Raw genomic sequence first — 288,358 nt, forward strand, 5'->3', positions numbered from 1 at the left:
GTGACAGAAGTCACGGGATAGCGACATGCACGTATACAGACGGCGTTAGTATCGCGTACACAAGGTAAAAGGGCAGTGCACTGGAGAAGCTGTCATTTGTAGTCAGGTGATTAATTTGAAAATGTGTCCGACGTGATTATGGGCACACGACGGTAATTAACAGACTTCTAACGCGAAATGGTAGTTGGAGCTAGATGCGTGGGACGTTCCTTTTCGGAAATAGATAGGAAATTCAATATTCCGAGTTCCACAGTGTCAAGTGTTACGAGAATACCTCTCGCCACGCGCAACTCATTGGCCAACGGCCTTCTCTTAACGACCGAGATCAGCGGCGTTTGCATAGAGTAGTCAGTGCTAAGAGACAAGCAAAACTGCGTGAAATAACGGCAGAACTCAATCTGGGAGAACGACGAGCGCTTCCGTTTGGACAGTGCGGCGAAACTGAGTGTTACTGGGCTATGACAATAGACGACTGGCGCGAGCCTCTTTGCTAACGGCACGACATCGCCTGCAGCACATCTCCTGGTATCGTGGCCATATCGGTTAGACCCTAGACGACTGGAAACCGTGGCGCTGTCAGATGAGTCCCGATTGTAGTTGGTAAGAGCTGTTGGTATGGTTCGAGTGTGGCGGAGACCCCACGAAGCCATGGACCCAAGTTGTCAACATGGCACAGCGCAAGCCGCTGAAGCTCCTTAATTATGTGGGCTATTTTTACCTGGAACGGACTGGGTCCTCTGGTGCAACTGAACCGACCATTGACCGGAAATGATTATATGCGGCTACTTGGTGACCATTTGCAGTCATTCATGCACCTCATATTCCCAAACAACGATGGGACTTTTATGGATGACATTGCGCCATGTCAGAACATTCTGGACAATTTGGGCCAAACAGATCGCCCGATATGAATCCCATCGAACATTTATGGGACATATTCGAGAGGTCAGTTCGTACACGAAACCATCACCGGCAACGCTTTCACAATTGTGGACGGCTATAGAGCTAGTATGGCTGAGAACTTCTGCAGGGTTTTTCCAACGATTTTTTGAGTCCATGCCACTTCGAGTTGCTGCACTACGCCGGGAAAAAGGAGTTAGGACACGATATTAGGAGCTACCCCGCGACTTTTGTCACCTCAATGAAAAAATGACCCACACGTAGCTTCACTGATGGGCGTCACTATGGATTTGAATTCTGCCAAAACATAACTGTTTAGCCACAGTTCTACAGGTGTTATTTGTGGCTGGTCCTTAGTCAGCTCTATGGGCTGCACCACAATATGTATCTGAAAAATTTATCACTGTATGAGTCATGGTTCAGGGGATATGATGTCACAAACTTGGACATACCTGAAAATCTAGCATTTTCTTAGAAACGGAGCACAAATTATCCAGACTGTACTCATCCAATGTTTGAAAATGAGAGCACTTAGTGACTTCCAAGAAACTTTAAACATGAAGCTGCCTTTCAAATTAAAACTGTGTGCCGGACCAAGATTCGAACTCAGGACCTTTGCCTTTCGCGGGCAACTGCTCTACCATCTGAGCTACCCAAGCGCAACTCACACCCCGTCCTCACAGCTTTACTTCCTCCAGTACCTCGTCTCATACTTTCCAAACTTCACAGAAGTTCTTCTTTCTTCCAGGAGCGCTAGTTCTGCATGGTTCGCAGGAGAGCTTCTGTGAAGTTTGGAAAGTAGGAGACGAGGTACTGGCGGAAGTAAAGCTGTGAGGATGGGGCGTGAGTCGTGCTTGGGTAACTCAGATGGTAGAGCACTTGCCCGCGAAAGGCAAAGGTCCCGAGTTCGAGTCTCGGTCCTGTATACAGTTTTAATCTGCCAGTAAGTTTCATGTCAGCACACACTCCGCTGCAGAGTGAAAATCTCATTTTGGAACTTTAAACATAATATCAGAACTTTTGTAACATTCTCTCGCTTACGTGCTTAAAGTCAAATATTTAACACATTAACTTATTTGTAAAGTAATCAGAAGTTTGATGCTGTTTTATTAATGAGGGCTCGATTCTTTATACTATCAAGGATTTACTGGAATCTGTGCTATGTACTGTCTTCAAATGTGTTTCATTTTTGTTCACCTCCACAACCGGCGGCGCCGTTCGGATCCTTTGCACTGTGAGCAGGACTCAGGGCTTGCACCGATTATTCAGAGCTGGCCACAGAATGGGCGCCGGCGCCAGCGTAGCATTAGTTCGACAATGACGAGTCCCACGAGAAAGACAGGTAGCGTCGCGTACGTCACAGCACGTGACACTACAGGCCATACGAGCTGCAGCGACCGTCTCCAGCAGGAAGCGAGTTACTATTTGGGCCCAGTTTAATACTTTGTAGCTGCGAATTTCAATAGGCTCACGCACCCGATAGCATATGACGAAGTTAAGTACTTTATTGGGTGCCTTTTCATTGACATACTATTTGCTGCCTGGCTCACGACGTAGTCGAAGTTCGCGATGTATGTCGAACAAGGCGAGTGGTGTGACGTCACAAATTCGTTGCGGTGCACGATTACACTGGTCCTAGACGAGACTCAGCAACAAAAGTGGCCCACCCGAAGAAGACAGCCAGTTTGACAGTCGAAATGTTGTTTCAGCTTGACTTGACGATCCTGCTGCAAGCCCGAGAAAAGTATTACTGGTTATTTCTCCAGGAAAGCTCAAGAAATCACGTAAATATACGTGGCTAGAGGAAAATTTGGATCCTACTCTTTCGAAATGCAATGACCTTTGAGTAAAGAAGCTTTACAGTACATTTCTAAATACGATTTTCGGGTAATGTTGCACTCGGTCTCTGACTCTGAAACCCACACGGAAGCAAGGTTATTTAAAGAACAGGGAAAGAGAAAGTAAAACAGATATATTGTCTGCAGATAATATGTTCATTTATGAAAGTTTCCTCCCAGGATTAGATCAGTAGAAAACAGAAGTATTCAAGGACTGTAGTTTAGCGCTCTCCTACTTTTTTCGCAACACTACGAAACAAATAAACGAATGTTTGTTTAAATACATGCAGAGTTACTACTGCAACAGATGTCTAAGAAAAAGTCTCAAACAGTTTTCAACTTCAGTGTGAAATCTAAAGTAATGACTGGGAATGCTATTAGTGGCAATTAAGACTGTAGGATTGTTTATTTACTCAAGTTAGTTATATTACATGTTATATGGAACAGTCAAAGTCCCTTAGCTATGGAATATTTCATCTTATATGGAACAGCCAAAGACCTTTAGCTGCGGAATCACTTAATACAGGACGTGGTATGCTGATAGAATAGTCTCACCGTAAGAGCGTTACATTGCTGATGGAAATTTATATTTCGTGGTTTTCCCCTTTTACTTCATAGAAATTTAATCAGAGGGGCTTTTAGCAATACGACCTTGCTGAGTAAACGAAATGTAAAAGCCACCACGATGAATGAAAAAATGTCAATCAGCATCACGAGAGGGAAACCGCAAGGAGGGGTTCTGTACCCTCGACTGTGGAACCTAGTGGTGAACGAACTCACCGAAGAGTTAAATCCTAGAGGTTACTTTTGCCAAGGATACGCAGGCGATTTAATCATAGTAATACTGGGCAAATTTGTTAGTACCTTATGAAAAGCGCATTGAACATTATGCAAAACTAGTGTAGGAAACAGGATCTAAGGGACAGTCCCAAGAGAAGTATTGCACGATCGTTCACGAGAAGGCTTATCTCGAGCTCTCCGACAAAACTCTGCCAGTAGAGGGGCAGTCAAGTGTGTAGGGATAATCCTGGATGCGAAATTATCTTGGATTCCACACATAAAGAATATATGATCAAATTCATGAAAATTTTAGTAGTTGCGAATATGGACAATCATCAGCTTCATAATGGAATGACAACAATGAAAATTTGTGCCGGACCGGGACTCGAACCCGGATTTTCCGCTTATCGCTGGCGGTTGCCTTACCCCAGGATAACCGAGTACGCTCCATAGCCAGACGAAAACTTCCACATGTTGTCAACCACTTGCATTCGTACATTCATTATGTATATTCTCGTACGGGGGAGACATTTTAATTAAAAGTCGCCTGTCTGGAGTCGGCGAATAAATACTATATTGCAGTGTCTGTGTTATTCAGAATTACGATGCAGTAGGCCTCCGAACATCCATACGTGACGACATGAGCCCTGTCAACCAACGTATATACACTCCTGGAAATTGAAATAAGAACACTGTGAATTCATTGTCCCAGGAAGGGGAAACTTTATTGACACATTCCTGGGGTCAGATACATCACATGATCACACTGACAGAACCACAGGCACATAGACACAGGCAACAGAGCATGCACAATGTCGGCACTAGTACAGTGTATATCCACCTTTCGCAGCAATGCAGGCTGCTATTCTCTCATGGAGACGATCGTAGAGATGCTGGATGTAGTCCTGTGGAACGGCTTGCCATGCCATTTCCACCTGGCGCCTCGGTTGGACCAGCGTTCGTGCTGGACGTGCAGACCGCGTGAGACGACGCTTCATCCAGTCCCAAACATGCTCAATGGGGGACAGATCCGGAGATCTTGCTGGCCAGGGTAGTTGACTTACACCTTCTAGAGCACGTTGGGTGGCACGGGATACATGCGGACGTGCATTGTCCTGTTGGAACAGCAAGTTCCCTTGCCGGTCTAGGAATGGTAGAACGATGGGTTCGATGACGGTTTGGATGTACCGTGCACTATTCAGTGTCCCCTCGACGATCACCAGTGGTGTACGACCAGTGTAGGAGATCGCTCCCCACACCATGATGCCGGGTGTTGGCCCTGTGTGCCTCGGTCGTATGCAGTCTTGATTGTGGCGCTCACCTGCACGGCGCCAAACACGCATACGACCATCATTGGCACCAAGGCAGAAGCGACTCTCATCGCTGAAGACGACACGTCTCCATTCGTCCCTCCATTCACGCCTGTTGCGACACCACTGGAGGCGGGCTGCACGATGTTGGGGCGTGAGCGGAAGACGGCCTAACGGTGTGCGGGGCCGTAGCCCAGCTTCATGGAGACGGTTGCGAATGGTCCTCGACGATACCCCAGGAGCAACAGTGTCCCTAATTTGCTGGGACGTGGCGGTGCGGTCCCCTACGGCACTGCGTAGGATCCTACGGTCTTGGCGTGCATCCGTGCGTCGCTGCGGTCCGGTCCCAGGTCGACGGGCACGTGCACCTTCCGCCGACCACTGGCGACAACATCGATGTACTGTGGAGACCTCACGCCCCACGTGTTGAGCAATTCGGCGGTACGTCCACCCGGCCTCCCGCATGCCCACTATACGCCATCGCTCAAAGTCCGTCAACTGCACATACGGTTCACGTCCACGCTGTCGCGGCATGCTACCAGTGTTAAAGACTGCGATGGAGCTCCGTATGCCACGGCAAACTGGCTGACACTGACGGCGGCGGTGCACAAATGCTGCGCAGCTAGCGCCATTCGACGGCCAACGCCGCGGTTCCTGGTGTGTCCGCTGTGCCGTGCGTGTGATCATTGCTTGTACAGCCCTCTCGCAGTGTCCGGAGCAAGTATGGTGGGCCTGACACACCGGTGTCAATGTGTTCTTTTTTCCATTTCCAGGAGTGTAGTACTCCTTCACGCTGAGCCGGGTGAAGACTACTATCAGCAGGTGTCGATTGTCATGTATTGATCATACTATCAGGACTGTGGAAGACCGGTGTACTGAGCATAAGCGTCACACACGCCTAGGAAAGCCGAGCAAGCCTGCTGTTGTAGAAAAATATCTCATCACCGGTCATCCCACAGAATATAACAACATGGTGATTTTGGGATGCACTTCCAGATATTGGAATAGTGTTATTAAAGAGCCAGTTGAAATTAAATTAGCAAGTAACCTTACAAGCAGCGATGGGTTTTTTTGTTTAATTTCTGCGTGGACTCCTGCTCTCAACCATGTCAAGAAACAGAGGGACAGAGTTAACGTACCTCATCTGTTGATTATTAATTTTCACTACCAGTAACTTCTGACGTCGGTAATCTTTGGGTCTGTGATGGCGCTAGTGTTTGCGTGTGTTGTGTGCTGGTAGTTGTGTGTGTGTGTCACCTTTACAAAATTACTCTGCAAACAGACGTCATTCATCTTTTCAGAATTACTACACAAACAGATGTTTTAAATTTCCTTGCACAGCGCTTTCTCGCTGCCCTTTTGTTTGAAAACGTCGAGGGGGGGGGGGGGGGGGGGTGCAGCATTTACGTAAACTAGTTGAACACAGTATACGCTGGGAGAAACTCAGATATCACATAACATCATTATATCAACATAGATTGTGAAATCTACTCATTCCAAATTGCTTTCCGTTTCTTCTCTTCCACGAGTGTTTATAGGAAGCCGCCTTGTAGAATTTTGCACAGAGCATAACTTAATCATAGCTAACACTTGGTTCAAGAATCATAAAAGAAGGTTGTATACCTGGAAGAATCGTGGAGATACTAAAAGGTATCAGATAGATTATATAATGGTAAGACAGAGATTTAGGAACCAGGTTTTAAATTGTAAGACATTTCCAGGGGCAGATCTGGATTCTGACCACAATCTATTGGTTATGAACTGCAGATTGAAACTGAAGAAACTGCAAAAAGGTAGGAATTTAAGGAGATGGGACCTGGATAAACTGAAAGAACCAGAGGTTGCAGAGAGTTTCAGGGAGAGCATAAGGGAACAATTGACAGGAATGGGGGAAAGAAATACAGTAGAAGAAGGATGGGTAGCTCTGAGGGATGAAGTAGTGAAGGCAGCAGAGGATCAAGTAGGTAAAAAGACGAGGGCTAATAGAAATCCTTGGGTAACAGAAGAAATATTGAATTTAATTGATGAAAGGAGAAAATATAAAAATGCAGTAAATGAAGCAGGCAAAAAGGAATACAAACGTCTCAAAAATGAGATCGACAGGAAGTGCAAAATGGCTAAGCAGGGATGGCTAGAGGACAAATGTAAGGATGTAGAGGCTTGTCTCACTAGGGGTAAGATAGATACTGCCTACAGGAAAATTAAAGAGACCTTTGGAGAGAAGAGAACCACTTGTATGAATATCAAGAGCTCAGATGGCAACCCAGTTCTAAGCAAAGAAGGAAAGGCAGAAAGGTGGAAGGAGTATATAGAGGGTTTATACAAGGGCGATGTACTTGAGGACAATATTATGGAAATGGAAGAGGATGTAGATGAAGATGAAATGGGAGGTAAGATACTGCGTGAAGAGTTTGACAGAGCACTGAAAGACCTGAGTCGAAACAAGGCCCCAGGAGTAGACAACATTCCATTAGAACTACTGATGGTAAACTAGTTGAACACAGTATACGCTGGGAGAAACTCAGATATCACATAACATCATTATATCAACAAAGATTGTGAAATCTACTCATTCCAAATTGCTTTCCGTTTCTTCTCTTCCATGAGTGTTTATCCTAAGTCCTTCAGTTGTTGCTAGCATTCAACCATGGAAAAACTGTTCCATAATATTAGAGTAGTAACAATTTCCTCAGTTTCAAAAATAAACCGTTGGCTCTCTTTCAAACAATGGTACTGCCACCTTCTCTTCTCATTGAGTCCATACATTCCGTAAAGTGCAGTCTCAGGCTTGTTACTTTTTAACCCATAGCCTCCTTTTTTATCATCATCTTTGCATTCAATTTTTTTTCCTTTTATCGTACACTTTGGTTCAATTTAGCCAGAGTAATAGAAGTAGGACATTGTTAATACTATTACATGCCATAATGCATTAGATATATAGAACAGTACATTGGGTGTTAATAGGGCAAAGCAACAAGCAGGTTTTAGAACTAGATGTTGCACTATTGTACCAGTTGTAAGTTTAAACGAAATCATAAAACGGAACAACGCCTTTGAATTATCAATTTACTTGCGATATCTGGATTTCGAGAAGGCTTTTCAGTGAATATCAACAGAATCTGCATAATGAGTTCTTGATTTACGTTAATCCCACAGCTTCCATTGGACTTCATCAGGATAGTGAAAAAAACAGAACTGAAAGACGAATCAAATTCCTTATCACTCTAACTGTTGCAGCAGCGGTGGGCGAAAACTTCAGATCTGTAAACTAGGAACAAAACGCAACACTTGTTAATGGAAAACACATAAATTATTATAATGTAGTGTACAACAACGAATGAGAGAAGTTTCCCTGTCTGAAAATTATCAGATAATAAGATTAGAATGTTGATAACAGACTCAAAAAAATTTACGAATTAAAATGACGTCTTAAAGTCAGCTGACGAGGTTTGGTATTAGAGCAGTTGCAGACAATATTTCAGGGCGCAGGAAAATGAATAAACCATGAGTTGCCTGGAGTGCTTCTGATAAACTAAACAGACTTCTCAAAACTAAGCTCCAGATGTGTCTGGATGGAAAGACTACAACCAGTTTTGACTTTGAGATATGGACTTTTTCAATGAAACCCTTCAGAAAATAGTGCTGTTTAACGGTAGCTGGAAAGATGCACGTTCGAGATCTCTAAGAGGCAGGAGAAAAATGGACCATGGAGCAGACTGATGTGGGAGACGTCAAAATAAAAATGGCGTGTGACTAGTGTCTCCCGTCGGGTAGACCGTTCGCCGGGTGCAAGTCTTTCGATTTGACGCCACTTCGGTGACTTGCGCGTCGATGGGGATGAAATGATGACGATTAGGACAACACAACACCCAGTCCCTGAGCGCAGAAAATCTCCGACCCAGCCGAGAATCGAACACGAGCCCTTAGGATTGACATTCTGTCACGCTGACCAGACGTCGTAATGACTGTATTGGAAATTAAACAGAGATGTGAAGGACATGCAGCCAAGCTAATGTATGGTAGACGGACGCTGAAACTTCTTTGCTGGATATTAAGAAACTGAAATAGTCAAAAAATGTTCACACATTAGCACATCACGGAACTACGTTCAACTGCGATACCTAGCCAGAGCCGCAGTAAAGCTGAGAGATTTCTGACACCGGAACGCAATATTCTACTATGGGCAGAGATTCGTTCACAAAGAAGTAATGTACAGCATATCTTATGAAAGTGTAGTAGTTACTTTAGTACCTTGGTAGGTAATATTAGCTGCAGTCTCAAACTTTCCTCAAATGATGTTGTCAACTACAATTCAGAGTGAACAGAAACAAAAAAATTGATCAGATCTTGGCATACCAACCTAATGCAGAGAATTACAATTGTTGCTAATTTTAAGAGACTTGTAGTACGGTGGTACGCTTCTGAAACGAAAAAAAAAGTATGATAACTGGAGAAAAACTTCGCAAGCGAAGATTGCTGAAAAGGTATTTTATTCGACAACCGGTTTCGACACAGCTATGCTGTCGTCATTAGATCTGATGATGAGAGCATCCAATAAAATGCCTTTTTAGCGATCTTGGTTTCTAAAGTTTTTTTCAGTTATCCCACATTGTAGATCGCCCGCCAGACTGGTCCATAATGAGATGTTGATGAATGACAGTCAGAGCCAATTCTTCATCAGTCCCTGAAGTTAGAATTCCATAATAAAATAAAGATTTAAAGTAAAAAAAAATGTAAGCTCTTGGTGCCTGTGTAAATAACCAACGCACTTCTATTCACATTGATGTGACTGTCTTAATGAATCCAGGAATACTTACACATCTGCTCCTGAATTAAAAGGGATGATTCCATATACACTTCTAAACTGTGAAGATCATTTTGAACAACTACAAGAAATTGAGTGAACAGAATATATAATTTTAATGCCATGTTATTACTAAAATTAGAAACCGTTAAAGTCCGGTAGCCTCCTTTTGGATAATTTCTGCATTTTTATAGAACGTTTTATCTATTCCACATCATTACCGACTAGGAAATCACGTATAAAAATAGTGACATATTTACCTGGAAGCTTTGCCATAGATAAGATCGTCGAATGCATATCCGAAATTCCGCTGTAACAACTTTCCCGACAGTTTCCTGTTTACCGTTAGGTGCAAATGCTGAAATAGATTTCCGTCGCATTTAACAGTTACGAAAGCTGTTAGTTTGGTGACTGTTGTTTTCACCTTGAGGGCAAAGATATTCTTAACAGCCAATAACATGGCCGCGGTTTCTGGCAGGAAGTCGCAGGGCTGCACTTCCGGACAGAAACAAAGCACTGCGATAACCCGTGGTAAACAGGAGTTTCCAACGGAAAGGCAGCCAGCCCCTAGAGACTTGGCAGCAGCCGTCGTCGCTGGTGTGGTGTTTTTGAGTTGGGGGCGTGTCTCCTGAACCCTGACGGCAGACAAGATGCAAACCTCACAAACACAGGGGAGAGCTCATACTTGCTGCCAGGGACTGCCGGAAGTTGCCTTGTCGCGTTGCGTTGATAGTGATATGTTTTCCCCTTCAGTTATTGTCATAACCCTGACCATAGAAAAAAAAGGTATGACTTTTGAGAGACCACTGGCAAAGCGGTTGTATTCGAGATTTGTTTAGAAACATTGGATGATTCACTGTGTCAGTGTAAAACAGCTTTTGTGATCATTCAGATCATTTATATATAATGAAGAATCGAGCATACGTTTGAAACCTTATAGTTCATGTGTAAACTGACCTTTCCCCTCAGTTTCTTATAACTTCATCTCACATATTTGAACAAAATCTTAACAAACACTTAATTTTATCTCAATCCGTCATACTTCGTCGTGCATTCCATTGGTTGCACTATTTGCTCCTTGCTTGAGCTCTATGTAGTCCTACGAACCTTGATCAATAGAAGTACTCGAAAAATATACCACTGCAATTTAGCGTATCCGCTTCCCTCACCAGCGTCATATGAGCCGCGAAAATCTCTCCTATTATTATATGTCTTCCTCTTCTGTTTTGTTTGTTTCAGTATTAGATGAACGTGGAATTAACTTCCAAGTCAAAAGAAAATTAAAATAGGTGTAATCTAATACAGGCAAGGAACCAGTTGCTTAAATGACTGTTTACTTGTTAGTTTCAGCGAAACATGTGATTCAACACTGAAGATGTTTCTTTTTAGAAAAATTCTTAATGAAACAGACTGGAAAGTTCTCAGTTCGACAGGGACGTACGGTATTTCTTAGATAAAAAATTCTCTAAATTTTCGACTTATTCCCTTATTAAATCAATGAACTTTTCAAAAAAAATTTTTCACTTGCGTATCTTGCATCCCAGAGTTGCTATCCTCTATGGTCTGCAAAATAGCCATGCACAACTTTCCTAAGTTCTTCAATTGAATTCAGTTTCTTGCCACAATTTTTAACGTGTGGAACAGGTGGACTTCAGATGGTGCCAAATTTGTTGAACAACAAGAATGTTCTAATAGATATTACTTCTAATTCGTAAGTTTTTCCCAAGATAGGTGGAAATTTGAAAAGTAGGCACTTCCACCAACACAGGACGTTCAGTAAGTAATGCAACACATTTTTTTTATGAGAGCCGGTTGGTTCTCTACAGGATTCCAATACATCATATTATTCCCCATTCTTTTGGCTACAAAACCTAATCTTTCAACATAATTTCCGTTCACTGCGACGGCCTTACGCCACTTTACTGGGAAATTCTGTATGCCCATATGGTACCACTCTGCTGGTCGATGCCGGAGACAACGTCTTGCCGCATCAATAACCTCCTCATCATCCACGTACTGCTTCCGCGGAGTTTATCCCTTATTGAGCCAAACAGATGGAATTAGGAAGGTATGAGATCCGGACTGTAGGGCGGATGAGGAAGAACAGGCCAAGGAAGTTTTTTGAGCTCCTCTCGGTTCACAGACTCGGGTGAGACCCTGCATTGTCATGGAGAAGGACAAGTTCGTTTGCATTTTTTATTCGAATGAGAGAGTCTTCATGTTCCAAATCCGCGTGCAGCTGGCCTGCACACAGGAACATCGGACAGGTTTGCGAGACATTGATGCGATGATGACAGAGGCCTTGCCTAACGACTCGTTATGCTTTAGTTCTTTGCCAGGTCTCCATAGACATTCTGCAAGCACTTATGAGTATCTGCGATGCTATTGTTTTCCACCAAAACAGACTCCATGACATCTCTCTGCTTGGGACGCACTTCCGTCACAGATGCCATTTTGAAGGCTATGTATAGCCCCGCAGTCTATTGGGACTTCATGAAACTATAGGGCTGAGGGGGGAATGTTCCACGATTTCCCACAGCAATTCCAGAATTTTTTCAACAAAATTGGCTGAGGAATAAATGTGTTGCATTAGTTATTGAACGCCCAACACAATACGATCCCGCTGGCCAGCTCTCCCTGACGTTAATGGGGAGGTATCAGTGCTGCGGACTTCACTTCTCTGTTGCCCTACGCGTTGACCGTCATGACATTCCTCGGTATGTTTCTGTACTGATCATCAACAACGTTTTTATCTGATCTATTTTTAAACAACTACTGCTCTAATTAGTCAAGTTGGAAGCGCTGTATAATTACAAGATTAAAGACAGACTGAGACTGCTCAGAGTAGCAATTGGTAGTTGGCTTTACTGTCTCTCGAGGCAGAGTAAGTTTCTTAGTAATAGTTATCAGATCAACGCGAGAGAACGGAAGATGTACAACAAAATTTACAAAAAGAACTGTGGTACTTGGTACATGTCGGAAATGTTACTTTAAACGATATTTGCTAGAATGTACCTCTACAGAACCAATGTACCCTACTATTCAAGTGATGGAGTTGTGAGACCTCCTTCGGAAATCGCAATAATTCGGTCATGATCCTCGAATTATTTTGTAGCAAGCTGATAATTTCTTCTTTGACTTCTCAGCGAATTGTCAATGTTCTTGAACTTGAAGACAATGTATCCATCCGCATACTTCAATGTACTAAGTGCCACAACTTCATTGGGAGATACTTAACAACTGAATGCAAATTTAGGAGCAAGTAGTCTTTGCTTCTACCCTTGACATCATCATAACATAAATTACCGGTTAAATTACCATCTAGTTCGACACATAGTTAACCGGAAAGACAATATTCATAAAATGTGTTGTTTTCTTCCAAAACGCACAATTATATGAGGAGACAGGTGAAGAATCATTTACCCCGGCATTGTATGCTCGAGATATGTACGTGATAGCTTCCATAAAGCTGGAGAAAAACTGTTTAAAATCTTCGAAGAGACATATGTGTCATCTGCTTACATAAAATGGATATTGGAAGTCGAATAAGTTACATCTGCTGTGTGATACTTCAGTTGATTGTAACATCCAGCTTATCTGCGACTTGGAAACAGTCAGTATATTACGACATCAACGTCACAGTGACTAGTGACATCGTAGAAACAGTAATAAAACAACTGTTGCTTGCGACATGTGAGCCAAAAATCTGCAGGTATGAAAGCAGCTTGGGCTCTCCACAAATAAAACTAATTCTCAAGGCTTGCGGATCGTGACAGGATAGTAAGAGTAATCTGGACTGTATCCATTGTTGGAATCGCCAACGAACCACTTACTAGACGAACGATACGTTTTTGCTAGATGTCATGACCGTGCAAAGAAGGTAATAACAACATCTGTTGGATCATCGGAAGGGCGCTCTTTCAATTGTGCTCCTTGACATTACTGGACGTGCCCGCCAAAGTGTGAGAATGGCTGCTGAAGAAAACGTGAAGCTAATTTTACAGAACTAGTAAACGTTGTTGTTGCTGTGGTGGTGGCTGTGGTCTTCTTCTGTCCGAAGAGTGGTTTGATGCAGCTCTCCACGACAGTCTACCCTGCGTAAGCCTCTTCATCTCCAAGAACTACTGCAACCTACATCCATTTCAATCTACTTACTCTGTCCCCCCCCCCCTCCTTTGTCTTCCCCATACACTTTCCTGCATCACCAAATCGACCTTTTTTATTTCGACATAACTGTCATCAAGAAGTGTGATTGAATGGAATTTAAAATGTTTATTTGACACCACAAACAATCGCCAAGCGTATTTTATTAAAACTATACAATTTTTAAAAGGCTACATTACTAGTTTCGACGCCCTGATTCGTCACTTAATAATAGCAACCACACTTCTTTCACATATTACTAAAAATACAGTTTATTGGTTTCAGTGCATTTTTCGTAATAGATGAAAGAAGTAGCAAGTTTGTGATTACATTTGAAAATGACGGGTTAGTACGTCGAAACTAGTAACGCAACCTTTCAAAAATTTTATTGTTTTAGTCACTGTGGCTTCACGACCGTTTGTTGTCTCAAATAAACATTTTAAATTGACTATTCCTTGATGCCTCAGGACGTGCCCCGTCAACCGATCTCTTCCTTTACTCCAGTTGGGCCATAAATGTCCTTTTTCCCCAGTTCTATTCGGTATGTTCTCATTAGTTATTCGATCTATTGTTCGCACCCGGTAGCTGAGTGGTCAGCGAGACGAATGTCAATCCTAAGGGCCCGGGTTCGATTCCCGGATGGGTCGGAGATTTCCTCCGCTCAGGGACTGGGTGTTGTCTTGTCCTAATCATCATCATTTCATTCCCATCGACGCGCAAGTCGCCGAAGTGGCGTCAAATCGAAAGACTTGCTCCCGGCGAACGGTCCACCCGTAGGGAGTCCCTAGTCACACGACATTCACATTCATTCGATCTATTCACCCGTCGCACCACATTTCTGGAGTTTCTATTCTCTTCTTGTCTGAACTAATTATCATACGCGTTTCGCTGTCGTACAAGGCAACGTTTCAGGCAAATACTTTCAGAAAAGAGTTCTTAACACTTAACTTTTCATTAGCTGTCAGCAAATTACTGGAAAATAATGTTTTGCTACCGTTTTTGCCAGTCTTTTGACCCAAAAATAGTGCAGCTCAGCAGTAATCTTATCACCACACTTGATCTCTGTTTCAAATGGTTCAAATGGCTCTGAGCACTATGCGACTTAACTGCTCAGGTCATCAGTCGCCTAGAACTTAGAACTAAGTAAACCTAACTAACCTAAGGACATCACACACATCCATGCCCGAGGCAGGATTCGAACCTGCGACCGTAGCGGTCACGCGGTTCCAGACTGAAGCGCCTAGAACCGCACGGCCACACCGGCCGGCTAATCTCTGTTTCATGGACGCTCTCTTCGCACAAATAATCAAGTAATCAGTGCAGTCGTACGTTTTAAAGTTGGAAGGCTGAAGATCGATAGAAAACAATAGTGCATGTATCACATTCAGTCCCTGGTGCACAGACTGCGTGTTGACGTTTACGTCTCATTGCTAATAAAAAGCGAAAGCTTTTCACTTCGTTACTTTCATTTTCTCGTCCCGCTGGATGTTACATAATGTGGACACTACGTGGATCCAAAACAATGTTCTTAGCTCATGATGGAGCTAATAGAACGATTTGTGGCGCCTGTTCGCGAACTTCACGTCAGCACTGTTCAAGTACGAAAGGTAGTCACACCGCCAGTGTGCATATTTCCTAATGCTATTTCTAGGAACTCAAGTAAAAAACACTGCGACGTACTTTCACCATATGAAAAAACGACTTGACGTGAATAACATTTTGTTAACCACTTTACACGAAGGCCTGCATAATTCTGTAGAGTCTGTCTTGAATAGATTCGAAGCAGGAATGAAATGTAACGCGTGATGAGCCTCAGATTTTAAACCTGAGTAGAGAGGTTTTCTTGAGAGACTACTGCTTTTATTACGTACCATTGGTCCTCAATACAGTGGAGAGGCTTTCGCTGCGTTGCAGTATTAGAGTACACCGTTTACCTGCCTCACCTACAAATTTGTCACATACATTTTCTCTGGAGTTTCGGAAGATATTCGCAGTTTCGTTTTTTTGTTTTTGTATAAGTGGCGTAAGTCCCAACAAATATTACTCATTGTGTTCTTTCTTCGACGCCCAGTATCAATGTAAAACATTGTTTTTCTTCCCATTACCATCAAATTACTGTATACAGTGTAATTTTATGTAGCTCGGTTATACAGAGAGATTGACTCCAGCCCCTATCCTCCTACCCACATTAAGGATTTTCAACAGTTTCCGTGTATCGACTGGGGCGACGGTTCCTTTGTGAAGCGCGTGCGTCATTTCGCTCACTATTCTTGTCCAACCCGAACCTTATCTCTGATTGCTGTGTGCTCGTTATCTTCCTTCCTTAACATTAAACTAGTGCAACTGTTAGTCTAAGGATATCCATTGACGGCGACGGTAGAACATGAAGAATGTTCGTTATTTCTAATACTACAGAGCAAGGCGTGTGGCCGGCTGTTTTGCCTACAGAATATCGCCGTACAGTATCCTCTTCTGTTAATACTGAAAATAGCGATTCATCTTCTGCTTTACAATCTCCGACAATAATTAATATACAAGAACTGAAGTCGTTCCATTGACTGGACGCGTAAAAATTGGAGTTGGGCAACACTGTGTTTTTAATGAGATTCTAAACGACGTTACCTGTTGATACTGAGCATCGCAGGAAAACACTCCAATGTCTTTTTATGGGTTGAATTTATTTGAGATGCTGGTGTGTTTGTGAATTTATAAGAGGGTTTAGAACACCGTGCGGAATAAACTATTAGTTGCCGTTCCGGAATAAACTATTTGTTGCCGTTGCTTAATATGGCGTTGGCACTCCAAAGTAGCTCATACAGCGGTTGTTATCTAAACAATAATATGAAAGTCGAGTACAAGTTCGCTTCCGGAATAAATAAATTGGCCCACGTGTTCTTACAAGTCTCCCACAAGAAACATATAATCCTTGGACCCCGCTCTTTGCACTTATACTACGGAGCTGGGGAGAATTATTTTTTAAAGCCAATAAAATTCTTCTGGGTTTAAGGCCGCATTGTCAACTATAAAATTCCGACCTTTCGGCGACTATCGCAAGACACCTTCCTCAAGTTGTAGTGCTGACTGCAATTGGCTGTGACAGCCGGCCGATGTGACCGAGCGGTTCTAGGCGCTACAATCTGGAACCGCGCGACCGCTATGGTCGCAGGTTCGAATTCTGCCTCGGGCATGGATGTGTGTGATGTCCTTAGGTTAGTTAGATTTAAGTAGTTCTAAGTTCTAGAGGACTGATGACCTCCGATATTAAGTCCCGTAGTGCTGAGAGCCATTTGAACCATTTAGCTGTGACAGCGGCCGCGGACGCCTACGTTTAGATTATTTTTAAACTTTCGTTTGCTTGTTTATTTACCCTGCACTGATTAGGGCTGTCAGGCCCTCTCTTACATCAGAGCTGAGGTTCACACGTACGCCTGTGTGGCGGCGCTCGAATCGGAGGTAAGCAGATTCGAATCCGTGTGGTGGATGAAATTTTCACTGCCAATGTTTGGCCGGCTAGGGGAGGAAGAGTGGTAACGTAAAGTTCCTGGTCAGTTTTTGCGCTATGTTGCTGGACTGAATTGCAAACCTTTCCGCGGTGTCTCAAGAAGTGGAAGCATGTGGCACTGTTGGTGGTGACCCGTCCGTCGGATGAGGTCGTTAAGTTCGGCGGCTCACTTGGTGCTATTCGTGAGAAAAATGTTCGTGAACGAAGAACATCCTTTCCGACAGGCAACAGAACCCACGTAGTGAGATATCCCAGGTAACAATGGCCGTGTGACATATACATATTTTAGCACAGGCAAAGAGGACGTTCTTGGGAAAAAAATGTCTACTAGTATCACACAATGCCCTAAGCAGAAATTTCTGAGAATGTGCGTTTGGAGCACAGCATCGTAGCGACATAAATCATGAACTCTGAAAAAAAAGGGGCATTTGAGATGCGGTGCTACAGGCGCCTGTTGAAAATTTGGTGGACTGGTAAAATTAAAATCTAGAAGTTCCTCCGCAGAATCGGCGAGGAGAGGAATACGTTGAATGCAGTGATAAGGAGATAGGACAGAATTATACAATATGTGTTAATAAATTAGGGAATTATTTCCCTGGTGCTAGAAGGAGCCGTAGAGAGTGAAAACTAAAAACTGTAGGAGGTGAGCCGCATCAAACTAGTCTGAAAAGAAAATAAAATTAAAAAAAAGGAACAAGAGTAAGAGAGACAGAGAGGCAGAATTAGGTTTCAGTTAAGGATTTTGCTCAAGTCACACCATAAATGGTACGTTTATTGTCGTGAAAACATTCACCATTTGAACAAGTTCTCATTCATGACGTTAGGAGTGTTGCTCGGTCCCAAAAGTCATTATATTAGCTTACGCGAAACGAACTCTCTGTCTTGAAATTGCTACGTGGCGCCAGAGTAGCTACAACCTCTCTTCGCGATTAACCGTACAACACTGTAACATCACCCTTGCTAACTGCAATCACCAGGTATTCTTATAACCTGCGCATTTCCAATGAAAAATCACTGACAGTAGCATAACTGTAAGTAGGCTGTTTAGGTTTTTATGTTGGTAACGTCACGTAGCGCTCTGTATGAAAAATCACTGGCTGTGCTGTGTGCAGTCTGTGGCTGGTTGGCATTATTGGAATATTCGCTAATGTAGTGTTGGGCAGTTGGACGTGAACAGCGCGTATCGTTGCGCAATTGGAGGTGAGCCGCCAGCAGTGGTAGGTGTGGGGAGAGAGATGGCAGAGTTTTGAGAGCGGACGATCTGGACGTGTGTCCGTCAGAAAAAGGAAATTTGTAAGACTGGATCATGAACTGATATATATATATATATATATATATATATATATATATATATATATATAATGACTTTTGAAAACTTTTAAGGTTAATACATTGTTTGTTCCCCATCAAAAAAATTTTCAAATGTGTGTGAAATCTTATGGGACTTATGTGCTAAGGTCATCAGTCCCTAAGCTTACACACTACTTAACCTAAATTATCCTAAGGACAAACACACACACCCATGCCCCAGTGAGGACTCGAACCTCCGCAGGGACCAGTCGCACAGTCCATGACTGCAGCGTCGAAGACAGCTCGGCTTGTTCTCCATCAAAATCTTTCATTTGCTAACTATGCCTATCAGTAGTTAGTGCCTTCAGTAGTTAGAATCTTTTATTTAGCTGGCAGTATTGGCGCTCGCTGGATTGCAGTAGTTTGAGTAACGAAGATTTTTGTGAGGTAAGTGATTCATGTAAGCTATAGATTATTGTTAGTCAGGGCCATTCTTTTGTAGCGATTGTTGAAAGTCAGATTGCGCTGAACTAAAAGAAAAAAAAGTGTGTCAGTTTATTGTTGATCAGAATAAGTAAAGAGAGAAATGTCTGAGTACGTTCAGTTTTGCTCAGCTGTTTGAAAATCAAATGACGTAGAGGTTTTCCAGCACTGTCATTTATAAATTTTTCTAAGGGGATGTTTCATAACCCATCGCTCAGTTGCATTTAATTAACCCTACATTTCTCAGACTTGCGTGCTTTCATCGAAAGGGACTCGGTATAACACCATTCAGCACTCATTCACTTTTCTGTAGACGCAACCCATTCACTACCTGATATCTCCATTACTGTCAACGTAGTGCTGACTTGTCAGTTGCTATTGTTCACCGTCTCTCACCTCGTCAGTGGAGCTGGATCAAGTGCTTGGCAGTAGACTACGTAACATGCTTTTTCTTGCGCTCGGTCTTCTGACTGGTTTGATCACCCGGGTAGTCGAGCGCGTTAAGGCACCGCTTCCAAGATTCGAGGCCGGGGAGGGGGGGGGGGGGGGGGAGGCGAGGCTGCCGCAGAACGATCCGCCTCGGAGATTAAGCTTGATTAGATGTGGTTTTTAGGCGATTTTCCACATCCACCTAGGCGAATACCGACCTGTTATCCACGCCCCGCCGCAGTTACACGCTATGCAAACATTTAGGAAACGTTCTCACACTTGAACATGTGATTTACGGTACATGCAGACAGATAGGGTACACAGATTTCGTCCCTGGGGGGAATGATGGCGTTAGGAAAGGCATTCGGCCACCACCTGTCACTAACATTGCTAGAACCCGTATAACAAAGCCGACGACGTAGAGAAACGGAAAAATGCAAGGAAGAAGAAGAAGATGATGAAGAGAAAGAGCGGTTTGATGCGGCCTGCCTCAATTTATCTAATTTGCCAACCTCTTCATTTCAGAGTAGCACTTACACTCAATGTTCTCAGTTTTTTATCGGATTATTCCAGTCTCTGTCTTTCCCTACAATTTTTATCCTCTACAGCTCCCTCTGATGCTTTGGAAGTTATCCCTGATGTTTTAACACATGTCCTATTATCCTGTCCCTTCTTCTTGTCAGTATTTTCCAAATATTCCTTTATTCGTCTGTACCGCGGATAACCTCCTCGTGTCTTAAATCGGCCTACTTAATTTTCAACATCTTTCTGTAGCACCACATGTCAAACGCCTCAATTCTCCTTTTCAACAGTCCATAACTAATAACTTCCATACAATGCTGTGCTCCAAGCGAACATTCTCAGAAACTTCTTCAATTTAAGGGCGATGTTTGATATCAGTATATATCTTTTGGCCAGAAATTCCCTCTTTACCTGTGCTAGTCTGCTTCTTATAACCTCTATCCCCCTTGGGACGTCCGTCGTCCGTAACTTTGCTGCCAAGGCGGCGGAATTCGTTCACTTCGTGTAATTTTAATGTTCACTTTATCAGTAAATTCATTTCTTCTAGTTCTTGCTACTTCCGTCTCTCTTTTGTTTTGTAAAAAGCTAAAGTTTCATTATGCAGATCCTGCAAATAAATTATTAATGCCCTTTTGAAATGTAACTTAAGCAGAAACAATTGGTGATAGGAATCTGAGTGTCTAGTTCTTATAGTTAACCACGGCATTAGTCAGGAAACGGGAACAATTTTTCCTGATTGTAGTTTATGAATCTTTCTTTTTCTTTATTATTATTTCAGTTCCTCACCAAGGGGAGGATTGGCCGCGGATAAAACGCTCTTCAGCCAGAGATTACACAAGTAGAAAAGATAGTTGAAAATGCATAAAACAGATGGCAATAAATTATCACTTTTTAGAAGGCAATAAATTATCACTTTTTAGAAAAATACGCTGATGGACGATATTGATGTTTTTCTAAACACTTTATATGTGATTTTATGTTACAATTAAAATAAAATCACTGATGACAGTGTGTATGATTCTATAGTGTAATGGTGATGCTGATAGTGCATGAAAATGATCATGCTTATTAGTCCAAGCAAATTAGGAAAGTCGCGCGGGGTAGCCGCGGGGACTAAGGCGCCTTTCAACGGTTTTCGCGGCTACCCCCGTCGGAGGTTCGAAAACTGGAAATTTGTCGTCAGATCTTATGGGACTAAACTGCTGAGGTCATTGGTCCTTAAGCTTACACACTAATTAAACTAACTTACTCTCAGAATAACACACTCACCCATGCCCGAGGGAGGACTCGAACCCCCGACGGGAGGAGCTACGCGAACCTTGACATGGGTGTGTGTGTTGTCCTTAGCGTGTAAGTTAGTTCAAGTTAGATTAAGTAATGTGTAGTTTGGTTCCTCAGGAACTTACCACCAATAAAATCAATCAAATCAAATTAGGAAAAATGGGGGAAACATTTGTAATGTTTTAAAACTTTGGGAAAACACTCTTAGGGGATGTAGAAGTAAAAAACAGAAAAGTTCGCTCCCCTATCGGGGGAGCTTTCCCCTCCCCACCACCTAACGTAATTTATTTTCCTTTTTTCAACCTTGACGAAAAACGGCTCTTTTAACGAAGTTATCCATACGGCAGAAAATATTTCTGGTGAAATTCCACTCAGAGAAGGTCAAATGCATGTTTAAGCGAGGTAATTAGTTTATGAGTGCTAAAATTTGAAGGTAAAAAAAAGTTAAATTTGTTTTAAAACAAACTTTTGTTTATATGGAACAATTTCGCTTTATAGTCTTTTACTTTAGATTCATGCAACTTAAATTATTGGAATGAAAGCCGTTTTTCATAAAAATTAAGAATTACTGTAAAATTAATCAACAATTACTTTTGTTGTAATATATTTACAATCATATGCACAGGACGTAGACAATGAAAATACTACAATATCTAGAGTATAAATTTCTCTCCTGCTTTTGCAATGGTATCAGGAGAAGAAGTAAGATAGTTGAATACCCGTGTAATATTATGAAGTTGGGCATAGAGGTTGAAGAGTTGGAAAGCTTGCTGCTTTCCTCTCCCAAATAAGGCTGAAATGCTGTCGCAACCACTTACCGCATGATGAAACAGTATGGTATCCTTGCATTCATGAATGAGTGCGGAGTTACGTATATCTTTAGTACTGTAAGACCTTGCTCTGGTGCTACCTTTACCTTGCTTCGTCAGGATTATGTCTGTGTCGTCTGGAGCAAGAGTGATAAGTAACACAAGAAAATCTACATCTTGACCCACTATAATCACTTGCTGGTAAAATTTCGAGGCATTTATCGCTCTTGCAATTTCAACGCGTGCATCATCATCCGCAATCCTGGTTTCAATACGAAAGCTCTCTTGTTTTTACACAAGCTGTGTAATAAATATTTCATTATTGCTGAGGTTACTAAGAAAGGCAGACTGTGATTCAACACACAACGTCTCGTCATCAAAGAAAATTTCTTGTGAGATCCGCTTCATCGTTCGCCTTTGGCGTTTAATAGTTTTTATGTTCACAGAACTTTCTGAACATTCGTCAAATACAACACCAACATCATCTTTATAATGTCTCTGAATACAGGCTACCAAGATTTTATAAATGTCACCAAAAGTTCCATTCTCGAGCCACATGACATGGTGGATAAGAAACCCTCCATCTATAACAAATAAATTCGATTCATTGTTGTCAACATTCCTTTCAAGTTCTCTATTGAAAAGATAGTACAGCGACGACTTCTTTTGTTTTCATCATCATTCCATTGCTGTCAAACAGAGACATTGGTATACTCGATAATACGTATGTGAAACAATACTTTAAATCATCAAATGAATGAAACGTGCACACTATTCTATGGAATAACTGCATTGTATCTACTTCAGTTATATTTTTTTCGAGCCTAACAGTAGACATGCACATTGTTCTAAACATGCTGGATCGCTTAAGCTTCGGAGAACCAAATTTTGGCGAGACAGCAACTATTGTTCGAAGAGCTTCTTCACCAACAGACACAGCTTTGTAGCAGTTTACTTCCTGAGAAGCTACTAATCCAGATCCTAGTCAATACAATTGCTCCTTATAAACAAATTGAGTGTGTTGTTGCAACCACAGCTGAAATGTTCTGCGAATTTTCTCGTCGATTTCTAACCTCCCACTCCTCAGTTCAGCATTTTGATCACTCGAAACCGAATGTAAATTGCAGAACTGTTCCATAGCTTCACATATGTGATGGGTTGTTGGTATACCGCAAATCCATCGGTTCAACACACTATCGGTGAAACCTCTTCCGTGTGAAACACCTCCAATACTCTTTAGGTTCTTCATAAGTGTTTGTTCTATTGTCATGTCGTTGCATACTGCACACTAATACTTATCAGAGCGTCGAACCGTGAAGAAACTGTCCTTGGTGAATTTATCGAACTGCGCGCGTTTCATGGTTTCTTTCAGATTTTCCATGTCCTGGGGGTACAAATGACACGCCTTAGCATAAGGAAAGTGCCCAGTTGCATGGAATATTGGGAGCATAGCTCCCACACTTTCTATATGGTGTTTCCAATTATCCATACGCTCTGCCTGAATGAAATGCATTGCCAAGATGACAAGCTGAATGTATTGTATCCACAACTGGGAAGTTTTCACTATTTGCTCAATATCATCCAATGTGTTGACAAATTTATTTCTCAGCTTTTCAATCACTTGATCTTTTTCAAAATAACGGAAAGATACACCGTTTCCACTCAAATCACAAATATAGTCTTTAATATGTTGCTTCTCCTCCTCCATGACAGCCATTTCATCTAGTATTCCATGATGCAAAGAGAAAACATGACTACAGAGTGAGCCTGGATTGCCCTTGTGTATGTACGACCAGAAAGTATATGGGGAACAGAAGCTGCAGCATATACAGTCTCCAAAAGTTGGGAGAGTCCACTGTCTTTCGTTAAGAATCTTATTGCTCCTAGAAAAGACATTATCAACTGAAAGCCTCCTAATCGAATAACTACATTTGTGAATAGCTCATTCCCTCCATCACCCTCCACTGCAACTATATCTTTAGCTTTCATATAGAGTGATTGATCAAACGTCATGATACATGCTTGTTGCGTGGTCTTCTTACTCTGATGGCATAAATTAAAGCAGTTAAAATAGTACTATGATCTGTAGACGCGTTGTTGATGAATGGAAGCGCTAATACATTTGATTGCGTATAAGGTTCTCCAGTTATGATTTTCTCCATAAAACCTTGCCATGCAGGAATAGAAAGCTGTAAAAACTTTCCCATCATCCACGTAAACTCGTGATTGGTAGGCATTGTTGCTTTAGTGAATGATTGTTCTGAGTAGACATTTTGCAGAACAATTTCTTCAGTTCGAACTCTGTTCTTTTGGAATGTTAGCAGACAAATTTTTTGGACACTTGCTATTTCAGTAGAGCTCGACATGACAGTTACGTTACTCTCTGATTTTCTATCACTCTCCCGGCAGTCACACACTTGATTTCACCCATACATAGCATGGAATGTACTTTGTACTTTTGCCTGTCATTGTTGCAATATTGAAGTCAGCGTTATCGAAAACGAACTGCGAGAACGAATCATTTGAAATATTTGTTTTCCCGGACTGAACGGCAGAAGCCGCAAATAAAGCCACAGTGCTATATAAAGAGCAGAAACCCATATTCGAGATAATTTCAACAATCTTCTTTGATCCCACTTTACGAAACAAGTACACTACAAGAACAAGTTGCAGTGGGGAGATACATGAACGAGGCCTGGCAGCTGACACAATCGCATGGGATACTGCTGTACATTTTTTAAAAGAGGACTTTCACTACCTTTCTTTTTTGAAAAACCACACCCTTCAAAAATTGGCGTAAAGTGTAAGGAACCATAACTTCAGCATTCTCTGTCAAGTCATTGATATCTGCATAATCGGTAATACTGTAGGGAGTCATTCTTGTATCTTCACGGATGATAGCTGCTGCTGCTTCTACTATTCTCTTTCTCTCATCTTTTTCATTAACAGCTCGTTCATTGTACCATTGATTCAAACATTTTTGGTCACTGTCACGAAAACATACAACTGGGGAATTTCTTGGCATTGTGGCAAACAAGACCCCATCACTGAAAGGGTTCAGTCAGTTTTTATAGTCATTCTCTCCTTCTGGGAGACATTCATTAACTTTCTGCAACAAATAGAGCAGTGAAAATTGACATCCCTCTGAACTATCTATAAATTTGCATAATTCTTAAAAAGCAGCATCAAAGGTGTTGTCTTGAGTGCGGCCCCTTTTTCGAACAGAGGAGGTGTTCGACACTAATTTAGCATAGCGATCTTGGTGATAACGGTCTTCTGTAGCTACTAAACACAAAACACTGTTGATGCGTTCGGCAACCTTTCTACCGAATTCATCATCGCAAAAATTATGGAATGGAAACCAACTCAAAGAACACAAAAGTATTGGCACTAGGAGGAAATAAAGAAATAAAAATTATGCTGAATAGAGAAGTATTAGAACAGTTACAAAATTCTAAGTATCTTGGAAGCAGGATAGACACCGACTGGAAGCGCAGCAAAGAAATTAAAACAAGGATAGCAATGGCAAAAGAGGCTTTTTATAAGAAAAGGAGAATTTTCTGCAGCAGTTTGGACAGAGAACTGAGGAAAAGACTAATAAAATGTTTTGTATGGGGTGTTCTTCTGTATGCTGCTGAACCATGGACTTTGAGGAAGAAAGACAGAGGCTTTTGAGATGTGGACATGGCGGAGAATGGAAAGAAAAAGTTGGATGGACAGAGTAAAAAATGAAGAGGTACTGAGAAGAGGGGGAGAGAAAAGACAGTTACTAGATGTAATAAAAAGAAGAAAAAGAAATCGGATTGGGCATATATTAAGAAAGAATGACGGACTGATAAAAACAATTTTAGAAGGTTATGTAGAAGGTAAAATGATGCGAGCAAGGAAGAGATTTCAGATACTGGATGACATGATGGACGGTACAACATACCGCAGCCTTAAGACGGCAGCAATGGATCGCAGAAAATGGAGAGGCAAAGGATCCGCTAATATAGCAGAAAACTGATAATGATGGAGTTCAGAGCGTCGAGTATTCGTCGCCGAGGCATATTTAAAAAATAACAAGCCTCTCGTCACAGTTCAGCGACTCTTTCGTCAACATTTCGAGTTGGAACGAGATGGTAAAGATCATCAGACGATATGGTGGGTGCAGCCCTTCAGGACTGCTGCATCTTGTGGAAAGAAGAAAAGTCCAGGACGATGAAGGACACGGCAGACCACCGAGCGAGCGAGGGAGCCGCGTCAAGCGTCCTTCCGGTTTCACCGTTCTGCTACCAGAGATGTCAGATCGTTCCATGCGGCGCCTCGTGCGTGATAACCTGCTCATAAGCCCTTACAAAATTGCAGGCCGTACAGGAACATAACGAACAACAAGAATAGCAAACGGTTGTCAAAACACACTTGACCTCTTAGCAACAAATACTCCTCAATTAGTAACGAACATCAAAACCGATACAGGGATTAGTTAACACAGGGTTGTCGTAGCGAGACTGAATATTGTAACCCCCAAATCCTCCAGAAATAAACGAAAAATATATGTATTCAAAAAACTAGATAAATATTCACTTGACGCCTTCCTGAGAGACAATCTCCATTCCTTCCAAATTAATAATGTAAGTGTAGAGCAGCTGTGCCTTGAATTCAAAGAAATATTATCGGCAGCAGTTGAGAGATTTATACCAAATAAATTAACAAACGACGGATTTGATCCTCCTTGGTAAACAAAACGGGTCTGAACACTGTTACAGAAACAACGAAACAAACATGCCAAATTTAAACAGACGAAAAATCCCCAAGATTGGCAATCTTATAAAGAAGCTCGAAATTTAGCGCGGACTTCAATGCGAGATGCTTATAACAGTTTCCGCAACGAAACTTTGTCCTGAAACCTGGCAGAAAGTCCAAAGAGCTTCTGGTCGTATGTGAAGTATGTTAGCGCCAAGAAACATTAAATGTCTTCTCTACGCGGTAGCAATGGAGATACTATAGCAAGAACAGCTGACAACATGAGTAACGTAGAAGTTCTGAAGTAACTTCAGTCACTTAAAAAAAGCAAAAGCAGACTGTATACCAATTACACTACTGGCCATTAAAATTGCTACACCAAGAAGAAATGCAGATGATAAACGAGTATTCATTGGACAAATATATTATACAAGAACTGACATGCGAATATTTTCACGCAGTTTGGGTGCATAGATCCTGAGAAATCAGTAACCAGAACAACCACCTCTGGCCGTAATAACGGCCTTGATACGCCTGGGCATTGAGTCAAATAGAGCTTCGATGGCGTGTACAGGTACAGCTGCCCATGCAGCTTCAACACGATACCACAGCTCATCAACAGTAGTGACTGGCGTATTGTGACGAGCCAGTTGCTCGGCCACCATTGACCAGACGTTTTCAGTTGGTGAGAGATCTGGAGAATGTGCTGGCCAGGGCAGCAGTCGTACATTTTCTGTATCCAGAAAGGCCCGTACAGGACCTGCAACATGTGGTCGTGCATTATCCTACTGAAATGTAGGATTTCGCAGGGATCGAATGAAGGGTAGAGCCAAGGGTCGTAAGACATCCGTAATGTAACGTACACTGTCCAAAGTGCCGTCATTACGAACAAGAGGTGACCGAGACGTGAAACCAATGGCACCCCATACCATCACGCCGGGTGATACGCCAGTATGGCGATGACGAATACACGCTTCCAATGTGTGTTCACCGCGATGTCGCCAAACACGGATGCGACCATCATGATGCTGTAAACAGAACCTGGATTCATCCAAAAAATGAGGTTTTGCCATTCGTGCACCCAGGACCATCGTTGAGTACACCATCGCAGGCGCTCCTGTCTGTGATGCAGCGTCAAGGGTAACCGCAGCCATGGTCTCCGAGCTCATAGTCCATGCTGTTGCAAACGTCTTCGAACTGTTCGTGCAGATGGTTGTTGACCTGCAAACGTCCCCATCTGTTGACTCAGGGATCGAGACGTGGCTGCACGATCCGTTACAGCCATGCGGATAAGATGCCTGTCATCTCGGCTGCTAGTGATACGAGGATGTTGGGATCCAGCACGGCGTTCCGTATTAAGCTCCTGAACCCACCGATTCCATATTCTGCTAACAGTCATTGGATCTCGACCAATGCGAGCAGCAATGTCGCGATACGATAAACCGCAATCGCGATAGTCTACAATCCGACCTTTATCAAAGTCGGAAACGTGATGGTACTCATTTCTCGTCCTTACACGAGGCATTACAACAACGATTCACCAGGCAACGCCGGTCAACTGCTGTTTGTCTAAGAGAAATCGGTTGGAAACTGTCCTCATGTCAGCACGTTGTAGGTGTCGCCACTGTTGTTGAATGCTCTGAAAAGCTAATCATTTGCATATCACAGCATCTTCTTCCTGTCGGTTAAATTTCGCGTCTGTAGCACGTCATCTTCGTGGTGTAGCAATTTTAATGGCCAGTAGTGTAGGTTCCTTTTAGAGTATGGTGATGCATTAGCTCCATACTTAACAATCATACACAATCGTTCGTTCGACGAAAGATCCGTACCCAAAGACTGGAAAGTAGCATAGGTCACACCAATATTCAAGAAAGGAAGTCAGAGTAATCCACTTAATTATAGGCCCATATCGTTAACGTTGATATGCAGCAGGATTTTGGAACATATATCGTGTTCGAACATTATGGATTACCTCGAAGAAAACGGTCTATTGACACACAATCAACATGGGTTTAGAAAACATCTTTCTTCTGGAACACAACTAGTTCTTTATTTGCATGAAGTGTTGAGTGCTATTGACAAGGGATTCCAGATCGATTCCATATTTCTGGATTTCCGGAAGGCTTTTGACACTGTACCACACAAGCGGCTTGTAGTGAAATTGCGTGCTTATGGAATATCGCCTCAGCTATGTGACTGGATTTGTGGTTTCCTGTCAGAGAGGTCACAGTTCGTAATAACTGACGGAAAGTCATCTAGTAAAACAGAAGTGATTTCTGGCATTCCCCAAGGCAGTGTTTTAGGCCTTTTTCTCTTCCTTATCTACATAAACGATTTGGGGGACAATCTGAGTAGCCGTCTTCGGTTATTTGCAGATGACGCTGTCGTTTATCGACTAATAAACTCATCAGAAGACCAGAACAAATTGCAAAACGATTTAGAAAAGATATCTGAGTGGTGCGAAAATTGGCAGTTGACCCGAAATACGCAGGCCGCGGTGGCCGTGCGGTTCTAGGTGCGTCAGTCCGGAACCGCGTGACTGTTACGGTCGCAGGTTCGAATCCTGCCTCGGGCATGGATGTGTGTGCTGTCCTTAGGTTAGTTAGGTTTAAGTAGTTATAAGTTCTAGGGGACTGATGACCTCAGATGTTAAGTCCCATAGTGCTCAGAGCCATTTGAACCATTTGACCCTAAATAACGGAAAGTGTGAGGTCATCCACATGAGTGCTAAAAGGAATTCGTTAAACTACGGTTACACGTTAAATCAGTCTAATCTAAAGGCCGTAAATTTAACTAAATACGTAGGAATTACAATTACGAACAACTTAAATTGAAGGAACACGTAGGAAACGCTGTGGATAAGGCTAACCAAAGACTGCGTTTTATTGGCAGGACAGTTAGAAAATTTAACAGATCTACTACGGAGGCTGCCTACACTACGCTTGTCCGTCCTCTTTTAGAATACTGCTGCGCGGTATGGGATCCTCGCCAGATAGGATTGACGGAGGACATGGAAAAAGTTCAAAGAAGGGCCGCACGTTTTGTATTATCGCAAAACATGGGAGAGAGTGTCATTGAAATGATACAGGATTTGGGCTGGACATCATTAAAAGAAAGGCATTTTTCGTTGCGACGGAATCTTCTCACGAAATTCCGATCACCAACTTTCTCCTCCGAGTGCGAAAATATTTTGTTCATACCGACCTACATAGGGAGAAACGATCACCACGATAAAATAAGGGAAATCAGCGATCGTACGGAAAGATATAGCTGTTCGTTCTTTCTGCGCGCTATACGAGATTGGAATAGAAGAGGACTGTGAAGATGGTTCGATGAACTCTCTGCCAGGCACTTAAATGTGATTTGCGGAGTATCCATGTTGGTGCAGATGTAGATGTAGAAGAAGTTGGTCGACGAACCTACTCCTCGCACTTGCTGACAGTTTTGGCTCCCGGACCGCAGATGCGAAACAACATAAGTTCAAATGGTTCAAATGGCTCTGAGCACTATGGGACTTAACTACTGTGTTCATCAGTCCCCTAGAACTTAGAACTACTTAAACCTAACTAATCTAAGGACATCACATACATCCATGCCCGAGGCAGGATTCGAACCTGCGACCGTAGCAGTCGCGCGGTTCCGGACTGCGCGCCTAGAACCGCTAGACCACCGCGGCCGGCACAACATAAGTGTTTTGATATTGGATGACGACTATTTTCACCTGTACGGTGATGCAAATAAGCAGAACTACAATTACAGGCGCCACGTAATCAATTCAAACATCATCGGGCCAAATTAGAAACCTCTGCGCGGTGAATGTGTGACGCTGTGGTGCGGCGTGGCTTCGTTTGGTCCATATTTCTTTTGAGGATCTTCATGGCCTCTCACTAACTATTGCTAGCGAACGATATGTTCAAATGTAAAATGACGTCCTCCTTCGGAGTTTGAACAACAACATTTGTTTCCAACAGGACAAAGCAACAACTCGGACGACCCGCCAGTCCATGAATGTGTTGCTTCGGCATTTTTCTGGTCGACTGGTTTCCAGATTCAGAGACGTTCATTTGGTGCCAAGGCCACTAAATTTTATTGCCTCTGACTTTTTGAAGACTCAAGTGTCCGCTACACGTCCTCAAACCGTGGCTGTACTGAAGAAAAAGATGCGTAAAATTGTGGAGAAGATTCCATTAAATATGCTGAATCGGGCGATGGAAGCTCTTGTTCGTTGCTATGGTGTTATAGTCAAAACCAAGTAAATGGCGTATATGATATGGAATGCCATTATATTATTCTTTGTTTTCAATGTATGTTTCAAAAAACTGGTCTTTTTTTCGAAGTTCTGTCCTTTGTTATATCTTACTACTCATTATATTGGCCTCTGTTGGTGAGGTTAATGGCAGAAGAATGTAGACCCCATGTGCGATCGGTTAGTAGGTTTAGTCTACTTCGGTCTTTGTGCTGGGTGGAAAGGAGATGTGCATTCCATGTCAGTTTTCTGTCAAGGATTGGTTCTAATATTTTACCGTGTTGTGTTGAGAAATAGTGCCGCTCCAGCTGTGAAATCCTTTTATTCCTAGGCTGAAACGGTTTTATTTCTCAACATTAGGTACCGTGACTATGGTTGCCCAGACTATAAAGTACTTTACCGTGTTAGCCAGAATGATGGGTTGGTGCATATGGAGAGACGGAAATCTGAACGTCGTAAATACCGTGTGGTGTGTCCAAAGATGGTGGCTTGGCTTTTTTCTGGATTTATATTAAGTTTCCACGTACTACACCACTCGACCAAGAGTTTAAGTGCCGTTGGATGTAGACAAGGGAGAGTTGAAGGGTGTGATGAGCGCTGGTAAACGATTAACGTGTAACTACACTCTTTAAAATATTTATTGAATGCTAAACATTCAGACCGTGGAACATCATTTGACTGTCTTCTGAAAACAAACCTTTAAATGGTCTGAAATCTTTAAAAAAATTCGTATACTGATTTAAATAGGATAAAGTTCTCAAGATTTCTGATAATCTTTCAAAACACAAATGTTATAATACAATTATATGCAAACGTCAGCTGGCCGATGTGACCGAGCGGTTCTAGGCGCTTCAGTCTGGAACCGCGCGACCGTTACTGTCGCAGGTTCGAATCCTGCCTCGGGCATGGATGTGTGTGATGTCCTTAGGTTAGTTAGGTTTAAGTAGTTCTACGTTCTAGGGGACTGATGACCTCAGCAGTTAAGTCCTATAGTGCTCAGAACCATTTGAACCATTTTTGACTCCCTGACGAGGCTTCCCCCATGACAAGACCTGCCGTAATGCAGAATACAAAGTAAGTCATGTGACATGAGTGTGACCTTTGAATTACGCCAGACCAAACACAGTTCCAACACAAGTCATACAATTATCATGTAAGTTCTCATCAGATCAAATAAATCCGCAATGCGTCCACCACAGCTCCAAGCTTTCTCAACATTCAGCGAAATCTGAGTGGGATTCAATATATGGCCACATTCCCGTCCAGCGACCAGCAACCCTTCCTGCCACGGTGTCACATCCGAGTCAATACAATCGCTTACTTCCCGAAGCGAACTCGCTCTTCTTCAGCGATCCGGAATCATCTGCTTTCAACCAGCCGACGAAACCAGCAGTCCTGAGCCATAAACAACTTCGATCTCTCTCTCTCTCTCTCTCTCTCTCTCTCTCTCTCTCTCCCCGTGTGTGTGTGTGTGTGTGTGTGTGTGTGTGTGTGTGTGTGTGTGTGTGTGTGTAGACGCCGCAAACTTCCCTCGATCGGGTCAACTGCCACGTACACATGTGGCCCTGCGTGTACTGCCTACCTCAGCTCGTTTCCTTATCTGCAGCACCTGACAGCATGCGCGCACTATTTGACCACGCGAGACTCAATGTCTGTCTCGACGGCGGCGCCACCACCGTGTCACTCATCGATCAAAGACTATTTTAGCAGCGGCCGAATCGATATGGACCACGCTGCTACGGCTCAGGCACAAAGTTTGGGAGAAACGTCGTCATAAACCTTGAGATGCGTGAAGTACCGGCGCAACGTGCATTACGTTTAAATTTATTACTGCTTTACTACAACTCTATCCGCAACACATTTCACAGGCATTACCCACATATACCGCTGGATGTACAAGGAAAATTATATCATATTACGACACATATTTCTGGAGATATGACGTCATAAACGTAGAACTGCATGAAAATGAAACTGCTGTGCGAAATATGCTGAAGATACAGGTAAAACATGTGTACAAGTATGAGCGAAATATTTTAAATGTATGCAGAATGGAACTCTGTACGTGGACAAAGCTCCTCCTAACCCCTGCATAGATTTAAACCAAACTTGGCATATACATTATTTACTTTCTGCAAAGAAGTACTGGGTGGGTAAGAAGCAGCAACTTCCTTTTGTGGTGGGCTGCTGAAGTGGAGAGAAAGAAGGGTGGAGGAGACTGACAGATGGAGAGGGGGAAGGAGATGGCTACAGATAGGGGGGGGGGAGGAGAGAGGGGGGTGGGATACATGGACAGAGGAAGGGAGGAGGAGGAGATGCACAGAGGAAGGAGGAGCAGGAAATGGACAGAGAAAGGGAAGAGCAGGAGATGTACCAAGGGAGGTAGTGGGGGAAATAGAGGGGGAGGAGGGGATGGACAGAGAGAGAGGAAGAGGAAATAGATAGAGAAATAGAAGGAGATGAACAGGGAAAGGGGTGGAGGTGATGGACGTTGGACACAGGGAGGGGTAGGAGCAAATGGATAACGAGAGGGGTGAGAAGATGGACAGGGATAGGAGGAGGAAGAGAGTGAATGAGGAGGAGATAGAGGTAGTATGAAGTGGATATAGGAGAAAGAAGAAATTGGATTGGGAGGTGGGGTGGGGTAGGTGCAGATGGATTGAGAGGGGCAGGAGGGGAACAGAGAGAGAGAGAGAGAGAGAGAGAGAGAGAGAGAGAGTAGGGGTTTGCAGTAGTTGGGCAGAGAGGGTGAGGAGGAGGAAATTGACAAAGAGAGGGGGAAGAGGAAAGAGATCAATAGAAGACTACCGGGTACTCAGCCAGTAAAGATAATAAGAATTTGAAAAAAAAGCAATTGCTGGTTCTGTCTAATTTAGCAGGATCTTTTTATAACAGATCTGAAAGGAAGTGATGTGGTTATTTGGTAATTGCTCCATTGTCGGCTCCCACTGCGTTGCCACTTTCGTTTATCAACGTCTAGAGACTGCCAGTTCTCAAATAGGAAACTTTCTGGGATACGAAAACTGCTTATTTCGAGAAAAGAATTAATTTTCTCCCTAATAAAAATTAAGAACAAAATTCAGAGGTAGAGAACTATACTATACCGTAAGTGACTTCAAGAAACTTTACGTAATTTTTGCAGGAGACCGAAACTTTAGAGCGATTTCCGGCGTCGTGGATAGAAGAGCGCTGTGGTGGCTGCCTTCAAACTGTACATCTCATTTTACACAAGAAAAGCAGCAGACAGAGAAACATTTTATTTTAATTGTATATTGTTAGTCTCCCTGACAGCAGACATCGATATAGATGAACTGGCGTGGGTCTCGCAGCAAAGTTATGCGGAGAGCTGTTACGGACGCCACGCATTATTTGGGCAGAACCATTATCCCAGGTGTTTACGGGCCTATGCACACGGGGATACTCAAATCAGGTCTCCAGCTACCTGACAACCAAGAGACTGGGAGACTGGACGACTCGAGTAACCGATTACATTCACGCTGGCAAGATAGAGTCTCCTGTACTGCCAAGTTACTTGCGGTGTGAATAGAAAATAACGCAATTTCATTGGCTATGGGCAAAGAACGTATGTAGCGCACTTTTTTGTGTGCCGTGTTCCAAGTAGTACAATGTCCAGTGACTATTAGTGATGATCATATTATATTACAGTATTATTATTACCGCCGGTCCAGAAGAAGAAAAGTGAGAAAGTTATGGGTTCATCTTTACATCGAGATTAATATAAATTGTAGGTTACAAATTGCCTACTTGCTTGGGTACATTGGATGGGAAACATATCCGCATTGAAAAATTATCTGGGACGGATTCAACTAATTTCAGTTATAAACAGTTACTACTCCACAGTATTGTTGGCAAGCAGAGATGCAGATGGCTAACTTATTGTCACTGAAACTGATTATGCAGGTAGAAATGGTGACAGAAGGATATTTCGTGCTTCAGCAACCAAGCACTGGATTACAAATGGAAGATTAAACTTGCCATTCCCTTCGAGATTACCAGATGATGAAAATTCATATAATTTTCGTCGTTAGTTTGTCGGAGATGGTGCATTTCCATTGTCAAGCTACATGATGCCATCGTACCCACAAAGATAATGTGAATAGAATGTATTATCGTAGATTAAGCAGAGGAAGAAAATCTGTCGAATGCGCATTTGGAATGCTGCCACAGAAGTTCCAAGCCCTCAGCAGTTCTATTCGTTCTCGAACTACAGAAAGAGTGCTGACATAATAAAATCCGTGTGCATACCGCATAATTTCATTCGAAAACATGAGGGTATCCAATACAGGTGTGGTGAACAACAATCCAACAACTTCTAAACGCCAACAGTAAGAATCCAGCCAAGGAAAGACGTTGCACTGCATCCTCAGCTACTGATTTAGCCAATTACCTTCCGATACCTCGTGCTTCCCTCCCATGGCAGCGGAATTACTGCACCAACAATAATCAGGATTGTCTTTCTTTACAAAATTTTTATGTGGAATGTGTATTTATGTGAAACTTGTAAACGAATTTCTGTACGTTTTTATTTACGTATTAATATGTAATTAAAAACGTTTTAGTTGCGTATTTATTACATTCATTGTATGGTCGGTGCTTACAAATCGTTGATTAGTTTTTCAGTAAAATGTATCTTAAAGCGTAATATGTAGGGCGTATTTATTTTATACTAAAATTTTTAGTTACTGATCATGAACTTACCTGACAGATCGACCTCCTTGGCTACTTCGTGCCTCCTTCCTTGAATACGCTTTCAGTTTGTAATTTTGTAGTTCCGGATATATCTCCACTTTTCCCACGAATCTGAAATTAAACATTTGTTCGCACATTGCGCAACCAGATGGTACGATTGCGGCTGGCAGACTGGGCGACTAGCACGTCGGGTCGCGTAGTATCCAAGCCACGGCGAACCTGGAACGTCTAGTATGATAAAAGAAAAAACAAAATAAGTTAAATATATTTCAATTCTTTCAATTTAAATCTGTGTTTCATGCTACAGTGTCGTGTTACCAGTTTAGCACAGCTTTGCCAAGGGAAACACGAAAGCGATCGAAGACGTCCGTCTTCTGGTCGGCTCTTGATCGTTGTCAGAAGGAGGCTAGCTTTTTGATTACGCAAAGGCTTCTATTATTTGGAAAAGAACAACCCGGATTTCTTTACGTAATCAGTCTGAAATTTATAATCACCTAAGAGACCTTTAACAATGAACAATAAAAAAATTGCATTTGCAAATGAAATCATTAATAAATGGGGCAGCTATGAGTTGAATAGAAGACAAGGAGCGGCCTTCTGTCTACGACCACGATGCCGCAGTATTCTCTGCTGTAGCAAAGGCTGTTTGATATTTACAAAAATAATATGACATGGAGGTAAAAAAAATACAAAGGAAAAGAGTAGAATAAGAAATCTGGTAAACACTAAATATATTCAAAAATTCTCACAAGCAATTAGGGATTATTTATAAACAGTATAACTTACATAAGTACTTTTCTAACTGTATGGTGCGATCAGATTTCAGCCTGTCCTGTGGTAGCTCCTTGGTTCACGTTTTTGTCACAAATTACAGTCATTACTTTCCTCCTTCCTTCAAGACAATTCTTGCACCGTTCAACACCTTCATAACAATAACTCGCCGGTTTACAGTATCGAACATAAATTACTCGAATTTTATTAATTAATAATGTTGTCTGCACGCTGGCAAGACCGCTCACTTTTATGGCTTAAAGTCGACCTTCTTTACGCTTTCACATTACAAGCAGAAGTACGATAAAATCTGAAGATCTACAAAAGTTTTTACTGTCATCTTTTATTTAGATCGAAGCGGAACGTTCAGTTCAGCTTCTGTTAGAATGTTTCTTTGACTGCGCAATCGATGTATTAGCGTCCGCGCTAGATGTGCATCTTTACAGTTACGTAAATTATATAAAACAAATGTCTTTCAAAGAATAGATCTCATCTCATAAGTTGGTCATTTAATATACAGATAGGTGAATGCCTTTCAAAGGCCCACCTAATTATACATGCCGGGTCTCTTGGTTGCACATTAGAGATGGGCAAAGTCGTTCATCCTTGGGAACTAGTTCACTATTGATCGCTCTTTTTTGGGAACCGTTCATTTTTACTCGTTCACCGTTCATTGTGCTTGGTATATGGTTCTTATGAAAAATTGAAAATTAGTAGCATAGGTGACTGAAGACAGAAGGCGCAAAGAGGGGGCATTTGCCTACCTCCTGGAGTACAGAGTTTTTATTCATAGCAGAATTCTCACAAACTTGTAATTTTCGTGATTCTGCAAAACATCTCGTTTAGCCAACTGTAGCGTTATGTGGTTGATCGGAGTGACAGAATATAAGGTGGCGCACGAAAAACCCGGTCCCGAGCACAGACTGCTCGCCAATTACGCACGATTTGTTGACCGATACGAGCAAAATAGATAAACATGTAATAATTAGGCAGTGAAGAAATAACAAATAAGCTATTGCAAGCAACTTCGAAACAAAAGATGACGATTGGTAAGCGATAAGGAGCAGTCTTGTACTCGGGGCCGATTTTTCGTGTGCCACCCTGTACCACTGAAATAATATTATAGGAGTTATCATATTCTCTTTACAAAATGTGACACCATACTCTCGATTACGAAGCGCGGACTTCATTCGGTTGTGAGTTGGTATGTCTTCCATAACAATGAACATATTCTTGTACCTTGGATCAAAAAAAGACGGAAAATGGCCACTCATGTGTGCCGTGCCGACGTCCTTTGCATGTGTAATAACACAAAATCTTGCCTTTTTACAATTATTTCTTCTGCTGTTTATCGAAATAGTGAAGTAAGCTGATACGCCGTTTTGTTACCTGAAAAGATGTACGTATTACATACCGCGTAATTTTTATGTAATTTACATTATCCGTGTGAATAGGGCCTACATGTCAGTGGCGACTGGCTGGAATCTAACCGTTCTTACATTGATTTCAATTACCTCGGACCTGGCCTTTGTCTCGCGCCGTACTGTGTTTCCACGTGTTTAATTGTTCAGTCGCTCGCGCTGGTCGTGTTTGGTGTTTGTCTCCGTGATCGTGTCTATGCGGTAATTATCTTCTCCCCCATAGATAGATTCGCATGTCATGGTTTCGTTCCCTCTTATGGTCTTCAGCTGCCGGGCTAGGTAATCGAGCCACCATCGGCTAGTGTAGTTTCATGCAAGCGAACAGTGATGGTGTGACGTCGGTGCCATTTGTTACGTTATATACAAAAAAATTACATATATATTCTATATATTTTTATTTTTTAATTTATCAGCATAAGTATTTTTCTTTTGTTAGTGCATGATTCTTTCTCTCAGGGAAATTGTCTTTTCTTATCACTTTTACTGACGTGCATAAGTTAGTATGAGACGGGTTCTTGAAGGGCCGCTGTTATTCATGTACCAACTTTAGATTTTGAACGTGGTGACTAAAATATAGTTGCCGTTAACTGAAGTGAATGTAATTTTGTTAATTTCTATTTATTGAACCCCCCTCCCCCCCCCCTCCCCCATTAACCATAGACCTTGCCGTTGGTGGGGAGGCTTGCGTGCCTCAGCGACACAGATAGCCGTACCGTAGATGCAACCACAACGGAGGGGTATCTGTTGAGAGGCCAGACAAACGTATGCTTCCTGAAGAGGGGCAGCAGCCTTTTCAGTAGTTGCAGGGGCAACAGTCTGGTTGATTGACTGATTTGGCCTTATAACATTAACCAAAACGGCCTTGCCCTGCTGGTACTGCGAACGGCTGAAAGCAAGGGGAAACTACGGCCGTAATTTTTCCCGAGGGCATGCAGCTTTACTGTATGGATAAATGATGATGGCGTCCTCTTGGGTAAAATATTCCGGAGGTAAAATAGTTCCCCATTCGGATCTCCGGGCGGGGCTACTCAGGAGGACGTCGTTATCAGGAGAAAGAAAACTGGCGTTCTACGGATCGAAGCGTGGAATGTCAGATCCCTTAATCGGGCAGGTAGATTTGAAAATTTAAAAAGGGAAATGGATAGGTTAAAGTTAGATATAGTGGGAATTAGCGAAGTTCGGTGGCAGGAGGAACAAGACTTTTGGTCAGGTGAATACAGGGTTATAAATACAAAATCAAATAGGGGTAATGCAGGAGTAGGTTTAATAATGAATAAAAAATAGGAGTTCGGGTAAGCTATTACAAACAACATAGTGAACGCATTATTGTGGCCAAGATAGATACGAAGCCCACGCCTACAACAGTAGTACAAGTTTATATGCCAACTAGCTCTGCAGATGACGAAGAAATTGATGAAATGTGTGATGAGATAAAAGAAATTATTCAGGTAGTGAAGGAAGACGAAAATTTAATAGTCATGGGTGATAGGAATTCGAGAGTAGGAAAAGGGAGAGAAGGAAACATAGTAGGTGAATATGGATTGGGGCTAAGAAATGAAAGAGGAAGCCGCCTGGTAGAATTTAGCGCAGAGCATAACTTAATCAAAGCTAACATTTGATTCAAGAATCATGAAAGAAGGTTGTATACATGGAAGAACCCTGGAGATACTAGAAGATATCAGATAGATTATATAATGGTAAGACAGAGATTTAGGAACCAAGTTTTAAATTGTAAGATATTTCCAGGGGCAGATGTGGACTCTAACCACAATCTATTGGTTATGAACTGTAGATTAAAACTGAAGAAACTGCAAAAAGGTGGGAATTTGAGGAGATGGGACCTGGATAAACTGAAGAAACCAGAGGCTGTAGAGAGTTTCAGGAAGAGCATAAATGAACAATTGACAAGAATGGGGGAAAGAAATACAGTAGAAGAAGAATGAATAGCTTTGAGGGATGAAGTGGTGAAGGCAGCAGAGGATCAAGTAGGTAAAAAGACGAGGGCTAGTAGAAATCCTTGGGTGACAGAAGAAATACTGAATTTAATTGACGAAAGGAGAAAATATAAAAATGCAGTAAATGAAGCAGACAAAAAGGAATACAAACGTCTCAAAAATGAGATCGACAGGAAGTGCAAAATGGCTAAGCAAGCATGGCTAGAGGACAAATGTAAGTATGTAGAGGCTTACCTCACTAGGGGTAAGATAGATACTGCCTACAGGAAAATTAAAGAGACCTTCAGAGAAAAGAGAACCACTTGTATGTATATCAAGGGCTCAGATGGAAACCCAGTTCTAAGCAAAGAAGGGAAAGCAGAAAGGTGGAAGGAGTATATAGAGGGACTATACAAGGGCGATGTTCTTGAGGACAATATTATGGAAATGGAAGAAGATGTAGATGAAGATGAAATGGGAGATATGATACTGCGTGAAGAATTTGATAGAGCACTGAAAGACCTAAGTCGAAACAAGGCCCCGGGAGTAGACAACATTCCATTAGAACTACTGACAGCCTTGGGAGAGCCAGTCCTGACAAAACTCTACCATCTGGTGAGCAAGATGTATGAGACAGGCGAAATACCCTCAGACTTCAAGAAGAATATAATAATTCCAATCCCAAAGAAAGGAGGCATTGACAGATGTGAAAATTACCGAACTGTCAGTTTAATAAGTCACGGCTGCAAAATACTAACACGAATTCTGTACAGACGAATGGAAAAACTGGTAGAAGCCGACCTCGGGGAAGATCAGTTTGGATTCCGTAGAAATATGGGAACACGTGAGGCAATACTGACTCTACGACTTATCTTAGAAGCTAGATTAAGAAAAGGCAAAACTACGTTTCTAGCATTTGTAGACTTGGAGAGAGCTTTTGACAATGTTGACTGGAATAATCTCTTTCAAATTCTGAAGGTGGCAGGGGTAAAATACAGGGAGCGAAAGGCTATTTACAATTTGTACAGAAACCAGATGGCAGTTATAAGAGTCGAGGGACACGAAAGGGAAGCAGTGGTTGGGAAGGGAGTGAGACAGGGTTGTAGCCTCTCCCCGATGTTATTCAATCTGTGTATTGAGCAAGCAGTAAAGGAAACAAAAGAAAAATTCGGAGTAGGTATTAAAATCCATGGAGAAGAAATAAAAACTTTAAGGTTCGCCGATGACATTGTAATTCTGTCAGAGACAGCAAAGGACTTGGAAGAGCAGTTGAACGGAATGGACAGTGGTTTGAAGGGAGGATATAAGATGAACATCAACAAAAGCAAAACGAGGATAATGGAATGTAGTCGAATTAAGTCGGGCGATGCTGAGGGAATTAGGAATTGAGACACTTAAAGTAGTAAAGGAGTTTTGCTATTTGGGGAGCAAAGTAACTGATGATGGTCGAAGTAGAGAAGATATAAAATGTAAACTGGCAATGGCAAGGAAAGTGTTTCTGAAGAAGATAAATTTGTTAACATCGAGTATAGATTTAAATGTCAGGAAGTCGTTTCTGAAAGTATTTGTATGGAGTGTAGCTATGTATGGAAGTGAAACATGGACAATAAATAGTTTAGACAAGAAGAGAATAGAAGCCTTTGAAATGTGGTGCTACAGAAGAATGCTGAAGATTGGATGGGTAGATCACCTAACTAATTAGGAAGTATTGAATACGATTGGGGAGAAGAGGAGTTTGTGGCACAACTTGACAAGAAGAAGGGATCGGTTGGTAGGACATGTTCTGAGGCATAAAGGGATCACCAATTTAGTATTGGAGGGCAGCGTGGAGGGTAAAAATCGTAGAGGGAGACCAAGAGATGAATACACTAAGCAGATTCAGAAGGATGTAGGCTGCAGTACGTATTGGGAGATGAAGAAGCTTGCACAGGATAGAATAGCATGGAGAGCTGCATCAAACCAGTCTCAGGACTGAAGACCACAACAACAAACAACATTTATTGATTGCAAAGCAAGGCTCGAGAGAATTTCGATTGTTGCCGTGGAGCGGTCAAGATAAAATTTACTGAACTCATGGAATCTATATAATTTAAAAAATCAGCTTTAACGTAAATTAATTACCTGTTGCAATTTACAAAGGTTCTTACAACGAAATCTCTCGCATCTACATTTACTGTTAACACTTTGAAAAATAAATTAATACTTCGGCGCGTAATGGCCGACCAGAGGCGTCATCGAAAGATGAGCTTGTCGCAGCACAATTGAAAAAATGCTTATTAAAAACAATTAGCCACTGCGAGCATTTGAGGTGACAACTATTACAAAAAAATTCATTTTGTGATAATAATTACAAGTTTATTTTAGCAGAAATACGAATAACTTACATAAAATATGTGTAGCCGTTCAATGGCTCCCTTCCGTATCGCGAAACAAAACAGTATGTGTACCATAAAGTACGTCCTTCCTCTTCGGCCGTACAATCGCGTCTCTTTCGATACTTTTTCATTTTCATAGACATTAAATAAAGATGCTACTCTTAAATTATTGCTGCGTATCAGTTGTTTCAAGAACATTAACTGTATCTCTTATACTAATTATATTTATAAAATACTTAACTACGGTTTACAACCGATAAAAATGTCAATATTTATGTGACGTACCGTCACAATGGTTCTCGGCATTGTCATGTGCTGTACAGGTACAAAAATAGCGATTAGATTGTTCTTTACGTGTACGAAGCTATCTTTCTTTTCATAGTGTTAATACGTTGTCCTAGGATTTTTGCAATGCTAGTAGGAGCAGTTACCGCTCCAGGAGCAGCAACAAATATGCAGGAGGAGCAGATGCAGGAACTGCTAAAAAAGAATGCAAAAATGCACTATTCTCTCGCCGCGCTGGTGGCAGTCCAGGTGGCTGCAGCGAAGACTTCTTCCCGACGACCCCGACGCCGTTCGCTAACTTCGACGAGTCTGCACAAAGGTGGGAGAATTTCCTGCGCCTGTTCTTGCAGCCAGGTACGGCGTTTCGTCGATCCAGCTCTATTTCCTTGTTATTTTCGTCCAGTTCTACAAGGTTGAACGAAACGATGCAAAATTTGAAGCCCTCCACCAAGGCAGTGAAACGTAATTTTCAATACTCCGACAGTTGCTCACGCAGAATTTTGGACATCAAATCCAATGGTCATAATGTTACTGTTTAACCAGAACCACAAGCGCCCAGGGCACTCATATGTTGTCTGGATCGCCGACCTTAATGGTATTTCACGCAAGTGTTGGTTTAAGCGTCCCCAATGTGCTACCTTATATGCGGAATCGGTAATTAGGGATGTGATTGTGCAGTTAGCATATGACACCAATGTCCAAATCAGGATATCGGCGTTTGTCCGATCCCGTCTTAGCCGAAGTCGTCCATATTGATGAATCACGTGCCAGCGGCAGGGAACGTATCTGTCAGTAATTGACTGATGGTAAGTTACATATGCGTGGCAAACCGCGTCTTTTCTCCCGTCCGACCAGTCAGTGGGCCTCCCCTTTGGTGGTGATTCAAAATCTAGACTGCGCGATACATCTTTGCAGCGATTTTAGACAGACGGTCAACGAACAATGTGTTGCAGACTTGCGTTTAACTTTACTGCCAGAAGAGTTGACAAAGTTGTTAGGGGGCCAGTATTTTTCACGCATCGACTTCCGCGACGCATATTCGCAGTTACCATCGACACCACTGCTTCGAATTTCTTGGTGCTCCACACCCCGTTTGGCCTTTACCATTTAAATCACTTGCCCTTTAAAATTTAATCTACGCCAGGAATATAGCAGTGATATTTGGAGCAAGTGATTTAGGATATTCTCTGTTGCGTCTGTTACCAAGATGATATCTGGGTCATGGGTTCCATGCGAGTGGAACAGTTACGAAATCTGCACAAGTTTTCCAGTGCCTCCTTGGAGAACGGCCTTCGTTGCAAACCGGAAAAATGTAATTTTTTCCAGAACGGTGCATTTTTTGGGTCATATGCCTCGCAAATGTGGCCTCGCCTCTATCGACGAGCACGTTAAAACCGCATCAACCTGCCGCTACCCAAGAAGCTTCTTCTGCGCAGGGGGCTGGACACAGTCGGCATTGAGGCATATCATGAACAGTTTGGTCTTCTCGACAGTGGCACTGAATATCATCTTGATTTTGCCAAATGAACCTCTGATATACTATCTCCAGATCTAAGTGTGTTCAGGCATTTCCAAGTTGCCCATTTCTCATGATAGCCAGGAGGTTGAGTTTCTGAAACTGTATTCCAGCCAGAGGGAAGGTAGGTCGTAGCCCTCCATACATGCAACCTAACTTTTCAGCAGTGGTTCCAAGTGCTGTCGATGTTTTTAGAAAACTCCTCCTTGACTTCAGTCGTTGCGGGTGCGATTTGTGCGCTCACAGAGGAAGCGTTCTCTTCTGCTCCACATTCTTTCTTTCTTCTATCTGGGCTATTTCTGTTCGCAGTGCTATTCCTGTGAGGTGGTAAAGCCATTCGACTGCAGTGGATTTCAAGCAACCTGTATGATTCTTCAAGTCTCACGGAGAGCTAAGTCCACCTGTCTGTCAGGTGTTGAATTATACCAAACATGACATGCATACCCTGCCGCAGAATATCGTAGTGCCATTGCAGAGTTTCGTACAGCTTCAAGTTGTCTACCCCACTATGTTCCGACCAGTTTCCACAGAAGATTGTTCCTGGTGAAACTTTTGATTTGCAGTTCATGAAGTGCTTTCTTGAAAGAAAGAGATCTGTCAAGTGTCGCTTCTAGATATTTTGGGGTCTCTCAGTATTCCATTTCAACAGCTGACAACAATGTCTTTGCTTTGCTACTGGCTTCCCTGTTTCTCGGGTGTAAAACACATATTTGTGTCTTCGGGGATTTGGTATAAACTGGTGTTGTAGTACCTGGAAAGCTGTTTAAGGACATTCGTGAGGGCGTTCTCCACTGATTCAAAATCTGTGCTCTGGATGCCTAAAGCAAGTTCATCGGCCTATAAGAAGCTCCCTGCTATTGGCTTTTATGAACAATTTATTCGTTTATACATTGAACAGAATTGGAGCCAGCAGACGTCATTGTAAAAAGACGTTTTCTGTAATCTCCATCGACTGCGTTGACCTTGGAAGTCGTCGAAGATCCTGCGATTCTGCAAAAGAGTGGCGAGTTAGCCTAGTTAGACTAAAATCCTTGGTCAAGTTGTAGACCTTGCTAGTACCTAGTGACTGACAGTACCATATGCTGCTGACAAGTCTACAAATACCACTGCTGTCACCTTAGAGCTTCAATCCTATATTCCACAAATGTTACGAGATTTAGCAGCTGCCTGGTAGTACAACTTTCGCCAGGCCGAAATCCAGATTGCTAAGATATAGGTAAGTGTTCAACTACAGGTGACAGGCGATATATAATCAATCATGTCAGCAATTTGTAAAGGTTACTTAGTCGTGCGACTTGTCTAAAATTCTTTGATTATTACTTCTTTGCAAAGTTTCGGTAAAGCAATTACTCGGCTTTTTCGCCATATCTTTGGGATATGGCTTTTGCTCACACAGTTGTTGAAAAGTCGGAGAATTCATTTCTTTGTTGTTAAGTCAAAGTGTTTAACTTGCTCTGTTCGTATAGTATACAAGCTAGCTGATTTTCCGTTTTTGCTCTGTTCGATACCCCTCTCTAATTCTTCCATGCTGAATGAAGTTGTGAGGTCACTACTCACCTCTTGCTCTTCTCTTTGCAGTTTCGGTTTTTGTGATTTGTGGATTGCCTTTCCGTTCAGCAGTAATTGATGTGATATTTTATTGGTTGTGGTACTGTGATTTTCAGTGGTCTTAGTCGGATCATTGCTTAGGCCCCTCATAAACCTCCAGCTTTATAGCTGTCTCTTTTCAGATTCAAGTTTTCTAAGGTTTTCATCCGATAATCCCCTTGTGTCTCCCTTACAGAGGAAATAAGATTGTCTCCTGCTTCCAAGATCGCTTCACTGAAAAGATTTTCTTCAAATAAGTTGCTGTGTTTTACGAGTATGGTGGCTTGGCCTGATGTAAGCCCCGGGATATACGTTGTTCGACAGTCGTGATGTACAAACATTCTGGAGCAAACCGTGATAATAGTGTAATAGCATCCGGGTGCTGGTTATATAGGAGGATACTTCTACGTCCAACAATTTTGTAAATCTTGACCAGTCTACCTTCTTAAAATTAAATGTCCTCCGAAAAGATACTTTCTAAGGTCTCATGGCAGCAAATAATTGGCAAACTATTGATCTACGCTGTGAGTTGGGTATTGGGAAACATACAGATTTCGCATATTGTTGGCTGATACTCCTGCTGGCAAATACGAGTTTAGGATTGTAGACTTGCATCCACCGGCCGCTGTTAAAGGATGAAGGTAGTTTTGTGTCATGGGTTAAGGTTAGGTGGCTCATTTCTGCCCATTCTTGTACTGCTGTCCCATTCTAATCTTCATGATAACAGCCCCGAACAGTACTATCGCTGTTGAAATCGCCACGTTTATTTTGAAAACAGGGTGCTTTGTTAGCAGTGAATTTATCACTTTGTGTAATGAAATAGTGTAATTAGCTGTTTTTAGAGGGAGCATTACGATCTTGTTTTCCTCCCTGACTTCTTTGGATAAATCTAGATATCTGGTTATACAAAGACGGCACTTCCATATTTATCATATAATCTTTCAGTGCCGAGACGCATTCCATTTATTTTTGCCCTGCGCATGGTACAACTTCTGTGTATCTCCTGTATGCACACTCTTGTTGACTGCATATCCCTTTCAGCAGTTTTTCTTTGTTTGGCTTTATGCCTCGTATGTTAATAGAGATAATCATTATCTGCGGCCCTGAAAAGGGAAGGGAAGTCCACTGTCTCACCCCTGCGCCACCACACTTGGTAGTTTGTGTGTGAGTATAAGACTAACACGCCTGGTTTTGATCATGCATACACCAGAGATACAGCACAAGAATACATTCAAGTAATTCAAATCCAGCTTTTGCACGGTTAGAAGCGGTTAGCATATAAGTAATGGCCGATAGTTCGATAGCTATGAACAGCAAACACTGAAGATACAAAGAGTTTCCTGTGCCTCCAGGCCTTTTCCATCTCGTCCTTTCACAGTGTAATTGCTATCACTAGACGAAATTTATAGCAGATCCCAAGTAGTATCTCTCATCATTCACGCACTCTCCCGCGATTTCTTCTCCTAATACCACGTCCAATCCCTCATGATTATTACATTTTTATTTTCCCTTACATACTGAATAAGCCGTGTGGTGCCTTCACACACTTCGTCTATCTCTTCATCTTTCGCCTGCGACGTACCCATGTACACCAAACTACTGTACTACTGTGGTTGGTGTTGGTGTGCTGCAGCTTCTGGCGAGTACAATACTACGAAACTTTTCAAAATGACTCACTCTCTGTCCTACCTTCTTGTTCATAACGAATCCTACTATTGTTATAAAATTTCCCATAGATGTTCGTATTGCCTTATCTGAACAGAAATCCTTATCTTCTTTCCATTTCACTCCATTGACCCTCAGAATATCGAGACTGAGCCTTTTTAGATATTCTAGCACACCTAACACACTCAAATTTTTGACATTCCACGCTACAGCTTTAGAATGGCACCCTGTCATTGGTTATTCAATCTTTTTAACGTGATACGAATGAAGAACTAATCTGGAATCTTTTGCAATGGAGAGATCATCATATCACGTTTTCTTCAATTTCGGGCCACATGCCCTGTGGAGACACGTTACATGTCAGTGATGTATCCTGATGCCGTTAACCATAGCTGATTCTCCCGCCTTGAGGAGCAGCTGCTCACCCCAAGGACTGGACATGAAACAGATTTTCTGTGGAATATATTTCTTTCATGCTATTGCGCAGTATCTGAGTTTCTGTATATTGCATTCCCCTGTAAACTGTACAGATAAACGCATACGCAGAACGTTGACTAATTTGGCACCTGATCCGAGACGACTGCCAAATTACATACACATAGCACGAACTTGATCATTGTTATTATCGTCAGTTAACTAGCAGCACGCAATATAAATGAACCTCTCCGGGGGACACCACCTTGACGAAGCACTGTCCGTGTGGATGAAGAGGCTTGCGTATCTCCAAGAAGCTGAGGACTATGCCAAAGATAAAGGACCTACTGCTGGAAAGGCCTTAGCTGATGGATCGGACTCAGAGTGTCCCACAACGTCCTGTCCTCCTTATCCACTCCTAGTCCTTACCCAATTCACTTTCCTAACCCAAGGTGTGATGCGATCCATGCCGAGGGGTGCATGGCACATAGGTAGATGTGTCGCAAACGGAGCCTCAGGTATACCAGGCGACCTTCCTGAGCAAGTAACCTTACACTGCACGGGGTTTTCGTGGTGTAGACTGTGTAGATGCCCAAATCTCGTGGGATCAAGATGGACACAACAAAAAAAAAGAAAATTAAAACAAACTGATGGAGCAAACTGAGACCTCAGACACCCAAACATCGGGGTCAGGACCGATGGAATGCACTCCCACTACTGAATCAGGGTCTAGACTGAGCCATAAGTGGGAACTGTAACTGAGAAGTTGGACGAGATCAAGATTAAAGCCTTCTCTGGGGCCTAGAGGAGGAAGCCCCTCAGGTAAAAGAGACAAACGGAAGGGAATGAATGACTTCCCAAACACAAGTGGAGGGAATTAAAAGGGCTTGAACCCATGACCCCCAAGAAAAAACTGTCTGGTTGAATGGGATATGCAGACCCCTAAAATGTCTAAGGCAGGTATCAAGAAGATAATGGAGGAATCTAAGACTCCTTCCTCCCTGGATAAGCAAGCCCTGAAACAGCTGAAGCAATAAATAGGGAAACAGACCTATAGTACTGCAGTCTCGGTTTTTAAGATGGCAGTTATCTAGGAAGGTTATCCAATGGTACCCATCACCTCACAGCAGGAGGAACTTGTACAGATGGCCCTCTTTGGAAAGATTGGTGGGACGCTGGTCCAGGACCCAACTTCAGGAGGGTCTATCGATCGTCGTGCCCTCATTTTTGTCTGTGAGGAGGTGCACACAGTGGAATGGCTTAAGGACAAGGTGCCCATGATATCCCCATGGGAGGATGCAAAGCTACTGGTCAAGATGGCAATGGAGCTTCTTAAGACTGCAAAGGTATCAATATGAATACCAATGATTTTAAGGATGTCTCTCCAAACATTCTGTTCGAAGAAATGGGGGTCCAGAACTCAAAAGCCTCGACAGAGGACTGAAGAGTAATTAACCAGAAGGTTGTACCAGAAGGACACACACTGGTGGTGGAGGTTGGAGGGAAGTCCCTTAAGGCGGCGCGAGAGCAAGATCTGAAATTGTTTTTAGTGTTCTTGCAGGTCACAGTCAGGGTAATCAAGACCTCAGAGGCAATGATGGCAGCAAGACAGAGACTGGAGGTTCTGCAGATTAATCTGCAGCACAGTAAAGGGGCCACTGCTGCCCTGAGCCGCTGCCTGAGGAGACAGGAAATGGACATGGCCCTGATACAAAAACCCTACTTATATAAAGGAGGCGTATCGGGCCTTGGCACTGGAGGTAAGCTGATTTATGCTAGAAACCTAAGAAACTCCAGAACATGCATCTATGTAAGAAATGGAATTTCTTTCATGCCAATGATGGATTTCTGCTCCAGGAAATTAGAGACCATTAGGATGCAGTAGTGTGAGGAAAACAATGTCATGTGGCACTAGAACCATCCACATCGGACCACATGTACATTAAATACAAGATTGAAATGGGAATCAGACAGACCACGGCCTATAGGAATCCCAGGAAAACAGACTAGGAAACATATAGGAGGGACCTTGGCTTAAGCCTATCGGAAATTAAAACCTCGATAAGGAATCCTGTAGAGTTTGAGGAAGTAGCAGAGGCTGTTATCTCTGCCATAGTGACCTCATACCAGGACAACTGCACAATCACCAAGAAGCGCACAAATAGGAGTGTGCCTTGGTGGAACAACAACTTGGAAACGCAAAGAAAACAGATCCAAAGATTGTTTAACCTTGAGAGATGTAAAGGAAAATGGGCAAAATATCGTGAGGCCCTTGTCAATTACAACCTTGCAATTAGACAAGCAAAGGAGGTATCCTGGAAGGCATTCTGTGAGGAAGTGGAGAGCATGGCTGCTCAAGCCAGACTACACAGAATCCTCACTAGAGACCAACGAATCCAGGAGGTAGGTTGTGGAAGGAGGATGGGGAATAAACAAAGACAGCACGTGTGACGCTGGAACTGCTCCTCAAAACTCACTTTCCTCGATATGCTCTGGCGGATAACAGAGACCAGAATGTGATCCTGGAGAGACAATGGTTCTCAGGCACTCGAAGATAAGGCTAGGCATCGGCCAAGGAGTGTGTGGACTTCAATAAAATCTAATGGGCGGTGGGAGAATTCCAACCATTCACGTCACCTGGCCCAGACGGAATCTTTCTAGTTCTCCTGCAACAGGCGGGAGATAATCTCATAAGAGTCTAAGCTGGTTATTCTTGGTTAGCCTAGCAGCAGGAATCATTCGCAATGCTTCGAGAGCAGTGAAGGTTGTTTTCATTCCAAAGCCATGGAGAACTGATCAAACCAAGGCCATGGATATTAGACCAATCAGTCTGTCCTCCTTCACTCTTAAAAAATTGGAAAAGCTGATTAATGTAAATGATGGGTAGAGGAGGCTAAATATTGCCCCTCTACATTCAAACGAACATGCATAACAACCAGGTAAATCATGTGAGACAGCTCTCCACCAACTCGTTGGTAGGTTTGGGAAAGTACTTCACCTTCAAGAAATGGCCCTCTGCATCTTCCTGGACATCGAGGAGGCCTTCAGTAACACGACCTTCGATTCCACGGTAAGGGCAGCAGAGGTGCATGACCTAGGGACCACTACATGTAAGCAGTGATGGGATGGCGAGGCGAGGCGACTCGAGCGCACCGAGAATTTCTCGAGCCTCTAGTTCTCAAGCAATTCTCGAGAAGCTCACGAGAAATGACTCGGCGGCGTGTGACGCTGCGTGCCAGTTGGCTGCGACAACATACGCCGCTCCGCTGTTGTTTTATGAATTGAATGCCGCCGCTAGACAAACACGTTCGCTGTGCTTGTAACTAGTATGTCTCAGGCTTCATTCGAGTAAAGTTGTTATTCAAATCAATATGGACACTCGCAAACGAACGTCATGGTGCTGGCAATACTTGACGGAGGATGGAGATAACGTTACTTGCAACATTTGTCGTAAAAATCTCCGTAATGTATAAAAAAATACAACAGGCATGATTCGACATCTTAAACTGCACAATTTATTGAGCAATAAAACAGCGACGTCCGTGGATACAGAGGCTCGTTCTTCCGATAGTGCGAGGCAGACAAAATGGTGAATTCCGTGCAAAGGTTCGGATAGTGTCCGAAGCGGTCCGCCACGCTTAAAAAAATTGATTTTTTAATCGTACTCCGATAATCTACAACATACCCCAAAATCAAACCTATACTACCCTAGCTTTTGCACGATACGATATGTAATTTTATTGGACTAGTTGTCGAGCATAACGTATCCCCTCGCAGGTGCACTGATCTTAATCTTACGCTTCTCTTCATAGAGGGAAGTAAACGGCAACAACAGCTAGATGAAGCACTAGTGGCCATGATAACAGACGATTTTCAACCGCTTTCAATCGTCGAGAACACTGGTTTTCGACGTTTTGTTTCACTGTTGGACCCACAGTACTCGATACCAAATCGAAAAAAGTTGCGCCTCATGATTGAAGACGATTACCATAAACAGAAAGAGGCTGTAAACTTGGCCGTGGAAGACTCTACTTGTGTTTCTTTAACGACCGATATTTGGACCTCACTCAATAGTGAGGCATATATTTCATTAACACTAATTGGTGCCTGAAAGCTTTAGCTCTAAATATTAGTGAGGCGTTAGATAACGTGATTTCAAAATGGAACGTTGAAAACAAAGTTGTAAGCATCACAACTGACAACACCAGTAACATGACGGCGGCCGTACAACTTATTCACAGCGGCAACATAGATATGCAACATGTGCCTTGTTTAGCACACACTATCAATTTAGTTGTGAAAAGTTCTTTTAACAGCAACAGTGAGCTCTGCATAATGCGGGAAAAGGCCAGAAAAAATGTTAGCTATTTTAAAACAAGTTGCAGTGCTAATGAGAAACTCCATGAGATCCAGGATGTAATGAAAAAACCCGTTCATAAATTGATTCAGGAAACCGAAACCCGATGGAACAGTACGTTTTATATGCTACAAGGTCTAGTGGAGCAAAAGGAATGCATTGCAGTCTGTTTATCAACTTTGTATTCAGGTGTAGAGAACCTCACAGCTGACGAGTTGCGAATTTTGAGCGAATGTTTATGTGTACTAGAGCCATTTGAAGTGGTAACAAGTGAAATCTCAACTGAAAACTATACCTTTCTTTCCAAAGCTATTCAAATAATCAGACAGCTAATCATAACCGTATGCAATGGGAAGTGGGCTACCACGACAGCGCAAGAGCTACAGCAACATCTGCACAACTCACTAATAGCCCGGGTAGGATTAATAGAAACAAACAATGTACATGCCGAAGCCACAGTTCTCGACCCAAGATTCAAAACGTTACCATTTACGAATCCCATTCATTCAAAACATGCCGTTGCAAGCCTAATTGCACAGTGCACAAACGTGGTAGAGACCGTACGATCTACTCATTCGGCTGCTAACGACACTAGCCACGAGTACCATGTCGTACAAAACGCCAGTAGTTCCTTATGGGCTTCTTTCGATGAAGAGGTTTCCAATAAAAATCTAATGAAAAGCGGTTGTGATAGCATAGACCTGGAGGTACAACGATATTTGGAAGAACCGTACCTACAACGCACGGATAATCCTTTACACTACTGGGAAAAAAATGAAAACAGTTACCCAGGTCTAGCTGTCGTGGCAAAAAAATATCTTGCAATACCTGCAACTTCTGTTCCCAGTGAAAGAATATTTTCGAAAACAGGACTACTTACAAACAGACAAAGAAGCACACTAAAAGGCCAATTGGTTAATAAAATCATATTTCTAAACAAAAATCGACGGCAGTGTAGCAATTCAATGTAAAAATGCCTTCTGCTGAACAACTTTTGTTTCCTTTCTTTCCTCAGTAAGTAAACGCATGTACGCAGTTTCTGTATATAAAATGCTATAGCACTTCTCTTTCACGTTTAAGCATGCATGCATACATACAGAATGTACAAAGTAATTTATTTTGGTTATTTTGGTTATTTTACTGCCTCGGTAGCGGAATTCCTTAATTTCATCTACATCGTGACTATCAATTGTGATAAGTCTATCACTGTTCTCATTTCTACTACTTCTCATTACCTTCGTCTTTCTTCGATTTACTCTCAGTCCATACACTGTACTCATTAGACTAGTCATTCCGTTCAGCAAATCACCTAATTCTTCTTCTCTTTCACTCAAGATAGTAATGTCATTAGCGAATCGTATCATTGATATCCATTCACCTTGAATTTTAATTCCAATCCTGAACCTGTCTTTTATTTCCATCATTGCTTCCTCGATGTACACATGGAACAGTAGGGGCGAAAGACTACGTTCTTGTCTTACATCCTTTTTAATACGAGCACCTCGTTCTTGATCGTCCACTCTTATTATTCCCTCTTGGTTGTTGTACATATTGTATATGACCCGTCTCTCCCTATAGCTTACCCCTACTTTTTTCAGAATCTCGAACAGCTTGCACCATTTTATATTGTCGAACGCTTTTTCCAGGTCGACAAATCCTATGAAAGTGTCTTGATTTTTCTTTAGCCTTGCTTCCATTATTAGCCGTAACGTCAGAATTGCCTCTCTCGTCCCTTTACTTTTCCTAAAGCCAAACTGATCGTCAGCTAGCGCATTCTTTTCCATTCTTCTATATATTATTCTTGTAAGCTGCTTCGATGCATGAGCTGTTAAGCTGATTGTGCGATAACTCTCGCACTTGTCAGCTCTTGCCGTCTTCGGAATTGTGTGGATGATGCTTTTCCGAAAGTCAGATGGTATGTCGCCAGACTCATATATTCTACACACCAACGTGAGTAGTCGTTTTGTTGCCACTTCCCCCAATGATTTTAGAAATTCTGATGGAATATTATCTATCCCTTCTGCCTTATTTGACCGCAAGTCCTCCAAAGCTCTTTTAAATTCCGATTCTAATACTGGATCCCCTATCTCTTCTAAATCGACTCCTGTTTCTTCTTCTATCACATCAGACAAATCTTCACCCTCATAGAGGCTTTCAATGTATTCTTTCCACCTATCTGCTCTCTCCTCTGCATTTAACAGTGGAATTCTCATTGCACTCTTAATGTTACCACCGTTGCTTTTAATGTCACCAAAGGTTGTTTTGACTTTTCTGTATGCTGAGTCTGTCCTTTCGACAATCATATCTTTTTCGATGTCTTCACATTTTTCCTGCAGCCATTTCGTCTTAGCTTCCCTGCACTTCCTATTTATTTCATTCCTCAGCGACTTGTATTTCTGTATTCCTGAGCTTCCCGAAACATTTTTGTACCTTCCCCTTTCCTCGATCAGTTGAAGTATTTCTTCTGTTACCCATGGTTTCTTCGCAGCTACTTTCTTTGTTTTCCTTCCCAACTTCTGTGATGGTCCTTTTTAGAGATTTCCATTCTTCTTCAACTGTACTGCCTACTGAGCTATTCCTTATTGCTGTACCTATAGCCTTAGAGAACATCAACCGTATCTCGTCATTCCTTAGTACTTCCACATCCCACTTCTTTGCGTATTGATTGTTCCTGATTAATGTCTTAAACTTCAGCCTACTCTTCATCACTACTGTAGCATGATCTGAGTGTATATCTGCTCCTGTGTACACTTTACAATCCAGTATCTGATTTCGGAATATCTGTCTGACCATATGTAATCTAACTGAAATCTTCCCGTATCACCTGGCCTTTTCCAAGTACACCTCCTCCTCTTGTGATTCGTGAACAGAATATTCGCTATTACTAGCTGAAACTTGTTGCGGAACTCTCTCATTCTTTGTCACAAGCCCATATTCTCCTTCCCCTATAACTGCATTCCAGTCCCCCATGACTATTAGATTTTCATCCCCCATTTACATACTGTCTTACCCTTACAATATCCTCATACACTTTCTCTATTTCTTCATCTTCAGCCTGCGACGTCGGCATGTATACCTGAACTATCGCTGTCGGTGTTGGTTTGCTGCCGATTTGATGAGAACAACCCTGTCACTGAAGTGTTCACAGTAACACACTCTTTGCCCTAACTTCCTATTCATAACGAATCCTACTCCAATATCACCATTTTCTGCTGCTGTTGATATTACCCTATACTCATCTGGCCAGAAATTCTTGTCATCTTTCCACTTCACATCACTGACCCATTCTATATCTAGATTGAGCCTTTGCGTTTCCCTTTTCAGATTTTATAGTTTCAAGCTTCTCACATTCCACGCCCCGACTCGTAGAACGTTATCCTTCCGTTGATTATTCAATCTTTTTCTCATGGTAACCTCCCCCTTGGTAGTCCTCTCCCGGAGATCCGATTGGGGGACTATTCCGGAATCTTTTGCCAATGGAGAGATCATCATGACACTTCTTCAATTACAGGCCACGTTATGTGTCTTTAAGGCAGTGGTTTCCATTGCCTTCAGCAGAATGAGGGTGACTTCTTATGCAGGAAATCTTTGGCCACCAATGCTGTTTATTAATCATAATTTAAGTAGCGGCGGGATTCGAAGCGGGGACAGAAGATGTTTTGATTAAAAATCAAATACGCTATCCCTAGACCACGGGTGGCGTCCTTAGACAAAAGAATATCGTCGTTAATCTCAACAGCAGCCGCTAAAACAGGGAGGCTTTAGAAGCCGAGATACTGCCAGTTCTTCTGGTGATACCACATACTATATTTCAGAACTACCATGCCTGATCACATGTGTCGAGTGACGTGAAAGCCTTTTTCGCAGAACAACGGGTACCCCCGCTCCGTGGTTTGGAATCCGCCAGATGTGTGGCCATCGAACTTATATATTATAATTGATCGGCTACTCGTTCGCCACGGTCCTCCATCACACATGTTGATGCCTTGTGTTACCGCACATAAGCGACGAGGAGGGGAACTGTCCAACATTATATACTCCCAAAGGAATTAGGGGAACATGCCTGTTATATTAAATCTATTTTGATACAGGCACGGCTTGTGATCTTCGCTTTGAATGTAGGCAACAACTAAAATTATTTGCCATCTATTGGCTGCGGTGTGAACTACAATGTCAGATGACCCCTCAGAAGGAAGTGAGTATTGGTGCCCCAGTCTTTTCTAGTGAGGCACACATACGGCAGTTGTCGTTTGTAGACGTTGTGTTCAGCCAAGCACATGCAATACAGCATCTTAACGCGGTACAAGTTTCAAGGACTGTCTATTTGATCCAAAAAAGATGTACTTTTGGTCGTGTTGCTGCAGACGAAAAAAAAAAACGCCTCTGAGCACTATGGGACTTAACTTCTGAGGCCATCAGTCCCCTAGAACTTAGAACTACTTAAACCTAACTAACCTAAGGACATCACACACATCCATGCCCGAGGCAAGATTCGAACCTGCGACCATAGCGGTCGCGCGGTTCCAGACTGTAGCGCCTAGGACCGCTCGGCCACCCCGGCCGGCTGCTGCAGACGCCTCTTCATGTGTCATCCATTACAACCCCAAAAGAAGAACGATATCTGGCCATCACTGTCTTAGAGCGTCATACGAATACCGCCATAGCTCTGCAAGACGTTCTCAGAGGGGCCACTGCAACTGTTGTGTCTGATCAGATTGTAATGAAAAGATTACGAGAGAGGACCTTACGACCCAGACGTCCTATTCGACTACCATACTTGACAACATCATCGCCGTCAGTTCTGCCGATCCCATGCCAACTGGCACTTCGTCACCGGTGAAATGTGTTATTCATCGACGAGTCCCGACGTCTTCCGACGCAAGGCGATTTCCGCGTTCGTGTGTGGATTCACTGTGGTGAGCACAAACTGCCAAATGTTGTCCAGGTAATCGACAGAGCCATCAAAGGCTCGGTGAACGTATGAGGAGGCGTCATTGTTGACAGCGCTGTGGGTCTTGACATTGCAAGTGGTCGCCTTACCGCCAGGCAGTATCTCGAACAGATCCTGTTGGACCATGTGGTAGCTGCTGCATACGGTGGTGGATCTGAATTCCTTCTAACCTCAAGTCCAATGTGGTAGGCGTCAGCAGGGACGTCTAGCGAAGCCTGTACATTGAAGTAATGGAATTAAGCTGTGTGGGACATACCTGACAGGCATGTTTGGGATCGACCTGTTCGACCACAGACCCTCCAAGAACTCTCATGGGCTCTCATGGATACCACCGGATGACCTCCGTAAACGTACACGAATCATTACACGTAGGTGGTAGGAAGTGATAACCGCTCACGGAGGACTTAAGCATTGTTGAAGCTCTCAAAGTCCACTGAGAAAACCCAGGATGACAGGGTGAATGAGTCCAGAATGAGATTTTCACTCTGCGGCAGTGTGTGCGCTGATATGAAACTTCCTGGCAGAATAAAACTGTGTGCCGGACCTAGACTCGAACTCGGGACCTTTGCCTTCCGCGGGCAAGTGCTCTACCATCTGAGATACCCAAGCGCGACTCACGACTGGTCCTCGGTTCGACACACAGTTTTAATCTGCCATGAAGTTGCAGGATGAATGATTGTTTCCATTTTGTTTTCGATATCCATCGGAAATTTCAGTTCTTATTATTTAAATGACCGAGAATGTAATGATGTTTTGCTGAATACTTAATTTGTGAAAGATAGAAATATAATTTGGTAACATACCCAGCCCTCAAAGATGGCTCAGTGGAGTATGCCAGACGCCCAAAGTCATGTCCCCGTTAATTGTTTTGAGCAGTGTACCTTGCTTCTTTTCGATTCCGTGTCACGACGTGTAGAAACTTCGAATGCAGCTTGTTGGGATACACACCATTTAGAATCTTAGAATCAGAGATCATATACGTTTCCGCAATCAAAATTATTTGTGAATCTACTTGTACCTGTCCCACGGTATTAAGTTCATTTCAGTCGCGTGTATTTTTGGCGCTGCAATTTTCGCAAAAGCTAGTGAAGTACTCTTCACAAATGTTGCTGTAGTTAGAAGGGGGCATTTGTGTTTTAGGTGTTGAAATCACTCCTGAATCTTGAATATGTGTGTTGTAAAAACACCATCATGCTATGATTACATAGTGTTCTTGGTTATAACCCACATTTATATGTCCTCCGGTGTTCAAGACATCTCTTCACAATGGAATGGAACAGAACTATAACTAGGACACTGCAAAAGTATTCATTATCAAGTCATTGTTGTGACTGAAATGAGCAACACTTCTAACATTATTAAGTGAGACAACCTGAAATTATTGAATTAGAGAGTCACCTTGTTAGCTATGATCGAGAAACCAATTCCGCACAAGTATTATGCGCTTCACTATTCGCTATATGGATACCCTCCACAACAACTTACCTCTTAATGGGTTATATGGTTACCTCTACTTGCAACATGTACTTGGCAGCTATGTGGCGTGCTTCCTATAATGTGGCGCAACAACTTTATTGGCAACCGATCCCATTACTCGTAAGGAACCGTTCGTAGGACTGTTAGTGTCTTTATGACACTCAATGTATTGCACATACGCTCTATTGGATACAGATAAATGTATGTTAAGAAGAAGTGGTCCAGTTACGGAATTTTGAGAAACGTTCCAAGTAGCAATATCTCAGAAAGATGTAGGTTAATTTGCTGTCATACTTTAGTGAAAAGCTGAGTTCTGCGTGCTACTACGTAAATAAGAGTGAAAGGAACTTCGGTAGTTTTTCAAGATTTCATACGGCTGTAATTTTATACCAACGTATGAAGTAAATCAAATGTGGTGTTAGAGAAGAACGCTGAAGATAAGATGATTTAAAGAATGGATAGCTTGACAGGACACGTCTTTAGGCATCAAGAAATAGTTGATCTGGCAATGAAGGGAAGTAATGGAGCAGGAGGAGGATTAAATTCTATAGGCAGATCAACGCATGGACAATAGAAGCAGATTCAAACGATGAAGTTTGTTGCAATTATTATGCAGATATGAAGAGACTTGCGTAGGAGGTAGACTGGAGTGAAGAGCTGTTTCAAACGAGCCTTCAGACTGAAGACTAAAACAATAACGTATAACAAAAAGAAAGGCTTATAGTTTAACGCCCTCTCGACAGCAAGGTTGTTAGAGACGGATCCTAAGTTCCGGCTGGGAAAGAATTAGGCCAGAAATGGGCTTTGTGCATTTCAACGAGCCATTACGGTTTCGCCTTCAGCAACTTAGGCGAATCACAGAAAACTTCAATCTGGATGACGAAACGGGGATTTGAATCTCTGCCTTCTCTAACTAAAGCCAGTGTCTCAACCTTTGCACCATTTCTCTCGGTAACAGTACGTCTAGACGAAAGATTAAAGGGTGCTGCTAAATTCAAAAACAGTGGCGCCTTGTTTATGCGGTCCTCGTCAGTCTGAATTCTGGTTCATCCGGATGGTGTCTTCGACTTCGAGACCTGTGGCGACAACGTGCTGTTTCCGACCACAAATATTCTAGTTGTAGATTTTTCGACCTATTATGTAATAACATCCCTTCACATTTCATCCAGCCTTAGGACTGGCTATCCACATAGCATATAGACAGGTTAAAATGTTTATTTATTAATTTTTTTTACTTTTTTCTCTGTACAACATTACTGCAGCAAATGACAAAACTTTTGTCTTGTTTTATGAATTTTAATTTCTCTTTCGGTTTTTATAAGTAAGCCAGAAATTTTCAACAGCTTCTCAAATCCCCCGAGTCGTTATACAGGGTGTATCATAATTAACGACGTAAACGCATACAGTTGAATGTACACGATACTAGAAGCAAAAAAGTCATTAGAAGAGTTGTGTTTCCAAGTAGCGAAGATGAGCACATGTTCGTAGCTTTTAAGGCATGCATTTTAGAGCAAATGTTTACTAGACATTTTTTTCTCGTTTTGGTCCACATTACCATTTCTCAAAATATGGCAAGCTATCAGTAGAAGAGATTTGCTTCACAGTATCGAAGATAAAAAAAATGCTCATAGTTCTTAAGGTATGCATTTTCAACCCAATGTTTACTGAGGCTTTTTTCTTTTAGTATCGTGTACTTTCAACTGTATGCGTTTAAACCATTAATTGTGATATACCCTGTATACACACATCAAAAAAAGTTTTGAATCACCTCGGTTCCGAGAGTTCCGGAACCTGTACAGAAAATTGGAATAGAGATAAATATAAATATCATTTCCGCCCTTTTTATTACTCACGAAAACCACACATTGCTTGTTGTACCACCGTAAAGCGAGACCTTCAGGAGTGGTGCTCCAGATTGCTGTGCACACCGGTACCTCTAATACTCAGTATCACGTCTTCTTGCATTCATGCATGCCTGTACTCGTCATGGCATACTGTTCACAAGTTCATCAAGGCACTGTTCCAGATTGTCCCACTCCTCAACGGTGATTCGGCGTAGATCCCTCAGAGTGGTAGGTGGGTCACGTCGTCCATAAACAGCCCTTTTCAATCTATCGCAGGCATGTTCAATAGGGTTCATGTCTGGAGAAGATGCTGGCCACTCTAGTCGAGCGATATCGTCCTCCTGAAGGAAGCCATTCACACGATGTGCACGATGGGGGCGCGAATTGTCGTCCATGAGGGCGAATGCCTCCCCAATATGCTGCCGATATGGTTGCACAAAGTAACAATGCGAACGCGATCGAACCGTGGTATTGACCGTCTATGCATGTTTGAACTACAGACAATACGAGCCGTGTACCTCCTTCCTGGTGGAGTGACTGGAAATGACCGGCTGTCGGACCCCCTCCGCCTAATAGGCGCTGCTCATGCATGGTTGTTTACATCTTTGGGCTGGTTTAGTGACATCTCTGAACAGTCAAAGGGACTGTGTCTGTGATACAATATCCACAGCCAACGTCTATCTGCAGGAGTTCTATAGATGGGGGTGTTGCAAAACTTTTTTGATGTGTGTATTTTTGTAATTTTTTTAACCTCTTATCAAGATTTATATCTCTTTTTCTTATTTTTTGAAAGATAGGCCGATGGAACGTTTTGATTTCACACACAGCATTTACTGTCTGCTCCTGCAGTCTATTTAATCGAAAGTATATGTTCAGATGCTTTTACTGTATTGAAGAGTTTAGTTTGCAATGCCAACCCTCAACAGCTTTTGTAATCCTGCTCCACTGGTTGAAAGCAGTCCACGTTTGAATTGGTATTCTAAGATTTTCCATTCACTGATTGACCTCAAAGCTTGCGAACTGTGTGGCCTTATGTCCACTGGGCATTGTTACAATCCACGCTTCATCAGCACTGTTTGGTGGAAGATGTTCTACCGCAGGACACAGCATAGTATTCCTCCATTAACCCCAGTTCTTGTACAGCCTTCCAGAGACATTGGTTCAAGTGAAAACTACAACCGGAAAGAGATGTTTCGGGTAACACTGTTTTCATACCGTTAATTGTAGCCAGTTCAAAGTTTACCATTAGAGTTTTAGGTGACCACCCGGGCATCTTATTTTGGAATCCGGAAAAGAGTCTTTCACATGTACTCCGAAATTTTGAAGCAAGTAAAACAGGAAATAAATAGCGTCGTATTATCTTCTGTGCTTCCAATGTCGATGTGTCTTGTGCATAGTTGTTTATACTGTTTCGAATAACTGTCAAATGTCCCGTCCGTAAGAACAGTTTCATTTTCACACAAGATTTCCTCCGTTCTTTTCACAACAGGCACCAGGGTTCTTTTATCAGCAACAAACCCATAGTCCATTTTCAAAAGATTGTTACATTAAGTTAATATCAAATGTCTTTGTTTTTGTCTAACTTCCGAACTAGAGCAAGCATTCTGCGTCGTCCTGATAGCTACTCTTGTTTCTATATACAAGTCAACCTTGGAGTTCTCATAATTTGTTATATTTGCAGCGAAATCTAAAACTTTATCTCTCAAATCTGGAAATTTCTTTTCAGAAATTTTAAAAAAAACAGACACTCTTTTCTTCGCGAACTTTTCTCCTGTAGTTAGGAATACGGTTTTTAATCTGCATATCTGTTTCGTCAGGTAGCCAAGAATGTTGCTGTTCAACAAAGATTCTGCCATTTGCAATTTTTAAACGACGTCTACACTTTTGGAGTGCACTCAAAACTAAATCGTATACTCATCATATTTGCTGTGCACTCGGTAGCGATGACCTACTTGTGAAGGCACGTCTTCCCTTTCTTTATTATAACTACTGTATTTGCACCACTCACAGTGTGTAGAACTCAAGCAGTATGAGACTGATGGAAACGAAGGCTGTAGGCGAGGGTACTGCCTGACTGATCGTGACAACTCCGCTGCTGTTGAATGACTGGCGTAACTAGGAGTGCAGGAAGCTCTGGTCGACAATATTAAGGTGCAAAACCGCTTGGTCGGAAGTGCCTCGGTATATGTAGCACCCACAGTAAGGCCGGAAATGCCATAGTCGGGAAGTCCGCGTATCCGTCCATTATCTCCTTTTCTTTAGTATAGTATTTGTACAATATTTGATACTATGGAATTTATAGTGCCAACAATTGATAGTGATAATCATAAAATTTAAACTCTGTCAATCACTGTTCAAGGATCCTGGTACCGTGTAAGTTAACAAATTAAGACTGAGTTGTACACTACTCAATCCCTCCGTTTATTACGAGTCTAAAATGAGGCCAAGGGCATGAAGTTAAATGCACTATAGCTAGCCATTTGTGACACCATTAACGCTACTTGCGCACTCAATAAAGTAATTCGTGACAATGTCGACCCATCAGAGTTAGTTGAAGCATTTACAAGCATTCCCCGATGCAGAGACGTCGGTGTTCATGACTGGGTGATTGCTGATGAAGTTATCGCCGTTTGTTCATCTGCAGACAATATCGGTAGTGACGATGGATTAGCTGAAGAAGACGAGGCTACAAAATAATCTGGAACGTCAGGTGGCCACTACTTCGGCCGAAATATTGCTGCTTAGTCGCCTGCGTGTTCGTGTTACACGTGAACGAAATACGAATCTGGTTCGAAGGAAATTTACTGATTATATCACCACATAAAAATAACAGTGTTTTTTTAAATATACGGTAACAATATGTAAAGTAATGTAATATCTGTGTGTTTAAGTGAAAATATGTATAACGTGTGCGTTTACGGCAAATAATTAACGTCACTAAATTTTTTCTGAATTTTCCGATTTTCGATGATCTGCATGCTCTATGGTCCAGCATAGTCCTGATAAACTAGGTTCTACAGTAATGCGTTTTATAGACATTTTTCGACGCGCAAGCCGGCGAAGAGGCGTCAAATAAAATTACTTGTACCAGGCGGACGAAATGCCGAAGGGGGACTCCTACTCACTTATGCCATTACACACTTGGTAACGAAAAGTACCTGGACATCCCTATGTAATGCGAAGTTGACCACTAGATGTCACGAGAGGCGGATCCGTCCATATAAAAGGCGGGGGGGAGTATAATGTTGTCAGTAGAGAAGAAGCGACAGCAGAATAGGTTGCTCAGGAGAGTTGAGTGACTTCGAACGTGGGCTGGTCACCTGAGTAAAAGAACAATCAGGGGCATTTAAACCATTCTAAAACTGCCCATCTCGAGTGTTGCTGGTATTGTGATGTCGAAACCTGGAGAAACGACCACAGTTAAACCGAGACCAGGCAGTCCTCAGGTACTGAAGGACAGCGACCGACGAGGATTGTGCAGCCTGGTTGTAAATTATTACATGAATTCAGCGAATGGAATCACTCGTGGGTTCCAAAGTGCTACCAGCAGTCCAGTACTGCAGTGATTGTTCGCAGAGGTGAAAAGAAAGTGGTGCAATGCTAACGAGGAGAATATGGCAAGTTTCATAACCAGATTTCCCAGAAACTTCCCTCAGGGGAAGAGGGTTCAAAATAAGCTAAGACGTGTCTTGACTTACCTGTACATACTCGACCGTTTCTGAGAAAATGACGGACAAAGTTTAAGATGTACTTTATGGGCCTTTTAGCGCGTACGTAGTTCAAGTGCAGCGGTGGCACAATTTTGTTCCCCGTGTTCGAAACCGGATTATTATTTTTTTATTATTTTTGTTTTTAATTTGTCTACCCATGTCCATGGAAGATTACTACACGAATGTTTTCCAATTTATAATAAAATAACGTTGTCATTATTCGTTTAGTAATTCCATGGTTAGTGGATTAAAAAATAGACAGTAAATGAATGGAACATTATTTGAAATTGTTTTTGGTGAAATTCTTTTGATGCTTCTTGCTTCATAATCAACAGCAACTGCCAGTTTTCGTTACGTGTGGTTATCCGCGAAATTATTGCCAACGTGTGAAATATCAGGAGTGTTAACGACTTTCCTTTGCAGAGTGAAATTCATATGAAGAAATGTCGCTGTGGCAAACGTGCCTTCGCGAGGCGCTGGTATTGTCCGGAATTTCTACGTTTCAAATGATTCTACGATCGGTAAGATCCAACAGAATTCACCAAAACTTGCTGGAAAATACACATAAGAATAAAATATAAGAATTAAAATTTTTTATAAGAATATGAGAATTTAAAAAGATTGTAATGGCCGAAATTACCATAACGCATACATTATATGATAAATGTATGATGCATATTGTGAAACTCAGTTCCTATTTTATAATTAACATCAGGCCATTGTATCCTTTAACTTGATAAGAAACATTAGTGTAGTAGACCTCTACGCACATAGGTGGATAAATGGAAAAAACAAAATAAATAAATACAATCGTGGATTTTCTTACACGGGACGAAACAGAGAGAAACTACGACGCTAGGCACTCTGCCACCAGTTGCGCCGGGCTTGTCACTCGCTGGTAGACATCTAAGTTCCGTCGCAAACTTTGACGATCGTTTTCTCAGAAACAGTTCAATATCTACGTCGCTTATTTTGACTCCTCTTCCTCTCAGCACAGTTTCTAGGAAATAAGGTTGTGGCACTTGTCGTGTTCTCCTCGTAACCGATGCTAGAGGTGCTGTAAAGAGCGACGCCACTGGATAGTGGGTGACTGAAAACGAGTGACTTGGAGTGATGAATCACGCTACACCCTCTGGCAGTCCGGTGAAAGGGTTTGAGGTTGGCGAATGCCTGGAGAACATTACCTGTCATCACGCGTAGTGCCTACAGTGAAGTACAGAGGCAGTACTGTTACTGTATGGCGACGTTTTTCGTGGTAAGGGTGGTCCACTAATTGCGCTTAATAAAACACTAAATGAGGAATAATATGGGTATTTATGTCCACTAATTGGTGTCCGGATACTTTTGATGAGATTGTATACATTAATATACCCTACTGGCCATTAAAATTGCTACACCACGAAGATGACGTGCTACAGACGCGAAATTTAACCGACAGGAAGAAGATGCTCTGATATGCAAATGATTAGCTTTTCAGGGCATTCACACAAGGTTGGCGCCGGTGGCGACACCTACAACTTGTTGACAAGAGGAAAGTTTCCAGCCGGTTTATCATTCACAAACAGCAGTTGACCGGCGTTGCCTGGTGAAACGTTGTTGTGATGCCTCGTGTAAGGAGGAGAAATACGTACCACGTTTCCGACTTTGATAAAGGTCGGATTGTAGCCTATCGCGATTGCGGTTTCTCGTATCGCGACATTGCTGATCGCATCGGTCGAGATCCAATGACTGTTAGCAGAATATTGAATCGTTGGGTTCAGGAGGGTAATACGGAACACCGTGCTGGATCCCAACGGCCTCGTATCATTAGCAGTCGAGATGACAGGCACCTCATCCGCATGGCTGTAACGGATCGTGAAGCCACGTCTCGATCCCTGAGTGAACAGATGGGGACGTTTGAAAGACAACTGCACGAACAGTTCGACGATGTTTGCAGCAGCATGGACTATTAGCGCGGAGACCATGGCTGCGGTTACCCTTGACGCTGCATCACAGACAGGAGCGCCTGCGATGGTGTACTCAACGACGAACCTGGGTGCACGAATGGCAGAACGTCATCTTTTCGAATGAATCCAGGTTCTGTTTACAGCATCATGATGGTCGCATCCGTGTTTGGCGACATCGCGGTGAACGCACATTGGAAACGTGTATTCGTCATCGCCATACTGGCGTATCACCCGGCGTGATGGTGTGGGGTTCCATTGGTTGCACGCCTCGGTCACCTCCTGTTCGCATGACGGCACTTTGAACAGTAGACGTTACATTTCAGATGTGTTACGACCCGTGACTCTACCCTTCATTCGATCCCTGGAACCCCTGCATTTCAGCAGGATAATGCACGACCGCATGTTGCAGGTCCTGTACGGGCCTTTCTGGATACAGAAAATGTTCGACTGCTTCCCTGGCCAGCACATTCTCCAGATCTCTCACCAACTGAAAACGTCTGGTCAATGGTGGCCGAGCAACTGGCCGTCACAATACGCCAGTCACTACTGTTGATGAACTGTGGTATCGTGTTGAAGCTGTACATGTACACGCCATCCAAGCTCTGTTTGACTCAATGCCCAGGCGTATTAAGGGCGTTATTACGGCCAGAGGTGGTCGTTCTGGGTACTGATTTCTCAGGATCCATGCACCCAAAGTGCCTGAAAATGTAATCGCATGTCAGTTCAAGGATAATATATTTGTCCAATGAATACCTGTTTATCACCTGCATTTCTTTTTGGTGTAGCAATTTTAGTGGCCAGTAGTGTATGTATTTTAGAAGGTTTCGGTTATTGCCTTGTGCACGGGCTACTTGTCTAATTGTAGGGGAGGTTATGTAGTGGGCAACCTGGCGCCAACGGCGGGGGGCCAGTGACCCACGTTTTGGCATCGGGGTCGCTGCGACACGGGACGAACAAGGTGGGCGGACTTGCGCCGTGGCGCGCGCAGCGGCGACGCCGGAGGAGGGGCGCTGCCGGCTGCCGGCTGCAGGCGGCACGCTGTGACGTGCGACGCGCGGCCGCAGACGCTCAGTGGCCCGCGTAGCCTCCGCCCGCTCCGGATTCGCGCTCTCCGCTGCCGACCCTCGTTCTGGACGTGGTCCGCGCCAAGCCGCCGGCTCGCCGTATCGCTGAAGCAAAGGCGTCCGTCACTACCGCTCACCGCAGTGAGTATCACAGACAGCGTCCAACTTACTGCCGACGCTTTTCTAATCTGTTTCAAAAAGCTCGCCGTGAAACTGTCGCCTAATTTATGTATCATGTTTTCAGCATCTCGTACTTCTCGCGGTCGCTCTTGTCTGCATGGTTCTTTTAATTTATATATATGCCTCTTTCAATGTCAGTCTGTAGAATGTCTTGTAGTTACCTTTCATAGTAATTTCTGTCCAATGCTTCCAGCTCTTTTAGCTTTTTTAATACCAAATCGACCACTTAACTTGAATTTCGCTTCCATACTGTTAATATAATTCTGGTTAGTAAATAAATGTAAATGTCGTGTGACTAGGGCCTCACGTCGGGTAGACCGTTCGCCGGGTGCAAGTCTTTCGAGTTGGCGCCACTTCGGCGACTTGGCGCGTTGATGGGGATGAAATGATGATGATTAAGGAAACACAACACCCACTCCCTGAACGGAGAAAATCTCCGACCCAGCCGGGAATCAAACCCGGGCCCATAGGATTGACATTCCGTCGCGCTGACCACTTTTTGTTCTACCAACTTTTTTTTCTTTTTTTTCTTTCTTTTTAATAAATGTATATTTTTCTTTTATTCGGTTTTAAGAAAAAATAAAATAAAAATAAAAACGTGGTTCCTCCGCCTTATGGTCCAACAACGCGACCACTTTTTTCTGTTTGGGAACAGGAAGGCAGAGTAAACAAACAATCTTTATTCGTACAATTGTGCTGTCCTAGGAATAAGAAAAGTATCGAGACAGCAAAAACAAGATGGAAGCCATAAAATCAACGTAAAGGCCGCCCTCTTTGGTTTTTTCTTTTTTTAAACATGAGTAAAGTAAATGACAATCGTAGTCACGGGCGGGAGTGAAAATGAAGTTATCATCACAATCCCTGCAGCACGCGGTGTCGCATCATAAATCTGGCAGAAAGCCATACAATCTTGACCATTTCTGCCACTGTGTGCGGCATGTATTTCTCTTGCGTCGACCATTCGAAGGACCAGTATCTGAATCGGTTTCGGTGTTAACCATCGTTGTGATTTTTTTTTTACGTTAACATAATCCAGTCATAACTGGTGCCAACAGGTAGGGGCCAGTTTTCTTCTCAGTGTGCCATGTGCCAATATAATTGAACCGCGCAGTACTGTCTCTAGTCGTTCTGCTGCTCCACTCAGCTACCGGGGGCGGACAGTCTGGTTAATGAGAACACTTTTACTGTGCGCGACACAGCTGCCTAATAACTTTTCGATTGAGGCAACTTGTTTCGACGTCACGCCTCCTATCGGATTCAGTTGCACCTCTGATGGCAAGGTAGCTGTTACATGTATTTCGTGTCGTGTTTCTGCTGCCATATGCCACCTTCAATGGAGGAAAATTATTCTTAAGGCGAAACTGAAAAAGGAAGCAGAACAAAAGACAAAAGGCGTGCGTCAGCACAATTCTTTTTCTTCCTCCTTTCTTTATTAGTGCGAACGTATCAGATTAAGCCTAATTGTGACCGTGATAAATATTAATATAAATACACAAGTAACTGCAACTACCTCTAGTCACTTGTATTTTTAGTTTCACTACAGGTTTCGGAGGATTATATCTACATTGTTGCAATTTGTGCATTTCATACAATGTGTAGAGTGAAACATAAATCCGGTTGGGAAAAGCAGCTCGTGATCACCAACATAAATACTACAGATTACCTGAAAAATCGTTCCCACAGATCACCTACACCTAAATTTCTCTTGAATGCTTCCATCTCTTTTAGCTTTTTTGATACCGAATCAACCACTTAACCCGAATTTCACTTGTACTACTGTTAATATAATTCTGGTTAGTGAGAACACTTTAAGCGTGCGCGGCACAGCTGCGTAATAACTTTTCGATTGAGGCAACTTGTTTCGACGCCACACCTCCTATCGGATTCAGATGCACCTCTGATGGAAAGGTAACTGTTACATGTATTTCGTGTCGTGTTTCTGCTGACATACGCCACCTTCAATCGAGGAACATTATTCTTAAGACGAAACTAAAAACAGGAAGCAGAACAAAAGATAAAAGGCATTTGTCAGCACAATTCTTTTTCTTCCTCTTTTCTTTATTAGTTCCAACATATTAGCTTAAGCCTAATCGTGACAGTTATAAATATTAATATAAATACAAGTAATGGTAACTATTTATTTCCACGACGCGTTTCTAAGGTTTAAACCTCCATCACCGGGTGGATTTACATTAGTTAGTATGACATTTGTGTGTGTGTGTGTGTGTGTGTGTGTGTGTGTTGTGTTACGATTTTTTGGAGGAACCTGTGGCACTGTCTCCAATGGTCACAGGTTTCATACAATGTGCAGCAATGGAGACAGTGCCACAAGTTCCACCAAAAAATCGTAACACAACACACACACAAATGTCATACTAACTAATGTAAATCCACCCGATGATGGAGGTTTAAACCTGAGAAACGCGTCGTGGAAATAAATAAAAGCTGGTAACAGTCACGGTAAAGCCTAACCTTAAATGTTTGCATGTAAAGTTAATTGTAACTACCTGTAGTCACTTATATTTTTCGTTTCACTACAGGTATCGAAGGATTATAGCTACATTTTTGCAATTTGTGCGTTTCATACAATATGTGTCGTGAAACGTAAATTCGATTGGGAAAAGCAGCTCGTGATCACCAACATAAATACTACAGATTACCTGAAAAATCGTTCCCACAAATCACCTACATTACAATATTTCAACAGTTACGGCTGATGATAGAGATATAATCCTCCGAAATGTTTACTGAGAAGATAAATAAAAGAAACTGGTTACAGTTGTTTCTGATTATTTGTCGACTGAGCTCCTGTTTGTTTTAAAAATGGTTCAAATGGCTCTGAGCACTATGGGACTTAACATCTTAGGTCATCAGTCCCCTAGAACGTAGAACTACTTAAACCTAACTAACCTAAGGACATCACACACATCCATGCCCGAGGCAGGATTCGAACCTGCGACCGTAGCAGTCCCGCGGTTCCGGACTGAAGTGCCTAGAACCGCACGACCACCGCGGCCGGCACCTGTTTGTTTTAAATATTCATGGGCTCCAGCGGTTCTTAGTCCGTTTACTTTCAAGAACAATTTCGTCTTGGTGACGATACAGCGAGACTGAAAGTGGTGTAACGCTGTATAGACACGTAACAGTCACAAAAGGAACTTGGGTAAGGTACCTCATGTAGAGGGCGTGCCTTAATTCATGTAAATTGAAAAGTAATAATGAAATTTTATTGTAGTTTAAGATTTAAGCAAAACTCCAGTTATGTGAATGGCCAGCATGTAGACACATTTTAAACGAAGAAATGTATCTTATTTGAAATATACTGAGACGTTGCACATGATATCAAGCTGTTGCAAATATGGCGCATGTAAGTGACAGTATATGATAGACAAGCTAAAATTATATTTACCATATAGTTCTAACGCTTCCATACACAGTGCTGTAGCCTGTTTTTTCTTTGATGTTTCAGTTTCTGCGAATGTCCAAGTCAATTCGGCTGTTCCGCTTTATATTTTCTACCGTTGTCCTAAACCAGCCCAGGTGAATTCGGAGCTGATTCGTCAGACAATGTCACAGTCGATTCTTTCTGCCCATCCTCGTCTGACGGAGCTGGTGTTCCGTTCCTAATGACCTCGCCGTCGACGAGATGTCATCTGAAATCCTTCTTCCTTTTCCTGTTTTTCTTTTTCTCGCTCCCCTTGCCCTAGGGGTCAGCGTCATTCAGCGATCACTGACCCTCTAGACCACGCGCTGTCACCATCTCTGACGTATTGGAGCCTCTTCTTACACTCCTGGTAAACGCAGCTTGTTTAAGTTCTTGTTCTTGGTGGAAGACATTTCACCTCGGGACAAAGAGCTTCAAAAGTGATTGACGCACACCAGCCCAATAGATTGGCTTACTTCTCGACTATTATCTAATTTGCCGGTTTACCATCACGCCTTGTATCTCTTCATATGTCCTTCTTTACCACCTTTGACTGAGCCTAGTCTTCATCTCGTCACTCTTCTTTCAAGGATGTTGAGCTCCTCTCTATTTACTTTCCGGCTGTCTTTGTTCGTGTGGCACAGGGAACAACTGGTCGAATAATGGTATAATAAGATCGGCACAAAATACTACATTTAAAAAATCGCACTGACTAGCATGGAGCGTTGTAGAAGATATACTACTTGTACCAGTGGTCGCTTTACTGTGTTAACAATTATATAACGATTACTTCTAAAATAATAAACAGTTTACGTATCTTTCTCTCTCTGTCTCGATTTTATTTTACTGCTTCCTATATAATATCAAGCTGATTTCATTTAAAATTTAACAGTGTTGCAACTTTAAATAATTGTAGACGTAAAACTAGTCAGGGAAGGGAAATACTTAAAATTAACGATCTAAATATTAAGAAAATAGGAAGATAGCAAGAAGTTTAGATTTATAGGATGCCACTGCCAATGCTGTCCAGGGAAGAATTCCTCAGAAATACACTGCACCTCTCGCTCCTGGGTAGTCACCGCGTGATCTGTTACTCGCCATCCGAGGGCGAGGAGCCAGTCGGTTGTACGGAAGCAAAGCACGATGGTGGGTCAACGTGGAGACATTGCAGAATAGCAGAAATGAGCTAGTGTATTATGTCTGGTCGTGTTCACGGCCACGCGTCAATGAATTTACCCGTATTGCTAGAGTTTCAGCGCAGCCTGACCAACGTGTCTGTGAGGATTGGAGTACCACTCACGGCCACGTAACACCGCGTAAGAACAGTGCTTGTAAAACATAACTGACCGTCGAGTTCTACGCCGTGTTAATGACGATCGGTTTCAAACTCTACAGGAATCGCGGCTGTCAGAGCATGCAGTTCCGTCTCAACTAGCGAAAGTTGTAAAATGGATGCAGTGGACATTTGGTGTTGCAAAATGGTATTGCTCACAGTTGTATCTTTCCAATGAGTCAAATAACACAGAAACCAGACAATAGCTAACTGGAGGGTCTAGTGTGGTCCGACAAGCCGCGATTTTACTTCTTTTCGGTTCATACACGCATCGGGTGCACCGATGGTCCAGTGAGCTCTTTAACTGCATAGCGTTTGGAGGGTAGAGTTCAGGTTGTAGGCGGTTCTGTGATGTTTTGAAGGTGCTTTTTGTACTATGATTTGGGCCCACTCATGCAGGTTACAGAGAGCATGAACCAAGACGTTTACTTCAGCATTCTCTGTGACCAAATGTTGCTGATTCTTTTGCATCTTCACGGTGACTATGTGTTAGACACTCCCATCTTCCTTGATGACAACAACCATGTTCACAGCGCTGCATGTTTAGTTTTCTGGTTCGAAAAACACGTGGGTACCCTATCGGACATCGCCTGGCCCCGATTTTAGTAACTCAAAATATTTCTGCCACTATTTACAACAGCAGGTGAAATGCAACAGTCAGTATCCCAGTAATGTGTTAGATCTACATGATGGCTTCGGCTGAATATGGCAGCCCTGGAGAAACTTGTGTACTTTCTTCCACCCCGAACTAAAACTGTTATCAACACTATAGGCTGTTTTACATGCCATTACCGTGCAGTGACTAACGTTTTGTCCATTGTAGGCCTGCTCATCATACATGTGAGTCACAAGTGATAAGAGTATCGCTCAAATATATCTACGTTATGTAGAATGTTTTGAGGAGCGATTGCACTGTAAATTTGTGAAATAATTTCCGCTACTTCAGTCGTTTTTTACTAATAATTAACACAATGCGTTTCGGTAGCTTGCTGTCATTATCAGGTGCTATCAGTTACATGTACATTGAATTAATCTGAAGTGTGATTATGTTCATTTGCTACGTGTGACCTGGAGGTTCTGTATCCAAATACAATCATGCACAGGAAGATACATTTATTTTAGTATGTCTATTAAATGATTTGCATGTTTAAATAATTTCATTGGTGTATTTATGTACATTTTTGCTGGAAATTTAGTTGTCTGGCACACAGAACTCGGTAAAAAGCACACCACAACTTAACAATTTCATATTCAGATGCTTATGTCATTCCAAAGACTCCTGGCAGTTAAGATAAACTAATTTCAATTGCTAAGATAGTAATATATATATATATATATATATATATATATATATATATATATATATATATGAAATCTATATAAAACGTTTCATATAGTATGTGCTGACTGTGGTCTTCGATAAATGTTTTCGAAGTTTATGTTATTAACACAATACGAGGGACTGGATCTCACGACTTCTGTCAGCTGTGCACAAAGAGTTTTTGCAGTAATGTGTTTGCACGTGAAGCGTTTACTATGTGTCAAAACTTTATCAATACGAAAAATTCTGACCTTCGTAAAACACCCACTTCGGCGTCTACATGTTAGACAAAGCTAATGAGCAAAATTAAATACTGAGTACTGTCCTGTTGGATGGGGACAATCTACTTGCGATACGAGGACTGTTCTGTGTCTCTGAACGGCGACCTGAATTTACTGGAATTTTTATGCGCAGGTGAATCGCTTCGCAACTTGCTGGCAAAGTTTCAAGGCGGCCTCAGTCAAGCCAGGAAGCCACGGTAACGAGTGTGTAACAGACACGCTGGTAGTTCCTCTCTCTGGAGGGGGTAAGAAGTCACACACGTTAAATAATATCGCTTGAAATTGTCTGGACGTGAATAACCACCGATTTTTGCCGTGACTATCCTTCATATTGTATTCACCATTACCAAATTCGAAGCCACCACAATCTACCCATGGAGCTTACTGTAACAGTCATCATAAGTGTAATCTATATGAAGCTAATCCCCAGTCCGAGGGACAGTTTGAACACAGCACTCCTTTAATAGACTTGGTTCTATTGTAAGTGGCGTGCCCTGCCACTTCTGTCTTACGCAACCTGTTATGGCGGGGGACATCATAACGTGCACTCCGAACCGATGTGCTATTTGGGATTTGCGTGTAACCTACGAATGAGGAAAGAAATGAGATTTTGCTACAAAAATATCATTAATCTTTAACACATTATATCTGCGTGTGGTTTATAAATGGGCATTTTTGTTTTGTTTTAAAAATACACGAAGCTGTTGTCCGCCTTTTTAATCATTAAAATGCTTTGATTCATTGTATAATTAATGGCAGTAAACTATTAGCACTTCAGTTAATGGTAAAAGTAGAGACAGATTTCTTAATGAAAGTGTTAGGTTAATAGGAGCCAAATGATGGGATATATGCTTTGAATTCTTTCCCTAAAGATTCTCTGACGCCTTTCATTTGAAATGGTGGACCAATGGTAATTCTGATAAATTTGTCTGGTGTGTATGAGTCAGGGCTGATGTAAGCGTTAAATTTTGCTATGAAGACAGTCGATCATTTTGTTATGCTGCGATCTACTGCCATAGACTATAAATGGAGCGAGATGAGGCAATGAGTAAGGCACTAAACCCGCATTCGGAAAGAAGGAAGTTCAAATCCAATCACCGGTCAATGCTGGGACGCGAATGCAGGGATTAGCCTTTTGAAACGAACAAGGGAAATATCTCGCAGTGTCCTAGTCATAAATGACTATATGTTACTCTTTTCCTCAACGGCTTTTATTACAATCCATAAAGGTTTGGCAGTAGTATGAAAAGCCGGTATAGCTTTAGTCCAGTTGCTAACCCTCAAATCCTTAGAGGAGGAGTAAATTTGGTATAAGGCTTTGTAATCTTAGCTGCAAATTTTATTAATTTGCTTGCAAAAGGGTTAGCTGCCATTTAAGTCGCAATAAAATACAGCGTCACTGCAAGTGCTCACCGAGGAGGGGACACAATTCCATATATGGGTCGTGTTTGTAGACGGCAGCACCATACAGGTTATTAATGGACGATAAAACCTCTAGCATGCTGTTGAATCACAAAAGGATCCAAGTCTTAGAACAAAATAGGTAGAAATACACAGAGCTACATTTTATTGGGGCATTGCAAAATATTCTCCTCTAGCATGATACCGAAAAAGTTTTTTTTGTTATGTTCGTACATGAAGCTCAATAGCGGAAGTCATTTGCCAATATATGGGCAAAATAGTTTTGCTTACACGGTATAGTAAGTGTAATATCATGCCATCATAAAATTCTTTGGTTCTGAACAATTTATTCCGGTAAAGAAATTCTCCTGAAGTTGATGAAGGTCTGTAATTTTCAACAGTTCGGGAATTAACAAACGAATTCAAAGTGGCCACATTTCTCTTGATGACGATCTATGTCAAGAACGGATAATGAAGAATAAAATCCGTTACCAGTCACAGTTGAAGGTTGTTTATTTAAATCATGGCAGATTTCGAGCTCAGAAGCTTCAGAACACTACACATTCAGTTTCATGTTTTTACATTCAATGGTAGAGTTCTACCTTAAAGGCAATGTACTTGAGGCTGACTAGAGATACATAAGTGAAACCACTGGATGGGGCAAAGTGACAGTAGCGACAACTTTGTTGGTACAGCAACCACAGCTATGCGAAATAATCTTGGGTTTATAAACTGCTTCAGTAGTTGAACATACTTTGATATAGCTAGAATGACCAAACAGTCGCCAAAGTAATGATTTGAACCAAATCGTAATTGCATATTCCTTTGACTGTAATTTCTGTATTCGAATGGAAGCGCGTTGGATGATGGAAGCTCATGTCTCATCTACATCTGTAACATTTTAGGTGGCATTAATGTGTGGAAATCACAATATGGTCGTTCGAAAGATTACTTTGGTAACAAATGTGGAATTAAGAGTTGGATAATCCATCTGTATATAAGTACTTTCAGCTCTTGTCACTTAGAATGGCCCGGCCCCTGTGGCCGAGCGGTTCTTGGCGCTTCAGTCCGGAACATCGCTGCTGCTACGGTCGCAGGATCGAATCCTGCCTCGGGCATGGATGTGTGTGATGTCCTTAGGTTAGTTAGGATTAGGTAGTTCTAAGTCTATGGGACTGATGACCTGAGATGTTACGTCCCATAGTGCTTACAGCCATTTGAAGTTAGAACGGTTTCATTTATTTCTCGATTGTCAACCTCATGTAATTTGCATTTTACATTCAATAGTGAACTCCACCACTGAATGCGGAAACATAAAACTGAATGTTTAACCTTGTGAATACGGACATACGTCCGAAACCAGTCGCGACTTAAATAAACACCCTTCAATTGTGACTGGTAGTTGATTTTATTTTACATTATCCTTTAATCGGAAGAATTTTCCTTTTATGGAAAAATGGCTCTGAGCATTATGGGCCTTAACTTCTGAGGTCATCAGTCCCCTAGAACTTAGAACTGCTTAAACCTAAGTAACCTAAGGACATCACACACATCCATGCCCGAGGCAGACTGTAGCGCCTAGAACCGCTCGGCCACACCGGCCGGCTTTTATGGAAAAAATACGTCGAGAACATCTCAGTACCGCTACCACAGACCAAAACATCGAAAAAGTACACAAAGTGGTACTGAATGATGGGTGATTACAGCAGTGCGAAGTAGCTGACGCCTCAGGAATGTGAGATGAAAGAGTCCGGTAGAATTTGGGTGAAGAATTTGAAAAGCGCCCATATTTGGGGTGGCTTCTTTATTGGATAGGCCTATGGGGAGGCCTCACTGACAGGCCTCGAACATTTATAAAAACCACTCTTTTTCATTACACGCATCAGGGGACCAGTCGGCAAGCAAGAAGTTCTTCACAATATAAGAACTGTAATTTGCAGCTATTTTAAACTGTATCAGCGGCTCGTCGGAACATTTCATTCTCATCCCTCGCCATTCCCTCGATGTGACAGGACCTTTGCTGTATCTCTCAGTCTGGAAATATCACTAGGTATCATCACTCGGTATAACGTCTCAGGCGACAATTACAGCTTCACCCGAATAACTCAGCCTCAGTTTTAAGGATTCGTCAATGGACTTAGCGTCACTGATGACGGCCAAAAACAATGTAACTACCCACAATGACTGATGTTGTATTACAGGACAAAGCAGGAAAAGGACAACTACAAGATAAGAAGCCGCTAGCTGAAACAAGGGAGTATTCTATGCAGTGGTAGCATCTTTGTACGTTGCCCCATTAATATTCCATGGAATTCATGTCGGGCGGTTTGGGTGGCCAAATCATTCGCTCTAACTGTCCAGAATGTTCTTCAAAGCAATCGCGAACAATTGTGGCCCGTAGGCATGGGACATTGTCATCCATAAAAATTCCATCTTTGTTTGGGAATGTGAAGTCCATGAATGGCTGCAAATGGTCTCCAAGTAGCCAAACATAAAACATTTCCAGTCAATGATCTGTTGAGTTGGATCAGAGAACCCAGATCATTCGATGTCAACACAGTCCACACCATTATTGGGCCACCACCAGATTGCACAGTGCCTTGTTGACAACTTTGAGCCCTTGGCTTCGTTGGGTCTGCGCCGCACTCGAACCCTCCCATCACTTCTTATTAACTGAAACCAGGACTCATCTGATGCAGCCACAGCTTTCCAGTCGTCTAGGGTCCAACCGATATGAGTACGAGCCCAGAAGAGGGACTGCAGGTGATGTCGTGCTGTTAGCAAGGGCACTCGCATCGGTGGCCTGCTGCCATAGCCCATTGACGCCAAATTTCGCTGCACTCTCCTAACGCATGTGTTCGTCCTACATCCCACACTGTTTTCTTGGGTTATTTCCCGCAGTGTTGCCTGTCTGTTAGCACTGACTACTCTACGGAAACGCCGCAGCCCTATGTCGTTGGATTAAGCCCGTCAGCCAATGCGTTGTCCGTGGTGAGAGGTAATGCCTGAAATTTTGCAGACTCTTGATGTTGAGGACTTCAGAATACTGAATTCTATAACGATTTCCGAAATGGAATGTCCCTTGCGTCTATTCCAACTACCATTCCGGTTCAAAATCTCTTGATTTCCGTCGTGCGGGCGCAATCACGTCGGAACCTTTTCACGTGAATCACCTGAATACGAATGATAGCTGCACCAATGCAATGCCCTGTTACCCCTTGCGTACGCGATACTGTCGCCACCTGCATATGTGCGTTTCATTGTCCCAGGAATTTCATCACTCAGTGCATATCTGTGCATGTTATAAATCAAAGTCCTGCCGTGTTGTTTCTGTCTGCATGCTTAGCTTAATCCCAGGAACTACTATAGGGATTTTGATACGGTTCATACTGCTAGATAGAGTGACTCACAAGGAAGCTTCGTGCATATAATTTATTACCACTATGTTGACTGGAATACTCTCTTTCAAATTCTAAAGGTGGCAGGGAGCGAAAGGCTATTTACAATTTGTGCAGATGGCAGTTATAAGAGTTGAGGGGTATGAAAGGGAAGCAGTGGTTGGGAAGGGAGTGAGACAGGGTTGTAGCCTCTCCCAGATGTTATTCAATCTGTATATTGAGCAAGCAGTAAAGGAAAAAAAAAGAAAAATTTGGAGTAGGTATTAAAATCCAGGGAGAAAAATAAAAACTTTGAGGTTCGCCGATGACATTGTAATTCTGTCAGAGACAGCAAAGGACTTGGAAGAGCAGCTGAATGGAATGGACAGTGTCTTGAAAGGAGGATATAAGATGAACATCAACAAAAGCAAAACAAGTATAATGGAATGTAGTCGAATTAAGTCGGGTGATGCTGAGGGAATTAGAGTAGGAAATGAGACACTTAAAGTAGTAAAGGAGTTTTGCTATTTGGGGAGCAAAATAACTGATGATGGTCGAAGTAGAGAGGATATAAAATGTAGACTGGCAATGGCAAGGAAAGCGTTTCTGAAGAAGAGAAATTTGTTAACATCGAGTATAGATTTAAGTGTCAGGAAGTCGTTTCTGAAAGTATTTGTATGGAGTGTAGCCACGTATGGAAGTGAAACATGGACGATAACTAGTTTGGACAAGAAGAGAATAGAAGCTTTCGAAATGTGGTGCTACAGAAGAACGTTGAAGGTTAGGTGGGTAGATCACGTAACTAATGAGGAGGTATTGAATAGGATTGGGGAGAAGAGAAGTTTGTGGCAAAACTTGACTAGAAGAAGGGATCGGTTGGTAGGACATGTCCTGAGGCATCAAGGGATCACAAATTTAGCATTGGAGGGCAGCGTGGAGGGTAAAAATCGTAGAGGGAGACCAAGAGATGAATACACTAAGCAGATTCCGAATGATATAGGTTGCAGTAGGTACTGGGAGATGAAGAAGCTAGCACAAGATAGATTAGCATGGAGAGCTGCATCAAACCAGTCTCAGGACTGAAGACCAACAACAACAACAACGTCAAGAAAGTCGTCCAATTAAGTACTTAATGCTCCGCGTGCGAAGTCGGGCTGGTCGCTAGTTGTGCATAAATTATAATTGAAGGTGCAAATTACTAATTAGCGATCTCACCCTCATAAAAGTTAAGTGAGTGCAGATACTATAAGGGGTAACACAATTTTTAGCCGGCCAGTGTGGCCGAGCGGTTCTAGGCGCTACAGTCTGGAACCGCGCGACCGCTACGGTCGCAGGTTCGAATTCTGCCTCGGGCATGAGTGTGTGTGATGTCCTTAGGTTAGTTAGGTTTAAGTAGTTCTAAGTTCTAGGGGACTGATGACCTCAGAAGTTAAGTCCCATAGTGCTCAGAGCCATTTGAACCATTTGAACACTTTTTACTTTTCATGCTATGAGTAGCTTATGTAGTCATCAGCGAGTGTAGTTATTTAAGCAAATACATAGTAAGTCTGTTCCAAATACATTTTATTGGATAATTTTGTTAAGGAAATGTGAATTCGTAGTAAACTTAGAGCTACAAACGTTGAGTGTTTTACATTGTTTCTGTGTAGTAACAAAAACAAAAAAATGAAAAGAAATTGTCTTTCTACTACCGTCATACGGTGCTATTTTTGTTTCCCTGATACGCGGCTTTGTCTGCAGTTGAAATCATAGTAGAGTTCTTACACATAAATTAGTCACAGATCGTCCTATACGTGCTTTCATAAGTTGTTGTTAGAAGAACTGACAATTGCCGTCTAAAATGTCTTCGTTAAAAGTGAGAGACTGGCGTTAATGTTCTCTGTAGCACTACCAAGAGGAGACCCCCCCCCAACTCTCTGTGCGATGGGCGGGCCGGTAGAGGGCTCGCAGACTCTTTCAATCCCATGTTCTCTTTATTCTATATAGTACTTTCCCTTCTTTCTTACAATTTGATCTCAATGTATAAGAGATATTTTTTTTTTTTTTTTGAGTCATCGGTCTTCTGACTAGTCTGATGCGACCCGCCACGAATTCCTCTCCTGTGCCAACCCGTTCGTCTGAGAGCAGCATTTGCAATCTACATACTCAATTATTCGTGGAATGTATTCCAATCTCTGTCTTCCTCTACAGATTTTACCCTATACAGCTCCCTCCTGTACATGCGTCCGATGTTTTAACACATGTATTATCTGTTGAGTGGTACTTAAGATAAGTAAATAAATTAGAGAAATTAGAAAATAAATGAAAAACTTAGTTTAGTTTAGAAGAATTACACACTGGCAAACGACGGACAAAGCAGCAGTGGGAACGGCCGGCGCTTGCAAGTCAGCATAGCACGTTCAGGAGAAGCTGTCGATTCAGCCGTCAGGGCATCGCCCGACCGGCTCACGTGTTTCTCAGTTGTCATATGTGAGCAAAGGCCCTCGCCTACATTCCAAGAGCCAATGACCGACGTTAAGAAGATTCTTCGAGAAGCTTTTCAACGTGACAGACGAGGCAATGACCGTGAAGTCGTTCACCTCCAGTGAACTGAAGTGAATAAATACGCGAGACGCAGTGGGCCCGACAAGGAAAGAAGAAGAGTAGCAGTAGTTTTCAGTCGGTTTCGGTGCTGAAGACCGTCATGCAAGAAGAGACTACATCATGCACAGGCGCACCAAGTCCGCCGCTGTAATGGAATAGCAAGCAGCAGCCTCGGCGCCAGAAGACAGAAGTTAAAAGGTATTTGAAGTCTGATTTTTACGTACCCGGGTGACTCTTGAGGACGTGAAGGAGACGGCCTCACATCAGCAGTTACCTGTGAGCTGGGATGAAGATCTGACAGCCGAAGACTGGCAAGCTGGAGTCCGTTGTTCGAGTTCGGAACACTGGCCTTCCCCCGCCGCGCCGCTCCGCTGGCCGACGCACAACACTGACACACGCGGCCGCTTAGAGAAGAGAAACACTGGGACGCCACATCCAAGGTATCACCGTCCGATGAACAACTTCGCTCTCAATAATTAAACGGGCCACAGCACGATGCGCGTCTCCAGTCAACTGGGCGAGACGGCGACACGAGATACACACCGCCACGCGTAATGAGGCGCCGCCGCTGCCGCAGCAGAAGGCTTCGCAAACGACACAGCTGCCGCTCTCCGAGCCAGAACATCCAGGAAGGGAACAGTTGTACAAATCTTCAATAAAAGTTATCTTATGTAAAAATGCTGTTTCATTCTACCTCGTACCCGAGCCAAGGAAGAACCCACCCTGCCCACATGTTGTTGAGAGAGAAAAATTAATTTATTTAGTATTTTTACCCTGACATAATGCTTTAGAATCAAATGCACTTTGCAGTAATGCTCATCCTGACAATTGACTAGCATCAAAAAGAGAAAACCCAATTACATTTAGTGACAGAACTGTTACATATCGTCATGTCCTCTCTTCTTGTCTATGTTTTCCATACATTCCTTTTCTCGACGATTTTCGGTGAACCTCGTCGTTCGTTGTCTTGTCAGTCCACCTAATTTTCAACATTCTTCTATAGCATCACATCTCATATGCTTCGTTTCTCCTCCGTTCCGGTTTTCCTACAGTCGAAAAAATTTCAAATGTGTGTGAATTACTAAGGGACCAAACTCCTGAGGTCATCAGTCCCTAGACCTACACACTACTTAGACTAACTATGCTAAGAACGACACACACACACACACACACACACACACACACACACACACACACACACACACACACGCACACACACTCACACCCATACCCGAGGGAGGACTGGAACCTCCGGCGGGAGCGGCCGCGCAGTCCGTGACACGGCGCCTCAAACCGCACGGCCACTTCGCGCTCTGCAGTCCATGTTTCACTGTCATACAATGCTATGCTCAAAATGCACATTCTCAGAAAATTTCTTCCTCAAATTAAGACCTATGTTTGATACTAGCAGACTTCTATTGGCCAGGAATGTCCTTTTTCCCCTGTGGTAGTCTCCTTTTTACATCCTCCTTGCTCCGTCCATCATAGATTATTTTGTTACCTAGGTAGCAGAATTCCTTAACTTACTTCTTGATCACCAACTGTGATGTTTCTTGCTGTTCTGATTTCTGCTACTGATCATTACTTTCGGTTTTCTTCGATTTACTCTCAATCCAGAGTCTACACTCATGACACTGTTCATTCCATTCAGCAGATCTTGTAATTATTCTTCACATGTTATTTTAGTTACATTTAAATTGTGCACGATATGCATTAATGACTTAAGGTCCTTTTTTACTAAAGTGTCTTGACAACTAATTTCTAAATTTAAACATAAATTTGTTCGTTTTCCAGCAAGTAAGTACATTACAGAATATGCTACGATGACTTACACTTTTCTGTAACTGTGTACCTTATCATCTATTTTTTTAAGTCTAAACTAACTATAAATACATGTTTCACAGTCATATTATACATTGCAGGAATTTTTTAATTACTCATATTGTCAATTAATGTCCTCTGCTGAATTTTTCTGTCTGAATGTGAAGGCTAATGTTAAGAAGTACCGCAAGGGTTTTAATACGGATTTCACTAATAGATAGACTGACTCAGGAGGAAGGTTTGTGTATATCATTTATTTCTGATACGTCAGATCGTTGTTCAGCTTACTTAATATTATCCGTGCGGAGAGGGACGCGTCACTAGTGAACATAAAACTGACCTGTACTTAGCAACAAGATGAAAGACGATATATAGATCCATGTTGCTCCCTTCCAATCATTATACGTCGACTGTGTTTGATCTCAGCAATATACAATATAATTTGTGTGGCCATATTGTCCGTAGTTGCTTTACGATTTTTGAGTGTATTCTCGTTCTGTAGTTGCAACTACAAAAACGTGTCTGCCTTTCTTTTTTCGCCAGACGCGTTTCGCTTCCACCCGACCCCCACCCTTCCCAGTTTCATTTCATTTCTTGTTCCTCACTTTCTCCTGCAACTCACACACCATGACACTACTGTGCGCTTATGTCCACTCATCATTGCGTCTACTTTCCCCACAAAAAAACTCCATCACTGTTCCTTCACTACTGTCACATAACATATGAATACACAGCAATATTATTAAATACAATTACACACATACAATAAAATAATAAAAAAATGTATAGGTCAAAGATGAAATATTAGCAAAATTATGAGTGAATCACTACAAAACACAAACTGTAATACGCATTTAGAAGTATAAAAACAAACAGAAAACAGTGTTGCACGAAAAAGTGTGCTCTGTAAAACATAAAAAATGCATAGTTCTGCAGAGCAACTAAAATTAGACCAAATATCAGTATCTAAAGAAGAAAAACGTCAACGATGTGCTAGCAGACGGCATTTCCCGATGTAGGCGAGAAGTCAAGCAGAAATCGCCGTAAGTGCGAAACATAATGTTAACGAACTGGTTTTTTATCCTAAAGCAAATCAGAATGTAAGTAAATCTGTTACAGGCCACTAATCCTGCTTTACCTCAATAAAGCAAAACGCGTCTGATGAAAAAAGCTCGCATTTTGCGTAGCTGTAACGACAGAACGAAAATACCCTCAGCGTTTTTCGTGATGATCGTGCTTTTAGAGACTGTCAGCAGTGGATGAATGTTCAGTTTGTGCAATTGTCATCGTTATATGATAGCTGATACGGAATGTCCTACTTGGTGACTGATTTATGGCGCCACTTTTTGGTTACAATGGATCTACAATCCTTTTTTTACGTTCAGAGGATTGCTTTTCCTCCGCTATTACTCTTCGTTGATCATGTTTTGCCACGAATCATGTTCGCCACCATCCTTTTCAGCTCCGTTCCTCTCGATGCACTTGACAAATTGCGAGTCCTCGGCTCGCTTGCGCCGATAATCGTTCTACAACCAAGTCAAAGAGGACCTATCTAAGCTGCGAAGTGGTAAAGACGTTAACTCCATATATAGATGGAACAAGTTTTAAATCTTCATCCACGCAGGTTTCTCGTACTTTCTTTAAATTGCTTCAGACGAAATACAGAGTAGTTCCTTAAAAAAATCCACAGTTAAAATCATTTTACCCTTCCCATTCGTACCACACTGGACTAAAGCGAAGTTTCTAATGACACATCTTGATTTTTAAAATGTAAATGAACTCTGCTTTGATAACTCGCGACTATACATCAGTGCGAAGGAGCATGTTATACATCGACATACATGTTACGCTCTAACTTCCTCAGCTGCCACAACAAACACATTTACCACCTACCAAAGATTAGGTTCAGATAAATATTTTCAGTATTTTGAGACACCTCTGTTTTTAGACCCAATGCTCAGGAGAAAATGGGGGCGCTATTACGTTCTCTAGAGAAATAATTATGCGGATCAGAATATTGTTTTCTTTGTTTACTCTTCATGCGGAAGTTGGTTTGAGCATAGATACGACACGAGGGAGGACTTTGTGGTTGTTCACAGTGAGTCACGTCCTATAGCACTCACTTCCGCGTTCCTTGTTTCCATTCCCTCCGTCGGATTTGGATGCTGTTATGCTGTTATCATCAGTCATTCGGCGAACAATCTCACAAGAGTTTAAATCAAATGATATTTCCAGAGGAACACTTCTCAGTGCTTATACAACACCAAGGAGTAAGTTTGGTTTGCGTGCCACAGGAGATATAAGCAAAATCGTCCCCGCGGTTATGAATCACACTGTAAACGAGCCGATGCGAGAAAAACGGGCTGTCCGGAAGCGTCAAACATTTTACACCATCTTGTCAGTGACATCTGGCTACAGTGTCCAGCGACAGTAATTATAAATTGTCTGCAGAAGTCACTTCGTTTTGTTCTTTATTTTAAGCAGCGGAAGGACTTCTACACATACTTCGCTCTAATTTCAAGGCCCTGAAAATTTGTTACTACTTCACATTTCTCAGTCCCTCACTGCATAGAAGTTCCTATTACGTACAAATAAGACTGCTGTGCGAAGTAGTACATTGCACTGTTCCTCCTTAAGTTGTTGAAAGGCATTTGCAATATTAGTAGCAAACATTTGTTAAATATTGAACATGTCCAGGAAGCGGAAGATGTGTAGAAAGTCCATCCCGAGCAAAAGAGGTTTGGCTGAATCGTAAGCTGACACTATTGCCTCTACGGAAACTACAAACTTCGCTCACTGTATTATATCTCCGTCACTCCTACTACAGTCAAACACATGGACATTTTCATCAGAGAAAATTGGTAACATTTTGGAAAAATGTTGATTGCCACAGTATACGGCTAGCGAAATTATATTAATCTCTTTCTCGATTACTTTTATCACTACACTGACGCTTCTATGTTTCCGTGTGTTAATCGTTTCCTTGCAGTAACACACTCTAACCAATAGTGTTCCATTCCGTGTCGCCTGACAGCAGATCCATATAAAAAATTTTCGTAACTCCAGCGGCATATTACAACATTAGCAGTGTCTTATTTCATCACTGACATCACTACATGACGTATTAACCTGATATGGTAGAGAACTACTAGGACTTCCAGTATTCGCACAACCATCGATGCCTCCGACCAATTCGTTCCGATGCAGTGACCGATCTTGATTTTGAACTTCTTGGCTTCAACTATTGGGGGATTCTGCTTAGCAAAGTTATGAGAAAGCACACTAAATTTGTGAGCCGCTGAAACCACATGAAAAGCGTGACCAGTATTTCATAATACACTCCTGGAAATGGAAAAAAGAACACAGTGACACCGGTGTGTCAGACCCACCATACTTGCTCCGGACACTGCGAGAGGGCTGTACAAGCAATGATCACACGCACGGCACAGCGGACACACCAGGAACCGCGGTGTTGGCCGTCGAATGGCGCTAGCTGCGCAGCATTTGTGCACCGCCGCCGTCAGTGTCAGCCAGTTTGCCGTGGCATACGGAGCTCCATCGCAGTCTTTAACACTGGTAGCATGCCGCGACAGCGTGGACGTGAACCGTATGTGCAGTTGACGGACTCTGAGCGAGGGCGTATAGTGGGCATGCGGGAGGCCGGGTGGACGTACCGCCGAATTGCTCAACACGTGGGGCGTGAGGTCTCCACAGTGCATCGATGTTGTCGCCAGTGGTCGGCGGAAGGTGCACGTGCCCGTCGACCTGGGACCGGACCGCAGCGACGCACGGATGCACGCCAAGACCGTAGGATCCTACGCAGTGCCGTAGGGGACCGCACCGCCACTTCCCAGCAAATTAGGGACACTGTTGCTCCTGGGGTATCGGCGAGGACCATTCGCAACCGTCTCCATGAAGCTGGGCTACGGTCCCGCACACCGTTAGGCCGTCTTCCGCTCACGCCCCAACATCGTGCAGCCCGCCTTCAGTGGTGTCGCGACAGGCGTGAATGGAGGGACGAATGGAGACGTGTCGTCTTCAGCGATGAGAGTCGCTTCTGCCTTGGTGCCAATGATGGTCGTATGCGTGTTTGGCGCCGTGCAGGTGAGTGCCACAATCAGGACTGCATACGACCGAGGCACACAGGGCCAACACCCAGCATCATGGTGTGGGGAGCGATCTCCTATACTGGCCGTACACCACTGGTGATCGTCGAGGGGACACTGAATAGTGCACGGTACATCCAAACCGTCATCGAACCCATCGTTCTACCATTCCTAGACCGGCAAGGGAACTTGCTGTTCCAACAGGACAATGCAGGTCCGCATGTATCCCGTGCCACCCAACGTGCTCTAGAAGGTGTAATTCAACTACCCTGGCCAGCAAGATCTCCGGATCTGTCCCCCATTGAGCATGTTTGGGACTGGATGAAGCGTCGTCTCACGCGGTCTGCACGTCCAGCACGAACGCTGGTCCAACTGAGGCGCCAGGTGGAAATGGCATGGCAAGCCGTTCCACAGGACTACATCCAGCATCTCTACGATCGTCTCCATGGGAGAATAGCAGCCTGCATTGCTGCGAAAGGTGGATATACACTGTACTAGTGCCGACATTGTGCATGCTCTGTTGCCTGTGTCTATGTGCCTGTGGTTCTGTCAGTGTGATCATGTGATGTATCTGACCCCAGGAATGTGTCAATAAAGTTTCCCCTTCCTGGGACAATGAATTCACGGTGTTCTTATTTCAATTTCCAGGAGTGTATATTGCTCCAAAACAGCTGAAGGTCAATTGTTAGTTATGTTTCAATTTCCGCAGTAGTACTATGACTGTTAATGGAGTATGCTTCAAAACATTCCGTTCTGCAGATGAAATTGCCTTGTTGGGCAGAAATGGAGATTAGCTGCAGAGAGCGCTTCACCAGATCAGCCGAATCCTTACAGAGAAGTGCGAGACGAAGACTAACAGAGACAAAACATAAATCATGAGGTGGGCTAGAGACAGAAAGCAAAACGCAGTCGTACTCTTTAAAGGCGAAAAGCAGGCACAAGTGACTACATTCAGATGTATCACAACAGATGGTGATGCACAAAGAACGATAAAGCTATCCCAGACAACAGAGCTAGTTATCCAGAAAACAACACTACTGATGTCAAACAACGTCTCAGTCTCGACTACTAGGAAACTATTCTCAAAGAACTGAAGCATACGCTTGTATGGGATGGAAACTTGAATGCTGAAGAAGGCAGAAAAGAAAAGATTGCAAGCTTCCGACGTGTGGCGTTGCAGGAGGAGCAGATACAGATTGAGAGAGTCTCAGACAAATAAGTGCTGAGAAGAGCAGAAGCGACAAGGAACCTACGGAAAACAGTCACTGCTAGGAGGAACAACATGGTTACCACCTGTTCCACCATTCATCCCAGTTCATTACTGTGATAGAGATACTTCTGAAGGGTGCAAGACAGAGAAGATGAACGAGATAGAAGTCCATGGATTAATAACGGGGAAGAAACCCTGCGAGGTCGCAAAAAGCCAATGATGTTTACGGCATTCGACGTCCCACATATTGCCTGCCATGCAACCACAATATTGGCTGCTAATATGAACAGGGAGCGGGACTGTAAGTTTCAATGGTGAGCACAGCATGAGGCTACGAAGCGTAGTTCAACTGTTTAGTTGACGAGTAACTATCAACATTGTTACAGTGGTAGTGGTGTTGACACAGAGCAGAGCGATGGCGACGATAAACAAAGCAGACATTGCATTATATCTAGAACAACAATTACCGAAGTTGACATTTCGTCAGAAAGGAACGCAAGGAATTTCAAAGAGTGAGAAAAAAGTGGAAGATGAAATATTAGTGTTTCTGCAGGATAAGTCAATAGAATGCGTAGTGTCGTATACACTCGACTGTGTGGACAACGTACGAGGTGCATTCAAGTTCTAAGGCCTCCGATTTTTTTTCTCCGGACTGGAAAGAGATAGAAACATGCGCATTGTTTTAAAATGAGGCCGCGTTCATTGTCAATACGTCCCAGAGATGGCAGCACCGTACGGCAGCGGCGAGAATGAGAAGTTTTAAATACTTAAATTGGCGACGTTTTCCTTACTTGAACAGCGTGCAATCATTCGTTTTCTGAATTTGCGTGATGTGAAACCAATTGAAATTCATCAACAGTTGAAGGAGACATGTGGTGATGGGGTTATGGATGTGTCGAAAGTGCATTCGTGGGAGCGACAGTTTAATGAAGGCAGAACATCGTGTGACAACAAACCGAAACAACCTCGGGCTCGCACATGCCGGTCTGACGACATGATCGGGAAAGTGGAGAGAATTGTTTTGGGGGATCGCCGAATGACTGTTGAACAGATCGCCTCCAGAGTTGGCATTTCTGTGGGTTCTGTGCACATAATCCTGCATGACGACCTGAAAATGCGAAAAGTGTCATCCAGGTGGGTGCCACAAATGCTGACGGACGACCACGCGGCTGTCCGTGTGGCATGTTGCCAAGCAATGTTGACGCGCAACGACAGCACGAATGGGACTTTCTTTTCGTCGGTTGTGACAATGGATGAGACGTGGATGCCATTTTTCAATCCAGAAACAAAGCGCCAGCCAGTTCAATGGAAGCACATAGATTCACCGCCACCAAAAAAATTTCCGGTAACCGTCAGTGCTGAAAAACTGATGGTGTCCATGTTCTGGGACAGCGAGGGCGTAATCCTTACCCATTGCGTTCCAAAGGGCACTACGGTAACAGGTGCATTCTACGAAAATGTTTTGAAGAACAAATTCCTTCCTGCACTGGAACAAAAACGTCCGGGAAGGGCTGCGCATGTGCTGTTTCACCAAGACAACGCACCCGCACATCGAGCTAACGTTACGCAACAGTTTCTTCGTGATAACAACTTTGAAGTGATTCCTCATGCTCCCTACTCACCTGACCTGGCTCCTAGTGACTTTTGGCTTTTTCCAACAATGAAAGACACTCTCCGTGGTAGCACATTCACCAGCCGTGCTGCTATTGCCTCAGCGATTTTCCAGTGGTCAAAACAGACTCCTAAAGAAGACTTCGCCGCTGTCATGGAATCATGGCGTCAGCGTTGTGAAAAATGTGTACGTCTGCAGAGCGATTACGTCGAGAAGTAACGCCAGTTTCATCGATTTCGGGTGAGTAGTTAATTAGAAAAAAAATCGGAGGCCTTAGAACTTGAATGCACCTCGTACATGAGGAGTACAATGATGACAATAAGTGCTTAACAAGTGAAAATGATACTGAAACAGGTGTCTAGCCTTGAAGTTCATCATCCTTGTCGGACAAGGAACGACAAATCCCCTCTCCAGTGGAACGAAGTAAAGAACAATCATAGTCCAAGTAGCGGGTACTGAACATAATTACCTGCACGGAAGATCATCCACAGCATAGTAAAAAGACAATTAGAATGCATTTCGAACAACTCCACAGCAATAGGACCGTGTAGTACATAAGAAAAACTACGGATTCCGAGGGAGGACACGTCAGACTTGTTACAAAAACTGGTGTTTGCGCTTTTCAGGGATGCTCGATGCAATTTATAGGATGTGCGTGGTAGTGACCATCTACGTTATGCACATCAAATTGCGCGCGACGTAGATTACAGTGATTTCAAGGGAAGCAGTGGATGGTTGCATAATTTCAGTGTTACAGAAATGGAAGACTTAAGATAATGAAATTTCAAGCAAAGCCTCAACTTGGCGATACACAGCAAACTGCGGAATCAGCCTGAAAATTTGTACATGTGATAAACAAACTCACCCCATCGTTCAGTAAGGAATCTGTTTTCAGGTCCGACCAATCTGAATTTGAAGAGGAAATGCATGTAAAAGGAATCCTCAAACTGGAGGTACCAAGAGAATTGATCAACTAACATCAAGGCCATAACGCACTCGTATACAATTATGGCGATTGTTAATCTGGATGGTAAATTCACTGGAAAGTTAACTATTGTGCCGAGAGAAGTTGGAGGTGCTCTGCTCCCGACGATTCTTTCTCGTGTGCGTGATCTTACAAGGACAGCAGGGAATATTTACGTCACAGCAAGCAAGAGTGAGAAAATGGGCATAACAGAACTACAACTATGATATGAGCACTGCTTTTGGCCAACGGCTGGCCAAATTGATTTGCTGTTGCTTGATTCCTGATCTGCGAATCATACTCCCTTAGAGGAACTACCCGTTCTGCAAAACGCTCATACCACCTGGATGGAACCAATGGACAATTCAGCCTCTGGAGGTTTGTTTTTTTCCGTGCCTATAAAACATATTATTGCACTATCTGCAGCAACACCTTGAAGAAAAGCCAGCTTCACGACAGGCTCTACAATAGACTGTTTCGCATTCGGTTGCATGTCATCACTTTCCATCAGTTCTCATCACCCCATTATATCAACATGATTCTATATACTTGGTGGCTATAATTAAACTTTCCCTATTTAAACCTTTATAACACGGAAGTTAATTAGCGTACAAGTACCAAACTTGGTAGCATTAACGTCCAGAGTATGGGGTGGATGATTTCCATGCGTCGCAGCGCCACTGTCCAGTTCCAACTATGGCCATCAGGTGCCGTGGTAAGTCATCGTGATTCATAGTCTCACACACCTGACCAGTTGCAGTGCACTTGTTGACGTGCCAACATGAGCTTGAACAAAAGGAGCAGGGCATTATAGGTGAGGCTCTCTCCACCTACTGTGCGGAGCAAGATGAAGAAGTTCGAATCAGCTGGGGAACTGGGCGTCGCTCCGGAAGAGGCCGACGACCGTTTGCACCACAATTGGTTGATGGAATCGCTGTTTCTATGGCAGACGACGCTGCGCGCAATTTCCGATCGTCAAGAAGTGCGCGTGCTGTGTCACGACAGTTGACTATATCGTGATCGAGTGTACGGAAGGTGCTTCGAACCATTCTTAAATGGTATCCGTATGAGATCCATATCGTACAGCAGCTTGCACCACAGGACCACAACGGCGTGTTGACTTCGCTCTCCACTTTTTCACAAAAATGATTCAAATGGCTCTGAGCACTACGGGACTTAACTGCTGAGGTCATCAGTCCCCTAGAACTTAGAACTACTTAAAGCAGAACTACTTAAAGTAGGGTATGATGAATTAGGAAATATGCGTTTTCCTCTACGTGACGACCTTGTCCGCCTGTGGTAAGCCTTCCGCAATCTGTATTACGCATATGCACCGCTGTTCCTTCGTCACTCGTGAGATCACTTCTGTGGTCACTCTGCTCGTACTACGAACAGCGGTGGTACTTCCACCCTCCTCAAATTGACTCACTGTCATTCCACACCTTTGATCCCTCAAACGACCATTTGTATCCATTGCTCAACAAAATTGTCCGCTATACGCAGCAGTATCACACGTCCACGGAACAGTAGCGGCCTGTCGATTGACTGCAACGGATTCGCATTAAGAAGCGTGCTGCTGTAGCACTGTTGCGAGTCCCGTTGTGACAGAACGTTTGTCAGAGCTGTCTGTTGTTAACTTCTCTCATATTCGCCACTTCAACGATCTGAACGACGTGAAACTGTCAGTATTCTCTCCTAATTGTCAAGTGCGTGTACTTGAAGAACGCATAGCTGGCGCGTAAGAAATTAGTCTGATAGAAGGGATCATTTACCTAGAAAATGTAGGGTGTGACAGAACGATACCTACGAACTTTGATGGACTGTAGAGAGTGTTTTTAAGAAGAAATTGAGGATAGGAACCCACATCCGAAAAACATCACCCAGCGACGAGTCGAACGGGCCAACGCGTGCTGCTAGGTCACATGTTCGGCAGCGAAGGTTAGCCTGTGCCCTGACGCCTCTGCCTCTATTTTGCTAAAATTAGCGGACTGGAGTGTTGCTGTGAAAGTTGCGGATGCTTCCGACGCCAATTAACCCGCTGACTGCGGTGGACTATCACAATAGTTCAGCGACGAAGTGCCCTTACTGTGGTCCACTTCTTCACAATTTTCGAAACACCATGATATCGCTTAACTCTTATGGAATACGAAAGTCATTAGACTGCGGCGCTACTTACGAATCGTCATGGGGCATAACAAGCTCCTAATCTCCGACGAGTATTTTAGTTTTGTGAAATGTTGAAAGCATCCAAACATTCTTCTTATGCTGCCATCTCAAGCGATTAGCTTTCTTGTCCGTTATATCTCCTTTCTTCAGTTTCTCCTTCATAATTGCAGTTCTTTGCGTTTTCGCCGATTGTACCAGATGTTGATGGTGAATGGATCTGAGGAATCGCTTTGTTCATCAACAGAGGCCGATTCGGAACAATAATATTCTTTTGTAAAACGTTCACGATCAAGGCAGCGTTAGTCTTTACGATCTGCAATTGCTGCTACGACTGGCGTTCAAAAAGTAAGTTACACATTACTATGGCAGGCCAAGTAGCTTTTATAGAATGTTGTACTACTGATCGCGCACTTTCCCCTTGGCCTCTGAGCGAACGGAGCGAACGGTGTTGGGAGTGGAAGCTTGCAATAGGCTCGTAGGACGTTGGCTGTAGAGACAAGCACCGCCCCTTTTCCCGAGCAGCTATCTTATAACGTATAAAAGTCTTTCAAAAAATTTCGGAACATTAGTAATTTCGCACCAGTGGTGTGTTGGAGCGAAATGCGGTTGGGACCCCTGCGCACGCCTGTGTTTAATGTGTAACTCCCGCAAGTTTCTATGTTGAATGTCTTTTAGTTATATTTCTGTGCTGTATTGAGTAGAGCGTCGTGTTGGTTGGTTGGTCCCACAGTTTGCTAATTTCGAGATGGCAGTATTAGAGGAGCAACGTCTGCATTACATTTTGCGTGAAACTCAAGAAAACCATTACAGAGGCACACCAAATGACGCAGGAAGTATGCGGTGATGAGTGCCACATACTGTTAACCAGTCATACAATCGGAACGCGCTGCGACGCCTGCAAGAAAACATGAGAAGGAAAAGGTCTGAAATGTGGCGAGACAATTCATCGCTCTTGCATCACGATACGCATCCGCACATTCATCTACGCATCCGCACATTCATCGGTGTTGGAGCGTGACTATTGCACAAAAAACGAAATCACTGTGCTGCTTCATCCTCTGTACTTGTCGGCCGCTGTGGCCGTGCGGTTCTAGGTGCTTCATTCTGGAACCGCGCTGCTGCTACGGTCGCAGCTTCGAATCCTGCCTCGGGCATGGATGTATGTGATGTCCTTAGTTTAGTTAGGTTTAAGTATTTCTAAGTCTAGGGGACTGATGACCTCAGATGTTAAGTTCCATAGTGCTTGGATCCATTTGAACCTCCGTACTCTCTAGACCTGGCCCCCGCAGACTTTTCTTTTTTATTTCCAAAGTAGAGAACCCTGTTGAAAGGACGAAGATTTGCAACGATGGACGATATAAAACTGGCAAACGGCGCTTCGCACAATCTAAGATTGCTTCCGAAAGTGGGAACGGCGTTGGGAGCGATGTATCGATTGTGGAGGAGAGTATTTCGAAAGAGACCATACACAACAAGCAAAAGGTAAGCTTACAAGGGGAGGCCGCCAATTGTGAAATTCAGATTCGATTCATACTGCGCATAATAACAGCTCATGGCCAGAGGTGTAATGTGGTAAAGCACCAAGATGCACTTCTCAGCCGTTGTCGAGAAAATAGACAGTTATAAGATAAAAGAAACCGTTGCGGTGAAATACTCTCTACGATTAATGATTTCCTACAGCATCGTGGCGCAGCGGTAAGTGCTCGGGTTTGTAATCCGAAGGTCGCCGGATCGAATCTCGCGGCATGCAAATTTTTTATTATTTTTTTGCAATTCAAATGTGTATACACACACACACACACACACACACATATATATATAATAATTCCCGGTAATCAGTTGCAACAATTATGCATATAATAAGTTATTGAAAGTCGTTTGTCGTGGAAAAATAATACTTGAAATAAAACACAATATCACAAAAAATATTCAAGTGGATAGAAAAGTTCGGTATACACTCGCACATAATTAACAATTAGTGACCAGAAGTAGCTGGAGTATCTCACGAACCAGAGTGATAGTTTTCATAGAAACATGGAAAGCAGAATACAGCACGACATCGAGCACATCTGATGAACGATGCGTTTTTACAAGAACAATTGTTTTTAAATTATCTGTTGGGAAACACACCTGATTGACATTCTGAAAAATTGTTCCATCGTTCGTCAGGTTTGATGCATACCACGCGTATCGTATCATATCGGCAAAAATCGGAGAAGACAATTGGTGGTGGACGATGGATTGGATTTTTATACAATCGTCTCTGGAGTTGATGTCACGGTTTCTCTCGATTAAAAAAGCACAATTTTGAAGGCGCTTGATCAAATTTTTTACCTGCCGGTAAAAATACACGCCACACGGTGGGACGAGAGGAGTGCACTTTGGAGGAATGACTTTTATAGTGCACGTTGGTAACTTCTTATCGTCCTGGAACATCTCATCGTATAATGCCGGGTTCGTTTGCCCACCCCAAGAGTCGATCAGAAGGAGAAATTCTTTCTTTTGTACATATGGTTGCAAAGCATTACGCAAGAAGTCCATGAACAAACCCGTTGTTAGTTTACCGGATTTGGAGGATGTAATAACAACGTTGGCATACTTCTTGGCGTACTCGTCGACTGTCTTCTGTACACTGGGTCCAAACGTACCTGTGGACTCTTGGAGGCATACGAAAACAAGTGACAAGACTCGTCCAGACATCGTGATTGAATATTGTGCCGTATACGAATGCGTCACCTTGTTCAGGTCGTGTCGGGTTACCAGGACAGCCTTTGTGTGTGTGTACATTTGTATTACAAAAAACAAATAATAAAAAAAAGGTGGATGGGGAGAGATTCGATCCGGCGACCTTCGGATTACGAACCCGAGCGCTTACCGCTGCGCCATGACGTTGTAGGAAACTATTAAACGTTGAGAGTATTTCACCGCAACGCTTTCTTTTAACTGTCTATTTTCTCGACAACGGCTGAGAAGTGCATCTTGGTGCTTTGCCACATTACACCTCTGGCCATGAGCTGTTATTATGCGCAGTATGAATCGAATCTGGATTTCACAATTGGCGGCCTCCCCTTGTTAGAAAAATTTTGTGGGCGTAGTTCTGCAATTTTTTGAACAGACCTCGTAAAAGCAAGGAACACAGGATTAACGTATCGCAGAAGTGACACGAAAGAGGTACAGCCTCTTCGCTCATTTTTGTAAATGATATTAACAATCACAACGCATACGTATCGCTACTATACTCACAAAGGCTACCTATTGTTACGACACGCAATACTCTTATGTTGCTACAGTTGGCAATCAGCGTAAACATTTCGGAGCGGCACGAAGTCAGCCGATTTCCACACATCAAAGAGGTGTGAAGTAAAAGTGTACGATCTTTACACATCAAAGTAACACAGATGCTCGACACTATTTTTCAACATAGTCACCAAGTCTCTGTAGACACTGGTCGGAACGTTCTACCAATCGCTCAATTCCTCGATGATAGCAATCCGCTCCTTGATCACGGAGCCATTCAAGAACCGCTGTGTGAATGGTCTCACCGTCGTAAAATCTTCGATTGTGACCATTCAGTTCCTCGATTGCCTGGACATGGCCGTCTGTCGTCGCTGTCGATGGCCTAACTCCCCGATCACCATCACGCAGGCCTGTGCGACTTTGCTCAAATTGTTGACACCATTTCACTGCGGCTCTACGCAACATTGCGTTTGGTCCGTCACCGCTAGAATTTCACGGTGAATATGTGTGCAAATTATATGTTTTGCCTACAGGAATCGTAATGTCCCGCGTACTTGAGCTTTGGAATACGGTTCTAGTTTCCGTGCTATTTCACTTCCACACCGTGGGGCACCTTTTATCCGCACCGCAGCAAAACTATATCGGCATGAAATTCGAAACACGTCCTCTCTTTGACAATGTGCCACTCTTTTTGCGTAAACGGTCTTAGCTAAAAAATGTTCAAATGTGTGTGAATTCCTAATGGACCAAACTGCTTATATCATCGGTCCCTAGACTTACACACTACTTAAACTAACTTATACTAAGAACAACACACACACCCATGCGCGAGGGAGGACTCGAAACTCCGGCGGGAGGGGCCGAGCAGTCCGTGACATGAAGCCTTAACCGCGCGACCACTCCGCGAGGCTGGTCTTAGCGTGGGACGACGTCTAACTTACTTTTGGAAGTCCCCTCGAATAACGGTTTCGACACCGAGAATATAAACACGTCGACAGCGGAAAAGTGGCGCCCTGAATTTGAAATCGTGTATAATACTTGATTATAAAGAAATCGATGGGACTAGCAGACCACAGCGATATACTCATTAAAAGAGTGGAAAGCACGAGGAATTTCTAAGTGGTGCATGAAACTACTCTTCCATATTTTGAGAATGGCGTTGTTCAACGCATTTTCATTATTCCGAAAATATGAGACTAAAATGAAGAATAAAATACCGTACTTCATTTGACTGTAATTAGAGAACTTTTCGAAACCTTTCACGTCGAGCGAGAGAAAGCACGAGGTGGCAAATGTCAAGAATGCCCTAAAAGAGTCGCCGCCTCGACTCATTTAGCAGGTTAGAGGGAAAAGTACAAGACTTTTACGAAAAATGGTGCTCGGAAGCAAAAGCTGTGTCATCCCTTGGCAGAACATGAGAAAGCTCCCCATTAAAAAAAGACTTATTATAAAGAACACAGTATAAATCTTTGTGCTTTTGCGTACTTCAAAATATACCGCAAACAACTTTAGCAGTATTTTATCTCTTTTAGCCATGTTTGGAACAAATGTGCGGATGTCACAATTGTAAATGTATCTTCTGTATATGGTATGAAACTACATCAGAAGCGAATGTAAATAATTTACACACTGTAAACAAATATTCACAATTCCACAGTGCTTCTTCGAGTCCTGAGACGAAATATCGCTTAGAAATAGACAGCGTGTCGGAAAGTGTTGAGCACCCGAGGCACGACCGCCGAGTCTTGAACGCAGCGGTCCAGGACCTGATGTCCTGAACGCTGTCAGCCCCTTTGCATGCCCGCCCGCAAATGGAACGACTTCTGCGCAAACAGATTCTTAACGGTAGGCTGTAAGTTAGACAGCCTGTAGCGTCGTTTGACGTTTTCGGACGGTGGTTCCTACCTTCAGTTTGTTCCCTAACACATCCTCCACAAACCCACGAAGCCTGCCAATATTGTTTTGTTTCAACCTGTACAGTTATGTTCCAGAGGCTATGAGGCATAACTAGCGTCAATAGATGAGGAGTTATTAGGAAAGATTCACTCTGATCTATGTGGTAACGTGACTGATGTCCGATGTGCGCCTTTACGAACAACAGATCTACGAGAATAGTATTCGCATTTGCGAATATGACTAAACTTTGGCTGCAACAGGCCATATGAAAACAGTTTCGGTGCCGTCTATAAAGCTTTCAATTAGTGTTAGAGTTGATTTCGATTAGGTGCTCACGAAGAGTTATGTACCCGGCTGTCTAGAACGTTTGGAGGTCGGATTAACAAAAATTAAGACTAGTCTTCAGCTGTTCTACGTAGTCTGACCTTCTTGAGTACGACGCACGAAACGTTCGTACAAACATGTAAAACTGTCAGGAAAGTCCTACTTTGACATGTTGTTCAACTGACAGGTCATATTCGCCTCTTCTTCGGTATTGGCTAACCATCAGTTACCCATTCTGCACCGTGTCGTGTTGTGGTAGGTTCGTATTAGTAACAGTATGCCTCGTCATCCGGTCCGCGTTTTTAATTTCAATCAAGTCATGACAGGCGTTCAAGTTTCGTTGTTTTTGGTCGGGAGTTAATGTGTGCAAGACAGACTTTGCCCACACTTTTCTCTTCTTCAAAACATTCTCGAGAATATTCTGAACACTTGACTTAGAAACGTTCACTTCGTTGGTCCACTACGGTCTGTGATACAACACATACACACTACAGCCTCACATCCACTACATAACACGGCCTGCTCTCAATTGACTGGTCGGATGCACATCCGTTGCTTACAGTCGTTAGTTCAAGCTGCCGCCGCAGTTACTACGTCACTTAAACGCCAGCAATAAAATCAGTCTCTGACCTTTTTGGACGGACGGTGTATAAGTCGAAAGGTAATACTCAGGGACTCTTTAGGAAAAAAGATTGACTGGAAACTTGCTTATAAGGACGATAAATTTAGAGTTCTTGTTGACTATGGAAACTTTTGATATAATCCGAAGGAAATCTTTGTAACAAGCGTCGAATTCCACCACTGCCTAATAATAATTTCCTATTTGTTTTTGCTTTCCAAATGGAAGTAGATGAATTGTTGTGTTGCCCAAAGCGTAGTCCCTCTACACATCACGGCGAATCAAAATTTTGGAAGTCCACACGGAAGAAGTTGCATTACAATGCAATCTTTGTTTACTATCACTTCAAATTCTGCTATGTTTCGCTTAACTGTTCTTCAGTCTCGCACTTACCTTTCCAGTGATTTTTTTTCTTTTTTTGGGTAGTGAAATTACTACCATAGCTTTCCATTTTGTCTTCAGTCCTCAACAATTAAAAATCTACCTGTTATGTACTTCTTAAAACTATTATCTCTGTTTCACTTCGCCTACGCTTCCCTTACGTGAGGACCAGTTCAATGAACAATCAGCCAAGCCGATGCTTGGGGTGCAAAGTTGAGAGGGTCGCTATATACGCCACAACTGTAAGATTTACAATTAGCGAGAACTGTCACGGATGGAACTGAACGTTGGAAACGAGGGAGGAAGAGGGCATCAAATGGTTACAAGCTTATGTGGAAAAATGTTCTCGAACCGACCCTGCCTTAGGTACATCTTAAATGGAAGAAGGCATTCGTGACGTCTCATCATCCTCTAAGTCTATAAAACACGGCTGTAAGGTGTGAGAAATAGAGTTTGGAGTTTCATGTGACGCAGAAGTAAGTGGAAGCGTTTGAAATAAATCACTGCTACAGCATGTTGTAAATTAGGTATGCGTAAACGGTAGAATAATAAGAGTTGCCAGACAGGAATTATGTGTAAACTAGTCAGTGGGAAATTTGTACTAAACGAAGCAACATGTTTACCTGGTAGGTACGAAGCTTTCCAGTGGCGGCTCGTGAATATACATTCTGAGTGTTCACAAATTTTTAGATTTAGAAAAATTTGAAAGTGTTAAGTTAATACCATCTGCTATACAACAGTTAGGCTCATCAATAAGTTTATACAGCTACAACCGCTGCCAACAATAACAATAATAATAATAATAATAATAATAATAAGATGCATAACTTATCTGATAAAAGAAAGAATTGTTTTTGTGGAATTTTGTTTTGTAAATGATTAAGTACAGTTCGGGGCAATAACGAAATAATGTGTAAGCTTTTGCAACTCACCGTTTCGCATTTTTGTGTAACTGGGAGTTTTCGTGCTTTTCCACCTTTCGGACAAATGTACAAGATCCCTAACAGATGTGTAAGTTCATGAATTTACTTCCGGCTGAAAATCAGATATTCTAACACTGCACCCACACAACAACTTGGGCTAACTGTACACTTCCCTTGTTCAATGTTCGTTCGCTTACAGGCACGCTTTTTTCTATTTCGTTACTCTCTCAATCAAAGGATCTAATCTCGGAGGCCGTAGTTCCTTTGGAACTAACCTTTCCTGATAATTTGCTTTTATGTCCCAGAATGAAATTTTCATTCTGCAGGAGAGTATGCGCTTATATGAAACTTCTGGCAGATTAAAGCTGTGTACCGGACCGAGACTCGAACTCGGGACCTATGCCTTTACGAGCAAGTACACTACCGACTGAGCTATCCAAGCAGGACTCACGACGCGTCCTCACAGATTTACTTTTCTGTTAGTGTTAAAAATAGATTCAACATAGTTCAGGTTTCTACTGCACGCGAAACCCGGTTCCCGCACTGCAGAAACCAACTACAAACACAAAGTGCCGTTTGTGGAAATAATTAAACGCAAATAGTAATGTCTACCAAAATGGTCACTTGACTAGTATACGAATGAGGCGCTGAGATCCATAAGGGCCTAAAGAACACCGCCGTCGATACCAGAATATCAGAGAAACCAGAGATACAACTTTTCGTGAATTTTCATATGTACAATGTGGGCCTACAGCACAGATAAACGTGAGTCACCATATGATCAACAGATCTGAGAAGCAAGAATAAATACTACAATCTCATAATCGACGGTAATGTGCTTTAGGCCCTTATGATTCTTACCGCCTCAAATGGATTACTGTATGATGTAGTTCATAACTTAGTATTCTGTAACTTATTCAGAAACCCACAAAATGGATTTACCGTCAGTACAGCTTTAACATATTCTGACGTCCAATATAATTTTACTATATCTGAGGATTGTGCTATCTTCTAGCAGGATTTATGCCGACCAAACTGGGATAAAAGTCTGCTGCAGTGTGTTACCACCTGGTGGCACTGATGTAAACTTGTAGTTGACTGCCAAGTGCTAGCTGTGCACATCGTGAACCGTGTATGGTTTTCATCAAATGCATATGTATTTGGCCCATAAGTCAGTTACGTCATGTGAATTGCGCATGCGCAAAAGCTTCTTAAAATGTGCACAACTGAAGATGTGCTCGTGACAGTGATGCCAAATTTCACAGAGTCTAGAGGAGCAGTAGCGCAGTAGGTTTAACTGCCGTGTCTTTCAGATTACAGCATCTATGTTACTTTAACAGCATTCAAAGAAAAATAACCAATAAATCTGCAGGGTGTCGAAAGTTAGGGTGTTCACGTGCTCTTGTCCTCTTACACAGCAGCTGCTACTGAAGCTTTCCAATATCAGAACGCTATTGTAGACGAAAACAAAGTTCGTAATGCGTAGCACATACCATTGGTAACAAATGTGGCAAAGATGAATATGAAGAGGTTACCTACCAATAGAAAGATAGGGAAAATGCTACAAACTAACGACGTCCTTAAGATATGGACTGAGGGTAAGCGACAGATGGATTTGTAAATGACCGAAATGGTCATACTTCTTCGTCCTGAATGACATGATTTCTATGCACAAATAGCGACAGGAAGAGAAAGAAAAGGAGGGAAATGGAAGATAACCTATAGTTTTGACAATGGGAGGGGGATAGAATTTTGATAATACCACAAGTGAAGTACCTCCCTGATGTGGAAGATGTAGGAGAGATCGTGAGTTATCTTCAGCTTTGCTGAATTTACGAAGACAATCGACACACTGTTCGTTCCTACGTGCAGAACGCAACGACACATCGGCATCAGTACGCCTCACCTAGGGGCCATGCGCCCGCAGCAAATTAATGGCAAAGCGTGCGTGAGTCCCGCATGTTAGTAACCCCGCCCTTACCGTATGCCGTTTGCCGTCGCCCGCATGTTCTACAGAGGACATGCTGCAAATTTCAATTCATCGACACAATGCTACGAGAACTTCGACCAGAATGAGAGATTAGACACTGCAGCATGTCGCTGTAGTATTTTCGCTGTAGCACTGTCGCAATTCATCAGTATTCGCGAAATGTGGCGGACCCACTAGTTTGCGTACAGAGATCTCCATAAGCTTTCACCAAATATTTTTACATTTACGTCGGATACCATAGTAACTTAACACACAACTAAAGGTGGAGAAAAAATACATTGACTGAGAATACTCCGGGCAATAACGTGCCTTGTAGCGCAGTAAAAGCACGATCCATTTCATAAGATGTTGGACTGCCACTTTATTCAGTCTCGTGCATCTTCTGGATCTTTATTAACAACATATTTCCGCGTAACGTTTGTTTTTTCATTAGTAATATATCATTTTGGTTAATATCCCAAGAGGAGTAGGTAGACGAATGGTTGATTTGAGAAGGTGGGAGATAATTGGGGAGGCGAGGGGGAGGGAGCGGCGCTAACGCCTTGGCGTTAATACAGAGGGGTCCGAAAAAATGTATCCACTGTTTAAAAGTCCATAACTTGCAAACTAATTGACGGAGTTGTCTCATTTTTGGTGAAAGTGTAACCTAAAGTCCAACTTAAATATATCACCGCGTTAGCACCATGTTAGTAAACCACTCGTAGTAATCCATTCTACGATCTGGGTCGTCCTTGTTCATTGTATGTAGCAATCGTGGGACGTAGCACTTCCACTTTACTGTCTTCAAAATTCACCGAACACTTGAGCAACTCACTCCAGTTTCACGCGCACACTATCTCACAGACTTCTGTGGTGAGAGAGTGAATTGTTGGAACACACAACGGGAGTTAGCTGGACTTGTTACTGTTACAGGTTATCCAGATCGTTGTTTGTGTACATCTTTAACACAGCCTTCGGCTTCAAATTTGTCTCGAATGCGACGGATCATAAACGTGTCGGTGGCTCTGTTTGACACTCATATCGCCATTGCCGATGAACCTCATTAATGTTTTCGTACTGAAAATACCACTTCAAAACTGACTTCCTTTCATTGAATGTAAGCCTTGCGCCAGCCATGTTTACTCGAGTAATTAGGTGCAACTAAGAACAAACACTGACTATGTGGCGACTGTCATCTGACAAATCAAAACAACGCAATACAACGCTTGTGTGGCGATTGCCAAAGCTACAAACTATTATACTACCAAAGATGATACAACTTTGTCAATTAGTTTGCCAGTTATGGACTTTTAAACAGTGGATACATTTTTTGGATCCCTCTGTATATTAGATTGGTGCATAAGTTCGTAGCGTTTTCATTTTGCACGTTGGTACTCCGGTTGCTGTGGGTTTATTTATCGATTGTTATTTTTTATCTTGGTCGGCCGAGGTAGCCGAGCGGTTCTAGGCGCTACAGTCTGGAACCGCGCGATCGCTACGGTCGCAGGTTCGAATCTTGCCTCGGGCATGGATGTGTGTGATGTCCTTAGGTTAGTTTGGTTTAAGTAGTTCTAAGTTCTAAGGGACTGATGACATCAGAAGTTGAGTCCCATAGTGCTCAGAGCCATTTGAACCATTTGCTATCCTACATCGTCACGTCTGGCGTAAGGAAAAGAAAGGAATCTTTGAGCCCACACAAAGCAACAACTCCACCGACAAAGACATGCGTGAATCCGCAAAAGATAATGTTATGCATCTGATGGAACACCGATGGTGTTGCATTTTCTACGAATTGTTTCCCCAGGGTGTAACCATCACTATTGACATTTATTGTCAAGAACTGAGACGTCTTGCAGACGCAATCCAAGAATAACGACCAGGAAGACTGCGTGAAGTGACACTACTACACGATAACGCCCGCCGACATTCTGCGGGACTGACAAAAAACACTACTCTGGAGTTGGTTTGGGAAGTCGCTCCGCAACCACCTGATGTTGCACTCTCAAATTTCCACCTTTTCGGAATAACCTTTATCGAATAACCTTCAAGAAACTTCCTTTTCGGATGAAAATGCACTCCGAACATGGCTCGACGAGTTCTTCACCTCAAAACCACGTGATTTCTACAGTCGCGGAATCGAAAAGTTACCCCAGCGTTGGTAGACTGCTGTAAATAGTGAAGGAGAATATATTATTAATGATTAAAGTACCTGTTACGTGTATCTGTTGTGTTTATTAAATTTATGGATAAACGCTACGAACTTAGAACTATGTTAACATTCTGAATGATTTGTTGGACAACTATAAGAACATGGGGTGTAGAATATCGCTTGAAATTCACTTTTTACGTTCTCACCTTGATTTCTTCCTGGGAAATTTGGAAGCCGTAAGCGATGAGCATGGTGAACGCTTTCACCAAGACATTCTTACCATGGAACACCGTTACCAAGGGCATTGGAACCCTTCGATGATGGGTGACTACTGCTGGGGTCGTGTTAGGGAGAGTGATGAAACGGCAAACAAAAGAAGATCTCCGTCGTCGCATTTTTCAAGTTACCCCAGCGTTGGTAGACTGCTGTAAATAGTGAAGGAGAATATATTATTAATGATTAAAGTACCTGTTATGTGTATCTGTTGTGTTTATTAAATTTATGGATAAACGCTACGAAGTTATCCACCAACCCAATATTATTTGAGATAGGAGGGAGTTTAGAGAGTATGTAGGAATCGTCCATATTCCTTTAGTAGAAACCAGCCAAGTCACGTGTCGTGGAAAACTGCCAGACGCGGATGTGAATTCCGCTCTTACCAAAGAAATACTCTTAGTCATCGATACACAGTGAGATATTTCATAAACATCAAATGCTGCTATTTGTACTCTTCTCGTGTTTTCTGAATAATGTTACTAAATTTGTGCAGTATTTAGCCAGACAACCTATCTGTCTTCGACAGACGCTATGTCAGTATTTCTGGAAAAAATCAATGTTTATTTCTGTTAGATACAACTGTTGCTGAATATAAAATGCTTATGAACATGGGGAACTGCGATAGTGTCTTGTAGACTACAATATACTCGTCGCTTCTACACTTACGCGTTGGCACCCTCTGAGAGTAACCGATTCGACGCTTTGTTTTGTTGGTAACTTCAGTCACGTTTGCTGGTGTCTACCGACAACAGAATTACGGTCTGTGTTTAAGTTATAGCTAACAAGCTACAAGCTAATAAATAAATAATTATATCCCTTTTCAGACACCGAGTTTAGTTACAATCTGGTGCCATTTTGGAGTGTCGAGTAAAACACCATTTGGTATAGCAATACATAATTTTTTTTGGGTGTAGAAACTACCGTACGTTTTTGTAGGGAAATGATAACGATCAGTAACTGAATAACAACTACTCTTCTTAAAATTCCACAAAACGAGCCGAAAAACAGATGTTGAAAAATGAGAAATTGTTCATTTTGTTTTTTCGAACAACCCTGCCATTCTGTCGACAAAGAGCACTACCTGTCAATCAAACTTAACTTATTTCATAGTCAAGAGGTACTAACAGCTTCTAGCATTCGTTTAAAGTAGCAACATCATCATCTGCCGACACAGGTGAAACAGTAGTCACTTAAGAAATGTAGGAGCTTTTTTTAAAAAAAAAATAGTATAGAGACCAGTACCCTCAAGTCAAAGTTTGTCCCGTTCTGTGTCGCTTGAGCATTGCAGACAAAGAGGGATGCCTATTTTGCTAACCGATGAAGGATGTTACTTACGGTATTTCTCGTTGCGTTTTTCCGACCTGCTATAAGTCACGTGTACGTCTGGATCACATCTACGTGTATGTTGAATCCCTATGCAGCATAATGCTTCTGTTGCTATGGAATGAAACGAAGGATGAGAGTGAAACCCAGTGCCGACTTTTAGCCTATTCCTCTGTCCTTACATCAACGAGGCTGGCGTGTTTTACACCTGACCAAAGACGGACCGCTTTAACAGTGCTACACGTTCTCTCTCTACGAGAGATTTGTAATTTAACATAGGTCGTTGACGCACCCTCTGGTAATCAGCAGCCACACCGAAATTCCAAGTGGCAACGTCCCGATCGATCGCCACCACACTAATGTGTGCGTTAGCAACCACACTACGGCATGCTGCTAATATGCTGCAAGCTGATGGATCACCTATGGAGAGAGGTACGTAAACAAAACTGCAATGACGCAAATATGTCAGTCGTGCTGACACAATAGGTATTAACAAATATCTAAAAAAGAGCTAAATAAAATTTCTTGCCGGAACGTGTTTGCACGTTTCGCATACATATTTGATTGTAACACATTCGCGTTCTATTTTGTCGGCTTCATAGCAGAATGAAACAGTATCATTGGAGATCCTTCATAGCCGCTCTCAGTGGACCGTTCTGGAAACTGCATTCTGAGAACGCGTTCTCACGATCTTCGCCCTCTGCCTTATTTCAGCACAATAGTTTTTTTCTTTTCAGGAGGAGAAAGGAACCACGAGAATAGGAGTGACCCACAGCGTTTACTCCGAAACGAGAAACAAAATAATAACAACTTACACTCGTAAAATTAACTGCCACCAATAAATACTGTAAACATTCCAGATCCATAAAAACAGACACATGAGTAGGCGCTCCTATTGCTACGAGTACTGAGAGAAAGTTTGCTTGTCGATAAGACTGTCATACCACGAAGACCAAGGCCCGTCGTCAAAGTTTATCGCGTCAACTCAGGTTACGGCTCATTCAGTCCAGTGTGTTCATAGCAAAGCCTCACAGCTGTCGGTGCATAGTGCTGTTTTACAGGTAACATACTATAATACTTTTATTATAAGTCTAAGAAAACCGATTTTAAAAAGTGCATGCGTCACCACAGTATAATGTTTCGCCAACACTTAGACATAGTTGTAAACGTAATTCTGTGTCAATGACAGCCTTTTCTAGGGGAGGATGGTAACTTTGATTATGTTTCCTGCATTTGGTCACTCTATGAAGTTTCTCCTACTGTTAACCACAATATTTACTTTTTTCCACCACAGTTTGCAGTTTGAATGTTTCGAATGTTATACTTCTTCTTGTTGCTGTTTTCATTATCTAAATGAGCGAGGTGGTGCAGTGGTTCACGTCCGGCCAACCTGATTTAGGTTTTCCGTGGTTTCCCTAAATCACTTCAGGCAAATGCCGGGATGGTTCTTTTGAAAGGCCACGGCCGATTTCCTTCACTGTCTTTACTTAATCCGATGGGACCGATGACCTCGCTGTTTGGCGCTCTCCCCCAAATCAACCAGTCATTATCTACTTCTTTCTTCTTTTATTTTGTATTTTTCATCACATAATCTATCAATTTTGTTTAGTCTATACGGTTTTTTCCCATTTCAGCACATCAGTGAACCTCGGTACTATAAAATATTATCCTTGTACTTCTTCACTTTTTTGGCCGATTTGCTGTTTTTTCATCGTTTTTCCAATATATAAACTACCCAATGAAAACAGTGAATTACATCACACTCGTAGTCCGCTTCCTATCCGTTCTCATCGACTTTTTAATTGCACGGTGGTTTGTCTGTTGTCTCTTCAAAAACTAAAACTACTCTGTAGTCTGTACTTTTCGCGACTTATTTCTCAAAGTGTTCAAATATCTGATTCCACTAGTTACTCTTAGAGTACTGCACGCACAGACAAATAGCTGCCTTTTCTTCTTTTCTTATCTTTCCCTTTTTCTAACGTAAAGTCAGACTTGATCATGATAAAAAGGCTCATCGTCCCATCCCCCCTCAACTTTTTCTTCCTATACCGTCTGATGTAACTTTAGTGAGCAGGTTTATAATGAGAGATAGAATACCGGATGTGGTATTTTTCCCATACTTATTCGCTCGCGCGCTGTCCACTATCTGGGAAGCACGAAACAAGTGTTTTCATTTTTTCTTGGCGTCCAAGAAGAATACTTTTAACATGTCATCTGTTTTTATCACGTGTGACGCAGTAGTTTTGTACCGGCGTATCTGATCGTAACGATTTCACGTACACTTCTGTAAAATGGTCAGTATTTTTGCTGTAGTCTAGTCTGATTTTTGGACAGTCATTTATTTTTGAATTAATTTCAGTTTTCCCCTTCGCTGTTCTACTCTCGCTGATTTGTAATCTCTGTTGGCTTTCTTTCTGAGCTACATTGTTTCATCGTTTGATTAGTTGGTACATTTTTGTGCTTTAATCTTTCAGCAATTAATATTTCCTTACTCACTGGTTATTTTCTCGATGGCATATTCCTATTGTGGTTTTTTGTTAGTTCGATTACTTCTATTTCTAGAATGTTTATTGTATTGTATACAAAAAATGGTTCAAATGGCTCTGAGCACTATGGGACTGAACTTCTGAGGTCATCAGTCCCCTATAACTTAGAACTACTTAAACCTAACTAACCTAAGGACATCACACACATCCATGCCCGAGGCAGGATTCGAACCTGCGACCGTAGCGGTCGCGCGGTTCCAGACTGTAGCGCCTAGAACCGCTCGGCCACACTAGCCGGCCTATTGTATACATTCAGCGTTTTTCATATCACATTGCTTACTACCCCAAGATATATCAGCTCACACCTCTGGCACTTAAACTAGCAGTGAATCTTCCTAGGCTTTTGTTAAATAATTTATTTCATCCTTTATCGCAACTAGCCGTTTGAACGTATCAGCAGATGGCTGTGTTCCGCAGCCCAGAATCTGGTTTCGAAATTTATACGTGGCTTCCGACTGTGAATAAAAGACAACACTGTAGAAATCACCTTACACTGCTCTTGGTACAGTCTATACAAGTATCAAAATTCGTTTCCCCGACACCAAAGTAGGTTAGTTTTACAGAATAGAAACATGGCCTGTGGCGCGAAAATTACACATCCGTTACAGTTTTGATTTTCGAGACCCTAGCTTCAGTAAATTAATTAACGGACTATTGTCAGCAGCTCGTGGCCTAGCAGCGACGATTCTCCTAGGTCATGCCGTCCCGTTTTCGATTCCCAGTCCTGTTGGAGATTTCGTTTTCTCGGGAAATGAGTGTTTATGTTGTCCTCATCTTCATCGACAGTTAAGTCGCCGGAGTGGTGTGAAGTAGACAGACTTGCAACAGGCGGAGGAACACCGCCAGATGAAGCCTCCTGGCCAATAATGAAATGATATCATTTCAAAGAACTGCTTTTCATCTCAAGAAATATATGAATCTTTCAAACCACTGACGATGCCTTTACTGATTAACACGAAACTCAGTGGTAAAAAAGAAACACGTTTACGCCGCCGGACTTCAGAAAGTAAGTTATACATATCGTTCTACGCTAAGATCATCGTGCAACAAGAGCGGTGGATTGTCAGAAGAGAACACATGTCCCGGGTGTCCTGCAGACACACTTCTGCTGCGTTACGGACAACAGGTGCACCACAGGGAACGAGTGAAATGTCGCGACAACTGTAAATGTTCTCTAGAGTTGAAGTGCGCAGGACACTACGATTCCTGAGGACAAAACATTTAAACTGCACACATTTTTGTCGATATATCGTCCAAACGCATTGTTGCGTCCAGCCATAATGAAATGGTCTCAACAGTTTGGCTCAGACCACACAACGTGGCTGTCGCCGATCGTGAAGGTAGGCCAACGACGTCGAGCACAACGCCAACCTCCGGGTAATTTTTTCGGTAAGCTGAAATGACATCTGGAGGAAAAAGATTTTCCGACGACCAGGACGTTCACACATGGATTCTCCGATCGCTCTGTAACCGAGGACTGTACAAGGTGCGTTCGATAAGTAATGCGGCCAAATTCTTAAAAAATCATTTATTGTATATATTCGTAGAAATAATCAAAAATTTTCAAAATAGCACCATCTTGCGTTGATACACTTCAGGAGGCGGTGTTTCCATGCCTGGAAATCATCCTGGAATGCCTTTTCCGGAATGTCCTTTAGAGCTGACGTAACATGCGCCTGGATGCTTTCAATCATGTCACAAAGTTTTCCTTTCATGACTCCTTTTAACCAAGAAAACAAAAAAAGTCAGCGGGAGCCAGGTCAGGACTGTATGGAGGCTGGGGAACCAATGGGGCCTTGGTCCTGGCCAGGAAGTCGTTGACAATGAAGGCACTGTGACCCCGCAAGTTGTCGTGCTGATATTACGGTATGTTGATAATTTGTTACTTATGGACTGTCTGACAGCAACTGAATAAAACACAATTTCAGTGCCATAGGCGTTTCGCCTTTATTTTCTGCAAGGCATCATCAGTGGCAGGTTGCGTGGACAATTTCTTGTATATTAAGCCCCTGTTGCGTTTTTGGTGTTATTCTTCTTCTTATGAATGCCAATTTGCGGTTTTGTTCACGTTCCACAGCACTATGAACTGAAAGCTTGTTTCAATGCCATTGAAACAAACGTTCAGTTCATAGTGCTGTGGAATGTGGAAAAACCACAAATTGGCAATAATAATAAGAAGAACAACACCAAAAATGCAACAGGGGCGTAATATGTTAGAAATTGTCCACGCAACCTGCCACTGATGATGCCTTGCAGAAAATAAAGGCGAAACGCGTATGGCACTAAAATTGTGTTTTATTCAGTTGCTGTCAGACGGTCCATAAGTAAAAATTATCAACATACCGTAATATTACACGCAACTGAGGCAGACAGGACTATAAAAGTTGAAGATGTGGTGAACTTTCCACGTGTCCTTGATGTCGCTTCGGCAGCGCGAGACCCACCTTTTCAGTCTTTTGAGCACTTCCAAGTAGAGAGCTGAGTTCACTGTAGTCTCGGTAGGTACGAATTCGTGGTGGACAATTCCTCTGACGTCAAAGAAGACAATGAGGATGGTTTTGATCCTGGACTTGCTCATGCGTGCCTTCTTGGGACGGATCGACGATGGTGTGTGCCACTCTGAACTCTGCCATTTTGTCTCAGGGTCGCACTCAAAAATCCACGACTCATCACCAGTGATAACTGCGTTTAAAAACTGAGGATCATTTTCACACGTTTCCAACATTTATCGGCACCCCCTTCCACTTAGCCCAGCCGGTTACAACACGCTGTGGTGTACCGTTGCGTCAGAAAAAAAAATTGGTCGCATTACTTATGGAACGTCCTCTGTATTTCTGTTGTCGTGGAATCGATCTACTGGTAGAACGTCCTGGCCTTTGTTTGTGGGGACATGGTGACTACGTTGAAAAATAGTGTCGTGTATCTTTGTCATTCTGGTGGATAGTGCAGCATCCAATAAAAATTACTTGACCTGCCATAATAATGTTCAACTTACTTCTTGAAGTTCCCTCATAGTTGCATAGACAGTACATACACTGATAAAATGTTACGCACTACCTACCGGTGGAAGGGTCATATAGAATTTGGTAACGTACCAATTTCTTCACGTAGCTGAAGACTTCCTGCTACCTTGGTTCAACAGTTTTAATATTTTCTAGGCCTTGTATATAACAATGTACTTCTATAGAAATAAGGACCCATTTTCTCCGTATTAATAGACTCTTGTTTCAGAGTGTTAAAAAACAGTTCCACATTTGCGAGTGAAATGCATAATTTAAGTATTTTACAGCATAGTCACTAAATCAGAACAATGAGATTCAGTGTTAAACACTATTTTTCCAAGTTTTTAGAAAGAATTCATCCCCGTTTGGATGTCTGAAGATGAAGAACAGTTTCTCCCTAACTGCACAGTTTCTTAACGTTCAGCTTGTCTCTGAGTTTTGCTCAGCAGTCGTTAATTTTCGTAGCTGTTATTCAATTATCTTCCAATCGTAGCTTTTGGCTAACTGTTGTGAAACCCGTAAATAGCTAAATTCTGGAATAAAAGGTCCGAAAATCCCGAAAAAGGACACGAGACAGCTACTTCCAACAATACATCGTTTGAAGAAAATCTGAGAAAAAAGAAGAGAAAGTTGAGACACACACACATACAAACACGACGCCCACACATTAATGTGGACTCATCTTTAGGATGGAAATAATCAGCAGAAGTGCCTACGTCCAGCTCAGGCCACAGACGACTTGTACCTACATGTCACATATTACTTCACTGTATACTTTACTATATAAACGTTACATTAACATCTGAGTGTAGATTGTTGCCATACTGATTTCATTTAACGATTATACACCTCTCTCAGTCACTTACTTAAGGCGGAATACTGAGGCACACTGGAAATTGTGATTACAGACTATTTGAACAGCGTACTCCTGACAAGGTATTGTGAAATGTTCCGCAGATACCGCACTAGTACCACATCCCTCCTGTCCATTCCAGGGACTCCTTCTGATGTGTCACTTAGTCCTGGAAGCAGTTATCTGTCTCTGTCGGCGTCCTGCTTACGCAACGCAGACGATTGTCATCCGAGGTCGCGTTCGTGAAGTGACACATTGACACTGTTAATTCAGGTTAACCCTGTACTTCTTTCACTACTTCGTCTCCGAGCTAACCATATGAGATTACGAAGCGAACATGCTCTGTTGGTTCCCAGACGCTTCTTTCCGTATCTTAGCTGTAGTATAATAGGCATAATGCCTCAAACAGAACTTTACAGACCAGACGCAGCACAAGAGATCAAAGACATATTTGGTCAGGACTGCGCTATTTATGTTCACCTCATTCCTTGCTAGAAATCCTTACGAGCCTCTCACAGGCTGAGTCACGAAAAATCTCCAGTATCCTATTTTTTACTTAAACACAACCTGCCAGTGGCACAGCCTTCTGCCACATCAAACTCAACTCATTATTTAGCAATATCTTCAAATAAGTTCTTTTCTAATGTATCTGTAAATTTCACCAACTGCGACATAGTCGCGTATACAAACAGTGACCCAATACCGTCAAATGGTTTTTATTCCAGTCTTTGATCACAATATCAGTTCTTTAGACGATGACCGGTTTCAGTCCGTAATGACCATCCTCACCTAATGAGCAGTGTGTCTTTCAACATAATATAGCGATGTGGTCTGCAGTCCTGAGACTGGTTTGATGCAGCTCTCCATGCTACTCTATCCTGTGCAAGCTTCTTCATCTTCCAGTACCTACTGCAACCTACATCCTTCTGAATCTGCTTAGTGTATTCATCTCTTGGTCTCCCTCTACGAATTTTACCCTCCACGCTGCCCTCCAATAATAAATTGGTTATCCCTTGATACATCAGAACATGTCCTGCCAACCGATCCCTTTTTATAGTGAAGTTGTGCCACGAACTATTCTCTTCTCCACAATTCTATTCAGTACCTCCTTATTAGTTATGTGATCTACCCATCTAATCTTCAGCATTCTTCTGTAGCATCACATTTCGAAAGCTTCTATTCTCTTCTTGTCCAAAGTATTTATCGTCAATGTTTCACTTCCATAAGTGGCTACAATCCATACAAATACTTTCAGAAACGACTTCCTGACACTTAAATCTATACTCGATGTTAACAAATTTCTCTTCTTCAGAAACGCTTTGCTTGCCATTGCCAGTCTACATTTTATATCCTGTCTACTTCGACAATCATCAGTTATTTTGCTCCCCAAGTAGCAAAACTCCTTTACTACTTTAAGTGTCTCATTTTTAACCAATTTCTCTTCTTCAAAAACGCTTTCCTTCCCATTGCCAGTCTACATTTTATATCCTCTCTACTTCGACCATCATCAGTTTTTTTGCTCCCCAAATAGCAAAACCCCTTTACTTCTTTAAGTGTCTCATTTCCTAATCTAATTCCCTCAGCATCACCCGACTTAATTCAACTGCATTCCATTGTCCTCGTTTTGCTTTTGTTGATGTATTTTATCTGTACATTTTCCTGGCTGTATGATAGTATATTGTGATACGTATTGCTACATTATGTTGAAAGACACACTGCTCACTAGGTGTACATACTTGTGTATTGTAGATCTGAGGATGGTCATTACGGATTGAAACCGATCGTCGTCGAAAGAATTGATATTGTGATCAAAGACTGGAATAAAAAACATTTGTATCTGTAAATTCCTCTTCCTGTTAACCAAAGTGGCTTCTACCCGTTCTTTGGCTCTTCATTGTCCATTTCTTATCCCATCAACGCAGCAACAGTAAAACTGCCATGTTTTTGTCTTATGACTTCTGAAAAGCATACGACCACGTATAGTCTTCCGGCATCCGTTTCAAACACTCCGTTTCAAATACCAGAGCCATGCACTCCCGATAAACTGTGCTCGCGTTGTAGTATACTTTCTATCCGGTAGCCATTTTATGTAATCACTAACAGCACCAATTTCTGTGTCATCCATCCCACTGCATGTGTACCCCATGGCTTCATCCTCTTGCTTTCCTTGTATATCCTCTATACTGCTGAAATACTTGTGTCCTTCTCCTCCACTTTACAGACATCGTCGCAGTCTTTGCCCTATACCGTACCCTTCAGAAATCTCATCGATACGTTTTGTGAAGACATTCAAGAAGATGATTAAAATTTGTTACAGCTCGGTTTAAAAAGGAAACAAGTATAAAGTTCAGAACTGTTGGCAGAACAAAATTTCTTGTCACACCCATAGTTATGCCTTAGAGTAAAACGTTGCGACACCGATTGCGAATGCCAAATACGTTATCTGATCAAAGGTGTCCGGACGCCTAATAATTGACATTAACGCGGTTGTGTCCACCGAACGCCTTCATGACGGCTTGAACTCTGCTGGGGACACTTTCAATTAGTGTCTGAATTTCTGTGGAGGAATGGCGGCCCACTCTTCCTCAGGAGCTGAAACCAAGACAAGGTCGTGACGGACGCTGGGGTCTGGATCGAAGCCTACGTTTTGTGATTGAAAACACGGCCCACGTAGCCTGCGCTATTTTTTTTTATTACCTATGCGACTGGCCAGTTTCGGTCGTTTTCGAGCGAGGTCGAAATTAGCCAGTGGCATAGATAATAAAGAAATAACACAAACTACCTGGACCATGTTTTCATTCACAAAAACAAAATTTTAAAATTTTGCGATGTCTGTGTTTTAGCTCATCCAAAAACTGTCCTTCTGGGTTCAGGTCCAGACTCTGGACAGGACAATCTATTTTAGCAATATTATCGTTCACGCAAAGTTGTCTCACAGATGCTTCTTTACAACAGGGTGCATTCTCATGCCGAAGTCTACAACATCGTCTCCTAACTGTTCATCTACTGAACGCAGTAAACAACGCTGTAAAGTGTGGTCAAATGGGTCAAATGGCTCTGAGCACTATGGGACATCTGAGGTCATCAGTCCCCTAGAACTTAGAACTACTTAAACCTAACTAACCTAAGGACATCACACACATCCATGCCCGAGGCAGGATTCGAACCTGCGACCGTAGCAGTAGCGCGGTTCCGGACTGAAGCGCCTAGAAACGCTCGGCCACCGCGGCCGGCTGTAAAGTGTGTCCATATCCCATTGCAGTTAGTGATTTTTAAGCACAATAAAGGGAAAACACTCTAACCATGGGATACACTCCCATACCGTAATACCAGCTCTTCGTACTTCACTGTTGACACTACAAATGAGCCGGCCGCGGTGGCCGAGTGGTTCTAGGCGCTACAGTCTGGAACCGCGCGACCGTTACGGTCGCAGGTTCGAATCCTGCCTCGGGCATTGAAGTATGTGATGTCCTTAGGTTAGCTATGTTTTAAGTAGTTCTAAGTTCTAGGGGACTGATGACCTCAGATGTTAAGTCCCATAGTGCTAAGAGCCATTTGAACCATTTGATATGAATTGTTTCCACCTGTCTCACCTACTACCACCTCAGCAGATTAAAATACCTTCAGTTTTTCCGTATTCAATATTTTGTGTTTGCTGTTTTATGATTTTAAGAATGTTACATTGCTGAAATTGTCCTAGTTACTTATTTATGTAAAAACCAATACACCTTTCACAAAAATGGAGATATTTTCCTTTATCACATCTTCCCCACGCTTGTGAGCAACAGATTTGAAGTATGATAGTATTGCAATAATCCATATAACGAAATAGATAGTTCTGAAATAATATCTCATGTATTTTTGCTTGCGAATGGATTTTAATGAATCCTACGCGAAAAGTGAATTCAGGAGTAATGCTATTACATGAAACTCTGCAAAACTACACAAAATATTTGTCTTTAGGCGTTCAACTCGAATGCGTCATCACACAACTCTCTGCAGTTGGTTCAGACCCGTTACTCGTCTGTACTCAAGTCCTTAGCTTCGCTGTACATGCTGACTACGGTTCGCGGGGATTCTCACCTCATTTCTGTTCCACTAACGCGATTGTAGGCCCAGAGCTGCAGTTGGTCTGCGATGCCTGGACACTATTCAAACATGCAATGGAAACCATGTCGAGTGTCTAGTGTAAAAGATTTTCCCTCTGTAGCGTGGGCCTCAGTGATTATAATCAAGTGTACTGGACACCAACTGGCAAGCAGATCTTACCTGCTGACTGTGAGGACTGTGAGTATGGTCAGTGGATGCCTGATTTTTATTATATGTAAGCACTATTCCTGTACCGGTAACAGTTTTACAGATGAAGAGGATAGAGGTAATTCTAGAAATGTAGAGTGATAATTCTCAATTAATGCAGCAAACGTTATACAGAACTAACATCACTAACTGTGTTTCTATTCTATTTTCTAAGGTAGAAGACAAAATGGCGGTTGCTATGGTCTCTACGAATATCTACTGTACACAAACTGGTAACTAGTCTGCGGAGACATGGCTTAGCCACAGCCTAGGGGATGTTTCCAGAATGAGATTTTCACTCTGCAGCGGAGTGTGCGCTGATATGAAACTTCCTTGCAGTTTAAACTGTGTGCCCGACCGAGACTCGAACTTGGGACCTTTGCCTTTCGCGGGCAAGTGCTCTACCATCTGAGCTACCGAAGCACGACTCACGGCCGGTACCCACAGCTTTACTTCTGCCAGTATCTCGTCTCCTACCTTCCAAACTTTACAGAAGCTCTCCTGCGAACCTTGCAGAACTAGCACTCCTGAAAGAAAGGATATTGCGGAGACATGTCTTAGCCACAGCCTGGGGGATGTTTCCAGAATGAGATTTTCACTCTGCAGCGTATGGTCCTTGGATACGATTATTTTGATTGTAAATGGACTGGGTTATAAATACCATTAAAAGAGTAAAACAACTTTACTACTAACGAAGAGGATGGAGGTAATTCACGAAACGTCCGAGTGTGAATTTCAACTGAGACGGCGATGCAGTAGTTACATTTTTTAAGTAAGCGACGCACAAGTTCCTTATGACGTTACCAGTCACAGCACTGTACCTTCCAAGATAGGTTTTTTTCCTTTGTACTACTACATGTGATTGATCATTCAGCCTATACAGTAAAATCTTGATGTGTTGCACTGGAACGCTGTTTATCACATGAAGGTGAACCATCTGTGTCACTTGTTGAGTATCTGGGATCTGTCATAACTATGGTTTCCATTCAGCTTTTCTGGCTTCTGTGGGCATAAGGAGTTGCACAATAATCATCTATGCGAAATAATTTTCTACAGTGTGCGACAGTAATAAATTCCACATTCGGAGAAATGACTTCCACATTTTCAAGTTCAGTTGATAGGAAAACTATATAGGGATCGCAAAAAAATCTTTTACGAGTATTTATGTAGTTTGAGAAAGCATGTATGATGATTTTATTGCAATAGCTTCCCGAGACAAGTGGCCGCTGTTTACTATGGAGTGCAGCTCCAAGTGTTTGTTTTTATAGAAACGAGGCTCTTTTCCACCTATGTGTTGCTATTGAAATAAACGGTCAAGGAAAAGTTGCTTCTTATTCTGAGCGAAAGGCTATCTTCGTGAACTTCGAAGAGAGTTCTTGCGTCTTTATCCCTGCCATATTCAACACAATCAAAACAAGACGTCTGAACTTACACGTGGAACGCACGTCATCCATATCTGTGACTCGCGGAGGCGGCCTTCTCGCCAGTTGCCATCAGATGAAGTGCTTTCTCAATACCTGATATTTGAAATCACATACTGTACGCCAAGAGAGTACGTTGCAAGAGCGACACCATCTATATGGAAAAAGGCTGACTGAAGTAAGGCGCCGCTTGCATGCATTTCACAACATGGTACTCTGCCAAACAGGACGCGTGGAGTTTTGTGTACAACTCGTGCAGCACTGACGTTATTTAGTATTTGAAGTAGTGTAAGACGATACTGAGCGTCGATCTCGCTGTCCTATCGCAGGCAGTAAATATTGGTTTCGTTCAAATATTTAGAGAAGAGAACACTCCGATACGCACTCTGCTAGGAAGACTTTGGTTTAACGGTTCCGGATTCGTCGAAACAGATGTTTCCACGCCGAATGTCCTGTGTCAGCGCGATATAGATTTCTGAGACAAATTCAAACGAAGATACCACAGAGAGATTTTCGTTTTGTTAAGCAATTTCCGCATGATATCAATTAGAACTGTACTACCACGGCGTGTTACTGTCATAATGCATGGAATGAAAATACACCTTTTGTCATAGTCGTGATTTATTGACTGTGCACGATGCATTTTGAGTCTTGGGCAATCGTCTTCAGATGGTTGCGTTAGTTTTGCCTCAATGAATGTACAGTGGATATTCGATTAACCGTACTAATTGTTGTCGGAAGTTTTTCGAATAATCGAACCGATAATTGAATATATGAAGAAAGCGATTTTTGTATTATTAACTCTAGAAAGACATCTTACGTCGTCTGCGTACGGTTATCCTTTAGGTAGTTATCTTTTAGGTATGCTATCACTGTTGTCTTTATTGGGTTAACAAAAAATGTTAGGTGTTCGTCAAAAACGTATTGAACTCATAAAAATCAACAAAAATCCATGTTTATTAAGAGATTGCAGACACATTTTCGTATGTACGTACAAATTTTCTTAAAATTACTAAAATACTGCAATCTTAATCATCAAATGCCTAAGAGGACTCACACACGATAGTCACTACAATTTAATTTGGTTTAAAATATTTGGTAGTTGTCATTAAATGTAAGCAAAGTTGTCTCTTCATTGCCGCTACATGACGAATTCGTTTTAACCACAGTAAACTCACGCTATGACACTCTGTCTTTCGAACTGTTTGAAAGCTGTTTCCATGGCTTTAAATCCTTACGCATCAGATGGTCCTGCATCATTTTGCGCATCTATGTTTTCTTCCATTTTATCTTCTTGATCTTCGTGCTGTTCGTTTGCCTGCAATACGTTTTCAACAATGTCGTCATACGAGATGATCTGAATTCTTTGATCATTAGTGTCACAACTGAGCCACTCTTTCGTATCATCGGCATTATATTCCTGGCATTTTGTATGTTTGTCAGTAGCTCATTTATATCCTCCAAAACAGAATCAATCGTATCTGTTATTGAATTTTCGTGCTCCAGTTTTATTATTTTGTTCAAAGCTTTGATTAAACACATCCCTTCAATCAAATCCCACGCATCTACAACTATGTAACAACACTCTTTTAAACTCATTTGCCAGCCGGTTTGGCTGAGCGGTTCTAGGCGCTTCAGTCTGGAACCGCGCGACCGCTACGGTCGCAGGTTCGAATCCTGCCTCGGGCATGGATGTGTGTGATGTCCTTAGGTTGGTTAGGTTTAAGTAGTTCTAAGTTCTAGGGGACTGATGACCTCAGATATTAAGTCCTATAGTGCTCAGAGCCATTTGAACCATTTAAATTCATTTCCTTGTGAAATGGCAAAACTACTGATAAGTTAACTATAGCAACACAATAATGAAATGCGTGCTGTCTCAACTCAAACAATGACAAAATGCGCGGGGCAGACAACGAGAGGGGTGAGGGCGGGTGGTGCCAGTGCGATGTGTACGTGTACGCACGGACTGTCCAAAATGGTTCAAATGGCTCTGAGCACTATGGGACTCAACTTCTGAGGTCATTACTGCGTTAGAACTTAGAACTAGTTAAACCTAACTAACCTAAGAACATCACACACATCCATACCCGAGGCAGGATTCGAACCAGCGAGCGTAGCGGTCTCGCGGTCCCAGACTGCAGCACCTCGAACCGCACGGCCACTTCGGCCAGCGCACGGATTGTATGCCAGCGGTTAATAATTTGGACAATCGCGAATCCGTATAACTAAGCTCCGGATAATCGAGTCAATACTCTATAGTTTTCGTTAGCCCTATTACACGCAAACGGGTTAGGTTCAAATGGCTCTGAGCACTTTGGGACTTAACAAAAAAAATGGTTCAAATTGCTCTAAGCACTATGGGACTTAACATCTGAGGTCATCAGTCCCCTAGACTTAGAACTAATTAAACCTAACTAACCTAAGGACATCACACACATCCATGCCCGAGGCAGGATTCGAACCTGTGACTGTAGAGTCGCGCGGTTCCCGACTGAAGCGCCTAGAACCGCTCGGTCACCGCGGCCGGCGCAAACGGGTTAGCTACAGGATGATATGATTAGTAGTGAATGACCCTTATTTTTATTATTATGTTACTTGATGACGTCTATAATAATTACAGTTGAAACGTCCCCTTTGAACAATTTATACAAGTGACTGTGCTTAAACTGACACACAATACTTTGTTAGCGCAACGCAATCTGACTTTCAATAATCCCTACAAAAGAATGGGCCCTGACTAACAGTAAACTATACCTTTCACAAATCACTTACCTCACAAAAATCTTCGCTACTCAAGTTACTGCAATACAGCGAGCGCCACTACTGCCAGCTAAATAAAAGATTCAAACTACTGAAGGCACTAACTACTGATAGGGATAGTTAGCAAATCAAAGATATTAATAGAGAACAAACAATGTATTTACCTTGATATCATCATATATAAATATAGCAGTTCATGACAAATTTCAAAACTCCGCCATCTCTCTCCCCACATCCACCACTGCTGGCGGCTCACCTCCAACTGCGCAACGCTACGCGCTGTTCACAGCCAGCTGCCTAACACTACAATGGCGAGTATTACAACAATGCAAAGCAGCCATAGACTGCACACAGCACAGCCAGTGATTTTCATATTGAGCGCTACGTAACGTTGCCAATAAGAAAACATAAACAGCCTACTTACATAGAGAAAATATAAACAGCCTACTTACATAGCCCCCATGCTCCCCACAAAAAATTTTACAAATTGGTTTGGGCAGTGGCCAATACAGATTTGAAAAAATTTTTCATAATTACAATAACAAAGAAATCAAATGCACACACTTATTGATACAATGTTGGTCAAAAGGTAAACTTTCTCACAGTCCATAAAGACAGTCCTAATCGTTCATCACAGTAACGTTGCAGTGTTTTTCTCAAAGTCTGAGCAGTAAAAGAAAATGCACACGGAAGTAGTGGATTTCCATGCAATCTTGAAGAAGTAGTGTTGTCCTTCCAACGGAACGACAGTGCTGACTCTTGACATGCAGACAGGTAATGGGCCACAACAGAGCAAACCCACAGCAGAGTCATTCGACGTTTTGAAGAATATTGGTAGGTAGGTCATCACAGAGCAGACCCACTGTAGTCCTGGTAGAGATTACGGCATTGGTGGGCCACCAGAGGTGCAGACCCACTGCAGTCCTTGTAGAAATAATGGTATTGGTGAGTCATCAAAGATGCAGACCCACGGTAGTCCTTGTAGAAATAATGGTATTGGTGGGCCACCAGAGGTGCAGACCCACTGTAGTCCTTGTAGAGATGGCCAGCAGCCATCTGTTGCGATTGTGCAGGTGCACATTCACCATCGAAGAGTCTTGCGGAGAATATAGCAAGTCCATAACCACCACTTGTGTACTCACAAAGTTTTTGGAATTGTCCTTAGAACCAGCAATGCTGTTATCCAGTCCCTTGCTGAATTAGTAACACACGTGCAAACACTAACAGTCCCAACTTCTCACATATTGTCCATATACTATGACCAACAGAAACGTGTGCAGTGAAATGTAACTTACAAGTTAATAATATCATGAACTGGTGACAATTACAATTTTATAACATAAGAATACAATAACAAAGGTACAAAAAAATCATTAAAGAACATAGCAATATAGATAACATTTGTAGTACAGGCTTTACAAAAGAATCGAACTAACATATACATCAGTGGAATTATGACATGAGTACATACATAAAAGATCAGAATAACTTTCGAAACATCAACTTCACACATGAGCATTAACACAAAACAAAATAAATAATGTCTAAACATCTTTACAAAGTAAATAACACATTATTAATGCCAATTGTATTTGAGGATAACAGTATTCCTCATCATAGTGAATGTAACTTAGTATTAGAAGAGAAAAAAGTTCTATGAAACAGTACACAGAGACAGGAAGAAAACAAATACACAAGGGTACACAAACATATAGTGGGATAACACAAAAGGGAAAGGACAGGGTTTGTTTTACTGCAGTATTTTGCATGGAGATCTCCCTTTGTTCATCATTATTCCCAAAAAGTCCTATCTAAGCCTGCTTTCTGTATTCTGTTCATATTTCTTTCAAAATAATTATTTCTAATTGTACAATATTCATTTTTGCCAAATCTGTTTCTTATATCTTCTCAATGCGTTTCTTCCAATTCATCGCAACTCATTCTCTTATATAGTCTACCCCCTCTTAAGCTAACTTAAATCTACTGAGCCCAGATACTAAACTAAGGGACGAGGCAATGCAGCAGCACAAAACAATTAATATAAACAGCAATTAAAAAAAACGCTGATTTGCGAAGCAAGCAGCATTAAGAAATTAGCAAAGCAATTGTAATATTACAACTAATCTAAGGCAATGTGCAGCAAACAATAAAAATAAATCATTAGTAAAACTGGCTTAACAGAATAACACAAATTAAAATTCAGTAGCACTATGCCTGGCAAACAGCAGCAGAAAATGAAGTAACTTATATCTAAACAAGACATAGCTCAAGCAGAAAAACTAGTACACTAAAGATAACAATGCAGATAAGGGAAATGTATAATCACATCTTAATGTCTAAGTAATTAAAGTGGTGCACCACAACAACTTATTGTAAAAGAAATATTACCATGTACTTGAAAAGAAAATTATGTGTCCAGTTACTGTTACTAGTCCCTTCTTATTGTTCTTCCCTTTCCAAATGCTCCTTTTTTTTTTAAAGAATGTGGATTACAAAATTATCATTTAATAGATCTGTTGACAGAAAGTGTTCACATTAGCAAATGCATCTAAGTTTATTTTATAAAACTAATGCTGTAACACAGCTGGAAAACAGGTATCAAATGAAATAAGCAATTACGCAAACCAAAGCATAAAAATATCATTCCATAGTCATGTGACATTTCATAAGTTAGTAGAAATTCTCTCAACTCTCGTAGAAAGACACTTGTAATCAGGTGTGCAGATGTAAAAATATTTCTCGTCATTTCATTAGGCATTTCAGTAAATGTCATGAATTACAAGCTTCACAGTATGCTTTCAACAAGGAAATGTCAATAGCGAGGATAACGGCCTCCCCTTTTTTTTTCTACCTGTGCTTCTGGAAAGGCTAATGGCTTTTTTTCGGGCGGCTGTCGCCCAGGTGGGTGCCCGTGACGCATTACGTGCAGGTGGTCACTTAACTTTCTTACGGAAATATTTACAACAGCAGTTTCCGCTACAGTGACAGTATAAAAATATTTCACAGGTCAAGAATTAGTGTTGCAAATCTGTAGAAAGAAAATCCTATAAATATAAGTGTCCAAATAAAATATTCGTCAGCATTGTGATACAGTCACGCATTTACGCACATTTCATAACTCTTAAAGTACGATTCTTGGTTTCCAACATACTTCTTATTACTCATATACGGTAGCATCATCTTATTGATCATAAACATATCTCAACAGCATAGTACACATCGTCGTCGTAATAATATCAAAACATCTCAGTCAATTCTCAAAATCGTCGTAGCTTCCTCCAATAATTTCAAAACCTAAAAAAAAATTCTCTGCTCATTTCAATAGTGTCATCTACCTCCAACGTACTTTAAAATCATGCTCCCTTACCAAATATATCATTCAAAGCTCTCATAGTATCACAATGGTTCCGAAAAAATATGAGCATTTCACAAAGTACAGACAAAATACAATTTCATAAGTGTGAAGTTATCCAACTGTGTAATTGCGTAAACATCTGTCACTGATGTAATAAAAAAAGTTTATCTCTCAGTTACACGATCAGATAGCTGTGTAATTTGTGTGTTAGAGAAATATGGTACCGATGTGTAAAGATGTATAAGCAAATACCATATTAGCTAGGGTTCCTTGTGGTTGCCACACACATGGTACACAAAGTAAGCGTGTACCCCCCTGAGGATTAACGTAATTATACCCTCAGGTGTTACAGATTACAGCAATGGAATGAAATGTATCACGGAAAACTTCAAAAATCTTTAAAAATAAATGCTTTAAGTACAAAATTAATCACTCAAATACGTGTACTGTAGCGATAAATGTGCGTCTCGTTGCAACATAATCTGTGTGGAAGTGTCGTAGTTATCGTCCGAAAGCTATGTTCTGCAGAAGTCAATGTACTTACCTCATAATACACAAAAGTGAAATGCTTTGCGTATAAATGTCTTAGTTATTACGCTTATTGCTGTGATGAGGAAAGTACTGTGCTGTAACGTATTGTTGTGCTACGGAAAAGGCAGTCTCATTGTAGCTATACCACAAAAGTTACTACTAAAACCTGTTTTACTTTCCAGAATAAAACAGAAAACTGTGCACATATAAAACAGAAACACTGCAAAAGCAACATTGTAAATTGTCACTCATTAGTAGCGTCGTGATAAAATCGTGTAGCTGTCACATAAACTAACCACTGTGCCATCTGGTATCTCACTGAAAGTACTTTAAATCCAGAATATATTTTCAAGTAAACCAAAATGTTGCATTAAAATCTCATTAGCAGTACTGGTAAATGTTCTAAGTATGTAAGCCTTATAGTCGTTCCATAATCGTGCAACTAACAAGCAAGAATGTACACACACAATAACACTGTGATGCCTGTTCACTATAACAATGCATTCATCATTTCTGTTTCAATAAGTTCTCTTGATTCTTGACTGGATATTTAACTTCAAACATTGTTGCATGTTAACAGATTCTAAGTCTGACAAGCATACTAGTAATGTAAAGTGAAAAGTTTTATGGCAATGACAAAGTTAAAAAGCAGATTATCTTTCAACAAACGGTTTTATATGTGAAATGTATTGCAATCTTTTACCCTTTCTAGTGCACAGCGTTTCAACTTCAATGCAATTATCATGCGGTATACGTCGTTAAAGAATACTGGAATTTTTCTTAATGTTAGCGTCTATGTTATTTTTCTCTGAGCCAGCCTGAGCACGTGGGTGCCTGCGGCGCGAGTCATTGTCTGTCTCTTTGTTGGCGCGCGCTGTTATTGGGATTAGGAGACCTAACTTCCACAAATTCGCCTTGCCGAGAGGGCCCAGCTCTGTTAGAATCCCGCCAGTTCTGATGAAATTCACGTCTGTCGTTTTGTCGGTAGTTTACATAGTTTCTTGTTTGTCGGTCATGTGGTGGAGAATTTCTCCCTGAATCGTAACTGTGAGCCGAACTGTTGCGTCTGAAGTTATTCTGCCTCCCTTGATAGTAATTGTTTTGGTTCCCATATCGTCTGTTTCTCTGATTGTCTCTGTGATAGTCATTACTACGGAAATGCGATCTTTCTCTGTAACTATTATTACTCTGCCAACGGTTGTCATACGGGTGGTGTCTGTTTTGGTCACGATTCGTGTTGTGAGAATAGCCTTGTTGTGTCAAGTTATTACTTCTTTCATCGCGGAATTGCGATGGATGTGACCTGTAATTGTTGTGTTCCTGGTTTCGCGTTCCGCGATTGTCAGTGTCAATTTCTAATTCTTGTAAGAGTCCCTGAAATGCTTCAATGTCGTCTTTGCAACGTCCTGCCAAAATAATATGTCGTAAATGTTCAGGCAGTTTGATTAAGCAAATGCGGATGAGTTCTGAGGGGCTGTATGGGTTTGAAAGATACTGATTCTTATGCAACATGTCTTCAAAATATTTCATAAGACTGGAAAATTCAGATTGTTCGAAACGTTTCATCATTATGATGCTATGTTTTACTCGGTCTTGTGTGGCTTGAGACCAATATGCTGAGAGGAAGGCATGGTAAAACTCTCCTTCACTGTGGCAATCGTGAATTACCGATCGCATTCTTACAGCTGGTTCATTCTCCAAGTAGCCACACATAAATTCTAATCTGTGATCTGACAACCAGTTGGGAGGAAAACAATGTGAGAATTGATGGAGCCATGCTTGTGGATGAATGTCGTTGCCAGAATTCTTAAATGTTTTGAATTTACGTGTAGTAATGAACAGCTTATAGTCAAAATCATCATGTCGGCGAGTCGCATATCGGTCATTGTTAGGTCGTGTCGGCCGTTCCATCTCAAAATTCGGTGCACATTGCCAATTTCTTTCATAACTTCCGAAATGCCCTGTGTTATTATTTTGTGGCTGTTCCGTATTTCTGTGTCCCTCTTCCCATATTGGGGCGCGAGTATCCTCTGAAATACCTAATTCTTGTATTACCTGTGTCAGCTGATCTTGTACTTCCCGGATTTCTCTTTTGTACTGTGTATTGATTTGATTTTGATTCTGTTTGAATTTTCTAATTTGTTCATACTCTTCTGTGTCAGTGAAGGCTACAGGTCTTGTGTCATTCAGATCATCATCTACCTTTGTAGATAAGTTAGTGACCTGATCCGAAAGTTCGGCTACTTTCTCCGATAATGAACACATTTCCTCAGTGTGTTTTTCTGAACCAAGTTTCAGAGTGTCCATTTGTGTTGAAATCGAATCTACTGTGTCCTTTAAGTTTTCCTGAGTTCTTGCAAGTTGCGTAACCGAATCGGTAGATGCAACTGAGTCAATTTTAGCTTGCAAGGTGTCGTGATTTTCATGAACAATGGTTTGCAGTTCTTTTATGGCTGCTTCGTGATTCTGTAATACATTTTCATGCCGCGAAAAAATGGGTTGAAAATGCTCACAAATTTGTGTTTTTACGTCATTACAGACTTTTTGACATTTCGATTCAATGTTATGTAACTCACTAGTTAAATCTTCACGTGTTTGTTCAAGTGTGGTGTCTAACTTTTGAAGATTTTGTCCCATTGCGTCTAACTGTTGCTGTGTTTGTCTCTGATTTTGTTCCATTGTGTCTAACTTTTCAAGCTTTTGTCCCATTTGTCTCTGATTTTGTTCCATTTGTTGCATTAATTGCAATAATAATGTATTAGTGTCTGGAATCTGTTTCTCTACGCTTTTCGGCAGTGCATTTGCACCGGCAACATTCACATTTTGACAAGCAGAAAATGTGTCTTGACTTATTTGAGAAAACGGTGATGACCCAAAACCTGAATCTACAGTATTTGCGAAATTGTGTCCTGTCATTTCGGATTCCTGAGGCGAGCTGTTGCCGACCGATCGATCGATAATGCTTCCCTGTTCACTACCTGTTTCACTGTCTACACCATTGTTTGCAGCCCGCTCCATTTTCATATGCACAATTACCAAATTACTACTTTGAACATCAGTTAATTCATTACTCGGTAGCGCTAACACACTGCTTTCATTTTCACTGTCATTTCTCAGTTTACTTTGGAGCCTAGTATTACGTTTTTCACACGCCATTATTGTCACAGTATTTCACACGACAACACAGAAAAACACAATTTGAAGATCAAAAATAAGAGAACACATTAACATAGCACTGAAAATAATATCTAGTTAATTGCAGCTGCGAAATACTTGGTGCAAATCTACATACATGCCACAACTGTTTTACTGTACAACAATAAAAGACTGCAACTACAAAGGAGATTTTCTCTACAATTACGCGCTAGCAATAAACAAAATCTACACTAATTACACAAACTACAAGAAAAAATCAGAAGATTCCAGTGAGGTATCCTAGGCTAAGGGTCGACATACGAAACGTCCCCTTTAGACAATTTATACAAGTAACTGTGCTTAAACTGACACACAATACTTTGTTAGCGCAACGCAATCTGACTTTCAATAATCCCTACAAAAGAATGGGCCCTGACTAACAGTAAACTATACCTTTCACAAATCACTTACCTCACAAAAATCTTCGCTACTCAAGTTACTGCAATACAGCGAGCGCCACTACTGCCAGCTAAATAAAAGATTCAAACTACTGAAGGCACTAACTACTGATAGGGATAGTTAGCAAATCAAAGATATTAATAGAGAACAAACAATGTATTTACCTTGATATCATCATATATAAATATAGCAGTTCATGACAAATTTCAAAACTCCGCCATCTCTCTCCCCACATCCACCACTGCTGGCGGCTCACCTCCAACTGCGCAACGCTACGCGCTGTTCACAGCCAGCTGCCTAACACTACAATGGCGAGTATTACAACAATGCAAAGCAGCCATAGACTGCACACAGCACAGCCAGTGATTTTCATATTGAGCGCTACGTAACGTTGGCAATAAGAAAACATAAACAGCCTACTTACATAGAGAAAACATAAACAGCCTACTTACACAGTGTACTGGCAAACATGCAGTCACATCGCATTGTAGTGGTTTTTCACGCTGCAGCGGTTTCTACTAGTGTTCCCACATACATTATTTCGTCTATAGTTTCAAAAACGATGATACAGCCGACTCTCTTCTCACATCATATTCGACAATGTTCTTCGGTCCATTATGTGTTCCCATCTCTCACCTTTTGAATATAGGTTCAGCATTGTCGGCCCCCATCGCTTTAGTGGTCCAGGTGTTACGGTGTGGGCAGAACGTTGCAACGACGTAATGACCTCCAAATCTTTGAACACGGTGCACTCACCGGTCGACGTTATTGAGGCAATGTACTTCTTTCCGATGTGAGCCTTTTCAGAGGTTCACTCAGCCCGAGTTCATTTTTTAGGATGACAATGCGCGACAGCAACGAATTTAGCAGGTGGAGGAGCTCTCAGAACTTGAGAATATCCGGCGAGTGTACCTGCCTCTCTGTTCCGCTCGACTTAAATCTCATCGAGCATATGTAGAATGCGTTGGGAAGACGTACTGCAGCATACCCACATGCTCCAACGATCATCCAGCAGTGGTCAACCATCTGCAGAACTCGTTACGAACCTTGTGGCCAGCATGGAAGCACATTACAGATCATACAGTGCCGTCCAGGGTGATCACACACCCAATTAAAAACCATATCCCGCCTTTTGTCGTGATGACTGGGTGTTGTGTGACGTCCTTAGGTTAGTTAGGTTTAAGTAGTTCTACGTTCTAGGGGACTGATGGCCATAGATGTTAAGTCCCATAGTGCTCAGAGCCATTTGAACCGCCTTTTGCAATGTCCAGAGAACCATCATGAATAGCGGAGATTTCGGTGTCATTATAACGAACAGGCAGACAGTTTCCATTCGAGGGCCTCGTTGCACCTTATAGCGACTTCGGTGCGGGTATATACACTACTGGCCATTAAAATTGCTACACCAAGAAGAAATGCAGATGATAAACGGGTATTCATTGGACAAATTTATTATACTAGAACTGACATGTGATCACATTTTCAAGCAATTTGGGTGCATAGATCTTGAGAAACCAGTACCCAGAACAACCAGCTCTGGCCGTAATAACGGCCTTGATACGCCTGGGAATTGAATCAAACAGAGCTTGAGTGGAGTGTACAGGTACAGCTGCCCATGCAGCTTCAACACGATACCGTAGTTCATCAAGAGTAGTGACTGGCGTATTGCGACGAGCCAGTTGCTCGGCCACCATTGGCCAGACGTTTTCAATTGGTGAGAGATCTGGAGAATGTGCTGGCCAGGGCAGCAGTCGAACATTTTCTGTATCCAGAAAGGCCCGTACAGGACCTGCAACATGCGATCGTGCATTATCCTGCTGAAATGTAGGGTTACACAGGGATCGAATGAAGAGTAGAGTACGGGTGGTACCACATCTGAAATGTAACGTCCACTGTTCAAAGTGCCGTTAATGCGAACAAGAGGTGACCGAGACGTTTAACCAATGGCACCCTATACCATCACGCCGGGTGATACGCCAGTATGGCGATGACGAATAGACGCTTCCAATGTGCGTTCACCGCGATGTCGCCAAACACGGATGCGACCATCATGATGCTGTAAACAGAACCTGGATTCATCCGAAAAAATGACGTTTTGCCATTCGTGCACCCAGGTTTGTCGTTGAGTACACCATCGCAGGCACTCCTGTCTGTGATGCAGCGTCAAGGGTAACCGCAGCCGTGGTCTCCGAGCTGATAGTCCATGCTGCTGCAAACGTCATCGAACTGTTTGTGCAGAGCCGGCCGGAGTGGCCGTGCGGTTCTAGGCGCTGCAGTCCGGAGCCGAGCGACCACTACGGTCGCAGGTTCGAATCCTGCCTCGGGCATGGATGTGTGTGATGTCCTTAGGTTAGTTAGGTTTAATTAGTTCTAAGTTCTAGGCGACTGATGACCTTAGAAGTTAAGTCGCATAGTGCTCAGAGCCATTTTTTTGTTCGTGCAGATGGTTGTTGTCTTACAAACGTCCCCATCTGATGACTCAGGGGTCGAGACGTGGCTGCACGATCCGTTACAGCCACGCGGATAAGATGCCTGTCATCTCGACTGCTAGTGATACGAGGCCGTTGGGATCTAGCACAGCGTTCCGTATTACCCTCCTGAACCCAGCGATTTCATATTCTGTTGGCAGTCACTGGATCTCGACCAACGTGAGCATCAATGTCGCGATACGATAAACCGAAATCGCGATAGGCTAAGTCCGACCTTTATCAAAGTCGGAAACGTGATGGTACGCATTTCTCCTCCTTACACGAGGCATCACAACAACGTTTCACCAAGCAACGTCTGGACGTTGTAGGTGTAGCCACCGGCGCCAACCTTGTGTGAATGCTCTGAAAAACTAATCATTTACATATCACAGCATCTTCCTCCTGTCGGTTAAATTTCGAGTGTGTAGCACGTCATCTTCGTGGTGTAGCAATTTTAATGGCCAGTAGTGTAAACACCAACATGCAGGCGAAGGATTTATATGACATTCGTGTCTTTCCGATGTATGAGCGATAAATGTGGCAGAATGAGCTACGGCGACGTTATTACCAATGCGTCCTTCCTTGGCTACTGAAGGACAAACACCACCACACACTCGCCGGAAAATGAAGAATGTGTAAGGGGCAGCATGGCTGTTGAAAACCACCATCGTGGAAGGTGCGCCAAGTGGCGCACTGGTCGCAGTTCGACACAAGACGCCGGTCGATCTGAGAGGCCAGACTCACTCGAGTGGAAGACATTCGAGAACCCACTCTGTAGTCTTCTACCCGTGCGATTACCACGCCTTCGGTCTCTTAAAAAGGGCACTTAAGGGTCGACGATTCCTATACGTCGAGGTTGTGCAGTAGGCAGTTACTGACTTCTTCACGCAGCAAAAAACAACGTTTTACCACACGGCTATCTCCAACCTGTTGCGTCGGTAAAATGATTGTCTCAATGCTCAAGGCGATTTTACCTGACTGGCATACCAATTCTGGACCGTATGGCCTCCGAAAGGAAACTTACATTGTCGTTGAATAGGAGTGTCATCTCTGTCCGTGTCATTGCGTATTTCTTTCAGATACCTTCTATGTACGGTCCAAGTTTCATGGAGCTACGTTACTTGTCAGTAATACATCATGCGACAGTTACACTACTGGCCATTAAAATTGCTACACCATGAAGATGACGTGCTACAGACGCAAAATTTAATCGACAGGGAAAAGATGCTGTGATATGTAAATGATTAGCTTTTCAGAGCATTCAGACAAGGTTTGCGCAGGTGGCGACACCTACAACGTGCTGATATGAGGGAAGTTTCCAACCGATATCTCATACACAAATAGCAGTTGACCGGCGTTGCCTGGTGAAACGTTGTTGTGATGCTTCGTGTAAGGAGGAGAAATGCGTACCATCACGTTTCCGACTTTGTTAAAGGTCCGTGCTGGATCTCAATGGCATTGTATCACTAGCAGTCGAGATGACAGGCATCTTATCTGCATGGCTTTGACGCATCGTGTAGCCACGTCTCGATCCCTGAGTCAACAGATGAGGACGTTTGCAAGACAACAATCATCTGCACGAACAGTTCGACGATATTTGCAGCAGCATGGACTATCAGCTCGGAGACTATGGCTGCGGTTACCCTTGACACTGCATCACAGACAGGAGCGCCTGTGATGGTATACTCAACGACAAACCTGGGTGCACGAATGGCAAAACGTCATTTTTTCAGATGAATTCAGGTTCTGTTTGCAGCATCATGATGGTCGCATCTATGTTTGGCGACATCGCGGTGAACACACATTGCAATCGTGTATTTGTCATCGCCATATTGGCGTATCCCCCGGCGTGACGGTATTGGGTACCATTGGTTACACGTCTCGGTCACCTCTTGTTCGCATTGACAGCACTTTGAACAGTGGACGTTACATTTCAGATGTGTTACGACCCGTTGGTCTACCCTTCATTCGATCCCTGTGAAACACTGCATTTCAGCAGGATAATGCACGATCGCATGTTGCAGGTCCTGTACGTACCTTTCTGGATACAGAAAATGTTCGACTGCTGCCCTGGCCAGCGCATTCTCCGGATCTCTCACCAACCGAGAATGTCTGGTCAATGGTGGCCGAGCAACTGGCTCATCACAATACTCCAGTCACTACTCTTACTGAACTGTGGTATCGTGTTGAAGCTGCATCGGGAGCTGTACCTGTACACGCCACCCAAGCTCTGTTTGACTCAGTGCCCAGGCGTATCAAGGCCGTTATTACGGCCAGATGTGGTTGTTCTGGGTACTGATTTCTCAGGATCTATGCACCCAAATTGCGTGAAAATGTAATCACATGTCAGTTGTAGTATAATATATTTGTCCAATGAATACCCGTTTATCATCTGCATTTCTTCTTGGTGTAGCAATTTTAATGGCCAGTAGTGTACTTTCGTCTTTAGGTTTTGCACGCCGCTGTATTTGTTCGTATGTACTATAGCCGACGAATTGATTGTTCATTTTTCTTTGTAAGTACCATTTCTGCCTTTACTGTTGGCTTTTGCAGAGGATCCTCAGCACACGTCCTAATGAGCCCCCACCCTCTCTCCTTGTACTGATAACTGATGAAGATTTTTTTTGTTTACGTTTTCTAATATATCCTTTTTTAGTACCTCGCCATTACATTTTTAAAACTGTTCTGTAGCAAACTTTCTGTTTCTTCTGATTCCTCACGGAATATTTCATCGCTTGCAGCGACCGAAATATGCAACTTCAGATACTTCCTCAATATCAAATCAACATTAGATACCAGAAAAGTTCCTGTGTTGAAGCATCTTAATCTGTCCGCACCATTGTTCTTCTCGTGGTACCTTTTTTCGGTCACTTTAAGTAATGTTCGTTCCTGAATAGCAGAATTATTTCACTTCTTCCAGTGTGCCTCCTCTAAGGTGTGATTTAACAAGTCAGTGTTCTTCCTACTGACCTCCATCACTTTCCATCGAGGGAGGCGTCAAATGCATTCGCATTCACCAGGGTTGCAACTCAAATCACTATCCAGATACTTAGGTTTAGCTGCTACGATATTATCGTAGGTCATTTAAGATGAATGTCGTTATGGTGCCCTTGAAAAGAACTCAACCGATTTGATGTGGCTCATAGCAAGCGTCCTGCCCGAGATTGTGTTTGATCTTTCATGACGTCGACGTCGACGGAACTCTTTTTCATTATTTAACCCAAATGCACTGATAAGTAGGTCGTCTGTTCCACTGAGGAGTCATCTAAGGTTTCCTGTCTCGACCGTGAGTGTAGAGTTTGTATTAGATCACACTACGAACGGTGGAATTCTTTGGATGTGGAGTCACTGTAATCGAAGGTCTGATGAGAGATATGCAGTCCTGTTGGTATGGACACGCACTCAGAGCAGATGCAGGGACAACTGGGAGGGAATGAACAACTTCAGTGGATGGAAAACGCCGGCAACTGAGACTAAAGCCGTCCTGTCACGGGACGTAGAAACGCACGTGGACGAGGAGCTGGTGACACGGAATTCCACTTACCGCTACACTGGGGAGCGCGAAATAAAGGATCTAGTATGTCAGATTTTTGCCTCATGGAGAGGAACGTGGCCATTGAGATGCGATATGGCTTCACCTTCAAACCAGAACACAGGAGCTGTCATTTTGTAAGGCGTTAAACATCGTATTTGGTGGATTTTCTTTCTAATCGAGTTAGTGGTATCAAGCTGTTTCAAAGCGTCAGCAAATTGAGGATCCCTCGAAAAAGCGTCGTTTCAGCTACGATTTTTTATAATAAAATGAACACGAAACTTCAGATCAACTTCCTGTAGTTGATGCTTGTGTGCTGCTAAAGTATACACTTCTTTAATGGTACGACACAATGATGATCTATCATAATCTCGTCCTTTTGGTTCGATTTGGATATAAAATATCACATAACATTTGTAGATACATTGTTTACAAGTGTATGCTGTATACGGACGGAAGGCTACAATGCTGAAGCTGTAGCGCAGTTAATAGTGTTACGAGCGCTAGAGTTGTGACGTGAGTGGTAGTATGTTCGGGTCCACTTCTTTCATCTGTTCTTTTCTAAAAGCTTCTGGGTCTTTCTTATTTATTTAACACAAGTATTTTCTCAAAAGCCGATATTATTTATTATAAATAACGTATTTACTTGAATTATTGTCGCAAAGGTATATATATATATTCAGGGTGAGTCACCTAACGTTACCGCTGGATATATTTCGTAAACCACATCAAATACTGACGAATCGATTCCACAGACCGAACGTGAGGAGAAGGGCTAGTGTAATTGGTTAATACAAACCATAAAAAATGCACGGAAGTATGTTTTTCTAACACAAACCTACGTTTTTTTAAATGGAACCCTGTTAGTTTTGTTAGCACATCTGAACATATAAACAAATACGTAATCAGTACCGTTTGTTGCATTGTAAAATGTTAATTACATCCGGAGATATTGTAACCTAAAGTTGACGCTTGAGTACCACTCCTCCGCTGTTCGATCGTGTGTATCGGAGAGCACCGAGTTACGTAGGGATCCAAAGGGAACGGTGATGGACGTTAAGTACAGAAGCGACTGGAACAGCACATTACGTCCACATGCTAACACCTTTTTATTGATCTTTTTCACTGACGCACATGTACATTACCATGAGGGGTGAGGTACACGTACACACGTGGTTTCCGTTTTCAATTACGGAGTGGAATAGAGTGTCAGGCCAATAGATGTTCAATGTGGTGGCCATCATTTGCTGCACACAATTGCAATCTCTGGCGTAAAGAATGTCGTACACGCCGCAGTACATCTGGTGTAATGTCGCCGCAGGCTGCCACAATACGTTGTTTCACGTCCTCTGGGGTTGTAGGCACATCACGGTACACATTCTCCTTTAACGTACCCCACAGAAACAAGTCCAGAGGTGTAAGATCAGGAGAACGGGCTGGCCAATTTATGCGTCCTCCACGTCCTATAAACGTCCGTCGAACGTGTACCTCACCCCTCATGGTAATGTACATGTGCGTCAGTGAAAAAAGACCAATAAAAAGGTGTTAGCATGTGGACGTAATGTGCTGTTCCAGTCGCTTCTGTACTTAACGTCCATCACCGTTCCCTTTGGATCCCTACGTAACTCGGTGCTCTCCGATACACACGATCGAACAGCGGAGGAGTGGTACTCAAGCGTCAACTTTAGGTTACAATATCTCCGGATGTAATTAACATTTTACAATGCAACAAACGGCACTGATTACGTATTTGTTTATATATTCAGATGTGCTAACAAAACTAACGGGGTTCCATTTAAAAAAACGTAGGTTTGTGTTAAAAAACATACTTCCGTGCATTTTTTTATGGTTTGTATTAACCAATTACACTAGCCCCTCTCCTCACGTTCGGTCTGTGGAATCGATTCGTCAGTACTTGATGTGGTTTACGAAATATATCCAGCGGTAATGTTGGGTGACTCACCATGTGTATATATACAGGGTGTTACAAAAAGGTACGGCCAAACTTTCAGGAAACATTCCTCACACACAAAGAAAGAAAATATGTTATGTGGACATGTGTCCGGAAACGCTTACTTTCCATGTTAGAGCTCATTTTATTACTTCTCTTCAAATCACATTAATCATGGAATGGAAACGCACAGCAACAGAACGTACCAGCGTGACTTCAAACACTTTGTTACAGGAAATGTTCAAAATGTCCTCCGTTAGCGAGGATACATGCATCCACCCTCCGTCGCATGGAATCCCTGATGCGCTGATGCAGCCCTGGAGAATGGCGTATTGTATCACAGCCGTCCACAATACGAGCACGAAGAGTCTCTACATTTGGTACCATAAATGAAAGTCAAGAGGGTTGAGGTCAGGAGAGCGTGGAGGCCATGAAATTGGTCCACCTCTACCAATCCATCGGTCACCGAATCTGTTGTTGAGAAGCGTACGAACACTTCGACTGAAATGTGCAGGAGCTCCATCGTGCATGAACCACATGTTGTGTCGTACTTGTAAAGGCACATGTTCTAGCAGCACAGGTAGAGTATACCGTATGAAATCATGATAACGTGCTCCATTGAGCGTAGGTGGGCGAAACTAAAATGAGCTCTAACATGGAAATTAAGCGTTTCCGGACACATGTCCACATAACATCTTTTCTTTATTTGTATGTGAGGAATGTTTCCTGAAAGTTTGGCCGTACCTTTTTGTAACACCCTATATATATATATATATATATATATGTGTGTGTGTGTGTGTGTGTGTTTATGGGCTGCCTCATGTTTGTATCTTGCCGGTAAATATATTTTTCAATAATTGTGAGCAGCTTCGAATCTATTCCATTCGAGCAAAATTACGAAACGAATCTCAGTCTTAAAATCTATGCGATAAAGCACATTATTTTAAAGTGCTAACAGTCGATGTGACACTGATATGGATTTAATGCAGTCGCAAACTGACATTAGACACCTTAACTGAATCCAATTTAAAATCAGAAATTCACTTGAGTTAACGAATAATTTCCACTAGTCTGTATCTCTTATCGTTTTACAGCCTTAAATAGCGTTCCTGCACCAGAAACTTGCTGTTCAAGCTATTGACGAGTCCGGCCGGCCGAAGTGGCCGTGCGGTTAAAGGCGCTGCAGTCTGGAACCGCAAGACCGCTACGGTCGCAGGTTCGAATCCTGCCTCAGGCATGTATGTTTGTGATGTCCTTAGGTTAGTTAGGTTTAACTAGTTCTAAGTTCTAGGGGACTGATGACCTCAGCATTGAGTCCCATAGTGCTCAGAGCCATTTTTATTGACGAGTCCAAAATGTTCTTCGCTATTTTCTCCGCTCTTCTTCGACAGTCGGTCACAGAGTTAACGCAGCTGCTTTACATGTGTCCGTCTTTGTAAGGAAACTGTGAGGTTTGCGAGCCAAATAAAACCGACAACGGCCGCTGGAGAGCGCAAATCGCGTTAGCCAGCTCGTCCCGTGTGCCGACGGCGCCGATGTAGGCTGTCCCGCCCGCGGCCACGTCAACATCAGCTGCCTCGTATCGTGTGAGGACGGCTTAAACTCTGGTTTGACACACAATCCACCGACAGCGGCACTGCTAGGCTCCATGTGAATAATACAAACGACCACGCCAGGTGGCGACGTATAGTCACATTGGCGGACGCTGCCACCATGTGAGGTAAAATCTGAGGAAGAAGAAGAAAAAGATTAGTTGGTTGGTTGATGTGGCGGAGGGGACTAAACAGCCAGGCCATCGGTCCTATCCGATTAGGGGAAAGAAGTCGGCCGTGCCCTTTGAAAAGAACCATCCTGGTATTTGCCTGAAGCGATTTAGGGGAATCACGGAAAACCTAAATCAGGGTGGCCGTATGCGGGTTTGAGCCGTCGTCCTCCCGAATGGGAGTCCAGCGTGCTAACCACATCGTCACCTCGATCGGCGAAGAGGAAGAAGGAAGATGGAGCCGTGGAAGGCAATTCGGGATTGCGGCAACTGTTTTCTTTCTTCTTGGCCTCTGGCAGCGCAGCCTCTGTTGCGTGCGTTGTTGTTGTTGACGTTGTTGCCAGAGCTGACTCCTGGCTCCTGGTACTGCGCCCAGATGGCCACCCTGGCCGGAAGCGCCGTCGGTCGCATCACACTGAGAAAGGCTTGCGGTTTCCTGCCAGAAGGCCCTATCGCTCGCCACGTCCTGTTTCGCGGCTGCTGCCCGTCCTCCGTCCCAGCTTGCTCGCGGCGTTGCTGACAAAGCACCGACAACAAGCAGCGCAACTCTACTTCCTAAGTGAACTAATTTTGCCCTCGGCATTTCTGGAGACCGCGCAGCACACTGTAAGGTGGAGGACAGTACCGGTCATTTTAGATGTGCATACATTGCATGTTTATTTTGCTGTAGCTCCCAGCTGATTTTACTTGAGCGCTGATCGATCACCAGAATCGTCTACATCAAAGAGAATTTTTTTTGCAGTAGATACAAGAACACTATATGTATAGAGTAACAGATAATAACAAATGGTAATACAGTTGTATGTTCTGTTAAGTCTTATACAATATATCCCAAGGAAAAAACCGAAGCACATGATGGCGCATTCTAGTGGCACTTAGAAGAACTCTTGAAATAACATATAGTGACGCCAGAAGACAGGCAGTGTAACTGGGCAGACAAAAGCGAGTACTTTTAAAGTAACACACGAATGAAAAGCAAAGACTGTTAATGCTGTAACCAGCTGCGGGATGATCCAAACCCCAATAAATTTTGGTACAGCCATTTATACATTTACATACACTATATGGTCAAAAGTATCCGCACACACCCAAAAACATGCGTTTTTCATATTAGGCGCATTGTGCTGCCACCCGCTGCCAGGTACTCCATATCAGGGACCTCAATACTCATTAGACATCGTGAGAGAGCAGAATGGGGCGCTCCACGGAACTCACGGACTTCGAACGTGATCAGGTGATTGGGTTCACTTGTGTCATATGGCTGTACGCGAGATTTCCACACTCCTATACATCCCTAGGTCCACTGTTTCCGATGTGATTGTGAAGTGGAAACGTGAAGGGACACATACCGCACAAAAGTCTACAGGCCGACCTCGTCTGTTGACTGACAGAGACGGCCGACAGTTGAAGAGGGTCATAATGTGTAATAGGCAGACATCTATCCAGACCATCACACAGGAATTCTGTGGTGTCACCGCCAGACACCACACTTGCTAGGTGGTAGCCTTTAAATCGGCCGCGGTCCGTTAGTATACGTCGGACCCGCGTGTCGCCACTATCAGTGATTGCAGGCCGAGCGCCGCCACACGGCAGGTCTAGTCTAGAGAGACTCCCTAGCACTCGCCCAGTTGTACAGCCGACTTTGCTAGCGATGGTTCACTGTCTACATACGCTCTCATTTGCAGAGACGACAGTTTAGCATAGCCTTCAGCTAGGTCATTTGCTACGACCTAGCAAGGCGCCATATTCAGTTACTATAAGTAATATCTTCAAGAATGTATTCTGAACAGATAATATTTTGAATCATGTACCGTCAAGAGCGACGTTCATCATTAATGGATTAAAGTTAAGTATCAAACTAATTACCTCCGCTTTCTGAATTCTCATTCCTTGTCGTATTCCAGACCTCACGTCAGTATAGTTCTTTCCTCCTCACGCCAGCCTGCGTGAGCTAAAACGTGTACATTTCGGCCTCCTCTCGTAACACGGTGTTGGCTCTTCTGCCCAAACCGCATCAGGTAGGAGGTGACAAAACTTGGATTTCATGGTCGAGCGGCTGCTCATAAGCCACACATCACGCCGGTAGATGCCAAACGATGCCTCGCTTGGTGTGAGGAGCGTAAACATTGGACTATTGAACAGTCGAAAAACATTGTGTGGAGTGACGAATCACGATACATAATGTGCCGATCCGATGGCAGGGTGTGGGTATGGCGACTGCCTGGTGAACGTCATCTAATTGTTCAAATGGCTCTGAGCACTATGGGACTTAACTTCTGAGGTCATCAGTCCCCTAGAACTTAGAACTACTTAAACCTAACTAACCTAAGGACATCACACACATCCATGCCCGAGGCAGGATTCGAACCTGCGACGTAGCGGTCGCGCGGTTCCAGACTGTAGCGCCTAGAACCGCTCGGCCACTCTGGCTGGCGAACGTCATCTGCCAACGTGTATAGTGCCGACAGTAAAATTCGGAGTTGGTAGTGTTATGGTGTGGTCGTGTTTTTTATGGAGGGGGTTTGCATCCCTTGATGTTTTGCGTGACACTTTCACAGCACAGGCCGACATTGATGTCTTAAGCACCTTCTTGCTTCCCATTGTTGAAGAGCAATTCGGGGATAGAGATTGCATCTTTCAACACGATTGAGCACCTGTTCATAATACACGGCCTGTGGCGGAGTGGTTACACGACAATAACACCGTTGTAATGGACTGGCCTGCACAGGGTCCTGACCTGAATCCTATGCAGGGTGTTACAAAAAGGTACGACCAAACTTTCAGGAAACATTCCTCACACACAAAGAAAGAAAATATGCTATGTTGACATGTGTCCGGAAACGCTTACTTTCCATGTTAGAGCTCATTTTATTACTTCTCTTCAAATCACATTAATCATGGAATGGGAACACACGACAACAGAACGTACCAGCGTGAGTTTAAACACTTTGTTACAGGAAATGTTCAAAATGTCCTCCGTTAGTGAGGATACATGCATCCACCCTCCGTCGCATGGAATCCCTGATGCGCTGCTGCAGCCCTGGAGAATGGCGTATTGTATCACAGCCGTCCACAATACGAGCACGATGAGTCTCTACATTTGGTACTGGGCTTGCGTAGACAAGAGCTTTCAAATGCCTCCATAAATGAAAGTCAAGAGGGTTGAGGTCAGGAGAGCGTGGAGGCCATGGAATTGGTACATACTAACGAAACTAAAAATGAGCTCTAACATGGAAATTAAGCGTTTCCGGACACATGTCCACATAACATATTTTCTTTATTTGTGTGTGAGGAATGTTTCCTGAAAGTTTGGCCGTACCTTTTTGTAACATCCTGTAGAACACCTTTGGGGTGTTTTGCAACGCCGACTTCCTGGCAGGCCTCACCGACCGAAATCGATACCTCTCCTCAGCGCAGCACTTCGTGAAGAATGGCCTGCCATTCCCCAAGAAACCTTCCAGCAGCTGATTGAACTGATGCCTGCGAGAGTGGAAGCTGTCATCAAGGCTAATGGTGGGCCAACACCATATTCAATTCCAGGATTACCGATGGAGGGCTCCACGAACTTGTAAGTCATTTTCAGCCAGGTGTCCGGACACTTTTGATCACATAGTTTACATCAAATTCCAAATTTCGCAGCTAATTTTCGAAGAATAAAGTAGGATGTAAACTGTCTTGAAAATGGCAAGGTATTCTAGAAGTTACAAGCTAAGTTTAACACAGGATAGTTTTAGTTGCTTTCGTGAGGTTGTGGTCACGCAGATGGACTGCCGGGCTTGCAGCCAGATAAAGGCGCGTACGCACGCCCTGAGCTCCCTGCTGTCAACAAATCCAACACGGTTCGTGAATGCACGTGTAGAACCGGCAAGCCATGGGAAGCTGAGTAAGAAAAGACAGAAAGGGAAACACTCTGTACGTAAAAGAAAAAATTATAATTTCAGTAACGTATTCGGTAACGACTGAAAAAAAGAGCATCCTCCTTACTTACACGCTCGAATAACCATGGTTTTTATACTGCGTAAATTACGACGTTGTCGAAGTTGTAAGAGTCAGTTGCTATTGTAGGTCTTAAATTAATTTAGTGACGTATATACTTCTTTAATTTTTGAATGTACGCTTTTCAGAGGCTATATCTTTTCTGAACTGCAGTTTCTTGGACGGTACGCTAATGCAATATGATATTTGCTAATCTAAACAAATTATTAGTACTACATTAAAATATATTTTACATTTTTTATGATGATTAAACAGCTTATTCTTATATTAGGATATATTATTGTTATTAACTCTAGATTACTGAAACCTCGTAAACTTTTCGATTACAGATGGTATCAATCCTTGGTTCCATTATGACTCTTTTCGAATAAAATATGTAGGAGTAAAATTTACTGTGGTTTAGTAACAATGCAAAATAGGGTTAATAACAAAATGGTAATCCATATGTGGCACGTCAGAACTGGGTGTGACTGCAAGTTATATTTAGGGGGCGGGGAGAGGGGTGGCGGGAGACAGAAACAGTAAACAATCTGTGGCCCTCCTTCCTGGACTGAATCCTGGATACTCAGTTATAACTCACTCTACACGTTGCTAAAAGTTATTGCAAGATGTTAAATATTTCCTCTACAAAGTAGTATCCAAGAGTCGAAATTTAGTAAGATATCATTTTTCTTTTGAGGGCCAAGTTTGTGTCACTCTAGGGCAAAATGTATACTTTTTTGTGTTTGTTTCCTTAATGGTTGGCTGAGCAGGAATAACCTGCTCTCTTCCATTTTATGAGAAAAAATACTTGTGTACATGTAAAATACATGAAACAGAAATATGCAATGTTGAATTATTACGTAAATATTCTGTGTGAGCCATCTGTGAGCTATCAGTAGTGCATACGGAACTTAGTTCATTAGCTTATAAACATATTTCTTGTTTAAAATAATATACGTGTTTTTCATTATTTCTTAATTGCCATGAGTAATTATTTCAATAGTGTTCCCGGCTCGTGGTCATTCGAGTCCCAGCCGCGGCTTGAGGAGGACATGTGGCGGTAGAACTGCTCGTCTGGATGTAAACGGCGACTGCGTCACTGTCTCTAAGGTCAATTTCAACCGCTTCCTTCGCGACAGTGGCTTCCCCTAAAACTATTCAAAAGACAGAATGGACACGAATAACTTACTGGGAAAATTTTACGATAAAATTTAATTTTGGCGGAAGTTGTAGATTAAGCTACGATTTATGGGGAAAGTTCAGATTACTGAGAACGATGTTGTTCGTGTGCATTTATATTTTTTATCCACTGCTGCTTTTGTGAAACTGAAAAACGAAGATTTTTGCTGTTCAATTTAGACAATTGTGGTGGTATTAGGAAGTTCAATCATTCAGATGGTACATATCGCGGCGTTATAGTCTCTCATGGATGGCTACGTACATGGACATTTGGATTTTTTGAACTGCCATTTGAAATTTCGCCGGAAGAAATAACAAAGTTCTTAGGCCATATAGCATAATTCTTTCGAATGTTGCAGAGAAATGGTCTGAGGCCCACATGTTCCCTGTACTGAATAGCGTTCGAGAAAGTACGATCGAACTTCAAAGAAACATTCTTTCAAATGTCGATCCCAGTACATTCCGAATGAGTGTAGCAGAAGGTGCGTCCCGGAACTACCGAACGCAGAGCCTGCTGTCCCAGGCCCGGCTGTCAGCCTGAGGTTAACATGCGCTGCCGCAGCACACCCACGCGACCCAACAGAGCTGTCAACAGCGGGGCAGGGGGAAGCTCTTGCGGCACTGGCGGAACCCGGAAACGGGCACACTAGAATTCGGCAACTTTTAATGAGCGCGAGAAGGATGTTGAGAAAGTGTCAGTTAATCCCTCACTCGAATTCAGCAACTACGCACTCAGGTAGCAGAACGGCCTGATTTCTGAATGAGTCACCAGGAATGGAATTTCTGACTGTAAACATACCTTATCAGTTCCGTGATTGCAAATCAGCTGGCTAGCATCTGTGTAGGCTTATACACCGATACGTCAAAATACACTCCTGGAAATTGAAATAAGAACACCGTGAATTCATTGTCCCAGGAAGGGGAAACTTTATTGACACATTCCTGGGGTCAGATACATCACATGATCACACTGACAGAACCACAGGCACATAGACACAGGCAACAGAGCATGCACAATGTCGGCACTAGTACAGTGTATATCCACCTTTCGCAGCAATGCAGGCTGCTATTCTCCCATGGAGACGATCGTAGAGATGCTGGATGTAGTCCTGTGGAACGGCTTGCCATGCCATTTCCACCTGGCGCCACAGTTGGACCAGCGTTCGTGCTGGACGTGCAGACCGCGTGAGACGACGCTTCATCCAGCCCCAACATGCTCAATGGGGGACAGACCCGGAGATCTTGCTGGCCAGGGTAGTTGACTTACACCTTCTAGAGCACGTTGGGTGGCACGGGATACATGCGGGCATTGTCCTGTTGGAACAGCAAGTTCCCTTGCCGGTCTAGGAATGGTAGAACGATGGGTTCGATGACGGTTTGGATGTACCGTGCACTATTCAGTGTCCCCTCGACGATCACCAGTGGTGTACGGCCAGTGTAGGAGATCGCTCCCCACACCATGATGCCGGGTGTTGGCCCTGTGTGCCTCGGTCGTATGCAGTCCTGATTGTGGCGCTCACCTGCACGGCGCCAAACACGCATACGACCATCATTGGCACCAAGACAGAAGCGACTCTCATCGCTGAAGACGACACGTCTCCATTCGTCCCTCCATTCACGCCTGTCGCGACACCACTGGAGGCGGGCTGCACGATGTTGGGGCGTGAGCGGAAGACGGCCTAACGGTGTGCGGGACCGTAGCCCAGCTTCATGGAGACGGTTGCGAATGGTCCTCGCCGATACCCCAGGAGCAACAGTGTCCCTAATTTGCTGGGAAGTGGCGGTGCGGTCCCCTACGGCACTGCGTAGGATCCTACGGTCTTGGCGTGCATCCGTGCGTCGCTGCGGTCCGGTCCCAGGTCGACGGGCAGGTGCACCTTCCGCCGACCACTGGCGACAACATCGATGTACTGTGGAGACCTCACGCCCCACGTGTTGAGCAATTCGGCGGTACGTCCACCCGGCCTCCCGCATGCCCACTATACGCCCTCGCTCAAAGTCCGTCAACTGCACATACGGTTCACGTCCACGCTGTCGCGGCATGCTACCAGTGTTAAAGACTGCGATGGAGCTCCGTACGCCACGGCAAACTGGCTGACACTGACGGCGGCGGTGCACAAATGCTGCGCAGCTAGCGCCATTCGACGACCAACACCGCGGTTCCTGGTGTGTCCGCTGTGCCGTGCGTGTGATCATTGCTTGTACAGCCCTCTCGCAGTGTCCGGAGCAAGTATGGTGGGTCTGACACACCGGTGTCAATGTGTTCTTTTTTCCATTTCAAGGAGTGTATTATGACCACCAGCTTCATAGCTTGTTAGTCTGTCTTTGGAACGAAATGCGAGGGTCAATCCAAAAGAAACGCACACTATTTTTTAAAAAATACAGTTTTCTTTCTGCACGTGTGAAAGTTTTACAGTGTGTAGATACACCCTTCCTGCTTGTTTTCAAACTTAGTTCAACCTGTTCCCGTGAGTGGCGCCGTCACAGCATGTCTTCAAGATGGCTGCTACACTTGACGTTCGTCAGAAGCAACTTGCTGTCATAGAATTCCTGCACTGTGAAAACGAGACAGTGGGAAACATCCACAAGAGGTTGAAAAAGGTGTATGGAGATGCTGCTGTCGATCGCAGCACAGTTAGTCGGTGGGCAAGCAGGTTACGTGATGAAAGCGGTCACGGCAATATTGAGGATTGTTCTCGCAGCGGCAGGCCTCGTACTGCACACACGCCAGACAATGTGCAGAGAGTTAACGTGACTGCTGACAGACGCATCACAGTGAACGAATTGCCACACTACGTTGGGATAGGGGAAGGAAGTGTTTGCAGAATACTGAAAGTATTGGTGTTAAAAATGGTTTGTGCCAGGTGGGCTTCCCAGGATGTTGAAAGTGGCTCACAGAGAAACAAGAAAAACGGTATGCAGTGAACTTTTGGAACAGTACGAGAATGGTGGAGATGAATTTCTTGGAAGAACTGTGACAGGTGATGAAACATGGCTCCATCATTTTTCACCAGAGACGAAGAAGCAATCAATGGAATGGCGTCATGCAAATTCACCCAAGAAAAAAAAAAAAAAAATCAAAACCACACCTTCTGGTGGAAAAGTTATGGCTACGGTGTTTTTCGATTCCGAAGGACTATTGCTTGTGGACATCATGCTAATTGGAACAACCATAAATTCTGATGCATATGTGACGACACTGAAGAAACTTCAAGCTCGACTGAGTCGTGTTCGACCACATCGGCAAAAGCACGATGTTTAGCTGTTGCACGACAATACACGACCACATGTCAGTCAAAAAACCATGGAAACGATCACAAAACTCGGATGGACAACACTGAAACACACGCCTTACAGTCCTGACCTGGCTCCATCTCCCATCCCTTTGGGAAACTGAAAGACTATCTTCGTGGAACAAGGTTTGAAGATGATGACTCCCTTGTGCACGCTGCCAAACAGTGGCTCCGACAGGTTGGTTCAGAATTTTACCGTGCGGGTACACAGGCGCTGGTTCCAAGATGGCGTAAGGCAGTTAAGAGGGATGGAAATTATGTAGAGAAATGAAAATATTGTTCCTATAGGATGTATCTACACACTGTAAAGCTTTCAAACATGTAGAATGAAAGATGAATTTAAAAAAAATTGGGCGCATTTAATTTGGAGTGACCCTCGTACATCACTGATTTTAAGTATCAGGGATCTGTCAGTTTGTTGGTAGGTTTGTGGTGGTATGTGGCATTAGATGTCTGCGCACAGGTCATGTAATTCGCGTGAGTAACGGGCAGCTGATAGGCGTACGTGGTGATGGCGCCCGATTGAGATCCAGTTTGGTTCCATAAGATTTACATCAGGCGAATTTGGTCGCCAAGACATCAACGTGAGTTCACTACGACGCACCTCAAACCACTGAAGCACGGTTCTGGTTTTGAGATACGGACAATAACATTGCTGAAAGATGACATTGTCTCCGGGGAAGATATCAAGCTTGAAGGAATGCAGGTGGTTCGCGGCTGTCTTCGATTAGTATCACAGGTTCCATGCAAGCGCAGGAAAATGTCTCCCATAGCACAATACTGCTCCCACCAGCCTGCGTCTGTGGCACGCTGCACGTTTCCAGCCACTGTCCACCTCGATCATCGACCGACTGTAGTAAAAATGTGTTTCACCCGAAGAGTCTACACGTTTCCATCAAACGACGGACGAATCCCGATGGTCCCGTTCCCACTGTAATCGTAATTGATGATGTCGTTGGGTCAAAATGTGAACGCGTAGGGGTGTTCTGCTATGGAGCTGCATGTGGAACAATGTACGATGAACGGTGTGCTCTGAAAACTCGTGTGGGTACCAGCATTGCGCTCTTTCGGCAGAGATGCTACAGATCACCAATTATCCTAGATTACAGGGCAGAGAAGCCTCCGAATACCACATTATATGAAGAGTCGTGAAGATTCACAGTTCTTCTATCTCTTCCCGTAGATCCTCACGAGTGGAGTACGTGAGCATTCGACCAGCTTCCCCTTTTTCAACATTCTCGTTCACATGCTCTGCGTAATAATAATCCGCCGTTTATCAAAGTCGCTAATGTCAACGGATTTGCAGCCCATATATTCGGTAGCGTGACCTCCCGTCCGTGTCTGCTCCACTTACATACATTTGTTACTGCGTCACGTGCCCACGTCGCCACCAGGCGGCATCCAAAGTCACGGTGGTCGTAGTGCTTTGGCTAATCAGTCTACAGTGTTTCGTTGACATCTTCAAATGAAGGTTATCGAAGAGAAAACAGATAGACATATTTTGCGACCTGTTTATAGTCATCTACTACAACTACTACTACCGCTTGAGCCTTATCCTGCAGTGTCAGCCATCGTTAATCGGATTTGGCATGTTAATGTTTAAGGGGTGGCCGGATGCCCTTCCTGCCGCCACCCCGTACGCCCCGGGACGGAATTAGTGTACCCCAACTGTCTGCGTCGAGTGTAATCCATGGAATAGTGCGAAAGTGTTCAGATGTCTGCGAGCCGTGTAACTGAGGCGGAACATGGGGACCAGCCCGGTATTTACCTATCGGGATGTGGGAAACAGCCTAAAAACCATATCCAGGCTGGCCGGCACATCGGCCCTCGTCGTTAATACGCCGGGCGGATTCGATCCGCGACCGGCACGCGTACCCGACAGTAGGAAGCAGCGCGTTAGCGCTCTCGGCAACCCTGGCGGGCACCTGTTTATAGTCACCGTGGTAAGGTAAATTCAGTTTGCTATGGTTATAAATTCAAACCTCATAGAAGCGTTTTAGGATCTGAAGAAGGTGGATGGCGACGCTGACGTAAGAATTCGGGGTGCTCTGTGACATTATTCATTAAAGGAAGCGAAAATTTATTTTCGTGTTTGGAAGGCCCACATCGCCAGTTATCAGTTCCAGAACACTTAATACACAGAAGAATGTTATCAAATTCTCTTAAAAGAAATGGCAAAGCTTTTAATGAAAGACCATCAAAACTTGTTCGTAAAGAAGTGGATGACAATCCATCAACAGCAAACAGTTTAGCTAGAAAGTATGTCGATATATATTGAAAGGTGGCTACACTGAGCCACTGCGCCAGAGATTGCGCCAAAGAGTATTATTAAGCCGCCTCCAGAGTGCTTGTCGAGAGCTCGCAGAAGACAGTGCTTGGAGAGAACTCGTAGAGGTCAGTGCTTGTTGAGAGCTCGTAGCGGACAGTGCCTGTTAAGAGCTCGTAGTAGTCAGTGCCTGTTAAGAACTCGTAGAATGGCTACACTGAGCCACTGCGCCAGAGATTGCGCCAAAGAGTATTATTAAGCCGCCTCCACAGTGCTTGTCGAGAGCTCGTAGAAGACAGTGCCTGTTAAGAGCTCGTAGTAGTCAGTGCCTGTTAAGAACTCGTAGAAGTGAGTGCTTGTCGAGGACTCGTAGTAGTCAGTTCGTGTTGAGATGTGCTAGTGGGCAAGGCTTGTCGAGATGTTGTAGTAAGGAGTGTTTGTTCCATGTTTTATCCAGTTATTTGATGGGAGAGATAGCAGATGTTATTCTAATCAAGATATTGTAATGATCAGAGTGCATTTCGTCAATATATATAAAGGTAAAAACCACTATGTTCTTTATTATGTGTGTGTCTGAAATAATGCATCATTACAAATGGTTCAAATGGCTCTGAGCACTATGGGACTTAACTGCTGTGGTCATCAGTCCCCTAGAACTTAGAACTAGTTAAACCTAACTAACCTAAGGACATCACAAACATCCATGCCCGAGGCAGGATTCGAACCTGCGACCGTAGCGGTCTTGCGGTTCCAGACTGCAGCGCCTTTAACCGCACGGCCACTTCGGCCGGCGCATCATTACAGGTTCAGTCAACAAAGCATCTGGCTTGTGTTCTTGTATTAGAGTGTAATTCTGGTTTTCTTGCGTAATTATAGTTTTTCTAATTTTCTTTTATCACGTCAGTATAATTGGTATTTAAAATTCTTGTCTTGTTGAAGAAGAACCGTGCCAGATGTGCGTTGAGTCATACTACCACATACAGAACAGTGATATTTGTGCTTGGTTTAGTAGGTTTTATAGTTGCTGGGGACTTAATTAATTAACTGTGTTAATGAAAATTTTCATTTTATTCTGTGTTGTTGTTCTATGCAGTCAGACAGCGTAATAATACTAGTCAGGGCCAGCCGTTTACGAGACTTGCGTAATCGGACATACAGCTACTAAAAAATTTATAAAATACTTTCAATAGTATTTAATTAAGCCCCCATGCAATATGCGAAACAACATTAGTCACGCTCGTTTGAAGAGTATGCCGAAACTGCCAAAATCTGCGGCGGAAATTCATATTGCCTTACCCTAGATGCGGGTGACAACTACAAAAGGCGAAACTTTTATACTCAGGAATGACATAGAAAACTTCCACGTTATTTTTTCTAGCGATTCAAATCTCGTATCCCTATGTCAGCGAGAAATTATATTCATGGATGGTACTTTTCAGTATGCAGCAAAATATTTTCTTCAGCTACTTAGAATACGCTGTTACCCTGGAGGTTCTAACAAACCACTAGTATTCAGCATTATGAAAGATGAGAAAAAGGAAACCTATCTGAAGATTTTGAAGTGTATTCGTGATGAATGTAGGAGGAGACAACAATCATTTAAGTCAAAAGCGTCCCTCATTAACTTCGAACAATCCATCCATGAGAACATGAAGATTTTTTCCCATCAATCAAGATTGTTGGTTGTCGATTTCATTTAGCTCAAGCTTGGCAAGTACAATTATAAGTGTAGTTTTATGGAAGATATACTTTTGTTGAACAATAAACGGCCGTTGGTTATACGGAATGTTTATGGAATCTTCCGTCGGTACTTGGAAGAACATGAACATATCACGAATTGAAATTCGCAATAGCGATGTTTGTGGAACATTAACACCATGTGTCTTAACTGATTATGAATAATGTTATTCACCCTTTTTATCTCCCGACGTAAAAACGAGATGTGTTGTAAGTTTGAAGTGTCCGTGTGTGTGTCTGGTTTCAGAAATCGCAAATCAATGAAGCGATTTTAGTGCAGTTTGAAGACTGGCTTAATCGGGATGGCTCTTAGCTATGTTTTATAACAATCTGTTCAACAGTTTAAAGGCCATCAGCCATATAAAGTAAAAAGATTTTGCTGTCAGCGCGCTCTCTTGCAGTACCTTGTCTAAATAATGAAAGATTCACCAAAGTGTGTACAGTCGAACTGTAGACCTGAAAACTATCTAAATAAAAGTAAGGATATGCATACATCGAGCTCTTATGGGTGAGCCTCATATCATCATTTTCGTGTTTTCGAGTTGTACGTAAGGCAACTTGAAACAACGCACATCGTCATTGTGGGTCTACGTCAATTACCCTAACTTTTGTGTACTTCATTCCGAGCTCTGCAATTGGTAGTATATAATCTGACGTTACACTTACAGATTAGTAAGCGATTACAAAAGAGAGCACTGGCGACAAACTTCCTGACGTGATTCGCTGTTATGGCCATTCATATTACTAATTTTGCGGAACTGGAACATATATACATAGCAATATGTAGCAAAAGAATATATCTATGAAGTAATAAAACGAAATATATAACACGGGCAATGGATTATCGAGTACAACGACTGTTTGTTTACCTGGTTTTGAATTCTCCTATCGCAAATATTTTTCCGCCACATAAAACCGCACTTCAAGTTGACGTCTCCATTGTCTTCAGAGAGCTTATGTTGATTTCTTTTTTTAAATTTTGGACAAATTCCTCTTTTTATTCGTATATCAACACGTCTTTAGTGCCCTTTCTGCTCAGCACTACCAGGAACAGTAAACATTGCTATGTCACAGGCCTTGCAATAAAAGAAAAAAAACCTTTTGTCTTTTAAATTTTCAGAAATAATATTTTACCCCATACGTTTCAGATGGCGAAAAATGAAAAAAAACCTTCGTTTATCATCATGGTACAAAGAGCAAAAGAATGAAAAAGAACAGTAGCTGCACCACACTTTTGAACTTATTTACTTAGGCCCCCAAGATGTTCCTGATGTTTTTGGCGACCTGGTCAGCTTAGAGCCACAAGACGAAAAACTCACGAAGTTTGCAGATTATACTGCGGAAAATTATACCGACGAGGAATAACATCATTTGCTTCCTCCGTACAGCAAATAAGGTGGGGCAGTGGGTAGCACACTGGACTCGCATTCTGGAGGACGACGGTTCAAACCCGTGTCCGACCAACCTGATTCAGGTTTTCCGTGATTTCCTTACATCGCTTCAGACAAATGTCAGGATGGTTCCTTTGAAAGGGCACCGCCGACTTCCTTCCCCGTCCTTCCCTAATCCGATGGGACCGATGACAACGTTCTATGGTCCTCTGCAAAATCAACCAACCAACCAATCCTACATAAATTTGGGCAGCGGATTTTGCATCCTTGTGGCGGACTACTAACGCTTGCGAGAATTCTCATTCTCGGTCCAATGCTTCGTGTGAGTTCCCTGATCCAAATACGTTCAAAGTTTTGAAAAAATTGGAAACAGGCACAAACTGTTACATACAAAAGAATTATTTCTGCCAAGAACGACAACATCAGCACAACGAATGCAGACACCAATAAGAGGCAAGCTTTCATACAGCAAAAATTAGAGTAACTAAAAAGTGGTGAACTTAGCAAAGCAGATTTTGTAAAGTGCGAATCATACAAAACAGCCGAAAGTTGAGCATGAGCGTATAAAATAGAGTCAACTGTTTTCATGAGGTATTTAGTATGTGTACATTTTGTTTTCATTTGTATCTCTTTCACTGTACCGCTGTTTCCAACTTCGTTTTGAATCCTGTGCAAATAGTGACAGCAGATAGAAGTTGCCAAATTCGTATGTTCCTTTCAGGGAACGATTTATGAGAACGGCCGAAATCGAGCGTTTGGTTTTCCTCCTGCAGGTAGAAGTCGCTGAATTCTTATGAGTCTCCGGAAACAACCAAGAGCTGAGTCATAGTGGAGACGTCCTTACAACTGACCTACATGCTACATCCGAAAACAAATGCAATAGCTGGTGAGACTGAATGTCCATCAGATGTGCAGAAGGCAATATAAACCACCAGAGAAACACAAACCGCACCGCGCTCTTCGGCCTTACATCATGAAGAGCCAACGATTTCAGCAATATCGACATTGGATGCAGAAGAAAAACGACACCATCGTTCAGAGACGCATGAAGATCAGATGAAAAATGGGCCTCAAAGAGGAGAAACGGAAAAAAAACTAATGGGAAAGAGACTCTCGTGAAATTAAAGCCGCCCGGAGTGGCCGCGCGGTTTGAGGCGCCTTGCACGGACTGCGCGGCCCCTCCCGCTGGAGGTTCGAGTCCTCCCTCGGACATGGGTGTGTGAGTTGTTCTTAGCATAAGCTAGTTTAAGTTACTTTAAGTAGTGAGTAAGTCTAGGGACCGATGACCTCAGCAGTTTGGTCCCTTAGGAATTCACACACATTTTAACATTTTTGAAATGAAATAAGATAAAAGCAAAGAACCTAAACTTAGAACTGTAAAAGGGAGAGAAAGAAACATCGAGACTCAAAATGAAACACACTAAAGCATTTCTGCTAATATAAAAGAACAGATGTCATCTGAGAGATCCTTCACTGAATCAACAGAAAAATCATTTGACTCGTCTCTTGAGAAATCCGCAAAGAGAAAAAAAGGCTCCAAGAACTGTAAATTGGTACACAAAGCCACAGGGAGTTCGGCCCTTGCTTTAAGGGAAAAGACTTTAAGAAAGACAAGAAGAAAGAAGTCTATACAGAGTTCGGCCCTTGCTTTAACGGAAAAGACTTTAAGAAAGACAAGAAGAAAGAAGTCTATACAGTAGATCGAGACAACGAACGCCCTGTAGGAGAAACAAGCCAATTCGGCCAGTGTACACCAATTGTGAAAAAAACGTGATCGAAAACAAAATTACAGGAACAGGAGATGAACCATACTCACTTAAAGCATTTCAGAGGCAAGATTAGACTGGGTGAAAGATAAAGAGGAACGAACCGATGAAGGCATGGAAGATGAACCTATACAAGAAGAAGAGATATTTTATGAAGAGAGTTTCAATAAAATGTCAAGACTAATAGCAAGAAGAAAAACGGAAGAAGAAACTGGAATAAATATTTTGTCCTTTAAGAAATCTAGAACTTCAGGTGGATAACACAGCCTATTGGAATAAAACTACAACGTGACTACTTTAAACATAAGTAAAACTCTAAATGAAATTAAGTTGATTTCTCTTAAAGATTTCTTATATCGGTCAGACAGAATACAGCATTGTTATAGGAAGTTAGTTTTAGGAATCTTTATGCGGCTGTCAACAAGGAAATTTAAACATTCGAAGCTCAGAAGTACAATAGCGGGACGACAATCCTTTCCAGGGAAGGAATTGAAATGAACCATGTCTGTCTTTTAGAACTAGGGAGGAGCATGAGGTGTAATATTTTTTATATAAATGTTTGTGCACCATCTGGGGAAAATGGAAGAGAAGACAGGGCAAAGGTTTATAAAAGTGACATTTTAGTTTCATTCAAAGACAAAACCCCTTGGGCATTTTAATAGAATGTGACTGGAATTGCGTTTTAAATGAAAACGACCAACGCCCAATTTTTCATAAATCCAGAGGACGTGAAGGACTAGTAAACAATATGAAATGGAAAGATGTGTGGGAAACAAGATATCTCACAGCAGTCAGATTTACTAACGTTAGCAGCAGGCTGCAAAGTAGAATTGACAGAATCTGTGTCTCTTCAAACTTAGAAAACAAAGTAACTAGTCCTGAAGTCATATCCGCCACCTTCTCCGCACTACTCAGTTAATGAAACACAAGACTTATTGGGTTATGCCTGTATGGAAATTAACATAAACATGTTGCTGGGGAACGCTCTAGGTGAACGAATAGAAGAGACTTCGCAGGCCGCTTTAAGAATGTGTAGATCAAATATGTTGGACTGCTGTGACGAAGGAAAGATTAAGGGCAACTCTGATAGCGTACGATAAAGAGAAATTGAGGTGGTCAGAAATAGAGTAGAGTTCCACAACTCTTGTTTACGCAATCTCTACGACCAACCAGTGTCACAAGATATGTTAAAGCATTTCAGAAGAACCAAGGCCAAGCTTATAAATATCACGAGCTAACAGTTAGAAGGCTTCAAAATAAACACACAAACGACTGCGGAAGAGGGAAATATCTCAATATATCATCTCATAAAACATGGGCAACATAGTCGAAGAAATGTTACTGAGTGTCTCAGGGTAAGAGAGTCCTGACAAAGCAAAAAGATTGTGTAACTGAGGCTTATCGATTTCATAAGACGCAGTATGGCAAAGAGCACATAGAAGAAACTGTAATAACAGGTTCTCAAAACGTGGACTTGAGGACTCAATAACAGAAGAGGATAACCAATATCGCAAAGCAGAAATAACCGAAGAAGAAGTTTTAGATGTCCCTAAGTCTTCACACTCGGATGGAGAGGCTGTCCCAACAGATTATAAACAATTACTGTTCCACATCCAAAAGGCAGGAAAACAAAATGAGACGTATAAGCTTATTAACTCCCATTATAAAATAATAGCGAGGGTACTCAAGCAGAGATCAAGGCCAGTCATAGGAAAGATAACTGAATGCTGTAAGATATGTTTCCGAAGGTGCAGCATTTTTAAGACCATAACCAAATACAGGGACATGTTGCAATTTTTTCAAACACACCAACGAATGGTGATCTTGCATTTATAGATTTAATAAAGACTTTTGACAGAGAAATCATTAGTTTCTTTTTGAGACCTTAGCACACCTGGGATTAAATAACAGCATTGTGAAAGTTTTCACTACATTTTAAAGGGAGTAAAAACTAAAGTATCCATCAGTTGACAACATAATAAGGATATTCAGATGGAAATGAAATCCCTCAGGCGAGTCTACTGCCAATGATCCCGTATGTAGTTGCACTGGAACAACTTATAAGAAGGATGACGCCCTAGAGGGTATATCCGTATTACGAATGAAAAAAGTTACAAAAGCATATGCTGATGACATTGGTGTGATAATGAAGGAGCAACGATGACATTATACCAAAGACAGAGAATTGACACTTCACTGTAACGTGACGGGGGCAAAATTAAACGATACAAAGAGTGCTTTCTTTGAATCACAACAGTGCCACAAACGTAGAGATTGCGTGCGCAAAACGCGTGCAACATTACACAAGCTTGGGCGTTATTCTTTACAGCTGCCCTCTTCGAACAACGGGCCCTAACTGAAGAAAGGTATTAAAGAAAATTAGAGGCATCCTCGTAGTAGTTCTGTCAAAAGTTACATATTTAGAACGTATTCACCCATATCCAAAGGAAACAACAAAAGCTATTTCAGCGAAAGTTTGTCGATTTATTTGTCAATGAGGTATTTTAGAGTGTCAGTAGGAACAATAACCATACTAACGGAAGAGAGAGAACTTGCACTAACAGTCATTCAAAGAAAACTACTCCTCTACATTTACGTGATTACTCTGCTATTCACAATAAAGTGCCTGGCAGAGGGTTCAATGAACCACCTTCAAGCTATCTCTCTACCGTTCCGCCCTCGAAAGGCGCGCGGTAAAAACAAGCACTTAAATTTTTCTGTGCGAGCCCTGATTTCTCTCATTTTATTATGATTATCATTTCTCCTTATGTAGGTACATGCCAACAGAATGCTTTTGCAATCGGAGGAGAAAATTCGTGATTGAAAGTTCATGGGAAGATCCCTTCGCAAAGAAAAACACCTTTAACTATATAGGAAGGTAGTATCTGTTCCCGAAAGAACAGTTATCGTTGATGACCATGCAGCTTTCGTTCGAGTCCCGGTCGGGGCACACATTTTCAACATGTCCCCAATGAAGTATATCAACGCCTGTTTGCAGCTAGGGTGTCCATTTAATTATCATTTCATTCTAACGAAAGCTTCATGGTCACCGATGGTATCTGTTCTTTCAGGAACAGATACTACCTTCTTATATAGTTAAAATACGGCTTCCCGGCCATTGACCTTCTTGTGCGAACGCACACGCTATGCCCAAACTCTTACGGGACTTGGTAGATTAATCTGCCACGAGTAATGAGTATGATGGGCAAACATCTATTAGGCGCACTACGAATGTAGTGGTGTGGACATTTGGGAATGTGAGTCTCACGGGGAGCGTGCAAGGGATAAATCCCTGCAGGCGCACTATCCTCTGTGCCCTAGGTGGCTCAGGTGGATAGAGTGTCTGCCATGTAAGCAGAAGATCCCGGGTTCGAGTCCGGGTTGGGGCACACACTTTCAACGTGTCCCCAATGAAGTATATCAACGCCTGTTTGCAGCTAGGGTGTCCATTTAATTATCATTTCATTCTAACGAAAGCTTCATGGTCACCGATGGTATCTGTTCTTTCAGGAACAGATACTACCTTCTTATATAGTTAAAATACGGCTTCCCGGCCATTGACCTTCTTGTGCGAACGCACACGCTATGCCCAAACTCTTACGGGACTTGGTAGATTAATCTGCCACGAGTAATGAGTATGATGGGCAAACATCTATTAGGCGCACTACGAATGTAGTGGTGTGGACATTTGGGAATGTGAGTCTCACGGGGAGCGTGCAAGGGATAAATCCCTGCAGGCGCACTATCCTCTGTGCCCTAGGTGGCTCAGGTGGATAGAGTGTCTACCATGTAAGCAGAAGATCCCGGGTTCGAGTCCGGGTTGGGGCACACACTTTCAACGTGTCCCCAATGAAGTATATCAACGCCTGTTTGCAGCTAGGGTGTCCATTTAATTATCATTTCAAGAACACCTTTGTTTTAATGATTGCCACTCCAATTCACGTATCATGTCAGTGGCACATCTCCCCTATTTCGCGATAATACAAATCGAGCTGGCCTTCTTTGTACTTTTTAGATGTCATCAGTCAGTCCCACATGGGATGCGGACCACACGCCGCAAACAATACTTCAGAATAGGGCGGACAAGCGTGGTGTAAACAGTCTCTTTAATAGACCTGTTGCACCTTCTAAGTGTTCTGCCAATGAATCGCAGTCTTCGATTTGCTCTACCCACAACATTGTCTATGTGATCGTTCCAATTTACGCTATTTGTAATTGTTATCTCTAAGTATTTAGTTGAATTTACAGCCTTCAGATTTGTGTGACTTATCGGGTAATCGAAATTTAGCGGATTTCTTTTAGTACTCATGTGAATAACTTCACACTTATCTTTGTTCAGGGTCAATTGTCACTTTTCGCACCATATAGATATCTTATCTACATCATTTTCTAATTCGTTTTGGTCATCTGATGACTTTACAAGACGGTAAATGACAGCATCATCTGCAAACAATCTAAAACGGCTACTCAGATTGTCTCCTACGTCGTTAATATAGATCGGTAACAATAGAGGGCCTATAACACTTCCTTGGGGAACGCCGTATATTACTTCTGCTTGGTTGGAAGATGCTTGTGAGGAACGGTGTCGAAAGCCTTCTGGAAATCTAAAAATATGGAATCAATGTGACATCCCCCCGTAACTTCACGAGTATAAAGAGATAGTTTTGTTTCGCAAGAACGATATTTTATGAAACCGTGCTGACTGTGTCAATGAATCGTTTTCTTCGAGCTATTTCATAATGTTCGAATACATCATATGTTCCAAAACCCTACTACAAATCGACGTTAGTTATATGGGCCTGTAATTCAGCGGATTACTCGTACTTCCCTTTTTGGGTGTTGGTGTGACTTGAGCAATTTTCCAGTCTTTAGGTACGTCACTTATTAATTTATGTGGTATGCATCTCTCAACTGCTGTCGATACTATGTCTTTGGAATCATTCCACAGCTTTTCTACGCTTACATGATCAGATCGGAAGGAGCGAAGACTATGTCTTAAAAAGGCGTTAAGAGCATTTGATTAGCTTTTTTAAAATAAGTATAGTTAGCGTTTCTTTTTGACGATTGTAGGTGTTACGGTATTAAGCCTAGCAGCGACTGTCTTATGCTCGCCAATTCCTGAGTTCGTCACGAAACTCACTATTTGTCAAGGATTATTTGTTGCTAAGAGGTCAAGTATGCTTTCGCAACCATTTACGCTTCGAGTGGGCTTATGAATTAATTGTTCAAAATAATTTTCTGAGAAAGCATTCAGTACAATTTCGGATGACGTTTTATGCCTGTCGCCGGCTTTAAACTAATAATTTTTCGAGCATACCGAGGGCAGATTGAAGTCACCACCGACTATAATTGTATGAGTGGGGTACCTATTTGAAATGAGACACAAGTTTTCTTTGAACTGTTCAGCAACTATATCTTCTGAGTCTGGGAGTCGGTAGAATGGTCCAATTAATAGTTTAGTCCGATTGTCAGGTATAACCTCTACCTTTACTATCTCGCAGGAACTACAAGGCAAACTATTTCTGACAGCCATAAATACTCCACCACAAACTGTATTTATCTATCCTTTCTCTACACTGTTACATCGTTTGAAAAAAATTCGGCCGAACTTATTTCCGGCTTTAGCCAGATTTCTATACCTATAAATATTTGAGCTTCAGTGCTTTCTATTAGGGCTTGGAGCTCTGGTTCCTTCCCAACACAGCTACGACAATTTACAAATGCAGTACCGATTGTTTTCACAACTAACTTACTGTGTTTTCCTGCTCCATATTAGACGGACGCCCTTTTTGTGGTTTCCTGAGAGCCTCTAACCCAAAAAAACCGCTCAATCCCTTCTACACAGCCCCCGCTGCCCGTGTAGCCGCCTCCTGTATGTAGGAGACCCCTCACCTATTAAGCGGAACCCGGAAACTCACCACCCAGTGGCCCAAGTCAAGGAATCTGCAGCCTACACGGTCACAGAATCGCCTGAGCCTCCGATTCAGACCCTCCACTCGGCTCTGCAGCAAAGGGTCACAGTCTGTTCTATCGACGATGCTGCAGATGGTGAACTCCGCCTTAATCTCGGAAGCAAGACTGGCAGTCTTTATCATTTCCGCTAGCCGCCAGACACCAGAGAGAATCTCCTCCGATCCAAAGCGACACACGTCATTGGTACCGACATGAGTCACCACCTGCAGTCGGATGCACCCTGTGCTCTTCATGGCATCCGGAAGCACCCTTGACTACCCCGGAATGCACACGGAATGCACACTGGCTTCATTCCCCTCCTTGGCAGCCATGTGCCTAAGGGGCCCCATTACGCGCCTAACATCGGATCTCCCAACTACCAGCAAACCCACCCTCTGTGAATGCCCAGACCTTGTTGTTGTTGTGGTCTTCAGTCTTGAGACTGGTTTGATGCAGCTCTCCATGCTAATCTATCCTGTGCAAGCTTCTTCATCTCCCAGTCCTTACTGCAACCTACATCCTTCTGAATCTGTTCAATGTATTCATCTCTTGGTTTCCCTATTCGATTTTTACCCTCCACGCCGCCGTCCAGTGCTAAATTTGTGATCCCTTGATGCCTCAGAACATGCCTTACCAACCGGTCCCTTCTTCTTGTCAAGTTGTGCCACAAACTCCTCTTCTCCCCTATTCTATTCAATACCTCCTCATTAGTTACATGATCTACTCATCTAATCTTCAGCATTCTTCTGTAGCACCACATTTCGAAAGCTTCTATTCTCTTCCTGTCCAAACTATTTATCGTCCATATTTCACTTCCATACATGGCTACACTCCATACAAATACTTTCAGAAACAACTTCCTGACACTTAAATCTATACTCCATGTTAACAAATTCCTCTTCTACAGAAACGCATTCCTTGCCATTGCCAGACTACAGTTTGTATCCTCTCTACTTCGCCCATCGTCAGTTATTTTGCTCCCAGAGTAGCAAAACTCATTTACTACTTTAAGTGTCTCATTTCCTAATCTAATTCCCTCAGCATCACCCGACTTAATTCGACTACATTCCATGATCCTCGTTTTGCTTTTGTTGATGATCATCTTATACCCTCCTTTCAAGACATTGTCCATTGCGTTCAACTGCTCTTCCAAGTCCTTTGCTGCCTCTGACAGAATTACAATGTCATCGGCGCACCTTAAAGTTTTTATTTCTTCTCCATGGATTTTAATACCTACTCCGAATTTTTCTTGTGTTTCCTCTAGTGCTTGCTCAATATACAGATTGAATAACATCAGCGAGAGGCTACAACCCTGTCTCACTCCCTTCCCAACCACTGCTTCCCTTTCATGCCCCTCGACTCTTATAACTGCCATCTGGTTCCTGTACAAATTGTAAATAGCCTTTCGCTCCCTGTATTTTACCCCCGCCACCTTTAGAATTTGATAGAGAGTATTCCAGTCAACATTGTCAAAAGGTTTCTCTAAGTCTACAAACGCTAGAAAAGTAGGTTTGCCTTTCCGTAATCTTTCTCCTAAGATAAGGCGTAAGGTCAGTATTGCCTCACGTGTTCCAACATTTTTACGGAATCCAAACTGATCTTCCCCCAGGTCGACTTCTACCAGTTTTTCCATTCGTCTGTAAAGAATACGCGTTAGTATTTTGCAGCTGTGACTTATTAAACTGATAGTTCGGTAATTTTCACAGCTGTCAACATCTGCTTTCTTTGGGATTGGAATTATTATATTCTTCTTGAAGTCTGAGGGTATTTCGCCTGTCTCATACTTCTTGCTCACCAGATGGTGGAGTTTTGTCATGACTGACTCTCCCAAGGCCGTCAGTAGTTCTAATGGAATGTTGTCTACTCCTGGGGCCTTGTTTCGACTCATATCTTTCAGTGCTGTGTCAAACTCTTCACGCAGTATCTTATCTCCCATTTCATCTTCATCTACACCCTCTTCCATTTCCATAATATTGTCCTCAAGTACATCGCCCTTGTATAGGCGCTCTATATACTCCTTCCACCTTTCTGCTTTCCCTTCTTTGCTTAGAACTAGGTTTCCATCTGAGCTCTTGATATTCATACAAGTGGTTCTCTTTTCTCCAAAGGTCTCTTTAATTTTCCTGTAGGCAGTATCTATCTTACCCCTAGTGAGATAAGCCTCTACATCCCTACATTTGTCCTCTAGCCATCCCTGCTTAGCAGATTTGCACTTCCTGTCGATCTCATTTTTGAGACGTTTGTATTCCTTTTTACCTGCTTCATTTACTACATTTTTGTATTTTCTCCTTTCATCAGTTAAATTCAATATTTCTTCTGTTACCCAAGGATTTCTACTAGCCCTCGTCTTTTTACCTTCTTGATCGTCTGCTGCCTTCACTACTTCATCCTTCAGAGCTACCCATTCTTCTTCTACTGTATTTCTTTCCCCCATTGCTGTTAATTGTTCCCTTATGCCCTCCCTGAAACTCTCTACAACCTCTGGTTCTTTCAGTTTATCCAGGTCCCATCTCCTTAAATTTCGACCTTTTTGCAGTTTCTTCAGTTTTCATCTGCAGTTCATAACCAGCAGATTGTGGTCAGAGTCCACATCTGCCCCTGGAAATGTCTTACAATTTAAAACCTGGTTCCTAAATCCCTGTCTTACCATTATATAATCTATCTGATACCTTTTAGTATCTCCAGGGTTCTTCCATGTATACAACCTTCTTTCATGATTCTTGAACCAAGTGTTAGCTATGATTAATTTATGCTCTGTGCAAAATTCTACTAGACGGCTTCCTCTTTCATTTCTTACCCCCAATCCATATTCACCTACTATGTTTCCTTCTCTCCCTTTCCCTACTCTCGAATTCCAGTCACCCATGACCTTGCGGACCGAAAAGTTTCCTTTGGAACAGAGTGGACGACTAGATCCAGCTTAGAGACATCGTCAGCCACAGATAACGCTCGAAACCTGTTCGTCAAACGAACTGGGGAGGCCCTACAATCGGCCCCTCGGTAAGTTTTTCGCTGCCTGCAAGAGTTTGGAATGATCTCCCACTCCACCACGGGTGAGGGGTCAACCTCAGTGCAGGCAGTACCTGGGGCGGCCACAGCAGTGGATCGAACGGGGGAAACGTGGAGCTTGCTCGATGTCCCTCTCATCCCCGCGTCCGACCCCCCCCCCCCCCCCCCCCCCGCAGTGATGCCCTTTGGCTGCGGCCTCAAGCTGTGTGACGGAAGCCAACGCAATCTGGAGCTGTGGGCGAAGGGTCACCTATTAGCTTGCATCTGTACACAGCAATCACAGTTCCTATCCATTACTGTAGTCGTTCCTGTTTGAAACTCGTAAAAAATATGTAACAAACGAACGGTGTACTCACCTTATTAGCAGCAGGAACACGAGGTGCTCTGTCTTTGACGGTCTGTCCGACTCTATTTACAAAGAGATGTCTGCAAATCATTGATAGTAATCAAAACATCATAGCAGCGAAACAGTTCCAATTTCTTAAACCTAAAAGCTTGCATCTACTAGTAAATATCAGTTCAGTAAATTATAAATTGAAACACATTAGGTATTATAATTTAGGACTAAGATACATGAAATGTTTTGTACAGGACACAATAATAGGAAATGCTTAAACATGATCAACAGACTACGAGCAAAGGAAAACGAAAATATGTCGAATGGAGGAAAAGGACCCAAACAGAGTTTGTAAACAAAATTGAGAAATATAAATAATAAAATACTTCCAACAGAAACACGCAAGGTATGCTACAGTGTTATGATAAAAATTGTCGGTACTGAAGGGAACTAAATTCAGTATGTCTCAGTGACACAACTACGTGTCTAAAATGCAATGGAATTGACACATTAGAGGTTAGATTATCGCTTCGTTTGTAAAGAGTATAGCGATATATGGCAAGAGCTTAAAAAGCAGGTAGCTTTCCTCAAACGAAGTGATTGGAGGGTAATAAATATGCATGGGCTACTCTTCCTAGAAGAGGTTTCTCTCCCTGCACAAAAGACAACATGATACTGTAGCTACGTGAGAATTATACCACTGTACATAGAAAGGGAAATGACAGTATACTGGAATACAGCGAATATATACGAGAAGAATATTATAGAATATATCAGAAAAAGATTAAAAAAAAAAAAGGAACTGGAGAGTATGTTGACAGTTCTGTTCCAGAAACAGGAAGCAGGGTAAATTACCCAAAATAAAACTCTTGCGATAGAAGCAGGCATTATTAGGGGACTGGTGTTAAGGGTGAAGAGCGGTGGGAACCTCGTGTGTCCCAAAGCCGCTATAGTGGTCGAGAAGGCCTCTACAGAGCCTTGAAACAGTAACGCCAACCAGAAGGATGTAGGCAGGAATGCATGACATTAGAAATCTGATTTTCAGTTAACTTTTACGTTTATTTCTAAGGTTTCTCAATTAATAGAAGTGTGAATACCAAGTTTAATCACACGTAATTCGCTTAAGTGCAGTGACGAAGAATTGCATTTCTTCTCAACAGTACTTTATTGAGAATCAGAATAAGAAAATTTATTTAATTAGATTTTTTTAGTTATTGTGTGTTGAGCAGCACTAACATTATATAAAGCTTGGAAGAAAGTTATGTTTACCTAACGCATAAATTTTTTGTTAGTCCAGCATTAATGACACGGAAAGCGGAGAAGAACTGTTGTATATAAAATTAAAAACAAGAATAAACCAAAGAAGCTAGCCATAAAGATGGAAAAGGAGGGCACATGCATAGCCTATAAGGGAGGTGGAAGACAGAAATTAGAAAAAAAAGAAAATGTTTTAAGAAAAGGAAAAAAAAATGAGTGGTCTAGTAGTTGGCATCGCTGCCACTGGTTCGCGAGTGCCAGGTTCGATTCCCAGCCAGGTCGAAGATTTTCTTCACTCAGTAACTAGGTGCTTGTGTTGACCCAATCATTTAATCCATTCTTCATAGACGCACTAGTCGCCGAACTGGCGTCAAATAAAGACTTGAACAAGGCGGCCGAGCAAACTCTAATGGGATCTTTCGCCCAATAACGCCATACGATCACTTCATTCCAGTAGTTTGCTCGACTTATTTTATTTTTTGTTACTTTAAAGACCAGGTGCTCCACTTACGTTAGCAAATCAGAACTGCAGTTTATACATATAAACAGATATAATAACTGATGTTGTTGTTTAATTGCCTGATTTGCTATGAAAATGACCAATTACCCAATTGACTGCGTGTTTTGGGTGTGATCTAAGAAATTTCGTTGTAGAAAATGTGCATTCCATTCTCAAATGATGACATATGGATTCAGTGTTAGATGTAGCATTACGTCTCACGTACCTTCAGAAAAAATTATGTTTGGATTTTTACCTTCTTCAAGTAACGTATTTTCGATGCAGAGTGAGCAGAAATTATTTTGGTAATAACGAAAACATTTCTACCCAGTTACAACAATTTTAATTCACTGACTTGACAAAACGAGACGACTATGATTCTTAAGGCGCTAAACTATTTTGAAAATGTACTCAGGATGCTGATTAAGGCAGTATAAATTATTGTGACCATTACAGGTGGCACCGAAGCTTGTTATACGATTTGAATGGTTAGATTTTTTTTCCATTTTACTAATTATATCATCTGCGCTGAGCTGCTGCAGATCTGACGAAGACAAAGATTTTCTTCTAATCCGGGCTTGCATTCTCTGCACAGGACGCTGTCTGAATTTCAGTAAGTGCAGCACAACTAAAATTTACTATTACCAATCATACTTCATCTGTACAAAAGACTTTCAGTCTGCGTTCTAGTGCTAATTAGAACAATTTTTGAAAGTTGCCTCTTCAAGTGGAGTACAGATCTCGCTATGCGCACAGTTTGTTAATACTCTGATGCTAAAAAAATAGCAACACCAAAAAATTATGAACATAGAATATTGAAATTTCGGGAGTACGTTTCTCTGGGTATCATACACTCCTGGAAATTGAAATAAGAACACCGTGAATTCATTGTCCCAGGAAGGGGAAACTTTATTGACACATTCCTGGGGTCAGATACATCACATGATCACACTGACAGAACCACAGGCACATAGACACAGGCAACAGAGCATGCACAATGTCGGCACTAGTACAGTGTATATCCACCTTTCGCAGCAATGCAGGCTGCTATTCTCCCGTGGAGACGATCGTAGGGATGCTGGGTGTAGTCCTGTGGAACGGCTTGCCATGCCATTTCCACCTGGCGCCAAAGTTGGACCAGCGTTCGTGCTGGACGTGCAGACCGCGTGAGACGACGCTTCATCCAGTCCCAAACATGCTCAATGGGGGACAGATCCGGAGATCTTGCTGGCCAGGGTAGTTGACTTACACCTTCTAGAGCACGTTGGGTGGCACGGGATACATGCGGACGTGCATTGTCCTGTTGGAACAGCAAGTTCCCTTGCCGGTCTAGGAATGGTAGAACGATGGGTTCGATGACGGTTTGGATGTACCGTGCACTATTCAGTGTCCCCTCGACGATCACCAGTGGTGTACGGCCAGTGTAGGAGATCGCTCCCCACACCATGATGCCGGGTGTTGGCCCTGTGTGCCTCGGTCGTATGCAGTCCTGATTGTGGCGCTCACCTGCACGGCGCCAAACACGCATACGACCATCATTGGCACCAAGGCAGAAGCGACTCTCATCGCTGAAGACGACACGTCTCCATTCGTCCCTCCATTCACGCCTGTCGCGACACCACTGGAGGCGGGCTGCACGATGTTGGGGCGTGAGCGGAAGACGGCCTAACGGTGTGCGGGACCGTAGCCCAGCTTCATGGAGACGGTTGCGAATGGTCCTCGCCGATACCCCAGGAGCAACAGTGTCCCTAATTTGCTGGGAAGTGGCGGTGCGGTCCCCTACGGCACTGCGTAGGATCCTACGGTCTTGGCGTGCATCCGTGCGTCGCTGCGGTCCGGTCCCAGGTCGACGGGCACGTGCACCTTCCGCCGACCACTGGCGACAACATCGATGTACTGTGGAGACCTCACGCCCCACGTGTTGAGCAATTCGGCGGTACGTCCACCCGGCCTCCCGCATGCCCACTATACGCCCTCGCTCAAAGTCCGTCAACTGCACATACGGTTCACGTCCACGCTGTCGCGGCATGCTACCAGTGTTAAAGACTGCGATGGAGCTCCGTATGCCACGGCAAACTGGCTGACACTGACGGCGGCGGTGCACAAATGCTGCGCAGCTAGCGCCATTCGACGGCCAACACCGCGGTTCCTGGTGTGTCCGCTGTGCCGTGCGTGTGATCATTGCTTGTACAGCCCTCTCGCAGTGTCCGGAGCAAGTATGGTGGGTCTGACACACCGGTGTCAATGTGTTCTTTTTTCCATTTCCAGGAGTGTATTTAAGTGACTAACGCTGCAAAATCGGAGGTTAATATACGCGAGGGAGAAGCCATTACAAATATGAAATTCTGGTACCTTAATAAGCGGTGTAAGCGCCAGAATATTGAATCCAAGCATGCATACGAGAACGCATTGTGTTGTACAGATGCGGATGCCAGTCAGTGGGTTGGAGCTCCATGCCTGTTGCGTTGGTCAGCCAATACAGGGACAGTTAATGCTGGTTGTGGATGACGTCGTAGTTGTCATCCGATGAAGCCCCCTTTGTGCTCCATTGGAGACAGATCTAGTGATTGAGCAGGCCAAAGCAACGCGTCGAAACTATGTAGAGCATGTTGGGTTACAACAGCGGTATGATAGAAAACAGCCCGTGCAAAGCTGTTCATGAACGGCAGCACAATAAGTCGAATCATCGGTTCTACGTTGAAATTGGCTATGAGGGTACGTCGGATAGGCACGGAGTGCTCCTGCTGTCATACGAAATCGCACCCCGGACCATAACTCGGCCGGCGGCAGTGGCCGTGTGGTTCTAGGCGCTTCAGTCTGGAACCGCGTGACCGCAACAGTCGCAGGTTCGAATCCTGCCTCGGGAATGGATGTGTGTGATGTCCTTAGGTTAGGTTTAAGTAGTTCTAAGTTCTAGGGGACTGATGATCACAGATGTTAAGTCCCATAGTGCTCAGAGCCTACCTACCATAACTCCAGGTATAGGTCTAGTGTGTTCAGCACTCAGGCAGGTTTGTTGCAGCTCCCCAACTGGCCCCCTAATCAGTGCACGGCTATCACTAGCACCGAATCCGAACTAGCTTTTATCAGACAACAGGTTTGCACACTGCCCCACAACGAGCTCTCGCTTGACACCACTCAGGTCGCAATTGGTGGTCGTTTGGGATCTGTGGGATGCACGCTGTGCTCTGGCTAGGAACTGTCCTTGAAGTAACCGATTTGTAACAAGTCGTTGTGCCACTGTGGTGCCAACTACAGTGTGTATTTAAAGCAAACCTGATATGCACCTTCTTTTGAATAGACATAGAAACATGCCTACAAACGTTCGTTTATATCGCACAACTCCTTCTTTGTGTTGCAAATTTTTTCCGTCAGTGTATCCCCGTCACAGTACATGAGCATAGCATTTAAGTTGTTTCAGTGCAAAACAACCAACATATAAATCTCTCTTTCATTATGTGATAAGTGCATGTTCCCAAAAATAAAAAGAATTTTTTATTCATTCCGCTGCTGGGTGACCTATATTTTCAGTTATTCTCCTTCTCCCGCAACTATGCTAATCACGTAGTCAAACGACTCAACAAACCGTAACCAACAAACTCTCGCCTTCCCTTCTTTTTAATCTTCGTAGCTGCCAGAGAGTGAGGAAAATTGGCAGACTTCCTTCTCGTTGGATTATGTGAGAACTGGGATTCCGATTGGTCACTCTGGTTCCCGTAAAACGGTTTTAGTAGTATGTTGTTGTTCGCAAAATCACACACAGGCCTACTCGTGTTAATAGCCACTTACAGTTGCGGAACGACGAGCTCTCTGGCAACTATGCAGATACTGCCTATCAGTGCGGTTTCCGTAGTCTAACCAACACAATTGTGCCGTATCGCAGCCGCAACTTTTTTTTTTTTCCTTTCTCGGGCTAAGAATAGCAAATTAGTGGGTGAGTATATCTACGGACAAACACCGATACAAGAACGGCTACTACAAAGAACTAATGGTAACAGAAGAAATGCTTCAATTCATCGACGAAAGAAGAAAATACAAAAATGTTCAGCAAAGGGCAGTGTAAAATGGGGAATGAAATAAATAGGACGTGTGTGGAAGCCAAGACTGAAGATCTAAAAAGAGATGGACGTTGGAAGGGCTCATTCTGCGTACAGAAAATGCCACACAACCTTCGTCGAAATTAAAAGCAAAAGCGCCAACATTAAAAATGCTAGAAGAAATCCCTTGTTAACGCAGAAGAGAGAACGGACATGTGGAAAGAGTACATTGAAGGCCTCTACGAATGGGCGGAAGTGTCGGCTCAAGTGATAGAAGAAGAAGTGGGAGTCGACATGGAGAGCATAGAGAAGTCACTATTAGATACATAATTTAACAGAGCTTTGGAAGATTTGCTGTCAAATAAGGCGGAAGGCTTATAGTCAATTGAGGTAATTTTGTACCACGTTTTACCAATTCCTGAAAATATTGGACCAAAAATAAATTACGTATCGCAACAGACATTCCAACATTTCACATCTATAGTTACTGAGTGATTGGAAAAGTGAAAATGCGTACTAAGAATGCCCTATTAGTGTAAAATTTCAATTTTAATGCTGGAACAAAGTTACGCTGTCATCCAGGATAACTTAAGACCACTCTGAAAAAACGAAGAACTTTTCTGTATCGAAAGCTTTGGGTAAACTTAGATTCTAAGATTAAACAGCAGGGCGTGTCATTTCTTGCTGAGCGAGTCAAAGCCCTATCAATATTCGCTATTGTTGAAACTACCTCATGAAGCCTAATGCAAAGCCATTGTAACACAAAAACTGTGGAAAATACCCGTCGCTTTTGCGGGCGTTCATACATACAACTCTAGAAAAGTCACCTGATTATTACAATAATTTTAAAAAGACGTAGTAATGAAAATTGTGATTGCCACTTTCACAGGCATTAATACACAAATGTCATGTATGTGACAGGTTGTTAAAGCCTTTAGAAGTGACCTATATTAATGTATATTAAATACACCAATCAGACATGGTCGTATGATTCCTCTTTCGTCTACAACTATTACAGTGTAATGTATGTAGTGGAAGATATTTGCAACACAAACATACGCCTATAAAAATGGCAATTATAATTTGTAATTTTTTATGTCTTTTTAATATTATTTTAATAACAAGGTTTGTTTTTAGACCTGTATGTGTGAACGCCCGAAAGCGGATATTTTTCATAGTTCAGTGGTATTGTTTTTTTGTATTACATTGTCTTACATTAGCCTTCATGAGGTAGTTTCACCCACTGTACTTATCGATAGGGCTTTGAATCGCTCAGCGAGGAATGATATATCTTGCGTTTTCTTCTCAGAATTTTCCAGGCCCGATAGTTTACGATAACTGTAGCAACCAACTTACTCCACTTTATGTATGATGGCGTGTGGTACTCGGCTATGTATGTAAGTTATCATGTTGTAAGTTGAATCTGTGAACTTTTCTCACTGTATGGTGGTGAAATAAGTTGTATTTCCACAGTTCTGAAGAAGGTCGCGTTGGTCGAGTGAAACATGACAAAAAGGAAGAAGTTACGCGCAACTTGTTCCTGCTGAGCAATTTTAACTTCTAATGGTCGCTGTCCCCCTGCAGGCAAATGCCTATGCTCGCTAGCCTGTTCAAGTTCTTTTTAGAATCTATGAGGCTGGAGACATACCATCAGACTTTCGATAAAATATCATCCTCACTATCCCGAAGACAGCAAGGCCATAGAAGTGAGAGAACTATCGCACAATCAGCTTAACATCTCACGGATCCAAGTTGCGAGTGGAATAATATATAGAAGAGTGGAAAAGAATATTGAGGATCTTTTAAATGGTGATAAGTTCGGATTAGGAAAGATAAAGACCCCGGGGGTACAGTTCTGACACTGCACTTGGTTCGTCATGACTGTCTCAAGGCACGATGGCGCTCTGATTGTAAAGCTGTATTACAAGGATGATGACTGTGCACACGTCGCTCTGCAGAAGTTCCGGAAAATGATGAGTTTGAAAGAAGACGTTGGTCCGGTGACTGCCGTGGGTCTGGAGAAAATTATTCGGAAATTCGAAAAGGCGGGTTCTTTTGTTGTGCAACCTGGTAGAGGGAGGAAACGAATTGATTCGACGTCAGTGAAAGCAGCGGCCACAGAAATGCAGGAGGAGACGAGTGGTGGTGTGCAAACGTGTAGTGCACGTAGAATTGCCCAAACATTGGACATACCCGTGAGCACGGTGCGTAAAACTCTATGAAACATTCTTCATTGTTATCCTTTCAAAATTATCCATGTGCACTAGTTGCTTCCTGTTGACCTACCAGCAAGAGAGACCTTTGCTTTAGAATTCCTTGCTCGCATGGAAGAGGAAAATGATTGGTCGTGGAAGATTTTGTGGACAGACGAAGCCTACTTCCATATGACAGGATATGTCAATACACAGAACGTCGAATATGGGCAACGGGAAATCGACATGCAAATCAACCAGTACCACTTCATCGTGAAAAGGTCGCTGTGAGGTGCGGCTTTACGGCATCATTTATCATAGGGCCATATTTTTTCGAAGAGACGGGTGCTTTCGGCCCTGTTATCTGTACCGTCTTTTGCACAACCATATCATTCCAGCTCTCCATCAGCGTGGATGTGTGGATGGTATCATTCTTATGCAAGATGGTGCACATCCGCACATTGCAAATCCAGTTAAGCATTTGCTGAAGCACCATTTCGGAAATGCTAGAATTATCAGCCACCATTTCCCTACAGCCTGGCCGTTCCAATGACCTGATCTCTATCCGTGTGACTTCTGGCTGTGGGGCTGTCTGAAAGATGTCATGTTCAGTGTTCCGATTGCAAACTTAGCTGCTTTGGAGGCATGCATTGCTAACACATTCTGAACGTGACCTCGGAAACACTTCGATCAGTTGTGGAACATACTGTTTCTCGATTTCAACTTGTTGTAGAAAATGGTGTACAGCGCAAAGCCAGTCACAAATAAATTAATAATCCGAGTTGATTTTGATTGATGCTTTCAATGCGGTTTTTGACCTCAGGACGATTAAAAACGGATGTGAGTGATGCTTTTTATGCGCTTCTTGGCCTCAGGACGATTAAAAACCGATGTGAGGGATGCTTTTTATGCGCTTCTTGGCCTCAGGACAATTAAAAACCGATGTAGTGGTGCTTTTTATGCGGTTTTTGGCCTCAGAATAATTAAAAACCTATGTTAATGACGCTTATTAGGCGGTTTTTGGCCTCAGTACAAGTAAAAAACGATTTTTCCCATGTGATGTGACATGACCTTGCTATGGTGTGTGGGCTTATGTAATTAACACTATCACACCTGTTCACCCATGCACAGAGTAGTACAGTTTGTTTAACGTCAAACATACACGTTAGGCATTGTTTTATGATTCATTTGTCATTTGTAGTCAACCAATATTAAATTATGATGCTTACGGCGCCATCTATTGCTACATTTCGTAACTATTTATTTTTCTTCTGCCGTACGTTTTCCCCCTTCTCCGACAATATTCCGTTGCAATTTGACGCCATCCTGACCAGTGGTGTTATTTCTACAGCGGTTTGAAAGGTTAACTTTAAAAGAAAAGTTGAAGAATAGGATTAAAAATCTGGCTGAAAGTATATTAATAACAAGATTCAAATGGTTAAAATGGCTCTGTGCACTATGGGACTTAACATCGGAGGTCACCAGTCCCCTAGAACTTAGAACTACTTAAACCTAACTAACCTAAGGACATCACACACATCCATGCCCGAGGCAGGATTCGAACCTGCGACCGTAGCGGTCGCGCGGTTCCAAACTGAAGTGCCTAGAACCGCTCGGCCACTCCTGCTAACAATAACAAGATTCATTGGCGTCATTGCTATCCTTAGTGAAAGTGAGCTAAGACTGTTTAAACGAAATAAACAGTCTAATGAGCACACGTAACGGGTTGAGAGTAAACCGAATAAGGATGAAAGTAATAAGGAGTATCAGAAATGAGAGCAGCGAGGGCTTAACATCAAAATAGGTGACCACAAGTAGATGAAGTGAAGGAATTCTGCTGTCTTGGAAGCAAAAAACACACAACGGACGAAACAATGAGAACATAGGCAAATTGGACGTTCCTGTCCAAATGAAGTCTACTGGTATCAAACATCGGCCTCAATTTGACGAAGATATTTCTGGGGATATATGTTTGGAGAACGATATTGCATGTAGATGAATCATAGACTGCGGGAAAACCGGAAAACAAGAGAATCGACACGTTTAAGATGTGATTTATAGAAGGACGTTGAAAACTCGGTGTGCTGATAAGGTTCTCCGCAGAATCGGCGAGGAGAAGGACGCGTGGAAAACATTGAGAAGATGAAAGCACAGCATGATAGTACTTGTGTTAAGGCATAAAGAAATAACTTCCATGGTGTAAATAGTCTTCACGGGTGTGCCGCCGGATGACGTGCAAATCCCACAATATTTCTTCGGAGCAAGTGTCCGACATCATCAGGTGGTTGAACCTCGCTGGTGGCTGGGTAAGAATGACAAGATCCGCATGTCGACGCCGCTGTATATAGAGCACGCGCGTGAAGATTGCGCAGGTGCGGGAACCACGCATGCGCAAAAATTTGCAGATAGATGGCGCCAGACTCAAATGCCCTCTGCCGGGAAACGCAGAGCGGCAGTTCTGCGCGTGGGCTGACGCTGTGTTTACTAACATGCTGCCAAAGTTATGACGGGTCTATTATCGAAAGCTCTTTGCTTTCTCGTCGTGATTTTGCAAGAGAAGACAGAGATTGGAACATATCTGACAAATGCATTAGGATTCTGGGCGCAAGTGCTGTTCCTAATGATGAGATTAGCATAGGACAGTATTTCGTGACAGACTGCATCAAACCAGTCAGAAGACTGTTAAAAAAATACGCAAAATTTAGTCTATGTCACATCAGGCGCCACAGAGCATAAATATTACTGTAGTTTGTAGGAAACGGCAAGTCTATTCAAAATGTGAAGTGATGAGGAACTTGGCTTAAAAACAAAACTACTCACAACACTGTTCCTAATAATTTTGTAGTACTTTTGTTTTTGTAGATGGCATTTCCGCGGTTTTATTACAAATTTTCAAGTAAGATGAAGAAAGATAAATACATCACTTCGAGATAAAGAACCCTGGTTAGGAAATGACTGAGTTGAAATACACGAAGACAGACATTTTATGGGATATGTGTACCTGTGCTGCTTTCCGAGCGGGACGGCGTGCCGGTCCCCAGCACGAAGCCGCCCGGCGGTTTAATGTCGAGGGCTGGTGTGTCAGCCAGCCTGTGGATTGATTTTAAGGCGGTTTTCCATCTGTCTTGGCGAATGCGGGCTGGTTTCTCTTATTCCGCCTCAGTTCACTATGTCGGTGATTGTGCTGCGCAAACACTGTCTCCACGTACGCGTACACCATAATTACTCTACCACGCAAACCTTTGGGATTACACTCTCGTCTGGTATGAGACGTTCGCAGTGGGGTCGTGGTAAGGTGGGAAGTGGGAAGGGAGAGGGGTCCACTGGGGGCCGAACTGCACAATAACTCTGGGTTCGCATTTGGTGCCACTGACGGCTACGGCTGGACGAAGCCTCTCCGTCGTTTCTAGGTACTCGGTTTAATACACACAATACACACCTGTGGAATACGATAAACTAATATCTTTGATTGTAGGGTAGAATAGAATGATTCATTTTGTACATTGTTGCTAATAATGAGGGGTAGGTAGCCTGACCAAACTGTAGGTGTACATCATGAGAGACTCTGTTTCGTGGCCAGTTGGTTCACTTGATTTAACGCCATTTGCGTTTCTCCTGTGGTATCAGGTGGAAAGTCATATGTATGAGATTGAAGTGGGTCCCCTGACAAAAATTCTAGCTACCTGTGACTTTTCGAACAACACTGAAGTGGTCGAACCGTTCGACACGGCTATGTGCTCTGGTATTGCGCTTGCACAGAAGCTTGGCGACATTACTTGAAACACCTATTAATAAATGTAGCACCAGAACAATAAAATTATTACACAAGTGTAATTTTCAGTATCAGAAGATTAACAAAAATATGGAATTTTGTCTCTTCGCTTATCACTTTCGATCTGTTCTTTTCCGGACAACGTTTTCCTGTCTCAGAGAGATACATTTGCCCTCCTGCGTCATTCCTGAATGTTTGAATCGCTACAGCCTCTGTGGCCGAGCGGTTATAGGAGCTTCAGCCTGGAACCGCGCGATCGCTACGGTTGCAGGTTCGAATCCTGCCTCGGGCATAGATGTGTGTGATGTCCTTAGGTTAGTTAGGTTTAAGTAGTTCTAAGTTCTAGGGGACTGATGACCTCAGATGTTAAGTCCCATAGTGCTCAGAGGCATTTGAACCATTTTGTTTGAATCGCAATTACAGGAACACCCTGTTTGTACCGTTTGCATGAGACAGAATTAGTTGCAAAGGCGGAAATGCAGAAAAACTAGCAACTCAGCAGGCCACTGTATTACGTATTTGTTCATGTACTTTGCCAGACGTACCTGTACGTTAGCTAAAAGAAGATATCTCTTTCGCTTCCTGCAAGCGTAGGTTGTTAAATCGAAGCTACTTGGAGCTTGTTGGTTGGTTGGTTGTTTTGGGGAAGGAGACCAGACAGCGAGGTCATCGGTCTCATCGGATTAGGGAAGGACGGGGAAGGAAGTCGGCCGTGCCCTTTGAAAGGAACCATCCCGGCATTTGCCTGGAGCGATTTAGGGAAATCACGGAAAACCTAAATCAGGATGGCCGGACGCGGGATTGAACCGTCGTCCTCCCGAATGCGAGTCCAGTGTCTAACCACTGCGCCACCTCGCTCGGTTGGAGCTTGTGAACCACAGATTGCCAGTATACTGTCTGCAACGGAGGCAGTCAACCCTTTTTACCTACCGTCCACTTTTGCGTCCCTTTAGTATTAAAATTTTCTAACCGTCCGCTGGGTCCACAGTAATGGTGGCTTATCACGTAGGGAAATAACTTTAAGAAGTTTGTGAAGCATAATTGCAGCAAGTTAATAATAATCACTCACCAAATATCTTACGTCAAAATTTTATGATAATCTAGTGAAAACGTTTTTAAAGCCACTACAGCCTACCGCCCACCACAAAACCTGGAACGCCCACTTATGAGCGGCAGGGACCAGGTTGGTACTACTGCTCTAGAATAACATTCATTGTGATGTCGATATAAATGATTCGTAGCAAGAAGCATGAATGAATTACGATAATGATCAAACGCAATTCTAAGTTACAGGTGTCCCTGAACCCTGGGAAAAATGTCGACTGAAGTGATAGAAGTGTCGTCATGTCGTCAAAACACAATAAACACCTCGGACGATATATACAGTACCTATAATCACAGCCCGATGCAAGCTCTGTATACCAACATAAGCGCCAGTACGATAATTTCTAAATCTCCCCGACAAGCATGCGTTAGCACGACGAAAACAGTCCGAGGAACATGCTGTGTTGGATAATTATGTTTGTAAATGGTTTCCAAGTATCCGGCTTGCACTGTCCGTTCAAAAAAATCTGACACTTGTTTTATTTCTGGCGTATAAGCGACGTCAACGCAGTAAGTACACTGGCAGTTGGAACTAACAACCGTAAACAATGTCAACGTTGTAGTGGTGTCACAAATCGCAATGGGCCAATGAACGAAACGCCTCTACATCAATTGTTCAAGACATTCTCCAGATTATTTTGAGGAACGGAAAAGTGTGTGCAAAATTTGCTGTCGCGACTGGACTGAAATGAAAGAGGCGGGCAACTCTTTTCTGGGAAAAATCGCGAGTGACGAGATTTGGCGGTAGCAATACCAACCTCGCACAAAACGACGAAGTGCAGAATGGGCCTCTCGTGGTTCGCCAAGATCTAAGAAGCAGCGAATATGACACGCGTGTTGAACAGCATCCCGAAGAAGGATTGCAGTTTCACATTGTTGTATGAACGTCCTGAGTGTCGTAGTCATGCGGTGACGACAACTGAAACATTAAAACTATCATCTTAACTTTTCTCTATTTTTGATTAACCCAGTCTTGAAACTTTTCGGAGATACGGTGTAAATGTGTTGGTTACCGAGAAAAGTTTATGCATCTCACTACATGCTTCGTACCGTTAATATGGAGATGGTTTTTTGAATATATGGCTCACAGTTTTGATGATGATCTGTTGGGTATATCATTACTTTCTTAAGACGAGTTATGGGACTGGATTTTGTGCACTTTAGGTGACCAAGAGGATTCCGTGGTGTTTACGTCGTATCCCGAAAAAAGATCCCATCTTGCAAGATGAAAGTGCGCCAGTTCGCACTGTCCTGGAGTAACAAATTCCCACCCTGGTCCCATAATGGCGTACCCGGGGACCCAGCCCGAACATTATTAAGCACCTGCGGTCCTGTGGTCGTAGGTAGAGGGTGATGCAGACTTTGTCATTTGGGGTGCCTTTCCGTCAAGAACCTTTTCGACTCAGTTTCAAAGAAATGGAACCAAGTCGCAACCCATCACAATGTTCTCTGAATACTCTAATCCTTTAATTTTTATGCTTACAAGTTGGCGGCTACTGTTGTACTTGTCTTTTTTGTGGTAGGAACGTTATGTGCACCAGCCAGCGCGTAACACGAAAAATTAGTGATTTTTGGTTTGTGACACTCTTCTTCAGCTTTTACTTGGCAGTCATGGATGACGTTATCGACTTTTTGTGTATCTCGTATCAGCGCACTGGCGGGTCATCTCTTCTACTTATGATCATCAAACGACATTCGCTCTTCAGCCTCCATCAGCGACAAATCCAGTGACTAATTGCGCTGGTATGCCCATCCGCTGTAGGGTCACTCAAAATATTCTTCAGCTATTCACGAATGCGAATCAGCGTCTTATTTTCACTACTGAAGAATTTCCTCACAGCTCATTGACCAATACGTCAATGTGTCATTTTCCAAAACAATAGAATGTTATTGGTGTTACCACCTGTTAGCCGAATATGCTCAAATTTACGAGGAGTGTAAATAAGCAAGAAATCGGCACCAAAGTCGGATTTGCTGCCTTTCTTGAGTCAAAGATTTCACGAATTAAAAGCGAAACCCTTATGACCGACACTTATAATTGTATTGGTTCAAATGCTCCACTTGCTTCAATAACCACGTATAGCAGCTGCCTTTAACGGGGCCACACTGTAATACCTCACAAAATGATATATGTGGATGGGAACGTGAGCTTTGGAGTAATCCCATATGCGTCATATGATTGTCATACTTTCAAGTCCTCAGATTTTGGATTTCCTTGGTATTACCATCCCCACTCGTTATCTGTGTTACTTTTTTCATTTACATTTTCTAATTTCTGTTGACACTGCAATTTTCCCTTCGACTTCTGTTTCCATTGCCAGTTTAACTATTCATGGATGCCGTAGCAGATGTTTCACTAGCAGATGTTTCACTGACCTGTTCCCTCTTCTAACAAAGATTTTCCAGTTTATGTATATTCTCTGTCCACGTAAGTTTTAATAGCCCTTGCCGGCCGCGGTGGTCTAGCGGTTCTAGGCGCTCAGTCCGGAGCCGCGCGACTGCTACAGTCGCAGGTTCGAATCCTGCCTCGGGCATGGATGTGTGTGATGTCCTTAGGTTAGTTAGGTTTAAGTAGTTCTAAGTTCTAGGGGACTGATGACCATAGATGTTAAGTCCCATAGTGCTCAGAGCCATTTGAACCATAATAGCCCTCTGCAGGACCGTACTTCAAATGCTTCAAGTTTGTTTTTCTACTTTTACCACGGTCCACTTTTCACTCGTACAAACGCTGTGCTCCAGAACACTGTTTCATGGGAGAAAGTGTAGCGGATTTGAATTTAACGTCCTACTGACTGTATTGTTGCAGAAATATTTTTCTCAGTTTCATTTTAATTTCTGATATCCGTAGAGCTCTCTTGTTGAAGAAATCTTCCTTTGTATGCTGTAGTATGACGTGGAAATCTTCCTTGGTTTTGTCAGCCATTACGATTTTTCTTGCTAGACTCCAGTTTTGATGTTTAGAAAATCGCTATCCTTCTTTCTACAACTCTCAAAGACTTCCACCTTTATTTTGCTAATGCTTGATTATCCATTCTTTAATGAACACTTTTTCTAAGATATACCTACTTTTGGTCTTTTTCACATTTGAGAAGAATGCTGAATAGCAGGTTGTCTTGGACGCTCCTCTAGCAACAACACAGTCCAGTCATCATAGTGGTGTCGGATATCGTCTTTGGAGATGTCGTTCCATGCCGCTTGCACTTGCTTTTGCAGTTAGTTGGAGGATTTTCCTAGTTACAGGGGCTGCACCAGATGGCATTCCGTCATGTACCGTTATCACAGAGTCACTAGGGGATGACGCTTGTCATCGTGCTGTCCAGAGACGAAGATCTTGGAGCGTACTATGTGTGACCCAACAATTCTGCGTGCTGACATTGTCCTAATGGAAGAACATATCTCAAATGAATGGGTTGCATCGTAAACTGAATTTGTTCTGGGCTATTAAATCTTCTTTCGACAAACCCCTGTTCTGTCACTGTTGGCGGCTAAGAGTCACCAAGACACTTGATGTTAGTCATGTTTTTCACTACCCGATACACTTCGATACTTGATGCTCTCATCACTAAATAAAACTTTGAGCCATCCTTCCCACCAGTTGAGTCTGTCGCCAGAGCATAGGAGGTGAGCTGCATAGAGATGAAGTTTGGGAGGAAATATTATGAGTAGTGCGTTCGCTCATAGCCTATCTTTAGCGTTCAAATTGTTCCAGCTGATACTGTGGCAGCAACATTGTTCCTTGTACTGTAAATGTCATCAAAATGACTACTCATGTGATTCAACAGCTCGGATGACGTCGCCGCCAGGGACCAGGTCTCCCTGTCGTTACCTTTCTTCGGAAGGACCATTAACCCCCCTTCCCCTCCCCCCCCCCCCCTTTGCACTCACAAAGAAATGAACTCACTAACAATCAAATGATAGTATGAATTTGACTGGAGAGAGCACAGTGTTTTCAGAGGTGACTGCTGACTAACTCATATTACCTATCCATTGAAAAATTTTGCCAAACGAACCCACACAAAATAATAACCTCGGCATCTTTTGAGATCATAAGAGGATGCACGCCATAGTAAAGCGGCCCATGGATTGAACACTTTTGTGTCTCAGTAGTGTTTCTCCAGTCTCGTCAATATTTGTAATATACCATCCACCTTACAGTTTCAATGTACTTTTTCTTAGATTCTTACAATAGAAGTATATAGCTCTAATATACATTTTATTTCTCAGATCCAATTGCACATTCTTCTAAAACATACAACTAGTTTTGATCTCTTTTGACCATCTACAGGTATAAAAACAAAGTTAAACCAAGTATGTGCTCTCTTATATTTTACGAAAGTAAAAATGCATGGTACACATTGAGCACAGTTGCATACCACAATACTGTGATATGTTGTTCTAACACAGACACAATAGGTTACTGATGCAAGTACATAGGTAAATTCTACATTTATGTAAAATACTTTGCTTCTTTACATACTTACTTTTACTTTCTTTTTAGATCCAAAGATGCTCCAGGGAGATTGAAACTATTCATAAATTTAAAAAGAATATGTAGATAGGACTTAAAAATAAATGATATGTTAGAATTGTTTTAAAAATCAATACAGTTTCAGTTCGCTCAGGACGAATATGCCAGCTGTAGTGGAAATATATAACTGTTTGCTTCTGCCACCTGTTACTATGTGTCACAGCTAGCCTGTAGGAAATGCAACATCATTTATTTTCACAGAGAAGCAACGTGAAGCCATGTTCTGGTGCCAATCGTTGCTCGTGTCAGCCGTGACATTGCTGCTGGCTGTGGGCAGCTCGAGAGAAGCACCCTCTATTGCGCCTACACTACCGGAGTTGCCTTTCAAGTACCACAGCAACAAGGAGATTGCAGAGCTGCTGCAAGTTTTTCGGGATGCCTTCCCAAACATGACCGACCTCTATTCCATTGGACAGTCCGTTAACAGTGAGTACCTACTGGTTGTTCATGGTTCATGTATCATGTTATATGTAGTGTTTCAGGAAGCAAAGTAAAATATTCAATAGGCAGTTGTGATAAGACATTTGAATTAAAATGATCATATCAATACCAACGAAGACTTGGCAGTAGAGAAATGATCATATCAACATGAGTAAAGACTTATCAATGAGTAAAATAAAGTTTTATGAAACTGTTGACTTGGAGATTCTTGATAGTTACCAGAGCTGCCTAAATTGAATGACCTTCTTCCCTCATGCACAAAAGCATGAAGTCTGAGTGCTTTGTAATAAGTCTGTCCATCAAGTGCAGGTGACTGTGATAAATATGTGTAAAGGTTAACATCTTGTTAGTATTTTATAAATAGATGAATGGAGAAGGTGAAACCACGTTGTGGCAAATATGTTTTTATTATTACTATTTCTTTTTTTGCCATTTCCCAGTGCTTTATGAATTTTCAAGTATATTACCGGTAAGGTTATAAATTCTTTAACAATTTTATAATTAGTTTTAAAGATACTATATTATTTTGATGAGGGGGAGCCAGTGTGTTAGTTGGCAATGATTAATGAGATCTTGTTAATTGTTATATGAACTCAGTTTACTGGTTTACATTTGTAAAAAGAATGTAATTGATATCTCCTACTGTTATTGGATCATATGCACAGTAAGGATTACTTCGAACGCGTATTCAGGAAAGACAGGTGGTGTATGATCCGTGATTAAATCTTGAGCAAATTATGGAACTTACAAACTTTTTATTCACCTTATCTGTGTGGAACTAATAGTTCCCTCCCTGTATTGCATGGTGAATAGCACTAAGAGATATTTTGCACTAAGCATCCCCATCTGATGAACGTATCACCATGCACAGTGTCAAATGCCCTTACTCAATGAGATCCTGAGGGAAGATTTAATCAACAATATTGGAGTGAAGTTAAAAATATTGTGCTAGTGGTATAAAATTAATGTTTATATTTAAATGGAGTGGATTAGAAACAAATATTAAATGTGTGTACCACCTCTGAGTGCAGTAGAACCATATTTAAGGATAAACTGTGCTCCGGGAGTGTAACAGGATGTAGTGGGGAGATATAGTTGGGTAGAAGCGTGAGGAAAGGTAGGTTTCCAGACTGCATTCATGCACTTCCTTCACACACTATTCTGCAAACTGAAGGTTGAGAAAGTGATTCACCAATCCATCTACCCCCGTACATCAGAAGAAGCAACTACAGTGTGTTTCACAAAGTTATAAGGGTCTCCACAGGGTTCCTTATGAGACACTGATGGTGCAGTGCACACACGGGCCCAGGGAGTATGTGTGCATTAGGGTCATTAGTAACTTGACAAAAGAGTTGTTGTCAAATCTTTGACAGAAACTCTCAAAAAATTAATTCACAGTATCAAGATACTGATTGCTTCAGTACACAAATACCAATTCTACATCTACATCTACATTATACTCTGCAAGGCACCTAACGGTGTGTCGTGGAGGGCACTTTACGTGCCATTGTCATTACCTCCCTTTCCTGTTCCAGTTGACTATGGTTCGCAGGAAGAACGACTGCTGGAAAGCCTCCATACACGCTCGAACCTCTCTAATTTTACATTTGTGATCTCCTCGGGAGGTATAAGTAAGGGGAAGCAATATATTCGATACCTCATTCAGAAATGCACGCTCTCGAAACCTGGACAGCAAGCTACACTGTGATGCAGAGCACCTCTCTTGCAGAGTCTGCCACTTGAGTTTGCTAAACATCTCCGTAACACTATCACACTTACCAAATAACCCTGTGACGAAACACGACGCTCTTCTTTGGCTCTTCTCCAACTCCTCTGTCAACCTGACCTGGTATGGATCCCACACTGATGAGCAGTACTCAAGTATAGGCCAAACAAGTTTTTTGCAAGCCACCTCCTTTGTTGATGGACTACATTTTCTGACTCTCCCAATTAATCTCAACCTGCCACCCGCCTTACCACCAATTAATTTTATATGATCATTCCACTTCAAATCGTTCCGTACACATACTCCCAGATATTTTACAGAAGTAACTGCTACCAGTGTTTGTTCTGCTATCATATAATCATACAATAAAGGATCCTTCTTTCTATGTATTCGCAATACATTACATTTGTCTATGTTAAGGGTCAGTTGCCACTCCCTGCACCAAATGCCCATCCGCTGCAGATCTTCCTGCATTTCACTGTAATTTTCTAATGCTGCAACTTCTCTGTATACTACAGCATCATCCGCAAAAACCTGCATGGAGCTTCCGACACTATCTACTAGGTTATTTATATATATTGTGAAAAGCAATGTTCCCATAACACTCCCCTGTGGCACGCCAGAGGTTACTTTAATGTCTGTAGACGTCTCTCCATTGAGAACAATATGCTGTGTTCTGTTTGCTAAAAACTCTTCAATCCAACCACACAGCTGGTCTGATATTCCTTAGGCTCTTACTTTATTTATCAGGCTACAGTGCGGAACTGTATCAAATGCCTTCCGGAAGTCAAGGAAAATGGCATCTACCTGGGAGCCTGTATCTAATATTTTCTGGGTCTCATGAACAAATAAAGCGAGTTGGGTCTCACATGATTGCTGTTTCTGGAATCCATGTTGACCCCTACAGTGTGGATTCTGGGTTTCCAGAAATGACATGATACGCGAGCAAAAAACATGTTCTAAAATTTTACAACAGATCGATGTCAGAGATATAGGCCTATAGTTTTGTGCATCTGCTTGATGACCCTTCTTGAAAACTGAAACTACCTGTGCTCTTTTCCAATCATTTGAAACCTTCTGTTCCTCTAGAGACTTGCGGTACATGGCTGTTAGAAGGGGGGCAAGTTCTTTCGCGTACTCTGTGTATAATTGAATTGGTATATATGAAGTGCACATTGGGCCTGATGATGGTATTATTGAGATGCCAAAGCTGGTTGTCTAAATTAAATAACTTCTCAAAAGGTATGGTAGTTTGGAAACCTTCTCTGGTAAATATTTGACCATCATCTGTCCCATGTCTACAATGGATCAACAGAGAAAATTATTCTAAGTCCAGTTTTAAACATCTACAGGATGTACTGTGTGTTTCAGATAGAGCATCCTACACTGAGCATAAATCAGCACTTGTATAATGAAGTTTTCTGAAAACACTTCATCATCTGCTTTCAGAAACTTGCTGGACTTGTATTCTAAAGGTGTGCAAAGAGAAATTTAATGGGGCCAGAAAAGCTTAGATCTATGTCTACGAAAAGTGTATGACAACAGGACATCTCAAATTCTTTCAAGTACCATCTACCTTCTTAGAATCTAAGTTTTGCAACTGATTTATGCAACTTAAAGTGTTTTTTGATATTTAAGTGACTGTTTTCATCCCTGCTAAAAAATCTAGTTTTTTTTTTACTTAAATGGTTTTGTATGAAAGGAAAGGAAAAAGTTCAAATTATATCTGCTCCACAGTCAGTGATTTCTGGGCTGTATATAATTTGAAGCTATCATGACATTTTTAGTGACCTAATTTCTATAACACACTATGATTATCATGAAGCATTGATGACAGATAATTGACCACCCAGTGCAAACAACTCATAGAGATCTATACCTTCATTTACATACATACTCGCCAAATCACTATGAAATGCACACATCTGTTGAAGAAAGCCCTAAGATGCTCACATTCCATTTGACAGCACCACAAATGCACTCAGCAGTGAGGCACATAAAGAGCCAGGCAGGTATTCTTGTTTTCTTGGAGCATGCAATTAATTACACTGACATATTTAGAGTGCTTGGAATGCTCCATAGATGGGCTGAACATAGATTATTTATTCTGTAGGAGAACAAAGGAGCATTCATGATCTTGCAGCAGGTTTCATTATAGTTCCTGTGTAAATAAGAAAGGCAGATGAACCATATCAACCTGCACCAGCACTTGCCTTTAATACATCCTGTTAGAAATAGGTATGCATCACAAAATGTGCTTTCCAATTCTTTTTTCCCTCTCAGTTTTGGTACCACCTGTCTGTCTGGCTTATTTTATGTTTAGTTGATATAATGGTGACATTTCTGCATTATTGCTGAGCTATGTACCATGTGCCAGAGAATTGGCAAAAGTACAAAAGTTGGTCAGTAGCTGTTGTATCACATAGAAATGAGATGTTTCTAGATGTTAAGACTGAACACATATTGTCCATTATTGAATTTCAGGTGATCTGTTGCATTTTGCTCAATGTGTACACTGTTAAATTCAAAGCTAATTGCTACTGCACCACTGTTACCCGCACATTTTTTACTATGGCAGTTATTGTGATGAGGTGGTTTTGAACAAATAAAGATGTAATAACAGATGCCTGACTTTGCAGTCTGTGGAGAACAGAGATGGAGTGACTTGTGTTTGGCCATAATGATCAGTTTTTCATTAATGCCCAGAGATCTCATGTGACTCTTATTTAGTTAGTTGGTGAACAATACATGTGTGTGTGTGTGTGTGTGTGTGTGTGTGTGTGTGTGTGTGTGTGTGCACATGCATTTTGAAGGTTACATATGCTTACACATGAGTATGCAGACTAATTTAGTTAATTAGTTATTTATAGTAAACTCTAATCTTAATTTTTTTGTCAATGAAATCTTCTCCAAAACACTAAATGAACTTTGATCCATTTTTCCACAGAACAAGAACTGTGGGTTCTTCAAGTGTCAGCTGCAGAAAAAGATCAGATAGGAATTCCTAATGTCAAGCTGGTAGCCAACATACATGGTAATGAACCATCTGGACGAGAAATTATTTTGCAGCTTATAAAGGTATGTAAAAGATAATGCTGCCATGCCTATACCTGCATTCGCAAATAGTGGAAATAACTTTACAAAGTTAATTTAAATCTGTAACAACTCTGTCTTAGAGTCATAATTCAAACATTCTGGATCATAATCATTATTTTCTTCAGTCATATACATACATACACATATTAATCCTTGTTCCATAGATCATGAATACGACATTTCATAATGATGTGGAACGTGTCACTTTAACATAAGTTATGCCCCTATGTCACAATCATCTGCCTGTACCCTAAAGCTGTTTAGATTCTTATTCAGAGATGTTTGAAATTATAGCTGTCTTTCCTTTTATTATTCAGTGCTTAAGTCTTTCTTGTAATTTATCAACTGAGCTACATGAAATATAGATCTGATTCATAGAGATCATTCACTTTATTTTATGTAGAATATGTTCACCTGTTACAGTCACAGTTTTACTTCTAGTCCCTCACAAGGAATTTGCATGAAAGGATTTAAAAAGTTAATGTGGTGAATGAAAAAGAAGTGTGTTGCATCCTGGTAGAGGCCTACACAATTTTTAACCCTTGCCTGATGTTAAGTACTCACACAGTGCTAATCTGTAAACAATACTGGTTAATAAAATATCCAAACATTGCCTAAATTTCATAAATTTTTGTCCTAAACAAAGCCAATTTCTTTGTAAGAATACAGTATCAGTATCTGAATCATCTAAGCAAGTAAACTGGCCGAAGATTTTCCGTTTGTGTTATGAATAATATTATGTGTCCCACACGACTGATTATCAGCTAGAGTGTTGGATTAGTAACATTTTTCTATAATTTTAATAAACACAACAGATATACATAACAGAGACTTTAGTAATCAATAATATATTCTTCTTCACTATTCACAACAATCTGCCAATTCTGGAGTAACTTTTCGATTCTGTGGCTGTGGAAATTGTATGGTTTTGAGGTGAAGAACTTGTCAAGCCATGTTTGGAGTGCATTTTCATGAAGAAAGGAAGTTCTTTCAAGGTTGCCTGTTAGAGAATGGAAAAGGTAAAAATCTGGGGGTGCAATACCAGGTGAAAAAAATGGATGTGGAATGACTTCCCAACCCAAGTCTTGTGTAGTGCTTTTTGTCAGTCTAGCAGAATGCAGGCGGGAGTAGCATCACTTCACACAGCTTTCCTAGTTATTGATCTAGGATTGTGTCTGTAATACATCTCAGTTGTTGACATCTCGGAGAAGCAGTTTGTAGTCTGCCACCAGATGCATAACATTATCTTTTGTGCATGCATGCAGATCTTTGTAGGGAAAGTTGCTGCTTTGTTTGCACTCAACAATTTCTTTCTTTTTTATTATGTTAGCATAAAGACACCATTTCTTATCACCAGTAATGATAAAGGATGGGAATGGTTGGTGTTGTTCAAAAACCAATTGATGACGAACAAGCATAGATGGCCACCTGCTGATTTATGTGATTTTTGTTTAGAGCAAGCAGTATTTATACACCAGATTTTTGGACCTTGCCCATTGCCTGCAAATGTATCATGATTATGGAATGATTGCAGTTCATTGCAGTTGCCAGTTCTCAAGTGCAACGATGTGGAACATTGTGAATTAATTCATTTAAACAGTCTTCATCAGACCCCAAAGGTCTTCCTTGATGTGGAGAGTCACTAATGTCAAAACGATCCTCTTTAACATGAGAAAACCATTTTCTTGCACACGCTGTGCCCACTGGTATTATTACCATACAAAGTACAAATGTTTTGGGATGCTTCTGCTGCTGTCACCCCTATTGAACTGCTGCTGTCACCCCTATTGAACTCAAACAAAAGAATATGTCAGAAATGTTCTGATTTCACCACTTGGGACTCCATTTTCTAACATACACAGCTCCACTCGCTATCTCCAAATGACAAAATGACAACATGTAAACTCAAATAGCAACAGTGAACTACAAATAAAAGTGACAATTGATAAATAAACCCATAGCAACCAGAATGCCAACATGCAAAACAAAAGCAGTATGAACTTATGCACCAACCTAATATAACTGTACCATACTACCTAAAACTGTCCGTATGGGTCTACAAAAGTAAACAAATAGTCAAAAATGTAGAGACCATGTTTATCAGAAATGTACCACCCAAATCAAAAGGAAAGAGGGTGGATAATTCATATACTGCTCTAAATGGCAATTGAAAATGAGAAAAATGAGTATAATGCTGAGAAAAGTAAATTAAGGTTGGCCTAAAAAAAATAAGTTACATAACTTTTTGTTAAGAGAAATGGGCTTCAAGTGTACATCAGGATTAAACATTTAATGCAAAAGTGGTATCAGATAAAGCGAAGAGTGAATCATTTATTTTCTTGCAAGTTTCATTGAGCCCAATGCTATTAGATTTGTCAAGATATTGAAAAACTGAGTGTTTTTACAATAATTTATGGAAACAGTAGAGCACAATATGATAGTCATAATAAAACTCAAATCAACTAGTGCTATGTAAAAAAAAATTAAATAAATAAAAATAAATCTTCCACTAAATGGGACATCTCAGTTGCACAACAACTCCACACATACATACTTATTTATGATAAAAAATCACTAATTGAGTAGTATGGCTTTTGTAAGAAGTATTCTTCCAATTTGCTCTCAAATTTTGTTTACATGAAGAGAAAGAATTTTGATTTCTCTAGGCAGAGTATTGAAAACTTGCATGCCACACTAATTCACTCCCTTTTCCACATACATAAAATTTGTCTGGTGTTAATGATATTGACTATTGATTTTGAAAAATACAGTTGTTTTTATCAAAGAAACATACAATGGTGAATATATACTTAGATATCATTGTAAAAACCTGCATTTTCTGGAACAGGTTCCTGAAAGAGTGTCTTGGAAGAAAACTAATCATAATGTGTCTAACTCTCTCTGAGTTCCAAATATTTATTGCCAGGATCTTATACCCCAAAAGATGATGCTGGAAGGCAATAGTACATGGAAATATCTAGAGTAAGCATCTCTGATGGCATCCTTATTTGTGGATGATGCAGTTATGCATAAGGCAAGAGCTGCAGAATCAAGTTTTTTTCCAAGATCAAGGACATCATCTGACCAATTTAATTTCCTATCAGTGTACAGAACTAAGAACTTAGAAGATGCCACTTGCTGTATTTACCATCCATTACATTTTATATTTATGCTCTGTAGTTCTCTCTGTGTCACGGGAAATTGTACCATTAAGTAATGGGGGATTATTATTATTTTGCATCCAGAGGGTCCTTTACAGCTAAACCAATTAAGGATATCATTAAGTACACTGCCAGTAGAAGTTTTTAGGAATTTTCTTGCTGTTTTGTCCACTAGGAGAGAAGTATCTTTTGCAAAGAGGGTGAATTTGATCACTCCATTTATTCTACAAGTGGCAGAGGACAAAAACTCTACAAATTAGACTGTAATGTCGCATGTTATTTAGAACAGTATAGAAGAAAATATTGGTGAACTTAATGTTTCCTTCTTTTATCAATTTCATTCCACAGCTACTGCTCAGTACATATGGAAATGATGATAGAATTACATGGCTGTTAGATAATACGAGAATACATTTCCTGCCTACAATGAACCCTGATGGTTTTGATAAGGCAGAAGAAGGAAAATGTGGTGATGGCCGAGGAAGGTAAGTGTCTTTTGTGTGTAAGTTTACCATTCTGGATAATAAAACACTTTCTTCAGATTAAGTGATCCTCTCTGCTAAACTGTCTCACTGGAACATAAACTGTAATAATAGTAATAATAATAAAAGCAATTTATTGGTGTTAATTATTGCTGTATGAGGTAATGAAGTTTTGTTTTACAACAATTATTTACACTCTTTGCACTCTGTAGTTTTAAAAATATATGGCCTGTCACACAAGCTGTTCCCCTTCAAGCATTCCTGCCAAGTATTTTTTCTCAACCTGACTGTAACTGTTATTGGTTCTCAACTGGTCTACTCTCAGTTCAAGCCTGTACTGGTATAATACTATCTAAAGTTATTTTTCTATGGCTTTCTTCACACAGACACCTTTAAAAAATATCAAACAGCATTTATCATTTTACTTTTGTAAAAAGATTCAACTCATTGAGTTACTTGTTCTCTAGTGAACAGCAAAAACTTTGCAGCTAATGTTCAGCATATTTAATGTTCAGTGTATCTCTTGTTGGAGAGCTGTAAGCAACTTGGTTGATATGTTCCTCTACATCAGCATCAACATACAGATTCAGAAAACCACTGTGCAGTGGAAGACTGAGGGCACTTACCATTGTATCACATGTTAGATAGCATTTCTTCCCATGCATGGAACGAAGGAAGAATGTCTCTGTGTATGCTGTAAATAGTCTAATCTTGTCTTCATAGTCTCTGTGGGGGCATTAAACAGAGGACTGTAGTATATTCATATATTGTTCACTTAATACTGGTTCTTCAAACTTTGTAAATAGGCTTTCACAGGATAATTAGCATCCAACTTCAAGAATCTGCCAATTCACTTTTTCTAGCATTTCTGTGATGCTGTCCCTCAGTGAAACAAACCTATGACAGTTTTTGTTGCACGTCTGTATATGCAGGGTGTTAGAGTATACATGTAAATATTTTTATTTGTGACTAAGGACAGAGTATTAAATGACATTACATCAGTATTTACTTCATTTACAGACTAACAATTATAGCTATAGGTGTAGTATGCTTTTAGGTTGGTTAGTACCTCCAAGTACATGCAGCAAGCACAAGTCATCAATGCTTGTTTTCCCCTGGGCAGTAGGTCAGGTCTTGAAGTGTGGATGCAAAATGGGTAATCTGTACTGACAAGTATGGTGCACTTAAGGGTTGCAGTTATGACCATGCAGAAAACATGAGGTGATGAAAAAACTGAGCTGATGTAAGTGATGGGATAACGATATGCACATATGTAGATGACAGTGGTGTCACATAAACAAGGTATAAAAGGGCAGCGCATTGGCAGAGCTGTCGTTTACACTCAGGTGATTCATGTGAAAAGGTTTCTAATGTAATTATGGCTACACAACAGGAACATATAGACTTTGAAAGCAGAATTGCAGGTGGAGCAATCCATTTTGGAAATTCAATATTCTGAAATCCATAGTGTCAAGAGTGTGCCAAGAATACTGCACTTCAGGCATTACCTCTTACCATGGAAAAGGCAGTGCCCAACGATGTTCATATAACAACCGAGAGCAGCAGTGTTTGCATAGAGTTTTGGGTGTTAACAGACAAGCAACATTGCATGAAATAACCACAGAAATCAATGTGGGATGCATGACAAAAGTATCTGTTAGGATATTGTGGTGAAATATGGTGTTAATGGGCTATTGCATCAGACAATTGACATGAGTGTCTTTGCTAAAAGCACAACATTGCCTGCAACACCTCTCCTGCGCTCATGACCATATCAGTTGCACCCTAGATGACTGGAAAACCATTGTCTGATCAGATCAATCCCAAGTGCAGTTGGTAAGAGCTGAGGGTAGTGTTCAAGTATGGCACAGACTCCATGAAGCCATGGACCTATGTTGTCAACAAGGTACTGTGCAAGCTGGTTTGCAGCCAAACTATAATTGCATTTTTTGTGGATGACAATGCTCCAAGTCACTGGCCACAGTTGTTCACAACTGGTTTGAAGAACATTCTAGACAGTTCAAGTGAATGATTTGATCACCCACATTGCCTGACATGAATCCCATCAAGCATTTATGAGACATAATCGAGAAGTTAGTTCATGCACAAAATTGTGCACCGGCAACATTTTCACAAAATTTACGATGGCTACTGAGGCAGCTTGGCTCAATATTTCTACAGGAGTCTTTCAACAACATGTTGAGTCCATGCTACATCAAGTTACTGCAGTATGCTGGGCAGAAGGAAATCTGACATGATATTGGGAAGTATCCCATGACTTTTGTCATCTCAGTGTAAATTAAGTGATGTGTTTGCAGGAAGAGTGTTGGATGCAGAGAAAAAGCAACTAATGCACTATAGCAGGTACAATAGAGGTACCAACAATCACATTATCTGCACTTATACTCCTAACACCCTGTATGTTCAATATCCTCAGTCCTATGTGGTATGGGTCCCATGAACCTGATCAGTCTTCTAACATGGGACCAATAAATCTTTAGTAAACATTCATCTTTGTAGACTGACTACATTTCCCTGATGCCATGCCAATGGACTGAAGTCTGCTACATGCTCTTTACCTATAACTGAACCTATCTGAGCAATCCATTTCATATCCCCACAAATCATTACACTCAGGTATCTGTATTATTTGACTGATTCCAAAGAGCATTGACCTTATAGTCATACAATACAATATTTTGTTAAGTGCAAAATTTTACATTTCTGACATTTAAAAAAAAGTTGCTTGTTTTTACACCACTTGAAAATCTTATCAAGTTCCAGCTGAATATTTTTGTAGCTTTTCTCAGACAATACAACATTATATAAAACTGCATCATCAGCAAAAAGACTGTGATTACCATAATATACATCATGAACAATTGGGTTCCAAAACACTTATCTGTGTCACACCAGTAAATCTGTTGACAAGTCTCCATCTAAAACAAAATACTGTGTCTTCACTATGAAGAAATCCTAAAACCATTCACAAATTTTGTTTGAAATCTCATATAGTCCTACTTTTGTTAATGAGCATTGCTATGGTGCTTACATACATACATACATTAATCCTTGTTCCATAGATCTTGAATATGACATTTCAAAATGATGTGAAACATGTCACTTTAACATAAGTTTTCTTGACACAAAATAATTAATTAATTAATTAATTTTTTACAGTTACTACGTCATATCTAAGAATTCATCTATTGAGTAGAAGGAGGTGTCATTCAGAAAGTCTTTTAATTTGCTTTTAAATGTTGGTTGGCTATCTGTCAGGTTTTTAATACTATTTGGCAAATGACTAAAGATTTTTGTGTCAGCATAATTCACCCCTTTCTGTGCCAAAGTGAGATTTAATCCAGAATAGTGAATACCATCCTTACTTCTAGTGTTGTAGCTACACACTTCGCTGTTATTTTTGAAATGGGATGGGTTATTAATGACAAATTTCATAAGTGAATATATGTATTGTGAAGGTACTGTGAATATCCCACGTTCCTTAAATAAATGTCTGGAAGGTGATCTTGGGTGGACTCCAGCTATTATTCTGATTACACGCTTTTGTGCAATGAATACTTTCTCTCTTAACGACGAATTGCCCCAAAATATGATGCCATATGAAAGCAGTGAATGAAAATAGGCAAAGTAGGCTAATTTACTGATATGTTTATCACCAAAATTTGCAATAACCCTAATAGCATAAGTAGCTGAATCTAACCATTTCAGCATATCATCAATGTGTTTCTTACAATTCAGTTTCTCATCAATGCACACACTCAAAAATTTTGAGTATTCTGCCTTAGCAACAGACTTCCATTCATAGTCTATATTTATCAATGGTCTTATGCCATTTACTGTACAGAATTGTATAAACTGTGATTTTTAAAAATTTAGTGAGAGTACATTTGTAGAGAACCACTTAATAATTTTCTGAAAGACATTATTTGCAATTTCCTCAGCTGATTCATGCTTCTTGAGTGTGATTACTATACTTGTATCATCAACAAAAAGAACTAACTTAGCATCATGAATAGAGAGTGGCAAGTCGTTAATATATATTAAGAACAATAAGGACCCAAGACTGAACCCTGTGGGACACCATTCTTGATACCTCCCCAGTTAGAGGACTCTGCTGGTTTTTGTAGACTACCTGTACTGTTAATTTCAACCTTCTGCATAAGTCACTTATGCTTGGTCAAATGCATTTTGGAAGTCAATAAATACTACGTGTATCTGGTTGTGTTGGTTCATGGATTTTAGGAGCTCATGCGAGAAAAGCATGACTAATGTTTATGGTGTCCATTCTAGTTTGCATGAAGATCATTCAGTTTGAAATATCTAAGTATGTTTGCGCTCAGAATACCTAATAAAGATTTTACAACAGATGGACACTGGTGAGATTAGATGATAGTTTTGTGATCATTTCTGTTACCTTTCATGTGGATATTGATGTAGAGTTACTGGGCACAGTTTTTTTGTTCAAGGGATCTGCATGATACTATGTTTAAGAGTAGCTTCTCCAGGACATCCCACATAGTTCTGAGTTGCCTGTTTTGTGTTATAAGTGACTTATTTTTCTTTGAAACTTTTTAACAATCCATGAGGTGTAAAAACATATCAATTATATTTCAATAAATTTACATGTTATGCAGTAGTATAAGTCTTAGCTACCATTTCTGAAATCCATCCAGAATAGCTTCTCCCCTGTGGTCATTTTCGATCCATTGAGGCCTGCTATATTAGATCAAAAATTAAACCACCCTCTACCATCAAATCCATTATGAATCATGTATAACTGCTTTGTTACTGAAAAATGGTTACTGTTGATAGTGGATTTCATACTTCAATTACAGAAACCATCAAATGTCTTATACATTTAAACATGCTATATAAATCAATTTCCACAAGTTACTAGAGTCAATTGCTCTTGTGTTTCTGGTGACAGTTTGAAGTTAGCGTTATCTCCCTGTCTCTCAAAAATGCTACTGGTCTGCATGCAACTTTTATTGTAAGGGGCCTACTTCTAATTGAATTTCAATAAGATGTAACAATCATGGAAATAATATGCTAATCATAACTGTTTTGGTGACCGAGCGAGGTGGCGCAGTGGTTAGACACTGGACTCCCATTCGGGAGGACGCCGGTTCAATCCCGCATCCGGCAATCCTGATTTAGGTTTTCCGTGATTTCCCTAAATCGCTCCTGGCAAATGCCAGGATGGTTCCTTTCAAAGGGCACGGCTGACTTCCTTCCCCATCCTTCCCTAATCCGATGAGACCGATGACCTCGCTGTCTGGTCTCCTTCCCCAAAACCAACTGTTTTGGTGAATAATACAATACTCAAGTACTTCTGCAATTTCTAAACATATTCAGCTCTTTAGCCATTGAATAATTATGAACTGGATCACCTGAAAATGTTGTCGTCAGCCATGATGATGAAACAGTACTTATGTTAACTGTTGGCACACACATCATGAAATTTAGTACATTGTGACAATATATACCTCAACAACAAATATCATGAAAAGCTCAGATTCTTTATTCTGAAATAAGTTTATTCAGCTGTACAGTTCATATTTTAACTCCCACATTGACATATATTTCTTGCTGTGTATTTGATGATTGAACTGTCTGTGGAGTACTGCTATTTCCTAGTGTCCAATGGGCACAATATTTTGGTGTTCAGGCATGTCACCATCAGCAGTGCATTGGTGAATTGATCTCCTGAGGGCACACATTCAAATTAAATACCTCTCCCCCCACAAGCCATGTCATAGAGAGTTTGCCCCTGAAAGTGTATGGCCAAGGAGGTTAACAGTGGCAGCCCCTGTGGCTGGTGATGCACGGCAGGGTGCATCAGTTGCAGTAATGTGGGTGTAGTTACTCCATCTGTCCTGGCCACTAGAATTTTGTGTTTGCTGATTATCTTCTTCATTAGATCTAATGCTGGTTCCTGGGCAGGCCTTGCTGTGATTGCATCTGCAGTCCCTATTGATAAGGCTGCTTCTAGTGGGTTTTTCAATGATATTTCTAATGGCAATGTCCCAGTGTCTGGAAGTGTGTCCTAAAATCCTGGTAGGTTCTTAATTTTTTTTATGAGTTTCAGACAAACAGTATTCTGAGACTGCCAACATTTGCGATATACTAGTTCAGTGTGACACTGACGAAGTCTATTGCATGTAACAATGCTGAATGACTAATAAAGAATCTGAATCTGAACTATTTGTCCGATATATGTCTTGCCACATTGGCAAGGAATCTGTCACACTGTGGCCTTCTACAAACCAAGGTATCTTTAACAATTCCAGTAACCTCTATGTTTTGTTGGGTGGTTAAAAGCAGTTCTTACTCAGTGTTTTTCTGAGTACCCTTCTATGGAAATTTGCCATTCCTTGATGTCATGGTTGAGACAATAGCTGGAGGCATCCTGGGTCACAGTGTGTATTAGAAGAAAATGCACATTGACCTGCTCTTGCATCATACAGATGCCACCACCCTGCACAGAGGAACAGAGTGCTGAAAACACTAGTGCAGGGTGTACATAAACTCAGGGAACACTTTCAATTATTTATTGAACAAGAAGAAAACATTGTACAGATATCATACATATGTAATTTTGAAGAGAAACCATGAAAGTTTCTTTCATGTATACCACTACAGCAAAGTTTGGTAATTTGCCGATAGTCAGTGCTAGTCACAAATGCGATGAGTTCAGGTGCAGAGTGATCTTTCTCTGTGTTGGAGTTCGACAAAAACAAGTGTGCTACAGCTGTTCAATGAATGTTTAGAACCAAGTACGGTAAGAAGCCACTAACAAGGAAGGCCATTTACCATTGGCACAAAAAATTCGTTACGACAGGTTGCTTGTGCCTGGCAAAGAGAAGCAGATATCCCAGTGTGAGTGATGTGAATGTGGAGTATGCATGAGAGACATTCATAAAGAGTGCAAAGAAATTAGAGCGTTATTGCATCCCATGAACTCGAAATGGCTCCAATGACAGTGTGGAATATCTTGCAACAGAAGCTATCTATGAAACCATTCAAATTGGAGCTAGGGAACAAGCTCAATGATGACGGCAAAGACAAGCATTTTGAGTTTTGTTCACAGTTGCAACAATTCCAAGAGGATGGGGATGGCATTATTGATCACTTAATTTTTAGTGGCAAAACCACTTTTCACGCTAATGGGAAAGTGAACAGGCATAACTGTCGAATCTGGGGTGCAAAGCATCCACATGAATTCATTGAATTTGAATGTGATTCCTCAAAGGTAAATGTTTTTTGTGCCTTGTCACATCAAAAACTGTATGGGCCATTATTCTTTGTCAAGAGCACTGTCTCTGGATGATTCTACTTGGACATGTTGTAGCAATGGCTGATGCCTCAAATGCAATCAGACTCTCCATTCATCTTTCAGCAGGATGGGGCTTCACCCCATATTCATCGTGAAGTTCATGGGTACCTGAAAATGGAGCTGCTGCATCGATGGATTGGCTGTGCTGCAGAAGGGGACAGCTGTTTCAAGAAATGGCCTGCCCGATCACTAGATCTCACTCCGTGTGACTTTTTCAGTGGGGACACATTAAAGATCTTGTGTATGTCTCACATCTACCAAGTGATGTAACAGAGTTCCTGGAGAGAATATGGGAAGCGACTGCCACAGTCGACGATGCCACTCTGGAATGCATATGGCAAGAACTCGATTACTGCATTGACATCTGCCAGGTCACTCATGGTTCACATACTGAATGTTTGTATAAAAAAACTTTCAGAGTTTCTCTTCAAAACACAATTTGTATGACATTGTACAGTGTTTAGTTCTTGTGCAATAAATAATTGAAAGTATTCCCAGACTTTATGTACACCCTGTACACAGATTGTGCACCATCTCAGATGCAGAAAGTGTTTCTGAGAACTTGAAGACCTCAGAACTGTATGCTAAAAAGTGATTACCTGGAGTGGCTTCTGTGCCCCTCCACTACAATGCAACCTGTGGAGATGGGTGAGGTCACAGAGAAAGAGGTAGCTACTGCCTCTTCACTATACACCAGCATGCTGTTGGAAAAATTGGGTGCACACTGAAAAAGCACCAAGTAAGAAGTCTTTTACCTACCCAATAAAACACAGGCATTATTGGGGAGCATCAAAGATGATCTCTGTGGAAGGAGACTCCAAGCCAATGTGGCAAGACTTGTACCAAGAAAATAGTGTGCATCATCAAAGACTGATTCTGTGAACTCCAGTGGCACACCCAACTAATGTATCCCGACAATCTGATGGTCACAGAGCACTATTTGTCCAAGACTCATGCACTGTCATATGAACATTCCAGGATTTTAGTATCAACTTCCAAATCCTGAGGCAGCATCACTAGAGAGGCCATCAAAATACATGCCAGGGATAATCTCATCAACTGTGACTGAAGCTAGAATCCCAGTAAGGCTTGGGGACCAGCACTTGGCTTAATTAAGAAGACACTCAGCAAGCACAACATTCTGGCAGCCAGTGTGGACAGAGTAACAACACTCATACTACAACAAAAAGTGCACCCTTCCAGGCATTACTGGCCGCAGGCTCTGATGCAGTCACCTTCTTGCCCTCCTTCAGGTGTAGAATACATAGGGAATGGCTTGTAGGATGGGAGACATAAGTTGATGTATGCCCCTGGGAGGTCAGTTCATCAGCATATCTTATTGCTGAAATGTTGTGGCTGTTGTTCACTACTCTTACGGGGTGAGAGGATTCACATTTTTACACAGCCTGGCACTGACTGATTAATAAATACTGAAAATAACATCAGGCAACATAGTCTGTGTCTAGTTTACTGCTTGGCTCAGACTGTTCATTTTTATAGTAGGACACGAACTAACTGTGGCTCTGTAGATCACATATTTTTATAGATGGGAGTATGATTAAAGCAATAAATTGATTTACTTATTTTGAAGATTAACATAAAAAATAGCAAAATCAAGGACACAATAAGCAAAGAAACAGACTGATTACAGCTGCATAACTAGAAAAAAGGCAAATTAATAGGTACTACTTTGTGAGTATAATTTCTATTTACACAGTGATAGTTTCAAGAAAGTGATATTTTTCAAACTTAATAATTAATTAACTAACAAGATGCTGTAGCTAACGTAGCCATTTTTGGAATCAAATACTTGAAAATAGGGTACTGAATTTTGGAAATAAGCACTACTTATAATTAGAATTTTATAGATTACTAAAATTTTTAGTATGAGTAACTTTTGAAACATAAAGCTTTTGGGAAAAAAGTAAAACATTTGTTGAAAAGACAAGAATGAAGGTTTTGAAATGAGCTATGCTACTTCAGCAATAAATAGCTTTTTTCTCACTGAAAATTTGAACTTCACACTCTTTGTATGAACAATAAACATGAACATTCTTTTAAATAAAACATTTCTGTAATAAGCAAATATACTGTTGTCATCAGTGGTCTAAATCTATCCTGTGTGTAGTAAACTTTAATGAAATAAGGCAAGACTAAGAAATTACCTGTTTTGTGTAACTGTCACACAAGTGCTCTTAACAAAATGGGATAAGAAGAATTAACGTCAGTGGTGGTATGACAACAAAAATAGTATAGTCCTACCTTACTCATGGAAAAGGAGGAGCAGATTAGTGTTTAACATTCTATCAACAACAACATTGTTAGAGACAGCATAAACTCAGATTAGAGAGGGATGGACAAGGAAAGCGGCCATGTGCTTTAGAAGGAACCATCCTGACATTAGCCTTAAGCAATTTAGGTAAATCATGCAAAACCTAAATCAGGATGACTGGACACATGGTTGAACTGTTGTCCTCCCAAATGTCAGTCTGTTACATACTCATTGAAATGTTGCCATATTTTAATATTGATGCCCAACTGGAAACTTGAGAGCTTTTCATCAGTTTCAATAGTATTTATTGTATTCATTGTTCTTATAATTTTGATGGCATCAGGGTAATATGATGTGCAACTGTTACTTACAGTTGAGAGTTTCAGTTTGCAGTTTACTGATTTTCTCAGTTAACACTGATATTACACTTCCCGGATATCATTATTACAGTCAATGCCCATATATTTCTAGGAGGAAAAGTTCTGATATAGCTTCAATTCTTATTAAAACAGGACCAACAAGAAAGATGTAGACCTCAACAGAAATTTCCCAGATGCATTCCGAAAAAACACACATCCAAGACAACCAGAGACTACAGCTATTATAAACTGGCTGGAACGTATACCATTTGTGTTATCTGCTTCCCTCCACGCTGGAGCTCTTGTGGCAAATTATCCATATGACAACACACCTGAAGACAGTAAGTTTACCATATAATTTCTTTCTTTGCATCAATGATTTGTTTTTTTGCCAGTCCAATTTCACTCTCTACAAATAAAAAAAGTATAATCAGAAAATAAGTTTCTTCTGTTATAACATTGTTATTGTGTAATACACATATGACAGTTAAGTACATCTAGACAGGTGAGTCCAGTATTGTTGTCTCCATAACTTCATGAATACCAAACCATTCATTACAACACTAATAAATTTTTCAAACATTTTGTTAACAACTTTAGATCACATTCCAGTGAAGGAAATCATGCTCTTTTACTAGTATGTGTAATTGTGTTCAGTACACTGGGACTGTACTCAACAAATAGTATTTGAGACACCTGGTACCTAGATTTATAGTCATCTAGCATAAATATTGGGCTTGATGTCACACTTGTGTGACACTTCAGTTATAGAGAATGAATGTGTTTAATTCAAGACTTTGGTGCCATGCAGCAACTGCTGGAGAAGACAACATAATAGTAGGAGTTGACACCCTAAAATACTGTGACAAATGCAGGATGTGTTATCCTGCCTATTATTACCTACAATTCCTAGAGTTCTGTAGAATCAAGTTACACAAAACAACAATTTTTGTGGACCTTGTGGCAGCTTGCAACATATCCCATACTGAAACTTCCTGGTAGATTAAAACTGTATGGTAGACCGAGACTCAAACTCAGAAACTCTGTCTTCCAAAGGCTACCCAATCAGGACTCACAAGGAGTGTGTGGATGGGTCATCAGTTGTGCTTGGGTAGCTCATCCAGTAGAGCATTCGCCCACGAAAGGCAAAGAAACCAAGTTCGAGCCTCAGTTTGGCACACAGTTTTAATCTGTCAGGAAACGTCATATCAGTGTACACTCTGCTGCACAGTGAACATTTCATTCTGTATCCCATCCTAATTATGAACTGGCTCAGAGAAAGATCCATGCATCATCTCTAGAGTCCCAGGCAATCTCAGTGGCATGAAAGAATACAGTATCTCACAACCAAAGGAAGCTTGAGACGGTTTCCTCAGGAGACAAGTGCTTTTCATTTCATTTTTTCAGGGTAAATAACTTGTAATTTGACATTTCTTGACAGATAATGTGTACTAACATGGATGAAAAGTGAAGGAGACCTAGTCTTCTCACAAGAAGTATCATCCTTCTGTATGGCAGTGGAAGACTTCATTTGTAAACAGAAATTTTCACATTCATGATTATAAACCTGCAAACTCGAGCAGTTGAAATGGAAAGAGAAATTTTAAGAAGAAACTGTAGGCATTATAATGGTACCCTTTTTGTCTCTAGTAACAGTGGGGATCTTCATGCAGCGTAATGAAAAACAAACGTTAGGAAGTGTTAAAATGCAACTTTGTGCTCTGTAGATTCAGCCTAGATTCAGCTGTGTCCCTTACACATTTCCCATGCAGAGAATATAATTTACACATGTTTAATGACTTCTTAAACAGCATCAACCTGAAAATGATCTTTTATCATTCAGATATATACAGATTTCTAAGCTGAGTTCTGTTTCACATTTTCACTTACATGCCCATCTGCTCCTGAAACTCTCAATTAAATAGTGAAAAGTTATCTTTACTGATTCAGTTGTTTGTGTTCAACCCAGCCTTTCCCAATATCTTATTAATGTTTACATTACAAATCTATTGAGAGCTCATATTTATTGATTTTTCTACATACCGTCAGTCCAGGCTGTCAGTCCTTCTCGCAACCTTTTTATCTCCATTTCAAGACTACTTTTATCATTGATTTCAACTTCCCAAAACATGTTCAAACAGTGCCAATTTCTATAGAAAGTGTAGTCACAATCTGTCCTCAGGTTCTATTATCCAACACTGTTCTGTCATGCTGAAGGTCTGACAAACCAATTTAGTATTGTCCACAATCACACAGTATTTTGGAAACATTAGGAGCTCAGTGGCATTTACAAAATACCACGCAAAACTGAACTACATTATGTTAGGCATATCTGCATATGATAGAATGACACCAGATTGAAGTATCATATCCAGGAAAAGCAATGCTAGCTGTATAAGTTCTCAAAATGCACATAAAATGTATTTGCTGAAACTACTACCATAATGAGGCTTAATGATTTCTGGGTTATTGAAATAAAAGAAGCTATTAAGACCATAATCTCTTGTAACACTTACAAGAAAGATGTTTCAGGCACAACATGGTACCTGACAATCATGTGGGATGGCAGATGCAAGATGAAAATATGGCTTAATATGATGTCAAAGTGAGCACCAGTGATGTCACTGCTATATAAGAATGAGACTATCCATTATATAGAGTGCGTTCCATAAGTAATGCAACCAATTTTTTACTGATGCAACGGTACACCACAGCATGTTGTAACTGGCAGGGCTAAGTGGAGGCGGGTGTTAGCTTCAAAACACTCTTTATCTCATTTGGCTGCGAGCTTCCGGAGAGTCAGGTTGTGCATTTCTGTCAACCTTGTTAAGTAACACGGCACAATGGATCATTCTGTAGAGCAATGGTACACTATCAAATTTTGCGTTAAACTTGGGAAGTCTGCCACCAAAACATTTCCATTATTTCAGAATCACTTTGGGTCTGATTGCTTGTCTAAATCATAAGTTTTCGGATGGCACAAGTCATTCATGGAGGGCCGAGAGGAGATCACTGACTAACCTCCCAGTGGACAGCCATCAACCGCACGAGTCAACAAAAATGTGACGCGTGTGCACAATTGTTAGAACTCTGACAGACAGCTGAGCCTTCTATTGATAGCACAAACTCTAAACATGTCAAAAACAACCATTTTCTGCAATGTGACTGAAGATTTTAGCATGAGAAAGGTGTGTGCCAACTCGTCCGAAAAGTGTTGACCGATGAAACAAGCATATGTGAGTGCTTCGGTGCCGAGAAATGTTGGAAATGTGTGAAAATGATCCTCATTTTTTAAACTCAGTTATCACTGGTGATGAATGGTGGATTTTTGAGTATGTCCCTGAGACAAAAAGGCAGAGTTCAGAGTGGCACACCCCATCGTCGCCTCATCCCAAGAAGGCATGCATGAGCAAGCCCAGGATCAAAACCATGCTCATTGTCTTCTTTGGCATCAGAGGCACTGTCCACCATGAATTCGTACCTACTGGGACTACAGTGAACTCAGCTTTCTACTTGGAAGTGCTCAAAAGACTGACTCGCAGTGCCGAAACGACATCAAGGACCCGTGGAAGTTCACCACGACAACGCGCCGAGTCACAATGCCTTCATTGTCAACGACTTCCTGGCCAGGACAAGATCCCATTGGTTCCCCAGCCTTCCTGCAGTCCTGACCTGGCTCCCACTGACTTTTTTCTGTTTCCTCGGTTAAAAGGAGTCATGAAAGGAAAACATCGGGACACGATTGAAAGCATCCAGGCACATGTTACATCACCGCTAAAGGACATTCCAAAAAAGGCATTCCAGGATGCCTTCCAGGCATGGAAACACCACCTGCAGAAGTGTATCAATGCAAGAGGGTGCTATTTTGAAAATTTTTGGTTATTTGTGTGAATGTATTCAATAAATGACTTTTTATGAATTTGGTCGCATTACTTGTGGAACATACCCTGTAATAAAAGTTGATTTGGTGAAGCATATGATAAAAGTTGAAGAATGTGTTTTGAACATTTATTCAAATAGTGCATAAATCAGGGATGGCATTTGGCAAGATGATTGTACAAAACATTCTACAACAACCACCAAATTGGTCAGTAGAAGTGACTGTTACTACCAGAGGATTGATCCAAGATTTTCCTCATTTCTCTGGTTTGACCCATTACTATGTAACTATGGCAACTGGACTTTATTTGTAACTCTATGACTTGATGCTCCACTGTGTTGTGCCCCCTGTAGTTTGAGTAGGTACCAACTTCTGGATAGGACATTTCTTCAATCTTGTAATTTCATAATTCTTTTTCTTCTCTGATAGCCCAGAAAATGGTAGTTCTTGTCGACTAGTGCATCTGGTTTCACAGATATAATATATACATACCCTCCTATGATGCAGCATGTTCTTTAGAGTCTAATACAACTACTCTGCCCTGTAAAATTGGATGCATTCTCGGCTAGACTTGGTAGGTCTTGTTTGTCTGAGACAAATAGTAAACAGTATTGCAATTAATGGGGGGCAGTATGTGAATTGGGTGTCATTGTGGGAATTGGGATGGATGTCAGGCAGGTGAGTTTCACTTATGTTCACATTGTGCTGGGTGCTCAGACTGTCTGTTTCTGTAGTTTGATAAGAGCTGTGCAACGAAGCAACACAGAAATATTGGAGGTTCTATTACAACTATATTCTTATAAGGCTCACATTCGCCATAACTACAAAACAGCAGTGAAATTGTCACTATGACAAGAAAATGATTGATTTCCCAAGAATGGCCTGACAATTAAGTAACCAGTATTTGCTAAAGCTACAGTGTTCCTCTCTGCATTTGATGATTCTAAATCTGTGGTTTAGCAAAATTACAACCAATCATTTCCAGGAGTACTTGAAAATTCTCTGATGAATTAAAATTCAGTAACCCCTCCCTTGCCCCTTACGGATTACTATAATGATGGATAGCGTGAATCATTTCTCCTTGTAGTACCATATTATATTTAAAAATATTTTCAAATTGTAACTGAACGTTGACAACAAAGTTCATAGGAGAGTAAATAAACTGTGAGATTGTTGTCAGTATGCCTGAATGTTTGAAGAGTTACCTGCAAGAGGTTCTGATGTGGACACCACGTATTATCCTTACTACCTACTTCTTTGCTACATAAACTTTTTCTCCTCGATGATGAACTACCTTAGAATATGATACCACAAGACATTATTGAATGAAATAGGGAAAGTAACTCAAATTTTTGACATTTTCATCTCCAAAACTCTGATACCTACTTAATGCAAAAGTTGCAGAGCTTACACTTTTATGAAGATCTGTAACATCTGACTTCCAGTTCAGATTCTTTCCATATAAACACATAACAATTTAGAATATTCTGTTTAATTTATTGATTTACCCACATATATATAAATTCAGTGACACTCAATTTGGTAACAGCCAGTTATTTATTTTCGAGAAAATATAATTTACATTTTCAAGTGTTGCAGTTACTCAAATAGGAAAGTTGCCATTCACCATATAGCGGAGATGCTGAGTCGCAGAGAGGCACCACAAAAAGACTCTCACAATTAAAACTTTCGGGCACTGGCCTTCATCAACAACAGACACAGATATGCACACACATAAACGCACTCATGCAAGCACAACTCACACACATGACTGCCATCTCAGGCAACTGAAGCCACACTGCAGTGTCATTTCAGTTGCCTGAGACTCCAGTTGTGTGTGAGAGTTGCATATGCATGAGTGTGTCTATTTGTGTGTGTATGTTTGTCTATTGTTGACCAAGGCCAATGTTTTGCCTATCTGTGACTCGGCATCTCCACTATATGGTGAGTGGCAACTGTTCTTCTCACAATATTGTTACATTCCATCTTGGATTTCCCATTCTTTGATTTGAGTTACTCAATTACAACTGATTATAATACTTGAAACATCAGCAAAGAAAACTATTTCTGCTTCTTGCATATAATCAACTGCTTTATCACTTGAAATGTCAATGCTAATCTTGTGAGCTGCTTTAAAGAACTGTATATACTTTGGCTACCTGACTGCTATCATTTACTATTTGGCTGTTTTCTTAAATAACAAAGTCCTCAAACATTTTAATTAATGTTTCAGTTTCCCTTTCAACTGTTGCCCACACAGATTAGTTATTTGTTTTCTTGATTTCACACATTACATGGAGATTTATTTTATTTTTAATTAGTTTTCTTAACACAGCTCAGCATTTCTTGTAATATGTAATCAGTTCTACTTCTCCATATATTATAACCGTTTCAAACAAATTTCTTTTCCTTGTCCAATCTAGGGCTTTTTTGATGTCTTGTTAGTTTTCTTGGGAATACAGCTATTAAAGCTTGACAGAAACTCATCTGTAAATAGAATGAATTTTAAATTGACATCTGTCACAATATATAAATCCCTCCAATCAGCTTACTGTAAGACTCTCTTCAAACATTCTGTTGTCTGTTCATTAAAAACTGCAACTGTTTTCCTTGATACCATATTGTTGTAATTATATAAGTTGTTTAGTATGACTAGTGTTGGCTCATGATCAAGATGGCCATTCACTACTGCATAAACTTTTGTATCAGTGATTAAGTATCCACTTACAAAAATTCAGGTTATTAGTATACTGATTTCCTGTGTGTACACATTTGACAACTGTTTATTAGTGTACTAATTTCTTCATGTTCCAAATATCACACAGTGATCAAAGACATGCACTAGCCACAACAAGATAATTTTTGATTTTGTCTTCAGCTTGGGATGCTGCATTTGCACTTTTGAACCAGTCTACAGAAGGACAGGACATAACAGCCATCTGGAAAAACTTATCTGGTGGTTCTATACTTTAATTTTTTACAGCATGATGTAGTGCACATTACTGACCACATTATTATTTCACTTTTCTGTTTTAACTGGCAGTACAGTAACGCCATATTGTTGTGGTTTTAGTTTTTTTTGCTGCTTAAGTTGGTGTAGAATTTCACAAGCAAGAAAACACAAACTTTTTAGTGACAGTATCACAGATGAGTGTTTTTTATTTTGGTCATTATGGCACCTTGTTTCTAATTTAACTCACAAGCCATGTTGTGTGTTTGCACTTCCATGTTCTAAATTATTTATAGTGCCTTGAGTACTGTCACTTTACATTGTTCCTAATCAGCTGCATGTGTGTGATTTGTCTTGGTGTGTTTAGCCTTCATAGCAGATAATTAGGGATCAAGAAAAATATTTGTTTAGTTAGAATCAGAAAAACTCCTAGGTCAGTAACTGGACAATGTCACATTGTTAATTACCAAATCACATTAATTTATTATGCATAACATTTTAATAAACATTCAATAATTTTTCACAGGTGTCACTTTCTCAGGTTGCTACCACTTTTGTAAACAATATTCTCAGTTGTATGCACAAATTGAGACAATTGACGACGTCCAAACAATTTGTATTGTTACACAAATGAATGAACGTATCAATCAATCAAATATTGGAATGAACACATGAGTGTACTCAGAAGTCTGTGTTCCTCCCCATCAGAATGTAAGTGGGTATCTGCACACTCAAACATGCTGGGGAGGGAGGGGGGGAGGGAGGGAGGGGAGTTATAAGGAGAATAAGAGTGCTGATGACAGAACTGCAGTTTCCTGACAATGTGACTATATTAAGAAACAACTTTAGGAAGATACCACTGCATATGTGATAATCTGAGACCTTTACATTTTCATACACAATGTAGCTCTTATATATTCTACAGAACACGAATATAACATCTGTAAAACATAAATAAAACTTCTGAATAATATTTTGGGTATAACACTTTCTAATATTCATTCTTGGGAATATTTTTCAAAACAGTAGTAAAAATGGTGAATGGAACTATAAAACTGCTGCATATGTTTGTGTAAGATTACTGAGCATTGTACCTTGTATATTGTCTCCTCAACTGATCAGTAAATGAAATTGATAATTTTTTGAAATAACCAAACTGACATTACCAAAATGTAAACTGTAGTCAATACACAGTTACTTCCACAAACTCAAAAATGAGAATCAGCTTGTATTTTGTACTGCTCATTATTTTGCCCAAAATGAAATCAGTTCACTACAGTGACTTCAAGCAGTCTAACAAATTTATAATTGTGTCACAATATTACTACAGGCTGTTTAGCCATGTCGGCTGTAACTAGCAGAGGCTAACTTTGATGATAGCTTAACAGTAACTGACAATACAAGACATGATTAACCAGAAGAATTATCACAATTGTAACTAGACAGAAACAGATGTAGACTGAACTCAAAGGTGAGCTAGCAACATGAATTCCAGATTGTGAATGATGACTGCCTAACAACTGGACTTCACACTGTGGCCTAATGCTGACTTTCAATGGTGCTGTAAAGCTGTGAGGATGGGGCGTGAGTCGTGCTTCAGTAGCTCAGTTGGTAGAGCACTTACCTGCGGAAGGCAAAGGTCCCGAGTTCGAGTCTCGGTCCGGCACACAGTTTTAATCTGCCAGGAAGTTTCATATCAGTGCATACTCCGCTGCAGAGTGAAAATCTCATTCGGCTAAAGACCCCAAAGATTATTCTAGAACCAAAATGTTGTATTTGAAATATTTCATTAACTATGCTATCATGCTTCCTCAGGAATCATATATATCTATATATCTTCACTAACAGAAAATTTAGGGCTGTAAAATGTCAGTTATGAATTTTCAAAAGTTTTACACACTACAATGTGAATAGCACTATGTTTCTTTTGACAACAGCACTTTTAAATAGTAATATTTCCTAAAGTAAAATTTTTTGAAAGAAGATAAAGTTTTCATTACACTGAAGGAAAATAGGGCTTTAAAATTATGTATCATTACTACTCCTAAAACAAACACTTATTAGTGGTTAAACTCTTAAGTGGATATGAATCTTAATAATTAATATTTTCCTAAGTATAATGATTCTATACATCATATTTATGTAACTGTAATCAGTCAAACATAAGTCACTCTCTAAACAAGTACTAGAAAAATATATTTCATAAAATAATTTTGACATTTCAGATAAATACTGTGTATATATTAGTTAAGAAAAAGAAGGAAAAAATAATATTTGTATTAGCAGTGATAACAGTGCTAGCAAAAATATTCTATCCTCCTATGTTTGAAGTTGTCAATTGATATTGCACAAAATGCACTGCAGGTCATTAAAAGTGAAACACCAGGATTAATAACAAAAATGACAGTAGGAAGAATACATTATTAAATTTTTTGGTGATTTGGAGGCATACAAGGTGTGAAAATTAGTGCAAAAAGCTGCACCTGTGGCAGCGTCAAGAAGTCTAACCCAGCTGAGCATTGAGACCAAATGAGCTTGGTCATGGTGGCTGGTCAGTATAAGCATGCCATACTCTCAGCAATTCATGACCAGATGTTTTCCATAGGTGAGAGATGTGCAGAGCATGCTGTGCAGAGCAACAGTTGAACACTCTCTCTGTTGCAGAAGGTCAGGACAGATGGCCAACATGTGGAGACCTTGAAGATAGGGCACAGCCTCTGACCTCCTCATCATGTCAGAAATGTAACAGCTATGTAGATCAGAGGTAACTGTGTTGAGTAAATAGTCACTCAGAAAGCCACGAACATATGTATTAGTTCAGAGATCTGGAGAATGCACTGGCCAGGACAACAGTTGAAAATACTCCACATCATGGAGAACTGAAAGATGAGGCATAGCCTCTGGTCTTAACATGTTATAAATGTAATGGCTGCTATCCAAATTATTGTCTGTGCAATGCAGAGATGATAGTGGATGTCAAATGAAACACCTTTCAGCCTTCTAGTTTCAGAGCTTATATTATTTGACAATCAGTTTCAGCATTTTACTACACTATATTCAGGCTGAAACTGGTTGCCAAATAAAATAAGGTTTGAAACTAGATGGCAGAAAGGTGTTTCATTTGACATCCTGTATTGAACAGCTGAGTCCCGCAACCATCTCTAAAAAGATTGACATACAGGTGCTGGGGCAATATAACAATGATAAATACAAGCTGGCAATGTTCATTCTCTTCAGTCTCTCCTCAAATGCATACCTCCATTGTGATGCTGTAAACAAAATGAAGACATGTGAAAAAACAATGTGATGCCATTCCTTAGCCAATGCTGTAGTTGGAGGCACCACTGTCTACTGTTGCATCAAGAGAGAGTGCAACAGTGATCACCATGCTGACAGTCCTTGGTGCTCTAGATGTCATTGCACAGTCCATGTAAACAAATATCTGGTTCCAAACAGGCCCACATCCTGAGCCAAGGTAAATGACCTGGTTGTACACTACTGTAAGGCTAAGCAAACAACATCTCTCTCTCTGCAGTTCCTGAATGAGAAACACACTGTAGAATTTTTCCCTCTGTGCAGAATGTGGATGGTGTTCCCCCTCCCTACTTTTTGCAGTTGTGCTGAAACATTAATTAGTCGCACATCCAAGCATGTACTTCACTTCATGCTATTTTTAGTGTTTGTTGGCTCCCACCTTCATGATGGTGCAATTTCAATGACCAGCAATGAAATGTTAATTTAAAGTTAAAATACGTTTAGAAATAGCATCATTCAGTACAAAATTTATCCTGGAAGCATCCATTTGGATATGAGCCACATGTGAATTTTTAAGGATGTTAGAGCAAAGAACTACAAAACAAAACTACAAAGTAATTGACAGAACAGATACACAAGAACAAATTAGGAGTATATAATAGCAGACAAGGAAACTTTGTGGCACTTTTATACATAGATATTCAAACTTGTTATGAGTATGCCCAGAGATTGAATATATTGTAACAGGAAATAAATATGCCTGAAGAGTGACCTGTGCCCGTCTATACTATCTGTCTCTGATACTCACTTTCAGAGACCCTGCTAACATTATTAACATATTTAATTTTGATTTTACAGTTACTGGACGTATGCATGAGGAATCACCAACTCCTGATGATGATGTTTTTAAATACATAGCATACAAGTATGCTGCCACTCATCCCACAATGCATAATACCCACTGTGATAGATATAAAGTATTTGAACATGGAATAACTAATGGGGCAGCATGGTATCCTCTTACAGGTATGTGAAATTGTTGAAAATATTTTTCTATGAAAATGTACATGATACATCAATATTTTATGTTGCTTGCACACTGGCAAACATTACAAAACAGGGTATAAATTGAAATGACATATATAACTTTTTCAACAGGTGGCATGCAAGATTACAATTATTTTAAGCATGACTGTTTTGAAATTACACTGGAACTGTCATGCTGCAAATATCCAATAGCAAGTCAATTGGAGGGATTGTGGAATAGCAACAAGGAGGTTAGTTGCAATAAAATGGTGTTCTATAATTTTATGATAATTTTTATGCTGGCCTGTGTCAGTATCACAAACCATTACTTTAATAACTCATGGTTACAAACTACTTGCATGAATTATCTGCTGAAGGACAGAACTGTAGAAAACCAATCTGAGAAAGGATAATATTGGGTTCAGGTGAAATATGGGAGTACATGAGGCATTACTGAATGTACAATCTTACTTGTTAGGATAAAGGAAGAAAAAGTTTTTGACAATCTAGGCTGGAAAACATTTATTGAAATTCTGAAGTTATTAGGAATGAAAGGTAATAAGCAAGCTTTAGAGAAACCACACAACATTTTTAGAGTTGGAGTATATTAAAAGGAGATAGTAACACAGAGAAGAGTGTCCTTCGCCCACATCTTCCCTTCACTGCTCTGACTCTAGCACTACAGAGCTATCCATTCTACCAACACACCCACTAGTCTCCCTTTTTTTCCATTCCTCTATCTGTCTCCTTTTCTGCTCCCTCCTATACCCCCCTCCCCCCCCCCCCCCCCCCCACACACACACAAATCACCCAAATGCACCTAGCAGCACTACCCTGCCCCCACCACACCCCTGCATGCTCCCACAAGGAGCACCACACCCTCCTCCACCCAAATCCTGCTATCCCTCCCCCTCCCCATTCCCACCCCAGCCACTGCCTTACCCTCACTACTGAAATTTCTCACAGTTCGTCTTCAGTGACCAGAGACAATGTGTGCTTGTGCAAATGTGTGTGTGTTTTGTACATTAAAAGAAAGCCTTTTGACTGAAAGCTCACATAAATAGCAGTCTTTCTGTTATGCTTGTCTGGAACTCAACATCTCCTCTATATGTTGAGTAGCAATCTACCCTTGTCATAATATTGCCATTCATAAGAGTGAAACAGAATAGTAGCTTATTGCCCATTTAATTCAGTCATTAAATTGGACAATGAAAAAGGAAAGGGATTAATGTTCAAGAAGAAGAAATAATTATAATACTGTCAAAGCCATGAAAGGACTTGGAAGTACAGTTAAATGGAATGAATAATCCTCTTGAAAACATATTATAAGATTGAAAATCATCTATGTCTATATCCACAGAAATACTGGGCAAGCCGCCTGACAGTATATGGCAGAGGGTACTTCTGGCACCACTAACTGTTCCCTCCCTACCCTGTTCCACCCAGGAATGGCATATGTGAAGAATGGTTGTTAGTAAGCCTCTGTATTTTCACCATGGTAATTTCATGAGATGTATGCAGGAGGAAGTAATATTTTTAAAAGTAATACAAGGGTTATGCAATGTAATGAAATTAACTCAGGTGATGCTGCAGGAATCAGATGCTGGAGGAATTAGATAGCAAATGAGAAGCTGAAAGTAACAGTGAATTTTGCAGTTTGGGCAATAAAATAACTGACAATAACAGAAGTGCAGAAAATATAAGGTATATGCTGCCAATAGAAAGGAAATATACTCTGAAAAAGAAAATAGATTAGCAATGAATATGTATTTTATGGAGTGTAACATTATATGGAAGTGAGACGAGGATGATAAGCAGTACCAAGATGAAGAGAGTGCAAACTTTTGAAATTTGTGTTGCAGAAGAATGCTGAAGATTAACTGGATGTATCGGCTATCCAACTGAGAGTTATAGAATCAAATTGGGGAGATAAAAGGTTTATGGCATAGCTTGATTATAAGAATTCATAAATTGATAGGTCTTGTTGCATCAAGGAATAATTAATATTGTCATAGAGAAAAGCATAAGGAGTTAAAATTTTAGGAGACCAAGATGTGAACACAGTGAGCAAGTTCAAATGTTTGTAGTTGGCAATAGTTATACAGAGATAATGAGACTTGCACAGAATAGATTAGCATGAGGAGCTGCGTAAAATCATATCTAAAACTGAAGATTATAACAGCATGACTAGTATCTATGGCAACTGGACTAAAATTTCATCTACGGTACTTTAGAAATTAAATGTCATGTGGTAACATTTCATTTGTTGAGTAACTGCATCATGAATTTACTGTTGAATTGCAAAATAAGTTCAAAAAAATTAAATAAATAGTTTTAATTTCAATACCAATTATATGCGAGGAATCTGAACTGAAACTGCCTGGTATTAGGCATTAAAAGTTAGGATATGACAGTGTTTTATTATTTACACAATTGAAGACTGCAGGATTACAATATACTCGTATGGCAACAGCATAATTTTTTTTTATTTAGTTCTGCTGGAACTGAGATTATGAAATCATACATTTAAAACTGAATCTAAACAGTCACAATTGCAAAAAAAACTTTTTTTAACTTTTTACTTATTTTTTAATTTCTTTTCATTTATTTTTTATATTATTGCAGATGTTACTGTTTATGTTCAATTATAAATAATTAATAAATTTCATTAGCACAACACATCTCAATACCACGTTGCCATCGTCAGATGCATTTACAGTTCCTGTTACCTTGTAATTAAAATGAAGTGCAGTTGGTTTCCTTTGCTGGGTGTGCCAATAAGGTACATAATAATGAAATATTTCAATGAGTTACTGTTGCTGTATATATTATTCCACAAAAATCATATTTCAGCACTTCAGAAATGCACATTGACTCACAGACTGGTTACATGATTAATTCAAGAGGAAGTACTATCAAGTTAATGTGAGATTGTACTACTTTGCTTGAAATTTCATCGTAATGAAAAGAGTTATTGCTTTTCAATGGCCTAATGATTTTTGTGATCCTTTAAACAGCAGGTTTAGCAAAACTTATATCTGCTGGTGGGATACACATACCTGTCTAAGTAAACCAAATGGTTTTGAAAATCAGTTTTCATCTGTCTATGTTTTCAGCTACTATTGGGAAGAATTCATTGATTTCAGAGGCAAAGTTTTTGAATTTTGCATCATCTGTCTTGCTAATACTTTCATTGGGGAGTTGAATATGATCTGCAGAGCATGTCTGTTTGTTACATGCCTTACAATTCTCCTCACAGCCTTTGATTTGCTACTGAAATCTTGAATTTTTTTGCCTATAGCATTTTTCCCCCCACCTCCAAGTGTTGATTAGAGTTAATCCTTTGCACTGAATAAAGCTCTGTTTTCCTGGAACAAGATTTTTATTGCAGATGTTAAGTACCTGTTTTCTTGGCTTCTTCTGTAACTTTTCTTGGGCTGTTGTAAGGAAAAATTGGATTCATAATATTGCAATAATATTTTCAGGAAATAATTCAATTTCTTAACTATTGTGTACCTGTGATACATTTTTCCTCACTGCTCATTTAGTTAATTTTCTCTGAATATTGTGACTAAGACAGCATTTATAATTCAGTGAAACTGTGCTTTTCCCACGTTGGCTAAATCTGGTTGCTAGGGAAGCTTTATTAATGCCATTTGAAGTATCATGTTCAGACAGATCATTTTTTATGAGGCTGACATCTATTTTATGAGACAATTGTGTTTACAAAAAAAAAAAAAAAATACCAGTTGTTGTTGCTTGTGTCCTTCTGTCCGGGCCCGTAAAGTTAATTTAGGGAGACATCAAAGCTGGACATTGGCAACACTAAGTGCCCTTGATCAGTAGTAACTGAGCTGAAATCAGTATTATAATTACCATATACTTCACTCTCATCTGTAGCAAATCTTATTAGTATATTTTCTAATTACTTACTGGTAATGAATTTTAAAACTGGTATGTGTTGGTATCCTGCAAACTATCAGAAACAATTTTTTCATACTTCTAAGTGCACTCAATACAGCGCTCATTTACAACAGACATTTCTAGTCTCCATTTTAGTAGATATTTCTGTACAATATCCAGGTCAATACAATGAGGGAAACTTTCATCCTCAGACATTCCAGGCTGAGCTCAGTTTCTGCAACTATGTATATGCTTATTCCATTTTTGTTATTCAACAGGGTCCTCAGAAAATTTTCATGTAATGTTTCATTTATTGTAAGAGCATTAAGGTGTATTTCTTGTACCATCCCTAGCATTCTAAACTGACTAATTAAAGCTGGGTTGCCTGCACACCAATGCAGTCACATTATATTTGATTCGAAGATATTTTCCCAAAGAACTTCAATCACAGGTGCTTTTATCTGAACTTTGCACCTGTTCTAAAAATATTTTTTACCATTACCGTGTTAAACTCACTAATTGACTTTTGTACCAGTTCTAATATGTACCTTTCATGAATACAGCTTACAAGTGTTTTGTTTTTTATTACTAGACTACCTTACTCACTTTACTGTTAGACTGTTTTCAACATATTGAGTTGTCTGAGTTCTGCTGCTCACAGCCTTCAGAGCATTGAAGCTAATGGAGATGTCTAGACTGAAACTACTAGACACAAAGCATCACAAGAATCTTTCACTGATTTCTAAGTCTTGGCCTTAGTCCAGTCTGTTAATCCAGACCTGAAATGGCTGCTGTAAACTGTAATTCACAACTGTGTTAACCCGTCCTACACAACTGTCAAAAAAGCTCAAAGTTCCAATATCAACTGACAAACTGCATAATCAAAAATGACATGCACAATTTTTTTGTAGGCAGTAGTATGATATTCCATATGAAAGCAATGCTGAAAGTACTTACATGGATTCCCATTCTTCATGGTTTTGTACAATCTCAGAATTTGCCTATTTCGACAGTAAAAAGTTGTTCAATGAAATATATCAAGTATCAAAATTTTAAATACTGTTATTTCATTAAAATATTTCACAAATGAGAACTGTGTAGGGAAATAGTGTTAGGTAGTTTTAGATAATGATTTTGAGTAATAATATTTAGTCCTGTGAAGGATGATAAAAACTGTTTATAAAAATAATGTTAAAAAGTTTTTAAAAGCAACAATGTAGACAAAGACAAATTGCAATTTACCATAAAGAAGACTTGTTAAGTTGCAGGCAGGCACAATTAAGACATTTACATAAAGCTTTTGGCCACAGCCTTCATCAGTAATGCATTACGGCCTGAGATGCTGGAGCTGGCAGTCATGTGCATGAGGTGTGCTTGCTTGTCTGTATGAATGGCGTGTGCCTCTTTTTTACTGATGAAGGCTGTGGCCGAAAGCATTATGTAAGTGACTTTTAATTGTGCCTGCCTGCAACTTAACGAGCCTTCTTTGTGGTAAGTAGCAATCTGTCCTTTCTCACTTTGCCGATATTCCTACCTGGAGTTTCCATTGTTTCATTTAGTTTTGAAGAGCAGTTTTTTGAACTAAATTACTTATTTTGCAAATTACCACATTCCAAACGCAGTAGACCCTAATGCTTACTGCTACAGAAACAGGCATTAGGTTAGTTCACAACTATTACACAAGGCTTCACTTCTTCTCAATTTTTGCAGCCCCTTCTTCAGTTTATTGAGCAAGTTCATCAGGGTATTCATGGTGTGGTAATTGATGGTGATACTGGAATTGCTGTACCTGGAGCAAGAATCTCATTAATTGGACGCAATGTCACCTTCAACACAACACAAAGAGGAGAATTCTGGAGAATACTATTAGAAGGAATTTACACATTAAAGGTAATAAAAAGTAAATGCATTTTATTTGTCTGTAAATATTTTATAAAATTAACTGCTAGTGTTTCAGAGTGTGGAGGTATTATAACATTATAATGACAGTATTTAGACCTGCCTTATACTTTATCCTGATCTTGGGTTCTCATTATATGATATATTTAAGAATGTAACAACATCCGTTTTGTAAGTTCTCTTCCACAAGATATTAATTGCGATTTAGATAATTTTATCACTATAATATACTATTTTGAGTTCTGATTTCCACAACCAAATTTCTGTGCTGTATAACTACAGTACCTTTTGATATCAAGTTTGCCTGATTAGTAGCAGTTTGCATACACTTGTGTAAATAAAACTTAGCAACTAACAACAATATGTTCATTTTAGGAATTTTTCTTTATGCATGTGGTTCATGTTTCATTTCCATCTATAGTGTCATAAATATAATTTTTAGCTTCATATATTGAAAGTGAGATGTCAAAATTTGTAGTGAAGTACTGTCTTATCAACAGTAGACTCAATTACAGAAAAAACTATGTTACGAGAACAAAGTCATCAAGTTTGTACATCATCTGTCAGTCATTTGGAACATCATCAACAGAGGGTGGGGACTATTGATGCTGTGCTAACACAAATAAGATCCTCTGTGCCTCTATATATTTTTGTTACTAAGTATGCCCTTTGAACAATGTAGGAAGAGATAGTTGCTACTTACCATAAACAAGACACTTTAAGCTGCAGACAGGCACAATTAAAAGACACTTACACAAAGCTTTCGGCTACAGTCTTCATCAGCAAAACACACACCATTCATACACATAAACAAGCACACCTCACACACGTATGGCCACCAACTCCAGGAGCTTGGTAGGAGGTTATGTGTGCGTGAGGTGTGCTTACTTGAGTGTACGACTGGTGTGTGTTTCTCTTTTGCTGATGAAGGCTGTGGCCAAAAGCTTTGTGCAAGCGTCTTTTAATTATTCCTGTCTGCAACTTAACGTGTTTTCTTTATGGTAAGTAGCAATCTATCTTTTCTTACAGTGTTGATGTTCCTACCTGGAGTTTCCATTGTTTAAGTATGTTCTTTAATATCACAAGCAATGAGAATAATGGAAGGAGTAAAAGTAACTGCTGATCCTTCCATCATTTGCATTCCCAGAAGTGTTCCATAAATGCAAACATTTTTGTCAAAATTTAATGGTAAGGAAGGTAGATCTCCTTTACATCTACCATACTTTATTTCATAATTTACTCATCAGTTCAATTTTATTTATTGTGTAGGTGAAATCTGCATGTAAATTGTAAAATTGATACATGGCAAATCAATGACAGTTCAAAACAGTTATACCTATATATTTCAGGTGAACATAGCTTTGTACATAAACATTTTTGAAGGCAGTGTCAATGACTGTGTTGAACTATTACAGCTACAAAAAACTCTGTAGTTCAGAAAAACACTTTATATTTAATAGCCACAAGTTATGGTCAATTACTGCCATCTTCAGGTGACATTTTGGTTGTTGATTTATCAACATACTTGTCAGAAATTTAATGGCATTATGTGTTCTTGTGTTTTTCTCATTTGCACTTTATGACATCCTAGGGAGCTCTTCAACTGAACATTGTGAATTTTAAAAGAAGATGATAAGTTCCAAAGATCTGTCATTCGAAAATATTTGTAAAGGTTAAGGCTATGTATGTTTCATGAATGTCAATGGACACAGTAAAATTGGAGGAGCAATGATAATTGAAAATATAATGAAAGCATACATTCATCCTGGTTAAAGTACCACATAGTACACATACCCATTACACATAATATTGAAAAAACTAGGAAATATAAGAATTTAATTATTAAAATTTTGTTTTAGGCACTTAATAAAACTGGAATTACAACATTACAACTTTGTTTCAAGAAACTCTTTAATAGACTTGAAGCAATATCATGTTAAATGAAATTTCAGCTCCACTTTTTTTCTTTGAATTTTAGTCACTAACCAGCTGATTTTAGGTCTGCTGAGATATGAATGTATGAATTTAACTCCTTGCACATAGTTTACACTACATACATCCCCCCCCACGAATAGGAATCTAATGTCTTCTATTGCATATTGAGGAACCATCAAGCCATCAATGGATCACAGTGTGTAGGGGTACCATTTTTTAACTATTTGAACAGTGGTTCAAAGTATTTATGTTTACTTTCAAATGCTATCAGGCTTATCGTTTGCTTCTACAATTTGTGAATGGTGTCAGATTCTATTTATGTTTACTTTCAAATGCTATCAGTCTTATTGTTTGCTTCTTCAGTTTATGAACAGTGTCAGATTCAGAACTTTTTTCCCCAGAAAATATGACCAAGAGTACAGACCACTTTTACTAGTTAACTTACAAATTTATTTTAACTGGTAAAAGTGAGAGTAAATATTAGATTGCTAAAGCTGATGTTTAGATCAGATGGATGAATTTAGTTTCATGATTCATTCAGAAAATTTGGTTCATACAAAAACATATTTTATTCTGTTAACGTTATCACGAAGGGAGAAGAAGTGCCTTCAGAAAAGTGAAACATCTTAAATATTTTTAAATACATCCAGAATAAACATGGTATTGAAAAGATGTTTTTGGAATATAAATAATGGAAGTATTAAAGGTAACAACTCACTATACACTTGTGGCATACACTTTTGGATGATGTCCTTTAAATTAACTAGTACAGAGTACACTTATCCACACATATGTACATATTCCTACATGATCATGTTGTCCTGGTCACCTTTATTGTGAACAAGTACTGTTACTTGATTAGGATGAGGGGATAAAGGAGAGGGCAGGGGGAGGGTTAGATGTAAGGGTGACTTCTGGATGAGACCAAAACACAGCAAGTGCAAGAAATATAAATGCGGAACTAATTAGCTTGATCTACTGCAGGCAGGGGAGTGTGTGGGGTGTCAATGATGTGAAGGAGTGAAGAAGGAGGAGGAGGGAGAAGGGAGACAGAGACTGCAGTAAGAAGGGTATGAGTGTAAAGTAAGTGAAGTGGAATGCATGGGGACATGGGATACAGAATTGTGGAGGATAGACGCTGGTGCAGACAGAGGCCAAAAAGATTGTAGGATCAAATGTATGTTTTAATGAGAATTGCCATTTATGTAGTTCAGGGAAGTCAGTGTTGGGAGGGATGAACCAGATGATACAGGTTGTGAAGCAATCACTTACATCACGTATGTCATGTTCATAAGTTTATTATGTCACTGGGTGGTCAACTCTGCTCTTAGCCTTAGTTTGACAGTGGTCATTCATTCAGGTGGAACACTGGTTGGCGATCATGCCTACATAGAAGGCTCTGATGAGCTACAGCAGAAGTAGTACATGTTATGACTGTTTCCCCAAGTAAGCATGCCTCTGATAGGATATGCCTGTAATTGGACAAAAAAAAAAAAAAAAAGGTTCAAATGGCTCTGAGCACTATGGGACTTAACTGCTGTGGTCATGAGTCCCCTAGAACTTAGAACCACTTAAATCTAACTAACCTATGGACATCACACACATCCATGTCTGAGGCAGGATAATGAACCTGCGACAGTTGTAATTGGACAGATATGGTGGGTAAAAGGAAATGTCGTGTGGCTAGGGCCTCCCGTCGGGTAGACCGTTCGCCTGGTGCAGGTCTTTCAATTTGACGCCACTTCGGCGACCTGCGCATCGATGGGGATGAAATGATGATGATTAGGACAACACAACACCCAGTCCCTGAGCAGAGAAAATCTCCGCCCCAGCTGGGAATCGAACCCGGGCCCTTTGGATTGACAGTCTGTCACGCTGACCACTCAGCTACCAGGGGCGGTCTGATATGGTGGGTGAAAGCATGGAACAAATCTTGCATTGGGTCTTTCCCAGAAGTGTGACCAATGTACCAAGGGGATGGGAGCAAGTGAGCTGTAATGATGGGCCAGCATATTTTATAGATCAGGATGGGCAGGGGAATATCACTTTGGGATGGGTGGGAAGGTCTGTAGTTAGGATGCTTCTCATTTTTGGTGAAGATAACAAGTAGCTAAGGTCCTAACAAAGGACATGGTTATGTTGTTCTAGTCCGGTTTGGTATTAGGTGAAGAGAAGGGTGACTGGGGCTCCTTTGCACCTGGTTCATGGGGTGGCCAGAAGATTAGGAGCATGTATGTATTTACCAACCCACCACATACTATTCTAATTCCATACGGGTACATTCTAACCTATGAGAGGCAAGACCAGCTGTGAAAGCTGTCATACCATACATAGTATTATGAAAAGGGAAGTTGCCACTTGCAAGATAGTGGAGATGCTGAGTTGCAGATAGACACAACAAAAGCACTGTCAAAATATAGCTTTCGGCCTGTAAGGCCTGCATCAAAAATGGATGACACACACACACACACACACACACACACACACACACACACACACACACACGTCTACAATGTCAGGCAACTGTAGCTACACCCAGTATGGTTTGTAAGGTGACAAGAAAAACACAGAAAGAAGAGAAAGAAGGACAGACTTTGAGTATAGTGATGCATTAGAAAATAGTACCAAAGGAAACAGCACTGGGTTAGGATTGAAGAAAATACTTCAGGCAAAAATCAAATACTGGAAAATCCAGGATGGAAGATAACAAATTATGAAAAGGAAAGTTGCCACTCACCGTATAGTGGAGATACTGAGTTGCAGATAGGCACAATAAAAAGACTGTCACAAATATTGCCTTCATCAAAATTAGACAACAGACACACTCACACACAAATGTAACTCACACACACAAATCTGCAGTCTCTGGCAACTGTAGCCACACTGTGTTTGTGTGTGTCATTTCCTTTTGATGAAGGCTTTACAGACTGAAAGTTATATTTGTGACAGTCTTTTTGTTGCACCTATCTGCAACTCAGCATCCATCCTGGATTTTCCAATTTTCTTTGTCATATCATATATCAGCTATGCTGTAAGTTTTGCACAATCTTCTATGTGAGTATGACTACCAACCAGCTGTTCACCTGAATGAATGACCATGCCAAATGTGGCCAAGAGCAGAGTTGAGTACCCAGTACCAGAACACACTCCTATGCGCAACATGTTTGACTTAACTTCAGTGTCTTCTTCACAGCCTGTGCCGCCACCCCCCCCCCCCCCGCCCCCCCTACACACACACACACACACTAGCCACTAGCTTCTATAAGCAACCAAGTTAATGGGAATGAATCCTGCAATCCTCTTGGTCTCAGTCCCCACACTCTATTGTCCTACACCCACATCCAACCATCCAACCTGTTACAAAGCCATGCACTTCACTCACTTATACTCGCACTCTCCTCTTTCTACAGTCTTCTTTTTTCTTTTTCTACTCCCACTTCTAGCCCAATTCTCCACATCATTGAGCACTGCATCCAACTCACCCTGCCTGCATCAGAGCAAACTCATTGGTACCCCATTTCTATTCTGTGCACTTCCTACCTCTCGTCAGCCCTCCATCCAACCCTGCCTCCCTTCTCCCTTGCCCACTCCACCCAATACAACCCCTACGGAGTAGATCTGCAGTGTAGTCAGCCAGGACAATCTAACCATCCAGTTATATGTGTGTTTTTGTGTATTATGTGTTAGTTAGCTTTGAAGAAGGGCATCATCAGAAGCTTGGCAATGTTTCAAATCCAGAATAAGAATAAGAATAAGGACTTTACACAAAAGTAAACAATTTGCTTAATCTTGAGCTGATGTGTTCATATTTTCTACATAGCATTATTCACATTAATGTGGCCATTTTATTCTGCATGAAACTATTATTATTGTAAGCCAGTCCTCCCACTGTCATTAATGTACCTACATTCAACGCACAGTTGTATTATACTGTAAATGTTAATACTAATACATTAATTATTAATTTTTATTTATAATGTCATATTTTTCAGTGATGCTAGAACAGTGTTAACTGTTACTGTAATTTATTGTTGTCTCCAGTAAAACACTGATTTCAGTGTTGCTATTTTTCTCAGATATCAGCACCTGGCTATCTGGATTACCAGTTTGATTTACAAGTACCAGAAGGAAATTTCACGTGGCAGAACATAACATTGCTCTCAAACAATAGTATTAACAGACAAATGGTAAGCAACGCCTCAAGATCTCTGGAAACTACAACAGAAACAACAGCTTCTAGCACCTATTCAAGCACTGCAGCTCAAAGATTACCTGAACCTCAGACATCAACACATCCTCTTTCACTAGCTAGGGTGCAAACTGAAGATATAACAACTGCATCAAATCAGAATGTTGCATCACTAACTATTATTGTTCCACAAGCACTCATATGGTTCACTGCTTGCATTTCACTCCTGTGCACATCACAACTGTTACAAAATCTTTAAAGTATGTGAGTTCTGTTTTACTTTAAATATAAACTGATTGTTTTGATCAAATTGATCTTGTGTTGAATTGTTCATTTGTTTGAAGCTGTAGATGCAAACTGTGTGGCAGTGTCAGCATGTACTCCTACAGCTCATTGGCATAAACTACTCAAACTGACTTGAGGAAATTAGTGTTACAAATGATTTCCTGTGAGTATCATTTTAGTGACACTGAGTAAAAATATGCAAATGACAGTTACTTCTGTTATTCTGGGATGTATTTTAGTGGTCCCCCAATGATGAAGTTTTTCCTGCGTACTTTCAAGCATACTTAAAGACAACATACAGACTCGTCATCTGTTCATAAAACATATTTAGTGTCAAAAATGTATGTTGTTACAATGCAAGGAGTTTAATGTTATTCTGAAACTGCTCAACTGTCACATCAGAAAAAGTTCCTACTGATATTGCATTACCAGCATATATTGTTAACTTATGAAGTAACTGAATGAAGCTCAATAGGCAAGCAGTAGTTCATAAGTTTTGCCACAGTGTAGTGATAGCTAAAAAAAGAAGTTATAAAAGAGAAAGGTACAGTATGATGAGATTTTCAATTTTAGAGGGTACAAATTCCCTCACTGCATCTTTTCTGGCTGTGTACCTGCAACATTTTAAAGACAGGTGAGCTCTGCACTGTGTGTTTTGCAACTGAAACAGAATGTGTTGGTTAGCTATTCAAATATGTTATCTGTGATATTCTCAAGTAAAACAAGAATTATTCATTAAAGCCAAAGACACACACACACACACACACACACACACACACACACACACACACACACACACACACACACACACACACACACACACACACACATTCCATACATCCTTTAGTGAAAAAGATCTTTCACAGATGTGCAAGAAGTCATAAATAAAAAAATGCCAAGCACTATTTTTAATCGAATAATCATACTCTTAAAAAGGATATTATTATTATTATGTACATATGAGCAAATCACTGGTGATAAATATGTAACTATTTGCACATTTGTCAAATGTCAATAAATGTGAAGAAAACAATGTAATTTTTACTAGATTAAGTGCCAGCCAAATCATAAAATCATGTATTAATTCACATTCAAGCACATATTAATTCATGTTCAAATATTTAACTTTGACTTTTGTTCATATTTACTGTGTAGTCAAAGGTAATTATTAGAGAGGTTGTAAGTGACTTACTATTGTTGCACTTACATTTATTTTTGAAATTCCCATTCTTCTTTTGTTACTGTATCAGTAATTTCAAAAAGTAATGGTTCTATTTCTATTTTTCTTAATTGAGTGAATGGTTCCTTTGAGTGGTAAACTTCTTGTATGTGTGCTTTTAGTAAGTCTCTATTGTGCTTTTTTTTTAAAAAAAATATTTAAGACTGATATAATGTTTATATGATAAGAAATGATATGTAAATAGCATATTACAGAACATAACGAATAATTTGCAGATCATGATTTGTTTGTGTAATTAATTTTGTATATAATGTATATAAAAAATCAATACAAAATTGAAACACAAATTATAGTTGTGTCATTAAGTTCATGAATCCCATTGTTAACTGAATCATTAGATTATTTAGATTTTACCATCACATATCAGCTTCAGTTGATATTGTCGTTCTGATTACTAGCAGAATTCAACATAAGCCTGTACAGAATTATTGATCTGGTATTGAAAAGACCAGAGTGAAATATAGAGATTGTCTTATGTTGTGAGTAACACACACACAAAACACACACACACACACACACACACACACACACACACACACACAGATAGAGAGAGAGAGAGAGAGAGAGAGAGAGAGAGAGAGAGAGAGAGAAAGGTAGGGGGGAGACCTGTGTTCTCAGACAGACACACTAAAAAAAGACTGCTAGCTATTATCAGCTATCAGACTAAGTGATTCATTAGATGTAGCCAAAACACACATGCACATTCACGCTTGAATAACTCACATACACATGGCCAGAGTTGTCACTGGGTGCTAAGTCATCGTACAGGTATAATAAACAGTTCATTGGACACTTTGCAGCATGAGATCACTAACATTATCTAGAATTACATTGTGACTGTTCAAGCTCATAATATATAAAAATTTGCTGTAACCAGATTTCCTTCTTAAACACTTTATAAAGAGTTATGAATTTTTAATAGCACATTGAAATCAGAATGTTACGGAATGAGATTTTCACTCTGCAGCGGAGTGTGCACTGATAAGAAACTTCCTGGCACATTAAAACTGTGTGCCGGACCGAGACTTGAAGTCGGGACCTTTGCCTTTTGTGGGCTAGTGCTCTACCATCTGAGCTACCAAGCATGACTCACACCCTGTCCTCACAGCTTTACTTCTGCCACAGCACTTGCCATGGAAGGCAAAGGTCCTGAGTTTGAGACTTGGTCTGGCACACAGTTTTAATCTGCCAGAATATTACAGTTAAGCATCCACCATGGTAAGCTGTAATAGACCAAAGTAAACTGGGTCTTGGTTGGAAAAATCAGCTACTGGATGAGAGATGATTCACAAAATTCTTTTTTCAGTGTTGACACTTCAAATCAGTTATCACTTTGTAAACTGGTGCTCTTCCTGTTTAAATGCATCTCGGCCATTTTTGCTGTATCTTGCATTCTTCTATTAGATGTCAGTAACTGAAAAACAGCTCATGATTGAAAATTTTTGCTGGTCTTTCTGTCATTACACTTCATGAAACAGTTTCTGTAAGTCACAATGGCTTTCCAGTTGAAGAAATTTGCTATTAAATGAAGGTTTAGCAGCATAATTTTATTTATCTGTTTTGCTTACAGTGTTACTGTTCATATGAAAGACTGAGAATTTCTGTATGGATGATACATTTTCTAGTTTTATCAGACTTTTATCAGTTCATTCCCTTGTGTTCCCCTTTATAGTAGCTTTAGTGTTGAGTATCATTTTTGTCTATTATACACATTGGTAACTAACTACAATGACGACAGGCATATTAATACACATTAACCAACATTTATAATTAAATTAAGTGTCATGTGAGTGGTATAATCTTGTCTTCCATAGGGTACTGTTTGCTGACATGTATGCTACTACGAGCAGTTCAATAAGTACTGCAACACATTTTTTTTCTTGGCCAATTTTGGTTGAAAAAACTGGAAATTTCTTGTGGAATATTTTCAAACATTCCCGCTTTGTCTCGTATAGTTTCATTGACTTCCGACAGGTGGCAGCGCTGTACGAAGCTGTTAAAATGGCGTCTGTAACGGATGTGCATTGCAAACAACGGGCAGTGATCAAGTTTCTTTTGGCGGAAAACCAGGGCATCTCAGATATTCATAGGCGCTTGAAGAATGTCTACGGTGATCTGGCAGTGGACAAAAGCACGGTGAGTCATTGGGCAAAGCGTGTGTCATCATCGCCGCAAGGTCAAGCAAGACTGTCTGATCTCCCGCGTGCGGGCCGGCCGTGCACAGCTGTGACTCCTGCAATGGCGGAGCGTGCGAACACACTCGTTCGAGATGATCAACGGATCACCATCAAACAACTCAGTGCTCAACTTGACATCTCTGTTGGTAGTGCTGTCACAATTGTTCACCAGTTGGGATATTCAAAGGTTTGTTCCCGCTGGGTCCCTCGTTGTCTAACCGAACACCATAAAGAGCAAAGGAGAACCATCTGTGCGGAATTGCTTGCTCGTCATGTGGTTGAGGGTGACAATTTCTTGTCAAAGATTGTTACAGGCGATGAAACATGGGTTCATCACTTCGAACCTGAAACAAAACGGCAATCAATGGAGTGGCGCCACACCCACTCCCCTACCAAGAAAAAATTTAAAGCCATACCCTCAGCCGGTAAAGTCATGGTTACAGTCTTCTGGGACGCTGAAGGGGTTATTCTGTTCGATGTCCTTCCCCATGGTCAAACGATCAACTCTGAAGTGTATTGTGCTACTCTTCAGAAATTGAAGAAACGACTTCAGCGTGTTCGTAGGCACAAAAATCTGAACGAACTTCTCCTTCTTCATGACAACGCAAAACCTCACACAAGTCTTCACACCCGAGAGGAGCTCACAAAACTTCAGTGGACTGTTCTTCCTCATGCACCCTACAGCCCCGATCTCGCACCATCGGATTTCCATATGTTTGGCCCAATGAAGGACGCAATCCGTGGGAGGCACTACGCGGATGATGAAGAAGTTATTGATGCAGTACGACGTTGGCTCCGACATCGACCAGTGGAATGGTACCGTGCAGGCATACAGGCCCTCATTTCAAGGTGGCGTAAGGCCATAGCATTGAATGGAGATTACATTGAAAAATAGTGTTGTGTAGCTAAAAGATTGGGGAATAACCTGGTGTATTTCAATGTTGAATAAAACAACCCCTGTTTCAGAAAAAAAATGTGTTGGATTACTTATTGAACTGCCCTTATCGTTTTTGAAATTAAAATTGGATAGCAGTAGAATCTAAAACCAAAAACATTTATGTTCCTATACATAATGATTTTATTAGAATTTCTTAAATTGCACCCCCCCCCCCCCCCCATGGTACATAGTAAGTCTGATAAATATAATCAGATGGCAGACAGTACTGCTCAGTCAGTATCTTACCTGGACTTTCTAAATACTGTCTGATTCAACATTTTATGTAGGTCAGTACACTGATTCAGATGACAGAGCACTTGCTACAAAATTTACATGATCTCAGCATAAAAACTGTAATGTTTTCAAAATGGAAACACAGGTAATGTCAATGCAGGCAATGTGCAGCATGAAAGTGTCTGATGCACACAGTATAGTTGGTACATGAAACAGGTATAGCTATTTCCAGTGATCATGTTGAAGACAGAGACTAGAAAGATAACTCAGAATAATTACTAACTTACAATCACACTTTGCATAATTAGAAATGAAATGGTAAAACCAGCTGACTTAGTTTATTTACTATTTTAGACAGTGGTCATTAATGTGCACAGGCATGACTCCAGTTGGCAGCGGTAGGCTTTCTTTGTTGTGCCAGTCTCTAAGCTATGTTACTAAAAAATCTTGTAAATGTAGTGGAATTTAGTAGGCAATCAAGTGAGTCATTATGAAATTGTTGATATATAAATATTTGAAATAATATGAGATATAGCACACTAGCACTACCCACATGAAGGCTCAATTGAATAATAAAAGCGCAACCACACTGTGATCAAAAATAAGGTAACCTTGACTAGTATAGGTTACATACGGTGTTCATGTTGACACAAATCAATCTTTAGACAGTGATAGGTAGTGCAGATTGTTCTTCACAACAGTAACTGTTTCCATAGAACTACCTCCATGTGATAATTTTCTTACTTTACACAACCATTTACAATTCAGAAGTTTAATTCTCCGAACATGATGACGTTAGTCTATTCATGTTCTCTAATAATTACCACAGCTGTGTTTCTATCAGTACCATTACATATTCTTTCATAATAATGAACACTGTTCAGAATTTTTGTGCACTGACAATATTTATGTGGTCTTGCAAGTGTTTTTGTAAATCAAATCTGTTCTGTACTTTGTTGAATAGTGTGAACACAGTATACAATTTTATCAGTTTATTCACTGTGAAAGTTGGATCAAAGTAGCAATAATTTGAAAGGGATGGAAATTGCTGGATGTAATGTGCATGTACCGACAAACAAATGATTAGAATTTATGCAAAACTGGATGATTTCAGAGAAAGAGCTTCACAAATTGAGCAAGTCAGTGTCACTTGGATCCACACCTGGCCCTTATGAAAACAGTTATTTCGCTTGGCATTGACTGAGAGAGTTGTTAAATGTCCTCCTGAGGGACACTGTGCAAAAATTGTGGACTTGGCATGTCAGGTCCTCAAAATCCTGAGATGGTTGGATAATGATTCAAATATTCTTGACGGGGGAGAGATACAGCAACCTTCCTGGCCAAGGCAGGGTTTGGCAAAAATGAAGACAGATATTAGAAACTCTCAATGCATCCAGGTGGGCATTATCTTGCTGAAATGTAAGCTCAGAATGGCTTACTATGAATGTCAACAATATGGGGCATAGAATATCATCGACATATCACAGTGTTGTAAGGGTGCCAAAATGACAACATATGGGGCCCTGGTATGAAAAGAAATGCCACCACAGACCATAGCTCCTGGTTGTCATGCCACGCGGCATGAGACTGTATCCCACAACTATGCCAGGGCACCTCCAGACACACCTTTACTGGTCATCAGGGCTCAGTTCAAAGAGGGACTCATCACTGAAGACAATTCTACTCCACTCAATGAGACTCCAGACAGAAGATGTACTTGAGTTGTCTGCAAGTAGCCAGAGGATACACATTTATACAGATAGGTAGTACTCATACTCATGTAGAATATTGTACAATAATTGAAGCACATATTGTACATGATGTGGTTGTTCCACAGATGTCACTCTTTTAGGGCAGGAAATGTCTGTCACAAGACTGGAGATGGGCATGTGTACATAGGACAGCTCTTGCAATTTGTTGTCTACAGGTGGATGATTTGTGTTTTGGAGTAGAAGTGACATAGGAATATATTAGGATACTGTTTTGTGTTTCAAAGCTTTAGTGGCACAGGAACATATTAGGATATTGTGTATGTAGAGTGAGGGACAGAATACATATTTGAAGGTGTGATGACAGGAATTTGGGTAGCATACAAGTTATCTAAGGGTTTCTGCTATCTTCACCCTCAGATTCTCCATCAACAAACTGTTTGAACTGCTTCTCTCTATTAAGTAATCATGAAATTTGCAAATACAATAGCAGGAGTAAAAAAGGACATTCATTACACAGCATTCAAATCTTCATTCAGCATTAAAAGACATCTGCTAGTGATATAGCACTGAAAGTACATTTACCTCTAATTGTGTGTTTGTCATACATATCCTTACCTTCTAAGAGCTATCTTACTGTAACTGTCTATACGGTTTTTCCATGCAGGGTTGGTTAGAGAACTTTTTTCCCCACAGGTGACTTATCATTTAGTGCTGACCCCCATTCCCCCCTACAGTTCCACTAATCACCAATTGTGATATACACTGTATACAAATCTTGCACTTGGGAATGCCTATGGTGGCTGTTTGCAAGCCTCTGGCACCACTCTCAGCCTGGCACCCCAAGCAGCAGCTTGTGTCACTTGTACCTAAAACCAGGCCTTATTTCATGCACACAGCTTAGTTTTTTACCTGCACAATAATGTTTATTCTAATTTAAATAATGAAAACTCAGGGGAATATCAGTTAGCAGATAACATTATACTCATTCTTCAACAAATATTATTTACAATTTCTTCTTTTGCTACTTCCGTAACAGCCTTGTTTTTCTACAAAAGTTTAATTCTTGTGGAAGTGTGTTAATTGGAAGGTAATACCCATATGTAAGGAACTTGTGGTTCACAAAACCGAACCTTCTGAAGTGTGTTTGGTGATTCCTCCCCACATAACATTTATTTTTGTTGCATATTGTTCAGGAGATTCTTTTGTAGTAGTATTAATTTCAATTATGGTATCTTATTACTTAAGGATGGTCCCAATTTGTGAATATGCAATAATGTCATTGTCAGCTGACCAACTTTTACACATTTCAAACTTCATTGTTCATAGAGTACATTACTTCTATGTTACCATGATGCTACTGATTTATTTATTTATTTTATTCTTCATCCAAAAGATCACATATGCGATATAGGATTTGTCATTAGAATGTTTACATGTACTGGTCACACATGATAACAATGCATAACATAATAAATGAGAAAAACGAATTTCATATCCATAGTACATAAATAGAGAACAAACACATTGTAGACAAAAAAAAAAAAAAAAAAAAAAAAAACACATACTGATGACAAATTTATGTAGGACACTATCTGCACCATATACATAAAATGTACTGGGGGCTTTTAACAGAATTTTTATAACTATTTCATAATTTGAAAATAAATTTAAATTCTTTTATATTATTGAAAGCAGTAGTTTCAATTTATTGTCTGAGACAGATAGTCATTGAGACTGTAGAAGCATTTATCCATCACGTATTTTTTTATACTTCATACTTGAATTTACTTTTGTCTTTCAGCTCTTTAATCTGGGATGCAAGTGCATTTGAAAACTTTATTCCTAAGTGGCTCACATGATTTTGACTTCTGGTTTTAGCTACAGAGGGAATGTGGAAGTCTTCACAGTGCCTTATATTGTGATTATGATGGCTAGAGTTGGTTGAAGATTACAGTGATTTTTATTGATCATTTCCAGGTGTTTTAAAATACAGACAGATGGTATTGCTAGTGTCTTTAGCTGTTTGAATAAGGATCTACAGTGTGTTTGTGGTGCAATGTGAGTCACGATACGAATAGCTCTTTCTTGTATGATAAAAATTTCTTTTAATCTTGACTTGGTTTTGCTCCAAAAATTTATGCCTTAGCTCACAACTGACTAGATAGAACCAAAGTACACAGCTCTAGTGGATTCTGGGATACATATCTTGAATATTGTTCTTAATGCAAAGCATGGTGAACTGAGTTTCTGAGTAAGATATGCAACATGTTCATTCCAGTTTAGATGTTGGTCAATCTGCATTACCAGAAACTTGTAGTACACAACTTTTCTATTTGTTTGTTTTCCAGCATCAAGCACATATTTTCCTCTCGAGACTTTCTTTCACACTGTATAAAGTTATTTTTTTGTATTTAAAGTCAGCTTATTAGAAGAAAAAAAATGACTGTAAGTATGAAAGCACTTTTTCTACTGTAGTACACAATTCTTTTATATCGCTAATTATGATGCTTGTGTCATCTGCAAATAACAGAATTGTGGATGAGGTGTCTAGAACCTGTATATCATTGTTATAAATTAGAAACAACAGTGGGTCCAGGATGCTGCTGTGTAGAACACCTATTTCAGTTTTTTTTTGGTGCTGATATGAATTTAAAATTATGAAAATTGTGAGATGACATCAGCTCAACAACTTGTGACCTATTTTGCTGGTAGGATTCAAACCATGTTTTGACAGTACCCCTAATGCCTATTGCTTCTAGTTTCCCTAGTTTCATGGTTCACAGTACTGAAAGCTTTGGACAAATCTAAATTAATTCCAACAATATATTTATTTAACTCAAAATTTCTTACTGTTTCTGTTATGTAGTCCAAGATGGCTGTTTCTGTACTGTAACCTTCTCAAAAACCATATTGCTTGTTATTTATTAGTGTATGTTTCTCCAGATATTTTCTGACCCTAATCTTCATTAATACCTCAAGTATTTTAGAAAAAGCCAGGAGTGATATAGGTTGGTAATTTTCTATTTTGTGTCTGTCACCATTTTCATATAGTAGTACAACTTCAGAGATTTTAGGCTTATCAGGAAACATCCCTTCATTAAAAGACAAGTTTGCTATGTGCAATATAGATTTATCAACATATGATGCAGTTTTCTTACTTATTGATACAGATACTTCATCCACTCCAGATGATATTTTGGATTTCAAGCTTTTAATAGTTTTTGGTTCTTCATCCATATCTTTTGGAATTGTCATCATGCTGATACTTCCCATTGGAGCTATAGCTGTTTGTTGTTGCTTAAAGCTGCTACTTAAAATATGGGGAATATTTACAAAATGATAGTTTACATAGTCTGCTGGGACTTCTTTTTCTATAAATGTATTTTCATTGTTTTTTCAGATTAATTTTCTGTTCTTTAATTTGTCCTCCAGTTTCTTTTTTTTATAATTTTTCAACTCATTTTGGACTTGATAATAGGCAGCCTTATTAATCTATCATTAAATAATAATTCTGTTTTTGCTATTACTTTTGCAGTCAGTCTTTTTGTAGGTCCTCACATACCCAATGAACTGCAGACTGTGACTTTTTTTTTAGCTTTAAAATTAGTATTATTTCCTGGAGTATTTCAGGAATTTGACACTGGTTCCAGATGATCTGTAACTCACAAGCCTTTTGCCCAGATATCTGATAAAGAATCACTGGTAAAGGAAACTGTTTGATCATTATAAACATCTTTTTTACCAGTAAATACAGGAATGAAAAATTTAAATTTGTCTCCAAAAATGCCATTAATGAAGGAATTTTTTAAGTTATAACTGCTCTTCAGAAGTCTTTCTGCTGTTGTATCAGTACAGTTTCAAGCTTTATTTCTGAGAAGTTCCACAGGGTTTTTTTTTAAAGAAAAGGGAGTTAATGCTACTTGATTAAATTTTCAGTATATTTATGCCATTGTTTGTTCAGTTGACATGTTTGGCCATATTTTCTTTATGACACATAGGACAATATTATTCAGATATTTTTTCTGTGAACTATGAGTCACGTTAGTAATCTAATTTAACAGAAATATAATCTTGTGCACTAAAGTGTTGTCTTACTGTTCATTTCAGTATGTAGTTTAAAGTTTTAATTTCATTACTAGCACAACAAATAACCATCAAGATGTGCATCTGGTATGAAAATTACTTTAAACATACTGTTAGTAATTTTGAAGAACACAGTTAATACATAAACATATGGAAATACCAAATACACAACACATTATCATCCCTAATATGATGTAAGAAAACCATAGACATTCAAAATAACTTCCAGCCATCTCAGGATTGATAAATACAGGTTCTGTATGATTCTCAAGTGAATCTATATCTTTCCAGCAAAACGGTAGGAAGTTCAGGTAATGGTGATGGAGATGGATAGTGATCAGGCATCCATCTATCCAAAGTAGACCACAAGGGCTTAATAATGTGAGATCTGGTGAATGTGGTTGCCAGGGGAGGTGTATCAGTTCATCCTTGTGATCACAAAACCAGTCCTGGATGATGTGAACAGGGCCCTGTCATGGTTGCATAACACATTCTTTCAGAGTACACATGGGACCCATTTTTTCCTCTTACAGGCATTTGCATCACTGATGAGTGGGTTTGGAACTTCAGTTCACCTTGCAGTTCCCTAATTATGGAGCTCCTTTCATGTTGTTTTGGCACTTACAGGGTTCACGAGTATGACATTCAGTTCTGCAGTGATTTCTGCAACTGTGCTTATTTTTTGTCACAATCCTATTCAATGACTGTATGTTCATGATCACTCAACACACACTTTCATCTGTGTTATGACTTAGAGGGTGATGTTTTTCCACTTTCCCTGTAGGCGGTGTAAATCATTTATATTATGCCTCTTGAAACTCTGAACACTTCAGCTACATTGGTTCTGGAAGCATCCTTCATACAAGTACCAACAATTTGCCCATGTTTAAATTCACTTAACTCCAGCAAAATGTACTCAAAACTGTACAGAACACAGTTCTGATCACAGCTGATGCTTGCAATGTATTGCACAGGTGTCGTACTTACTAATCTACAGTAGCATAACCTACAGGTAAGGCTAGCATCTGCATGATGTATGTTCAAGTTGCATATTTCAACTGTGTTTCCATATTTTGATCCAATCCCTGTACAATTATCTTTACTCTTGCTGGTGATCATATGAATTTCCCATTTTCATTTATAACGAATTCTAAGAAATTAGAATTCGTTATAAATGAAAATTCTTATTTCTTCCACGCTGTTTAGTGCCCGAGAACCTCAAACCACACACACACACACACACACACACACACACACTAATTTCTTCATTTTTGGAAGAAAGCATAAGTCACCACCCCTCTTCCGTCTGCAAGAAGGGTGGCAGAAGTTATCAGCATAACTACTGTTCATTACCTGTTGTACAGTCTTAGAACATATACTGAATTGAAATATAAGTATTTGTATCCACTGAAATTTATCTAAGAGGGGATAAGATTCTAAACTTGATATGACTGATTCAGTGTGTTAGGGTACATATCATGCTCCGACAGCTATGTTTGATGGGAAGTACACAAAAGTCACTGTACCTCAAATGCTTGATAGACACCATATACAATCAAAAATTTTTTGAAGGTCTGAAAATGATTACTGTGACATCTAAGTGATAAACATGTTGGGACACAGAACCATCAACAAGATCACTGCCCTATCACAGCAAGAGCAACTGTACCTATTCCAGATCAGTTCTCTATGCTAAATGCATTATGTATACACTGCAAGAATAAAAGTATTCATAGTAAGTGATGGGAGTGAAGTGATTATTTACCATCGTTATTACAACACCCACTCCCCACTACCTATAAACATATTTCTTTCGTGTGTGCAAGTGCATTGTTTCATATTATTAATATGAATTTGGATACCACCTTTCTGATTTAATAGTCTGAAATTACAACCTCAACCACTGAGTAGGTATGGGAATCAGGGAGAAAAGAAGGGATCATTTGAAGGAACACATCCTGAGGTATCAACAGATCATTAACTTGGCAGTGGAGGGACATGTAGGCAAAAAAGTGACAGATGGAGTTCAATACAGGACTAGAGTAAATAGTGTTCATGGATGTAATATACATTGCAATAATTATGTGTGGTCGAATATGCTTGTTCGAGACAGAGTAGTGTGGAGAGCTGCATCAAAAATCTGGTTTTGGACTGATGATCACAACAATATAATAACAATGTTAGATTAACACTGAAAAATGAAACAAAGTTTGATAGTTGCAAAGTATTTTGAAAGGATGTGTTACTTATTGAAAGAGTAATTATTTGTTTATATTTTTTCTGAGAGTAATAGTGCTGCATGTGCTGTACTTAAGTTTTCTATCATATTACATATCTGTAGTGTGTTCCTTTTTGAGTTGTAATTATAGAAAACTGTATTTCACACCTTTTCACTCCACTCTCACTCCTACTTATTGTCAGAAAATTTCATATACAGGAACAAGGTTTAGTAGAAAATATATGTTGCCATGCTCATTGAAAAGAAACTATGTTATTGTCACTGCTCACTCATTTATTAATTTGTGTTTGTATCTTTGTATAATTCATCCAATATTTTGCAAATAGTGTTTTGTTTCTCTCAGGATGTTAAAAGTTAGACAATTTTAGTAAAGTATTGTTCATATACTTACTCTTATTATGTAACATTTGCGATTAAAGTGGTTAATGGTTGTTGTTGTTGTTGTTGTTGTTGTTGTTGCGGTCTTCAGTCCTGAGACTGGTTTGATGCAGCTCTCCATGCTACTCTAGCCCGTGCAAGCTTCTTCATCTCCCAGTATCTATTGCAACCTACATCCTTCTCAATCTGCTTAATGTATTCATCTCTTGGTCTCCCTCTTCAATGTTTACCCTCCACACTGCCCTCCAATACTAAATTGGTGAACCCTTGATGCCTTAGAACATGTCCTACCAACCAATCCCTTCTTCTAGTCAAGTTGAGCCACAAAGTTGATGGTGGGGTTACTAAAACCTACTATTGTCAACATCCACTAACCAAACATATTCAGTAATGTCACTGAGGTCATCACAAGTGTACCATTTTCCATGGAAGTTAAATGATATTTAGTGCAGGAATGGTTCCATTTGCTCTAGAATACATTTTTAGTGAAAATATGACATGGAATATGGGAAGAAATTTCAGTTTGAAGGGATAGGTGGAAGAAAGAGTTAAACCATGAGATCTTGTTTTAAAGTATTGCATATTACATCTTCAGTCCAAAGAAAAAAATTAGGTAGTACTTTCTAGTAGCACATGTGAAAGTATTTGTTATAAGCACATGCTGTATTCAAAAACAGGTTAAGTGATCAGTGTAATAGTTTCTAAATTCAAACTTAGCACTTTCTTCCTGATCCTTTCATCTGTCTACAATAACCTGCATTTCAATGGACTGTTAATAATTTTTCTTACTTAATAATGCAACTAAGCCTATAGCCCCCAATGTTTAATGTACAATTAAAAAAAAGACCATTTTTCACATATCTTCCACATTGGCAGCAGAGGCAAATAATACAATACCACAAGCAGTTACAATCATAACAGTAATATAAGTCAACACTACAGTCTTTATACCTTCTGTTACCCAGTAAATATGAACTTATGGTTTTTGCCCAATGGATGGCCCTCCATTTACAGCATCAACTGCTGAAGGCAGAGATTATGCATTCTATGCGAGTGAAATGCTTACTGAATGATGTATCTAATTGAGTTGGATAAATGACAGCCTAGAAATTAATGTAGATAATCATTTACATGAATAAGTTTATTCCACTTTACAAATACAAATATTAACTGAAGCTTAACTCCCTTGCAGAATTTATTTTATCACAAATAATTTACATATGCTTCACATTACACTACTTATTTACTAAGGACTGTCTTTAAAGGATATGGATACAATAGTTGATGAGAGAACTGAGCCAAGTTCTTAACACTCTAGTGGTTTCTGACACATATTTAGAAACTTCATAGAACAGTAAACCAAAGAAAAATGATGGCAATCCATTACTGAAGATGTTGCCAGTGAACTTTACTTGCAGACTACCTGACTTGGTACCTGCCCCATCACCACGTGACAGCTTTGGGCATTTTATAAGTTTTTAATTACTTTCCATTGCTGAGGTGCAAAGCATACTGTACTAAAATATTCAGAATTCATGTCACAAACTTCCTTGTTGTCTGGTTTCCAATCTGCTGATGTATGCCACCCCATATAGCACCTGCACACTATGGACGTTCCTCTGTGGTATGGGACTCTGTATTTTCTATGTCTCCTGCCTTTTGTCAATGTCCCATCTGACTCACCAATTGAAAGTCATGCAAACCACAAAGTGTTTCAGTTTGAACACAACCTTTCCCACAGGGAGTCTACGATGGTTAGTAAAATTACAAAATTATTGTCAAGAATATTAAGGACATTCTCAGCAACTTGTCTTACCCCCAACAGCCTGGATTGTTGCAGTCTGTATGAGGCTTTGGATGTATGGCTGGAGACTAAATGCATCATCTGCCAAATAACATTTGATGCAGATATGTTTGTGTTCTTTAGCACATTCTCCTGAGGTACTCTCAACCAATTTTTCCCTGACGGTGGAGCTGATTTTACTATGCTGAAATACGTCTACATCACTTACTCTGCCATCTTCCATTGCTTACACCACAATACTATTAAACTTTATACAAACACAGTAAGATTTGTTAGTTTCAATACAGATAGATTTTCTCCAGAGGCACTGGCACAATAAACCACATAACCACATAAAAATACAAATTCTTTTAACTGGTGAAATATATGAAATAAGTAACCTACCCATGCCATTTGGGAACTGCCCCAATTCATTAAACTTGTCAGGCATTGCTTCCCACTCATTTTTTGTTGTTGGAGCCTGTAGAAACAAAACAACAGCACTTACACATTCTTTTCACATTGACTGTGATGAGACTTTAAGTACATACAGCTTTCAAGAGTTTGGTTGCAATATTCCCCTTTCATGGGACAATAAGTGGTGTGTAAACTCTTTAGTTATGATACGTGAAAACTCACTTAGCTTCAGATATTTGTCTTTTAATGTGGTAAGAATTGCAGTGCACATCTTAACTATAATATGTGAAATGCTTGGCATTGATAACCCATGTGCAAATGATGGGCTCTTCTAGGTCTCCTCCACTGCCAGAAACATTAGGGCAATAGCAAACCTGTAAAATCATGTATAAGTTTACAATTAGAAATAAAAAAAACTTATATATGAAAACAACTAACAGCATTCCTTAAGTGGTATGCTGTAGATAGTACAGTAGCTTCATACTTTTTCAAACACACAATGTGTCTTGTTGATTTATCTTGCTGCATTTACTTATGCACTACAGTATTTGCCAAACAAATGGATTTATACATCCCCATTAAAGAAGTGTAAGAAGATGATAATGATGCTATCTGCCTACCAACCAGCATTTGTAATCTGGTCCACTAGTCTGTAATTTGAATCTTTTTCACCTTTCATGTACATTATTTTCCACCCTACCATTAATGTAACTTTGTTATATACAGTGTGTACATAAAGTCCAGGAATACTTTCAATTATTTGTTGCACAAGAACCAAAAATTGTGCAGATATAATTCATATGTCATTTTAAATAGAAACCCTTAAAGGCTTTTTTTTTTTTTTTTTTGTCCCCCCATGTGTACCATCACAGATTGTAGGTACCTGAACACAAAGCTGCCACATCGATGGAGCTGTTTCATGTAGTGGCCTCCCCGATCACTAGATCTCACTCTATGTGACTTTTTTCTGTGAGGACACATTAAAGTTCTGGTGTATGTACCACCTCAACCACATGATGTAGCAGAGCTTTGGGAGAGAATACAGGAAGCGACTGCCATAGCTGATAATGCCATGCTGGAACAGGTACAGCAAAGAATTTGATTACCGTATGGATGTCTGCCAGGTCACTCATGGCTTGCATATCAAATGTTTGTAAAAAAAAACTTTCACAGTTTCTCTTCAAAATGCAATATGTATGACATCTGTACAATGTTTAGTTCTTGTGCAATATATAATTGAAAGTATTTCCAGACTTTATGAACATTCTGTACTTCACTCAGTAAATATTTCAATCACATTAAATACATTACCTGGGCATTCAGAAATTGATTCCATAAATGGCAGGTTATTGACTTGGGGAAAAAAACTGTACTTTCATATTTGCTAAATCAGTCTTTATTCACTGGATAACAGAAGGTGAAAAGAATATACTGTTGACTAACCATACTGTAATCATAGTAAAAGCTTGTACTACTGGTGTATTTGGTGTTATCACTAACCTTAATTAAAATAAATTCAGAATGTCTGACTGTTTCACTTAATGGCCTTTTCCATTTGTGCAAAGGTATATCAGCATATGATTTTTAGGCAAGTTCTCTTAAAAATGTAAAGTAAACAATTTATGTCGGCAATAATGTAGTGCAAGATTGTAATATGAAAATAAAATAATTGTGTCAATTTGAAATATATAAAATGTGGTTAAACAAATTATAATTACCACCAGTGTGTTCTTCAAACATTTGATTATACACAAATTTTTGCATCAGCAATCCACGATCTCTGTCTACATCCATATTATGCAAACCACTGTGGCAGAGAGTAGTTTCCATTGTGCCAGTTAATTTGGGATTCTTTTTGTTTCATTCACAAATGGAGTTTAAGAAGAATGACTGTTTAAATGCCCCTGAGTGCATGATAATTAAACTAATCTTATCCTCGCAGTCCCCACAGGAGTGATACATATGGGGCTGTGGTACATTCTATGATTCATAATTTAAAACTAGTTCTTGAAACTTTGTATGCTTTCTCACAATAATTTGCATCTCTCCCCAAATGTCTGCAGTTTAGTTTCTTTGGCATTTCTGTGATATTCTTCCAAGGGTCAAACAAAGCTGTGACCATTTGTGCTGCCCTTCTCTGTATATGTTCAATATCCCCTGTTAGTCCTGTTTAGTATGGATCCCACACACTAGAGCAATATCTTAGAATGGGTCGCATCAGCGATTTGTAAACAAATCTTCTTTGTACACTGGTTGTGTTTCCATAGTACTACACCAATGAACTTAAGTCTATCACTTGCTTTACCTATGACTGAGCCTATGTGATTGTTCTATTTCACATGTCTTCAGTCATTAGTCTTCAGTTGAAAGACTGGTTTGATGCAGCTCTATCCTGCGCAAGCCTCTTCACCTCAGAGTAACTACTGAAACCTACATCCTTCTGAATCTGGTTACTGTATTCATCTCTTGGTCCCTTCTATGATCGTTACACCCCCCCCCCCCCCCCCCCCCCATGTGCTTCCCTCCAGTACAAAATTAGTGATCTCTTGATGTCTCGGAATATGTCTTACCAACTGAACCCTTCCTCTAGTCAGGTTAAGCCACAACTTTCTTTGCTCTCCAATTCTATTCAGAACTTCCTCATTAGTTACATGATTTACCCATCTAATCTTCAGCATTCTTCTGTAGCACCACATTTCAAAAACTTCTATTCTCTTCTTGTCTAAACTATTTATTATCCCTGTTTCACTTCCATACATGCCAATGTCAGTGATGTGGACTGTCTTCCTCCAGTGAACGAAACATTTCCTGTGCAAGCAACAGATGCTGGGATCAGTAGCTGATCCATGTGTTTACTATGCTATATTGATTTGATTTGATTGATTTGATTTGATTGATTTTATTTTATTTTGTGTTCCATAGGTCCAACTGTGTTGGGTTCATGAGGACGTGGAACGAGTCAGTTTTTTACAAGTCCAATATGATAATCTTATAGCATATACAGACATTTGAGTACCTAATTATATAAAAATTTATACAGCAAATTCTTTGAGCAGCAATACAAAAAGAAAGAAAATATATATTTTCTTAGAATCATTAAAGCACTACAGAAAACAGATACAGAGCACACACAGATACAGAGCTCAAGTTAAATAACATTCTTTGTGGCATTATGTCATCTTGTATTATAGAATATTAAAATTTTACAATTTATTCAGTTAAAAATTCATCTAGATTGAAAAAAGCTTTTTCTAGCAGAAATATTTTTAGTACTTTCCTTAACTTACTCTTGTTACGAATCTCTGTCTTTATTTCAGGAGGAAGAGTATTGAAGAGTTTTGTTCCACTGTAGTGGACAACCTTTTGTGCCAAGCTCAAATTTCTATGCTTGCTGTGTATGTGATTCTTTCTCCATGTGTCATGCTCATGATAATTACTGTTTGGTTGAAATATCTCTATATTTTTACAGACAAAACACATGAGAGCAAAAAATATATTGGCATGTAGTTGTGTATATTTTAAGTTTTTGAAAGCTATTTCTACATGAGTCTCTTGGATGCAATCCACATATAATTCTTAAAGCTCGCTTCTGTGCAATGAACAGTTTCCTTGCTAATGGCTGGTTGCCCTAAAAAATAATGCTGTATTCAATGAGTGAGTGAAAAAAGCCATAGTATGCCACTTTTGCAGTGTTAGGTTCAATACATGTTGTGACAACCCGTAAAGCATATGTAGCAGAGCTAAGCATCTTACAGAGATCTATAATATGTGAAGACCAGTTCATTTTCTTGTCAATGTGCACTCCAAGAAATTTTGTAGTTTCCATTCTTTCTATTGGCTGATTACCACATTTCACACTTATCTCTCTCTCTCTTTTTCTGTTTGTGTACAGAACTTAATAAAGCTGGTCTCACTGGAATTTATTGAGAGACCATTCACCTCGAACCAAGTAACAGCATCTGAAAGTATGTGATTAATGAGTTCCTCAAGATTACTATCTGTTCCACTGCTCATAAAAATTGTGGTATCATCTGCAAATACTGTAAATTTACATGGCAGGATTGTACATGATGATAGATCATTTATAAAAATCTGGAATAATAGTGACCCAAGAATTGAGCCGTGAGGCACTCCACATGTAATGGAACTCCATTCAGAAAGTGAGGAAATGTCACATACTCCACCTGAGCTATTCAAGACAACTTTTTGTTTTCTGTCTTGGAGGTGTGACTGTAGCCAATTGCCTGCAACACCACTTATTCCTATTAATTTTGCTTTTTGCAAGAGAATCTGGTGATCAACATAGTCAAATGCTTTGGATAAATCACAGAAGGCATCAATTTTTTCATTAAGGGTTTCTAGGACTTCATTTGAAACTGCATAGACTGTGTCTTCTGTTGAATGGTCCTTTTGAAAGCCAAATTGGCTCTTGCTAAGAATTCCATTCTTCATGAGATGATCAGTAATTCATACATGTATTAGCTTTTCTAGAATTTTGGAGAAAGCTGTCAGCAAAGAGATAGGTTGATAGTTAGTTAGTTCAGCTTTATCGCCCTTTTGTACAGGAGCTTCACAATGGCATACTTAAGTCTACTGGGAACAATGCCTTTCTGAAGGGAAGCATTGAAAATATGACAGAGAATGTCCCTTATCCACATACAAGAATATTTCAATAAATTACTAGATGTATTATCAACCCCTGTAGAGTTCTTACTTTTTAGAGACATGGTGATTTTATTAATTTCTTCTACACTGACAGGATTAAGGTGCATTTCTGAAATTGTGTTTGAATATACTGCTTGACAAAGAGTTACATCTTCATCAACATTGAGCTTGCAACCAATCTGTTGAGTTACTGATACGAAGTGTTTATTAAAAATCTCAGCCACACTTCAGGGTTTATCTACTAGGGTACCTTCATATCTGATTTTATGTACATCTTCTTTGCTTGTTGTATCTCTTTCTGTTTCTTTTTTTACAATGCTCCAAATTGTTTTTATTTTATTATTAAAATTATCTATTTTCTTCTCATAATAAAGGACTTTTGATTTCTGTATTAGATTCTTTAAAATTTTACAGTATAATCTATAGTGTCCCCATTTTTCTACATCGTTATATAATCTTCTTGCAGCATAATTTTCCCTTTTGGTTTTACATGACTGTTTTATACCTTTTGTAATCCAAGGCTTATTTACAGAATTGGAAACACTGTTTCTGACCCATTACTTGGGAAATATTTCTTCAGAAAGAGCACAGAATTCATTTGTAAAATACTTAAATTTAGTATCAACATTATGGTTGACAGTTTCTTTTGCCTCTTCAGTCATTACTCTTATGAATTTCCACCCCCACCCACCCACCCCCCCATGAACCAAGGACCTTGCCATTGATGGGGAGGCTTGCGTGCCTCAGCGATACAGATAGCCGTACTGTAAGTGCAACCACAACGGAGGGGTATCTGTTGAGAGGCCAGACAAACGTGTGGTTCATGAAGAGGGGCAGCAGCCTTTTCAGTAGTTGCAGGGGCAACAGTCTGGGTGATTGACTGATGTGGCTTTGTAACACTAACCAAAACGGCCTTGCTGTGCTGGTACTGCGAACGGTTGAAAGCAAGGGGAAACTACAGCCATAGTTTTTCCCGAGGACATGCAGCTTTACTGTATGGTTAATGATGATGGCGTCCTCTTGGGTAAAATATTCCGGAGGTAAAATAGTCCCCCTTTCGGATCTCCGGGAGGGGACTACTCAAGAGGATGCCGTTATCAGGAGAAACAAAACTGGCATTCTACGGATCGGAGTGTGGAATGTCAGATCCCTTAATCGGGCAGGTAGGTTAGAAAATTTAAAAAGTGAAATGGATAGATGAAATTTAGATACAGTGGGAATTAGTGAAGTTCGCTGGCAGGAGGTACAAGACTTTTGGTCAGACGAATACAGGGTTATAGATACAAAGTCAAATAGGGGTAATGCAGGAGTAGGTCTAATAATGAATAAAAAAATAGGAATGCGGGTAAGCTATTACAAACAGCATAGTGAACGCATTATTGTGGCCGAGATAGACATGAAGCCCACGCCTACTACAGTAGTACAAGTTTATATGCCAACTTGCTCTGCAGATGACGAAGAAATTGAAGAAATGTATGATGAAATAAAAGAAATTATTCAGATAGTGAAGGGAGACGAAAATTTAATAGTCATGGGTGACTGGAATTCGGTAGTAGGAAAAGGGAGAGAAGGAAACGTAGTAGGTGAATATGGATTGGCGGTAAGAAATGAAAGAGGAAGCCGTCTCGTAGAATTTTGCGCAGAGCACAACTTAATCATAGCCAACACTTGTTTCAAGAATCATAAAAGAAGATTGTATACATGGAAGAAACCTGGAGATACTAAAAGGTTTCAGATAGATTATATAATGGTAAGACAGAGATTTAGGAACCACATTTTAAATTGTAAGACATTTCCAGGGGCAGATGTGGACTCTGACCACAATTTATTGGTTATGAACTGTAGATTAAAACTGAAGAAACTGCAAAAAGATGTGAATTTAAGGAGATGAGACCTGGATAAATTGACTAAAACAGAGGTTGTACAGAGTTTCAGGGAGAGCATAAGGGAACAATTGACAGGAATGGGGGAAAGAAATACAGTAGAAGAAGAAGGGGTAGCTTTGACGGATGAAGTAGTGAAGGCAGCAGAGGACGAGGGCTAGTAGAAATCCTTGGGTAACAGAAGAAATATTGAATTTGATTGATGAAAGGAGAAAATATAAAAATGCAGTAAATGATGCAGGCAAAAAGGAATAAAAAAGTCTCAAAAATGAGATCGACAGGAAGTGCAAAATGGCTAACCAGGGATGGCTAGAGGACAAATGTAAGGATGTAGAGGCTTATCTCACTAGGGGTAAGATAGATACTGCCTACAGGATAATTAAAGAGACCTTTGGAGAAAAGAGAACCACTTGTATGAATATCAAGAGCTCAGATGGAAACACAGTTCTAAGCAAAGAAGGGAAAGCAGAAAGGTGGAAGGAATATATAGATGGTCTATACATGGGCGATGTACATGAGGACAATATTATGGAAATGGAAGAGGATGTAGATGAAGATGAAATGGGAGATATGATACTGCGTGAAGAGTTTGACAGAGCACTGAAAGACCTGAGTCAAAACAAGGCCCCGGGAGTAAATAACATTCCATTAGAACTACTGACAGCCTTGGGGAAGCCAGTCCTGACAAAACTCTACCATCTGGTGAGCAAGATGTATGAGACAGGCGAAATACCCTCAGACTTCAAGAAGAATATAATAATTTCAATCCCAAAGAAGTTGACAGAAGTGAAAATTACCGAACTATCAGTTTAATAAGTCATGACTGCAAAATACTAACGCGAATTCTTTACAGACGAATGGAAAAAATTGTAGAAGCTGACCTCGGGGAAGATCAGTTTGGATTCCGTAGAAATATTGGAACACGTGAGGCAATACTGACCCTACGACTTATCTTGGAAGCTAGATTAAGGAAGAGCAAACCTACATTTCTAGCATTTGCAGACTTAGTGAAAGCTTTTGACAATGTTGACTTGAATACTCTCTTTCAGTTTCTGAAGGTGGCAGGGGTAAAATACAGAGAGCGAAAGGCTATTTACAATTTGTGCAGAAACCAAATGGGAGTTATAAGAGTTGAGGGGCATGAAAGGGAAGCAGCGTTTGGGAAGGAAGTGAGACAGGGTTGTAGCCTCTCCCCGATGTTATTCAATCTGTATATTGAGCAAGCAGTGAAGGAAACAAAAGAAAAATTTGGAGTAGGTATTAAAATCCATGGAGAAGAAATAAAAATGTTGAGGTTTGCCAATGACATTGTAATTCTGTCAGAGACAGCAAAGGACTTGGAAGAGCAGTTGAACGGAATGGATAGTGTCTTGAAAGGAGGATGTAAGATGAACATCAACAAAAGCAAAACGAGGAAAATGGAATGTAGTCAAACTAAGTCGGGAGATGCTGAGGGTATTAGATTAGGAAATGAGACACTTAAAGTAGTAAAGAAGTTTTGCTGTTTGGGGAGTAAAATAACTGATGATGGTCAAAGTAGAGAGGATATAAAATGTAGACTGGCAATAGCAAGGAAAGCATTTCTGAAGAAGAGAAATTTGTTAACATCGAGTATAGATTTAAGTGTCAGGAGGCATTTCTGAAAGTATTTGTATGGAGTGTAGCCGTGTATGGAAGTGAGACATGGACGATAAATAATTTGGACAAGAAGAGAATATAAGCTTTCAAAATATGGTGCTACAGAAGAATGCTGAAGATTAGGTGGGTAGATCACATAACTAATGAGGAAGTATTGAATAGAATTGGGGAGAAGGGGAGCTTGTGGCACAACTTGACTGGAAGAAGGGATCGATTGATAGGACATGTTCTGAGGCATCAAGGGATCACCAATTTAGCATTGGAGGGCAGTGTGGGGGGTAAAAATCGTAGAGGGAGACCAAGAGATGAATACACCAAGCAGATTCAGAAGGATGTAGGTTGCAGTAGGTACTGGGAGATGAAGAAGCTTGCACACGATAGTATAGCATGGAGTGCTGCATCAAACCAGTCTCAGGACTAAAGACCACAACAACAACAACATGAATTTCTATTGAGGAAGTTCATAAAGAGTGAGAATTTGTCCATTATGATCTGAAAGCCCACTTATAACCTGCCTGACAGTATAATTCTGATGTCTACTTACATCTAAAAAAATGTTGTCTATCATAGTTTGGGACTCTGATGTAATTCTTGTTGGGAAGTTTATTACTGATATAAGATTTTGTAAGGTCATCACAATCTCAAAGTCCATTTTATTCTTATTTTTTGTCATAAAGTTTATATTGAAATCACCTAAAACTACAATATCCTTTGCTTTTGAAAGTAACCCTGACAGAAGGAGTTCCATTAAATGTAGAAAAGTTTTTATGTCACCTGAAGGAGCCCTGTAGACAGTGAACACTATTATTGTGTAGAATTTGGTTATTATTTCTGTTGCACAATCCTCCGATTGTTGTTCCACACAATATTTCTTAATATCTATAGCTTTGTATGTTACACTATGCTTAACATAAGTTGCTGCTCCACATTTGTCTTTACTTTCCCAACAGTAGTATGTTACTAAACTATAACTTACTATAGAGCTGCATATGTAGATGATACAATGTTGTACAGAGAAAAACTGAAACAGGAAAGATGAAAAATATGTTATTTGCTGAATTTGAAGTAAGGGATCTTGGAGTTGCATGGCATGTACAATCAGTTCGAATTATGAGGGAAGATGGGACCCTTGTTTTAGACTGGTAAGCATACGCTAAAGAAATATTAAAGGAATATCAAATGGAAAACTGTAAACCTGTACAAACTCCACTCATCATCAATTTAAAGCTGCAAAATGCAACAGATGAAGATAAACTCACTGAACATGAGGCAACAAGATACAGGATCACAGTTGGAAGCCTTCTTTACTTGGCAACAGGCATGAGGCCAGATTTAGCTTACCCAGTGACGTACTTGAGCCAGTTCAGCAGCAATCCAGGTGAGGAACACTGCCATACAATCAAACACACACTACACTATTTGCGCGGTACAATGAATGATGAACTTGATTTCTGTAAGACTGGTAAGAAAATTGTGATGTATACTGATATAGACTGGGGAGCTGATCCATACCACCATAAATCCTTTAGGGATATTTGACAGTATTTGGGGATGCAGCTGTAAGTTGGAGCAGCAAGAAACAGTGAACTGCGGCACAAAGCACTGTTGAAGCAGAGTTTGTTCCACTGAGTGAAACTGTAAGAGAAGCAAAGTGGACAACAGCTTTCTTGGTGAAATTGGTGAAGATCTTTTTCTGCACCACCCCATGAAGATTTTCATTGACAATCAAGCTGTGAAGAAACTCGCTGAAAATTGTAAGGCTTCTGAAAGGACTAAACATTTGGATCTGAAGATCTTCTTTGTGCAACGGGAGGTGGAAGCCAACAACATAAGTTTGGAATACATTGCAAGAGAGAAGATTGCTGCTGACTGTTTGACAAAGGCAGTCAACAATGTGAAGCCAAAGACCCATTGGCAGTTAATTGGGGTCATGGACCAGAGGGGGAGGGGGGCTCAGTGATGTGGACTGTCTTCCTCGTGTGTGTTGTTTGACATGTTTACTTCCTTGTAATGTATTGAAATTGGTGGGATTCAGTCCGTGCATGTGTAGTGTATTTAGTAAAAATAAAATGTGCTCCAGTGATGTGATGTGCATCTGTGTGTGCTCCCTGCCCTCCTCAAAAGGAGATTAACAGCCTACACCCCATACAAATACTTCCAGAAAAGGATTCCCGACACTTACACCTATATTTGATGTTAACAAATTTCTCTTCTTCAGGAACACTCTTCTTGGCACTGCCAGCCTACATTTTATATCCTGTCTACTTCAGCCATAATGAGTTATTTTTCTGTCCAAATTGCTAAACTCATCTACTGTTTTAAGTGTCTTGTTGCCTGTCCTAGTTCCCTCAGCATCATCTGATTTAAATCATCTACATTCTATTGCCCTTATTTTTCTTTTGATGATGTTCATCTTATATCCTCCTTTTAATATCCTGCCCATTCCTTTCAACTGCTCTTTGAAGTCCTTTGTTGTCTCTGAGAGAATTACAATGTCAATATATTATGGACAAATGGCAGCATCACTCATAAAGATTGAAATCCTTTATTTTAGAGATTGATTTTGATCACTGTACGCCAAACTTCAACGCAAACTATTCGAGCCTTGTAGGCCCATATCATAACAACAAAACATTTTCACAGTACATGTTACATTTCATAGAAATTGTTGTGATAGTCCTACAAGATTTGATATTTTGCACTGAAGATGATCACACTGTGAGTGAAATCAATCTGTAAAATAAAGGATTTCAATTACTACGACCGATGCTGCCATTTACCCAAAATATATTGACAATAATACAGTCATGGTGCATATGGTTCCCATTGGAATTAGATATCAAGAATTGCAATGTCATCAGCAAACTTCAGAATGTTTATTTCCTCTCCCTGGACTTAAATTCCTACTCCAAATTTTTCTTGTATTTCCTTCACTGCTTTATCATTGTACAGATTGAGTAACGTTATGATAGGCTACAACACTGTCTCACCCCCTTCTCAACCATTGCTTCTCTTTCAAGCCTGTGAACTCTTATAACTGCTGTCTGGTTTTTGTACAAGTTGTAAATAGCTGTTTGGTCCACATATTTTACCCCTGATACCCACAAAATTTCAAAAAGAAGGTTCCAGTCAACATTTCAAAACCTTTCTCTAAGTCTAAAAATGCTATAAACATAGTTTCCTCTTTCTTTAACCTATTTCATACTGATTTACATGTTCCCACATTTCTTTGGAATTTCTATCAGTTTTCCCATTCTTCTGTAAAGAAAGCGTATCAGTATTTTACAATCATGACTTATTAAAGTAATAGTTTGGTAATATTTACACTTGTCAGTGCCTGCTTTCTTTGGGATTAGAATTATTATTTTCTTCTTGAAGTCTGGGGGTATTTTACCTGTTTCATACATCTTGCTCAGCAGATGGAAGAGTTCTGTCATGGCTGGCTCTCCCAAGGCTATCAGTAGTTCCAATGGAATTTTGTCTATTCCCAGAGCCTTGTTTTGACTGAAATCTTTCAGTACTCTTTCAAATTCTTCTTGCCGTATCATATCTCCAAGTGTTGCCCATATATTTGTATGAGTTAACTGATGCCAGCATTGTGACCTGTTGATGTTGATGTTGATATTTTAGTCAAAGGATACTATGTGTGTTTCCATTTGGTAGAGCATGCAATTTTATGTTTCTGAACATTTGGAACAAGTTGTCAAGCTTTGCACCTCTTTTAAATCTTATTAAAATCCGTGTGAACATTTAGCAATTTGTCCCATACAGCAGCATATCTGCAAGGAAAATAGTGTCACAGCATGTATGCAAAATCACTACAAAACATACATGCATTACACCTGTAGATGACAAAAGCAGAGATAGTCTAAGAATACCTGTCACAAGAATGCCCAAACATGCATGGGGTACCTCATGGATGAGTAATAGCTCTTCTTTTCATATTATATATAACAATTATCTGGATTTCAAAGAATGGAAAATCCAGGATGGAATGTAACTATATATGAAAACAAAAGTTGCTACTCACCATATAGCAGAGATACTGATTTGATTCGCGGATAGGCACAATAAAAAGACTGTCACACATATGGCTTTCGGCCAGTAAGGCCTTTGTCAAAATTATATGACAGACACACACATAAACACTACACAAATGCAACTCACATATACATGACTGCAGTCTCAGACTGTAGTCATAATATTGTTACAATTATCTGGATGTACAAGTTGAATCACACAAAATAATTCTGTTTGCTGATGTCACAAGAATATTTATGTAAGCAGAAAAAAATGAATATATCCAACATGAAATAAACTTTGTCACAAATCAGCTAAGTACACTGCACAGCAGAATTAAAGAATAATTTTTTTTTTTAAAACCTCCCTTTGCCAAACAAGTTTGAAATTGGGCTCAAAGGTGCATACAGCCTTTTTCTGTAATGGTGCAGAAAGGGTGGTGCCCTGAAACATCACCCTTGGATCTGACCATGCTTCAAACAGCAAGGTGTTGACTGATACAAGAAAAAGGCCACAGCTCAGAAGTTCATGTGACCTGTAAGATGGGTTAATGACATCACACTGAAGCCAAATTTCACCAAAATTCCACCCAGTGCCACAGTGGATGTATCACATGATGGTAAGGTTGTTATAGCTCCTCTTATCCACATTTCACCCTTTCTCTTGATGCTTCTGTGATGTAGATTAGAACTGTGAAGCATAGCATTGAAACTGCACAGTTTTCTTATGAGCAGCTTAGAAAAACATTCTACACACACACCACTCTGAATCAGCATGAAAAGGCCTTAGGTGGTGGCATAGAGGGCATCATCGAATTCACCTCTTTCTGTGCTTCATTGATTCCCATGCATTTCCTGGCTGAAAACATCAGTTTCCAGTATGACGAGCAACAGGAACATGTATGTGACAATCTTAAGACACTGCTGGCCCTCCGGTGTTTGAACTCTTCTCTAAGAACATGGAGGGGCTGCACCCCATTGATCATAGTCCAAGGCTGGCAACTGGAATCTTAGAGTTGTCAAGAAGTTGCCTACTTTCAGATGCCTTGGGCTGCTTTACATGTTGCCTCTGTATAGTTCAATTTTAAAATTTTCAATAAAGGTGGGTGGGTGCCACTGAGGGTTTTGTCAAACTGGCAGTTCTTAGAGGGACCCTCTGCCATTTTATTGACACAAGTGTCATCACACCCCTCCATCATAATATGACAGGAGGACACAAAACAGGATGGCTGAAAAAGCATAAGCACCCTGTGTTGCTTTGGATCAAGTTCAAATTTTGTTGAATGGTTTAATGGTCCCTTGTGGTTCTGACCTGTACATGAGAGCAAAAACTGTGGTTGCGATGCATTCCAAAGGGGTGCAATCATGTTTAATGGGTATGTACCTGCACAATGTTATTAGAGAAGAGTTGAAATATCTGAGTGTGTCAGCAGTTGATTGATGTGTTGATATGCAGTGTTTGTTCTGCCAGATCGACATGCAATTCGCCAAAGTGGCATCAAATAGAAAGACTTGCACCAGGAGAGTGGTCTACTCGATGGGAGGCCCTCATCACACGCCATTTATTTGTTCTGCCAGAGATGTCAGAACAGGCTACTTCAATATCTATATGAGTGAGCATGGCTCTAGATAATTCCGATATAGGTATACCATATTGAGCTATGAGCAATTGGGCTATTGGATGGTGGTGCTATTTGTGCATGTCAGGGTCAGCATTTGGGTTGTGTGGGATATGTGATTATTGGATGGCTGAGGCAATTAACACAACTATTCTAGAGAAGTAGAGCATTGAGGTTCAGTTCCAGTCTGGTGCAAATTTTCAGCCTTCACCATTTAGTTATTTCAATGCCTATAGTTGACTGAGGTTCTGATTTCACATAATATTGTCATCAGTGTCAAAGGTTGTCGAGAACATCTTCCTGCTGTTTTTGTGTGCAAATCAACACAGCAAAGAAAGTGGTGGTTTCACTGACCCCTTTATGACAGCCCTTGAGGTCTTTTCATACCAAATATAAGTTGTGGTGTGTTTTTCTTGGCCACTCATAAGAACACCACAAGATGTCAATGCTGAGCTTTGCCAGAGACATCAAAAACAGGTGTGAAATGTGGGTCGGAGGGTCTGTGATGACCTTTCGATTGCATGACACCTCCACTGTGGCATTTGGTGGAATTGTGATGTGACATCATTAATCCACCTTACAGTCACATGAACTTCTGAGCAGTGGCCTTTTCTCTCGCATAGATCAACATCCTACTGTTTGAAGCATTGTCAAGCCCGAGGGTGAAGTCGCAGTGCACCATGTTAATGTACCATTACAAAGGAAGGTCATACATACCTTTGAGATGAATTTCAAACTTAGGTGTCACAATGAGAGGCAGTTACATTGTTTTGAAAAAATTTACTTTTCATTCTGTTGCACAGTGTAAATGTTCAACAATGTCTCAGATTATAATAAATAACAGGAAAACAGTAGTATTAAATTTCCATAGTTGTCAAAACAACAGTTTGAATTATCCAGATAACGCTATCAACCAACAACCCATTGTGAATAAAGAAGTAACCAAATTTCTTGGCATTTGTATTCACCGCGTCATAAATTGGTGCAAACATATATACACATCAAAAAACATTTTGCATCACCCTGGTTCCCAGAGCTCCTGAAGATAGATGTTGACTGTAAATACTGTATTGCAGACACAGGCCCTTTGACTGTTCAAAGATGTCACTAAACCCACCCAAAGATATAAACAACCATGAATGAGCAGCGCCTATTAGATGGAGGGAGTCCGACAGCCAATCAGTTCCAGTAATTGCACCAGGAAGGATGTACACAGCTTGTGTTGTCTGTAGTTCAACCATGCCTAGATGGTCAATACCATGGTTTGATCATGTCTGCATTGTTACTTTTTGCCAGGAAGGGGCCGGCAGCGGTGGTCTCGCGGTTAAGGCGCTCAGTCCAGAACCGCGCGACTGCTACGGTCGCAGGTTCGAATCCTGCCTCGGGCATGGATGTGTGTGATGTCTTTAGGTTAGTTAGGTTTAAGTAGTTCTAAGTTCTAGGGGACTGATGACCACAGAAGTTAAGTCCCATGGTGCTCAGAGCCATTTGAACCATTTTTTGCCAGGAAGGGCTCTCAACAAGAGAAGTGTCCAAGCATCTTGGAGTGAACCATATCAATGTTATTCGGACACGGAGGAGATACAGAGAGACAGGAACTGTTGATGACATGCCTCACTTAGGCTGCCCAAGGACAACTACTGCAGTGGATGACCACTACCTATGGATTACGGCTCAGAAGAACCCTGACAGCAACACCACCATGTTGAATAATGCTTTTCATGCAGCCAACTACTGGCAGATTACTGTCAAAGAGTGTGTGCAGCGACAGCTGGTGGATGCAGGGTGATGGCTTGTGGCCATGCCATGTGACCCACAGACCCCTCCAGGGTGTCTTTCATGAGGCACCCTGTATTTAAATATTCAATTGACTGTCTACTTTTCTGTTATATGTCATCCTCTCCATGTCCCATATTCCGCAACATTATTTTGTTGAAACATCAGCTGTACATTTGATGCTGCCACAGTCACTGAGACAGATCTTCAGATAAGCTAGCTATTATTTGGAGATTGATGGAGCAGTATCATGATGGACAGCATGTCTGTTTAATAGTTATCTCTTTGATGGAGAAATAATGAGACTCATCACTTTTCATCACACATTTCTTTTTATACACAGTTTAATAACTGATATACCAAGCTTTTCTAAATCTATGCTGTACCAGATATTTCATTATGTTTGAGCTCAGAATATATTCAAAGATTCTACAACAAATTGATGTCAAGGGTATCGTAGATGAGTGTGAATTGTGCTTTCTTCCAATTACTGGTTTTTTGTTTCATGTATCTAGTGTAGATTATAGTTAAAAGAAGAGCTAACTCAGAATCTGATAGGGATTTCATTGGACACTGTTATCTGCATCACTTCTCCTTGCAGTGGTGAGAGAATTAAATGGGGCAATATGCCTAAAATTCATTTCTAAATGAACATTTGAAAATGGAGTGTAATATTTCTGCATTACCTTTGCTACCCTCAGTTTCAGTTCCTGTATCACACATTAGTGTCTGGACATTAACTTTGGTACCACTAATAGCATCTACATATGACAAGAATTTCTTTGGGCTTTATGAGAAATCCTTCAATAACATTCTATCACGGTAGTTATTGAAGAGTTTGCACATTGACCACTTGACAGCTGAATGCCTTTCATTTAGTATCTCCTTATCTACAGCCCTAAACTTCGTTTTATGCCTTTTACGCAATAGTCTCTGTTTCTTCAGAATTTCCTTTACTATACTGTACACCATGGACAGTCCCTCCCATCATGAACTGTTCTGTTAGTTACATATCAGTCAAGTGTTTAGTCAACTATTCCTCTACAGCTGAGCCACAGTTCTTCTACATGCTCCTTTATAGAAGTAAATGTTCTTAGTTTCTTCTTGAGATATCACACTACTGTTTCTCGACCTACTTTTTTGAACAAAGAAGTCCATCTACTGGTTATAATTGCTCTTTGTACTTTGGTAATCAAAGCCTCATTTGATTTGATTTGTTTTCTTTTAAGCAGAGATAAATAATAACCCCTGATGCCCACATCAAAACTGAGTTTATTTTGTGGTACTCTCCCTACCATTCTAGTAACACCAACCCTGAAGAGTAGTAGAAGTCGCTTTATGAGGTCTTTGGTAGACACAATGCCATAGCAGTCCCTTTATGAGTTCTTTGGTAGACACAATCTCTTCAGGAATTACTGATTCCATTATTTTGTATCTTTTGACCTCTAGTGCTTTTCATTGGAAGATTAAACGTGGTGTGGTTTCATCCCCCTCATCACCTAGTCTATGATTAGGAGCTTTCTCCTCTATTCCCATTATGAATAGATGTTTCTTGAAAATCCTATGACCAATCATCAACCTTACCATGGGATTATTCTGCTTCCTTTTCAAACCCTGGATTGCAGAACTTCTCTTTATACACAGTTTTGGGATCAGTAACTTGCTATGCTTCTGTTTTTGGATCTTAGTCCAAAGTTCTGTGTGCTGCCTTCTGGTCCAGCCACATACTTCAGATTCTGTCATCACCTGGTAACTGCCCCTGTCCTGGCTAGCCTGTCTGACTGTTCATTGTCAGTAATACCATAGTGACCAGGGACCCACAGCAAAATTTACCCTATTTGCTTTCCCCTAGACTCATAAGGGCTTCCTGCCATCTGCAACAATCTTTGATCTCACTGCGATGATTGATAGGTATTTAAGAGATATATGGTTGCCTGGATTAATGTGCATACTATGATTCTTAAAGCACTCACCTAGGTTCTCGTTGCACCACCCTCCTGGCAAGTATTTTTGCCTGGAATATTGCAGCCTGCTCCTCTAGAGTGACTGTGCTTTCTAGTCTAGGCTATCCTTCATATATTTTAGCACTAATAACATCATGTATTTTCAACCTGTCAGTAAACCAGACTATGTCACGTGTATGGTACTGTGGTTCTTTCTTCCACTGCTGTCTTCTTACAATTGCTTCTACGAAAGGTTTGTTGAGGCATCTGGAAGCTATTGTATAGTCATCTAGCATTTCCATAACCATTCCATTATTTATCTCACATTCATTATATTTATATGGGATTCTGGATATCCTAAAGATTTCCAGTTTTTGAACTGTGTGCCCCTGCCACTGCCTTTTTTGTAACCCAGTGATGTAATGGATGCATTCCAGCATGGTCTCCATCCCGACTGTGGGTGTGTTGCCAATTCTGTCTTTTAAGCCTAGGCAGGTCAGTCTCTGCACCTTCTCAGACTTTTTAGCAGCCGCCTTCTTTCCTGCTTTCTTTGACCATAATGTAGCCCCATAAGTTATCATAGGTCTTATTACAGAGTTTAAATCCAGTATATACTCATGGGACTTGGGCTCCAGTTTTTTCTCCAGGCCTTTCTGTTGCACAAGAGCATCAGTTGCCTTGGAACTTACTTTCTTTATGAGAGGTTCCATGTTAGTTCCATATCCAGATTCATTCCTAGGCATTTCATTTCCCACTCTATTCGCTGAATTTTGTTGAAGAGCTTAAGCTTCCAGTCTGTGTCCTGGATATGGTTACTTGTGAACAGTATTAGAACAAGTTTCCTGCGAATGACCCTTACATCCTGTTCCTTACACCAGTTTTGCACATGTTCGGGGCACATTTTGGCATTGTTCTAATTGTACTTCCAAATATGTCAACTATTATTATGACCAAATTGTCTGCATATCCTTGGCAGAAGAAGCCATTAACACTCTTGAACAATTTCATTTGCCACGAGGTTCCACAATAGCAAGGACAAAACCCCACCTTACAGACAACATCTGGTGGTATTCATAACAATTTTTGAATCCATTCATGGTGGGTTCTAACTCACATCTACTATGTATGGTCTTAGACCACTTACATACAGTGGTCTTAATGCAATGCCCTTATGCATGTTTAATCAAGGATTCAAAAGTTGTTTTGCTAAAGGCACACTCTGTGCCTAGGAAGTAATGTTTCATATAATTTACCTCAGTGATGGGTGTTGGTTTCCATGTAGAGTAATCTCAGTTAACTTCCTTTCCCTAACATGCTCATTAACCTGTTTTTCTATTGTCTATAAAAGAAAGAAGGCTAGAGAGTCTTGCTATGATCAGTTCTGCCTGGCTTGAGAATGAAGACATCTTCACTTTTGTTCAGTCATTAGGAATGACTCCTTCTGCTAGACTGATACAAAACCATCTGCATAGGAGTTCAATTACTCTCTCTCCTGCCTGTTCCAGTAGAGACAGAAAAAATCCACTGTGCCTGGTAACTAGAACATCTGAAATCACTACCCACTGGATTATCTCAAAGTCGACACATTCTTAGTGAGATTCCCAGGTCTCCTGCTGGTTACCTGTAAACAGCTTGGGGTGAGGTTCCCCAGACAAAAGTAGACACATTCTTGAGGGAAACAACGACCTCATAGCAACTGATACCAGTTTCTATGTGAACAGGTCATTTCTGTTTGTTGCTGTCAGATCCCACATATTTTCATTATGAATGAGCTTGTGAAAAATCTATTCTAACCCTAGTAGGCATACCCTGGGTCCAACGGACTCAGAGAGAGTTTCAAATTTTAATTGCTTTATGAAAGACTTAAAATTGACCCTTCCCCCCCCCCCCCCCCCCAATTCAGCAGGTATGATCTCTACCAGTATTTAACAACACATTAAATGTACTATTAGCAATTTTTGTCATTGGTTTTAAGTGTTGTCACATTTCCTTGTTTATACCACACATTTATATAACATCTCGTCTGTTTTGTAGTGTTATTAAATTAGATTGGCTTGTAATCAACTATTTTTGTTGGAATTGAAATCTCACCCACTTCTCCCTCTGAAATTAGGAAAATAATAAACTTGCTTAAAAGCAAAAACTCACATGGAATTGATGGCATTTCCAGCAAAATACTAAAAGCTTGTTCTCAACAGATAAGTAAGATTCTCAGCCACCTGTGTAATAGCTCTCTGGAACAGGGCATTTTCCCTGATAGGCTGAAATATGCTATTGTTATACCTTTGCGTAAAAAAGGGGATAGATCTGATGTCAACTAATTACCATCCAATCTCCCTTCTAACAGCTTTATCCAAAAATTTTGAGAAATTAATGTATTCAAGAGTAGCTTCACATATCTGTAAAAATGAAGTACTAACAAAATGTCAGTTTGGTTTTCAGAAAGGTTTTTCAGCAGATAATGCCATATATTCTTTCACCAATCAAATTTTGAATGATCTGAATAACCGAACACCACCCATTGGGATTTTTTATGATATCTCAAAGGCTTTTGATTGTATAAATCATGAAATTCTGCCAGACAAGCTCAAGTATTGTGGCATGAGTGGGACAGTGCACAAATAGTTTAATTCGTACCTAACTGGAAGAGTGCAGAAAGTTGAAATAAGCAGTTCTCATAATATGCAAAGATCAGCACATTCCTCAAACTGGGGAACTATCAAGAATTGGGTTCAACAAGGGTCGGTCTTGGGTCCTTTGTTGTTCTTAATATATATTAATGACTTGCCATTCTATATTCATGAAGAGGCAAAGTTAGTGCTCTTTGCTGATGATACAAGTATAGTAATCACACCTGACAAACAAGAATTAACTGATGAAATTGTCAATAATGTCTTTCATAAAATTACTAAGTGGTTCCCTGTAAATGGACTCTCACTGAATTTTGATAAGACACAGCACATACAGTTCCGTACAGTAAATGGTATGATGCCATTAGTAAATATAGACCTTAATCAGAAGCATATAGCTAAGGTAGAATATTCAAAATTTTTAGGTGCGTCCATTGATGAGAGATTAAATTGGAAGAAACACATTGATGATCTGCTGAAACGTTTGAGTTCAGCTACTTTGCAATAAGGGTCATTGCAAATTTTGGTGATAAACATCTTAGTAAATTAGCTTACTATGCCTATTTTCACTCATTGCTTGAATATGGCATCATATTTTGGGGTAATTCATCACTGAGGGATAAAGTATTTATTGCACAAAAGCGTGTAATCAGAATAATAGCTGGAGTTCACCCAAGATCATCCTGCAGGCATTTATTTAAGGATCTAGGGATATTCACAGTAGCTTCTCAGTATATATACTCTCTTATGAAATTTGTTATTAACGACCAAACTCAATTCAAAAGTAATAGCAGTGTGCATAACTACAATACTAGGAGAAAGGGTGATCTTCACTATTCAAGATTAAATCTAACTTTGGCACAGAAAGGGGTGAATTATACTGCCACTAAAGTCTTTGGTCACTTACCAAATAGTATCAAAAATCTGACAGATAACCAACAAGTATTTAAGAACAAATTAAAAGAATTTCTGAATGACAACTCCTTCTACTCCATAGAGGAATTTTTAGATATAAATTAAGAAAAAAAGAAGAAAACCAAACAAAAAATTATAAAAAAATTAAAAAAAAACAAAAAAATAAAAAAGTTGTTATATTAACTCAATTATGTTTTATGTTGTTAAATTAACTTAAATTATGTCATGTATTAGAAAATTTGACTCGTTCCACATCATTACAAAATATTGTATTCATGATCCATGGAACTAGTATTAATCTAATCTAATCTACATTTTTGTTGCACATAAGGGTTGTTATGACTGTAGAAAATACATTGTTATAGCTTGCAACTCCATTCAAAAGTCACATTGCATACTTCAGCATTATGTTAGAGAGCGAAATATTGTAGTAGATGGCAATGAGTGTGTGAAGCAGTATATAAATGTTGTGGGACTTTGCTATGGAGCAATGTTGTGTTTGACATTCATTATTTGTTTGGAAGAAAGGTAAATGTCATCTGTAACACTAAACAATATCATGAACAGCAATCCATAGGAGAAGAGGGTATTTACATTATTTCTTCATATTATTCATTTTCTGATGGAATGTCAGAATCTTCATCTAATAAAAGGAGCAACAAAGACAGCTGCATACATTTTTCAAGGCAAATATTTGCTTTAGTTGTTGCTCAGTAATGACGACAATTTCCTGTCGGATATAAGTACTACTTCAGAAAAAACTGTGAAGTTGTTCCTCAGGCAGCAGCATACGACTCTTTGGGTGAAGTAGTGGTGGTGGTGGTGATGATGGTGATGACATAAGTAATAATGCCTCTGGACAAATAAGAAGTGAATTTGCTGGCATGCTTGTTGTCCCAAGTGGTATACTATGGAATAAAGGTCCTTTAACCCCATCTACATTCCCCCTCCACCCACACAAAATAAAACCCCTGCATACTAATTGGTGAAATTCGTACCAGATCAAGTAAGGGGCATAATCACTTACATCCCAAAAAATGCTTGGGATTAATTTATTCCATTAGCCATTGTGGATGAAATTGTAAGATGCAGAAACCTAGAGGCAAGAAGTGTTTGTGTACCAACAAAAATTGACTGGCATGATGGTACTAGAGAAGGGATCTTCTCCTTCTGGGGGATGTTGTTTCACATTGAAGTAGATAAAGGTTGGGATGCTCCAATCAGGGAACTTTTTCTGTTGGACTTGGTCCAAACATTTACGATCAGCAGATCTTCTAGTCACTTTCTACAGAGTTCCATATACCTGGATATAGAGCAGTTCATTACTATTCCTTAAATGTAAAAAAGCAGTAGCACAGTATGGTGAGTCATCAGAAGAGAAGGTGTTCACTGCTTCCTTCTTCAAAGGACAGAAAAAGAGACAGTGTTCTGTAAGTGTGCAAGACATATTTGCCAGGACCACAGTAGTGTGGTGTGGAACAATTGTAAAAACTATGACGCATTTTAGTTTAATGGTTTGTTCTTTGTCAATACTATAATCATCCATCTGTGAACAGTTTGTCATAAATTAGAAAGGTGGCTTATGTTTCAGTTTTTATAATGTAATTTATTGAAAGAAAATTACTCAGGATTAAAAAAACATTTATTTACTTATTTATTTATCCTTTGACAAATTGCATTGTATGGATCAAGATATATTTTCATTTCATGCACCGACAGGCACATAGTATTTACTGTCTAATGTTTAGCAAAAATATAATTTATCACAATTTTATTCTAAGGATGTTTCATATTAAATTAGGTTTTGTACAATTTTTCTTTTGATGCAATAATGGTTTTGCAATTATTTTGAATTGTATTGCACACTGTAAGAACAGTTTTGTATCAGAAAATTTTTGAGACTTTTTTGAAAATATTTTTAATGTTTATTTCCCTCAAGAATAAAGGGAGTTTTTCAAGGGCTTTTGGTTGAGCATATGATGGCTTTTTTTTTGTATTTTGTGGTGTTGAGTGTAGTCTCACGGAAGAGGTTCTGTTTTCTTGTGTCATGGTTGTGTTGTGTGTTGTTATCTCTAGTATCGGGAGAATATTTGAATTTTGTCCAACAGAGGAGTTCGTATAGGTATATACTGGGTAATGTTAGTATTTTGAGAGCTTTAAATGCTGGTTTACATGAATCTTTCCATTTAAGGTTGGCTATCATTCTTATGGCTCTTTTTTGTAATTTAAATATTTTATTAATGTTTGTTTTTGAGGTACCTCCCCACAAAGTTATGCCGTAACTTAATGTCATATGAATTAATGCATAGTATATTGTTTTCATAATGCCTGTATCTTTTAGGTAGCTGAGTTTGTGCAGCAGGTTTGTGCTGAGTTTCCCCCTTATAGTTTCTATATGATTATCCTAGTTTACAGTTTCGTCGATAATTATCCCAAGAAATTTTGTATATTTGGTGTTCTTTGCTATGCACTCATCTATGCATACATTGATATCTTTACTGTGAAAGTTTTGAAGTCTGAAGTTTACACAAAGTGTTTTAGTAATATTGTTGTGCAGATTAAATCAGTAAATCTTTGGAGGACTTTATTTACTTCTACATTGGCTTTTATTTCTAGCTTTACTGTGTCTTTATCCATGAACAGAAGAGTTGTGTCATCTGTATAGGTAACTATACTACCATATCTAATCATATTTGGAATGTGATTTGTGTACAGAATGGAGAGTATTGGGCCAAGAATGAAGCCTTGTGGCACAGAGAAGTGTAAAATTCTTGCTTTAGCTCTTATTTTTTCACCAGTAGTTTTTGTAATTTCAGTATATTTGCTCCTGTTTGTCAGGTATGAGAGAATCCAGTCTCCTGCATTTCCTCTTATGCCATATACTCCTAATATTTCTACTAAAGTTTTGTGGTCTACACAGTCAAATGCATTTGCAAGATCCATAAGTACTCCTAGACATTTATTTTTAGATTCCAAGTTTGTTATGACATTTTTGATGAGATCTATTACTGTATCTATGGTGCATTTATCTTTATGGAAGCTATACTGATCTTTGTTGATTATTTCATATTTCATCAGAAAAGCAGTGAGTCTCTGTGCATAAGCTCGTTCAAATATTTTTGATATTACTGGTAAAAGAGCTGTAGGCCTATAATTTTCTGTATTGTATTCATTCCCCTTTTTGTGTATTGTTTTATCAGTGCTGTCTTTAAGCACTTTGGAAAAGTTCCTTCCAGGAATGATGAACCTATTAGGTGTGTAAGAGGTTTCTTGAGTTCCTGTGTACAGTGTTTAATTTCTATACTTGGTATTCCGTCAGTTCCACATGACTTTGTTTGTTTTAGGTTTTTTATTATCTTTAATGTTTCTTCTTCTTGTCACTGAGAAAAGTGCCATTGTTTTTCACTGGGGATTAATAAATGTTTTCCAGGTGTTACTATGTTTTTTATTATTCTGCGTAACGGTACAGCTGCCCCTACTTGTGTCGGCAGTGCCATAGTTAGTTTTTGGCCGACTGTAGCAAATAGTCATTGAAGAGATTTATGATTTTATTCTGTTGAGGTATAGTTTTTTTGCTGATCATGAACTGTATTTTTCTGCGTTCCTGTGAACTGGAGGGTTTGCGATTTGTATTTATAATGGACCAGCAAGCCATGCTTTTATTAGCAGCACTACTTATGTACTTTTTTCCTTCTAGTTGTTTGGCTGCTTGCAGTACTTTAGCATACATTCTATTATATTTTCTGTAGTACTCTTTAAAGCTTTCTTCAATGCTAGTTTTATATATTCTATGCATCATTTTTATCTTGTTCCGAGAGACCAAAAGGCATTTTGTTATTCTTTTTTTTTTATTTGTGGTTTTGGCTTTAGTTTTTAATACTGATCATGTAATATTGAGATGGTAGGAAAGTGTCTCAATAAAATGAGTCACTTTATGATCCACTGATGGAGAGTCTTTATCCAGTATTTCCCATCCCTCTTTTTCAGGTTTTATCCTGAGGGCTGTTAAGTTTTGTTCATTTAAGCTTCTTTTTTCCCATATTTTTTGTGTGTTTTCATTTGTGGTGATATGATTTAGGCATATTTTTATTGCATTATGGTCTGATAGGGCCGTTTCTATAACTTCACTTTTGTACTGAAGGTCCCTTAAATTTGTGAAGATGTGATCTATTTGAGTACAGGAGTTTGCATTTATACATATTAGAGTAGCTATTGCATTATATAAGCCATATGTTTTCATTGTGTCTAGGAGCTCCCTGCTGTCATTGGTGTCTTGCAATGTGTTTATATTTAGGTTGAAGCGGGAACGTGTTGTATCTCCGCTTACAGTCGCTCATGTGCAGTGAACCGGCTTTATCGCCGCGCCCACGCACTATGCTCAAGGGAGAGGCTTTGTGGCAATAAACGAGTAGAGCGGTTTCGGGAGAGGACACATTTATTTTTCTTACCGTTACAATAAATTACACATAACATTCTTCGCTAATGTCCATCTATACGGGTGCGTTGCACTGGCGGCACGGCTCAATCACCGATCCTGGACGGTGTACACTCCAGTGATGAGCCGTGGCGCGACTGCGTGGACTGAGCGAGGCAAAAGGCCGCGTCACAGAATGTTATGCTCCTGGCGCGACTGGAGGCGCCGTAACATCCGCGAAGAAGCAAAAGACAATTTAACGGCGACTTCGTTTATGACCGCGCGTACGCATTTACGGCGGAGTCACGTTGACTCGATGCGCGTGGTCTGCAGCGGAAGAACTGGGGAGACGTGTGTCGCATCGCGTTGACTAGCTCGCACTGCCGCCTGCTTTGTTCCCGTGCGGTCTGGTGTGCGAAGCACCGTTGCCGAAATTCTGCGTAACGGTACAGCTGCCCCTACTTGTGTCGGCAGTGCCATAGTTCAGCCCTTCGTGCATTGGACGGTGCTGCCGTCACACAGATCCCCCCTTGGAGAGCGGAGCTCCGTAGCTGCGAAAACGCGGCGATCGTTAAGGCCGGTTCCCACTAGAGCGCGGCAGCGCGTTGTGCGGCAACGGCAGCGGCAAGCGTTTTCCGCTTTGACGCGGCGGCTCGCGGAATTGGCATTCCCATCTGGAAGCGGCAGACGTTAGTGGTAGCCAATGACGGACAGCCACTGAGGTACGGGGCAGGACCCACTGAAACGCGCGGTGCATTTGATTAACTATATCTTACACCTACACGAAGGAAAGACGAAGTTGGGTGAAGACATACCAATTTTTCATTTTCTGTACAATGTGCTCTTTCACATATTTCGTTATTCATGTTTTCTCATATCACCATAAACAGATTTCATGACTACCGTTCACGATTGTTCACTATCTCCTAAAACAGTGAAACAATGTACAACAAGAGAGATTATTCAGATAGTTAAGCGAGACAAAAATTTAAAATGTGGTACGGTAGCAGGTACACGAAAACAATAAGAACACAAAGGCTAGGTGGAAGGGATGAAAATGGAAGCCACCTGATAGAATTTCCCACAGAGCATAATGTAATCATCGCCAGCACCTTGCTTAAGAATCACGAAAGAATAATACATATTTGGAACAGTTTTCGAAACCAGATTTTAAATTGTAAGGCATTTCCTGGCGCAGACGCAAACCTGACTGAAGACTGTCAATTGCAAGAAAAGCGTTCTGAAAAAGAAAATTTGTTCACACCGAATATAAATGCTAATGGTTGGATACTATTTTACAAAGGTATTTGTGTGGAGTGCAGCCTTGTATGTAAGTGAAACGTGGACGATGAACAGTTCTGTCAAGAAGACAATGGACGCTTTCAAAACATGGTGATTCGTAAGAATGCTGAACATTTGATACGAGGATCGTGTGACTCAAGAAGAGGTACGGAATTAAATAGAGGAGGAAGAGGAAATTACGGCACAACTTTGACAACAATAGGGGTTAGTTGAAAGGATGTATTGTGGGGCGTCAAAGAGTAAGGACAAAGGGGTTGGATGATAGTATTCTGATAATAATCATCTGTTGAAATACTATTCTACTATTTTATCTATTAATGTAAGCAGTGAATTTACTCTTCCGTGCACTCCTTAAAACATTTAAACCAAAACTGAAATCAGCTGAACACCAAATCTTTCAACCACTGTCCGACAACTACTGGATTCTCTTTCAACTTTCTATAACTATCACTGGCTAGCCACACACACATACAGATATAAGGAGAACAAAAATAAACAAACATTAGTTTTCAGCATATAATTCTGCAGGTTGGCAACATGTACATAAACAAACCAGACAGGAAGGGACATGAGGTGAACACACTGTAGTTACGACTTTGAATCAGAGTTTTCGGTAAAACGTCTACTGCTAGTGACAGAAGAAAAAAGAGCGAACATGAAAATGTGCTTACGTTCCATAATCTAAGTTTTAGTTCAACCTCCAGCATGTGACCAGGTGAGGGGAAATGTATATGTCCGCCAAAAACTCAATTCACTGTAAGTAATCAGTCATTCACGTAAAAAAAGATGTGAACTGTTTTATAATCTGCAAGTATCACAGATCAAAACAAAACTGACTCATTCAAGATTCCACCGAAGATGCCTTAAAGTAAAAGTCGAAACGCGTCTTGAATCAGTAAAGTACACTGGATAAAGAAAAAAGAAAGGAAATAATCAATAGCTCTACATATTTAGTAAATTACATCATATGACATACCAGCAAATTAGTTTCCGTTTAACTTCTCATTCGACATGCTATTAATGCCATTTAAAAAAATTCATCTATCCCTTCTGAAAAACTGTAGTTACTTTCATATCTCGGTAGATAAACAGATTTAGGATATTTATCTTGCGACGAAATACATGACTTTTCACAAGTTATCGTTTGCAAAAAAAAAAAAAAAAAAAAAAAAAAAAAAAAAAAAAAAAATTAATTTCGATTTCTTGAACCGTTTACGAAATTTGCGGTTGATACAGCCACATGGTTTACGACGAGCAGGACGAAGTACTGGTCGCGTCGCCGAGCAACCCGCGCGCGGTCACGGCATAGCCCGTCCGCCGACATATCAGTCAATATCTCGAGAACGGTGATAGCTATCGATCTGCTCTCAGCTTTAAAAACAATTTCGATATCTTGACTAAATTTCATACGCAATAATGTATTACCTAAAATGAACTGTACGCAAAGTCCACGCAATGCGTTTTTACCTCTGCACACTCATTAAAATTTCGTGTAAAGGTTTACGTAAATGCGATACAGCAAGTAACCACCACTAATAACGAAAAGAAATTCGGTTCCTTATCGAGAGAAGATATCAGGCTGTAACATGTCCAAGAATCAAATTTTTCTAGCGAATAGTTTCCTTGGAATCGGATGTTAAGTATTTCATAGCTGCCGCCGCGTCCGCGCCAGCGGTTCGGCGAAAGTTCGCGTGGCCCGGGGTTCCGTACCTGACGTCACGCTCAGCACGTTCTGTGATTGGCGGCGCGCACCTGGAGCGCGGCACGCGGCAGCGGAAGCGGTTCGACATGGTCAAACCGCGACGCAGAGCCCGCCGCGCCTTGCCGCTGACGCCATTTCCATGGCAACCACGCCGCTGACGCGCGGTTTTGACGCGCGGCAGCCCTAGTGGGAACCGGCCTTTAGGTGGCGCGCGTATGTTTAAAATTCGCGCGCTGCGTGATGGCAGTGCGGCAGCTTTGGAGGGGGTCGGTCGGCGTCGGAAGGGTGGCAACCCGAGACGTCAGCGCGCCGGACCGGCGAGCGTGCTGTGGGCGTGTCCTTGCGCTGGCGGCTAGTGACAGCGGCAGCAGGCACTGGCTGCGACTGTCCGTAGTGATGCGCGTGAAGGTGCGCGTTGCAGGTCATTGGTGGTGACGTCTCAAAGGCGCTTGCGCGAGTGCGTTGCCGTCGGAACTCGAACGTGGGTCCGGGAGCTACTACGGACAAGCCGGGCGGTGTGGAGCGCGATGACCAGAGCTCGACGGAGAAGCGAATGCGGTAAGCTGGTGCGGATGCCGATCCGGCCTCAATGCCTGATGTGGCGGAGGCAAAAGACGCGAACGTGGGTCCAGGAGCTGTGACGAACGCAGGAGACGGTGTCCGGGGCTCGACTAGAGTTACCGGCCGAAGGCGCTTGCAGCTGGAGGTCGGGTCTCTACAGCGGACAGCGGCTCGTGGGCGCCGAATTCTGACGGCGTTCGGCGGCTCGGGCGCATGTTTGCCAGTTTGGGTGTCGTGGCATGCTGGCGATGCAGCACGGCCGTTTGAATCGGCCGCGGCGGCCGGCGCGCGTGACGTAGTCCGCTGGCGGCTGTGGTGGGGGCGACCAGTGCGCCTGTGGTAGGCGCGGTCTGGGTGACTGTACCAGCTGCTTGGGCGTGGTGGTGGGAGGCGCACGTGGCGGCGCGATGACAGCAGGCTGCAGCTGTGCGTCACCGGCGTCTCCGGGTGCGGATTCCGTCTGACCGCTGGCAGAGGGAGTGTCGTCCATGATCAGATCTTCTGCCGGGTCAAAGAAATGCATGGCTGATGGAGCGGGCAAGACGTAGGCTGGTTTGACGTGGTCGACTGACACTGTCGACGGCTTTCCGTTGCACTCGATGACCAGCGTTTTGTCTCCTCGGACGATCACGCGGTGCGGTCCACTGTAGGGCGGTCGGAGAGGTGGCCGTACTGCGTCGGTACACAACATGATGGCTGATGGAGCGGGCAAGACGTAGGCTGGTTTGACGCGGTCGACTGACACTGTCGACGGCTTTCCGTTGCACTCGATGACCAGCGTTTTGTCTCCTCGGGCGATCACGCGGTGCGGTCCACTGTAGGGCGGTCGGAGAGGTGGCCGTACTGCGTCGGTACGCAACATGATGTGCGTGCAGCGCTGCAGGTCAGCGTGGACAAATGTCTTCCCGGTGCTGTGCCGTGTCGGTGCGTGCGCTCGGAGGCAGGCCATGTGACTCCGCAGACGTTCCGCCAGAGTGGGTGCCACGGCATCGCGTGGGAGTCCTACATCTTCGACAAAATCGCCCAGGATTGTCAGAGATTGCTCGTAAACGAGGTTGGCAGGTGACGTGCTGATCTCCTCCTTCGGCGTGGATCGCAGGCCGAGCAGCACCAGTGGGAGCGCCTCTGGCCATGAGGTGTCGTGGCAGGTTAGAGCGGCTTTGAGAGTCCTGTGTAACCGTTCGACCATGCCATTCGACGCCGGATGGTAGCTGGTTGTCCTGTGTAACCGGGTGTCACACAGTCTGGTGACGTGCGTGAACAACGTGCAGTCAAACTGGCGGCTGCGGTCAGTTGTCACGTGACTGGGACATCCGAAGCGTGCCACCCAGGTGGCGATGAATGCGGTGGCGACGGTCTCGGCTGTGACGTCCGCGACGGGCGTTGCTTCCGGCCAGTGAGTGAAGCGGTCCACCACAGTTAGGAGGTACCGCTTGCCTTGTGAGAGAGGAAGCGGGCCGACGAGGTCCACATGAACGTGCGCAAATCGGCGTGTCGCGTCCGGGAAGGTGCCCACAGGTGCGTGGGTGTGCCTCCCGTCTTTGGCGCGCTGACATGCGGTGCAAGTGCGCGCCCATTCGCAACAGTCCTTCCGAGGCCCGGGCCAGACGAAACGTGCAGCCACGAGCGTTGCAGTGGTGTTGGTGCCAGGGTGTGACAGTCCGTGGACACGGTCGAAGGCATTGCGCCGGAATTTCTCCGGGAGGAACGGTCGGTGCGTGCCGGTTGAGGTGTCACACCAAATCTTCCGTGCGGAGCCGGGGACAGGCACTAGCTCCAGTTGCAGACCACTGGAAGTGTCGTGACGGAAGTGGTGCAGTTCTTCGTCACTCTCCTGTACTTGGGCCACGTCCTCAAAGTTCATAGGGGGTGAAATAACGGCACACGCTCGGGACAAACAATCGGCAACGAATTGTCTATTCCAGAAATGTGTCGAATGTCAGTCGTGAATTGCGACACCTACTCTAACTGCTGGAGTTGGTGCGGTGAACACTTAGTGTGGTTGTTCTCGAACGCGTGTGTAATGGGCTTGTGGTCGGTGAAAATGACGAATTGTCGGGCTTCTACGGACGGTCGGAATACACTACTGGAAATGGAAAAAGGAACACATTGACACTGGTGTGTCAGACCTACCATACTTGCTCCGGACACTGCGAGAGGGCTGTACAAGCAATGATCACATGCACGGCACAGCGGACACACCAGGAACCGCGGTGTTGGCCGTCGAATGGCGCTAGCTGCGCAGCATTTGTGCACCGCCGCCGTCAGTGTCAGCCAGTTTGCCGTGGCATACGGAGCTCCATCGCAGTCTTTAACACTGGTAGCATGCCGCGACAGCGTGGACGTGAACCGTATGTGCAGTTGACGGACTTTGAGCGAGGGCGTATAGTGGGCATGCGGGAGGCTGGGTGGACATACCGCCGAATTGCTCAACACGTGAGGCGTGAGGGGACCGCACCGCCACTTCCCAGCAAATTAGGGACACTGTTGCTCCTGGGGTATCGGCGAGGACCATTCGCAACCGTCTCCATGAAGCTGGGCTACGGTCCCGCACACCGTTAGGCCATCTTCCGCTCACGCCCCAACATCGTGCAGCCCGCCTCCAGTGGTGTCGCGACAAGCGTGAATGGAGGGACGAATGGAGACGTGTTGTCTTCAGCGATGAGAGTCGCTTCTGCCTTGGTGCCAATGATGGTCGTACGCGTGTTTGGCGCCGTGCAGGTGAGCGCCACAATCAGGACTGCATACGACCGAGGCACACAGGGCCAACACCCGGCATCATGGTGTGGGGAGCGATCTCCTACACTGGCCATACACCACTGGTGATCGTCGAGTGGACACTGAATAGTGCACGGTACATCCAAACCGTCATCGAACCCATCGTTCTACCATTCCTAGACCGGCAAGGGAACTTGCTGTTCCAACAGGACAATGCACGTCCGCATGTATCCCGTGTCACCCAACGTGCTCTAGAAGGTGTGAGTCAACTACCCTGGCCAGCAAGATCTCTGGATCTGTCCCCCATTGAGCATGTTTGGGACTGGATGAAGCGTCGTCTCACGCGGTCTGCACGTCCAGCACGAACGCTGGTCCAACTGAGGCGCCAGGTGGAAATGGCATGGCAAGCCATTCCACAGGACTACATCCAGCATCTCTACGATCGTCTCCATGGGAGAATAGCAGCCTGCATTGCTGCGAAAGGTGGATATACACTGTACTAGTGCCGACATTGTGCATGCTCTGTTGCCTGTGTCTATGTGCCTGTGGTTCTGTCAGTGTGATCATGTGATGTATCTGACCCCAGGAATGTGTCAATAAAGTTTCCCCTTCCTGGGACAATGAATTCACGGTGTTCTTATTTCAATTTCCAGGTGTGTATTTCACCGCCGCGTACACTGCAAGCAACTCTCGGTCATAAGCACTCCAAGCACGTTGCGAATCGGAAAGCTTTTTAAAGAAAAAACCGAGAGGCTGCCAACTCCCGCTGACACGCTGTTGTAACGTCGCGCCGATGGCGGCCTGGCTGGCGTCCACGACCACAGTCTGCGTCATGTACCGGGTGTGCGAGCAGCGTCACTTCCACGAGATTCCTTTTTGAGTCCGTGAAGCTCTGCTCCATTGCGTCTGTCCAATTCAAGAGGGTCTTTCCTTTTGAGGTAGGACCTTGTAACACCTTAGTCAGCGGCTCTTGCACGGCTGCGGCGTTGGGCAGGTGTCGACGATAAAAGTTCAACATGCCGAGGTAACTTCGTAATTCTTTGTGCGTCTGCGGACGCGGCATGTTCAGTATTGCCTTCACTTTCTCTGATAGCGGTGTCGATCCGGTGGGCGTAATTAAATGGCCGAGGAACTCGATTTCTGTCACACCGAACTCGCATTTAGTGGGGTTAATAACAATGTCGGCTTCACTCAGGCGCTGAAAGACGGTCGTTAAGTGGCGGCGGTGGAGTTCGGACGACTTGGAATACACCAGGATGTCGTCGAGGTATGCAAAGGAAAATGACAATCCTCGCAAGACCCCGTCCAGGAACCGCTGCCAAGTCTGGGCAGCATTCTGAAGACCGAAAGTCATAAACAGGCTTTCGAAAAGCCCAAAGGGCGTTACGATGGCTGTTTTTTCAATGTCTTCGGGCGCCACCGGAATTTGGGTGTACGCCTTTGCGGAGTCAATCTTGCTGAACACCGCGCAGCCCACCAAGGCGTAGCTGAAGTCTTGAAGGTGTGGGACTGGGTATCAGTCCTGCACCGTTCGCGAATTAAGGGCACGATAGTCCCCACACGGGCACCACGAATTGTCTTTTTTGGGCACTAAATGCAACGTCGATGACCATGGGCTGCTCGATGGTCGCACGATGCCTTGCCGCAGCATGGCCTCGAACTCTGCCTTTGCTGCTGCGAGACTGTCCGGCGCGAGTCGACGTGGGCAACACGATGTGGGAGGTCCGGGTGTGGTTATTATGTGGTGCACCGTCGAATGTTTCATGTCTCTCGGTGCACCGGCTGGGCGGGTGAGGTCGGGGAATTGTTCAAGAATGTCAGCGTACGGTCCGAGGCACTTTAGTATGCAGCCTGCCGGCGTTGTCCCGCTATCTTTAAACTCGTTGTCGCGTTGTTGAGCTGGCCATTTGCGATGTCGGCTAGCAGCCCGTAGTGGCCGAGAAAGTCTGCGCCCAGGATCGGCTCATTGACGTCGGCCATGGTAAAAGTCCACGAGAACGTGCGCCGTGGGCCTAGATCTATATTGCGGCTGTGTGTGCCTTAAGGTTTAATAGTGGAATTGTTCGCCGATGTAAGTCAGAGTGCCTCGGCCCGCCTGCGGTCTCGTAACATAGAACGGGGGAATATCGAGAGGTCCGAACCCGTGTCGACGAGGTACCTCACACCTGCCCCCCGTTCCGCAACAATCATATTGCAGCTGGGTGCACCTAGGTCTGGTCGCAGCTGGCGTTTGGGTGCGAGCAAGGAGCACGGCACCTGGTTGCTTCGTTGCCGAAGCGGGCGTGGTACCAGCAGTAGCCGCTTTGTGTGTGCTGTGACGTTGGCGGGGTACCGTAGGAGCGGCTGTTGCTGCGTTGCCGGCTGTGCGAGCCGTGCCACCTGTCGCCCGGTCTGCTGCCGCTGCGGCGCGTGCTGCCCTCTTGCAGCGAGCGCGCCAACCTGTTGACTTGCGTCGAGAGAGCTGCCACCTGTGCAGTCAAGTTTTGCACTAGCTGGTGCAGGTCAGCATCCGATATCCGATGCGGGTGCGGGAGGCGCTTGCCGCCACGGAGGTGGGGGGACAGAGTCGTAAGCTGCCGCAGCCGCGGTGCTAGGCGCCGTTGTCAGCGCATCGTGCACCCTGTCGGCCAAGTTAGCGACGGCGTCCAGCTGCATCTCCGTCTGTGCAGCTATCACTGCCTGCACCTGCGCTGGGAGGCTGCGCACCCAGATAGTGCGTAACAGCGAATCTGGCACCATATCAGACTGCGTGAGGCTCCGCAAGTGGCGCACGAACTGCGAGGGCCTCCGATCGCCGCATTCCTCTTGCCGCAGCAGTTGGTGCACACGCTGTTCCTCTGACGACGAAATCCGCCGGATCAGCTCTTCCTTGAGCCGTTTGTAGCTTGACTGCGTCGGCGGGGCGGTGATTATATCCCGCACTTGGGCCGCATAGTTCTGGTCCAGCTGGCTCACTACGTGCCCAAATTTCGCCAGGTCACAGGTCACGTGGTTGCTCATAAATACCGCCTCAACCTGGCTGAACCACATTACAGGGTCGCGCGGCCAAAAGGGAGGCAGCCTGATCAATGCCCGTCCAGCGCTTGTCGGCGTTCCGGCGGTCGTAGGAGGCGTCGGTGTGGCGGGCATTTGCGCGCCAATATTGTCCTGAGCTGTCTGTGGCTGTGCGGCGTCCGCGCGTGTAGTCCGTGCCTGTAGCTCACTCTCTGGCCTCGTGTTGCATGCGAGCGGTTCTTCGACGGTCTTTTGCAACTCCTCTAGTGTCGCCATCTTAGTTCAGAGTCGAATCCTCGTACAAGAGGAAAGTACACAGTGAAAATAACACGATAAGGGAAACACACGAAAAAAATAACACTAAGCAGTCCGCGATCAAAAGATACGCGCACAAAAACAATACAAAAAAAGTTAGTTAAAAAATTTTTTTACTACGGAGCACTGTTCGGCGCGGGCGTATACGCGCAAGCCTACTCGCGGTTCCACGTCTCTCGTACCGACGAACGTTCGTCACCACGTGTTTTTTTAGCCTCAGATCACGTCGGGGTCACCAGTGATGCGGGAACGTTGGAAGGTGCTGCCGCCACAAGGTCACCTAGTGGTACAAGTGCACAGTCCTTGCTTAGGATGATATGTATGAGCTCTCCTATGTTTTCAAGGAAAGTTTCTATACACCCATTTGTCTGTCTGTAGATGTTTAAGATGTACAGTGATGATCTACTTAGAACTATTTTTGACCTGTTACATCGACTACATTTTCAATGTTATATTTTTAAATAAGTCAAGGCTGTTTATATGGTTTCTGCTTACACTGTAATGGGTTATTATAGCAGCTCCACCTTCCTCACTATACCTGCTGCATGAACTAGCTGTTACATTGTAATTTGCAACAGTAAGATTTAGAATTTCATGCTCATTTAGACCATGTTCTGTCAGAGCTAGAATGTCAGGAGTTTCTTCATTTAGCATTATTTCTAATTGGGTTACCTTATTTTTTAAGTATTCTATATTCTGGTGCATTATTTTTATAACCGAATATCCTGATTCTATGTTTGTTTTTGTCCTATATGCTTTTTTGTTATCACTGTTTTTTGTGGATATCAGATTTCCTGATTTTTCACCCCCACTATACAATGTTAGTATCCCTTGTTTTCAATGATTTTACAAACATCTGCATAGATTCTGCTGAGTGTTACCAAACCTAATCTATTTAAATGTGCGCCATCCTTTTTAACTTAATAAAAGTATTAAAATGATCTCACCTGTCTTATGTTGTAATGATAAACATTAAAGCAAAATATTCTTGCGTGATAAAATACAAAAAGTACTTGTTTTCATCTAAAATCATTTATTAGATGTAACAGAGCACGCAAATGTGCAAACAATATGTCATGCGTAGAAGGGCTAACTAGTTCTCAGAGAACACATTTAGTAATATTTTGCAGGATGACTTGTCAGGTGCAGTAATTTCAAAACTGAAATTTTCCCAATTGATTGTTGAATGCTTAAATGTCTCTTCCTATGACGGCAGTGTGATAGAGGAATTTAAAGTCTAAAAAACTTGGGTTTCCTCTAAAGTTTTCAGTTACATTTAGAGGTGAGTCTAATGGCTGATCAAGGGATCTGATTGAAGTTCATGCGTCTTGTGTGGTCCAGTGGACAGGGGTGGCGCACGGAGACACTTTCCACGTTAAATGTAGAGCTACCGGTGCAGTGGTGCAACGGTAAGAATATGGGTGTCAATGCCTGTTTCATCCATTACAAAACAGCCTTTGTCAATTTTTTCTAGATAACAGAGGTTCTTCGACAAACTGTTACTGACCTCTAGGAACTATACATAACAACTAACCTATACTGAATCAGCCAGTAGATGTCGAATCTGTTTAAGGAACTTCAGGAACGACTTCAGTCACAGAAGATGTTCATCAGGGCTGTATATTATCTCCTGTGTTGTTCAGTGAATCAATTTTCGAGGAAGTATAGACAAAAAATTGTGGATGGATCACAAAAAATGGGAATGGTGAGCAAGAATGAAACCTTGGTTACTGTAAGTTTGGTTGTCATATTGAGTGCACACGTAACTGGCATATTTTGAGTTTACAGGAACACTACTGATTTTCTAGGGAGTTGCGTTTTCGAGCACTTTACTTGAAGCATTGTTTTGGTTGAGTGACATAATCAAACCCACAAGCAAGTCTGAAGATCTGCATCTGCATGAATACTCTGCAACTCGACCTTCAGTGTGTGCCAGACGATTCGTGGAGCCGCTTTCAAATTTTTTCTCTACTGTTCCATTCTCGAATAGCATGTGGGAAAAACGAACACCTAAATCTTTCTGTGAGAGCTTTGATGTCTCTTATTTCAGGTCAATGCTTATTTCCCTCTATGCATGCGATAGTCAACCAAATCTTTTGACATTCAGACAAAAAAGTTGTAACTACGTGAAAAGATGTCACAACAACGAAGAAAGTCCTTGCTTCGATGACTGCACCCGAATTCGCTTTTCATATCGAAGACAATGTAAAGCGATGCCCTGTCCTCCGTCAATCCAATCTGATAAGGATCCAATTCCGTACTATATAACTTCGATACTGGTCTTGTGAATTAAATGACATCAATAAAACATTTGAATGGTTTATCCAAGAAGAGTGTATTCATTTAATATTAGAGAAATTGGAAAGGAGATATAAACCAGCCACCCTCAGCGACAGGTCGTCTTCATTTTCTTGTATCTTTGTCCCACATCTATGCGAGATCACCATGGTTACTATTACATTTGGCGTGGTTAATTGAAGGGGTGGCAAGGTGCACCCCTTGTCGCCATCCAATTATCCCCCCCCCCTTCTCCGTTCCCGGGAGGAAATATATTACCCCTATTGTCTGCATGTAGTGTCACCTATGTGAAAGATTGTGAACGTTTATCTAAATGTGAATCGTGTGACTGAGGCAGGACTTGGTTACCAGCCTGAAATTCACGAAGACGGATTTGGGAACAGCCTAAAAACCACATCCAAGCTGGCAGACATATCGACTCTGGTCATTAATCTGCCAGGCGGACTCTATTTGGAGCCACTGCACCTGTTCGAATACCGCAAGCGTGACACTAGCATGTGCCTGTATCTGGGAATATATACTTATCATTTCCTCCCATTTGTTGTTGTGGTCTTCAGTCCAAAGACTCATTTGATGCAGCTCTCCATGCTAATCTATCCTGTGCCAGCTTCTTCATCTCCAAGTGCCTACTGCAACCTACATCCTTCTGAATCTGCTTAGTGTATACATCTCTTGGCCTCCCTCAACAATTTTTACGCTCCACGCTGCCCTCCAGTACTAAATTGGTGGTCCCTTGATGCCTCAGAACACGTCCTACCAACCGATCACTTCTTCTAGTCAAGTTGTGCCACAAATTCCTCTTCTCCCCAGTTCTATACAGTACCTCCTCATTAGTTACATGATCTACCTATCTAATCTTCAGCATCCTTCTGTAGCACCACGTTCTCTTCTTGTCTCAAACTATTTAGAGTCAATGTTTCACTTCCATACATGGCTACACTAGATACAAATACTTGCAGAAAAGACTTTCTGTCACTTAAGTCTTTACTCGATGATAACAAACTTCTCTTCTTCAAAAACGCTTTCCTTGCCATTGTCAGTCTACATTTTATATCCTCTCTACTTAGACAATAATCAGTTATTTTGCTTCCCAATTAACAAAACTGAACTACTACTTAAAGTGTCTCATTTTCTAACCTAATTCCCTCAGCATCACCTGATTTAATTCGACTACATTCCATTATCCTCGTTTTGCTTTTGTTGATGTTCATTTTATATCCTCCTTTCAAGACACTGTCCATTCCGTCCAACTGCTCTTCCAGGTCCTTTGCTGTCTCTAAGATATTTACAATATCATCGGCAAACATCAAAGTTTTTTATATTTCTTCTCCATGGATTTTAATTCCTACTCCAAATTTTTCTTTTGTTTCGTTTACTACTTGCTCAATATATAGTTTGAATAACATCGGGGATAGGCTACAACCCTGTCTCACTCCCTTCCCAACCACTGCTTCCCTTTCATGCCCCTTGTCTCTTATAACTGTCATCTAGTTTCTGTACAAATCGTAAATGGCCTTTCGCTTCCTGTATTTGACCCCTGCCACCTTCAGAATTTGAAAGAGAATATTCAAGTCAACACTGTAAAAAGATTTCTCTAAGTCTACAAATGCTAGAGACGTAAGTTTGCCTTTCCTTAGTCTATCTTCTAAGATAAGTCATAGACTCAGTACTGCCTCACGTGTTCCAACATTTCTACGGAATCCAAACTGATCTTCCACGAGGTCGGCTTCTACCAGTCTTTCCGTTTGTCTGTAAAGAATTCGTGTTAGTATTTTGCAGCCGTGGTTTATTAAACTTATAGTTCGGTAATTTTCACACCTGTCAACACCTGCTTTCTTTGGGATTGGAATTATTATATTCTTCTTGAAGTCTGAGATTTATATGAGGCTAAAAATGAAATTTCTGCAACTGACCAGTGATCATACACATTATTTGATGGGGCATGGTTTATATCATATTTAGCTTCATCATTTTCAGCAGAAACGAAAATGAAGTGATCCGCAACAGAGAAAGATTTACACATTAGTGACAGTGACAATGTCAAACATTTAAAATCGATTGAATTAAATACGGCCCTTTTAAATTCTATAACAAATTTGCAGTTGAGTTAGCTTTTCATTTAAACATACTTGCTCTGTATCACTTGAACAAAGAAAACTGTTCCAGCCGCTGTGCGACCATTTTTCCCAAACTGTCCCGTAACTAATGTAACCCAAAACGAAAAGACATATCAAACCGGAATTATTAATTCCCAATGATAAATGAAATATGTATCAGTAACAGTGATTGTTGTAGTTAAATAATATAGATTACAATTTCCTATATTGAACTGCATGCTCACCTAAACAAAAAGCCTCTATGAAAGCAAGTTGTCCTTAGCAGTGAGCAAGGGGACGTACCGTTGGAGAGCTGTCCCAGCAGAATTCACGGAAAGCAGCCGGAGATCTGCAAGGGAGACGGCAGGCAGTCAGTTTAGGTCGTGCTTTGTCACAACGTAGACTGTATCTCCAGGTTGTGTTGGGACAACAGAGTGTGTCTGTTTTAAACGAGCTGTCTGTGGGAGGGGGTGGGAGGTGGGTGAATGCTGATTTTGGTAAGGTCCCAGAAGACTGCTATTATGGACAGAACGGTAGAAAGCCAGAATTTGTAGAAAAATATGGACCACTAAGAATAGCAGCTGATAGTGGAATGGGGAATAGCAAAGATTAGAGCACCTTTGAAGACTGTGGGACACAGCCAATGAGTTCAGAACAAAATGTTCAACCACGACCTGCAGATTAAAATGGTGATATCTGGACGCAGCAGTGAGGCGCACTGTAGGAAAGTCGACTCATTTTAATTAAGGTTCAGTAATTTCAGTTTTTCTTCTGACGACTTGTTGCATATATAGGTACAACGTGCTTCCATCTCCAGCTACAGAAGCAAAAGCATACCCTTCTGCTATGTGGTGGCCCAAAGAACAGATACCATTTTCATCCAGCAGCCACTGTGAAGTAAAACAGAAAGGAATTATAGGCATTGGCTGCGAGTGGACACTGATTTAACTCAATAGCCGGCCGTGGTGGCCGAGCGGTTCTAGGCGCAACAGTCTGGAACCGCACGACCGCTACGGTCGCAGGTTCGAATCCTGCCTCGGGTATGGATGTGTGTGATGTCCTTAGGTTAGTTAGGTTTAAGTAGTTTTAGGTTCTAGGGGACTGATGACCTCAGAAGTTAAGTACCATAGTGCTCAGAGCCATTTTTTTTAACACAATAAGGAAAGTTGACAATGTGTGCTTTCGAACTCTCAACTTATCCACACTACATTAAATTAATAGCGTGTGGATAAGTTAAGAATTTGGGTCTAATCCTAGGTATGGTAAGGTACTCCGTGCAGTTGTGCTGACCACTGTGTCCACATGGCGTAATCGTCGAAAAACTGAGTGAATGGATCGACGATGAACTTGACTGGGTGCCACTGGAACTTCCGCCCCAAACAAATGCAACGAACAATGAGAGACCAAATAAGATTAAAAAAAAAAATGTGGTCAGAGCTCTTGCCTAACAAGTGGCAAGTGGGAGACCTGGGTTCGAGTCCCAGTCCAGCACAAATTTTCAACTATCGACAGTGATTTAAATCATTGCTCACTCGCAGCAAATGTCTGTAATTTCTCTGTGTCTTAACAAGTATAATTGTCTAACCAGGTACGTGTTCACCTAATCATAGGCCAGATCCCCTGTCCAGGCTTGCCAAGGCTTTAGCTTATCATTGTCAGTGATTGTCAGACCATTTTTCTTGCAGCTTTAAATGTTCAGAAACGCAGAATTGTCCACTTCACAAAACTCGTAAATATAGTATCCCATGACTACAACATTACTTACAACTGGATTCAGTCGAGTCATGCATATACCTTGGTGTAACAGTCTGTAGGGGTATGAAATGGAATGATCACATAGATTGTTGGCAGACTTCAGTTAAGTGGTAGGATACTGGGAAAATGCAATGAGTGTGCAAAGGAATCTGCTTACAAATCACAGTGCAACTCATCTTAGAATTCTGCAAAAATGTGTGTCACCCGTACCAAATAGGACTAACCGGGGTCATTGAACGTATAAAAAGAAGGACAACTTGTTTGACTAACGGAAGAGCGTCATAGAAAGGCTGAAAAAACTGAATTGGCAGACTCTTGAAAGACGCGAAAACCTATCTACAGAGTTTCGAAAATAAGTATTAACTGAGGAATCTAGAGATATTCTTCGTTCCCCTGCACATCGATCTCGGGATTGCGAAGACAAAATAGATTATTTACGACATGCATAGACGCACTGGAAAGGTTGTTCCTCTGTGTTGTATAAGCAATTGGAACGAGAAGATATCGAAACATGTGGTACCATAAGTACCCCCTGCCACGCACTTCCCAGTGGTTTGCTGAGTTTTCATTTTATTGTAGATGAAGAAAACAGCGAGGTCCTATAAAAAGGGCTTATCAAGTCCAACACAAGAATACTGTCTTTTCAATAATGAAGAATATAGCAGAGATTGTATAGAACACAATCAGAAAATAATTTTGTTTTTTTGTTTTCTTTTTTTTTCTTTTTGTAAGTTCAATCATACCTGTAACAGTTAGGTTCATCATCGTTTTGTATCCGATAGGTCATATATCAAATGCACAGTGTAGGGTGATGTTGGCGATTTGCTTGTGCGTCAGAGTGCGAGCTCGTCGGTTTCCCTGCTGTAGTTGCCTGTTGGTAAATCCAGTCAACGTTGCTGATATGCAGGGGATTGCCGTCGTTTGTCGCTTGTTGGTGTATGTTAGCTTGCCATAGGTGGTTATGCCCTAGCTAGTAGTCTTTGGCCGCTTATGTTTCCACCTATGGTTGTGAGCACTCAACGAGCAGTCTACGGGTACGCGTATTTAACTGAAGGAATTTGGTCTGAACTACATCCAAGACCTACATACCTGTGGGCAGTTGACTTTCAGGTGGGGAAGGAAGGGCAGACAAAGCATTCTTATTTGTTATATTAACGTCTATATGGATGCTTTTTCAAATAATCAGCCTAACAAAAATATGAAAAAGTTTGTTTCTTGCAAAGAGCATGGAATGAATTTATGCTCTTTCTGAGGTAACCAGTGTATATTTACTGTAATTTGGTCGGCATTGATGCTACTAGAGTGGCAATCTGCTGTGGACCTGCGTCGGAAGTAGACAGTTTATGTCTGCCCTCAATTTCACAGATACCCGACTTCCCCTATGTGTTGGGTGATTCAGACAAGTTACGTCAAATAAGAACCAAGAATTCTATCAAGATCATGACACTACTGTTTGGAGAAATAATAAAGCCGCTTTATAAAAATGGAGAAAGGTAAAATGTAGAAAATTTGAGATTTCAGTGCCATCAGTGTTTGGTAAAGTTACTGGAAAGGATGTGTATGTAAGGATAGCTGATCATTTTACATCACATAATCTCCTGCCAAATGTACAGTTCGGCTTTAGAAGTCGTTGAACGATGGAAAATGCTATATTCTAGTATTACGGGTAACCTAAATATTTCTGTTTGCTGATGACACTAGCTTGGTTGTAAAGGGTTTTGTGTGCAACATTGGCTCAGTTTCAAACAGTGCAGTTCACGACATAAGTTCATGGCTTGTAGGAAATAAACTAACGCTACATCACAATAAGACTCAGTTTTTACTTTTTCCAATACATAATTCAACAAACGCCGACATTTCAATTTCACAGAATGGGCATATTGAAACGTCCCCTTTGAACAATTTATACAGGACTGTCCTTAAACTGACACACAATATTTTTAGCGCAACGCAATCTGACTTTCAAAACTCCCTACTAAAGAATGGCCCTGACAAACATTAAACTATACCTTTCACAAATCACTTACCTCACAAAAATCTTCGCTGCTCAAGCTACTGCAATACAGCGAGCGCCACTACTGCCAGCTAAATAAAAGATTCAAACTACTAAAGGCACTAACTACTGATAGGGATAGTTAGCAAATGAAAGATATTAATAGAGAGCAAACAATGTATTTACCTTAATATCATCACAAGTCATAATATATATATCAGTTCATGACAAATTGCAAACCTCCGCCATCTCTCTCCCCACATCCACCACTGCTGGCGGCTCACCTCCAACTGCGCAACGCTACGCGCTGTTCACAGCCAGCTGCCTAACACTACAATGGCGAGTATTACAACAATGCAAAGCAGACACAGACTGCCCACAGCACAGCCAGTGATTGTCATACAGAGGTGGCGTTACCAATAAAAAACCTAAACAGCCTACTTACATAGAGAAAACATAAAATATGTTTAGTGAAACTGAACAGTTCAAATCTCTAGGTGGTCAGATAGATAGTAAACTGTCGTGGAAAGCCCACGTTCAGGATCTTGTTCAAAGACTTAATGCTGTCATTTTTACTATTCGAACAGTATCTGGAGTAAGTGATCGTTCGACACGAAAATTAGTCTACTTTGCTTATTTTCATTCGCTTACGTCATATGATATATTTTGGGGTAACGCTTCTCATTCAAAAAGGATATTTCTGGCTCAGAGCCGGCCGGAGTGGCCGAGCGGTTCTAGGCGCTACATCTGGAACCGCGCGAACGCTACGGTCGCAGGTTCGAATCCTGCCTCGGGCATGGATGTGTGTGATGTCCTTAGGTTAGTTAGGTTTAAGTAGTTCTAAGTTCTAGGGGACTGATGAACTCAGAAGTTAAGTCCGATAGTGCTCAGAGCCATTTTTTTCTGGCTTAGAAACTGGCGGTTTGGGCAATAAGTGGTGTAAATTCGCGAACATCTTGTCGACCCCTGTTCACTAGTCCGGGTATTTTGACATTGGCCTCTCAATATATATATATTCTTTACTGTCGTTTCTTGTTAACAATATCAGCTTATTCCCAAGAATAAGCAGCTTTCACTCAGTTAATACTCTGCAGAAATCCAACCCGCATTTGGATCGGACTTCCTTAACTCTTGTGCAGAAAGGTGTGCAGTATACTGCTGCATCCATTTTCAATAAACTGCCACAAGAATTCAAAACTCTTACCAGCATTCCACGCGCTTTCAAATCGAAACCGAAGAGTTTCCTCATCGGTCACTCCTGTTCTGTTGAGGAGTTCCTTGAAAAATTATGCTGTTTCTTATCTTATGTTGTTGACTGCGTTTACTGAAACTTATGGCTTGATTTTTTTGGGTTCATAATCATTTTATTTTTATCTTTATTACTTTTGTGTTGAAATTTCACGTACTGACACGTTCCAGGACCATGGAGATTTGCTCCTCAATTTGCTCCTAAGGAAGTTGACATGTAAATAAATAAATCTGAAGGAATAAATCAAACGTCGTTGTTAAGTGCAATTAAATGAAGTAGTGCAACGTGATTTCTGATATCAAGTAACGTCCTCATCAAATAATTTAGTTTTAATGTAATCAATGACTGATTGGAGATGTCCGATGTTAACTAGAAAAGTATTTCCTAGACTTGGAAAGAACTAAATAATTTAACTGTTTTTCGGAAACTGCTTCTAAAAATGACCAAAAAGCATTAAATACTTCCTTCAGGCTCACCTGTAGCATCAGATAAGTGAAGAAAATAACAGCAATAACGCCAATACTAATTGAATTAGGGCGTAACTTCATAATCAAGAGTGATATTTCTCGAACTAAGAAATTTGTTCAAATATTGAAAATTTCCAAAAAACTTCGATTTGGGGCTACGAGAGCAAAAGCGTCTTCACATCTCGCTGTCATGAGGGTAGTTGTAATTTCCCTGTTAGAAGCTTGGTGATAATTAACCAGTTAATAGAGAGTGTGTTTTTCTTCACCGTGTCTAGAGACGGCGAAGAAGGGGTCTTTTTGACGCTAATGTTGGAAAGAAACTGAAACCTATTAGCAGTAAACACCGCATACAAACTGATTTTGATAGCATTTCAGCCTTTGAGTGATGGGATTTGTGGAGGTATTGAACATATCGAAAACACGCGTTGAGTAGCTGACGCAACTGTTGAACGTCGATCTAGCGGAAAAGAACTACAACAAAGCAAAGAAATAAATGCATTGAACCGGCTGGAATTGGCTTCCAGGGAGTCAGGAGCCGGACCTCTCATACTGTAACGCACTTTCCCGGTTACAACACAATGTTTCGGCTGGCGTACGTTAGATACAGTGGTCTGATTGAGTGATCGTTTGATATGTGTGCCTTATAGGTTCGATGCCCACTTAAGACGTCCATTGTAATAAGCACGCACAAATCTCCTTCACTCCTGTTAATGTCATGCGAAAACAGTCAAGTTGTACCGTAGTTCAGAATCTGGATTAAACATAATATCCCTTCACTACCGACTAGGCAGGGACGGAAGTCACCGCAAACAGAAACTCTTTATCACCAGCAAGCTTTCGTACACATGAAACGTTATTTTATGTAATGAACCAATAGCCATTTAAAGTCACAAGCCACTCATATTATTTCAACTTGAGACGCTGAAAGTTTTAGTGGTGGACTGGGATTCGAAATCGGGTCTCCTCTTTCGCGGTACTTGACCCTCGGAAAGATACAGTTCCACCATTTCATTGCTTTCCCCTAATTGCAAACTTCTCTACGCCTTCACGAAAGGCAGGTATGTGTTTCGAAACCTGGTACAACACAAAAATATTCGTAACTTCATTTGAAGCCCTAGCAGTGCAGGCCGAACCACTATTGAATAATAATTTTCATTTTTAATGTCTCTCTGTCTTATGTCAACAATAACGATAGGTATTGTTATTTGTAGTCAAATATGCGCGCCCTCACTACTAGGGAAAAAATTTATTTCCGTTTCAAATTCAAACATCCTACTGCTTGTGAAAAAATTTCATGACCAGCATCCGACTTTCTTAGTTAACAATCCGATTAGGTACTGTATTCAAACCTCCATCACAAAATTTTACGTCATGGCATCTCATTTTTAAACAGTGCACACCTCTTTACTTGAAACTATATTAAACGTCTTTCACAGTTAGATAACAAGGAAATAAGGGTATCGAGTAGCGCCCTCGCGAGCACGCAGAGGTCACATGAAGTGACGTGGACCTGACTAATGTCTGAGGTGGTGCTGGAGGGAATTGACACAATGAATCCTGCAGAGCTGTCTATAAATCCGTAAGAGTACGAGGGGGTGGAAATCTCTTCTGAACAGCATGTTGCAAGGCATCCCAGATATGCTCAATAATGTTTATGTCTGGAGAGTTTGGCGGCCAGCGGAAGTGTTAAACTCAGAAGAGTATTCCTGGAGTCACACTGTAGCAATTCTGGACGTGTGGGGTGTCGCATTGTCCTGCTTGGACTGCCTAAGTCTGTCGGAATTCACAATGGACATGAATGGATGCAGGTGCTTACGTACATGTCACCTGTCAGAGTCGTATCTAGATATATCAGGCGTCCCGTATCGCTCCAACTGCACACGCCCCACACCATTACAGAGCCTCCACCTGCTTGAACAGTGCCCTGCTGACATGCATGGTTCATGGGTCCATCAGGTTGGCTCCATACCCGTACACGTCCATCTGCTCGACACAATTTGAAACGGGACTCGACCGACCAGGTAACATGTTTCCAGTCATCAACGGTCCATTGTTGGTGCTGACGGGCCAAGGTGAGGCGTAATGCTTTGTGTCGTGCAGTCGTCAAGGGAACCTCATCAAGGGGACACGAGTTGGCCTTTGGCTCTGAAAGCCCATGTCGATGATGTTTTGTTGAATGGTTCGCACGCTGACACTGGTGATGGCCCAGCATTGAAATCAGTAGCAATTTGCGAGGGTTGCACTTCTGTGACGTTGAACGATTCATTTCAGTCGTCGTTGGTCCTGTTCTTGCAGGATTTATTCCGGACGCAGCAATGTCGGAGAGCTGATGTTTCACCGGACTCCTGATATTTGCGATTCTCTGGTAAAATGGTCGTACGGGAAAATCTCCGCTTCATCACTACCTCACAGATGCTGTGTCCCACCGCTCGTGCGCCGACTATAACACCACGTTTAAACTCACTTAAATCTTGATAACCTGCCACTGTAGAAGCAGTAGCCAATATAACAACTGCACCAAACACTTGTTGTATTATATAGGCGTTGCCGACAGCACCGCTGTATTCTGCCTGTTTACATTCTCTGTACTTGACTCTTCAGTGTAGAGGACCTGCAAGACAGCCGTTATTCGCGCTGTATGAAAACGCAATTCAGATAGTTCGTATGCTTTTCATCATCATTGCAGGACTCAACTGTACCATTTACTCATTAAGGAAGATTGGTTAATTGTGAGAGACGGCCTGAAGTTCCTAATGTTGGTGGGTGGAATGAATTGCAGAACACGTTCGGGTATGCAAATTATTATCATTTCAGCACAACCGCGGAAAGTGGATACGAGTAATGTCACCTACATTAAGTATATAAGGAAAGATTATAGAGCTGTTTCTCATTCCGAAACTGCGTATGGTTGTTGGTTTATGTGAGAAGATCGTGTATTGCCACGTTTAAGGAGGAGAAACGCCAACCAGCACGTGTCGAATTCAACAGCGGGAGGATTGTGGAAACTGATGATTCCACGATACTGCTGCTCTGACTTTTGATACATACTGCCTTCATAATGTTACAGTTTAATGGCTAGCAGCGTCGGGCCTGTTTGATGCTAAGTGGCAACACAAATGCTGGTAGGCTGTATCACGTCAGACAGCAAATACTTACGTAATTTTTCTTTAGACCTCTTTTTAATGTTACGTATAAAGGTGTTTGCTAGATAAAGAATCAAAGTTGGTATCACAATTTAGTGCTAGTAGTGGACATCTCTGAAACTGTCACACGAACTGTGACTCTCAGTTATTTACTGGAGAAATTGCATGAATATGGAATACTACATAATGAATTTAGACTCTCCTATACTAAAATCATTTTATTTCACTTGCATCAAGTACTTTTTCAGTCAATATTAGTATTTATACATCCAAAATTCGAGACTAAGTAAAAACCGCGCTGGAAGCTAATCAAGATTTTATTTACAGTTTAATTGTATGAAGAAGCTATTAATTTAATAAAATGCATATATTACATAAATATTTTGAAGTGTTCTCAATTATTCATAAATCTATTGATTCATTATTTCCACACTCTGAGTATGGACTACAATGTTATAGGCACCGGGCAGTCCTCTTTTATTAGGGACAAGCACACAACTGTGTTCCAATAATGACTATTCTTATCGTGGACGACTGTATTTTCTTCACCGCCGTCTGAAATTCAGCAGACCTATCAGTTTCACCGTTGTTCACAACTGCTTCAGGAGCATTAGCTTCAGAACCACTTTCATCACTTCGTCAATTTCACGACTGAGTGCTAACAATGTTTCCCGTACAAAATCTTCCGTTTGTAAAATGTCATTTCTACGTGCCATTTTCACATAAATATACTTCACCCTCGGCGACGGAACAGTAACACGATGTCTAGACCAGCGTCACACTAGCCCTTCAGAAATATTTCTGTGACATTAATTAAACAGAAATGTCTCACAACTTCGAACGTCGGTCCTCTACTAGGTTTCACACAATGTGTGAATTTACATTGGTGTAGCGGGCTGTGTATGTGCAGTGTCGCATGTACACTAACAAACGAAACAACTCCAGGATCAGAATGGCCCTGGAGTACACTCCTAGGTTAGTAGCTACAAACACTAAAAATTTCTTGTGTACATTAGAATGTTCACTGCATTGTAAGCTGTAACTGAGAGGGAACCGAACCTCGATATTTGTTAGTCGTTCTAAATGTGTAGTAGCTGACTTGTTTTAAATGACTCATTCTGTGCATAAAATTATATAACTAGAGGATATTTCTTTCACACCAAACTGCACTGGAGAATTGCGCCATACAGTACTGGAGTTCATAATGGGATTCCTAAGCCTGACATAGAAAGGAAACTGCGAAAGAAAATTTGATCCCATGCAGACTGAATGAAAAATACTTCAGTTTATAGTAGAATTTCATCCCATGCAGACTGAATGAAAAATACTTCAGTTTATAGTAGCGTGCACGAACAAAACTTGTTCCTAGAGCAGTTTGAGGAGGTTTACAGTGTCTCCTGCCTATCTGCCTCTAAAGCTGTAATGATTCTGAGAAACATTTCCTTAGAAAATTAGTTTTGTTTTTAAAAAATGCGAGTCTTGTACTCCCGACATCCATACAGAAGCGATACTAACTCTTCTTCTTTCCGCGACTGTCGTAATGTAAAACAAGATGTGTGCTGACAACATTTTTTTGTTGTACATCAAAAATTTTATAACCTGTATACATTTTACAGTTATAATGGATATATCATTTAAAATGAATTATTTTTCTTTTTTGCAGGTGCATTCTAATAACGTGCCAAGTTGTTTGCATAGTCACTTTACTTTCTTCGTTATTACTGTAAGTATTAACGTAAAATTTACCTCACTCTCTTAATTACAACACAAAAACTAGAGAGTTTATTTCTTTGTTTATGTGCCTTATGGTGCACATTCGTAATAAGCCTACTATTCGGAACAACAAACTAAGAAAAAATTCAAAACCAAAATAAAGCATAAAAAAACAAAGGACGTCTTTTACTTTAGACACGCCTCATTCTGAAGCTTACCTCAAAGATGTCTTGTTCTGAATTCGATCGGCATTGATAAACCCAATCTTCAGCTTGCTAAATTGTGAGAACCATTCTGAATCGCAACAATTATTCTTATAGTTCCATTATATATAATACATTAAGCAAATGTGAAACACAATGCACAATTTGTTTGATGTGAACATAAAAGGCAGCAGTGTTCCAATTTATGCACTCCAATGAAACATGCACAGAAAAACTGCTGTCTTTAAGACACAAAATTAACAAAGGCAACTCATACATTGAATTTACACTTGACTTACGTAATTAGTAGCTACACACTGTTGCTGTGGTGCCACGTAGTATACCACCCAATGGGCGACTTTATGTTATCAATGGAACTGCAAGTCTCTGTCAGACGCCAATAGCAGCTGTGTGGAATCCGGCAGACCCAATGGTGCACACCTGCTGAGCCATGCCTCCAGTGGATCAGTACCATAAGCTCCCTCTGTTGGCGCAACGGAAGATGGCTGCCAACAGCCAGATGACCTACTCGCACTTGGAGCCATTTTGCGACATGATGCTACGCAGATGCTGCCTGGCCATGGTTCTGACACCATCGT

At 41.3% G+C, this 288,358-nt stretch overlaps 1 protein-coding gene across 2 annotated transcripts; it reads left to right on the plus strand.

Annotated features, from left to right (window-relative positions):
• The first annotated feature begins 67,096 nt into the window (after window positions 1-67,096).
• LOC124785435 (carboxypeptidase D-like) lies at window positions 67,097-223,380 on the plus strand. Of its 2 annotated transcripts, XM_047254181.1 has the most exons (10): window positions 67,097-67,229; window positions 180,534-180,758; window positions 185,447-185,577; window positions 189,105-189,241; window positions 199,380-199,567; window positions 205,985-206,062; window positions 210,170-210,337; window positions 210,470-210,588; window positions 215,951-216,130; window positions 222,151-223,380. In XM_047254181.1, exons 2-10 carry the CDS (start codon window positions 180,551-180,553, stop codon window positions 222,520-222,522), a joined length of 1,581 nt encoding a protein of 526 aa, XP_047110137.1. In that variant the 5' UTR covers window positions 67,097-67,229; window positions 180,534-180,550; the 3' UTR covers window positions 222,523-223,380. The 2 variants fall into 2 exon arrangements, with proteins under 2 accessions (XP_047110137.1, XP_047110138.1); XM_047254182.1 differs by lacking the exon at window positions 205,985-206,062.
• Window positions 223,381-288,358: the final 64,978 nt, after the last annotated feature.

This window comes from Schistocerca piceifrons, chromosome 1, assembly GCF_021461385.2.
Source record: "Schistocerca piceifrons isolate TAMUIC-IGC-003096 chromosome 1, iqSchPice1.1, whole genome shotgun sequence".
Classification (NCBI taxonomy): Eukaryota; Metazoa; Arthropoda; class Insecta; order Orthoptera; family Acrididae; genus Schistocerca; species Schistocerca piceifrons.

Bases quoted from the DNA above. Each gene is read 5' to 3' on its own strand.
- LOC124785435 (XM_047254181.1), top strand. From the start codon at position 180,551: ATGTTCTGGTGCCAATCGTTGCTCGTGTCAGCCGTGACATTGCTGCTG. The intron at 206,063-210,169 runs GTGGTTCTATAC...TTGATTTTACAG, and splicing joins CATCTGGAAAAACTTATCTG to TTACTGGACGTATGCATGAG. The intron at 216,131-222,150 runs GTAATAAAAAGT...TATTTTTCTCAG, and splicing joins AAGGAATTTACACATTAAAG to ATATCAGCACCTGGCTATCT.